At 44.8% G+C, this 243,245-nt stretch overlaps 4 protein-coding genes and 1 long non-coding RNA gene across 18 annotated transcripts; 2 read left to right on the top strand and 3 right to left on the bottom strand.

Annotated features, from left to right (window-relative positions):
• Positions 1-21,031: 21,031 nt before the first annotated feature.
• GMEB2 (glucocorticoid modulatory element binding protein 2) lies at positions 21,032-61,170 on the bottom strand. Of its 3 annotated transcripts, none has more exons than XM_039499360.1 (10): positions 61,153-61,170; positions 50,081-50,274; positions 36,767-36,864; positions 35,310-35,437; positions 32,917-33,020; positions 30,440-30,597; positions 28,114-28,185; positions 27,063-27,200; positions 23,421-23,543; positions 21,032-23,140 (listed from the first exon to the last, which is right to left on the bottom strand). In XM_039499360.1, the coding sequence occupies exons 2-10, from the start codon at positions 50,209-50,211 to the stop codon at positions 22,491-22,493; spliced, it is 1,602 nt and encodes a 533-aa protein (XP_039355294.1). In that variant the 5' UTR covers positions 50,212-50,274; positions 61,153-61,170; the 3' UTR covers positions 21,032-22,490. The 3 variants fall into 3 exon arrangements, with proteins under 3 accessions (XP_039355294.1, XP_039355293.1, XP_039355295.1); XM_039499359.1 differs by lacking the exon at positions 61,153-61,170 and adding an exon at positions 60,676-60,830; XM_039499361.1 differs by lacking the exons at positions 50,081-50,274; positions 61,153-61,170 and having other exon boundaries at positions 35,310-35,432.
• A 4,579-nt stretch (positions 61,171-65,749) lies between these two features.
• STMN3 (stathmin 3) lies at positions 65,750-109,019 on the bottom strand. 5 transcript variants are annotated; one of them, XM_039497238.1, is made up of 6 exons: positions 108,905-109,019; positions 98,735-98,853; positions 76,067-76,162; positions 74,965-75,140; positions 72,942-73,133; positions 65,750-71,910 (listed from the first exon to the last, which is right to left on the bottom strand). In XM_039497238.1, exons 2-6 carry the CDS (start codon positions 98,751-98,753, stop codon positions 71,851-71,853), a joined length of 543 nt encoding a protein of 180 aa, XP_039353172.1. In that variant the 5' UTR covers positions 98,754-98,853; positions 108,905-109,019; the 3' UTR covers positions 65,750-71,850. The 5 variants fall into 5 exon arrangements, with proteins under 5 accessions (XP_039353172.1, XP_039353170.1, XP_039353168.1 ...); XM_039497236.1 differs by lacking the exon at positions 108,905-109,019 and adding an exon at positions 108,582-108,855; XM_039497234.1 differs by lacking the exon at positions 108,905-109,019 and adding an exon at positions 100,334-100,352.
• A 55-nt stretch (positions 109,020-109,074) lies between these two features.
• On the top strand, positions 109,075-219,725 carry RTEL1 (regulator of telomere elongation helicase 1). 7 transcript variants are annotated; one of them, XM_039497228.1, is made up of 36 exons: positions 109,075-109,186; positions 111,320-111,436; positions 114,092-114,290; positions 114,685-114,778; positions 115,767-115,848; positions 118,033-118,093; positions 119,533-119,608; positions 120,250-120,334; positions 122,533-122,598; positions 129,756-129,909; positions 130,378-130,416; positions 132,685-132,763; positions 133,780-133,877; positions 134,733-134,788; positions 141,134-141,208; positions 143,443-143,524; positions 146,085-146,217; positions 147,174-147,287; positions 152,015-152,055; positions 153,232-153,317; positions 157,287-157,364; positions 159,599-159,676; positions 160,658-160,801; positions 167,864-167,979; positions 171,794-171,917; positions 173,004-173,151; positions 177,200-177,354; positions 185,576-185,671; positions 192,695-192,905; positions 198,727-198,864; positions 199,453-199,569; positions 208,679-208,924; positions 210,831-211,034; positions 211,598-211,777; positions 212,369-212,472; positions 218,734-219,725. In XM_039497228.1, exons 2-36 carry the CDS (start codon positions 111,335-111,337, stop codon positions 218,806-218,808), a joined length of 3,936 nt encoding a protein of 1,311 aa, XP_039353162.1. In that variant the 5' UTR covers positions 109,075-109,186; positions 111,320-111,334; the 3' UTR covers positions 218,809-219,725. The 7 variants fall into 7 exon arrangements, 5 of the variants coding, with proteins under 5 accessions (XP_039353162.1, XP_039353160.1, XP_039353164.1 ...); XM_039497226.1 differs by having other exon boundaries at positions 171,794-171,921; positions 172,993-173,151; XM_039497227.1 differs by lacking the exon at positions 109,075-109,186 and adding an exon at positions 109,189-109,325 and having other exon boundaries at positions 171,794-171,921; positions 172,993-173,151.
• On the bottom strand, positions 180,662-185,468 carry LOC120379738. The gene is made up of 3 exons (XR_005587564.1): positions 185,259-185,468; positions 181,811-181,929; positions 180,662-181,134 (listed from the first exon to the last, which is right to left on the bottom strand). It is a non-coding gene; the product is annotated as an uncharacterized LOC120379738 (long non-coding RNA).
• Positions 219,726-228,329: 8,604 nt separating the features above from the next.
• TNFRSF6B (TNF receptor superfamily member 6b) lies at positions 228,330-241,973 on the top strand. Of its 2 annotated transcripts, XM_039497233.1 has the most exons (6): positions 228,468-228,482; positions 230,577-230,694; positions 230,863-231,045; positions 232,100-232,478; positions 234,590-234,787; positions 241,002-241,973. In XM_039497233.1, exons 3-6 carry the CDS (start codon positions 230,971-230,973, stop codon positions 241,283-241,285), a joined length of 936 nt encoding a protein of 311 aa, XP_039353167.1. In that variant the 5' UTR covers positions 228,468-228,482; positions 230,577-230,694; positions 230,863-230,970; the 3' UTR covers positions 241,286-241,973. The 2 variants fall into 2 exon arrangements, with proteins under 2 accessions (XP_039353166.1, XP_039353167.1); XM_039497232.1 differs by lacking the exon at positions 230,577-230,694 and having other exon boundaries at positions 228,330-228,482.
• The last annotated feature ends 1,272 nt before the right edge of the window (positions 241,974-243,245 follow it).

Below are 243,245 nucleotides of genomic sequence, written 5' to 3'. Positions count from 1 at the left end.
CCACCCAGTCTCCTGCATGCGCAGCCCTCCTGTTCCTCCTTCCCTCCTGCATCCAACCCATCACTCCAGGCAGCTTCTTCCCCTCCCGCTCCGCTTTACTGCTGCCCTCCTTGCCTTTCCATCAAAAATAACCCGGCCCGGAGGGGGCAGAAAACACCCAGCTTGCTGCATCCACACAGTCTCTGCATAGGCACTGCCCCCCCACAGAGCTCCGGCTGAGCGTCCTGCCTAGCCAGAGCTCCCCCACGCCCTGAACTGAAGCACCGAGCAGGTATAATGCCTGGGCTGGCTTACAGGGAATGGAATCCAGGACCCCTGCCTCTGCCAGCTTGTTACAAATGGTCCCTGGGATCCAGAACTTGGGCTCCTGGGTGGTAAATTAGATCCACAGATTCCAAGGCCAGAAGGGCTCACTGGGATCAGTCTGACCACCTGCATAATACAGGGCATGGACTCTCCCCGAACTAATTCCTGTTGCCCTAGAGCAGATCTTTTAGCAAAACATCCAATCTTGATTGGACAATGGCCAGTGCTAGAGAATCCATCACAACCTGTGGTGAGTTGGTCTAGTGGTTAATTACCCTCACTGTTCAAATGTTGCACCTTATTTCGAGTCTGAATTTGTCTCGCTTCCACTTCCAGCCATTGTTCTACCTTTGTCTGCTAGAGTGAAGAGCCCACTGTTAAATATTGGTTCCCTATGTAGGTGCTTACGGACTGCGATTAAGCCAGCCTTTAATCTTCAGTCTTTGTTAAACTAGATAGATTGAGCTCCTTCAGTCTATCACTTTAAGGCAAGTTTTCCTTAAAACATGACATACCTTGACTTTAGCAAAGCTTTTGATACGGTCTCTCACAGTGTTCTTGCCAGCAAGCTAAAGAAGTATAGATTGGATGAATGGACTATAAAGTGGATAGAAAGCTAGATTGTCGGGCTCAATGGGTAGTGATCAACGGCTCAATGTCTAGCTGGCAGCTGGTATCAAGCAGTGTGCCCCAGGGATTGGTCCTGGGGCCTTTTTTTTCAACATAGATTCATAGATTCTAGGGCTAAAAGGGACCTCGAGAGGTCATTGAGTCCAGTCCCCTGCCCTCAAGGCTATCTTCATGAATGATCTGGTTGATGGGATGGATTGTACCCTCAGCAAGTTCAGGGATACTCTAAGTGAGGAGGAGAGGTAGATACGCTGGAGGGTAGGGATAGAGTCCAGAGTGACCTAGACAAATTGGAGGATTGGGCCAAAAGAAATCTGATGAGGTTCAACAAGGACAAGTGCAGAGTCCTGCACTTAGGAAGGAAGAATCCCATGCACTGTTACAGGCTGGGGACTGACTGGCTAAGCAGCAGTTCTGCAGAAAAGGACCTAGGGGTTACAGTGGACGAGAAGCTGGAGATGAGTCAGCAGTGTGCCCTTGTAGCCAAGAAGGCCAACGGCATATTGGGCTGCATTAGTAGGAGCATTGCCAGCAAATTGAGGGAAGTGATTATTCCCCTCTATTCGGCACTGGTGAGGCCACACATGGAGTATTGTGTCCAGTTTTGGGCTCCCCACTATAGAAAGGATGTGAACAAATTGGAGACAGTCCAGCGGAGGGCAATGGAAATGATTAGGGGGCTGGGGCACATGACTATGAGGAGATGCCAAGGGAACTGGGGTTATTTAGTTTGCAGACGAGAAGAGTGAGGGGGGATTTGATAGCAGCCTTCAACTACCTGAAGGGGGGTTCCAAAGAGGATGGAGCTCGGCTGTTCTCAATGGCGGCAGATGGCAGAACAAGGAGCAATGGTCTCAAGTTGTAGTGGGGGAGGTCTAGATTGGATAATAGGAAAAACTATTTCACTAGGAGGATGGTGAAGCACTGGAATGGGTTCCCTAGGGAGGTGGTGGAATCTCCTTCCTTAGAGGTTTTTAAGGCCTGGCTTGACAAAGCCCTGGCTGGGATGATTTAGTTGGGGCTTGGTCCTGCTTTGAGCACGGCGTTGGACTAAATGACCTCCTGAGGTCTCTTCCAACCCTAATCTTCTATGATTCTATGGCTTACATTCTTTGTTCCTCGATGTGTGACTTTACATTTGGCTGCATTAAAACACATATTGTTTGCTTGCACCCATCTTACCAATTAATCCAGGTCACTCTGTATTAGAGACCTGACCTCTTCATTATTTACAATTCCCCCAAACTTTGTCTCATCTGCAAACTTTATCAGTGATGATTTTGTGTTTTTTTCCAGGTCATTAATAAAAATGTTAAATAGCATAGGACCAAGAACTGATCCCTTCAGGGCCTCATTGAAAACACACCTGCTTGATGCTGATTCCCCGCATGGTTACATTTGAGACCTATTGGTTAGCTGAGGTGTAATTCATGTAATGTGTGTGACCCCAGCACACTGTTAGTCCCAGATTTCCCCCCAGAAATGTATGTCCTGTTCTGCTCAGTCCTCTCCTGGACAGTATGACTATATTATGTCCATTGTTCCTGTAAGGAAATAATATGCACACAACTTGCTACCCGAAATGGAGTCACCCGGACAGTTCAACCTGAACACGCTGAAAACAATAAAACTAATTTATTAACAACAAAGAGAGATTTTAAGAGAGTAAAGTATTGAGGCATTGAAAGTCAGACATAGTTACAAGAAAAATACTGATAAAACATTTATGAGTGCCTAACTTAACAAACTGTATTAGATTCAAGCAAAGTTTCTCACCACATGCTCCAGCAGCTCAGTGACCAAACTCTCACGTCAGGACCACGCTCTCCCCCCCCACCCAAGTCCAGTGGCTGTTTTTCTTTGACTTGGGTGAGATGCCAGAGACAGACAGGGACAGAGAGCGGGGTCACCCCGTGGTAATCTTTAAAGCTGGTAGGAGTCAGGGTGTGGCTTCCTGGTTGCAGTACACAGAGACACAGCTGGGAGTGATTTACATGCTGGAGACCGTTTGTGAGCAGTCCGGGCTGGAGGATCCAGCATCAAAGGCATTGCAAAGGGCACCCCAGGTACAGGGCAGGGGTGACACAACTATGCCTGGACTGTACCCTAGTATGCCATTGGGTGTCAATTGAGTTTGTATCATTTTAATTTCTTAATCAAAATGTTGTGTGTCACCAAGTCAAATGCCTTTACAGCATCTATTACATCAACGCTATTACCTTACCTTGTAATCTCATAACAAAAATCACGCTAGCTGCCTAGTTCTATTTTCCATAAGCCATGTTGAACGGCATTAGTTATATTACTTATAATTAATTTGTATCAATCAAGTCCCATATCAGCCATTCCATTACTTTGTCCGGGATCGATGTCAGACTAACAGGCCTATGATTGCCTGAGTTGTCCCTTGTACCCTTTTTAAATACTGGCACAACATACCTTTCTTCCAGCCTTGTGAAACTTCCCCAGTGTTCCCAGACTTCTTGAAAATCAACATCCCTGGTCCAAAGAGCTCCTCAGCCAGCTCTTTTAACTTTCTTGGATGTAAGTTATCCAGACCTGCTGATTTTAAAATGTCTAGTAGTTGCTGTTTAACATCCACCTGAGTTCCTGTTGGAATGGAAAGTAGTTAATTTTCATCAATTATGACTAAATCGTCTAGCTTTTTCCCAAGCACAGAACAGAAATATTTATTGATCACTTCTGCTTTTTCTGCATTAGTAGTGAACGTTCTACCATTTCCATCTAATAGTGGACCAACACCATTGTTACAATTCCTTTTGTTCCTTATATACCTTAAAAACTTCTTTTTATTGTCTGTAACTCTGCTGATGATTGAGTTCGCCTTCTGTCTTTTTGCTTCCCTTATAAATTTTTTACAATTCAGAGCTTCTGATTTAAATTAATTGCTTTCACCTTCCCCTTTCTTCCAGTTGTTATATATATCAGCTTCCACTGCCCTTCTAAGTCAGGCTGGGTTTTTTTAACCAGTATGACTTTCTTCTTTCTCAGTTGTAGCTTTTTGAGCATCTACTAAAATGTTCTGGAATGGTTCCCAATTATCAATCACATTTTTCATTTTAAATTCTTTTTCTCAACTGCTTTGGCTCATAATTTTTTTCAGCTTTGTTAAATTGACCCTTTTGAAACACCAAGTATATATATTACTGGGTTGGACTTTATTCTGTTTGCACAGAACACATGTGATCAAGTCATGTTCACGTGTACCTAAGCTACCATTGATTTGTAGTTGTATGATCTGTTCCTATTTATCTGTCAAGAGACATCTAATATATAAAATCTATACTATTGAGAAAATCCAAGGATGTTTTGTTCTGGCAGCATGAGACCAGTAGCATGTGTCACTCAGATTGAAGCCCCCCAAAATAATGCAGCTTTTCCCGCCTACACATTGTAGATAGGCTCATAAGGAGCCAGCCATCCTGTTCTCTAATGTGATTTGGTGGTCTCTAGTGGATGCCAACTAATACCCCATCTTGTGATTTATCTGTTGGGACATTGATCCATAAGTATTCTAGATCATTTGCTTCCAAGTTATGTGACTCAGAAAAGGTAATGCCATTTTGGCGTAGAATGCCACTTCCACTCCCCTTTTGAAGATGAATCTTCCTAGCAGGTTTCAGTAATACCAACTAGATCAAATTTATGCTCATAAACATGCAATTCCAATTCCTCTTGTTTATTACCCAGGCTCCTAGCATCAGGCTGGCCGACGGGGGGGTCAAATGGGGCAATGTCCCAGGGGCCCAGGTGATTTAAAAGGGCCGCTCCGGGCACCGCTCCAGGCACTGCGAGACTGCTCCGGGCACTGTGCTTTGGGGGGCCCCGTGGGCTGGCATGGGCGGTGCCGGAAGTGTCACTTCCGCCCCAGACCATGCACCCCCCCAGGGATGGCCCTGGCCCCTGGAATTTCTGTCTGCCTAGCACTGGTGTATAGCCTTAGGCAACTTAAGAATTTCTTCTCTTCACCTATTTTGGTGTCTTGATTAATTTTGTTTGTAACATCTTGATTTTGTTGTAAAGAATGCTTGTTTGTTCTCTTTTCACCCTCTCCTTTTGTTACTAGCTTAACACCCTCCTGTCTAGTCCTACAGCCTCTCTTCAAGACGACTGGTTCTCCTTCTAAGATAATAAATAGTTATAAATAATTTCAGGGACCCAGTTCAAAGCACCTTTTACTGTGTAACTGCATCCACACTAAGTGGGTTGTAGCAGTTTAATTATGCCAGTGCAGGTAAAGTGGTTCAGTTTTTGCATGTAAACAAGGTCCAGTCAGTTTCCCTTCTGTGGATAAATCAGTTTCGTTTTCCATTTCTTAGTGCCACCAACACTATTGCACAAGATTGCAGAGGAAAGTTCAAATCCAAGCCAACGTCATTTATTTGAATTGAGCACAAGCCTCAGTGTCAACATGCCTGTTCATAGCAGGATCTGTAAAACTTTTAATCACAAAACAAATTTTGGGCCTAGCCAACAGGGGGCCTGATCCTGAGAGGAGCTAAATACCCTCAATTCCCACTTCAGGAGGTGCCTGGCAGGTTTGGGCACAGAGTCTCTTTAGCATTTGATGTTTTCCTCCCTCCCAGTGTCAGGACCTGGGTGTTGTGTACAGAATTTAGTGCAAAGGGGACCTGGTCAGAGCAGCCTTTAGCTGCCACCTCAATACAGATCATAATGATCAGGAAAGTTACTGAAGAAAATGCCAACTCCTGTGACCCCAGTGAGAGCTGCTTCCTGTGCACCTTCAGGTCCTGGCTGCTCACTTTACTGCCAGCACTAAATGTTTAATTGTTTACTCCTCTTAGCCCTGCAGCACCAATACAGCTATGGCAGAGAGAGCTGGATTCAGTCCTGCCCTGCACATCATTAACAAAAAACAGCTGAGAAGTTCCTATTGTGCAACTTCCTTAAGAGAGATGATGCAAGAGGCAGAAAGAGGGTGGCTGGGCTCTCTGGTCACTGGAGAATGAGAAGCAATGACACAGAAAATTCCTGTCTGGACATATAAAGTGAGCAAAGAGGATCTAGTAGCGGAATAAATACACAATCCCACTGTATCATCCTTGCAGTAACTTTCCTGTCTGTAACTGCCTGGAGAAGGGGAATAATCAGAACGAACTAAGTGCAAACTACACACCCCACTATCAGCTGAACTATGGCTGAGGAGTTTGTGTAAATAGCCAGTCACAGACATGTGATTATGTATCATGCAGGGACGTTCAGGCCCAACCGTGTTCCCACTCAAAGACAAAATAGTCCAGAATGAGGGACGTAGTTCTCATGTATAAGGCCCGGCTAACCAGCAGAGCTATGTCATGGGAACCCTTTGCACCAAGGATGGCCCCTGATCTTGTTACAACACTGTTCCATTGTGCACTCTGTGGACAGGATCTTATCAATGGTCCAGAATGGTGCTTAATTCAGGAACAGTGTTAAGACCCCCTGTAGCAGGGTGGACAGCCCCTTGGTTGTTCACAGCCAGAGGCCATGTAAGAACAGCTGCTTGGGTCTGGGAGAAAAGATTATTAAACCCAGCTAGGAAGGGGTCAGGTGAGTCCTATAAAGGGCTGGAAGTGCTCCCTTAAAGGCTGTAGGAAGGAGGTAGTTTCCTACGGCAGGTCCTGGAGGTGGGGAGAGATGCAAGGGGAAAGGCCTCCAGGTTCCTGCAGCCTGCTTGGGTCAGTGGAATAGCTTGCGGTGTTGCTTTGTGTTTGAAGAACAAACTGTGCCCCGAAGGAAGGGCCCAAACAGACTCTGGGTGCAGCATGCATCCTTCCTGGGCTGGGGAGACAGGCCAGCCGCCAGCACCCCCTGCCCCATGGAACCAGTCCAGGAGCCAGCCATGTCAAACTGAGATTCCCCGACAGCGTTCTTCTTGTTGTAGCGAGGGCAGTTCCACCAGCAGCAATGTCATCCCAGTCCTGCACATGCGATAGTTTCCACTCATACTGCCTCCATTGGCGCTCCCCCCGGGGGATTATGGCTGCAAACCGTGCAAGGCCTCAGCAGTGTTCAGAGCTCTCATGATTTTATCATGAATCTTACACTCTTGGGTGTTTTTTCTTAAAACTCCAGCTCTTGGAGTCATGGGATTAGGGAAGAATCTCAGCTTTCTTTAAAAAACAAAAGTTTCTAGGCTTCCTTGGGGGGGGGGAGCTTGGAAAAGTGACCTGTATAGGCCCAAGAAAACACAAGAAAAATGTCCCCCACCCACCACCCCTGCAGCTAGGGTGACCAGACAGCAAATGTAAAAAATCAGGAAAGGGGGTAGGGGGTATAGGAGCCTATATAAGAAAAAGCTCCCAAAATCAGGACTGTCCCTATAAAATCGGGACGTCTGGTCACCCTACCCCCAGCGTTTATTAAGAAATCATATGATTTTTTTAAAGCTAGTCTCATAACTCAGGGGTGGGGAGGCTTGACTCATTATTTCAAATCTTTGGCATTGACAATGTTGTCTTCATGTCTGCTTCAAAAGCTGGCTATAAACACCGCCCAAAACTCAAACAGAGGCACAAAGGGAAAGCAAGAGAATGGCTGAGGTGTCCTGCTGTTTGGCCAGCTGTGTGCTCAACAGGACTGTGGCCATAGGAACCAAGAGGAAACACAGAAGGACCACTCCACCATGGCCACAAAGGTACATGGAAATGCTGTAGTTCCCAGCTTGATGCTCAACAGTTCAGTTCTTGAAAACAGAGAAAAAGCAGGGGAGTGGCTCTGATCCTGATGGGTGATTTCATAAAGAAGGGGGTGAGGAGAGAGATTCTGAAAAAAAAACCCTGAGTCACTGGGAGTCAGAATTTGGTTGTTATGAAACACGAAGCAAAAGAAACACTGCAGGAAGTTACAAGTTTCTGTTTCCATTTCTCACACTGAACAGCTAGAAAACAGGCAGCCTCTGAAGCTGTGTTGATATAGTTTTCCCTGCCACCCCTCCCAGAGGGAGGGACTTTGTTTGCCGAGACCCAGGGATGAGGAACGCAGCATTTCCTCAGCTCTTACGCAGGCTGTTTCTGTGTTTGATACGAGAGCACAATGTTGCATGACAGTCAAGAGAACCCAGCAGCTCCTAAGTGCTGAATACTGAATAGCGAAGGAGAACAGCCTTGCCAGGGCAAGATTCCACCTGCCGAGGCTGGAGGATGATGATGGGAGGGCAAGGGGTCTTTGCAGTCCTCCTCCCCCATCAACACCATCCTGCTGATGGCAGCATATGCTGCAAACTGCTAGGAGACTGAACATACATCTTAGCTGGCAGTCCATGGGCCCCGGGGCCTATTATTTGTAGACTAGTGTAGTAACTGGGGGTTGCTCCTGGTTCGTAATCAAGGCCAGCAAGACTTCAGCAGGAGAAACGAAACCTGGCATGTTTCCCAGCTGTCACAGAAATGTAATCAAGTGTTTGAGTGAGTCAACGTCATGCTGTCAGCCTCATAAGTCTCTTATGCAAATAGAGTGGTGCTCGTTATTTACAGGTCACTCCTGGGCGCTAGCCACGTCTGTGTGGGCCAGAGGAATGCCACCCTACTGCATGCATCGGAAGGGGGAGAGAACAGCAGTGTCCGACAGCTAGCCGGGCATTTGGGGGTGCATAAGTGAACATGGCGGCTGAATGAGCCATTCTCTGGCAGTCAGGGTAAAGGACGCACACCTGGAAAACTTGGGCTCTGGGCCCAGCCCTACTTTGTGGTCTTGGACAAATCATTCCACCTTGGGGGGCATATTGTCACTGCACAGTTAGCCTAGCTTGAGAGAGAGCAGCCACACTGGGAACTTACCTTCAAGTTGCTGTGTCCACGCTAGCACTGTATTAACCGTATGTGGGGCTGGGGTTTTGGGGCGCACTTCCTATGGTTCTTTGTGCTGCAGTTAGCTGAGCCTCTCCGTGAGTTCTTTCCCACTAAATTGTGTGAGATCTTATCTGTCCTTTCCAGACATCTGGACAGGAAGGCACAAGGAGGACTAGTGGCATTAGCCTGTGTCCACACTGCAGAGCCAGGTTAGCTGCTGTCAAGCTGTGTTCACTTAGGCTTTAGCCTGTCCACTCAGCCAGCCCAGCCCACCTGAGTTAAGGTTTGTGTGCATGGACAGGACGTGCTGAGTTATAACTTAAGAAACTTTGCACTGAAGCCAAGCCCCGGCTCTCACTTTGAAAAGGGGGATGCCTGTCCGCTTTGTGAAGTGCTTTGATATCAATGGCTGCAAAGCACTAGGAGCAAGATAGTAGCAGTAGTACAGCTGTAGACTTTTTCACAGAGCCCGTAAACAAATATTTTTACAAATCCATCTACATTTGGTCTCTCCACATGGGGAAAGTGTTGCTCTGGTCCCTAGCTGACAGCAACCTTGCTTTGTCCCAAATTAAAGGGTCACCTACCTGATGTGTTTTATAGACATGGTATTTACGTTTTCATATTAGACAACAAACGTGATTCATATTCCTTGAATACCAAAACCAGCCCTCCTTTTGATTTCTGAGGTCAATGCAAGGTGGGTTTTTTGTTTTTTTTTTACTTGCACTAGAGGAAACATGATTCCCTGAGAGGTGTTGCACAGAAATAGGACCTATCTCAAATATACAATCCCTAACTAAGCAACTGTAGTTGTTTCGTCAGACTCACTTCAAAAGTAAAACAGGGCAGACCCTGCTGCCAGGAGGTGCCCAGCACGGCAGGGCATTTGACTATAGGCAGAAACACCTCTGCCAAGACATGGTCAAACCTATGACGACATGTATGTAATAGGACAGAGGCGAGACTAGGGAATTCTATCAGGTGTGTCACATCCCATTCCCCTTGTATGGATCCAAGGTGACAGTCCATTCCTCACTGACTTTCTACTGTCTTTTCCTAGTAGGTTCACCATTCTCCAGCCTCCTGTCTATAATGTGATTATGCTGCCATGTAAATAGACACAGAACTTCAGTTTTTATTTCCCTACCACTTAGCTGTGGTCTAAAAATGTAAAGTTCTCATTTGTTTTTTAACATAGAATATATACAATCTGTAGTGCTTCTGGTTGCAAAGAAAACTTCTGAGAGTGAGCTGAACGCAACCAACACAGCAGTCTTTGCCTAAGCCTACAGCTATTTCAGAGCAATAGTTCTGAGAAATGTGTGCACTGCTTCCATTTATCTAACTTGAATATTAACTCTGAAGCCTAATGTTGGCAGGCTGAATGTAAGGTTGGTTAACAATTTAACTGTTGATAATTTCACCAGAAACAATGAATAACGACGGACCTCAGGATAGGGTGCATTGGAGCAGCTAGTTACTGAGATGAGAAATGAGGAAGTGAAATCTTTCCTCCAGCTTTAAAGAGCCTCCACTCCTGGCCAAAAGAGGATGAGATGCATTCCTCCTTCCCAGTACCAGACACCTCAACTGTCTCCTAGCTAGCAAACCCCAGTGCTCCTATGACAATTTCAACAATGCAGCCATGACATCATCTGCCATTCACCATTAAATGCACCTAAGCACCCCTAAGGAGTTGAAGCTGTTCTGTTGAGTGGAATGGGAGAACTGTTGAAGATCTAGCCTCTTTCTCTGTTTGAGAATCAAGCATATTGTATTTCAGAGCAGAATATTTTAGGCCCCGGATTTACCAAAGCACTTGAGCACCTGATTAAATTTCATTGAAATCATTGGGACTTAAGTACATAATTACTTGTGCTTTGCTGAGGCAGGTCTTTGGCCTGGCCTATTTTGGCTGGGGTGTGATTTTTTTTACCCCAATAGTTAAAGCAGTACAGCCCCTAACATGGGATAGTTTTATCCATGCCTTTTATTCCCATACAGCCTGTTTTAGCTTAGGTACTTATGTAGCCCCCCTCACTGAGATATCTGAGCACCTCATGCTCCGCAGGAGATTTAGTCTCATATCACCCCTGTACTGTAAGGGAGGGCTATGGTCCCCTTTGTACAGATGGAAATTGAGGGCCAAAGACACTAAGGTACTTGCCCAAGGTCACAGAGTCTATGGCAGAGCCAGTACTTGAACCAAGGTCTCAGCCAGCACCCTAACCTCTAAGCCATCCTTACTCTCAGAGGAGGCTGCTCTACCCGCAGAGCCACGGGAGTAAGCTATACCACTATAAGCTCTCTTATACCAATATAACTGCATCCTCACTAGGGGGTTAACTAGAGAGGTGTAATTAAAGCAACTTTGGCTTGTAGACAAGCCCTTGGAGTAGATACTTAAGCATGTGCCACCATCCTCCCTGTAACTTACTGTACAGTAAACAGCATGGCTAAGTCCTGCGTGTGGAGCGGAGAGTATATACCCTTGGATGACAGAGGAACCTATCAGCAAGACCAAAGCCACCCTGTTCTGCAAATGATGTGATACTGCAGGGGAAATGGAAAGGGATTCAAACACCCAAGATTGTTATGAAAGTGTATGAGACCTACGCAGCCACAAAGTCTGTTCACCTGCCTGCACCATGGTGTGTGTGACAAGGACCCTGTTTTACTCCCATCAGACACTTATTCTGCTCAGCCCAAGCAGAATTTTGCAAGGCTGACTAGAACCAGAGAGTGGAACTGACTAGTTCTGTTGCACTGTTTGTGCTGAATGAAATGCCAAAAGGAGAGGTTCACCAATAAAATATAGATCTACTGTTACAGTCCTTCACATTGCACTAACCTCAGCTATTGCTAATGACAGATATAGATTTTAAGAAAAATTACACTACATTTTTTGTACCTTGACATCACCCCTGTGAATTACCACCATGGGATTCACACGAGATAGGCTCTGCCTGCTCACTGAGCATTCGGAGTTTGTCTCGCAGCTGGTGGACGTTGGCACAGATGCTTTGTCAGCAGAGAATCTGATCCCCTGAGCTGGGGGATGCTGGACCAAAACTCCAAGTCTGAAGAAGCAAAACAAATTACATTATACTGGGGAAAAATAAACCCAACAAAACCTAGTTGCTGCAGGGTGTAACGATACCATCAGGTATCACTCCACTTAGGAGTGCCACAGATAGACAATCAACTGCCGGAGTTAGGTTTTAGAGTCTCTCTGGCAGGGTTATTCTGGTCCTTATGCCACACCCTCTTGTGTCTTACTGACAGCTATGCGGAACACACTCTTTGCCAGACAGATTGAAGCAGGTATCACCTTCAGTCACTACAATTGGAACGTGTCAGGCACTCAGGTGAACTTGGAACTAACAGCAACAGGCTTTTCTTTCATTTAAAAAATCTGTATTTTCATAGGTAGGCAGGTCCTTGCTTGTAGCAACAAACTAATGGTGCAGGTAGTGACTGTCACCATATTTACTGCTACCATTATTATTGAGAGAGGAAGGATGGTCCACTGGTTAGGGCCTGAGACTTGGGAGATCCAGGTTCAGTTCTCAGCTCCACCACAAACTAGCTTGTGTGACCTTGGGCGAGTCACTTAGGGTCACATTTTCAAAGGTATTTAGGCACCTAGCAATGCAGATGGGAGTTTGGCCCCTAGGTGCTTTTGAAACTACTGCTAAGCACCTATCCACATCTTTACACACCTAAATCCCTTTGAAAAACTGGTCCTTAGTCTCTCTCTGCCTTTGTTCCCCATCTATCTAGTAGGGATAACAGCACTGCCCTATCTCACAGGGTACTGTGAGGCTAAAGCCATTGAAGATTGCGAAGTGCTCAGATACTGCAGTTCCGGGGGGCGGGTGGGCGTGCGTGCGTGTGTGATAAATATCTCAGATTGATTACACTGATGTCCACCCAAAAACTTAGTAAATCTACCTCCGTCATTTGGTATGACAGGATAAAATGCTGTCACAGGGTCATTGTCAGTTTCCATGGAAATAAGGGCCACATTTGCAAAGTGCAGAGCTGGGATTTTCAAAAGATCCTAAAGCAGACAGGAACTTAAATCCCGTTCAATTTCCACAGCAGCTGCTTAATTCCTGCAGTCTCCTTTGGAAATCCAGCCTAGCAGTGCCCCACAAAGGGCAGCATGCATATTTACAACACATGCTTGGGTAAATGCATGTGCAAGTTGCCAGGTAGGCATCTAACTTGTCACGTGAGCACTCATTTATCTGCGTGCTCATTTACCCCATCTGCATATGCAATCACCATAGCACAGTGGTTGTATATTTGCATGCATGTATGTATCTCTGGCTCTCTTTACTGGAGAATTTTAACCCTAGATGTCTCAGTATACATGTCACAGAAGAATTATCGAAAGACAATGCTCTATTCTATTCTTATCCAAGTGCCAGGTAAGAAGAAAAGCACCCTCTTTCTAATTAAATTTAGAAAGTAAAGATTTTAAGACTCCCAAAATAGGAACATAATGTGTGTTTGGGTTCCATAATTACAAATGAATGCTGATTTTAAAGATTTAGGTTAAAATCATTGACTTTTTCACTTACTGACAGGACCCGAGTTTTGTGCTCTTAGTTTTTCCACTGCACACTTGATATCATGGACCTTTAAATAGAACAGGGAGTTGTGCTCTCACTATATCAATGGTACCTTCAGCTGTATCAACTCCTAGTAATAACTACTATTTGCAGCATTTGAGCCAACCAGTCAATCGTGATTTTAAAATATTTTATATATTATGTAATATATTAATATTATACACATATGGATATTTTGAAATCTCATATCTATCTATCTGGAGAGACAGGTTTCTTTTCATTTTGGTTTCTGAGCTTTACGATGCTCTTGGGTCCCTTTATTTATTTATGAATTTTTAAAGAAAAAATTTCTGTTCTGCTGACTTCACCACACGAATAACTCTGCGGTGATTGAGGTCAAACCTTGTTATACCATGGCTTGTTCTTGCCTCTGTGTGTGTAAGGGGACTGTTGCCCCCTTACTAACATTCAGTGGGGGTGTTTTGGCTGCTAGCTCCCAGCACAGAAAAACAAGCAAACAAAAAAACCCTAGAACCACATTAGAGAACTGTGTTTCTCCGCTGATAGGCCTCATTTACCCAGGTAGATTATCACCCATAAATTCGCACCACAGGTGCAGCATCACCATGGCAACAGCAAATGCCATAATGTAGACAGGGCTCAGGCAAGTAGAGAACACGCTGGTAAAAGCCCCGTCTACATGACCAGCCTCCACTGCCGGTGCCACCAAGGGACCTGCATCTGTGAATTGGCGGGGAGAGGGGAGTGTCTCGTGTTGGTCAGTGCAGACAAAAAGACTGCCATCAAGAGTAAATCATATGAGGCCATCGCTTGGCCACAGTCCTTTTTTCACAGCTATGCTTACACATGGCTGGTTTTGTAGCACAACCTGGGCCACATTCAGCACCTTCTAGCCGGTCTCTCATGTATTAGGCAAAGGCAGCCCTAGTGGGTACTTAGGTTACTAAGGCTGAATTTACAGTTGTAGAAGATGTTTGGTGGCGTTTGCCAAGGCCACGACAGCAATGGATATTAATCTGACCATTCTAGTTTTACCAAAAAAACAAACAAATCACAGCGCAGACAGCAGATGGCCGACATCTTTTCCAGACTGCTGTGTTGCAGATTTGCTCTGAGCTAGAATACTGCAAACCAAACACATTAGAACTGCACCTCCAGTGCACATATTCCTTACGAACAAACAACGTACTCAACCCTAATCCAAATGAATAAAGAGATACTGTAAACGTCCTTTGACAAAAATATCCTACCAGATTAATGAAATTCAGACACAGAAAGGGCACTAATTTTGCTGAGAAAGCATATCTGGAATAGCAAGATTTCATGCAACATGGCACAATTGAGAGTCACTGTTTAGGCGATCCAGTATTTGAGTATGTGGTGAATTAAAAACTGTTAAAATTGTAAGCTATCACTTGAAATTTCAAGAGTTTTCCTGGTCCTGCTTGCAGGGTAGGGGGCTCTGTAGGGAAGCTTGCAGTCTGGATCTATCAAAGTCAGTCTGCAAAAAGCCAGCCTACCTAGAGCAAAGTGGGTGAGCCATGCCTTGCCGTAGGGAGCAGCCTGCTTTGTGTCTCTCCGTTTTTGGTTCTTGTGTGTTAAGATTTTGGATTTTAAGAAATAAAGTAGTGATACATTGCAACCTTCAAGAAAGAGTATTCCATATTTTTATCTATTTCTTTGTTTGTATGCTGCGAACATAACAGAATGGGAGAGGGGCTATTGGTCAGAGTTGAGGAGCACTGGCAAAGTTATGTAGGGAAGACTGCAGAGCAACTGTGTATAAAGACTTATCTGTGCAAGGCAGACAGACCTACTAAGCAGTATCATTCAACCCAGGGTGCAGTTATACCAAACCCTGCCTGCCTGGAGTACCCTGCAATGCATGAGCCTGAAGTCAGGTGCCTTCTCCCACTCAAGAACAGTCTCTGGGCTAGATTCACCCCTGGATTATGCTGGATTCATAATCCAGATAACAGGGTTGCAAGCAGAAGAAAGTTTGGCTTGAAGGATAATGTACCAGCAACCTTCACTTTTCAGAGGAAGCCTGAAGTAGGGTAGCACCACCTAGAACTGGTCACAGGTGGGAAATACAGCAATCCACAGGAAACCTAGTGAGGCCTTCACTGGCAGCATCTCACCCTTCAGGCTGCCTGCCCTTCCTTGGCGGCAAATCTCCCTGGGTTACTGTGTTAACTGCCGGGGCAGAGAAGCAATTTGCATCCCAGCTGTAGGTAAATCCACCCCATTTAGTACCACTGTACTTAGGATGCATCATTGCCTTTACAAGGCATGTTCTGTTATACTCTTGGAATGGCTATCATCAGCCAGAAATTCTTCCTGTTAGGTCCATTTGATACAAGACACATTAGAACATCCCCATATACCTCTCTGTACTCACCCTTGACACCTCCAGGTCCACTGAGCCTGTCCTACTTGCAGTGGGATCACAGGACACAGCCTAGGACCTATGGGCCTGGCCAATGCTCACTGAAGTCAATAAGGGTATGTCTACACTGCAATTACTACATTGCCGGCTGCTTGGCCTAAGGGGCTATTTAATTGTGGTGTAGACATTCGGGCTCAGGCTGGAGCCTGGGCTCTAGGACCCTGCAAGGTGGGAGGGTCCCAGAGCTAGGGCTGCAGCATGATCTTGAACATCTACACTGCAATTAAACAGCCCCTTAGCCCAGGGCCGGCTCCAGGCACCAGCCCAGCAAGCAGGTGCTTGGGGCGGCCAACAGTGAGGGGTGGCACGTCCGGGTCTTCAGCGGCGGGTCCCTCACTACCTCTCGGAGCAAAGGACCAGCCGCTGAATTGCCGCTGAAGACTGAAGCAGCGGCAGTAGAGCTGCAGATCGCAATCGTGGCTTTTTTTCTTTTTGCTGCCTGGGGCGGCAAAAACCCTGGAGCTGGCCCAGCCTTAGCCTGAGCCCTTCGAGCAGGAGTCAGCTGGCATGGGCCAGCTGCAGATGTCTAACTGCACTGTAAACACACCCTGAGAGTCGTTCCATTCACATCAGTGGGAGCGGGACTGGGCCCTGTGAGAATGGAGGGAGTTTCAGGAGCGTGAGTGGGAGGAACAATGAAAACAGACCATGCTGGCCCCACATAATTGTCAGCACGCCTGCTCTGACTCACTTGCACAGGGCTGGGTGGTTTGAACCAGCCCTTCCCCCTCCTCAGTGTGAGTTATAGAATAGCAACAGGCCTGTGAGTGAAGGGGGAGTGTGAATGCTTAAAGCAGCCTGATTTTGCTCTGTGCTGGTAACAGATACACACCCCAGTCCAGCAGGTGGAAAATAACCCCAACAAGGGGATGCACAGACCTCTTCTGGCCTTTGTGCTAATAAGGTACAGAAAAGAGCAACAAAAATGATTAGGGGTGTAGAACAGCTTCCATATGAGGCAAGATTAAAAAGACTGGAGCTATTCAGCTTGGAAAAGAGACAACTAAGGTGGGATATGAGAGAGGTCAATAAAATCATGACTGGTGTGGAGAAAGCACTTCCTTATTTACTATTTACCCTTTCACAGAAGGCAAGAACCAGGGGCCACCCAATGAAATCAATAGGCAGCGGGTCTACACCAAATAAAAGGAAGTACTTCACACAACCGTGGAACTCGTTGCCAGAGGAGGATGTGAAGGCCAAAAGTATAACTGGGTTCAAAAAAGTATTAGATAAGTTCATGGAGGACAGGTCCATCAAAGGCTATTAGCCAGGGTGGCCAGGGATGCAGCCCCATGCTCTGGGTGTCCCTAAGCCTCTGACTACCACAAACTGGGACTAGATGACAGGGGATGAATCACTTGATAAACTGCCCTGTTCTGTTCATTCCCTCTGAAGCCTCTGTCAGAAGACAGGTTACTGGGTGAGATGGACCATTGGTCTGACCCAGTGTGGCCGTTCTTATGATCATGGAAATACAGTAGATTCCACTTAATAGCAACCTGGACATTAACAACTTCTGATTAATAGCACCATTTTGCTAGGAACCAATTCCATCTCAGTGACTTTAATCTTAATGGGATTTGGATACTGGTAACAACAACATGTTGCTAATGTTTTTGGAAGAAAGGCTCCATGATAGGCAGGTTTGCAGGGCTACAACTAGAGAAGGAAGCACTGGGACCTGCTTTCCCTGGCTGCTGCCTTGCTAACCTGCCTGGAGCCAGCACTCAGCGGGTCCCAGTGCTTCCTTCCTTCAGCGCAGCCTCACAAACCTGCTTTCTGCTCATTAGCAATTACCAGAGAATAGCAACTTTTTTGCTGGAAACTGAGGTCTGTTAATAAGCAGAATCTACTGCAGTGAAGAAAATGGAAGAGCACCGATTCCCTCAGGACACCAGGACTTAGGTGTATTTGTCCCTATACACTGAAGAAAAGTGTGCCATGAAATATTAGAAAGCTGGTGAGTTAAGGCCCTAGCAGCCAAGCCAACCCTTTTACCTACCAGGAACATGTTTAAATACCACTGGATTTTAGCCAGTAGCTCCTAAATCACACTTTGGTGTGTAAATCCAGACAAGATCCTGCCTATGCAGCCTACTGTCACCCAGATATACACAGACAGAATAAATGAATGTTAATGGCAGTCATACATATGCATTCTGGGGGGAAACAGACCTCTCCCAACCGTCTCTCTTTTATTCCTGTCTATCTTTTGGCGGCTGTGCTCTGGCAAGCGTCACAATATGCTTCTCTCTAGCCACACCTACTGGCCGCAAGCGGAAGTGCTTCAATAAATTTTACTCTCCATATTGCTTTATAGCTCCATACATGCTTTACACTGTTTGCGACTGTATTGCCAAAATATATACGAGGAAAACAGCAGCCTCCTGACAATCATTAACAAAAATTCCTCTCACACAACACTTCACAACCGTGGGTATCTCATATCCTTGGGAAAACATTACAAAAACAGTTCTAGGAGATTGGTATATCTCCAATTATTAAATAATCAGCAACAGACAGTGTCTCACACAGCAAAACAAATGAAGAATCCTGATTGGATTTCCTGGAGTTGTCAGTGTCTGGCCACTAAACAGTTTAGAGCTTCCAACAAAGCGAGAGAGGGGGGGATCAAATACGGAAGCAAATTTGGTTTAATTAGTTTTAATGCTCGACAGCCTGTTTATTTCGTTATGCTCTAGATGCATGCTGTTGAACTGCAGAGGTTGCAGACACACAAAGTAATTCCTGGGCAACATCCTGGCTTCATGTTGCAACATTTGCATAGTGATCCAGCATCTGTGTGTGACATCACAATTTAACAGCCTAATACAGTAGCACACAAGAATACACCCTGAGATATTTAAAAGTCAGTGATTTAAGGCCCTAATATCCATCATGCCAAGCAACACTTTTAAGCTGTGGGTGTCCAGTCAGTAAAGGTCACAACCGTCATGTCAGGCTGTCACACTTGGATTGTTTAGTGGCTTGGTGATGCTATTTAACGCAATCTCTCCCTTCCCTTCCTGGTGAAAGTATGTGTGTTTTCTTCCTCTACTTGTACCCAAATGCTTAGGAGCAGGGGGAATCCAACCATGCAACTGCCTTTATTCCCGTCTCCAATGGGGATAGGGGACTAGCTCCCCACACATTGGAAGGCCACCCCTTCCCTCCACATAATGGGCAGTGGAGAGCATTCCTGATGTCACCATGCTGCTTGGTATTGGAGATACAGGCAGTATTGATCAGAACTCCAGGCTCATAAGCGGCAGGTTAAATGCCACACGTGAGAGGCACACAAGGGACATATGTGCTTCCCATGATTATTTCAGCTGACAACACACCTTTTGCTAAAGAGCACAAGATACATGAAAGGTCCCCAACACAGTTAATAGCTGCGCTGTCTCTTTCATGGCGTGGGGGGATGGGGTTGCTAGTATTTCTTTGCATCAGGGGTTCTCAGACTTTTGTACTGGTGACCCCTTTCACACAGCAAGCCTCTGATTGTGACCCCCCTTATGCATTAAAAACACTTCTTTATATATTTAACACCATTATAAATGCTGGAGGCAAAGCAGGGTTTGGGGTGGAGGGTGATAGCTCGCGACCCCCCATGTAATAGCCTCGTGACCCCCTGAGGGGTCCCGACCCCCAGTTTGAGAACTCCTGCTTCACATCTTCTGCCAAGCAGATCTGTGGACTCCAAGCTGTTGCTTCAATAGCTTCAATGGAGCCTGAACTCAGTAAAACAAGAGCTAGTGATTTCTGAACCATATCCCTGTGGCTGATTCCTGAACCACAGTCACCTGCTAGGTACTCCTGTTGCTTGTCCCTACTGTGCCCCCTCCACCCCCCAGACAGAGTAGGGCCCTTTAGGAGGGATAGCTCAGTGGTTTGAGCATTGGCCTGCTAAACCCAGGGTTGTCAGTTCAGGGGCCATTTTGGGATCTGGGGCATAAACCTGTCTGGGGATAAGGCCCTTCCAACCCTGATATTCTAACTAGAGGGAAGGCAGCATAGGGTTCAAATCTTTCATCTCGCCATTTCCTACCCCACCCACCACCAACCCTCTCTAATTTCTTCCCCATTTCCATCAAGCACCTCTTGTCTGTAAGGGCACAACTGCTTTCTCATAGAAGCATCCTAATTCCACCCATTACTGAGACCACCCTCAGCAGCATTTCATAGCCAAGCTGGGGAAGAGACACAACAAAAGTGAAAGGTCTTTTGAGGGTTGTTGCTTCCCATCCAAAATAGTTGGTTAGGTTTGCATGGTTTTGTCATAAATGTTTCCTGCCTCCTGGAGTTAAGAGCATCAGCCACAAAGAAATCCCTTTATGTAATTAATAACAAGTCTTGGGCTAAGCTTATTTTCATTCACAAAATGAAGTGATGTCAAGGCTATAATTAACATTTCTGGAAAGCCCTGTTCTGTTTGCTTGCAGACTCCTGCCTTCTCCACCACTTAAAAGAAGAGGAGAAAGAAGACTCTCCTCCTATCATTCAAATTCGATTTCTTAATTTATTAAAAAGCCCTAACACCTTTAAAAATGCTATGTAAAGACATTAACAATAACATGCCTTCACCCATTCTTAGAGTTTTATTAGCACCAACATATGGAATTCCAGGCTGGTCTAGAAAAAACAGTAGTAAAGAAAGCATCAGGGGATGCTAATCCCAAATCTAAAGCTTTGCCACTACCCCGCTACCCCGATATAACGCCACCCAATTGAACACAAATTCAGATATAACGCGGTAAAGCAGCGCTCCGGGCGGGCGGGGCTCCACACTCCGGCAGATCAAATCAAGTTCGATATAACGCGGTTTCACCTATAACGCAGTAAGATTTTTTGGCTCCCGAGGACAGTGTTATATTAAGGTAGAAGTGTATTAAATCTTTCCAAAGGGTTAAGGCAGCAAACAAAGGACATTTATTTCCTACCAAGCCCCAGTCTAGGTTTCCAATGACATTCCCTTCACTTTGCTAACACACCAGTCTATGCTCATGTGAGGGAAAGCACCCTTGGCTTTCTTCTACCACCACAGCACTAGGGAAATAACTTCCTAAGATATAACCTGATCAGTGTATTGCCAAAATTTTGGAAGGATTGGCAGTATTTCTTTGCATGTGTGTGTGGAGGGCATGCGGAGAAGAGGAAGAGGATTCTGTTCATTCTTGGAGTCAGCTTTGTGCTTTAGCTGTAACAATCAGACACAGACAAGGAGATGCATTAAGCCAGCAGCACTCTTTCAAAAATATTTATTAGCTTATTAAAGTGACCTGTTGTTGCTGCTGCTGCCAGATCAAGTTGATAGAAAACCCACACTGCAGGAATCCAGCCCCTTTAACACTGTCTCTAGCTGAAATGTCACTTTCACACACACACACTACTTTTACAAAAATAAGGACAGTAGCGAACCTCTCAGCGAGCTGAATAATCAAGAGTATTTGATATTTGAATATTCTATTTGCATATTCAAACCTTGCAGCCCACAAAATATCCTTTTGGACACACTGGGAGGGTACAAGAACACGCAGCCACACTAGATAAGGCTCATTGGCTAGATGCTTCTGATAAGAGGTTAGCAGAGACATGGAGATGATTAGATTCCACAGTTAACACCTGCTAAGATGGAAGAAGTTCAGATGTCTCTTAGTGCTATTATTTAATTGGTTTCTCTGCATACTCAACAGTACAACTGTGCCCCTGGACATCATCTTCACAACCAGAAGGGCCACAAGAGTTTCCTTTTTTTAAAAAACCCAAAAGAACAGATTTTTGAGAAAACAGAAGGAGACCCTAAATCCTCAGAAGATACAGATTTTCCACACCTGTCCCTGGATGGAACCAAAACCTTTAATAACTGTCCCCACTCCCGCTCTCAATGATCAGACCTGGGAGACCAGCTTCTCACTCACAATGAGGAGACTGCACATTTGGTAATATTGAGATACTGCATTTAACTACCCAACCCAACATTATGTGCAGAAACCAGCAACAAGGGTCACTTGGATCAGCCCTGTGACTGACACACATCAGAGGACCTTCTCTGGTCCAAGGCTGCTTTACCTCAACTGTCATGCACATTTTTCATGCCCAGTTATGCACTCTGTACCGGCCCACCCACCAGCTTCCCAAACTGCCCTCTGCTGTGAAGGGGAAGCAGCAGACTCCCTAGTATTGTTGGCTTACGTGCAGTATTGAATCATGCCAGAACTCAGGAGTGCCCCTTGGCCACTTACCCCTTAGCTTCGGGTCAAATGCCTCATCATCTACTGTTTCCTTAACCTTTCGCTACTTTCTGCTCATTCCCTGTTCTCTGGCCCTGCCCACATCTGCTTCTCTTGACGCTCTGTTCCAGCTGAGATGTCTAGAGACGATGCAGAGCTAGTGAACTAGACATGAAGATGACATGTGTTCCAGGAAAACATGGGAGGAAAGTTTTATATGTAAACCGGTTAATGGGTCAGTGCGATTCATTTCCCCCCCTCTTTTTTGGTGGTCTCTCTTTTTCCCTTTCTTTGGCTCAAACCTCATTATTACTCCTTTTAGCCAATCTACCTCGGAGTCTCAGTTCCCTGTGCCCTCTTTATACTGTTCCCTCTTCCCTCAGCGCAGGCAGAGAAAAGGCAGTTCAAGCCAGAGTACGTCACAAAAAAATGTCCCTCCAGGCAAGTACCCTTTTCATTTCTGCTCTGGCTCTTCTGCCACTGTTGTCACCTCGATGGTGGTGGTATGTTCGTCCGACGCCGTGGCATCCTCAACGGCGCTCGACGGCACCGTCACAATTGTGCTCCCGCTGGGAGCCATTTGTGTTACGTTCTGTATGGTGGTGCCTAGTCCCGGGAGGGTGAGCAGCTGAAAAGGGCTCACCACTTTCACCACAGTGCTACCATCTTGTATGGCTGCCGTGCTGAGGACTGTCAGGTTGGAAGCGTCAGGATGGATCTCAACGGTGTTGGGGAAACTAGAGCCTGAGGAAGCCAGTACAGTGTATCCTCCCAATAACGGAGAGGCTGGGGAGCTGGCTGAGGGAGCCTGAGATGTACTTTTCCCAAGCACTGAGGCTGGAAGGGCAGACACCACTTTGCCGATAGGGAGGTTGGCAAGCTGAGAGACAGGCACTCCTGGGGCCAAGGCAATTTGTGCTGACTGGGTCAGGACTTGAGAGGTGATAGCAGCTGGCCCAGATGTGGCCCTGGTAAGTCTGGGGCGTTTTAAAGGTGCTGGGATGGAGACTGGAGTCAGAGTCATCAGCACGTTGTTGAGATGCTGCGATTTGTGCTTCAGCTCCTTTGCTCGCTTGCGGTGCTCGTCACATTGCTGCTCCAATGCTAAAAACAAGAGACCGTAATGAATGTTAGTACGGGTACTGTCCAACCTCCACCTAGCGTAAGCTTCCCAGTGGCCATCTTCCTAGTTAACAGCATAGTAACAACTGAAGTACCATAACCAAGGCAATGTAGCTAATTCTTTAGCGTCATTCCAAGCTAACCTGATCTAGCATGCATTGGCTTAGCAAAAAAAAAATAAATGTACTTTCCTACAAAGTAAAACTCCAGGACAGTATCAGCGATGCTAACAGAAGAACACTGAAATTCCAGTTGGGCATACCTGCTAAATCCCGTGTGTATTGTTCTCTTGAGCGATCCATCTGGCACTTGTGGCTAGCTAGAACTTTCTTTACCAGGTCCAGCATGCCGAAATTCTGGACTATGTTGTTGAGTAAGACAGCATCTTAAAACAGAAAAATAAATACTGATTGTTGAGGAGAGAATCATTCCCTACAAAAAGAATTTACCTTTGTTTTGGTAAAACACAGATATGCCAAAGCAGCAGTTCTCAAACTGTGGGTCGGGACCCCAAAGTGAGTCGCAACCCCATTTTCATGGGTCACCAAGGCTGACGTCAGACTTGCTGGGGCCTAGGGCCAGGGCCGAAGCCTGAGCCCAACCACCTGCTGGATGGCGGGGCTCAGGTTACAGGTCCCCGACCTGGGGCTGACACCCTTGGGCTTTGGACCTCCCACCCAGGGCAGTGGGGCTCAGGCAGGCTCAGTCTTCAGTCCCCCTCCTGGGGTTGTGTAGTAATTGTTGTTGTCAGAAGGTTTGTGTTCCAATGACGTTTGAGAACCGCTGCACTAAACTGACATAGCCAAATCTGTTTTAGGGTAATGCAAGAGGTCAGAGTTTAAGAATTCATTAGTATTTATGCGTAAAATACTGAGACAGGAAGGGTGGGGAGAAGCATCAAGGGGTGATTAAGAGACAATGTTTGGGAAGAAAGGACTAGAGATTGATAAGAGAGTTCCTGGGACACATAGTTAGTTGCTATCTGGACAGCAAGCACTGCTGACAGGCGGCCCAAAGCGTGGTCAGAGGAGAGAATTGCTTTCACAGGATACAAGCTAGAAGCCTTTTTCTCCCCCCCTTTACCAATGCTGAAAATGCCTTCTAGCTCAGTTTATGGGAAGCATAAATCTAGATGAGTTTAGCAAACAATTACTTTTATTTTCATTCTGTTTTCTCAGTGCTTGTATTAAACCTTGTGGTTAAGATGACTGTTGTCTGAGTAATTTCACACAGACATCCCCAAAGAAAAGAAAATCCCATAATTGAAGGGCAAAGAGTTTCTCAAAGTGACACTGCCCCTCAGTCTCAGACATCCCAAAATACAAAGCAGTCATATTAAATTATTTTTTCTATATTCAGTGACATGTGTGAGTGGGAAGGACAGTCAGTTTCCTTCAATCTCCGACTACATCACATGGTGTGTCACCTTCTAACGATGCAGCGCAATGAACTGCAGAAACGGACTCAAATTAGCAGGGCACGTGCACAGATGGCAAAGCCAGTGGGAATCTGTTTGCCAACTGCTGGAAACAAATTTTTACCACAGACTGCATTGCAGATTCTAAGGAAACTATCTTGCACCACTGACGCACCGTCCATAGCAGCCAGTTATTTCCAAACCCTACCCTGCATGTGAGCATTAAAGGGATGCCAGCAAAATGAGCATAATTCATTCTGCTATAGTTAAGACTAGCTTTTTGTTTGAAGTTCAACTCTAAGTGCTCGAAAATCTACATGGCTACTTGGATTGCCTTGAAATATGGTTTGCCTCATGGGCCACAGGGTTTTGTTAGCGATCCCAAATTTGGGATAATCTGACCAAGGAGGTTTCAAGATACATCTCCCAAAACAAAAGTTGAGAGATTCTGGCAACTTTTTTGGCTCACAGACAAAGCTCAACAAGCGCTCAGATCATTGCATGAGGTTCCCCCAACAGAGTGCATGGCACCCACCAGCCCTTTGTGGGAAATCAAGTTACACTGCTATTTCAAAAAGCTTTTGCTTCTCATCACAAGCCGCATGTGCTTATTCTTGCTCCTAAGGTATTACACTGAGCATGTGCAGCGTGAGAGGCTAACTATCTGGAAAACTACTTCCAGGTCACAGGAGTTCTGAGGGAATGTAACCTACACTGAATCTGATCTCCATCCCAGGCTTTGTGAGTTCAAATCCAACCTCGGAAAGAAATCTGAAGTGAAAAAAGCAGACATGTTGCCCAATCTGCTTCTATCAAAGGGTTTTTTTTTATTTTGGGGAATTGTAATCTGAATATAGCAGAATATTCAGAAGGTACTGCAAATATTTTCCAAAAATAAAATAAAATACACATGTCAATGCACAGTGGGAGAGGAGGCTGATTAGGGGTGCAAGAGTAGGTGGGAACAGGAGAAGAGGGGTTTGGTGTGGCGCCAGGGATGGGATAAATGGGAATGGGTGGCAGGGGAGGGAAGAGTGATTGAGGGGCTCAGATAAGGGGTGGGAGGAGGTATTGGGGAAGGGAGAAGGAAGTGGGTTGGAGAATGTGAGACGTAGCAGAGAAGATGGGGGTTAGCCCTCAGTTCTCCCATTCAGTATGTGTGCTGGGATCTGCGGGAGCCTTACACCTCTGCAGGGGTCTGAGCCCCTTTCCCTGCCCCTGTGTGTTCTGGGATCTAGGGGACCTTGCTTCTCTTGGGGACTCTGAGTGCCTCTCCATACCCCTCCATGTGAGCTGGGATCTGGGCTGGGAGGACTGAAGGTAACCATGTCAACATCTGAAGTCCATAAGGTGAATAGCTAAAATACATAACATGCCTGGGGAGGGAGCCCGGTTTGAAGGAGGGGCGAACTGGATGAACATGGCTAGGGAAGCCTGGCTGAAGCAGGGTCAGAAATCTCAGCTGGAGGTGTGTAGTGGGAGTGGGCCCAGCTCAGTGTACAGCCAAGGTATACACAGCTCAGTGTATAACCAAGGGAGCATATGGCCCTCTTGTAAGCTGCTGCCCGTGATATGTGTACACAGCAGCATAATGCAGGAGATGGCAAGGAGCAGCTTCTTAAGTGTTAATGGCTTCTACATTGCCAACTAATGGCTTAATGGGATGGTGCACTGGAAGTGTTGGTGGGGAGGAGGGGACTATGTTTTGCAGGGAATGGTGAGGCAGGGGTTAGAGAAAGAGAGACACACCAGTCTTCTCTCACACACTTAAGGTTATTGTAACCCCTATGCAACCTTAACTCTGCCCCCCCTGGAGCTGGCATAAGCCACTGGGCATTATCTGCATGCACTCCAGCTGCAGTCACTGTGTCAGGTGTAGCTGTATTGAATAGTGGAAGAATAAGCTGGAGCAGCTTGGAAGAGCTGTGATTGTGATGTGAGGAGATCTGGGTCTGAGTTCCCCCATGCATATTATCAAAGGAAAGAGGTGCATGTGTCACAATCATTTCAGTGCAGAATCATCTCGGGTGTCAGCAGCAAGATGGGATCTGAGAGCAGTCTACGGATCTAATGATGGAGAGGGGAAAATATAGGTTTAGGTGGCATACTGCATGCACGTGATAAGGGTTCTAAAGGGTCTGAAGTGGCTGTCAAATCTGACAAATGTGGTACTCTGTGGGAAGAAGTCTCTCAATATTTCAGCGCAGGTAGTGCTTGTCCACTACAGTAACAAGGCAGAGTGGGAGTGTGTTATGGGTGCTGTGGGGCAGTGCTCAAGGAGGGCAGAGTTAAGGCTGTGTGGGCCTTTGCCTTAACTGTATTTCCTGGTTTTCAGAAGACTGAGTTTTGCTGAACTCAACGTTCTGGGAGGGCATGAGCTATCATCTGGCAACCTTAACTCTGCGTTCACAAAGGTTTTTTGCCATTTAATAATAATAATCAAGACACAGAGATGTTGCTTATTAGCTCCTGCAATTAGGCTTTTACCACTGAGCTGTAAGGGAGGATCCTGGACCCGCTGCTGTAAGCCCTTCATGGTCTCCACAAGCTCCTGGTGAAACTCTTCGATCACTTCTTCCAGCAGCCCTGCATCCTTCAGACCTCGCCAGAATGCAAACGTGTCATCTAGGGGAGCAGCAAGCACAAGAGAACCTCAGACTACCTGGAAAAGGCTGTGGGGGGGCTGAATGACTGATACATCACCATGCCTTATTGTGAGGTAAAAGGGGTGTGCACATCCAGCAATCCTATCGAAAGGCAGGAGCTCACTCTAGACTTTGTTCTGGTGGGGTTTGAAGCAGAAGACATTCTATCTATAGGCAGGTGGGGATGGGGCAAAACCCCGTACGAACAGGCATCCCAGGGCAATGGGGGAAAAGCCAAGTCAATTGCGTAGCTTTAAAGGAAGAACATACTTTCCCCTATAGTCCCCCCAGTCCTCATATCACACAGGACTGATCCTGCCCAACAGGGCAGAGAAGCTGCAGAAGAACCATGTGAGTCACTCTGAACCCTGAGCCAGGAGGACTGAGGCAGAGCTCCTTCTAGGAGTCTCACTCACTTCTCTTCCACAACCCAGCACAGGCAACTGGATGCTGCACCACAAATCCCTATCCCATTTGGGTGTCACATGTTATCCTCCATGATCCTTCTTAATTCTGCTGAATCAGAGACCCATGGGAGAAATCTCAGGACTCACACCCAGGCTCCTTTGAGGGCAGTGGCCAGAATTTGACCCATGCTTGGGTATTCTGACACTTGGAAGAAATTTCATGCCAAGACGACGTTGTGGCCACACTGCAAACACAAAGGACTTAGTCCTACACTACAATAATCTAAAGCTATGGCAAATAAATACCATGAAGATCAGGCAGCTGAGTATGGGAACACCTACAGGCAGAAACACTTTTCCTACTCACCCTATCTTTTCTTTCTCCTCACCTTCTCCCCCTACATCCCTTTCAAATGTAGGTAGCCCACATGGAGTATGACAGGAGATATTGACAGCATTGTGTCTTGTGGTTTTCCTGAACTGTACCTCCAATGCTAGTGGTCCAATCACTGGCTTCCTCACAAGTTTCTATGGTGATTGTAGCAGGAGATCCATTTACTGCAACCAAGATCGAAAAGGAAAAGAAAACACAAGTCATGGCTTGACAAGTCTTGCCACATAGCGTCAGGTTGTCCCTGCATTATATACCCACTCACTATGTTACATGCAAGAAAACAGGCAAGTCCATGCAGTACTCAATATTGTATGAGCTTATCTCCTCCATCTGAAAGCCAGACAAACAGAGACTATGAAGTGGGATTAAAAGTCACATGAGACCATTGTGTGAGCTTTGCTTACCTTTCCATACAGCCGGGCAATATCCTGGGCACTATTTACACAACTCTTGCAAAATTCTCTTTGCCTTGGGGAGAGTAATTTCTTTATTATAATAATAATAATAATAGAAAAATTAATGAATCAGAGGGCTGGCAAGTAGAATTTGTATCTGGTCTGGTAAGTGTTCAGGGCAACTACCTGGCTTGTTGCCAATCTACAGGACATGGAAGAGACACAAAATTCTTAAGAGACTGCCTCTGACCCAGGGGCGGCTCCAGCGATTTCGCCGCCCCAAGCAGGGTGGAACACCGCGGGGGGCACTCTGCCGGTCGCCGGTCCCGCGGCTCCGGTGGACCTCCCGCAGGCACGCCTGCGGATGCTCCACCGAAGCCGCGGGACCAGCAGACCCTCCGCAGGCACGTCTGCAGGAGGTCTGCCGGAGCCGCCTGCCACCCTCCCAGCGACCAGCAGAGCGCCCCCCGCGGCGTGCCGCCCCAAGCATGCGCTTGGCGTGCTGGGGTCTGGAGCCGGCCCTGCTCTGACCTGTGGTTTGACAGGCCTGAAGACTGAACTGACCTCATCATTCCTACAGATAATACACACTGGGATACTGTTCTACCCTTGCTGCCTCCAGCATATATGACTGTGATCATACTCCCGCCCAGACACACGTGACCTCTGCTCTCCATAGCCCTTTCCAATCTCTATGGTACTGTTACTATGGAGATGAAGGAGTCACATGTCAGTTGAGTTGCCAGGAGGCTGTCAAGCTGCATGCAGGAGCTGTACAGCTCAAAATCTGGGCCAGAGATGCAGTGATCATTCTGGGAGCACTAGAATGCTCTCCTGAAAGACAATAGCAGTTTGTAACACTCGGTAGTTTTCAAATAATTCTTTCCCTGAGGACTTTGTTCCTTCCACTCTGCAAATTTGGTTTTTCCCACTTGTGCCAAATACAGCCTGACACCAACAGTGTGGAACCGTTCTGGTTTGCATGTTAACATCCTGGATTATATTAATAGGATTGCTCACAGCGACAAGGGTTAGAGCCACACTGTGGGGTGGAACTACCACTGAAATAAACAATGGGTTACACATGTACAGCAACCTCAAATACTAGCCCAAAGCTTGGAATTCAATTGTTAAATGCTCTGGGCAGAGCCAGCACAAGACTACAAAAACAATTTTTGCTTTTCTCCTGCAAAAATCTATGGTTATCAGATTTTTCTGTTCTTTTTTTTTTGTGTGTAAATTCTCAGTGGCGAAAGGATTTGCAAATATAAGTATTTAGAAATAGGAGAACATTTCCACAGAACATTCCCTGCTTAAGGCAAATCAAATTTAGAACTTAAACTCTATAGCAATGTCCTTTTAAATTCATTGTTGTAACCTATTTGTGTGAGATCTGATAGAAATTTGTAGCATTCTATGGCTGCATTTAATCTTTCATCAGACAAAAGCAATAAATAATTCAGAAACGGAGCCTTAAATGAAAATATCTAAATTATTCAGAAGGAAGTCAGTTGCCATCTTTGAAAGAAAGTGCAATAAAAGGGTCCCCAAATCCAGCATGCTGCGACACAGAAATCATGCTCATCTCTGCAGCCTACTGCCATGAACTCTGAGGACAGCTAGCAGCTGATCAGATGCTGGCACTGAAGGATGACCACATCACGGGGGGACTACTGCGTTCCTGCAGATTATCTGGAGGCCACTACTTTGGCTATGCAGTTCCTAGTAAGCCAGGATGCAGTATGGGTAACTCTTTAGAATGAATATCATTCTTACAGAGTACCCGAGTGATTTCCTTCCAGGCAGCTACTGCTCTGCCATGCAGCATTACAATGGCTGCTTCTGCATAGTTCCAACATGGGAGACCCAGCAACAGGGGAAGGGGGAGAAGTGAAGGAGGAAAAAGATAACAAGAAAAAACATGATAGAGACAACAGTAACTGCATTCATAAGGAAGCAGTAATAAAGAGCTTTGACTCTTAAGAGCCCCAATAGCGAGGGCTGTGGAAAGCACTCAACATACCATCTGCAGAGGCAGGGGTGAGAGGAATATACTCTGTTGACGTCTGGCTGGTCAGAGACACTCTGGCTCCGGTCAGGTCAATTTTAGTGCTTCGGCAGGTGTTTGAACAGACCTTGGTATGTTGGTAGAAATCCAGCTCTCCAGAGTCCATGATCTTCCTGCAGCACAAGGAATGAGCATGAACACACACTTGTACCAGTATGTCACAGACACAGTGAGACAGATCACTGAAAAACAGCTCCCCTTCTGAAGTTTTTAACTGCATTTCAAACACGTGAACCTCTCAAAACCCTGCATGAATTAACTCCGCACTTCAGTTTCTGCCCTTCTTTTCCCTTAAATTTAAGACGATTCCAATTGGCCTGGTGGAGAGGAAGCAGGACATGAGATTGCCCTGCAGGATAATCAACTGCTGAAGTGCCCTCGGGACTCCTGCTCAAGGGGCCAATAAAGATCAGAGGGACTGGCAGAGGTAATGGGCCAAGAGTTGCTTCTCTTTTCTCCCTATTATACAATTCTGTTGGGAACATTAACCAAATTAGTGGCCCATTAATGAAAGTGTGAGAGAGTAAGTCTACTCTGACAGGAAGAGAGGGGAAAAATTGTTTACCAACAAGACAAGCATTTAATCCCCTTCTATACAGCCTTTACATGTGAGTTTAACAACTATACCACTCACTAGAGCTGAATAGCATGCTAATACATTGTGAATAGGGCAAAACCGTGTCAGCATATCCACACTCACAGATATATGCCAGCGCTTTGAATACAGGAAGCATGGTGGGTAATGTCCCTGAGTCGATAAGCAGGAGGTTAGAAGCACTGATGGAGAAGTTAGTCTGAGATTTATTGGGAATCAGGTTCAAGCACACAGAGTTCTCTGCCTACTGGCTGAATGCCCCGCAGAGGGGTCAGTTAGAAGATATTATGCTCAGCTGAGGAAGGGAGAGAAAGTGGAAATTGAGCCACAATGGGCTTCTTTTGACAAACTACAGGCTTAGTTATCAAACAGGAAGAGGAGCGGGAGAAGGACAAAGGAAGATCTTAATCTGGTCCTATTGGACATCTAATGCCAAACAAGTCCCCCCATCATCACAGAACCTCTATAAAGTATGGCACAATGACAGCCTCAAATTAACAGTGAAATAGCAGAAAGTTGGTTTCCCCTTCATCACCCATTCATCTACCCCATGTCCTGGAGACTCTCCCTCAGTGTAAAGAAGGGCTGGATGTAGCTCCTTTTGGAATCTAAAAAGGAGATATCTCAACTCAGCAAAAGGACATTACCAGAGTGGCACAGATGGTCTCCTCACCCCTAGGTACTTCTAGTACTCTGAGATGTAAACAGCACAGTCTGACAACTTGTGGCCATTAAAGATCTCATGACACTATTTGTAAGAGGAGATTTGTAAAGTCTGACCATAGACTTTAAGGTCAGAAGGGACCATTATAATAATCTAGTCTGACCTCCTGCACAATGCAGGCCACAGAATCTCACCCACCCACTCCTGTATCAAACCTGTGACTGAGCCATTGAAATCCTCAAATCATGGTTTAAAGACTTCAAGGTGCAGTGAACCTTCTAGCAAGTGACCCGTGCCCCACGCTGCAGAGGAAGGCGAAAACCCCCCAGGGCTACTGCCAATCTGCCCTGGTGGAAAATTCCTTCCCGACCCCAAATATGGCCATCAGCTAAACCCTGAGCATGTGGGCAAGACTCACCAGCCAGCCAGAATTCTCTGTAATAACTCAGATCCTACCCCATCTAACATCCCATCACAAGCCATTGGGCATATTTAGTGCTAGTAGTCAAAGACGAATTAATTGCCAAAATTAGGCTATCCCATCATACCATCCCCTCCATAAACGTATCAAGCTTAGTCTTGAAGCCAGATATGTCTTTTGCCCCCACTACTCCCCTTGGAAGGCTGTTCCAGAACTTCACGCCTCTGATGGGTAGAAACCTTTGTCTAATTTCAAGTCTAAACTTCCTGATAGCTAGTTTATATTCATTTGTTCTTGTGTCCACATTGGTACTGATATGAAGATAAGGAATATAACAGATAAGGAAATTAACAATTGCCTTTCCTCTGCATTTCCAACTGGATAGTGTATTCTCTTTACTTCCTGTTCTAAAACTGTGGTGCACTATTGCTGTGTGGCTGTTACACAACTGCCATGTACCACCTAGAGGCAGCTGCATATCACATTGTTGCCCTGGGACTATGACAGGTAGTGACAGTCCCTCATTTCTTAACCACCTCTGCCTACCTACAACAAGGAAAATACTTACATAAAACTGATCATTGGATGGACAGACAGTTATTGGGACAAATTTTCAGTGTATTCAGTGGCACACATATCCACTCAGTCGCTTAACAGCTGTATCAGAGCATATGGAACATCCTCCTGGATTCTCGCAGAAAGAAGAAACCATGGCCATCCAGGCACATATACAAGCAAGCAAAAAGACTAACCTGAGCATGATCCCATTCATCCGGATTGCTCGCTTCCAGTCCTTCAGGGTTGACTTGCCAGCCAAGTGGACAAACTCTTTGGGACTAATTAGGTGATCATCATACTGCAAAGGGGAGAAATGCAACATGGTGTGAGGCAGCAGGAAAAATGTGGCCTTGTTCCACATGAGAGGACAGGCATATGTTATACCAGGGTGCATAAACTGTATTTAGCACTGTGCCCAGTGACAAAGCAGAACGACCCTGATGGCCAAGTTTTAATATTATTGTTAAAACCAAAGCTGGGCTCATACCAAAACTCCTGATCTGAATAACCTCAAAGTTTGACAGGACTCTCTGGGCTAGGCCCATCTCTAGTGAAAATCACCCACCAGGATATTGTGATTACACTGAAATATATCCTAACAGGAGCCAAGAGTCTGAACTTTAGCAGAAATTGGTTTCAAATTCTTCTCCTAGCCCTGTACATACCACAAAGCATCAGACAGGAAGGCCATACAAGCAGGGGCGGCTCTAGGCACCAGCAAAACAAGCTGGTGACTAGGGCGGCAAAATCTAGGGGGTGGCAAAAGGCTGGGGCCCCAGCTCATCCTGCCGCTGCGAGCCGAGGAGCGGCCCGTCCCCTGCAGCCGGGGGGGGGGGGGGGAGGCTGGGCCGGCGGACCTGCCGCCGTCATGCCTGCGGGAGGTCCACCGGCGCCCCGGGACGACTGGACCTGCCACAGGCATGACTGCGGACGGGGCGCTCGTCCCGCGGCTCGGCTGGACCTCCCGCAGGCATGACTGCGGCAGCTCAAGCGGAGCCGCGGGACCCGCAAACCGTCCGCAGCCGCGGGAGGTCCAGCCAAGCCACGCGGGACCAGCGGTCCCTCTGCAGTCATGCCCGCGGGAGGTCCGCTGCTCCCGCGGCTCCGGGGCGCCTCCCGCGCATGACTGCTTGGGGCGGCCAAAAAGGTAGAGCCGCCCCTGCATACAAGATCCATCCTAATGCGGTTTATGCAAAATATAATTTGCATTATAGTGTGCGGCTCCATACCATGTGCAACTAACACACTATTTTATTTAGCTCTCATCTGCTCCCACTAACTATCAAACAAACTAGTGACAGAAAACAGATTGCTCCCACCCACCATTAGTATCCAGTCTTCCTAAAAGCATGTTGCCCAATATTCAACCCCACAAAGCACCTCAACAATGACTTGACTAGGAGAGATGCTAAGACTCAGGTTCTTTGGCTGCTCAATCTTTGGCCTCTGCAGACTTAGTCAACAAGCACAATTAGAGCCAATGACAGCAGCCGCTTTTATGATGGGGACATCTGTCCCACTGGGAACCAGATTGAGACAACCAGCATATTTCATATTGAATAGTCATGTGACATCTTTCCCTCATTACTGACCAGGTAGATTTGAATTGGTGACCTAGGACCCACCCCTTCTGCGCTAGACAGTCCTCCTTTAATAAAACTTCTATGGGGAATTCCAGTAGGGATGTACCACCTCCAGGGCTCTTTTCATTCCCTCCTATGTTAAAAGTAAATCTGGTATTTCCAACTGCTGCATGACATGAACCATTTATCTATAACAGGAACCAGAGTCAAGTGCAAAGAGGAAGCTGATCTCCGGTGGTAGCAGGAACAACTGATCTGCTCCAGTCTCTAGTGTTTGCTTTGGAGAGAGAGACACATGGAAAGATCCATCTCTCCAAGAGGAGGGGGAGTAGGCCATCTCGTCAAAAGCTCTCTGGCAGCACAGCCTGAAAGCAGACAATTCTTAAGGGACAGATTATTGTTTACCATTGATGCCTTACTGTGTTATCATGAAACATATGTTCTGGGAATGAAAAGTGCCCCCCCCCCCAACTCCTTCACTCATGAAGAGTTTTTTTCACCCTCAACCATCTGGGGTGGAAAGAGTGGAAACATGTCAATACCATCTTTACCAAGAAGGTTTGCATCACCGTATTAATTTCTCTTAGACTGAATTGATAAAGGGAGTGTCTAGGTTTTAGACAATTGTGCAAAGGCAGAGCCAGATTGAAGTTGAAGCTCTAGCCAGAGCTGCTCAGTTTTCCTATGAAGCACTAAGTCACAATAACGGACTGCGTGAAGACAATGGTACTTGAAATAGTTTCCTCTCCTTTCCCCTTTAAAGAGGATCTCAGCTTAGTTATAACAGAGCCCTGCTTCCTGACACAGTCAAAACCACATATGGATGGAGTTTAGCACACAGGTAGAGTGATCTACCATAGCAATAGCACTGGAATGCTAGATTTCATTAGCATCTGTGGTCCTTATTCTCCTTTCTGGGCCAGGAAGGTAACCTAAGAGCACACCTCTTATCTCTATACATGCGGTCCTTCCTTAGGGACCTTCAAAGAACTCTGTACCCTCACCTGGACACATTTCACATTAATGCCTGGGCACACGAACTTCCTCCATATCAGGTTGGCTTTACTATCTCCACAGGTGATGGGATAAACAATCTCAGCCTCCAAGCTGTCTTCTTCTTCAGCCATCTTCACTTCTCACAGGGAATGAGAGGCAGGGATCGGGGCAGGTCAAAAGGAAAATGAGTTACAACTATTGATTACCATCAAGAGTTAAAGACATTTTGGGACAGAGTTTTAAAGCTTGGGAGCAAAAAGAGAAGGCAGGCAGGAAAATCAGGCTCTTCAGACAAATTTTTAGCCAGCCTTCAATACCAAGCAGCCAGATGACCACAGGCAAAATGAACACATGCCTATTTTTGGTGGTCCACAAAAGTCAATATGAAAGTTCAGTGGCTGTGACTGAACATTTGACCCTTTATGTGAATGCAAAAACATTTGAGACAGATGATATAGTCACACACATTATTATGGTGCAACTGTCTATTTTCAAGGTGGTGGGTCTTCCACTGTTCCCAAAGGAGGGCTTATAAGCAGGTAATCATGCCTTTTGCAAAATTAAACACTTGCAAACCCACTTCAACTCAGTTGGTGAATATCTCCTAACTGCCTACACTGGAGTGAAGCCACTGAAGTGAGAGCCACAGGAACATTCCAAGATACGAAAGCATCACTGTCCGAGCCCGAGCATCGATACTTTATTACAGGGATCAGAGAGTTTTTGGGAGTCACCATTTTTATTACTGGAGTAAATTCATTAAACTTAATCCAAATAATGAAGAGGCCAGCAAACCCAAGAGAGACTTTCCAAACTAAACTGGTTTATGCCACTGCGGCCCAATTGGCAGAGACATTCTTACAATTTTTGAGTCATAAATTCGTCTTCTGCTTGCTTCTGAAACCTGTAATGCTCTTGTAAACAAACAATTTGATGATCCCATGGCTGAACTATGGGCAAAACATATAGGCAGCAGATTTAATGGGGAATAAATTTAAGCAATCCCACTCTTAGCCAGGAGAGGGCAGCAGTGTGCTATAAAACCATATCTGCCCAATGCACCAAAGAGTCCTGTGGCGCCTTATAGAGACTAACAAATGTATTGGAGCACCAGCTTTCGTGGGTGAATACCCACTTCGTCAGACGCATATCTGCCCACTCTCCCTTTTGGGCCTTCTCACCTTCCTTTTTGTCACATGCAATTAAGAGGCAGGATTATGGCTTTACTGTTCTGTTTCCTTGAGCAAATAATAGCTACAGTGATGCCTACAGGAAATGTGTGAAACCATGATCTGATCCTGAAGGTGTCTGTCTGCCTGCCTCTCACTGACAGTTTAGTGTGCTCCCAGGCAGCTGAGCTAGGCAGACCTGCAGCACCCAAACTCTCAAGCAGCAGGACTGCTGATGCTGCAAACCTGCCATGAGGAAGGTTGCAGTAAAGGCCAAGGCAGTACACTGAACCTACCTAAGACAGCTTCTTTCAGATGTGTGGAAGCTGTGAAGGCAGCAGCGGCTGCAGCAGCTGCATTTTCTGTCTCCAGGGTGTCTTCATTTAGGTCGCCACTGGTAAAAGAGTTGGAGATGAAAAATTAAGGAATTTAGATGAATCATTCTCATTTCTGGTCTCTGGAGCGAGCACTGTTTCAAAGGTCACTTGTAATACACTTTGGTGTGAGCCAAAAGATGTCACCATAATCCCTAGAAATGCAGATCTCTTTCCTTAAGAAAGAATCCATTGGCAAAAGGTAAGTTATCTGTTCCTCACTTAATTAAAAAATTGCAGCCTGATGTTGCCAACTCCAGCCCAGTACAACAACACTTGTGTGATCCCTGTGCTGCAATTTCCTGATGCGCTCATAGGAAGCTGGCTATTTCCCTCCGCCAGCACAATGGAAATCAAAAGCAGACTGTTGCCAGTCACTGGCAGCCTCTTTTAAAAAGATTCCCAAAGGAAGCAAGTGGGCAACAATCCTCAGCTGGCCAGAGGATGGACTAGATGACCTAATAGGTCTTATTTTCCATCTCTAACTTCTATGGTTCTATGCTTCTTAGGAATAGGACCCGAGAGGGCTGGAAGAATAGTAGAGTATTTCATTAAAGCTTTTTCCCCCCCAATATGGGTTAGGCAAAACAAGGAGGAAAGATTAACAGACTTCGCCTGGAAGCAGGATTGTATTACCTTTGTTTCTGAACTTGAGTGAATCTTGGTGATGTTGGAAAAATGTGGCAGCATAATGGTGTGGCATGACAAAAGGATCCAGTGTGATCAGCACCTAGAGCAGCTGCTCATTCTGAATTGATGGATAGACATTTGGCATGTCATTGTACCCCAATGAAATTGCTCAGTGTTAAAAACTACCAGTTCATATTGAATGGAAAAAGAAGAAGGGGCAAAATAAATATAAAGAGGCCCTCTCTACACAGGACTTTTAACCACGATCGGGAAAGCTGTGCTTAAGCATGATTTAAACTTAGTTGTCTGGGTTATAACTAGTTCTGCCAGCTGATGAATGAGAGCAAATTATGTCCAATTATTATGTCTAATGTGTGTTATCCAGGGGGAGAGCGAGGCTAGGACTCTAAACCTGGATTGAATGCAGTTTGATCCTGTCCATGTTGACAGATGAAAGGGCTTGAATTCATACACCCAGTGAGCATAGGGGCCCCAAACCATGAATTTCTGCAAAATTTGTTTTAAATTAAGCTTCTAGACCTTATGGTTTCAAGGATAATTCTGCAAATGTGAACCAAATGCAAACCAAGGCAGTGCTGCTTCCTGAGTCTGGACCCAGACAGCTCCAGTGCCTCTGCTGCTGCTCAGTAACTTTGACCAAACTTCAGAGAGAAATAAATAAAACTCTGGCCAGTTTCACTGCTTGTTTTCAGAAACTAGCTGTGCAACTGTCAAGGGCCATATCAGTGTCACACTGCTGCTGCTAGGGAATGGTTTCTGCAGCAGCAGAGACAGGAACTATACTTACTCACAGGGTAGGAGGATCTAGGAAATGGAGAAATGGAGTAGTGAAACCTGCCCTGCTTGCAACAACCAAAAGGCTCTGAAGGAGCAAAAAAAAAAAAAAAAAGGAATTTCTTCTCTGATCCAACTGTTAGAGGGAGGCATCTCTTTCATTTTATCTACTAGCCAGAGGCTGATACATGAGATGGCACCTTCAAGCAGGAACTGGGGTCAGCACCCTGGTAGAAATCCCACCCAGCCGCTGGAGGAGGAGGCAGGAGATGCTGGGCTTCTAAATGAAGTGTTCCACCAAGATCTCACAAGTGGGGCCACCCTTCCTCTTGCCATGTCCTGGCACACAAATGAGTTACACCATGGTCGGCCTGATTGTTAAACATGGTGAAGACAGGACTGGAAGGAGAATGAAGTGTGTGTGCGCATGCTGGAAAGGGAATACTCATACGTTCTGCTTTAAAAAAAAAAGGCTAAAACAAACCTGACAGTTATGGTTTCAGAACACACAGTCTGCACATGGGCGATGTGCAGAAGTTATCTTACAATACACATTGGTATTTGGGGATAAATCTAAAGACCTATAGAGTAGCTCATGTCATTGCTGTCCCTCCCAACTCCTCCCAGTCACTTAGAGCAGAAATCAAAGCAGGAGCTGCTAGCCTCAGCTCCCTCCATGCCTGGAATACCTGCGCTTGCTGTGATGATGGAAGTCAGAGCCCCTTCTAGGTTTTAGTTGGCTCATGCATCACTGGAGAATTGCAGGGACATGTTCAATTCTCTCTGCTGGATACTTAGGCCTTGTCTAACTATGGAGTTCTGTTGACAAAAAGTAGCTTTTGTTGACAAACCAGTGAATGTGTCCACAATGTAATGTGACTTTTGTCAGCAAAAATGCTGTTTCATCAGCAAAATAAAACCACCCAGATGAGAGACATAAGGGTTTCTGTGCAAAATTTTGGTTGACAAAGTGCCAGTGTAGACATCACGCTGGATTTTATCACTTTACTTGGCCTCCAGGAGGTGTCCCACAGTGCCCAGTTGGACCGCTCTGGTCACCAGTTTGAATTCCACTGCCCTGCAGCCAGGTAAACAACCATGTGCCTCTCCCCCTTAGAAGCCCTGGGAATTACTGAAATTCCATTTTCTGTTGGCTCGCCATGGAGAGGTCTCATCGCATTGTCCCAAGTGACCAGGGTGGGTTATCGCAGCAAATGCTCTCCCACTTGGACTACTGCAGAGCTGCTGGATCTGATCGGTATATGGTGAGAGGAGGCTAGACAGTCCCAGCTGAGCTTGAGATGTACGAATTTTGATACTTACAGGCAGATCTGTCAAGGCTTGTGCGAAAAGGGCTACGATCGACACGCTGCAGTGCAACGTGAAGATAAAGGAGCTGAGGCAGGCGTACCATAAGGCAAGGGAGGCAAATTGTTGCTTTGGTGCTGCACCTAAGACCTGCCCATTCTATAAAGGAGCTGGATGCTATCCTCAGTGGTGACCCCACCTCCACCACCAAGAGCCCCCTGGATACTTTGGAGGGAACGGAGGCAGCGGAAAGAGAACCTAACCCAGAGGATGAAGTCATTGATGAAGAGGTGGAGTTAAATAATGATGATGTGGGGCTCATGGTGGGGTAGGCAGCCAGGAACTGTTCAGCACTCCGGAGTTGTCTAGTCAGTCTTAGCAGTTCCTCTCCGGTGAGCAAGAAGCAGGAGAGGAGACGCCTGGTAAGTGGCTGTGGTTTGTGTCGTGTGGAGGTGGGTTCAGGGCATAGAAATGTGGGAGGCTGGCTGTGTTTCTGTGTGCTGGACATTTCTCCGTGCAGCTAATCATTACGGCGGAATGGGGAGTTGATTCATACTGAGATCTCACAGGAATCCCCCAGAGAGACCTCTAGGAAAGATTCCTGGAGGTACTCGGCAATCCTCTGCCGAAAGTTCCTTGGCAGAGCAGCTTTGTTCCTTCTCCTCATTGTAGGAAACTGTCCCGTGCCATTTGGCAATCACTTATTGGGACCAAAGTGGCACACAGGCAAGCAGCATAGGGACCAGGGTGGAAGCCACAAGCATGTAGTAGATGTACCCTTGCTTCCCCGCTTACCCTCAGCAGTGACATATCTGCTACAATGACCCTCACCTGTGGAAAGTGTGGGAGAATTTTAGAATTTTTTTTCTTGTTGGCTGCCCCGGAACCTTTGCGGAGCACTCTTTTCCTCACATAGAGCGCCCCCCCAGCCAACACTCACCATGCTTTGGGTGTTTGCCAAGATATGTGCTTGCCAAGGGTCAGTGAGAAAGTGATTGTAATGTTACCAGAGGTGTATTTTACTGAAACGTGTCAATGCTGTGCATGAACTTAACAATCATGCTTCTGTGCATTGTTCCTTGTGCTTCAGCAGATGTGGCCTTCAGGAACACCCCACATATACTGGCCGAGCGTCTCTGCCAGATAAGAAAGCACCCAAGATGAAGCAAAGAAGACATATTCCGGGAGGTACTGCACTTCTCCAGTGCAGAGAAAAGGGAATGCAAGGAGTGGAGGGAAGTGGAAAGGAGGATAGAAAAGAAAATCAGGAGTTTGTAAAGGACGCTACTGAGTGGATGATTAAAGTCATGGAAGAGCAAACATAAGATGCTGAAATCCTTAATCCTGCATACTGAGCAGATGCATGCCCGCCTTCCCCTGCAGCACATTAAGAACTCTTTCACATGTCCCCTCTCCCCCCAAACTCTGCCCACACAGTCCTTTCTGGGAGTTCTCAGTTTTCCCTTCACTCCACCCCCTCGCAATGTCCTCATGATAGTTATCAGAGCATAGGAGAGCAGTGCAGAATACATCCCTTATCACAAAGATGCCGGGGTGCACAGCAAACCAGGGCTGTTGAAAAATGCCGCAAAAGAAAGCCGGAAGCCTATGGAATGCTGAGACAGAAAGCAATGAATCATGGGACATTGAGTCAGGTCCCAAGATGCGCCGCGATCCGCTCTGCCTTCCCACAACACCTATCAGCAGCAGGTGTTCAGCTGGACTGTGGGATAGGTACCCACAATGCATTGCTCATACTGTCGATGATAGTGCCCCAACTGTGGATGCGCTCTGTCGACAAAGGGAGCAAGTGTGAACATGACGTACAGATTTTTATTAGTGATTTTTGAGTGTCGACATCACTTTTGTTGACAAAATTCTGTAGTGCAGACCAGGCCTAACTTCTCCTTTGTTTCTTTTTTGCAGTTGAAAATGTTTTACTAAAGATCTGTGAACAAACCAACCAACCCATGAATACAGATGTACATTTTATAGCATCTCTGTGTATCCCATAGCTTAGGCTTCTTGGCCTCCTGCAAGTTACGTACATATAGTATAAGCCACTGCAGCCATAGGCAGACAGCTAATTAAGGACACTATATCAAAGTGTTCCTCTACTTCCTGCCTTGTACTAGTGCTTGCTAATAGAAGGAGAGAGACACAACTGGCTCTGCATGGCTTCCCGATCCTCCCAGTTAGTTCCTAGCTTGCATCAGCTTAATCTGCAGAGTACATGCAAAACAGACTATTTAAAGAGAAGAAATGTTAAAAATATACACAAATGTGAAATATATTTAAGGCTACTTTGGACTGTAAATATTTCTTCTTTACACTCAGGGGATGCCATTGCAATCTTAGATAGCACAGAACACTGATGCTATATGTGTTAATCTTTCACAGAAATTCCCATGCAAGGAAGCAAGGGCATGCAGGCCACTTGATCGATAACATCCGAGACACATGTGAGCTCTGGCTATCAGTCTGCATGGCCATCTCTACTGGATTTTAAAGACATGCATTTGGATTTTCTGGCAAAGAGGCCCAGTCTAATTACCGCAGCACATTCTCTCCACCTCTCTCTAAAGTCCTGTGGGTGGGGAAGGGAGGAAGGGGAAATGATAGTTAAATTTCCTGACACTTCAGCAGTTTCACTCTGTATAAACTGGGTGTGCTAAGCAGGAGTTTATGGAGGATGTAAATCTAAAGTCTGGCCTGCTCTGATAAAGAGGAGGAGGAGGGGGGGGATTGAAGTGACTGACTGACTCAGTGATTCATTGGCTGATTACATAAGACAGCGCTAGGCTACACAGGAAAGTCAAGTTCAGGAGCTACCGGTTTTTCCCTTCTGACTTCTCAGCATATGACTAGGGTAGAACTACAGTGTCAAGAAATTGCTCTCCCTTCCAGCCACAGGACTAGGATCTTGTTCACACATATCGGCGTAGCTATAATGTGGAAATAGGAGATCTTGGGTGGGAGGCATCTCAGAATCATGAGGTAGGTGAAAACGCTCCAAGGCTCTTCCAGAGTTCCTGCTTTGGACAAGTAACAGCATGGGAGAGGAGGACACAAGATATTCTGATACGCGGGTGTCTCAATCTCTCCTGGTGAAGCTGTTCCACTGTGTATAAATAACTAAATAGTCAATGGAGTAGGGAACTACACAAAAATGAGGATGCTAGTTAGGCAGAAATTAAAAAGAGCAATCACAAGGGTATACAATAATGCCACTATATAAATACATGGTTCCTGAATAGTGTGTCCAGTTCTGGTCTCCCCATTTCAGAAAGGATACAATGGAAATGGAAAAGGTTCAGAAAAGGGCAACAAAGATGATCCAGGATAAAGAACGACTTCCATACAAAGAGAAACTAAAAGGATTAAGGATGTGCAGTTTAGAAAAGAGATGACTAAGGGTGGATATGTAGAGATCTAGAAAACTATGAATGGTGTCAAATAGAGAAGCGTTATTTACCCTTTCCCACAATACAAAAACCAGTTGTCACCTGATGAAATTAATAGGGAGTATATTTAATACAGAAAAGAGGAAATACTTTTTCACACAATGCACAACTAGCCCATGGAACTCATTGACATAGGATGTTGTGATGGCCAAATGTGTAACAGGGTTAAAAAAAGAACTGGATAAGCTCATGGAGGATGGGTCCATCAATGGCTATTAGCCAAAACGGTCAGGGAGGCAACCTGGTGCTCAGAGTGACCCTAAGCAGGAGTGGAAGACAGGGATGAATTGCTCCATAATTGCCCTGTTCTGTACTCTCCCTCCGAAGCTCTGCTATGGGCTACTGTTGGAGACAAGATACTGGATAAGAGGGACCATCGTCTGACCCAGTATGGCAGCTTACACCCCTGACGTGAACCTGGTCATGTCATGAACTTGATATGAACTCACTCCCAGGTGAGTGCCCTAATCACCAGGCAATAGAGTCACTCTCAATCTCTCTCTGGCCCTATGACTATTTAATTATTTATACTCAGTGGAATAGTTTCAACGGGAGAGAGCTCCACATCAGAATATTCTAGAGCTCAGTGGTTAGGCCACTTTCCTGCTGAGGGAGACCCAGGTTCAAATCTCTTGTTCACATCAGGTAAAGAGGGGAATGGAACCTGAGTCTCCCACATTTGTAGGAGAGAGGCCTGACCACTTATAAAGGAGGCGTACACACACCCCACCCCACCAAAACAATTTTTTCACCCATCTCAATCCCTGACAACCTACATCAACAATTCACTGGCCCAAATAATTTTGACGATGACCTGCTGCAGAACATGTCTATTCTGTCTGTGTCGGACTGTCACATTCATGTTTAGCATGAAAGATCGTTTTAAGTCAAGTCATGCTCCAAGCCTCACCCACATATAAATTCTACTTCTAAGGTAGTGCTGTGCTTTTCTGAAGTCTTACTAGGCATATGGCAGGCCTGCAAACCTGCAGAGTCATAACTGCAGATGCTGAGCTGACATACAGGGAAGACTGTTCGAGGAATGAGAGTCTAACACCAGAGAAGAAAGGAAGAATTGTAATTCAATAATTCACCAGTTTGCCACAGGACTCCTTCCCAGCAATTTGTTAAATTAATCTAGGGGAACGGCCAAAGTGCATTTCAGTTGGACCTGCCTTCTGGTGGCTGCAAGAGAGACAGATCTATCTCTTACATACAGAACACCAATACACCATGGGCCTGATTCAGATCTCTCTCACACGGGTGTAAATCAGGAACAAAAACTAGTGTACGTGAGAGAAGAGTCAGGTTATATACCTTCTATTACTTTTAGCGATGACTTTTGGCAGGGAAAACTAATTCAGCTGCATCTTAAATCCCAACCTCTAATAACCTTCAACAGTCTTTGAGACAATAACTCATGACACTGTTGAGGCTCCTATAAAATGATATGTTTCCTGCAGAGGTTTAACTGGGAGAAAAAAGGCACTTGAAATGGAATATACCAATTTTCCTTCTCTGCTTTGCAACATCCCTTTCTCTCCCCTGCCTCTGTTCCCCTGTGCAGATGCAGGACAGTTGTGCGCCTCAGCAGACAGAGGTGGGTGGGATGGGAGAGTACTCAAATAAGTTTCTCCAGCTACAACAGTGCGTCCACCAAACAAGTAGTTGCATTAGCTGGTTGCCATGACAAAGCTGTGGGAGGCAGCTGCTGCTCACATTTCATCAGACAGGATCACCCAAGTTTCTCCCCCAGAAGGAGCCATAAACCAGAGGAGGAAAAAGAAGAAATTAAGTGCTCATGAAGTGACTGGCTCATTTCTTCTTTCTCAATTGCTTTTACTTAGCAGCAGAACCTTAGACCATTTCTAATCACACACCAAGTGCACTGCAGACACCTGCAATATTAGCTTCTGTACTAACTCTAAGCCTCCCTATCCCACACAAACAAACAGGGCAAGCTGTGAATTGCCAGATGTTGCCATTTTTTGTTTTCCTCTGCACTTCCCACTTGTTTTATTAAAAAGTTGTTAAACTAATACATTCTTATGCTTTAATTGCAAGTTTGGTTTTTATAGTAAAAATAAACCCACAATAGCATTAGAAAAAAATGCATTATCCAGAACACTATCTTGATAGGGCCATTAATCTGGACGCTGTTTTAAATGTCACATGGGATAAAAGCCAAATTCAAAGTCTGTTTCACAGGGTAGGCTGGGACCCACACAAGGCAGGAGGATCCAAATTCAGGTTCCTCGGTTATTCTCTTATGCCAGCAAGCATTGGAAAGTGAGACTGAAAAGGTAGGAACCAAACTGACTATGGAATCTTGAGAGAAGATGGGAATCCCTGCAGTGGCAGCCCAGAGAATCGAAAATGAGTCTCATCTACTACTGATGCTGCAGACCTGCTCAGAGAGATGCATTCTGTCTGACAGTAATAATCTTCTATGAGTTCTACACAGGCCCAAAAATGTGTCTCCTTCTGAGATCATGTCTACATGCTAAGGTTCCAGGTGGGAAGGAAGGAGAGAGAGAGAGAGGGACAGACATTATGCAGGTTTTGGATGTCTCATAAAAAAATAAAGAATCTCCTAATCACACCCACCTTGACACCCAGAGAAACAAATGGCTCTTATGACTATGACTGAATAAAAATAGATATCTTCCCCCCCATTCTATGGAATTACCCCACTCCTGATTATTAAAGACACAAATGGACAGATGAAAAATAAATAAATAAAATAAACGTACTTTCAAAACTGCATGGGGAGGGGAAGAAAAAATGAACACTCACACCCAAACATTTCCTTGGCCAGAGCACCAAAAGCATATTACACTGCTTCAACTGGATCTACAGGATCACACACACACACACACCCTCCCTTACACAGCAGCTTCCCAGTTTCATGTCTGGCTGCTTCCCTGATGGGCAGCCTATGGAGGTTAATGCAAGCACAAACAGCATGGAACTTTACAAAAAGCAAAGGGGAAAGAACTGGCCCATTCCTTCCCATCACTATCTATTAAGTTGGGAGAAAACAGCTCTGCCAATAGCAAACAAATAAGCATCCAATAGATGTCAGATGAGAGAAGCCAATTTCCTCACAATTGGCACATTAATTGCATTTAACATATCACACCCCCCTTCCCCCAGAATTCCCATCCTCACTTTCTTGGGGATGAAGGAAAATAACACACCATCTCTATTGGGCAGGTTGAATTGGAAGCCAATGGAATGGCTCATTTCTTACTGGCCATGGCCTATTTCATAACAGCCTGTTAACAAAGATCTTTAAGGCTGGTTCCAGCAGAACGATAGGAACGGTATTACCCTTACTGACCCTTCGGGAACATGGACATTGTAACCTGATGCACTTCCCCAGAGCAGTAAGAAGAACGTGATACAGTTGGAGTGGAATGTATTTGTGGAAACAGGATAAGCAAATGGCAGCAGACTTCCCAATCTAGTTCAAACAAGAGATTGTTTTGGTCAAATAAATTTGTTTGGAGCCAGTTGTAAATATGAACATGGATTTCCTGCCTACTGAAAATCCAGAAGCTCTGGAAGCACCAACATGTATACATGCTCTGGGTATAAGCCAGGGATGTGCCAAGGAAAATTCAATCAAGTAATACAAACAGCCCTTCCCTACTTAGGACTTCTGTGTACAAACAGGCCATTTTCATTTTGTGAACACAAAGAGTTAGCCAATCTAGGAAAGTCTAGGAACCAACACAAACCAGGCAGTACAGTATCTAGAGTATCAACTAAAAAGCTGATTTCAAACATGAGAGAAACAATATTTTACAGCCATTCCAAGTTCACTGTTATGTAGGATTTTGAGAAGCACAACTCTGTTCTATATCTCAGTAGTGTTTTCATTGACATCTGTCATCTTTATCGCTAACGGCCTATTAGTAATTTCTGCTGAAAAGTACAGAAAGAAGGGTCCTGCAGAATGCTGCTAAAATCCTGGACCCAAAAATACACATTGCAGACAAAATATTTTGCTATATCACAACAGTTCTGGATCAATTTCCTGACATGGAGCACACAGTTTAGTGAATAAAACACTGATTTAGTCGCCTGTTTTCACTCCCAACTGCTTCATGTCCACCTTAACATGCATATCTCCGAAAAGTGACCATTTAAAAATGGCACTTTTTAATTTAAAAGACATTTTCCTTATGTGTACAAAATCCTATCTGCTTAGTGTCCAAAAACAGTTTGTACTGCTTTTCTACTCTAAGATAGAATGAGCTGTGGATTCTATTCTAGTTTGAGTATTAAACAGAATTACCAGTAAGTTCCAATCATTACAGCTGTAGAGTCCCACTGAAGATAGCAGGCTTACGGAGATGTCACTGAGTGCATAATTTGAAGACAGAGGAGTTGCACAGATGCCACTGAGGTCCTATTGGTCACAATGATGCATGAGATAGAAAGAGCCCAGTTACTCTCTCCAAGATGAGTTTGTAGGGATGAAAATTAGAAGCAGCATCTTTTTACTTATGAACTACACATCTGAAGTGGAGTCTTTGAGAAACAGTACATATGGACTCTCATGGCATCCTTTTTCCAAAGTCATTTTGTAGGAGAGATTTGTATTTTAAGATCCTCAATTATGTTAGTTTAGAAGGCTTCAGCTCACACCAGAGGGGATGGTGGTTCCTACTACTAAAATACACCCAAACCAGCAGGACACTGTGTGATCTGTTTTTGAGGAGTTTAGGAATAAGTTAGCATGGGGACTGTATTGACAATTACCTCAAGGATAAATGAAGTCAATGGGAATTTGGAATGTGCAAGGAATGCAGCATCAGACTCTCAGAAGCTAACCCAGTTATCTCAGTGTGGTCTACCTATACTATAACTGAAGCATTGCTACATAAAGGACTTCAGCATCTACCGGTAATAGACTCTTCACTTCATTAGAAATATAATCTTGCCTCTATGTCCAGCACTACAGTGAACTATGGCCTTAACGTAATAAAAATCTATGCAAATACAAGTTGGCCTGCACACCCTGTTGATGCAAATTTTGAATAAGAGAGTTAAGTATTCCAGTGGTAGGTTTTGTTAGTGCATTATGCTTAGAGGGACAACGCTACTAATCCAAGGTAGGTGGTACAGCGTGTTATTTCAATCAGTTTCCAGTTTTCTTAAAATTAGATTAGCATAGGATCATCTGGAGCTACCTATTTAAATTTTTGTTTCAACCATTTTGTTGACTTGCAATGATTATTTAATTGCATTTAACAGACATTTGCTGACCTGAAAAAAGAAAAAGAAAAAGAAGAGGAAAAACAGAGTAAAAAAGATGTAAGACACATCTGGTTGCCTAAACACGTGTTAAAAAAAAAAAGAAAAAAGAATCCTGCACTAGCAAGGAGACTGGCTCTGTCTAGGTATTTATATGACCTTGAGCCCCTGCTGAACACTATCAAATTTATCCTCAGTATCTGTGAGGGGTAGGAAAGTGCCATTATCCCCATTTCACAGAAGATGAACTAAGGTACAGAAAGACTAAGTAGCTTACCCATGGTCAAACAAGCAGTCTGGACACAGCTAAGAATTTTGCCCAGATCTCCCTTGTCCCATTCAAGTTCCTTAACCATAAAACCTCCCCGCCTCCTCTCTAGGGATAAGCTAGCATATCTATTCCATCTCTAAAATATATGGTTCTCAAACTAATGATACTGCAGTAGAAGAAGAAGAGTAAAAGACTCAGCAAACAGTTAATGTTTCCACAGTACAGCAGATTGAACTAGTGGTCAATTAACTGCTGCTCAAGAGAAGGCCCTCTCTCCTTACCGTATTACTTTGTATATTTTAGCAAGTAAGCATGAGGGTGATTCAAGAAGAAAACTCACTGGAGTCCTCTGCACTGTTCCTAATATGAGAAGAGACACCTTGACACCTATTTGATGTCAGCAAAATGCTGGGAGGTGAGAGTGTGGGATTGCAAAAGGATTTCCTCACATGATTTCATGGAGAGGAGAGTGCTGTACCCTGTATTCTTTCCCCACTCACCCAAGGAAAACAGCAACATTTACTTTAACTTTTTTTGCTTTAATTTAAAGCCATTTGTTCATCTTGAATGTTTGGGAGGAGATACCCCCGCTTTTGCTTCAGGGCCTGTCTGCATTACAGTTTAAGACATTCCAGCAACTAACAGTCTCCATGGCCAGCGTGGACATGAATGCATCACACTCCCCTCAACCAAGAACTGTGTTTTAAAACCCTGCTATAGTCTCCATCCACACTACAAAGATGAAAGAGCTTAACAACAGTGATTAAACTCTACTGTACCTGAACCAAGCTATAACACAGTTTAGTACAGCATGTATGGATAAGACCAACCAAACTCAAAAACTCAAAGCATTAGCTCAAGCAGAAGCCTAGTTTTGTCTTTGCAGCAATTCCTACAATATCAGGCAATTTGGTTGTCCCCTGACCCAGGTACAATGTGGTTTGGGCCTGCAGGGTAGACAAAACCAAAGTGATTTTACCATGGCCCTGAGTCTCATGTCAGGTCAGCCAAAGTCCAGGATTGTAGCAGAATATGGTTAAACCCTATTTGGGAACAGTGTATGCTAAAAAACCAAACCATGTTTTAACAATGTCAATGTTGTAACTAAAGTTCCTTCAACGCAGTAGAAATTACAGTATAGACAAGACACTCAGCTAAAGCCCAGTTTTAACTCAACTTGGCCAGTCCAAAGTTTAACAGCTGTTGGTAAACCCTGTTTTCCTGGCTACATATACCTGGCCACAGATTATCTGGAAGGGGATATGGGGATTATTAATCTAACTCTACTTGGTTAGCATGGTATCCAAGGTGGTGGGGGAAATCTTGGTCCTCTCTTGTCAAGGAACAAGTCAAACCACCACAGCACAGCAGGATCATAAGGGACTGACTCTCACTCCTACTCTTGACCCTGTATTTCACGGGTATTTGATGTCTGCTTGGGTTGAATATTAAAGTCCCAACCTCCATGTCACTTCTATTGCATATAGTGAAACCATTTCTTACCCATGTTGAGACAAGTTTGTGGTCACTAGCACAGTTTTCACTTCTTCCACACCACTGCCATCAACCACATTGTCAGGTGTCGTTACCACGACCACCTCCTCCATGTGAACGCTCACATCTGGGGTTGCCATGGTTAGGCAGGAGAGCACAGAGATCACCAGCCGTGTGGAGAGGTCCCTCCGTGAACTGGTTTCCTGTAAAAAAAAAGAAAGACCAAAAATGTGATACAGCTCTACCCCAATATAACGCTGTCCTCGGGAGCCAAAAAATCTTATTGTGTTATAGGTGAAACTGCATTATGTTGAACTTGCTTTGATCCGCCAGAGCGCGCAGCCCTACACCCCCCCCCCCCGAGCACTGCTTTACCGCGTTATATCCAAATTCGTGTTATACTGGGTCACATTATATCGGGGTAGAGGTGTACGTGAGAAGATTCCCACTATAAAAATGGCTAGGAAGATAAGAACCAACACAGAACAGGACCAAGACCTTCTCAAGGATTTCACAGGTAAATCCTGCATCCCAAATAAAATATTAGTAATTCCCATCCCACTGGTTCCATCTTGAAAACAGTCTAAGTGAAGAATATAAGAACCACAAGATAAGATTTTGGAAAACGTACCAAGTCTATACATAGGAACCCAAATACTTTAGTATTGGGTGTAGGATTTTAATAGGCTTTGTTGCTGTTGTGTGGTTGCTACTTCAGAAGCCATTTGAAACAACAAAATTACATGGTAGCTGGACTTCTCCCAGTACTGCCTACGTTCATAAAGTGAAACAACCGGTAGAGGCCAGGCCTTGCATTCTTTTGGCCCCATAAAATGGCACCCTGGGAAAAAAAACATTCAAACAGTAGAGCCTGCCCATATCACTGGTATTTATAAATGTAATTATTCACCAAAGGATATCTTCAACTGGCTAGCTACTCCCAACACTAACGAACTATTGACCAGCAAGCTATTGTCTGAGCATTGTCTGCCTTGAGACAACTGGACTGCGTTTTGCAATCTGAGGCTCTTCCCTGTTGTTATTCCTTCCTCTCCACATCTATTTTACACTGGGGAGAGAGGTTGATGCATGTCATCTCCCGCTCCCATCTGGACTGTTATTGAGTTGCAGCAGTCAAGGTCTTCAGGGCCCAGCATCCTCTTTACCAGCACCCATGGCACTTCAGACCATAGGAATTGCTCTACCAGCTCAAACCAATGGTAATTCTAGTTTCAGTATCCGGTCTCTGACAGTAGCCAGTACCAGATGCTTCAAAGTAAAGTGCAAGAAACTTCACAGTGATTACTTTGTCGTGGGTGAAGGAAGCATCTTCCTAATTCTATCAATTAGGAGTTGGCTTCAAAGTGCTACCTTTACTAGCAACTTCAAGGCAAAAGATACCCCAGGATCCTCTTTACTGGCACTAAAAGTGTTTCAAAACAACAACCCTAGCTACTCTGTTTGGAAAACACCCTCATTCTATAATGTCTCTCTTTTCTTGTTAATGTCTTGTGTGAATGTCACTAAAATTATGTTAAAAACTTTGTGTGTTTCCTATTTTAATGTGCTTAAAACTTTTACACACTACACTTTTCACCACCTGTTGTGAGCACCTGTTACCCTTTCTCTTCCTCTCTCCCCTTGAAGCTTGCCCACTATCCAGTCACCACAGCTCCTGACTTACTTATGCCAGCCCCAAAAGCCCTAGGTCTCCAGTCCATCTCTGATGCTGCCTAGGATTTCTCCATTGTTAACACTTGCACATCCTCCTGCTTCTCAGGTACACACCCATAAGATTCCTATTATTAAACATTTATACGGCAGTAGCAACTAGAGTCCCACCAAGTTGGGGGCCCATTGTCCTCGGTGATTCCAAAATGTGTCTTATGGTATTCTTGTAAGGAGCAGAAGAGAATGTCTTCAGGTTTCTGGAGGTCATAATGATTTCTGGACACTGATTCATGGAAACCAGTCAGCTCCAGGATGTAAATGCAAATTCCTTCCATTCTCGGAAGTTTTAGCCCAGAACAAAACTTTGCAGAATTGAAAAGCACAAAGTGACAGAGAAAACTGTTTTCAAGTCAATGTTTCTAAGGGATCAGTAACAAATTTAAGAGAAAAAAAATATTTGTAAAGTTCTGATTTTAATGTTGATGGTGTCCCTTTAAAGGCATAACTGTCTCAAATATCTCTTGCTATCAGCTTTCCATAGTTTTTCTTTCCCATTACTACAAGGAGGCTGGCGGCACCTTAAAGACTAACAGATTTATTTGGGCATAAGCTTTCGTGGGTACTTTCGTAATACGTTCCCATTACTGGCTCGCCTCCTAGCTGCTATTGACTGAAGGGGAAAAAAAGACTCCCCGAAGAATCAGAAGACTTCTCTGCCTTACTAAATGTATCACCACAGGGAATCCCTCTGTTAGTTTCTCTGATATAGACAAGATTATGTTGAGCAGTTAAGCTGTCACACTGCACCTACACACAGTTTAACACTTTCATTGTTCTGCACTGCAGTGCTCTTTGTTAGAAAGTCTGTTCACATTATCATAATATCAAGATATACCATGTATAATAGACTGCACTGCAGAAGTGAGTCTCCAGCTATTAATGGTACTATTTATCATTTAAAGTTCCGTTCTATTCTGAAATGTGATTATGCAAAAATGGCATTTTCATACTCAGTGGATCTGTTCCTTCGGTGCACTGAGTCTCATTTTACTTACCAAAGTTATTACAACAGTCATCCCTGCAGAACTTTAGTTTGAGAGAGTAAACTTGGATACTTTTGGCTCATGTACCATGAAAAAAACCCTATTAACTAAGCTCCTGTTGTAGGGCCATGTGTGTAACTCTACAGGCTTAAAATTACACTATTGTTTATATTTGTCCAAACCCGCAATAGTGCTGCATAAGTGTAAGTGAGAGCAGCATTTGCCCTTTAGAAAGTTTATTACTGGTGAAAATGCAAGAGCCAGAAAGCTTGGTCTCTGAAGGCCATGCTGTGTTCTGAGCTTGAAAGGCTGACAATTAGGGGAGAAAAAAAAATTATTTACTTGTGAAGTAAGCAATATTTGATATACTAAATGTGGAACCACATCATGCTTTTTAAAAACCACCACCACAAAGTTACTTTTCATGACACCACACTTAAGGATGCCATCTTAAACACCTCTGGAACTACTTTCTCCAGGTGCAAAACAGACTGGTGTAGATAGTTTGGATTCTGGCATCAGAGATTCAAATGCAAAAGATTACAAGTAACAAAACAGGACAAAAACCCTCCAGGACAAAAACAGGACAGAAGCCCTGCTTATTTAGCGCGCTCTCTCCCTCTCTTACACACCCTCCTCTCCACATCTACATTACGCTATACTACACTACATTGCAAACACACACACAAGCTATTTCTGTTGCTCCTAGGCTTCACACAGGGTGCCAATGACAGCCTTTCCCCTCCTTACCGGTCTGAGCATTGGTGCTCACAGCTGCTGCCCTTGCTGTCTGCCTTCTTGGTCACATACCCAGCCACTTTATAACCCCAAAGTGCCCAAGCCCTGCCCCTAGAGCAAGGCCTGGAATCTCCTCTTGCGTAAGAACCACAGAGCTCTGAATCATCAGCTGCCAACATGGGGCAAGTAGCCAGCCTGGGCATGGCTCTGCAGCATGCGGGGAGCAGGACCGCTGCTGAACAGCTCCAGACCCAGCCTCTGCCCGCTGTCTCCCCAGGCTCTCTGTACTCCTGTTCCATGCCTTCTATAATCTCCTGGCTTCTCTTGTACCCATTTTTTTACCTATTCGTCCTTCTTTCTTTGACAGCATCTGGTATCTTTACCCAGAGCCCTGCTTTCCAAAATTAAGGCACCCTTTTCTACACATGGACCCCCGTGCTCAGGTAAAGCCCCAATGAAGTCAGCAGAGCTCAGCTCAGCCCAGAAACAGGGGTCCATTCACATGGTGCTAGTTGCAGACTGGAACCTCAGTTTTATACTCCACTCATCCTACAGAAAAGCAGAGCAGGGGAGAGGCTAAGACAGTTTAAGGCTCTTTACAAGAACAACCTGACCCTCAAGCTGTTTGCCAAACAAAAAACAAAACAAAACAGAAGTTGCCTTGGGTCTTTCCCCTCCCCCCACTTCTTCTTCCCAGCCAAGTGTATTATTTTAAAAAAAGAAAATTGTGTTACATGTCCCCTCCCTCAAGGCCTAGCTGCAGATCTGCTCTGACCTACATTTAAAAATCCTGGGTGTACTAGCTGATCAATATGAAGATGAGAAAGAACTATTCCCTGCTTCAGCTTCCTTGTCAACACTACCAGTTATGCCCCATAGGGCACTTTGGGAAGAGCACTACAGTCAGCTATAGGCTTGCTTCCCAAAGGCCACGACAATCTGAGCTGAGCCAGAACAGGAATTTAGTCAAGCAGATGGGCAGATAGTTTTTTCTACCAGTTGGTGCCACTTCCAACCACTGAGGTGGGAGGCCAGTTTTTATTTTCAGCTTCAGATCAGACACAGTTACAACTCAGGCTCAAATCTTCAAAGAGCTGTACGTCTGTAAAACGGGGACTGTACTTCTTTTCTCCCACATTTGTCTGTCTTGTCTGCTTCTTCAGGGAAGGAAATGTCTCCTACTATGCATGTACAGCACCTAGCACAATGAAGCCCTGCTCTCGGTTACAGCCTATAGTTCAGAGGTGGGCAAACTATGGCCCACGGGACCCTCCTGCCCAGCCCCTGAACTCCTTCCCCGGGAGGCTAGCCCCTGGCCTCTACCTGCTGTTCCCCATCCCCTGCAGCCTCAGCTCACCCCGCTGCTGGCGCAATGCTCTGGGCGGCGGGGCTGCAAGCTTCTGGGGCAGCGCAGCTGCAGAGCCCGGCCTGACCCAGTGCTCTGTGCTACGCGGTGCGTGGCTGTAGCACCGCCAGCCACCGGTGCTCCAGGCAGCGCGGTAAGGGGGCAGGGGGGTTGGATAGAGGGCAGGGGAGTTCGGGGTGGTGGTCAGGGGGCAGGGGTGTGGATAGGGGTTGGGGCGGTCAGAGGACGGGGAACAGGGGGGTTGAATGGAGGCTGGAGTCGGGGGAGGCAGTCAGGAAGAGGGGGGGTTGGATAGGGTGGAGGGGGCAGTCAGGGGCCAGGGTTCTGGGGGCAGTCAGGGGACAGGGAAAAGGAGTGGTTGGATGAGGCAGAGGTCCCAGGAGGGCAGTCAGGAATGGGGTGGGGGTTGGATGGGGCGGTGGGGGCAGTAGTTCTGTGGGCAGTCAGGGGACAGGGAAAAGGATGGGGCAGGGGTCCAGGGGAGGGCACAGTCAGGAAGGAGGGGGGGTTTGGATGGGGTGGCAGGGAGCAGTCAGGGGTGGAGGTTCCAGGGGCGGCCAGAGGACAGGGAGCTGGGGGGGTGGATGGGGCAGGAGTCCCGGGGGTGGGACATCAGGGGGCAAAAAGCGGAGGGGGCAGATAAGGGGTGGGAGCAGGCCATGGTCCCCCTCCCCTAACTGGCCCTCCATACAATTTCCAAAACCCGATGTGGCGCTCAGGCCAAAAAGTTTGCCTGTCCCTGCTCTAGTTGCTAGCTAACACCACTGACAAATCACACATGAAAGTAAGAGAATTTGCAGCCAAAATTTCTAAACCAGCTTTATCTCTGCCCTATTATTCCCAACCAAACTTTCTCACCTAACAGTCAAGATACACAAAAAACACACCACTGTCCCAAAGGAAACACTTCATACTGGGTTTCAAATTGTAACAGAGCCTATTACTAACTTATGACTAGACAACCTTTTCCTCCATGCTTTCCCAGGGACCACAACTTTCTGTTCTATATAGGTTCTTGTACTATGCTTATCACCATAGTATCTGAGCACCTTCCACTAGTGCATCTCACATGTCCACCTACTAACCATTCAGCAACCTGCACCCATCATCCCACTCTGGATGAAGATCTCATTCCACCCTATTCACCCTCCCAATATTGGCCAGAGACCCTATGCTCTAGCTACTGTACAATCCAAAGATCAACCACTACAATGGTCCACCCAATGCTGAAGATACTGAATTATAAAACAGTTACAAAAGGAGAACTTAGAGTTGTTAGAATCATAGAAATGTAGGGTTGGAAGGGACCTCAAGAAGTCATCTAATCCATCCCGCAACACTCAGGCCGGCTTAAGTATGCCTAGACTATTCCCAACAGTCGTCTGTCTAACTTGTTTTTTAAAACCTCAAAATGACAGGGATTCCATAACTTGTCTAGGTAACCTGCAGGGTCCAGCGACGAACCATCCTTATAGTTGGAAAGTTTTTCCTAATATCTAATCTAAGTTTCTCTTGCTGCAAACTCAGCTGATTACTTCTCGTCCTTCCCTCAATGGACATGGAGAACAACTGATCACCATCCTGTCTAGGACAACCTTTCACATATTTCAAGACTTATGTCCCCCCTCGTTCTTCTCTTTTCTAAATTAAACATGCCCCACTTTTTCAACCTTAAATAAGTGCTCTTCCCTCCCCGCCAAGATTTTGGTGATTAAATTAAGTATTCATGAAAGACGGGCTCTCACAGCAACAGCTTGAGCCAAAAGACTACAAGGAGTTGCTAGAAGTGTGCTCACTTTCGCCTTCCTTGTACCTCCAGTCTTATCAGCAACAGACTGTTGTTCCATCACAGGATATTTTCTGAGTTAAGACTGCCAATCATGCCAACTTATATGGTGCTTTTAAGATGTGAACAGTTAGGAAACAGGATGAGATACAACAAAATTAATTTCCTCTTGAGACCTCAGCAAATTTCTACAAGGATGGTAACAAAAAATCAAACATAATGCAGCTTCTATTTTCTTTTATAACAAATGAAAGGCATATTTTGTGCCAACAACTACAACATGGACCACAATGAAATAATCATGCAATCTTCCTGAAAGTCTGTATTTCATCCACTTAAAATTTATGGTAATGTTTGTAGTGCAATTAATGGCATGCAAAGTTCTGCTTCCACCCCACAGGACTCCTGCCAGAATGCCATACTAACTGCACATCTGAAGTAACAAGGGTTTTATACGATCGGGGGTGAGGGACGGTTGTTTATTGTTTAAAATAGACACTCGCATTTGGTGAGAGGGCAAAGCAGATGGAAGGCTAAGAGAAACAACATTTAAACTTTAGGCAGTACCAGGTTAGAAGCTTATGCCCAAATAAATCTGTTAGTCTTTAAGGTGCCACCGGAATCCTTGTTAATTTCAACACAGAATACAAAGTGTACTTGGTGTAAATCTGGAGCAACCCCACTGATGTCAGTGGAATTATACTGATGTAAAATGGCCATGTAAGTATTCACTTTATATTATTTTTATTATAAATATTTGCACTGTAAAAATGATAAATAGTATTTTTCAATTCGCCACATACAAATACGATTGTGCTTTCACAATAATGAGATTGAACTACTTACAAATGTAGATTTTGTTACATAACTGCACTCAAAAACAAAACAATGTAAAACTTTAGAGCCTACAAGTCTTTTCAGTCCTACTTCTTGTTCAGCCAATCGCTAAGAGAAACAGGTTTGTTTACATTTATGGGAGATAATACTGCCCGTTTCTTATTTACGTCATCTGAAAGTGAGAAGAAACGTTTGCATGGCACTTTTGTAGCCGGCATTGCAAGGTATTTACATGCCAGATCTGCTAAACATTCATATGCCCCTTTATGTTTTGGCCACCATTCCAGAGGACATGCTTCCATGCTGATGACGTGCATTAAAAAAATAATCTGTTAATTAAATTTGTTACTCAACTCCTTGGGGGAGAATTGTATGTCTCCTGCTCTGTGTTTTACCCGCATTCTGCCATATAGTTCATGTTATAGCAGTCTCGGATGATGACACAGCATCTTGTTCGTTTTAAGAACACTTTCACTGCAGATTTGACAAAACACAAAGAAGGTATCAACGTGAGATTTCTAAAGATAGCTACAGCACTCAACCCAAGATTTAAGAACCTGAAGGGCCTTCCAAAATATGATCGGGACAGGGTGTGGAACATGCTTTCAGAACCCTTAAAAGAGCAACACTCCAATGCAGAAACTACAGAACCTGAGCCACCAAAAAAGAAAATCAACCTTCTGCTGGTGGCGTTTGACTCAGATGATGAAAATGAACACGCGTTGGTCTGCATTGCTTTGAATCGTTATCGAGCAGAACCCATCATCAGCATGGATGCATGTCTGCTGGAATGGTGGTTGAAGCATGAAGGGACATATGAATCCTTAGTGCATCTGGTACATAAATATCTCGCAACGCCGGCTACAACAGTGCCATGCGAACACCTGTTCTCACTTTCATGTGAGATTGTAAACAAGAAGAGGGCAGCATTATCTCCTGCAAATGTAAACAAACTTGTTTGTCTGAGTGGTTGGCTGAACAAGAAGTAGGACTGAGTGGACTTGTAGGCTCTAAAGTTTTACAACGTTTTGGTTTTGAGTGCAGTTATCTTTTGTACACAATTCTACATCTGTAAGTTTAAGGCTCATGATAAAGAGATTGCACTACAGTATTTGTATTAAGTGAACTGAAAAATACTATTTATTTTATTTTTACAGTGCAAATACTTACAATAAAAAAATATAAAGTGAGCACTGTATACTTTGTATTGTGTTGTAATTGAAATCAATATATTTGAAAATGTGCAAAACATCCCAAAATATTTATATAAATAGTATTCTATTATTAACAGCGCAATTATTCATGCGATTAATTTTTTTAATTACTTGACAGCCCTCGTTAAATCCACTATCACTGCAGCTGTCTGCCTGACCACATGGATGAAAAGAAGGACAAAGAAGAGACGCTATGTTTTAAGAAACCTGGATACGGGGAAAGATTAAAATTCCTTGGACCTGACTTCAAACAGCCAGAAGGAGAGGTAGAAACCTCCCCTCCCATCCCCAAACACAAATTGCACTCTTTGGAAACAGGCATAAAACTGCTTATTCTGGAACTGCTAATGGGTTCCATCCCCAACCCATTTCTGAAGAGTGTCCAGCCCTGAATTCTGCATCAAATCAGAAGGTACACAGCAACATAAAATGCTTGGAAACAAATTGAAACACAAAATTTTAGATTAATGTAATTATTACAAAATCAACAAATTCACTTTAATATTTAATGATGTATCTGTGCTTTTCATGATACCACAGATATTCCATGTCGTGGCAGTGTTCAACACCAGAGCATCACAGTAACAGAGAACTCAGGGAGCTGCCAGTAACCCTGTTTTGGGGGGGTACTTGAGCTTAAGGCAGGGTGGGGGAGGGCACAAACTGCCCAAGGTGAACACACTGCATACAATGGCAGGGGAGATCTTGGACCGTGAGAGGTATATGGGTATGGAGACTACAATAATGCCAGCAGGTGTGTGAGAGAAAAGGGCTCCCACAGAACGTCTGAGGTATTTCTGACTACAAGGTGGTGCGCATCTTACCTACACACTCTGTACAGTGCCCGAGGGCGTGTTTGCAATTGGAATGACGGCACAATGCATGCAAAGTAACAGGGGCTGGTTGCAATGGAAGGTTATGGGGGGCATTTCGTATAATGCCCGGAGGAGAGAATTTAAATGGGGTAGGGTGCAAATATTATTGCACGTAGGGTGACCAGACAGCAAATGTTAAAATTTGGGACAGGGGATGGGGCGGTAATAGGAGTCTATATAAGAAAAAGACCCAAAAATTGGGACTGCCCCTATAAAATCGGGACATCTGGTCACCCTAATTGCACACACCACCTAGAGAGGGTGGTGTATTACAGTGTAAGAAGACACTTCATGCAACACCCAGCAGGAGTGTATTGTACGGGACGGGGGTGATACGAGCAATGCCCAGAGGCAAAGGGTGTACACGCTGCAGGCACTAGTCGGAGGCGGGTCTGCTGGCAAGGCGTGGGTGCGGCGAGTGCAGGCTCTGCTCGCAGCAGGGTCCGATCCTGCGTGCAGTGCCTGGGGGGGGGGGGGCAGCAGCACAAAGGGACCCCAGGTGGTGCAGACCATCCGCTCCGCGTGCGGGGAGGGGTGGGGTGGGCGCAGCTCGGAGCGGGCTGGGGCCGGCGGGGGGGTCTAGCTGGAGGCAGGGTGGGGCAGACGCGCCCCGCCACGCCGGGGGGTCCGGGCACGCCAAGGCGCGCGCGCGCGCCGCTCGGCTGCAGGCAGCGCCCGGGGAGCCGGACGCGGGCGGGCGGGCACCGCGCGCAGCCCCACGGGCGGCATTTCCACAGGCGGCGCGTGCAACCCCCGCGCGAGCTGCGAGGAACCCCCGCAGGCAGCGCCCGCTTCGTCCCCTCCCGCCCGCTGGGGCCCCGCAGTCCCAGCGCAGGCGGGGAGGGGGAGGGGGAGGGGAGGGAAAGGTTAAGGCGGGGGCGCGCTCACGCTGGAAACGCCGGACGGGGGGGCGGGGGCGCGCTCACGCTGGATGCGCCGGGCGGGGAGCGGGCGGGCGGCCGGGCGCTGCCGCCGTCTCCCTGCCGCTGCCGTAACGTCCTGACGCTCCGCAGGGACCCGCTGGCCGGACGGTGCGTGCGGAGGCCCAGCGGCGGCGCCGGGCCCGGCTCTTACCTCAGGCTCGGGCTCCCGCTGCCCCGCGCAGGCTCCGGCTCCTTGTTAGGCGGCGGGTGGGAGAAGGGGGGAGCCGGGCTCCGGCGCGCGCCGCTCTGCCCCGCGCAGGCGCACGCGGGGGCAAGGCAGCGCTGCTGGGACTTATTTAGCGGGGGCGGCGGAGCCGGCCGGCCTGTGAAATAGGTGCCGGCCTGGCCTAGCGCGCCTGCGCGACAGGGTGGCTAGGGAACTGGCTGCTGGGCTGGGGAGCTGGCGCGCGCCGTAAGGGCGGGCCCCGTCCGCGCGCTTCCTGCTTTGCCCTCTCTGTGCGTAGCGGGGGAGCGCGCGCTCGCGCCTGCCTCGCTGCTCCTGCAGCAGCTGCTGCTGCTGCGACGGGCTCGTGCATTGGGCCACCTGCCTGTGCATGCTCCCAGGGCAATGGGCGTTATGCGTTGTGCTCTGGGCATTGTGCCTGCATTCCGTGCGCGGGGTCCCTACCTCCGTTGGTGGCTGGTGCACGTTCTGGTTGTGTGCTGGCCCTTCCCCCCTTTGCCGTTCGTATTAAGCGTTTATATGGCGCTTATATGGCCCTGGCATTTAAGTGCTAATCTGCCTGCGTTCGGTTTGTGCAAGCGTTCTGTATGTGCACGTGCATTTCCTTTGTGCTTGCCTTCAGCTTGGCCGCTCTCCATGCATTGCACCTGTGCATGCATTCTGTTCAGGATTGGTGCTGGTTGAAATACGGTACTCGTGCAGATGTAATATTAAAATGCCCCAAACCGCCTCGCACTCTGGGCCTTACCACTAAAGCTTGCAATGAGGGAGAACTAGTGGGCATCTAGTTCCTGGTGGTGGTTTTTTTGTTTGTTTGGTTTTTTAAGTATAAAGCATCCCTTCTAAGGCACTTACAGTGCTGCACTGATAGTTAAAATAATACACAAACCTCACTAGTCCAATAAAATTTAAAATATTAAGTTTAATTCAGGTTCTTATACTGCCCTTTTCAGCATAGTATCTGAAGCACTTTCCAGCAGTGCATTAAGCAAAGTGACTAACATTTGTCACATGTGGTTCTTGTCTCTTTTTTTTTTCTCTGATTAATTTTTTTGTTTTGTTTGGTTGTCAGCTCTGCTTCATGTGTATATATTGAAGGCAAGGGTTAAAAAAAAAGTGCATCTTGCACTTGGAACAGAAAGTGATGATGCTTAAGATAGTTCTTGGATATTGTGATGTTTGTTCTACAACCTGTGACCGGCCCCTGAGAAAGTTCTCTCGCCAGCACAGATTAGCTTTGTCCATGTGAACGACAGCTCCCTCATGCCTGGCCTGACTCCTGAGAAGTGGTGCTGTCATCAGTACCTGAGCATCAGGCAATCAGGTATCCTGGCATCCAGTCTCTTGAAGATCAGGTCAGGTGTAGTGTTATCACCTTTGAAATGCACCCCCCAAAAAAAAAAGCTGCCACGAGGCAAGCCCACCACAACCCCCATCACAAGGCAACTCCACAATGTCCCACTTCAATAGCTGCTAATAGTGTCTCAAACCCTCTCTCTCACACATGCAGTGCGCTTGCATGTTTCTTGAAAATGCAGCATTTTGGGCTGTTGTTGCTTAAACTGTGGAAATGGGAACACTGCAGCATCTTTAGCTGGACATAGAAACTTTTAATATTAGCTATTCCAGTGTATTATGAGAATAATGCAAATCTTTAGACCCATGTTCTTAAAAAAAAAAAGGCAGATTAAATTATTTCTATGGCAATTGGCAAATCCATAAAAAAATGGCCAGGCTGGTCAAATACTGGCCAGCTGATCCCATTAATGACATCTGACCAGGGCTCTTAGGGGAGGTAGCATAGAGAGCAGGTTTGATGTGATCACTGTAGCCTGTGTTGTTGAGAGGAGATGCTGCAGCATTCTTTGTGCTGGGGTTTCCTAAGGGCTGATAGCTTCATGCACAGGTGCATTGCACTGTTTTAGTCCATCCAGGAGGTGACTAAGGCATGAATTACTGAGGCCAGGTCAGTGTTCACTAGGATGGGATGGAGTCTCCTACTGAGCCTGAGATACTCCTGGGGGAATTCTGCACCACTGCGCACCCGCAGAATTAATAACCAGTGTGGAATTTTTTTCTGCACAGAAAATGCATGCTGCCTAAGTGCTGCAGTTCTGCCTTTTGCCCACCAGAGGTCACTGTGCGCTGGAACAGACAGCTGCAGCTCACCAGCAGTAACAGCAGCTGGCTGCGTTCATCATGGTGTCCTGCCCGCGGAGCCAGGTTAGGAGGGATGGGGATATTGCGGAGTGGGGGAGACAGTGGGGCACACAGGGCTGCTGAGGTGGGGTGTCACAGACTGCGGTTCAGAAGGGTAAGTGGTGGGGACAGACTGGGGCGGGGGCTCAGGAGCCAGCGGCTGAATGGGAGAGGGGCTGCAAGGCCACAGGGGGAGGACGGTTCAGGGATACACGGGGACGGGAGGTGCAGGGACATGTGGGAATGGGGCCGATGTGCCTGACTGAATGGGGAAGGCTTCATGGGGCTGTGAGGATGACACAAGGAAGAATCTGGCCCTCATTGACCAGCTGTAGGAGAAACCAAGGAGAATAGGGTTACTTAGTTTTCTTTATGGATATCTAGACTAACTGTCTTTTGTGATGTCTAAGTGCCATGCCTATGCTCCTGGGGACGGGATCTAGTTTTAACTTACTGTGATTTTTTTTTTTAATAAGAATTCCTGAGGCAGGATCAGTGGTGTATTGTGGAGCATGTAGAAAAACAGAGGCAGCGTTATCCCTCCAGCAAGGATATAGATTATTTTCAAAAACAGGAGGATTGTGTTGTAAAGGTAGAATTCCACCTTCTGCAGGCTTCATGCGCACATGCAGAGGATGCCCTGGGGCCTCAGGCTCTTCAGGACTTGGTACATAAATGTTGACATAGTCATTGGTTCATGGCTATTTTCATTGTCCTTCCTAAATTGGTCTTATGGAAGACTTAGCCATTAGGAAATGGAGTCCCTTATTTCTTATAACATCACCACCCCATGTCTTCCTCTCATTTTAGTTTCTCATCTACCAAATTATGTTGCTTGAATTCTGCCACAGTTGTGCTGTTTTTGATGGGATCATTAAAAGCTTTTCGCAGTCTAGATGGCTATCCATTTTCATAGATGATTCCATACAAAGGGGTAGGATTGTGACATTGGCCATTTGCCAAATTAGCCAAAATCTCATCCAGTGAAAGCAACAATGGATGTGAGGTGAAATGTCCAGAGCATACAGGGAATTTAGCCAGACATCTTCCATTTAAATGGAGAAACCCCCTGGGCCACTTTGAAAAATCTCAGCTGCAGCTCCTATTTCTTCTCTCTAGATGTCCTCCATGCCCTTCCCTGCATATGGGCTTAAGTGCAGGTAACTCAGTAGGTTTAAAAGACCAGTATTGCCCTTGGTATCCTCCACCCATGACCGTGTATATTCCATTGTCTGTGACTTCTGGTTCAGGAGCTGATTTACTGGGCTTCCTGGATGTTTTATTAGAGCCTGTCCTTGTAAGACATTGACCTTCAAATACTATTGAAGTTAATAGGCACCCAGTGACGTGAGGCCTTCCCTTGTAGCCCAGGATGGAGGTGCCTTTCCAAGGAGATTGGAGCAGGTATAAAGTGCAATGGTTTGGAATGAGGTTGCATTTAAAAAAATATTTTTTTTTAGGTAAAAGCTACTTCTGCTGAGCTGAGTAAGGGCCAGCGCTAAAAGATGTTTGTAGGTTTAACCCTTTTTTGGACAACTGACTGCTGAGTCTTTGATCCCTCTCTCCTCATGGAAGGGCTTTGAACTCTTCACTTCCCCAAGGATAAGGGAAAATAATGGTGTTATCTGCATTGAAGTGTTTCATTAGGTTTTTTTCTGGAGAATGTAGTTGAATTACAGATCTCTGAGATGTCTTTAAGGATGGGCAATAATTACTATTTAGTTCAACAAAACTCTAGATTCCATACTTTATCTTTGAGCCAGTTTTATATTCTGCCAAGTTATTTTCCCAACAAGAACATAAGCCTTGGAAGATTAAAACAAATTGTGTGTATTAAGAGAAATGGAGACACGTGGTTTCATACCAAGTTTATTTCTTTTAGTTTTTCATAATCACTTCTTTTGCACAACAACAACCTCAAGTTGACAATTAAATGCACGTGGTAGACCTAAAGGAACCAGACGGCTCCGTTACAGTGATGGAAAGTCTGTTCATAACACCATTTACAGTATCTTATTGAGCTGTCTATTTGGGAAGAACAAAGATAGCACACACTGGGTCATGAGGAGTGAATCCTGCACAAGGCCACTGACATTCAAATCCAAACTGGCTCCAGAGAGAACAAGAGGGCAGCCCTGGGGAACTGAATGGGCCCGTTGTTTAATTTTTGTCTTTGCAGGGAGGCGGCTGATGATGTAATAGTAAATACTCAGCACTTGCAGAGTGCTTTCCATCTTCAAAGTGCTGTGCAGACATTAACTTGTTAATCCTCTCAACACTCCTGTGAGGTAGGGAAGTAGTATTATCCCCATGTTACAGATGAGGGAACTGAGAGAGAGACAGAGATGGAGGGTACCTCTACACAGGGCCGCCCGGGGGGGGGGGCAAGTGGGGCAATTTACCCCGGGCCCTGCAAGGGCCCCCACGAGAGTTTTTGGGGCCCCTGGAGCGGGGTCCTTCACTCGCTCCGGGGGCCCCGGAAAACTCTCGCGGGGCCCGGGCCCCCGGAGCTTCTTCGCTCCCGGTCTTCGCTGGCCGGGGGGTCCTTCCGCTCCGGGACAGAAGGACCCCCCGGCGCAAAATTACCGCCGAAGCGGGACCCACCGCCGGAGTGCAGCCGGGTCTTTGGCGGTAATTCGGCGGCGGGGGGGTCCTTCTGTTCCAGGACCCGCCGCCAAAGTGCCCCGAAGACCCGCGGTGGGGGCTGCACTTCGGCGGCGGGTCCCGCTTCGGCGGTAATTCGGCGGAGGGGGGTCCCCGCCGTGGGTCTTTGGGGCACTTTGGTGGCGGGTCCCGGAACGGAAGGACCCCCCGCTGCCGACTTACCGCCGAAGCGGGGGCCCCCACCGCCGAAGACCCCGGGCCCCCGGAATCCTCTGGGCGGCCCTGCCTCTACACTGCAAGAAAATCTGCGGCAGCAAGCCTTGGAGCCCGGGCTTAATTGATGTGGGCTTATGGGGCTCGAGTGATGGGGTGAAAAGTAGCACTGCAGACATGCCTGCTTGGGCAGGGGCTCAGGCTCTGAAACCCGGCAAGGGGAGTGGGTGTCAGACTGAGCAGGAATGTCTTTATTTTTAGCCCTGTAGCGCCAGCCCAAGTCAGTTGATCTGAGCTTTGAGACTGCTGCTGCTGCAGTGGTTTTTTTTTGTTTTTTTTGCAGTGTAGACTTACCTCAAATGACTTGCCCAAGGCAGCCAGGATAAGAAGTCAGGCATTCCTGGCTGCAATTCCTGTGTTCAGATAACTCATCCCTCCAGCTTCCAATGAAGTCAGTTATCCCCCCATCCCCCAGTAGGCTCTGGATTATAGAAACCTAAATGTTGGTCTGTGCCCCTTGTCTACATTAGTTAGAAACCTGTACAGAGATGGAGTTTATTGGTCCTAATATGTCATCCCTAGCATGGTTGGCAATAAGTCTCTACAGCACCATAAACAGCCATTCCCTGACTCTTGTTTCAAGTTTGATGTGATATGTGGGCGTATGCATAACACACGCATGTCTGTGCATGCCCACCGTATGTGAATACACATGCGTCACCACCACAAGTGCGCGAAGACAGTAATGCTGCTTAATGGAATGAAATAAATTATGTGAGATGACAAAGTTAAACAGAAACAGGGGTAAAGAGTCACACTGGTCCTTGCAAGAGAAAAAACCTGAAATTTACATTTTACAGGAGCAGTGTCACAGCTCTGATCCCTATTGTAACATGCATGCAATTGTCTGAATTGCCAGTGACACTAAAAGGGTAGCATTTGGGGAACTCCCACACTCTGACTGCAAGGTTTGTTTGACAACACAACAGCAGCATGGAGTGAGAACTTCCAAAATAGACATGAACGAGGAGCACTCCATTGTCAGTTTATGGGCCATACAGCCTTGAGAGAATCCTTTTGAAGCCAAATCTGAACGCTTACTCTAAATAAAGCAAATGGAAGGTCTAATATTTGGAACATGAGCCAGACTGTTCTAGTTCTTAACCCCAGAATTGCTAATCACCAAGACGCTTGTGACACCTGGGAAATAATTTGCCCAAGAGAACAGGGAGGGAGCTAGGAATTTGAAATGTGTATACAGGCTGGTGGTCTTTTGCCACCACAGTTCTTTGTGTTACACCGGGAATATACACTAGGCTAAGTTCTCTGCTGGTGTAAATATTGACTTCATTGAAGTTACACCTAAAGAGACGGGGGCCCAAAGTAGATATGTTCTTACAAGTGGCCACTGACAGCAAGTCTAGTTAGAAATTCCCCCCAATGAGTGTCTATGGGTATGGCTGCACTGCAATAAAACACATGCAGTTGGCCTGTGTCAGCTGACTTTGCCTCCTGGGCTCAGGCTCTGGGGCTATAAAACTAGTGCAGACATTCAGTCTTGAACTGAAATGTGGGTTCTGGGACCCTGCGAGGAGGGAAGGTCCCAGAGCCTGGGCTCCAGCCCAAGGCCGAATGGCTACACTGAGATTTTATAGCCTGAGCCCCATGAGCCCAAGTCAGCTGATACAGGACGGCCTCGGGTATTTTATTGCCAAGTAGATATACCCTAGAAGGCCACGGAAGGTGCTTGAGCCCAGTCATGCCCCAGGAATTTGTAAATTGCATGCCATGGAATACACCTGAAGATGGCAACATGAGGGAATGGCTGAAGAGCCACAAGAAAAATGAAGTGTGGTGGAAATATAAGGGAGTAAGAAATCCCTATTCAGGCACAAACTACTTGTTAGCAATTCTGGGAACTCAACAGGAATGAAATAATTGTGAGCTAATATGGATTTGTGAACTGAAGATCAAAGCAATGTATGATGCTGTCAGGCACAGAGTTCAGGCATGTGTCTTGCACCTGTCATTAACCTCTCCGCTGCAGTCGGGACCATGCAAACGTTTCATCTGCAATGTTAGTGGGATGGCCCTCCAAGCAACAGAAATTCCGTTCCAGAGGCACACAGCCACAGAAATCACACACATTTCCCTGATACAGCCAGTGGCACTAGACAAACTCATTTCCCTGACATATTCAGTTGCATGGGACAGACACAGCTCCATGTTATACCTGATTCATCTGGGCACACCAGACAAGCATTTTTCCCTGACATGACATATCCCATCAGATGTAACAAACCTTTCCCTGACATTACTGATGCAAACTTCTACCTGACACATCCCTGTTTCTCTGCCTGATGCATCAGTTTATCCTGCACTAATGCATTTTCCTGACATGTCCACTGTACCTCACAGCACTGAAAGTGTTAAGGTGAAGAAAATGAGGTTCCCAGCTCTCCCATCTGCACAAGCGCTATATCCTAGGCTCCTCTCTAGCCAGGTTTTGTGTGTATCACCAATTTGAGTGTTTGTCAGGCAAGTTATTGCAAGAATAAGTCTTTACCTGAGATCAAAATTGGCCTGTAACTGCATGGAGGCGATCTTAAACTGGGAGCTTCACCGTGAAAGTCTGAGATGGAAGATACAAGCAGAGGCAAAAATTTAGACCCGGTGATGGTACAGGATAAGAGAAGGAATGCCCCCAACAAAGCACAGTCTGCAGCTACCCACTTTCTTCTGCATCATACATATAACCATCCATTCCCTCAGTCTTGTTCCATGCTTACAGGAAATAGACTCGACTACCTCCCCAGAGGCAAGGTTGAATTAACACTAAATTGGACCCGGCTCCATTACATTTTAGGGCTGTGTTTGAAACATCGCCCCCCTTACTAGATTTTTTTCTCCTGACCCTCCTTCTGCCCCACTCCTGGAATGGATTCTCCCAGTTCCCACCCACCCTGGCTGAAGGACTCTTGGTCTGCCTCCTACTCCCGAGTCCCTGATTTACCTTCCACCTGAAGCAGCCCAGCCACCTCTGCAGGCAGCAAACAGCTATGTACTGTGCAGCTACTTGCCTCTCCGATGTACTGCTCTCTCTGGGCCTGGATCCCATGGCCCCAGGCATCCTGTCCTCACCTGGCCTTGCCTCCAAATTCTTTTGAGCCCAGTGGGTAATCCAAGTGGAAATGGTTGTTTCTCGTTTGTTTTAATCTCGTGCTCATGAGTACAACATTTCTGATAATAATAATCATCGTCATAGTACTAAAAACAGTATTTACACCAAGCTTCAGGTCAGAATTACACACCAAGCAAACACTCAGCACTACAGAGAGTAGGACAGGGTTAATATCTTGCAGACACCTTCTCAGCTCCCACCGGTGTGAGACACGGACATTTGACAGTTTCAACCATTTCCTACACACAAACATTTTATTTATTCATTAACTTTTTAAAATTTATTGTCACTATATGGATGAGATGATTCTGGCGATGATTCTGCAGTGTACACAGATGCTTATCTAAGACAACTGCTACTTATAAACTGATCATTAGCTACTGTTAAGAAATTCAACCCTCAGTTTCCTTTCCTTTTCCCCACCCTGCCCCTAACATGCTTCCTGTCCCTGGACGCTACTGGGGCCAAATAACAGTCCTGGCCTTTCTCGGACCCTGGCAGAGGGGTTTGTGGCTAAGCTAGCCCTTCCCTTTTGGAGCAGAGCTTTTCCCTAATATCCATAAACATGTTGCAGCCATACAGGGATCTTCTCTAGTTAAAAGGAGAATTTATTCAAGGGTAGGTTAGGGAGAGGCTAGTAGCCTTAGTTCCAGCAGCAGCTGCCACTTCTTTACCACCCTATTGGGTTTTTGTGACCAAATGCCACCCATCTGGTCTGGGGCATGGCAGATTCCTTACACTCTGCCAGCTCATTGTAGAGGGAAAACCTGCAGCTTCAGAACTGAGTCAGCAAATATTTCCTTGGGGAGTGTGTGCAAGGGGAACTTTATACCAAATATGAAATCCCTATCTGCTTTGGTGTCTTGACACCACCTTTGTGCTAGATGACATTCCAGCCCTGCTTATCCCAACTCTGGTCTGTGGCACCCCTCAGCGCCTTCCAGGAATCACTCTATGTACAGTAAAAGGAAGCAGTATATACATGGCTTGCACCCACTGTGCCCCAGAGCATACAGTTGTTTGCACGAGTTATTCTCCTTGGTGACATTGCCTCCGCAGAGGTGCACCGGAGGAGTGTGCCTCACCTATAGAATGGCTTTTTGAGGCAATGTGTGCAAAGGGCACCAGGTACTAGTAAGTAGCCTCCTGTTCCCCTTGATGGCCTGTTAGTTCATCCTGGGTTCTGAAACAGAATCCATTATGGCCACTGGGAGAGGGGAAGTTTGTGACACAGTGAGGATGAATTTGAGTCCACGATTCCTTCCTGTATCTGTGCCTATATTCCTGCTTTTGCTGCCTTTCCCTGGAAACACTGCACTGGTCTGGAAGAAAGGTACCAGTACACTGCAAAAGCTGAAAGGTGGAAGGAAGGATTCTTTGCTGCTCTATGTTCCAAAAGGAAAAAGAGCTGCCATGTTCTCCTCCACAAAACCCTCCCACAAGGGAATGCTCTTGGCAAGCTGAACCCTGCACAAACACCCTATAGCAAGTCTTCACTGAGTCGAAGATGATGCCCTCTTGCACTTCAGCCAGACATAAAAACGCCAGTTGATAGATCAAGTCAAATTCAGATCTGGCGTTACGTGTCTGCAACTCTACTGACCTCAGTGATGGAAAGGCAGACCCCTTACAGTTTGGCTCATCATCTGCTTTTACAGCAGCCATCTCTGTAAACAATGACCTTACATTTCTACCGCCACGACTACACCAGAAGCAGGCACACAAACATCTCCTAACCCCTTCTGCCCTCTCCCTGGCCACGTCCTCCCCGCCTTTTCCAAAGCTGCTCTTCTGGAAATACCATTGCAGAGATCAGTGTGTCCTTTGCTATGACGTGAGGCCGAAGAGCCAGAGCTCTCTGGTTCATTCTGTGATCTTTGGTCCAAATGTCTCTCCTGTAATGGTATTGAAGAGTCACGTCCATCTTTGGGAAGAGGGAACAATAATTCTCCCAAATTAGAGTTTCTCTAAAGGCCTGTGGGCTGATTGGCAATCACATACCCTTTCTAGTTTATTTATTTACTTATTGAAGTGAAATGTTATTGGTTGTGAAAAGCATCAGATTGACAGCCCTGGAAACCGAGCCGCCCCGATTATCTGTAGAATCAGGTTCAACACAGGCAGTAACAGTGCAGGCTTCCCTGACACTGCCGAGCCAGTGTGCCCCAGTCCTGCCTCTACAACTGAGAGGGTAGTTCAGCCTACAGGCTTATTCAACCTGGGGCCAACTAAGATATCCACTAATGCCTGTGGTGATGGTATTTTTTGTGATATGGGCACTGGTCCACTAGGCTCTGAGACCCCCAGCTAATTTCACATGGGCTAACCAAAGCACCATCAGCAAGTAATGACTAAGTCACTACCTACCTGGGTTGGCTTCAAACCAGTGACCCAAGGTGAAAGGCTCTGCATGACATAGCCAATTCCTTGAGCCATCTGGTCCCCTTCTCCATCTGCTGGGAAACAATGGATCCATTAACCACTCCCCCACAAGGAAGAAATCCTCACTGTTTTCTGCCCATTGTCTTGACACTGATATCTGGCTCAGAGCAAATGCCAAGAGTAGCTCCGGATAGGGAATCCATATCTCCATGGCACTGCTGGCTGAATTTATTAGTATCTGAATTCTTTACATCTGTTTCAGAAAGGTTTTTTAAAAAGAACAAAATCCCAAAGAGAAGCTGTTTGACTGGTTATTGACTGATTCTATACTTCATATGAACTAGCTGCTAGTATGCTTAGAGGTAACCCATGGCCTGTGATCCCCCACAAGTACTGAACAGTTAAGGATGGAGAGAGAGAGAGAAGCGTGTAGCTGGGGAACGAACACCAGAGGGTTGGGGGAAATGGGGAACCAAATGTTGCATCTAGACAAACAAAATAAAATGTGTTGGGTTGGTTGGTTGGTTATCAGGAACCAGGTGCTAGATGTGTAGAAAAGCCCTTTATCCAGATATCTCCTCCCGCTGTTCCTTGTTCCTGCGAACCTCAGCTGCATGCAGTTCCTGCAAAGACATGGAAAGTGTTACAGCATCTGCAGGCTGCATAGGACAAACCCAAGGCTGTTTCCCATCTCCCCTCAGTTTCATCTACAATTTAAGTTACTGGTTTTGTGCATGCATCTGTGCATCTCCTCTTCCTCCGGGGCCTGGCACCATCAAATAAATGCACTAGAACATTGTCATAGTTGGTGTAATTCCACTGAAGCCACTAGACTTACACCTAGGGTAATTTTAGCCCACTCCTATGCAGGACTCAGAAGACCAGGCATATCACATGAATGTTCTGTGAATGGGTCTTCAGTACCAATGTTCAGAGCCCGCTGCAGCTGTCTTAGAGAAGGAACCTCACACAAATGATGTCCCGTCCCCACAGAGACCAGAAGAGGTTGTAACCTCTGGCCCCAGAGATGAGCAGTTATCACATCACAGTGCAGCAGAGGCAGCCTGAGTTCACTGCTGCCTTTGGGCTCCCAAGCAAGGGCCAGCAGAAGATAAGGTAACATTCTCTGCCATTAGACCGGAGGTGAGGGAGCCTGAGCCTGCTACATTGATCTCAGGTGCACGTCTTCTCCATCTCATGACATCCTGAGCTACTGCTGAAGAACTCTCTTAGTACCTGTTCTGAGGGAGGAGAGGTCAGATGTGGCAAGAAAGAGCCCAAACCTCAGTACTTGCTTTCACACAGCCAAGTACAGAGTCCCACCACCCTCCAAAAACCAAAACAAGACGGTATGAGGCAGCGAGAGAGAAAACTGGGAAGGAGGGCTCCAGAGGGAAGGGGTGGGGAGAGCACATTGGACACCTTGAGGAGGGAGAGTTGCACAAGCTAACCTAGGAAAATGGTGGTGCAGAAGATGCAGATTGTATCCAGAGCTCTGCTCTCGTGGTGATCATCCCAGCTGCGTTTGAGGTCAGCAGACCCGGCTACAGATGCTAGGCAAAGGCTTTGGTACCAGTAGCCACTATAATATAGGCAGGCGTCCTGGCCCTGCCCATTCTCTAGGTGTGCCTGGACATGGGAATCTAGCACTTGCCTTCTCACGCAGTCGCTCCCTCAAGGCAGCTAGGTGAGCTTCGCGGATCTCCTTGCTCAGCTCCATCTTGTAGTTGAGCTTCTCCTCAGCCAGCCGGCTGAAGTTATTGTTCTCCTCCAGGGCCTTGTGCAGCACCTCCCGTTCGTGCTCCCGCTTCTCCGCCAGCTGCTTCAGCACTTGGGCCTCCTGGGTCTGTGGGAAGCCAACAGATCAGGGGCGTGGGGGTGTGTGTGTGTGTGTGAGTGAAAGGAACGCTTCATATCCCTTGTCTCAGAGATGCTTCCTTTATCTGATCTGGAATGTCTTCCTGGATGTGCCACAACCACCTCCTTTGGGTGTCTGTCCAAAACCTAGCAGCTCTGTTATAGGATTTCCACTCAATATTTACTCTAAACTTATCTGCCCCTCTAAAGGTTTTGACCACTGCTTTCTGTCCAACCATCTTGCATTCATGTGGCTACCCCCCTCCATCCATTAGATGATATTTAGATACTGTGACCATGTTCTCCCCACCCCACAAATCCTTTCTAGATCACATGGAACACATTTTCAAACCTCTACATTTGTACCTGCATTTCAGGCAGGTAGATGTTAAACATCCAAAATTCTCTCTTTGCTGTGTGAGCAACACTGTTGGTGAAATTTGCAAGCTATGTAGAGACTCCTCTGGAAATCTGCCCCTATACATTAAACTGTCTCTTCTTCTCTTACCCACAAGTTTTTGTAGTGTCGTGGTTTGCCTCTCTTTATAGTTTCTCTAATTTTCCAATATTTTTCTCCATTAAGACTTTAAATTATGCTCATAAATGAAGTGCAAAAATAGCATTGCCAGCTGTTACATGGTGCAAAAGGCACTGATTCTAAGCTTTATTGGATGTGTGGCTTATATTTATATAGAATCATAGACTTTAGGGTCAGAAGGGAACATTATGATCATCTAGTCTGACCTGCACAACGCAGGCCACAGAATCTCACCCACCCACTCCTGTAACAAACCCCTGACCTATGTCTGAGCCATTGAAGCCCTCAAATCATGGGTTAAAGACTTCAAGGTGCAGAGACTCTTCCAGCAAGTGACCCATGCCCCATGCTGCAGAGGAAGGCGAAACCCCCCCAGGGCTTCTGCCAATCTGCCCTGGAGGAAAATTCCTTCCTTACTCCAAATATGGCGATCAGCTAAACCCTGAGCATGTGAGCAAGACTCACAGCCAGACACCCAGGAAAGAATTCTCTATAGTAACTCAGATCCTGCCCCATCTAACATCCCATCACAGGTCACTAGGCATATTTACTGCTAATAGTCAAACACCAATCAATTGCCAAAATTAGGCTATCCCATCATACCATCCCCTCCATAAACTTATCAAGCTTAGTCTTGAAGCCAGATTTGTCTTTTGCGCCCACTGCTCCCCTTGGAAGGCTGTTCCAGAACTTCACTCCTCCGATGGTTAGAAACCTTCATCTAATTTCAAGTCTAAACTTCCTGATGGCCAGCTTATATCCATTTGTTCTTGTGTCCACATTGGTACTGAACTTAAATAATTCCTCTCCCTCCCTGGTGTTTATTCCTCGGATATATTTATAAAGAGCAATCATATCTCCCCTCAGCCCTATATAGAGAGCTAGTCATAGAGATTTTCATTCATTCAGCAGCATAGCGTCACACATATAATAATATATGAGAATCTAAACCAGAGGACCACAGGATTCCATAGATCCATAGATTTTAAGGCCAGAAGGGACCAATGTGATCATCTATTCTAACCTCCTGCATAACACAGGCTAGAGAATTTCATCCAGTGATTCCTACATCAAACCTAACAACTGGGGGTTGAACAAGAGTGTAAAACACAGCACTATTACCAATCACAAGATATGGCTCCTAAGTAAAATCAATGGTGGTGTTCACCCCCAGCACTGTATCAGTTTTTCTGCCCCCAATTATGAATTGGGGTCACCTGGGGGGCTTGGTTAAAACATGATTGGTCATGTGAGTTAGCATTTCCCTGGAATATCCTGTTACCTTCCTCCTCTCCTCTGCAGCCTCCAGCCTCTTCTGCAGCTCCTCCAGGGACAGGTCCTTCTTCTTAGGGGGAGAAGAGAGGACTGGACTCTCAGGAGACAAGTCCGAAGGGGACTTCAGGATCACTTCAAAGCTCTGGCCAGATGCCCTTTTGTCCAGCTGTTTCACCTCCATGTCTATGAAAGAAGAACAGAAGCACTGGATGGACTATGGGACACTCATGAAAGGGCTAATTTGATAAAGGCACCTTGAAGAAGCTGCTAAGTCAAGCCCTGAAGCTGTGGTCACCCAGTGAGACGTGGTTGTGATGATATGCTTCTAAATGGGGTGTACTGTCACTTGAGTCTCTGCTGGAGAGTTTCAGAGAGGTGAGAATTTGAAGTCAATCATTAATTTCTGGTAAAAGGGACAATGACACTGTACAGCCTAGAAGTAGGAGCATCACTGTCAAGTGTTACGATGCAGAGCAACAGTAGGCAGTAGTAGTCAGAAAGTGAAGGGGATTCAGGGATTCAGCTGAACCTGCAGGGGGAATTTTGGGAGGCAGAATGGAATTACCCATGTTGGAATTTGGCCAGGACACCAGAATTAACTTCCCTGCTCTTATGAAAGAACCATGAGGCCTTTGGTGACCACAGGAGGTCAATACCTTGGTCTTACATTTTATCTGAAAGACCCAGCAGCAGCATCTTTCTCTCTGTCCATTCAGGGGTTTTTCACAGGAACTGCATAAAGAAATGTGTTGTGTAGCTAATGCAATTAATCTTACAGCCACAGAATAAGTACAGCATAGCTGATGGCAGCCACAGAAAGGCCATACTGCTGATAACATCAAGAATCATATCCCAGTATATGTAATGGTGCTGTTTGGTAATAGTCATACACTTTCTTTGTGGGTAAATGTAGGTCACATGTTAATAAACTATTCTAAGGAAGTGGACCAAAATACCATGCTCCAGTAATACAGAAAACTTGGGTCAGGACATGAAAATGGTCTCTCCTCCCAGTCAGGGTCCCAGCCTAATGTATTGAAGTCCTCCAAGGTTTACAGAAGCTGCCTGCAGATTGGATCTACGAGAGATTCTTCGCGTATGTCATTTACCTCCATACTGGTAGATGGTATTGGGGTGCGGCTGAGTGTGGAAACAGGAGCAGATCAGTGAGAGCAAGGACAGCTCCTTCATTTTCTCCTTGTAGGCTGAAAAGAAAGAAACAGCAATGAGTGGAGAAGTCTACTAGCAATCTCATGTCTCTCTCGGGGAAGGAAGCAGAGGGATACACAGAGACCCATTTGGGGCTATTGGACTCTCTGAAGGCCTTTCCAAATAGCCAGATGCTGAGATACTGTACAAGCGTCTCCCACATCCGTGGCGGTACAGTAAGCTACACAGGGAGATGCCTTAAAGGTGTTTTACCATCTCTGCAGGTCTGAATCACCCAGGAGGAAGCTTGCCCCCAATTGCAAGAAAAGCAGGTTGGGAGCTGGTGAATTTCAGCATTTATAAATAACTACACAGTGAAGGCTGTCCAGATACCTCCCCTAAACAGTTCCAGACTCACTGATTAAGAATGACATTTTAAAAGCACCACTGAAACATCGCCGATCAGTGCCTATAAATGGTACTTGACCCTTGGTGGGGCAAACCCTGCAGCCTGTAGAGAGGGTCCCCTCCATTTTATGATCCTGCATTTTTTATGTCAATCAGTAATTTACAATGAAAAGAAGCGATAAGGCCAGGTTTGTGGGGAACCAAGGGAAATTTGGGTCCATGAAGCGCTACTGAGCACTGGACCCATGATGCATGTAAATGGCTTTTAATTATAGCTTGCAGGGTGAATGAAAGTGAACACAAACCTGGCTCTCGCTGTGTCCTGAAGCCACAGCCCAGGAACAGAGCTCTGGACTCAGGGCGACAGAGACTGAGTGATGCTAAGGGTTGCCTGGGTGGTAATTTGATGATGTAAAGGGGGTTGCCATAGGTTAACTGGGTAACATTGAGGACGAAACTCACCACACCAAGGGGTACTACTGTGCCTCTGACCTTCTAGCTGGGATAAGCAGGATTGTCAATGACCCTAAGTTTTGCAAGATAAGAGTTGTCCACTGAACCCCCATCCTGCCACTCTCCATCTTTGTGGCAGGTCCACCTGTCACATGGGTCATGACAGTCCCAGGAAAAGGGACTCGTGCTGGAGGCACTGACCCACAAAAAAAGAATGCTGATTCAGCACACTGTGAAGCCAAGAGCCCGGGAGGGTGGCAGGCACCCAGTGGAGATCCCTGCACCTCTGACTTTCCAGTGCGGCAGCATCTCTACTGCAGCTGTTCCAGTCCTTTATCTCAGCAGTAGATTAGAGAGGATTTAAATGGATCCTGTCATTATCCTAGGAACCCCCACCCCTTTCAGGGAAGGTTGCTACTGGTTTGCAATGATGGTGAAACCTGCCTGTTTCTCCCTCCTCACAACTGTCTGAGAGCGAGGTTGGGATACATGATCCTTTCTGGCTCAGCCGCAGGGCTGCTGCTAGCATGGGCTTCACTCGCCGTTGCTGCGACAGAAGGTTGCAGCTGCAGCAGTCCCCAGTGGCAATGAGCACACTCAGCTGCTGCCCTAATCAGAACAAAACATGCACAGTCTGCAGAGTCTGCTTTCCCAGCACAGCCGACACCCACATTTTCTGATTTTAACCCTTTCCTTCCTGTACAGAGATGAGCTCTTGGAGTGAACCAGATGAATCAGTTCAAGATATAACAAACAGTACTTAATACTTCTACATGCCCTTTCCCCCAATTAGAATTAATTAACCCTCACCGCACCATGGCCAGATGAGGAATTACACCTCTACCTCGAAATAACGCGACCTGATATAACACGAATTCGGATAGAACGCGGTAAAGCAGTGCTCCGGGGGGGCAGGGCTGGGCACTCCAGCAGATCAAAGCAAGTTTGATATAACGCGGTTTCACCTATAACACGGTAAGATTTTTTGGCTCCCAAGGACAGCGTTATATCGAGGTAGAGGTGTATTATCTCCATTTTACAGCTGGGGAAACTGAAATATAGCACTTGCCTAAAGGTTTGACAGCAAGTCAGTGGCACACTTAAGGGTAGAACCTGGGAATCTTGACCCATAGCCCCTCCCCTGCCCACTAGACTCTGCTGCTAATACAATGGTCAAATCATCAGGGGCGTGGTGGGAAGAACATGCAGACTGATGGAGGCCCCACTCAGATGCAGACAAAGAACACACTAGTTGTTGGGAGCCAAAACGTCAGAGCCTTCTGGGGTTGGATTTTATTAACAAAAAGGAGAATTATACAAACCCCAGCCCAAAGCTTCTCCCCAGGAGTGGCTGTTCCTAGGGTCCTGCCATCAGGACCAGCGTGCTCCAGCCTCTGGTCTCCCGGGCAGAGGGCTACTCCCACCTTGCTTGTATGCAGGATACAAAGGAGCCACAATGACCTCAGTGAGTCAGCAGTGATGAATCCGCCGCTCTCTGTAGGGCTAACAGGGGAATGCCACTGCTGAAGTACACTTCAGGCCTCTACAAAGTAGGAAGTTCCCTTCACTCTGCTGAGTCAGCTATGTAACCTTGTAGGGTAGGAAGAGGCTCATTAGAGATTTGCCTGGGAGAGGTTTTAGAGGAGCTCCAGCGCTAAGGCACTCATTTTCCAACCCTGTCACACTGTTTACCAGGTCCCCTCGTGGACACCTCACTTCCCAGCCTCCCACCTTGATCCCTCATCTTCCCCCTGGCAACAAGTGTGTGGAAAGGTGACAGGTACAGGACAGTACTAAGGACATAAGAGGAACATACTCGCACCTCAGTGCCATGTGGTTCTTTTGTACTTGTGGTGTTTACCTCCTTTCCCTGGCTGCAGCTCTGCCTTTGCTACCCCACAGCTCCCACTGCTCAGATTTCTCCCGGTCTCTTTACAAGCCCTTCCAGTTCTAATACCAAACACAAGGCTGATCATGCTTAAATTTACCCCAGAAAAGACCAGCTTGCTGCAGCAATGCAAGGTGCAGAGAGGGGCAGGTGGTGATTGTTTAAATTTAGCTAATCAAAAAAGGCTTTTGGAAATCCTATGAGACCCCTATGCTGGGCTAGAGCCAGCAGCAAGCATCACTGCTTGGCGACTGATGGATGCTTCACCATTACGACAGAGGCAGCTTTGAGAACCACCCAAGAGTGCTTCAAGGGGCACTAGTACGCTCAGAACCACTGAGCTGAGGAGCTGTTCTATTTCCTACAAGCTGTGCAACTGTAACAGCACATGGCTAGCAGGTGACACCAGGAGAAAGACAGTATGTGCCTGAAAGAAAAAATATATATAGCGGGTAAGTTCTTACTTCCATTTGCCCTTTCCTGCAAAGGAAGCTTGTTCTTTCAGGTACACCTTGTCCTTTCGGTCGATCTGGGCCCTCTGTACCTGGGGAGAGCAGAGGATTTGGACCTTTCTCCATGGACATTTTGGATTTTCTGTCCCCCGAAGATGCAGGCATAGTGTCTTGTTGCTCTAATGTGCAGGCTTAGCAGCGCTTCCTGAAACTAGGGCTGGGAAGAAATTTTCCCCTGAGCATTTTAGCAGGGATCTTTTCCTCCTTTTTCTGGCAAATTAAGCAAGGATCTTCCAGGAGGATCAAGTGTGTCAGTCTCTTACGATTGCAGGGAGCCCAGGCACTGTTAAATCTTTGGCCTTTCCCATTTCTTCCTTTCGGAGAAAGTCTACCTCACCCTTTCTGGCAGACTGAGCAAGGATTTTACATGAGGATTAGGAAAGGTGGGTCAGTTTCTTGTGATTTCAAGGGTCTGGCTAGACACTGAGACCCGTGGACTTTTGCTGGCAGATGCGACGGTGTAGTTTGGACATATATGTTTGAATATTTTATTGAAAGTGGGTTTCAAACCATTCCAGGGCATACTGTTTCAGCAGCCATTCAGTGTCACAGCATTGCCATGTTGTACCTTAGTGCTGCCAATGAACCCAGAAGGAGCACCCACTCGGCTATGGTAAAAGAACTTATCATTGTAACAGAAACAAACCAGACCATGAGGCCTTTACTTCGACATCTACCTCAGGAGCTGTGTGTGACAGAGAGGAATTAATAGAGAGCCCTGGTGCATGGCGCCTGATTCCACTGGCTGGTAACTCTCATTTTCTTGTGTTTGGTTAGCTAAGCTTTACTCTATCTCCACAGAGCCAGTTTCCTGGTCTCCCTTCAGACTCTTGCAAGATACAGCTTCTTCCTTTCAGCAGTTCTGACCCCGTGTTAACCAGCTGCACCCATTCCATTTGGAGCTTTCCTTCCCTACTCCCTTCTGCAAATTGGCCCTTTCTGTCAATTACAATGAAAAGGAGCAAGAGGACAAAAGGACATTGGTTAGTTGAGCTGCTGCCAGCAGCCTAATGAGCTGGGAACGCCGTGTGTGAACATCTCCTGGCACTTGAGACTCTGCAGCTCCATCCCGGCGCCAGCTACCAGATGCAATTAACAGAATCCAGACGCACAGGTCGGGGGAGGGGAGCAGGAGGCTCTTAGCTTTGGAGGGCTCAGCAAGTGTGTATGTGTGTGTGGGGGGAGCCACAGGGGAAAAAATCGGAGGAGCTATGACCTGTGGTTTGTCTCTTGCTACTAAACAAAGCACAAATCAAGCTCTTCTGCTGGAATAATATCTTGCAGCAAAGCAGTGTGGAGAAAACAATGGGATTATAAAGGGGAAGTGGTGGAAATCCCTCTGTTCTTAGAGGCATTTTCTCCTTGCTATATGGGTACCAAATCAATATGCTCTAAGGCTGTACCTATACAATGTGCTAGGGGGCGTGATTCCCAGCTCACATATGCATACTTGTACTAGCCTGATGAGGCCTGGTGCCTGTATAAGTCATGGTGTAGCTGTGGTAGCATGGGCAGTGGCAGGTTAGCTTTGCCGAGCAGAAACCTGCCTTGGCTAAGCCATGCCGCTGCTACCCATGCCACCGCGGCTACACTGCTATGTATACTTGCAGTAGGTCTCATCGAGCTGCCCTGAGTATGTGTATGCAGGATGGGAATCACACCCCAGCGTAGACCTAGCCTTGTTATTACTCAAATCTGCCTGTTGGAGGAGGCAAAAGAGCTTAGTGGGATAGGCGTGATTGGACAGTGGAGCTGTCCATTCAGCACCACCCACAGCTATGGCTGGCCACCCTCTGAACGAGACAAGAACGGTAATGCATGCACTAGCACAACTGGTTTCCCTACACCGACAGCTTTGAACTGCCCCTGAAAAGAGGGAAAACTGGATCAGTTCAGCCCAGTACGGCAGAAGCTGGGACTGTCTCTGGAACCAATAGGTGGGTCAGAAATAATCACTTGTGAACTAGAGGGGATGTTCAAAGTCCACTCTGTGGCTTCCAGGTTGTCAGAACGATACTCTACTCCTCTTTACAACCTTCTACCCAAGTCTCTCAAAGCCCTTTACAAACAGTAACTGAGCCTCACTTTGGAGTTGCGCAGGACTATCCCCATTCTCCAGAAGTTTGAAACGGAGACATGGCAACACTAAGTGACTTGCCCAAGGTCACACAAAGGTAGGGCTAGAACAACAGAAGAGTCCTCACTCTCAGTCCTCTTCTCTAACCACTAGGTCACACTCCCATCCCAGAGCCACAAATAGAATGAAGGAGTCCTGCTTTCCAGCCCCCATGTTCTAACCGGCAGAGCGCACACAGCACTTCATCTCTTGATGAGGAGATGAATGTATGGGGATCCAAACAAACCTTTAACTCTTATTGCCTTGTGTTTGGTTATCTGAGCTTTACTCTGTCTCCACAAAGCCAATTTCCTGGTCTCCCTTTAGACTCTTGCAGGATACAGCCTTTCCCTTTCAGCAGCTGGACCAATTCCATTTGGAGTTTCCTTCCCTGCTCTCCCTTCCGCAAATTGGCCAACCCTGGCCTCCCAACTATTGGTCCCAGAGCTGGAACAATTGCTTCCAGAGAGTTCTGAAAGCCCTGAGATGAAAAGACCTCAGGTGGGTAAGGGTACCACATGCCGACTGCTCATTAACAGAGCAGAGAGAAAGGGGAGCTTAAGGCAACATAAGGAAGCCACATCTAAATGAGACTGTCTAATGATTCCAATGATCTTTGGAATCTAGAATGGCCTCAGTGTAAAGTCCTGGACTGCTCGGAGTGGGGCAGCCCATAGCCCCCTCCTTGCCACGTGGCACATTCCTTAGACTCTGTTCTGTCTCTACAAAGTGCAGGAGGCCCAGAGCAGTGACTCACACTAGCCATCCTTCCCCAGCTTTTCGATGGGGTTAGAAACACCCAAAGTTTAAAATTGGGTTCTTGTTTAAATTCCATTTTAAGGAGCCCAGATTCTCAGTCAAGTGAATGAACACGTGGCTGTTTTGCCTGCCTGATACCTGAAATAGCAGCAAGCCTGGACAGTTACAGACACACTGTGGCTTGGATTTTAAAATAAGACTCATGCAATGGCCTGCTGGTTACCAGTGACAGCACGCTAGCATGGCAGAATACTAGCAAGAGGGGAGGAGCAGCACAGGCCTGGCTCCCCAGAAGGGGGAAATTTCACAAAGCCTTGTGTCATTTTCTGACAGATTCCCTCTCCACTGCACTCCAGCAGCTCCCAGACAGACCTAGGAAGCAGCCAATGGAGAGTAGTACAGTTAGGTTAGCAGAGGCACCACGAACAGATGGTCCCTGGTGCCATCCCCGTTGTGCTGTTCTGGAAGTGCAAAGGAGACTGAGAAGCTAGCTGCACCAATAGGGCAGCTGGGGATTCCTCTAATATAAGTTAGGGTTTTATGCCACTTACTGTTCCTCCTCCCACTCATGTTCTGGGGTGGGCTGAGAGGAACAGGAGATGGTGTGTCCAAAGCTGGAGCTGCTTTAAGTTAAACCAGGGCTGATTCAGTCCCCGGTCAGCCTCAGGTCTGGAGAATGAAAGGGTGGCTTCTCCCCATTCCCCACAGGTCCTGCAGCAAGCACAACTCATCTAACCCTGGAGATCTGACCCCAAGATTTCTGAAGAGCATCTGTGTACAGCGTGTGCATGAACATTCACACATGTGCTAATTGTGCAGACATTAGGTATGCATATAGAACAGCACCATCCAGGCAATCTAGGTCATGCCCAATGCAGAGGAGCCCCTGGCAAACCCAGAATTAGAGTGATTTCTGAAACATGGAGAGGAGTGAATGAGGCTGCATCAGGGCTGGCAGGGTCGAGGGGTCTGCTCCAAGCCCTCTTACCCATAGTAACATTCTTTGTCAGCAAACACACATGTACTCTTTTTCAGCATCCAAAATGGGGTTACCATCCACCTTTCCACCAAGAGCAGTTTAAACTGGTGTTACAGGGCTGTCTTTCTATAGAGCAAGGGCATGGAAATATCTCCTGTACAGAGTCCAGACATATTCACACCTACCTCCTTCTTGGTACAAACCAGACACTTACTGGAGCTCAGAACTGGGATGGAAGCTCTATTTGTGCATTTTACTGAACAGTTCTCGGCTCCAGGGGCCAAGCAAACAGCAAAGCAGCTGGTGGTAGCAAAATGGGCAAAAATGTAGGGCCGGGAGCCGGGGGTGGGGCTGCTGGCGGACCTGCCGCTGTCATGGCTCGGCGAGGGTCGACGGCCGGGAGGGGACGTGGACCTGCACTGCCATGACTGGCTGGAGGGAGCGGCCGCGGCGGCGGCTCTCGGCTGGACCTCCCGCAGGGCAGGCAGCGCAGCTCAACCGGACCGCGGGACCACACGCCGCCCCGTCATGCCTGTGCCTGCAGGTCAGCGTCCGGCCCCGGCGCCGACCTGCCGCAGCAGCCTCAACCGAGCGGACGAAAAGAAGACCGCGCCGCAGGACCGGGGAAGGGCGGCGCGGCGCACCGCGCTGCTTGGGGCAGCGTGATTTCTAGAGCCGCCCCTGCTGATTTCATTCACTCCTCTTTCTGTTCCCTTTTCCCTCTTGTAGGCCTGGTCTACACACAGGTTTTGTATGGATTTAACTATTCTGGTTAGGGCTGTGAGAGTCTACCAAAATAGTTAATCAGTTCAGCACCTACTGGGGATGCAGCTTTGGTGCCTATAGTAGGACAGCTTATTCCTATTCCCTTACGGAACCTTTATATTGATATAATTGCATCCATGCTATGGGGAATTGCACTTTTATTCCTCAAAGAATAAAGAATAGCATGTCCATAAAGGCAAGCCAAGGCCTCCCAAAGCAGGAATATTTCTATTTCACATCTGTTCAGAAAGAACCTGTTTACAATTCCCAGGGGGCCAAAAGACCAGCAATTCTAAATGCTAGCATAATGGAGTTACTAAACCTCACATTTTGATATAGCTGCATGCAAATTGGGACGGCAATTGTGCACCTACTTATTTGCATGTACAAATCCCCCTTTTGTGCACATAAATGTGAGGTTTTGTGGGTATAATGGGCACACACTTTTTTGGACACACCTATTGCACCCACATTTGACAGTTTGCTATTCAGGGTAACAAGCTGCACGCAGGATTGTGTTAGAAGCAGATGGAGCTCTCTACTTAGTCACCTATTTGTATTTTCCAGCTTCCACTAGGTTTTGAAGGAATGACAAGGTCAGCTGAGTTAGCATTGATATTATATATGTGTACAAATTAAGGCAAGATAGCTTCCAGCCTTTCACTTTAAATGCTTTTATAGATTTAAGGATCAGAAAGCCAATAACCGACTCAGAGAGGAGAAAGTGCACACACACAAATTGCAGTTCCTTTATTGTGCTGCATTATCTATATCATTAAAGTGGTAAACATTTTGTGAGCAGACAAGCTCTTACTCTTCTCCATGTCCTTCTTCTCTCCTATGTTTCATTCTTATGTCACCTTCTAAACTCTCCTGCTCACATGCAGTGGGACTGAAGGATGTGGCAGGACAGTGGAACAGCTGTTCCTGATATCAAGTTACTGCTCTCTGGCTTCTACTTCTATATGTCTGTTGCACAGACATCCTCTTTCTAACAAACCCCTCTCTTTCATTCTCACATGTCATAGACTCCTAGGAGTCAGAGAGAGACAGACCAGCTGATCACCTAGCCCACTCTCCCCCACCCACCAGATTTGATCCCTACAACTTATTGCTAGTATTTGCCCAATCAGATATTCAAGCTGTCCAGGAAGTGGTTTCTCCCACTCCCTTTGGGAGACTCTTCTGTAGCTTTGCCAAGATCAGCATGCAGACAGTTAAAGAACTTTCCTGGCAAACTGTGTGTTCCTGCTAGACCATGTTCCTTTTGTGTTCTGCAATCCTTTGTGTCTTTCTACAGTTTTAGTGGAATTTACTTGGCAGCATACCCAGATGAGAGGGGGAATAAGCAGCAGGCTGGGGGGAAGCAGCAGAAGAATATGCCATGTGTCTGCACAAGAAGGATGCAACATTATCTCTCTGATAATTGCAAGGCCTGCTTTAGATTTCAAGCCTCCCACCTTTTGTATTTGAACAGGCCCTGGGATTAGCGCCCACACACTTCCAGGTTGGATTTACAGTCTCTGAGCACAGTGCAGGGGTCAGCAAAGGGAAAAACACACAGCAATTAAGCTGCCCAGCACAGGGATGGCCCAGCAGGGTCTATTTAATTAGCAACATGCACAATGATCCATTATGGAATGCATCAGAGAGGCGACTGGCAGGGTTTGTCTAGTGAAGGGGACAGAGATGCCTCCTAGTGACTATCATGGAATGGCTAGTGGGTAGCTTGGGATTCTCTATGCATCTTACATTATAAAGCCATAAAACACTGGGTATTAGAACTGTGTATTACCAGGACATAATTGGTTAAACAACCACAAACAAAGAGTAACTATTAATGGAAAGATGTCAGATTGGAGGGAGGTCTCAAGTGGGGTTCCACAGGGATCTGTTCTGCATCTGGTGTTTAACATCTTTATTGATGACCTGGATATAGGAATACAGAGCGCACTGATCAAACTTGCAGATGACACAAAGCTAGCGGGGATTGCCAACATTTTGGAGGCTAGAGCTAAAATTCAGAGGGATCTTGATAAACTGGAGAACTGGGCTATAGACAGTAAAATGAAATTCAACAAAGACAAATGTAAGGTGTTACACTTATGGAAGAAAAATCAAATGCACAAATACAAAATGGGGGATAACTGGCTTGGCATCAGCACTGCTGAGAAGGATCTGGGAGTTGTGGTGGGTCACAACCTCAACGTGAATCAGCAATGTGATGCTGTTGTAAAATAAGAAATGCAATTTTAGTTTGCATTACAGAGGCATAGCATGCAAGTCATGGGAGGCGACAATACCGCTCTACTTGGCACTGGTTAGGTCTCACCTGGAGTACTGTGTCCAGTTTTGGTCACCAATGTATGGAAAGGATGTAGAGAAACTGGAAAGGATCCAGAGGCTAGCGACAAAGATGACTGAAGGGATGGAATCCAGTCCATATGAGCAAAGGCTGAAGGAACTCGGTATGTTTAGTTTGGAAAAGAGGAGATTATGGGGAGACATGATCATGGTCTTCAAATACTTGAAAGGATGCCATAAAAAGATGGAGAAAAGTTGTCCTGCCCTCTGGCAAGAGAGAACAAGAGGCAATGGGTTCAAACTACAGCACAGCAGATTTAGATTAAATCTCAGGAAAAGCTTTCTAACTGTACGAGCAGTAGGCCAATGGAACAGAGGCCTGGGGAGGCTGTGGAAGCTCCTTCACTGGATGTTTTCAAAAGGAGCCATCTGTCTTGGATGGTTTAGACTCAAATTCTGCATCTTGTGGTCCCTTCTAACCCTGTGATTCTATGGCCAGTCACCCCTTGGCCACCAAACTTGTTTGTTATCCTCCTTTCCCTATCTTCCTTCTCTCAGCCTTGTTTTGTTCTTTTTAAAAGGAATGTAAGCACTTCAGGGAAGGGATCAGGCCTTCTATTATGTTTGGAGAGGGCCTAGCACATTTTGGACAGTACAAAAAATAAGCAAGTTAATAAATAATAATTGCTGGGACTTGATCTCCCACTTCACCTGTACTAGATTTAGCCTGGTGTCAAATTTCTCTCCCTCTCACTCACTCACACATAAACTCAATTCAGATGAATAGCTCAGTCTTCACAAACTGTTACTGCAGCCAAGGGAATGAACAATGCAGCCAGAATTCTGTAGCTCTCAATCCTAAATAAGGAAGGGGAATCCAGCAGTCTGCGACTCACTTCAGTGGTCTCCACTGTGTGATCAAATTTCTGGAGTGAACCCCTTCATACAGGTAGTTCCATTATTCAGTGTCAGGCTTTTTTGGAATATGTATACAGCTGTGGTTTTCAGCCTTTTTTCATTTGCAGACCCCTACAATATTTCAAATTTGGAAATTTTAGACATATTCTGTGGACCCCAGGGGTCCGCGGACCACAGGCTGAAAACCACTGGTATACATGATATCATGATACATCTCCATTAATCAGCTGGGGAAGAATTTACAATTCACCAAACAAAAGGAAGGAAACTGCCCTCTCAGCCACCACTTAGAAGGCAAAGCCAAGGCCTCTTGGAGCAGGAATATTTCTAATTCACAGCTGCTTCAGAAAGAACCTGCTTACAGTATCCAGGAGACTAAAAGGCCAACACTTCCAAATGCTAGTGTAATGAGGTTTATACACATTTTGATATAGCTGTATGCAAATTGGCCTGGCAATTTTGCACCTACTTATTTGTATGTACTAATTCCCCTTTTGTGCACATAAATGTGGGGGGTTGTGGGTATAAAGGGCACATACATATTTTGTGGATACAGCCATTGCACCCACATTTTACAGTTTGCTGGTCAGGGCACTGTACCACAGGCTTGTTATTTAAAATAGGATTGTGTGATTATAAGAGCACATTTTTACACATTTTTAAAATAGCTGGGTAGAAGCAGGTGGAGCTCTCCAATTAGTCACCCATTTGCATTTTCCTGCTTCCATTAGATTTTGAAGGAACAACAAAGTCAGCTGAGTTAGCATTGATATTATGTATGTGTATAAATTAAGGCAGGAAGGCTTCCCACCATTCACTTTAAATCGTTTTTATAGATTTAAGGATCAGAAAACCAATAACCAACACAGAGAACAGAAAATGCACATGCAAATAGCAGCTCTTTTGGGACCTCATGCAAGAGCCTCACTTTGAGTTTTGGTGAGATTGGAAATGTCATGGAGGTGGCACCCAAGGGTCTTACTCTGACTAACATGGAAGACGTTATTACAAACAGTAGTTTGTAGATGCCCTTCCAAGGCAGAAATAGCCAACATTTTACTTTTCCTTTAGACAGACAGCTGCAATACAAGAATATGCAAGAAGTTCATTAAGCCTGGCTATAGATTTCATCACTAAGCAGCAGAATGTTTTTGCTTCACACATATCACTGGGGTGATCCATTGCGAATGGATGAGTTTTGCAAATTAGTAAGTGAACAAACACAATGTAAAAGCCACAGAAAACACATCACAAAATGAAGAGCCTGCTCTCACAAAGTGCAGGGCATCCTTATGTCCCCTTGCCTTCAGAGAACAACGCCTTCACAGCCTTTTGATGCCACAACCTTACCACAAAAAGTGTGCAGTTGGTCTCTGAGCTCCTGTGGATATAGGCAATTCAGTTATGCTCTGATTCTGCTCCATTCATATCTCATTACATGACTGGCACAACCCTTTGATAAACCCCTTGTGCAAACCTGCATGTGCACCGTGCATGTTGCATGAACAAAATGACTCTCTCCCTTTTGTATTTTGAGTGAAGTAAACAAGCAGGGAAGAGGAGTTAACTAGATTCTCATTCAAACAGAGTGCTAAGACGGTCAGAAGAGCCACCACCTTGCTTTCTCTCAACTGACTCACCCCGGAGCTCCCCCTAGTGTACTCTAGTATGATTGCTGTGTATTCACTCCTGCTCTTTGCCATTAAAATTATCTACAACACTCACACATTTTAAAATATTTCTCTAACAAAGTCAATCCCTGGGGATCCTACTCTAGTCAGTCCCTGCCCCACTTTTAAATAGAAAACAAACAGAGACTAAAATAGATTATCTGGGGAGATCCACAACAAATATATAACTGGGATTAATCCAAACAGCTATTGTTCTATCCCAAAGCCTTTGGTATGTAAAGGAAATATTAGAGGTAGCATGTTACAATGTACAAATATGCTGGACTAGGATGCAGAAGACCATGGTTCTATTCCTAACTCTGTCACTAACCTTCCGTGTGAGCTTGGGTGAATCACTTTGCCTCCATGTACTTCTATTTCCCTTCAATTTTACTATTCAATTAAATATATAGGTTCTTCTACTGCTCTCATCACCATAGTATCTGAGAATTATAAGTGCATTAAGCAATATGACTAATGTCTATCATGTGTTTGTTTTCTCATCCTCTCCCTAAGGGCAGAAGTGTGTGCAGGGGAGAGGAGTGTTTTGTTTTGGAATTTATATATACACACATATACATGTTGCTATATGTTTATGTTAGATAAGGCAGGTCAAATAAATGCACCTTGCACTTAGAGCAGATGGGGTGAGGTTTGTGATAGTCCTTACTTCCTGAGGGAGTTCATTCCACAGTCTTGGGCCAGCCACCAAGAAAGCTCTGTCTCCTGAACATATGGGCTTTACCCTTTTGTACAAAGTTCATAGTGCTAGAGGAGTGTGGTTGTCACTCATGGTCTTCATCCTTTAGGCTCTTAGATATTCAGTGTCCTGGGTCCAGGGTGTCTTGAAGATAAGGACCAAGACATAGAACTTGGGAAGCCAGTGTAGGATGTGAAGGACAGATGTGATGTGCTCAAGGTAGCCAGTGTTGCCAAGGAGAAATGCTGCAGCATTCTATACCAGCTGGAGTTTCCCAAGCTCTGACGACTTCATGCCTAGATATACAGCATTGCTGTAGTCCAGCCAAGAGGTGACAAAGGCACAAATACCTGAGATTAGCATATCATCTGCCCGGATGGGACAGACTCTCTTAGCCCACTAGAAATGTCAGAAAGCATTACTTACAGATGCTGCTATGTTAGAGCTTAGTGTCAGCGAGCAATCCAGGAGCACTCCTAAGCTACAGAAAGCGAGGTTATTACATGGGGGGGGGGGTCGCGAGCTGTCAGCCTCCACCCCAAACCCCGCTTGCCTCCAGCATTTATAATGGTGTTAAATATATAAAAAGGTGTTTTTAGTGTATAAGGGGGGTCACACTCAGAGGCTTGCTATGTGAAAGGGATCACCAGTCCAAAAGTCTGAGAACCCCTGATCTAGTGGCTGCATGTAGACACCCTTTGTGTGTCTAATCTATTCAGATTGTAAACTCTTTGGGGCAGGGTCTCTCTCAATATAAATTTGTCCAGCACCCAGCACAGGGCCTAAGCTCAGCTGGGGCTTCTAAGTGCTACGTAATGTAACTAATACTATTTATCCTCTCACCTTCATTTTTCTTACTTCTTCCCCTCTATCTGCAAAGAGAGGATAGTATTTACCTACCACTGCCCCCAGGACTAATGAATGCAGCCAAGTACTTTGGAAATGCTAAATATTTTATCAACTTTTCTTATCTTCTCTCCTTCTTTCCCCTCTCATTTCCAGTCCTCATTTTTCATTTCCTTGGACCAGCCTACTGTGCAGTGGTTCAGGATAGATCTGTTCCTTTCTGGTAAATCTGAAAATGGAATTGTCCCATTTCCATTGACATTCAGTTATTTAGCTGCTAGGAAGGCCCTTCCTTTTTCTCAGAGCTCCGCAGTGCTCTCCACTAAATCCTCAGCTGGTAATTGCAGATTTCTTCAAAGCTCTGGCCAGATGCCCTTTTGTCCAGCTGTTTCACCTTTCATGGGGACTGGATTTTCTTGTAGGTGTTGCACCTGGACAATGGGTGCCCCATCTTTCATATATTAGTCAGTGTAGTTCTCTGGCTATTGGGGTGTCTGGTAAAATTAGACTGTAACCCTTAAGGACAGGGACTGTCTTTTTGTTATCCAGCAAAATGGGACTGGGGTCTCTGGGCACTACGTCAATACAAGTTAAATAAATAATACAGGAATCTGTGTCATCTCCTTGGGGGTTACAACAGTAATAAGTAAATGTTATAGGCCTACGTAATAAATCTAAGTCATGTGATGAAATAGAGATTGAATATTTATGGTATAAATGATAACAAGGTCAAAGCAAGGTTACTACAAGAAATTGACTTGACTTTGCAAAGAAAAGTGGATATTCACTAGCAGGGCTAGTGAAAATGGTGTTTTCCAAAGAGAGTGTTGACAAACAGTGAAAGAACATAAGTGCTTCCAGTTAAAAATGCAGACCAATGCATAAACACAGAATAAACAAGGGTAAACAACCTGCAGAGACCAGGAACCAGCTGCCCAAAGTTGTGTAAACTGACATAGCTCCATTTTAGACAATGGAACTGCACTGGTTTACACCACCTGAGGATCTGACCTCAGATTTATTTGACAGAAAGGTGCAAAGAGTGCAGTGTCATGAATGCAATAAAAGCAACCATTCTGCAGAAATGTGCTGCTTTCAGCACAGACTATAAGGAAATCCAGAATGCAAAACTACATTCATGTATATGAAGACAAGGACAAAGCTTTGATGGAGATGATGATGATGATGCAGAAACAGAGTTCGTTGTTGGGTCTCTCAGGACATTTATAAAGCAAGGTTCTATAACAAATTGACAGTGATCTTGGAAATAAAGTTGATTTTAAAATCAATACTGGGACGTGATGTCATAATATCACAAATTATTAGATCAGAAATGTTAACTTTAACGCACAATGCCAATCTGGGCATTGAGAAGCGTAAGAACAGAGTCTGAGATATCCTTTTCTGTAGAGGTTTGAATACTGTCATATAAGATAATGGTCAGATCTTCAGCTGCCAATCTAGCTCCTTTGCATTGCTTCTGTGGCACTTATGCCAGAAAACAGCCTTAATAGGGAAGCTGGGGATTCCCCATGTATAGGGAAATTCACAAATCACAAGTCAGCACAGCCTCAAGGCTTCCCCAGCCACACCCAGAATTTAAACACTGGGTGGTTTAAAACTACCTTCACTTCCTTCTCCTCCCCTCCTCAGGTGCACCAAGCATATGTCTGGCACACCTGCAGCTCTGGCCCAACACATTGTGAAATCCACAGGAAACAGAATGCAAAAGAACTAGTGAAACTACTTGAGATTCCTGATAAGCTCATAGGCCAAGGCTGACACAGATCTATTTGAATTAAACAGGAAAAATTATCTGTATTAATGGACTACTACTACACCTTGTTCTAAAGTGAGCTGTTGCACAACACAACAAGAAGCAATACAACAACACCTGGTAAATTGCAGTTTGCTCACCTTGAGATTTCAGATGAGGTAATAACACATAATGATCCACAGCTAATGAGTATCTTATTTAGGCCATTCTCTTTCATATATGAATTCAGGTACTCCACACTAAACTCTTATTATGCATAGCCAAGAGGCTAGCAAAAAAAAAAACCACAGTGAAAATAGCAAATAAAAGCCCTAGTGAATGCAAGGGATCCATAGTTAGTATTGTTGGAATACTGCAATACAACTTGCAATGCTTTATTAGGATCATGAGCCCAAGAGGGCCTATAATGCGTAAGTCTTAATCAGTCCTGAGAAGGAACTGTTTGGAGAACAAGAAATGGTCATGTAATAAAAAAAATAATTGAGGTTCCAGGGCAGTAGTCATGACAGATGTCCAATAAGAGGCAGAATGATCCTCTCACCCCTCTGCTGGGGTTTGGGGTTGCTTCTCCTGAAGTTTTCATGTGTGTGTTATTACTTGGCTGCATGAGTAGTGTGTTATTTTTAGCTAGCATGATGTTTTGTTTTATTTGTATTTGACTTTCAAAAAGAAAAAGGGAGATGTAACAGTGTCGGAAGGTACTGAGCCCTGCCATGTGACAAAGGTATTCATTAGCCTTTTGTAACCCTTCTGGAGACTGGCCAAGCCATAAAGATCAGTCTCTTCCCAGAACTCCTTGTTTGAGTATTTAGAAGATCTTCAATTACAGTTTTGTTATGTGGCCAGAGTCTGACAAGCCCCATTTGGATGTTCAAGGAGGAGAGGGCATGAGAAGGCTTCCCTCAACTTCTGATCCCTGCCCAGGCAGCCAGATCAATGCAGTCACTTCTAGTAACTCCTCTCCTTGTCTCATAGTCCTGCCAACTTCTGCACCAGCTAGTAAAGCTGGCTAGGCACAGAGAAGGGATAAAAGTATGCTGCATTGTCTTAAGGGACAGTACACCAGATATGCTCCCCCTGCATGCCTGTGAGATCCAGGAGGGGTTGAGGTTCCCAAGGCAATGCAACTCTGCACCACCCCTAATGCAGGGATGTGTCTATCAGGCACAAGAAAGCCCATGCAGTGGAAGTAATTTATTCAATGCATTAGAAACACGGATTTCATATGGTAATAGCCATATACTTCTGAGACTGCATCTGCCTGTCAGGAACCTATTTAAGATCTCTGGGGAAAGTCTGAAGAGTGCCACCCAGGAGGTGAGCTAAAGACTCATGCATACTAACCATGATTCAGGAAAGAGAGATGAAAATTACCCATCCCCCAGCAGAGACATAATGCAAAACAGAACTGTCATGGGAGTTGGTGAGAGACAGAGGAGGAGGGAGAGACAGAAAGAAAAAGAATATGAGAGACAGAGCTTGTGGGGCCACAAGTAAGAACTTGGGCCCATGTGCCCACATAATGCGGGGCCCCGTGCATTTGGGCTTACGGCATTCCTCTCCATTTCTGCTTCTAGGGGTGTAGCATGGATCAGAATATTATTTACCTCCCCTCCATCAGGTTCTAGTGCCAAAAGCAGGACTCAGACAATGCCTTTCTGTGGGTTCACAGGGACCACGGTAGTGGACTGAAGACATCTCTTGAGAGAGCAAGTACTACGATGCCATTTGGATGAAAGGCAGGAGAGGTATAATAGTGAAGGACAGTCTGGACTCAGAGTAGGAGAGAGCAGTTTGGGCCATCGGGATTACCTCTTTTTGTTCAGAGTGACGGGAGAGAGAGAGCAGCAGAACTCAAGCTCCAGTGCAGCAACACCTAGGCCCTCCCAATAAAAGAATTAGCTTGTGCCTATGTCTCAGTGAGGCCATGGAAGGAGAAGGACCAGAGCGCTGAGGCTCAGGTCTGGTGGACTAAGTGGGTTGGATGCAGCAGCTGAGTCAATGAGAAACCACAAGTCTACTTAGTGAAGGGGAGGTGAAGAGGGAAAGAGGCTATTTGGGGGTAGGGTGCTTGAGAATGGAAAATCAAGGTGTCCAAGAGGGGGCAGGTGACCCAAGGTTTTGATGGATATGGGACCTATTTAGGACTAGATTCTCAGCTATAGCTGAGATGGGGAGCTACCCAGGAGCCTAGAGAGGAAGGATATTCCAGTGGGTAGGTTGTTGGCCTGAGCTATGGGAGACCTTGGTTCATGTCCCTTCTCTAGCACAGACTCCCTGTGTGACCTTCAGCAAGTCTCTTAGTCTCTCTGGACCTTGGTTCCCTATCTGTACAATGGGGATGATAGCACTGACTGACCACAGAGGGTTGTAGTCAGGATAAGAAAATTAAAGACTGTCAGGTGCTCAGATACTAGGGTAATGGAGGCCATATAAATAGTTAAGGTGGATAGGGGACTGCTCTGAAGTACACCAGCTGATAATGGACTTTAAGGAGCTGTTAACCCAGCTGGGAAATGCTACAGTGCACCAGATGAGGCATGTAAGAGCTGGCTGTTTTTTAGCCCCTTTGCACTCCCAGATCCAGCTGAAGATGTGGTCCTAAATTCAATCCTGCATTAGATGAGACTCTTTATGAAAACCTTGCCATGAACCTAAAAGAATGAGGCATGATATCATAAAGGGAGGGAGAAGCTCAAAGGGCAGAAGTCAGCAAGATATGGAGTTTCCAATGAACTTCAGTAGAATTGGGAAACAAACTGTTGAAGGCTTGCTGAGCTTCACCAAATTCCCAGAACACCTTTTCAGACTGACTGGATCTCTTGAGTTTCACCCAAGAGTTAGGCTCAACAGCCCTTTGACCCAGTTTACACCTGGATGGTCCATAGTTGTCTCTTGTGTCTGAGAAGAAAGTGGGGGGTTGGACACTTGTGAACATGCTGGCTGGGATTGTGCACAACTGGTGTTTACAGAGCATTGTGGGTTGTTCTGGATAAAGGTAATAACTAGAGATATACCAATCTCCTAGAACTGGAAGGGACCTTGAAAGATCATTGAGTCCAGCCCCCTGCCTTCACTAGCAGGACCAATTTTTGCCCCAGATCCCTAAGTGGCCTCCTCAAGGATTGAACTCACAACCCTGGGTTTAGCAGGCCAATGCTCAAACCACTGAGCTATCCCTCCTCCCCACTGGATACAGTAAGTGTAGAGCAGGTAAATCCAAAAGCTTTTATTTCCCCTTCAGCCTTCCTTCTTTGCCCATCCTTTCCATCTATCTGTCAATTTCAAACGAACTTACCTACCTCTCCCATGTCCAGGGAGGTGAGTAAGGAGGAGTGGGCATTCCACACTAGAGGCAGTAACCAGAAAATGATTTCTAAACTTCATGGAATGCAGCTTGGTTTATTAATCAGGGGGTTTCTGGGCCTACCCAGAGCAGGAAGGCAAAACTTCTGTGCGTCTTGCTCCCTGTCTCCAAAATGACCAAGCCCAAATGCTACTGCCTACACCCGTGCTACACCATTCCCATATCTACTCCTCAGAAGGAGAGTTCACAGAAACTTCCCCAAGGCCATGATGCCACTGAGTCCCCACTTTTCCTTTCCAGAAGGAGAGTCTATTCACTTCATTAAAACAATACATTCATCAAATCTGTACCAGCACTTAGATACCTCAGAGAAGGTTCCTTAGAAATATCTGAGGGATTTCAGAAGCTCTGCAATATGCCATTAATGGAGACCTGGTTTATAGACTGAGAAATAAATATTTTCAAATTATTTGGAATCCTGGTTGGATACAGTGGCTTACAAAGACTATTCCTTTAATTCTACTCAGTAGGTTTATAAAACTGAAGTCCTGCTAGCTGTAACACGAACCTCAAAGATGAGCCTTGTACACTCAGTTCATTAAAGAAATGTTTAAAGGAACTAAAAAGATACCATGGAGATGCATAGACAGGATGGATAGGGATGAATCTGATTGGGGCCTGTGTGTGCTATTACAACATTAATATTAAAAATAATAGATATATGCCAGTGGTACAGAGTGTCCACTAATAGAGTCCAGAAGAAGAGATCATGGGGACCCACCAGGGCCATATAATGCCAACATCCATCTAGTGAGGAGAAACCTCTGGGATTTTCCAGTGCCATGTGGTTTCCACTTGTGCATACCAAAATGAGAGACACCAGTCATTCAGCCTGGCTCCACCACAGCAGATGCACTCATCTATCAAAAAAGAAGAATCCACAAGGCTTCCACAATACTGCACCATTTCATAATCTCTAGGAGAGGTCACAAATATTCCTTTGCCTGTTCATATGCCCAAACAAGGCTTTCAGTGATGGATGAGTAGACACAGCTGTGTGGCCTGGACTCTTCTTTAGGGGTATACAAAAAGGTGTAGTTTAGTCCCAGTGACTCTCTAAGGATTCACCAGAGCATATGTGAGGGCTCCACCTCTGTCAGCATAGCATGGCCACTACTGCAGCTGAGTCTGCACTGAGCATGTGCTGCTGCTTCTACTGCTTTATCACTGAAGTTGACAATCGTGGCAAGAAGAAAGTGCCTAGAGAGGCGGGTGAGAAATTGAAACAAACTGGTGAAGCAGGGCATGTATGACTGGTTTCCTTTTCATCTGAGAAATTTGTTTATTTTAACAGACCCAAGGATATCTTCCCTAGAGATATAAGCCCTTGGGCATCAGTTGCAAACAATTACAGCTGCTCTCTCTCCAGCACTGATTTGTTTTTGCTTGGCATAAAGAGAGAAATAAAGCAGAAACAATAAAGGAAAAAGACCTTTCTCTTTCATTTACAAAATCGGCCTGTTTTTCCTGCCTTTGCAGCCTTCATTCTATTCCTATTGTAAGTGCAACATTGAATAGAGAGCTGACCCCTGCAAAGTCCACTGGATGAGACTCAGCCCTGCTCCTTGTCATATACCAACAGTTTCCATTTTTTCTCTTCTCCTTCGTCTATAATACTGCTGTCTCTTGATTCCTCTGCTCTGGTACTTATGCATGTCACACCCACCATCTCATTTGTGTCAGGTTCAATACAATCTTAGTTTAGATTGCTGAGCTCCCTGCAATTCAAATTAGACCAGAACCAATTCTGTAATAGAGCAAGATGGATGGGTGCGGCCTTCAGAATAAACACTAGCACACATTCAATGACACAGGCATCGGGGTGCTCTCTCTCTCACACATCCTCTCCCATGCCTGCAGATTTTCTAGGATAAGGGCAAACGTTTTTAACAATGGCTACTTTTGGTTTCCTAATCATATACAAAGCCTGCTTTGGATTAGCTGTATCCCTGCACACATCCCCCAATGCCCCCTCCCAGCCCTCTTTTCCTTCCCCACTCCTGGCTCTAGTGGTCTTTTTAAAAGGAGAAAAGAACAGAAAATGCACTGCAGGGAGCACAGGGGGAAGCTAATGAATGCACCAAGAAAGGCTGCTCTGTCTTCCTTTCAGCAAGTCCCCTGCATGGGAGAGGGTCTGGAACAGAAACAGCTTGTCTTTTCCTCCTCCATTCCAACCCTTTATGATTATTTTGCCTTTCCCATCTTTCATAAAGCCCCCTCCTCGCTAACACAGCATAGAAAGGAATCAGAGCTGTTTCAAGAAAGAGACTTTTTTTTTTTTGAAGACTCTCAACAAGCATCCATTGTTCAGGTGTAAATCAGCGCTTTTATTTTCTTCCTTGCTGGGCTCCAGTTCCATCCACGTGAACCCCGCCCTCATCCCCCACCTGCACAGCTTCCCCAGCAAGGTGCCGCAAGACCCATCTCTAGGAACCAGTTTCACAGAAAGGGTGCAGCATTCTCGCCGCAGCCTGACATGCTGCAGGCTAATCTGAATGTCAGATCCAGATAGTGCCTAACCTGGGAAAACAAGAGGCAGCAATGCTATTATTCCCAATATTACTGCAGGAAGGAGGAAGGGCTTCCCTTGGAGCACTGGATTTCACTCAGCACCATCAGAGGACCGCTCCCCTATAGCACTTTATAATGAAGCAATGCATCCTGATCGATGCAAGGCTCTGGGAATGCACAGAAAGCTAGCTTGATTTTTTTGTAAGCATAATTTTCAATTTTTTGCTTATGTCTCTTTCCTTGACCCACTTGTACAGTGTCTGGTCTTTACCAATGTAAAAATGCAATTCCCAGCCCCTCCCCATCCCTTCTTCCAAAAATGAACAGATGATTTTTTTTAAATTACTGTGTGATGTGACCACAAAATATCACTTGACAGGCAATATTATTTGATATGCACTAAGCATATCTCAAGTGTCACATTTTAAGGTCAGGCATTTTTTAAGTAGGCAGGTTTTACAATGGTGGATACAGGTGAAAAAAAAAATCCCACCCAGCTTTCATACATCAAATGGGGAAAAAAAGACAATGCTGCCAAATCAGCTGTCTGTCCCTCAGAGAACCCTCCCAGCATGAAAGCAAAATCCGCACTGGAAACAAACAATAACGATGTTTTAAAAGATTGACTTAAAAAAAAAATCCATGCTGGTCCTACCTGACACAGTACTGGCCATGGTGGCGAGGTGGGTTGCAGAGTGGATGCTGTAGAGGAGATGCAGCAATAGGGAGGAGTGAAAGAACGCCTTGCTGGCTTTCTGCTGAAGTGCTGCAATGCTGTGGAAGAGAGGAAGAACTGACTCAGCTGTAGGGGGCTGCAGCCATCTGAAGGGAGGAGAGAGAGACTGAAAGAAGTGGGTGGAAAGAAAGAGACGGGGGTCACCAGTTCAGAATATTAATTAGCAAATCTGGCCTTCTTTGCTGGGTGGCTTTGATGTCAGATTCTTCCCAGAGCCAGAGTTTTACTGCTATAAATACAGAAAGAATCATTGAGGGGGGGAGAGGAAGAAGCTACACCCAATCTTGGGCTCTAGCGAAAGAGATTTTTCTCTCTTTCTCCTTCCCTCCCTTGTCTGCCGTAGATGGACTAGCCTGGCACACTCTCTCTTTCTCTCCTTTTTTGTCAATTGAAAGCTAAAGTATGTATGCAGATTAATGTAATTTATTTTTTCTTTTAAAAAGGGAAAAACTCTCTCAAAGCCGGCAACCACTTGAGGGGCTATGGCTGGCATCCAGGAGAACCAGCAAAAAAACCACCAGCTGCTTTACACAGACAGTGAAGGGGAAGAGTGACCTGAGAAAAATGGGAATCTGTAGGTCTGATTCTCCTCTTACTTGTAAACCAGAAGTTCTACTGGAGTCAAGGGGGCTACACTGCTGTTAAACTGATGTGAGGGAGAGGAGAATCAAGCCTTCTGAATCCAACGGAGCTTTTTTTTTCTTCTGGGTGTTTGGGCTTTTACATTTTGTATCACCTCCGCTCTGGTGTTTGTTGCTAGGGGCTGATACACTGTATGTTTTATGATGGTTTCCAAGTCTATTCCACACACCCATTCAGGAACCAGAAAAACTCCCCCTCTTTCACATTAATTGCTGCAGGCACCCCTGTATTATTCATCCAGTTGTGGCAGTATGATCCTCACTGCATTATTCTTACCACCGTTAACCTCATCAGCTTTAGGTCCCTCACACTATTCTGCCAGCTGCACATATCCTTCATCCTCAAACACCCCAAAATTATCCAGCATGCTGCAATACAGACACTCCCAACCCATCCCAGCAGCTGCAGGGAATTATAGCTTGTTCAAGCAGCCACAGACATCCCTGCTTAGCACAGAAGTCACAGACAGTACCCACTTCTCAAAGGAAATTGAAAAGGCAGAGATTTTCCCCTTCAGCTAAATTCTACCTCCAATCCTTGTTTGTCCTAATGCCTTAATTTTGGGGGGAAGGGAGGGTCTTTGTCATTTGGAGAGAAAAAAGTACAAATTAAAATTTTCATTCAAGAAAACAATATTATTAATATATCTCCAACTTTAAAGGAATCTGGACAACAGTGGACTATGGAACAAGTTTCTTTGTGGCCTACCTGGAAACTGCTACCCTCCTTCCAATGACTATTTCATGGCTGTAGCAACTATAGTCATCCCCACACCCACTTCCTGGGCTGAAAGTCCTCAGACTTAATAGGTAGTCCAAAGAAATTCCCCAAAAGGCTTGTAGCTGAGGCCAGCAGCCTAAAGTTAGACAGGCATACCTTACAGACATCTACAGTTAATTTCCCTATTTGCAGATGCAGCTGGAGTAATTTTTGCTCTTTACTTGATAATAATGCTTTCTTTGATTTACCCAACCATTCTGACAGGATCTATTTTCTTCTTGCCACATCCCAGTTTATGAGCCCCTTTACTCTGAAAAGCGTTGGAACACTTTCAACCTGGTCTTAGTTAGCTTTGTAGCACGTGCCTTAATTACATAACATTCTGTGGCACACAGGAGGAGAATGGACAGATTAACTGGTGAATGTGCTATGATGCTCCTTCTGAGAGACTGGGGAGTTGTTTGGGTGGCAACAAAAGCTATTGAGATATAGATGGTAATATGGGCCACTGGATTAGACAATGAACTATGGCTCCTGAAATTTGGGTTCTGTTTCTGGCTTGCTGTATGTATTTTAGTGAAGGTACTGTCTCTCACTATGTATCTGTACAGTGCCCACCACAATGGGGCTCCCATATTGGTCAAAAGCGTCTAGGTATTACTGTTTATATAAACAATATTCAAATAATGACTGTAGGTAGATGTCTAATGTTCCAAGTTATGTTTTCTTCCCTATTTTAAACTTAATTTATTTTCCAAGCTGCCCCTGATTTGGGTCAGGACAAGTTAGAAAGAATCAGGCAGAACAATTTCTGCAGTATTTTATGAAAGGATTCAGGAAATTATGTGTGTATATTCCACTGATGTGACTGGTCCCCCTCTGCCTCCATGGCATGTGATATCTAACCAGGCAGATTATCAGGAATGATGGGTATTCAAGTAGAATCAGCAGAGAGACTGGTTTGTGGCATGCATGTCTTTCACTTTTCCATTATGAAGAATGTGACTTTAAAAAAAAATCATAATTAAAATGTCCTAGACTTTTTCCCCTATGGGAAGCTTTTCTCTGGCATGTCATCCTTTCAGTGGTGCTGAAAAGAGCTCCCAACTATGCACCACATGAAAGGTGCAGATCATAAGCAGGAGGTCTCTGATTCCTCTTTTAGTCTATGAAGCTCAAAAGGTCAATTTCAGAAGAAAAATCCACCTGAAATTGCCCATCCTTCCTCCTGACAGGAGCCTCATCAATACATTCTGCATCTCAATAGGAACCCACAATAATCCCCTCTCGGGCTTATTATAAGATACATATGGTGCTGGTTGCCTAGGATCTGTTAAAACCAGATACAAGGATGGAAATCATTCAGTCTGGGACGGTAGAGAGTACACACTCTAGTCACTAGCATGTGAAATACACACAAAGCAAACCAAAAACAAACAATTTAAAATAATATTGCAAATCCAAATTCACATCACAGGTATCAGAAGACACAAAATTAAAAGTAGGCTATAGTAATTGTCTATCATGGGCATCAGAATGGTAACAGTCTTAATGATCCTGCATTAATGTAGTACTTTTTCTCCAGAGCTATCCCAGCAGGCTTTACAGATTTTACCATCTCTTTGAATTTACAACATAAATACTAATCATTTTGCCCAACACTGAAGGGCAGCCACTTCTGGGGCGGGGAGGTGGAGAGGGGGAAGGGAGGGAATACAATGGCTGTTAAATCAGCAAAATGTAATTGCACACAGTTGAATTTGCCCATGACACTGACGTTAATATTCTTGGCACCCCAAGATGTGCAATCGCACCAAAGTAGAGGAATGGTGGGCATGGACCTGCTTCTCTCAGCACTGGCCTGCAAAGTTAACCAGGCAAGTCTGTGAAGCTGGCTGCAACATCCAAAAGAATAGTGCAGTGTGAGTCACAATCCCTCTCCGAGTTTCATGTGGGGCAGTGTCTTCTTTGCAGCTGGGTGAATAATGGATTTTTTGGTTTTCTGGCAATTCAAAAAAGTTGGGGGTGGGGAGAGGGAATCATTTTGGTTTTGAGCATTTTTAAATGTTTAAAAATGAAATTAAAGGATATTTCAAAAAAGGAAGTTGTTTTGAATTGAAATATTAAAATGTTTTAGAAAATGCTGAAACAAAACATTTCTTTCTTTTTTTTGCCTCTATGTCACTAAAGCTAATATCAGTGCAGTGCCTTTCAGGCTTCTGTCTTCCAAGCTGACTTAGCCAGTGAAGCTTTGTTTGATCTGTCTGTGGGGTATGCAAGGCACTGGCCAGTTTATGCTATGGTATAAAGTAATTGTGCTGCTAAGTAGTATAGCTTCAAGTCAGAGAGGGCTATACTACTATATACAGAGTAACTACAGTTTTGATAAAAACAAGGAGTCCTTGTGGTACCTCAGAGACTAACAAATTTATTTGGGCATAAGCTTTCCTGAAACAGTTTTTATGGCATTTAGGGCATCCCAGAAGCTGTTCTAATTTGTGCTGACGGTCAAACTGGCACCCAGGACTAGGGGCTGAGGTGATATAATGCACCTTCTTCCGGGTGCACCAGGATTTTGGCATACCTGAGAATCTAGTCCTTGATCTGTTCATAACAAATGGATTTTGAATTAATGGGTTATCAATCAATCTTCATTTATTGCCTCAAAGTTAAAATCCTGACAGCCACAGGAGCTTGGCCTACACTGGTGCTCCCATCCTTGGGTTTTAGCTTCCCTCTCACAGTCTTCTTTTGTACAGATCAGACACGTCACCTTCAGTCCATATTTTTTAATGATTGCTTTCCAGGGCGGTCTGTAAATGTTGATTTTAAAAATATCAAATTTGAGCTTTTATGTCTCCAGGAATATCTCAGAATTTGTCTCCTGAAAATTCCTGACCATCGCAGCTATTATCATGAGATGGAAGGGGACAGTCCACCTTGTATGGCATGAAATTCAAAAGTACATGGTACTCAGGCAACAGCCTGAAATTAATAAATAATATATGAGAAAGTTAGAAAAAGAATGTGATTGTCTAGCAGGAAAACCAGCTGAGGCCAGCCTGCAGGTACCTCTGCAGTATTTAGCAACTGAGAGAGAGAGAAAAACCAGCGATAGCAACATCAGCACTAAATCAGGAAAATGTCTCCCTAAAGGCAAAAGAAACAACTGGGACATCCTGACTGATTCAGTTTTGGTGCCTGTCATGTGCACTTCAGACAGGAAAGAAAATGAGGCCACGTTGTATAAAAGATCTGGATCAGGAGGAGGAACTGCATCAAATCAATCAGGTGAAAATGTGAAGTGAAGCCTGGATTCTATCTTGGAGTCTCCTTCCAATTGTCTTGCCTGTACAAATGACAAACCTCAAGGAAGAGACTACAAGCTGCAGGCAAAACCCATCATCTCATTTTGTAGTCCAGTCTGCATAAACACCAATCCAAGATGAAATGCTCCAACCTGGTAAAGGTTACAACGTGTTACATATTCAGCATCTGACTCAGAGAGGGACAAATACATCTAAAATTGGTTAAGGGCCTGTTTAAAGAAGACAGTGGTCCTGACCTAGACCATTACATCTACAGGTTGCAAACAATAAAATGATGCATTACTTAATAGCCTGAGCACATAACTGAAAGCCAGGAATTTCTAAGAGCTAGTCCTGACTCCAGCACTGATTTATTGTTTGGCCTTGGGCAAATCCCCTATCCTCTCAGCCTTAGCTTTCCCTTTTGTGAAAAGGGATCAGTTTCCCCTTTTGCAAAAATGGATAATATTTACTTACGCACCTACTTCATAGGTCTATTTAATTAAAATTTGAGTGTGAAAGACAGTCAAAAAGACAAAAGGACTCTGGCCCCATCTGGATCTCAAGGAATTAAATAATTATGTGGTCAAACAAAAGATGTCTTTTGAAAATGGTTTCCCTGGGAACCATTATGCCTCTTCAAGAGGACGGTGACTAGCATCTTTAATCTGCTCTTCTATCTATAAAGAAAAATAAATTACCTTCACACTATTGGCATTGGCCTTATGGCTGATCTGATCTGTGCTCTCATTTTCATCACATCTCAAGATTCTTACTCTCCAGGAGCAAGAATCTTGAACAGATGGTCTCTGTAGCGAAGAGAAAATGACTTATTTTGTAACTATACTTCGCCAAAGATGTTATCTTGCATGATCCACTCACTCATCAACCTCCGGCAGTTGGAGGTTTTCTTTTTTGAGGTGTTTCTCTTGCACCTGTTTTTTTATTTTTCCCTGGAGTCAAAGTTTTTATTTTATGTTGACCAACTTCAATCAATACATAGTTCTTCTGAGAGCTTTTCATTTGAAAGAACTACCTGGAACATTCAAAAGCTTCATTTATACTTGGCAGGGGTGCCATGCAAAGACTGTTAGGGGTCTGACTTATGCTCTAGCCTTCTACCATTACCCTCGAGAGTTTTTTTTTTTTAAAAAACAACCACCACCTTGAAAACTATTGAAGTTCCTCCACAAAAGAGTTAAATTCCAGGAATGAGAATGTGGGAGCGAGAATCTTGCTTTGATGGTATTTTTAGAGTTAAGTGTATATTTCCTACATACATCTCCTGCCGTGTTTCTATATGCCGGTGGTACAAAGACCAGTTATTTGAATCATGCATATGTGAGATTGCAGAAGATTTATCTCATGCTCAGTTTCCTAATTAGAAGATGTACCATGGCTGCTTAGTTTAACAGCAAGGGCATATATTTCATGCATGTCTCAAAGGATCTATCCCAGGTTTTGTTTCCCATTTAAAGGTGGTACAGTGAGTGATTACCTTTAATCCTATTGGCATATAACAACAAAAAATACTTTGAATGTATATAGGCCTTGTTTTTCTTATGAAAAAAGGTGTGGGGAGGTTTAACCATTTGTTAAAACAACAACTACTTTGTCCATGGTAGGATTTTGCCACTGGTGAGTTAACATATGTTAGTGAACACATTCTAAAAAAAGCAACTTTTTTCCTAATGTGGAGGTAAATAAGTGCCATTCTTGCAGATAAGAAACTGAGTCACAAAAGTTAAATGACTTGCCCAAATTTGTATGGTGAACAGAGTTGGGAATACAACTCTAGTCTTTGGATTTTCTGCTCCCTGGGATAACCACTTAGAAATATTGTCTCCCCTGGGTATGTTGCCCATAAATATAACAATGGCAAGTATACTGGGCTCTATTTCCTATTTACAGGTGTTAGTGGCTTTATTATGTTAGTCCTAAATGTGTTTATTCCTTATGGATAGCCCAGGAAATAGATCCCAAGCTCTGGTATAAGATAAAGCATCCATCTTCAACTTTCATGTGTTGACTTTAAATGCACTAAACTCACCATATAGAAATACAGAACTGTTTTCTGGCACAAAAAAACCAACAACCCAACACACACATGGGCTCTGTGGTTATTAAAACACGTTCAAATTCTAATTACTGTAGCCTTGCAAAATCCCTGTGATATAGGTAAGTGCTATTACTGTTTTTAACAGATGAAGAAACTGAGGCAGACAGAGGAAGAAACTTGCCCAAAATCATACAGTATGAGATGATGCAGATAAAACAGGGGAGCTGGCAAATGGAGCAGAATGCAATGATTCAGGGGATTAGCAAGAATCTGTCCCTCACATATCCCCCTCCCCCTCCCAGCACCAATAGCGTAGCTGGCATAGGTATCATACATTTTAAAATGAGTCTTGTGTGCACAGCTAAGCCAATAAGATGTACAGCTCCATATAACAGTGCAAAATCTATAGACTATTTGTTAGCCTTCATCTGAAATGCACAAATCTGAGTCTCTGACTTGGAGAAATAGTCAACAGAATCTATTCTTTAAATCTCCTGCATTATTATAATCTCCTGGAGATATGCTTTGGCTTTAATAAACATCTATGGTTCTCTTGTGAAGGGCATCATAACGAGAAACAAATCCATCTCCCTTAAAATTGTGATGGTTTGTTTGTTTGTGTTTATTGTTCCCAGACATCCCTTTACAGTTCTTGGAAGACAATGGAGTGGTGGGGGGTGAGGAATAAACCTGCCAATGCTAAGCTACAGAGTTGGTCAAATAAGGTAAATGCTGCAGAGAAATAATTATATAGAAAGATAGAGAGCATCCAGCTTATGCTGAGTCACATCAGCCCCTGAACAAGAGCATAAGCTGACTCATATTTCTGTTTGTGCTAGGACTGCAGTAGCTGCTATTATGTTAATGTAAACTGTAGCAAACAATAAAATACAATTCAACAGAATGTTTATTTTACTCTTCATTGCATAAGAAAGAATAATTACAAAGAGATACAGTGTGATACTGGGTTCTCTCCCCCTACTCACTGTAGAGATTGAATTCTAACCTTCACTCTCCACTACACTTCTTCCTTCCACAATTTTCTGTAGTAGCTCAGAGTTTTATAATATATGCCTATCTCATAGAACTGGAAAGGACTCTCAAAGATCATTCAGGCCAGTCCCCTGCCTTCATTAGCAGGACCAAGTATTGATTTTGCCCCAGATCCCTAAGTGGCCCCCTCAAGGATTGAACTCACAACCCTAAGTTTAGCAGGCCAATGCTCAAACTACTGAGCTATCCCACCTTCCCAAACCTATTTTTGGGGGGCTCAAATGTATTCTTGGGTTCACCCCAAAGGGCTCACCTTTTCAAGAAAGTGAGCAAAATCAGTTGAACAATTTTTGAGTGGAACACTGGGAGGGAATGCAGGAACAGGTGGGAAAAGAATGTTTTGTTTTCTATATGTTCCATAAACTCAAAAGAGGTGAAGCTAGAAATTTTAAGTCTTACATGTTTTGTTGATCTCATTAAGACTTAAAAGTCACAGCAAGTTTAAACAGTTTGGTTGGTATATTTAAAATTAAAAATGGTGTGTATCTACATTATATTTTCTGTATTCACCCTAATGATGCATTCTTTAAGAACTCCCCAGTTAAAGATACTCAGCTCTGCAAGCCAAATATCTCTGCTTCATGGAACATACAAACTCTGTTAAGGATGACTGAATTATGGAAGCCTGGGTTACTGAAGGCTAAATTAAGGACATAAGAACATAAGAAAGGCAAGGTCAGGACCCCAGGTCATCTAGCCCAGTATCTTCTGTCTCGACAGTGGCCCAATGCCAGGTGTGCCCCTGAGTGAAAAAACAGCAGCAATGATCAATGATCTCTCTCTCCATCCCCATCATCATCTCTCCTCTGAACAGACAGAGGGGACACCATTCTTACCCATCCTGGCTAATAGCCATTTATGGACTTAGCCACCAGACAGATAAATTAAGCATGCTCTGTTAAGTATAGTTTTGTTATGACTGCAGGAGTTGGGAAACTGGAGTTTTTAAGTTCTGTATGAGAATAATTTGTACAGACCCAGCCTTAAAGTGAATTGTACATAGGTAGCTCACTAACATAATAGCTAAAGTTCAGGCATTCTATAGGCCAGATGACTTCAATGCAAAGACAAGCTTGCCAGGCAAAGCTGTAATCTCCCCTAGTTGAATACCTCCAGAAAAAGAATTTTACTGACTCTGCCAGCAAAGAGGTCAGAGGTTTGCTTTTATCTAGATTTTCAAATATTGGATGAAACATTATTTAGGGTACTTCTGTATAGACAGTACCATATGTGCGATTGACTAGACATTGATAGCACCTGTAAATTCTGTAGCACCTGTGATTGCCTAGAAATGGATGACATCTGTAAGTTTTTGTGGCACCTCTGCATAAGAGCATGTCCTGTTTCTTGTCTATAGAACAGCTATCTAGTAGTATGGGGAAATTCAAAATCACCATCAGTATTAGCCAGATGATTTACAGGGAGCTATACTGGATGAGCTCATATTATCTTCCTATCTCTAGCTTCTATGAGTACATGAAATATAATAGACAAATCTGGGAATCTAATTAAACCACACATCTCCTTTTATTACATACATGTACAAGTCACTAGAATCTTAGTGGCCCGCCTAGACTAACCTATCTATCTGAAGTGACTCAGGAATTCATTATGAGCATATACATCTGAGAAAAACCGTTGGTCTGAGTAACTGTGATTCCACTTTTCAGAGTGGTAGCCGTGTTAGTCTGTATCAGCAAAAAGGAGGAGGAGGAGTCCTTGTGGCACCTTAGAGACTAACACATTTATTTGAGCATAAGCTTTCATGGGCTAAAACCTGGGGGACTCCTCGTTTTTTGAGATTCCGCTGCAGCAGTTCCTGGGCAAGTGCAGAGACAAGGAAGTAGGGCCAGGGAACTGAAGGTACGGGGAAAACAAAGGAATTTTCCATATTCCCCACTACCACAAGCCACCTGGCAGCTCGCATGAGCATTCAGGCTGCAGACACTACACCGCTCAACGGGATGACATGACAACACGATACCTGGAAGAGGGAGCGCCAGGATCCTGCACGGCCTGACCCTCCTCGCACGCGCACCCCTAAAACTCAGCTACCCGCGGCGGGACAGGAGCAGCCCGCCCGCCCAAAGCAGAACCGCGCGTGGGAGAGACACGCTGGCCAAGGCCAAGTTTCGTGGGGCCTTTGAGGTAAGGCTGAAGAGCCGCGCAACCCCGCTGGGGCTCGTCAGGGAGCTGCCTGAGGGGAGCCGAACCGCCTCTGAAGGGGTCGGGCTCATTCAAACACTTGGCTCCTGCCACTGAGGCGAGCAAAGGACAGCCCCAAAATGGCGTCGCTCTACTAGGCACCTCCCGGGCCAGGCCCTGGCCGCTCGCTTCCTTCCCGCCACGGGGTTTGTCTCCCCGCATTCTCCTAGCAGCGACCCCTCATTACACCAGCTCGGTCTCGCGGCACCCCCCCCCTCCCGTGCGGCCAGCCCTCGCGAGAGCAGGACTGGCGGGACCGAGCAGGCGGAAGTGACGCACAGCATGACGGCGGAGGGCGGACTCGGGAAGTGCGTCACGGCCTCGCCCTGTGGCGGGCGGGCCCGTGAGCATCAGGCGCGGGTCTTGCGAACGCCGGAGTGGGAGGTGAGGGAAGGACGGCGTGAGCCATTTACTAATTGCTCCGGGGTTGGCCTCTTCCTTGGGGCTGCCGCTGCCGGCAGCGCGGGCTCTGCCCCCCCGTGTCATCCTAGCCCGGCCGCTCCGCGCCCGCGGTGTTTCCATGGTAACCGGCGGAGCAGCGCCCTCGGGATCCCATCACAGCCCCCGGCCCTCAGTAGGACCCGGCCGCCGCGGTTCTGCGCCTCTGGCGGGCGGGCGGGTGAAGGCCGGCTCCTCGGGGAAGGCAGCGTGTGCGGCTTCTCAGGCCCTGGCTAGACAAGGGACCCGCACTCCTCCTTGGCCTTGAAGTATTTCTTCCCTGGGCGTGCAGAGCCTCTGCGTGGATCTGCTTATTTCAGCTCCCGTGTGGCCCAGGGCGATTTAACCTGAGCTGATTAGGAGTCAGGTTAAGGTTTCAGCCCATGGGTGGTGGACCCCTGAGAGGCTGCAGACTATGGCTGAGGGGTCTGCAAGAGGCTGTCCTTACCAGTGGTTTTCAATCTGGGGGGTGGCCCCCCGGGGGTCCACAGAGTATGTCTAAAATGTCCATAGGGCACTGCACCTCCTTTTGAAGTTTTTTAGGGGTCTACAAATGAAAAAAGGTTGAAAACCCCTGGCTTAGAGTGACTACACTACAGGGGCACAGCTACGGTGCTAGGGAGGCCACTTAATTTGATTTTATACAAGACAGTTCCCTTTTCAGGTGGTTTGACCCCATCCACCACTGGGACAAAACTGGACAGGGCGGTGTTGGTATCAGTTGGAGGACTGGCGTTTTGAACAGTACATCGTCCCTACCAACCTGGCCTTGTACACATTCTGCATGCAAGGTCAGGTAGGTCCAGCTGGCAGGGCCAAGGTCATGCAGGCAGGCGCACTCATGCCGTTCCTGGAAGTGCTGAAATGTCCAGTATTCCAGGAACATGTGAGTAGTTACCCTGTACTGTGCTGTATATATGCTGCTGCAGCACCATAGCATAGATCCATTGATGTAGGAAGTAAGGATTTTTCCATCAGTCTAGTTAATCCACCTCTCCGAGAGGCACTAAATAGGTCTCTGGAAGAATTCTTCCCTTGATCTAGCTGTGTCTGGAGAGGGACTTAAGTCAACCTAATTATGTTGTACAGCGCATGAAATTTTTCACAACCCTAAGTGAAGTATCTAGGTTGACCTCATTTTTAGGTGTAGGCCAGGCCTAAAGAGGCTACCCCTAGAGTGACATAAGAGGGACTGTGCAGTTTTTTGCATTCATTTAAACCAACAGCTTTAGTCAAATCAGTGCAACTTTTTCATGCAGATAGGGCCTTGTGCAAAGTACTTACAATACATGTGCACACTTAGGAGATTAAAAAGTATGAAACTTGGGACAAAAGTGACAAGATCCCAGGACTTGGGTGGGCAAGGCTGCCGGAAGCCTGTGCAATTTGAACGAGGGACACTTTAAACAAACAACAACAAAAAAAAGTGAGATTTAAAATGTTTGAGATGTAAATAGCAAAATTCTTCTAGAAACAGATCTTTGAAGTGACTAGATAGGAGGGACTCTCCCAAAGCAGGGAGACTTGACAGGACTGAGAGTATTTGAGGTGACCAACTCATTTATGCTCTCTGTGTTTAACATTAATCTACATGCACCTCTCCCTTGCTCTGGATACTCATAACTCTAAATTGACAGTATCAATTTATTTACAGTTTCCAATGATGGACTGCCCATTCTATTCCACTAAAAGCCCCTAACAAACATAAATAGAATAATAAATTTGGCATATTCTGTGGCCGCATTAATGGTGTGATTCTACAAAGATTGAAGTTTGTGAATAACTTTATTCCTGTGAGTAGTTGCATTCCATGCATTGGACTACTTACAAGAGTGTACTTAGATCTTTGCAGAATTGGGCCCTAAATCCTGGTGAACTTTGTAGCTGTTGTAAGTAGTGATTTGCTGGCAATATTGTTGCGTAAAAATGAAATGACAATACTCTCTTCTACCATATAAATGTAAGTTCAATGGATTTTAATGAGAAGTTGCAGTATGTACATATTTAGCATATATGCTTCTTGTTGTGTGCTGTAAATTATACATGATAAAAGCATGCTCTTGATTTCTGTGCTTTCAGTGTGTAAGATAAAGTATGCCCAAGATAACGTTAAATGGCATCACAGTGGACTTTCCTTTTCAACCATACAGATGTCAGGAGGAATACATGACTAAAGTGCTTGAGTGCCTCCAGAAGGTAAGCACTGGGAGAGGTTACAGTAAATTTCCAGCACTGGTCAGGTGGACTCCTTTGGGATCCATTCGTGTTGGGGAATGGGTGGGAAGGGCAATTTAGGATTTGGAGTGTCAGTGTTTCCAAAATAATTCCTTCTACCTACAATGCAATTTTACTGTGTCAAGTGACAGGTTTCACCTGTGATCAGGTTGAATTATAATCATGTTACAGAGCCTGCTCTTTATAGGGCTTTAGCCCAGGGTTCTATATTGTGTTTATAACACAATTTGATTCTGTCCACAAGCAGTACCAGGCCATGATATAACACCGTACCTCAAGAGGGTGAAATTTATAATGTAGATTTTTTTTTTTTGGCAGGGGTGTGGGGGAAAGAGGTTCATAACTGTGAGGATTTCTCAGTCATAGGGGGCCTGGTCCGAGGCCAAGAGCAAGCCCTTTTATTTATTTAAAAAATAAAAATAAAAAATCAGTTTGGTTGTTTTAAGTGAAATGAACATGAAAATAAATCGACTAGCGTATCAGATGTTTTGAAGGTATTGTAACATTTAAAGGCTGTTTGTATAGCATGGCGGGTAAGTGGTTTTTGTAATGTGAAAAAAATAGTTTTGAAGAAAGAGGCTGTGCAGTAACCTTTTCCCTGGTGATTCACTGTGGAATTTTAATTCTTGTCTTTATCAGAAATCACAGTTTGTAGAAGCTAGAATGCAATTTATGTAAAAGGTTATCTTTAGGGCCCTACCAATTTCATGGCCATGAAAAACATGTCATGGACTGTGAAATAAGCCCTCTCCTGTGAAATTTGATCTCCCCAAAATCAGCTGGGCTGGGGAGGGACTGGACCTGTCCTTTCCCTGCACGGCTGTTAGGAGGAGGATCAGACCCACCTCCACAGGCAGCACAGAAGTGAGGGTGATACACCTTCACTTCTGCGCTGCAGCAGCTCCAGAGCAGGACTCTGGACTGCTGGCCTCTATGGCTCTTGATCAGGCTCAGGGTGCCTGAGCTCTGGGGCTTCCGCTCCTTCTCCCCCATGGCTCCTGCCCAGGATGCTGCCCAGCAGTGGGGAGATCGGACCTACCTCCACCTCCAGGAGCCTTCTCTAGCTGCAGTGAACTCTGCAGCTGCTGCTTTCAGAGCTGGGGTCTGAAGGTAGCACAGAAGTGAGTATGGCAATCTTGCAACCCCCCTTCAACAGCTTTAGAACACGCCCCCCCCATCCCCTTTTGGATCAGGACCCCAGTTACAACACCTGTAAACATCTGAAATCATGAAATTGAACAGTTTTAAGACCACCATGGCTGTGAAATTGACCAAAGTGGATTGTCAGTTTGGTAGGGCCCTAGTTATCTGGTTTGCAAACTGGGAAAGGAGAGTCTCACAATTTAAACTACTAATGAAAAAATACCTAGTTTTTCTCCTTTTTTTGTCCATATACTCTCTGCTTTCCACTCCACCAGACTTTATTTTTAATTGTACATATTTTTTAGCATGCAATTAAAAAAAAACAATGCCAGAAATGTTATAGCGTTAAATCTTTTGGCAGAAATGTAGGTATGTTTTTTCTTCCCTCTCTCTGAAACTTGGAAAAAGAAAAGAAAACTAAATAAGCAGTCCTTATGTTCATGCAATCTGTCCTTAATTTAAAAAAAATGATGGTGTACTTATGGTATTATATACTTGGCATTTCCACAATATAGTCTTAGTGAATGTCAAACAAATAAGGAAACACTTTCCAAAATACTGATTATTCTTTCCCTGGAGTGCCTAAAGTAGTTTTTCTGAGATTCATTTTCTTTGTTCCACCCTATTCTGAGCTCTTTTGTGGAAGAGGAGAAGTTTTACTCTCCATGACACTCCAGCATTCAACCTCACCACAGCTGCAATGTTAGTTGCTCAGTAGACCCCCACTGATGTTGGGATGTAAAAGCAGATATCATTTTAAACCTGTTTTATGAATGGCCTTTAATAGTGTTTAGGCATAATTTGCCCTGGCCAATGCATAACCCAGGCATAAAAGTTTTAAAACAAATTGCATTCTGTAATGTCTGGTCTACAGACATAAGATATTTAAAAACAGGTCATGGGCACAGTTCTTTCCCTGGTGTAAACCATCTATACTGCGTGATTCAATTTTGTGATGTGGAGTGTATGTTTAAACTATTAACTTATAATCATTTCCAATTTTAGCCCAAGGCAGCAGCTTATATTTTCCTTTATTTTAACCTAAAATTTGTCACGTATTAAGCAAAGTATGGAGAATTTCTGTGCTAATTAAAGGATAAAATAGTCCACGAATCTGTGTTTTAGGTTGAAGAAGTGGTTTTTTACCCACGAAAGCTTATGCCCAAATAAAGTTGTTAATCTTTAAGGTGCCATCGGACTCCTCGTTGTTTTTGTGGATACAGACTAACACGGCTACCCCTCTGATACTTGACTGGGGTAAAGGGTCTTACAGGTTGTACCTCTATGTGGCAGCTTTTACAGGCTTATAAGAATGTACATATGTGTTTCTAGTGGAAGGTATATCATGCTACTTAAATCTGTACTGTGATGTGATTATTCTTTTCCTGGGAAAAACTGTACTATAAGTTGATCAATGCTAGGCAAATTTCTGAGTTGTCCCCAAATTTTCCTCCCTTCTCCCCCAACATTAAGAGGGTGAATGGCATTTTGGAGAGTCCCACGGGTACAGGGAAGACATTGTGCCTCCTCTGTGCCACTCTGGCTTGGCGGGAGCATTTTAAAGATACCATCTCGGCACGGAAAATTGCACAGCGAATGAATGGAGTGGAACTCTTTCCTGACAGACCCATGTCATCCTGGGGTGATGCTGCCAAAGATGCTGAAATCCCAGGTAAATGTCCCAGCAAGCAGGCTTTGACTGTTATACGTGGTTGGGAACCTTGAAGGAATGACAGGGGATTATTAGTATTTCTTTTATCATTGTCATGTACCTGTGAATGTCACAATGGCATTATTTAGCAGCTAAAGCATTATTTCACACTTACCTTTTACTGATGTAAATCTAAAGATGTCTCACATAACCTTTCTCCTTGCTACAGGGCAGTAAAAATATCCACTTAGCTCATTTCCTGTAGGTGAATAGTTGGATTGTAAATTTCTTTGCTGTCTTCATAAGCCACTCTGTTACCATAGCACCAGCTGGGGAAAGCAGAGTAATGATATCTTTAGTTCTTCCTTCTGTTTAGTGCTAATAACTTTTTTTTCTTTTTTTCTCCCTTTGGCAGCTTATTACACAGATATTCCTAAAATAATTTATGCCTCCAGAACCCATTCTCAGCTTACTCAGGTCATCAGTGAGTTAAAGAGCACAGTCTACAGGTAAATACACATTAAGAAAATGCTTTTCAGTCAGAGTAAAAGAGTAGAAACCCAGTCATTTCAGGTTTTATTTGAATTGTGTTGGATGACTACATATCTGATGATATATCCCTTGGAATGCAATTCTCGTAATGCAGATGGATGGAAATTGAACTTCTCTCATTCACTGTGTAGTTTTTCCCCATGCTGAGGATTGTGCTTCCTATTCTTCTTCCTTTTCTCGCTCCTATCCCAAAGTTTCTTGTATATAATCCCCTTTACTTCAAAAGTTCCTTTGAACAAGTGTGGTTTTCTAGATGGTTTTCCAGTCAAGCCTGTGAACTTTTTTGTGTATGAAAAGAAATGTGCTTCATATTTTTCCTCAGGGAGAGATGGATTTTTCAGTTTATCTTGGTTAATAGAATATTTTGCTTGTATTCCTGCCAACGGTGCTGTTTCATGTAGTTCTGTTTTTTTAAATTTGTCAGTTAGTAACCACTTGCATATCTGTATGGATATATCTTTTCAATTAACAAAGCTATTTTGAATGCTTGCCTTCAGCCACAGCTTCTGCAGTAAATTATCATTAATCCAATCTCTCTGCTATCTCAAAAATAGATTATGGTGCGAGAGGATTCTTTTTTAGGTCCATGGTATTTAGATGTGGCATTATAATGGGATCTAGATTTTGTGGGGGTGCTTTTTGAGAGAGTTGACTAAAAGCTACTATTGGTTACTCCCTGCCCCATCAAAATAATTTCATTTATGGATGTTTAAGATTGAGAATTTATTGCTGCTCAAAAAAAAGGTGATGTTATAGATGAGAAATGTAGCTGTTGAAAAGCCTTGAGATTCCCAAATTTCTGACACTCACTTTCTTCCCAGCCAACTTTCACATTTGAAATACTTGACACAAGCTAGCAACATATGTGTTCAAAAGTCTGTTTTTCTCTCTCTTGTCCCCCCCCTTTTTTTAAATAGCAGCTATTTGTGTGTTTTGTTTAAATAGGCCAAAGGTGTGTGTGTTGGGCTCCAGAGAGCAGCTTTGTATTAACCCCGAAGTTAAGAGGCAGGAGAGTAACCACATGCAGGTAAGAATGCAACAGTGAAGTTGTGCACAGCTCATACGTGTAAGTGACCGTATCTTGGCTTTAAGGCATGTAACTCCTAACGCTGACGTTCATTACAATCTTTGGCGAAACTCAGAGGTATTAGTTGACTGTACAGTTGGAGTGCTATAGAAAGTTTGTATTCTTGTCCTGCTCTGTTAGTGAAGAATTAAGTTCTGGGATTTACCTTTCCAAGAGGGGTTGTGACTGTGACTGGTGAGAGCATGTGAATTAGTTTTCTGCATTCAGCTTCCAGTCCTGCCACTTGCTTGCCAAGTGACCCAGGTCAAGTAGTTTAAAATGACACCATCAATTTAAAAATCATGCTCCTGATTCAAAATGTTTTACCTACTGTTGTCACATGTAATGTTAAGGGCTACCTTAGCTGAAAAAAGACTAATGGGGAAAAATAACTGAGTAGTCTGTCACTTTCCCCCTGTTTGTTTGGGTGTTTTACATATCAATAGGGAAGGGAAGAACACTGAGAGGAAAATCTGATTGTAAAACTGCAAAAATTGACCCAGGGATTTGTAGGCAGGTGTAGGCCCTGCAATGATATTTGATTCATTCCCTGAAATTGACTAAATTTCAAATGGCTGGTGTCCCTTTTCTCTCTGCCTTAGGGTATGGCTACACTTGAGAGTTGCAGCGCTGGGAGTTACAGCGCTGGTCGTACAGCTGTGTAGGGAAAGCGCTGCTGTGTGGCCACACTCACAGCTACCAGCGCTGCAGTGTGGCCGCATTTGCAGCGCTGTTGGGAGTGATGCATTATGGGCAGCTATCCCAGCGTTCAAGTGGCAGCAACGTGCTTTTCAAAAGAGGGGGGTGGGGTGGAGTGTGACAGGGACTGGGGGAGAGAGAGAGAGTGGATTTTTGGAGCCAACACTGTGTATCAGCTCCCTGCCTTGCAAAATCAGAAAATTTTCCCGACCCCTTACTCTTAACTGCAAACAGTCTGCAGACCAGATAAGCAGCTGCTCCAACAGACTCCCTTTCTCCTCCCTGCCCCCACTGTTTCTATCCTCAAGCAAACACTCATCCCCCTGCCTGCCTCATTCACAGCAAGGTAGTGGGTTATCTCATTTGATTGTTCACAGTCAGTTACAGATTGATCACAGCAAACAGGAGCTGTGTTTGTTTTTTAGATAAGCAGCTCCTGGAGCCCCAAGTTCACAACAAAACAAAGAGAGGCAGCATAACAAAACAAGAGAGTAATTTAGTTAAAAGCATTCTGGGATATCTCCTAATACCCTGGAGGCCAATAACAGCGCTGGTGTGTGGCCACACTTTACGAGCAGCGCTGTAGCACCAGCGCTGCAATCGTTATACCCCAAGCAGACCCAGGTGTACAGCCAACGCTGCAGCCAGGGAGTTGCAGCGCTGCATGTGCCCTGCAGGTGTGGACAGTTACTAATTGCAGCGCTGGAAAGCCTCCACCAGTGCTGCAACTCTCAAGTGTAGCCATACCCTTTGTTTCCTTATTTTTAAATTGGGTTCAATACTACTTCCCTTACATGGCCTAATGTATGTAAGGAACTTAAGTCTTTATTTGAAAGGTGCCATAGAAATTCAATATACTGGTGATGCTCAGAGGGTTTTTTCCCCTTTTTCTTTGGCAGGACAACTTGTTGGTATCCCCCTATTTGATTCTCGTTGATGATCTGGTATGCATTGCTTCTAGCTTGATGCTCAAAGGACATGCTGCATTACTGCAGGCCCTCTTGGTATCTGAATAAAGAGGCAGAATTAGAAGGGTCTCAGAGGGAGGTTTGGCTTCTTCTTCGGGCATGTGGATGCCCCTGGGGAGGGGACCTATCGGTGGGAAGTATGGAGGCGTAATGATGAATGTACAACAAAAATCCTAGGAGATGGAGAAATTTAGGAACAAATGGCAGCCTCATTATGGAGAGCCCAGTGAAGCCACATGTTTCATAGGCTGTGGATTATAAACTGATCTTCCATTGTGCTTGGTTGGGGTAGATGCTGCACCGTGATCAAGGTCTGCAGAAAATGTGAGAAGAAAAGGGATAGTTTTTTTAGAGAAACCTTTCCCCATTCCTTATTATGCTGAGCTGGTGTCACTGAATATGTTCATTTACCCTGCCCCTCCCTCCACAGCTTTGGGCCAGCTGTGTCTTTGTGCCTGAAATGTGCTTTGTCTTGCAGATCCACATGTGTCGAATGAAAGTGATGGCTCGTACTTGCCATTTCTATAACAATGTGGAGGGTAAGTTTGGCTGTGGAGGCAATGCCCTGATTTTGGGCAGAGAGGTACCTGGCCGGTGGATGGGGAAGTTGAAAAGGAGTGAGAGAACCCATCGGTACCTGAATGTATGCATGTACATTTACTTTTAATAGGTTTCTAAGCTAATGCTTAGGAAAGGTTCAGGGTTGATATCCCTGAAGGCTGAAATCCTTTTAATTTGTCCACCAAACAGAGCAAGAGCAGCAGCAGTGCAAATTATCCATATAATCCCGGCAATATGCCTCACTCTTGAACTGGTGAGGTCCTTCTAGGAGTGAGAGGGTATTTTGTTCTACATGCCCATTCAGCTCTTGGCCTCTTTGCTGTGGCTGCTAGCAATTGAGCTAAATGAGAAAGTCGGTTTGGGGATTTGGATCAGACCACAAATTAATATCATGTTAGTCACCAAACAGTTGTCAGCACTACTGAACTGCAACTCAGCAGAGAACCAGCATGCTATATGATACACAGTGTGAGGGAGCAGGGAGGAAGTAGCCAAGGAGTCTGCTGGTGTGGGATGACAGACCCCTTGTCTTCAAGTGCAGATGGTTTTAAATATCCTTGCAGAACCCCCGTTCAATAAACTGTATTGTGCTTATTGTATCCTCTGAAGGATGATGGCTGAGTTGACTGTGCTAGAGTTCAAACCTGTGGTTCTGTATATTTTAAGATGAAGCTTAGACCAGTAAACTGTCATCCTGAATTTTTACTAATATGCACACACACAAACAGTTCTTTAGCACAAGACCAAGTTAAGGAAAGGATAGCAGTTCCTCTTGCCTGAGTGAATTATAAGGCATTCGGGTCATTGAATTATGGGTTGCAGGAACTGAGCAAACCAGAAATTAGGTTAGGACTAAACTATTGAAAAAATTATAGCTATGTGTATTAGCTCTCAAACTATCATCTACACATGTTGTGGCTTATTATGAAAAATGCAATTAAGAGTTAAATCAACAGGTGTTCACATTTTCTTGGAGCCTGGCCTGGAATTTGGAAGCGGCAGGGCCAGGTTTCATAGAATAATGGAAATTAAAGATGGAAAAGGACCTGCTAGGTTACATCTAGGCCATCCCAAGAGGTCCAGTGCAGGATTATTTCTTGCAATATGGACATTAGGGTAAAAATCAAACACTATTTATAAAACAGTTCTCCATGGAGTGGATGGAACAAAATACAAAATAATTGACTGAAATCTTCAAATGCTAATGTGTGTTTGTCTGAAGCTTGTGCAGCCGGGGTACTCGATGCTGGTGGAGCTACAGAGAATGACCTCAGGCCTTAGTTTCAATCCAGGGAATCAAGATAAGAGACTTTGATAGAATCCAGTGAATGTGGAGCAAAGTACAGTCTCCACATGTGATTATGTTTATGTAATTATTTACTTTAATTTCTGTAACTGTTCATTCTCTCCTTCACAGAGAAGAGTACAGAGAAGGAACTGACCAACTCCATCTTAGATATTGAAGACTTGGTTAAAAATGGAAACAAGCACAGGTAAAAGTTCCGCACTGGCCTCCTTGTTCTGGGGAATCCATTTGTATGAACTTAAAAGTTCCAGATGAGCAGCAATGACAAGAGTCGAGTAGTGATGTGTGCAAAGAACTCTCAAGAAATCCATCTCTGCACTGAGACCTTAATGCCTCTTCCTAGAGCTGATGGTGTATTTGAGTCCTGATCTGCTGCAGAGACCAGATAGTGATCACAGTCAGGCATACCCGAGGAGGAACTGCTGATTATGCAGGTGATATGGTGGTTTTATGAGGTGGATGAGACCACAAAATCTCTTACCACTAGAGATTTAATTATCTAATCCAACATTGAATCCTGGTCTTCAGGGGAGAAAGATTAGTGCATTAACCACTAAGCCACCTCATTTTTCCCCTGTTAGGTATCTTGATCTGTGTTTTGCTGGACTGCACAGTTAAGTATTGAGTCTGGCATTCCTTTTTACTGAAGTATAAATAAGAAGGGCCCACAGGGATAAAGTGAGGCATCTGTCTTAAGATCTAATGTTCCAGTCATTTAAAAAGCTGTTTAGAAACCTCTGAGAGCCTGAAACATAATAAATGAAAGCTGAGTGCACTTTAGTCTCTCTGTGGATATTGTTTTATAGTTCATACTTTTTTTTTTAACAGAGTTTGTCCTTATTATCTATCTCGGAGCCTGAAGCAGCAAGCAGATATTATTTTTATGCCTTACAACTATTTACTAGACTCAAAGGTAACATTTTTATTTTTAAATTCAAATGTTTTTTATTGATCTTTTTTATCAGATTTTAGTGGATATGCCAAAAAGAATGTGCATAGCAAGCAAACTCCTGAGGTGGTACACTTCAAAACTTGCTAAAACACTACACAGAGTACATGAGGCAAAACTTCATAACCTAATTCAAATCAAGAACCTTAAAGATGGTTTGCTTGCACATCTTGCTCTTTGAATTTCCTTCTCCCCTACAATTAAGGAGTGTGGGTTTTTTGGTTTTAACAGGAGTTCAATATCGTTCAGTCAGTGGAATTTACCCTGCAGGGCACAAAATTCCTTTACGTTGTTTGTGTTGGTCATACAATAAACCATTGGCCACTGACAGAGGACAGGATACTGGGCTTGATGGACCTTTGGTCTGACCCAGTATGGCCATTCTTATGTTCTTATGTTCATAACGAAAACTAAATTATATCCTGACAGTCTTTTTGACGTACCTTGAAATAAGTATCTTTTGAAGAGTTACCTCCATGATAGTAAAAGACACCAATCTGTGCTGTTTACATGCAGTATGAAAAGTGATGTTTCTTTACATTTAAATATTAAAAAAGACACCTGAGCAAGGCTCCAGGTGCCCTAACATCCAATTAATATTATGACATATCTTCAGCAACTTTATACGATCTGGCAGTCATCTCAAAAACAGCTCCTTTCCATCCCTCTTTTGGCCCAGGCTGCATACCCTCAGTCGTCTTCAAAAATCCTGTTGAATAGATGTCTTTTGCAGCATGACCAGAAGGTCACCAAACTTGGGCAATTTCAGGTCAAGGTAGAAAGCAATTTCCAGAGTTCCAGGGCCCTCACAGAGAATGCCCTGCCATTAGTCTCCTCTCTTTATAATGTTGGTAATCCAGCTTGAGGCACCTCTGCTGACTACAGTTGTTACAGTATGACGCGAAAAGAGAGGCAGTCTTTTAGGTAGGCAGTTCCCAGGCCATTCCATCTTAAACTTGACTTAGAGATCAGTGGGCAGCCAATGCAGATCCCAGGGCACTGATGTCTTGTGCTTCCTGCAAGATGCTTTGTTCAATAAGAGAATGTCTGTTGTTTATTTATGTAGTGCCTTCATAGAAATCTAGGGGTGGAAGGGGCCTCAAGTGATCATCAGGTACAGCCCCGTGTGCTGAAGCAGGACTAAGTAAACCTCGACCATCCCTGAGAGGTGTTTGTATAACCTGTTATTGAAAATCTTCAATGATGACAATAATTCCACAACCTCCCTTGGTGTAACCTTTTCCAGTGCATAACTATTCTTATAGTTAAAAAGTTTTTCCTAGTATCTAACCTAAATCTCCGTTGCTGCAGATTAAGCCCATTATTTCTTGTCCTATCTTCAGTGGACACTGAGAACAGTTTATCCCCATCCTCTTTGTAAGAGCCCTTACCGTATTTGGAGAGTGTTATCAGGTTCCCCGTCAGTCATCTTTTCTCAAAACTAAACGTGCCCAGTTTTTTAAGCTTTCCTCACAGGTCAGATTTTCTAAAGCTTTTATCATTTTCCTAGCATTAATCTAGACTCTCTCCAGTTTGTCCGCATCTTTCCTAACGGTAGATGTCCAGAACTGGACACAGTACTGTGGTTGAGGCCTCACCAGTGCTAAATAGAGCAGGCTGATCTGTAGGCTGTCACAGAGTATCAAAGTGAGCTAAAGATGAAGAGGATATTAGGAAATGAATTGACAACTTTATAATTGTACTGCACATAATACTGTGGGTGTGTTCTCTTTTTGCAAAGATGACAAAAAATATATGTAGCAAGTATGACAGAGAGAAATTGGAATGAATTATAATACGTTAATGCATCCCTTAAGGTATTAGTGTTATCTTCTTTCTTATGCATGTGAGCGCCTCTGTTTCACCTTTTGGCCCCCAATCCCACTCCTTCACAAGACAGACTGCTATTATACATAAGATGGACACATGATGTCATCTAACTTTTAGCACAGGTGTGTGGCCTTGTTCTTACCTCTAGAGGACACATTTATTATCTCCATTTCAAGAGAATATGTTGCAGTGTAAGCTGCCAGAACTGTTTTGCTTGCCACATTCCATAGTGAATTATATCCCTTCCAAACTCTCTCATGGTCCAGTTCACCAAGCTGTGTCCAAAGGCCGTGTTGCTATCTCACCCATGTCCCCTTTGTTTTTGCTTTTAGAGCCGGAGAGCACACAACTTAGATCTGAAAGGGACTGTGGTAATACTCGATGAAGCTCACAATGTGGTAAATTGTATCTGATTTTTTTCCCCTACCATTTCTGCTTCCTCACCCAAACACAAAGTCTGACCCTTGTAGGTTACTTGTACCAAGGCGAAAGCTACAGTAAAAGAAAGTATTTCAGCTGCTAATGTGATCAGTTTAGAAAGGTGGTTATTAAGTATACATTTGCAACTCCATCTATGTTGAAGTGTGGGTTTGTTTTCTACATGAATCTTAGCATTAGCTAAACCAATATCTGTAGCAGTACACCTTCTACTCTCCATCTATAATTATGTGATCAGTTAGGAAGCCAGGATTCTGGTATTGCTCCGTCGTCTTCTGTCATGGGCTTCACATTTCTGTAAGTGATTGAATCCCCAATTTCTGATACCAAGGAATTAAATAGATACAATACAATCAGTGCAGCTTCTTACATTGTGTCCGTCACTGAAAGTGTATTGGTTATAGAGCAAAGAGGACACGTTACAGCAGTGATACTCAGATGGAGGCTTGTGAGCCGCAAGTGTCTCTTTAATGTGTCTCCTGTGGCTTTTTGCAGCACACGATATCAAAACTGTGTGATCTGATTATTAACCAGTCTAAGTTATTAACCAATTACACCGCTTTGAATTTCTCTCTGGCAGCAGCAATGCCTTTACTATGTTATTAACCAATTGTAGTTGATAAAATAATACTTGGTCAGTCATTTTGCTGTGAGAATTATATGTACTCAATATGTCCCCTGTCCTACTGTTTATATATAGTATGATAGTAAATGAAACACTGAATTCATACTACTATAGCTCTTTTGGGTAATGTTAGTTGTTGATTTGGTTCCTGAAGCACGGAGGGCTGAATATCACCACATTACAGGTAAAACTTTTACATAATGAAGAAGTAGGATGGATTATTCAAACCAGTGATTAAGCCTAGTGAGCACACAGAACAGTTTATACTCAGCAGTTTATACTCAGTGCTAGATATTGCAAACCTATCTGAAAGACGTACATTTACAGTACAGCAGAGCCCCTGAGTAATACTGTGCTTGGCAGAACTGTTATTTACTGTTCTTTTGCTAGAGTTTCTTGCACAGCCTTATTGCTTCCGAGTCAGGCTTTTCTGAAGCAATCCTGCCAGATCTTTGGATCTGCTGGCAGCTGGCACCAGGGATTTAACCCCCTTCTCTGCTGGAACGTACAGGTCACTAGTTTCCTGTGGCATGTTGTTCAGAAGACTGCAGAATCAGGAAATTGCTAGGTACTTCATTTGGCAAGCAGCCCTGGAGCACCTGGCTTGTTTGTTGTATAATTGGTGATTAGAATTGAAGAAGTGATTATTAGTGAAGAAATTGAACAATTCTTACCATAGTAGTCTGATCCAGTTCTGGTTTTTCAGGTGTTTGTGTTGCAGTTGGAAGAGATGTGGAGTTTTATTTGCTTACTGAATAACTAACCAGATTTGATCATTCTGGTTCTTATTGTCAAAAGTGCACAGAATTTCTGTGATTGCTCACTCAGGTATTGCTGTGCTTAGATATTCAGGTATGTGCCTAACTAGTACATCTGTCTAAACTAGTCAGTTGAACATACAGCTGCAGTAGCTGCACGTGCAAATTAGATGTATGAAAAGCAAACATTTTGGAAAGAAGGATTCTGGGTCTAGAATGGTTCGGTTTCTATGGAATGTGAACTCCATGATGAAAGTATTAAGTCTCTGCTAGCAGTGAGTACTCCCACCTTGTAGAGTTGTAGATGGAAGCTGGAAAAGCAGACTCTGGTGTACTTTCATGTACTTTATTGCAAACAGAGCCCTCTCCCCAGGCACCACACTGTGTTGTATTAGTTCTGCTCTGACATGTTGGGCTATCTCACCTTTAAATGCTGGATAGCAAGTGAGTGTCTCAGCAATGATAGAAAATCAGACTTATTTCACAAGCATATTTGATGAGTTGTTGTTTTTTTAAGAACAAAGAAACAGCTGGTGGCCTCTTTCAATAGGAACTCTGTAAAGGGAAGATTGGATTCCTGCTGGAGCACCCTCCTCCTATCAAGAAGATATCAGCAGGTGTTGCATTACAAGATCATACCTCTAACTGGCTCAAACACTAGTTCAGTGCTTGGATAATGAAGTATAAAGGAACTCTTAAAATGTGTCCCCTGATCTGCCAAATTACACCGCTTTGAATTTCTCTCTGGCAGCAGCAATGTTTATTTACTAGAGTGCCTGTTCTTGCATTGTTGTCTATTTTGCTGCAAAATGGCTGCTAGAAGTGGAGAATGTTTGGCCTGAGGTAGGTGTAGAAATTATTTTTAGTGTTGGAATACTATATTTGCTGCCTTAATCAAAATAGTCCTTTCCATTAAAAAGTGAACCGGGTTCCCACAGTGCTTTTCCTCTTCACAGCATGTTATAAGTCTTAGGGCCTGTCTACAAAACACACTGGTAATTAGTACAAAGGGTCAATGTTGGGATATTGTTAGCCTTTTCCAGAGGGTCTGGCTGGAGAGTCTTGCCCACATGCTTGGGGTTCAGCTGATTGCCATATTTGGGGTCGGGAAGGAATTTTCCTCCAGGGTAGATTGGCAGTGGCCCTGGAGGTTTTTCGCCTTCCTCCGAAGCATGGGGCAGGGGTCGCTTGCTGGTGGATTATCTGCTACTTGAAGTCTTTAAATCAGGATTTGGGGACTTCAACAGCTGAGTCAAGGGAGAGAATTAGTTCAGGAGTGGGTGGATCGGCTTATGTGGCCTGCATCTTGCAGGAGGTCAGACTAGATGATCATAATGGTCCCTTCTGATCTTGAATTCTATGATTCTATACACAGGGAAATTGACTGAAATAGTTATTCTGGAATAAGCTGTTTTGCTCACCCTATAGACACTCTTTGTAGGGGCCTTGGGCAGTGGTGCCCCTCAATCCCTCTTATTCTTTTCCTGTGGAACATAATAGTCAAATCTCCTGTGGGCTGTAATACTTTGTTCTAATTTTGCTTGACGGGCTTAGTGTGCAGGTAGTGTTGGTGACTTGTGCTATACAGGAGATCAGACTAGATGATCTGGTGGTCCCTTCTGGCCTTAAATTTTATGACTCTATTCTAGAATAAAAGTGACTTTTATTCCAAAATATAAACATGCATGTAAGGAGCTATTCCAGTATAGCTATTGTATAATAGCTTATTCTGCATCTCAGTTTCCCCATGTAAGCAAGTCCTTACTATTTCTCACAGCTGGGAGGAAGGTCAATACCATCTTCATTTTATGGATGAGGAATCTGGGGCAGAGAGGGTTGTGACTTGGCCAAGGCGACAGAGAAGTATTGTCAAAACTAAGATTATAATTGGGGAGTATTCAGCCCATTAGACCACATCTCTCATGTAAGATTATTCAGTTCCCTTCTCCATAGTTGATACTTATTTTCTTGATTTGTATGTTGGATTTTGTCCCTCTACCTTCATTCATTACTTGCCATCTTAGATTGTAAAATCTTGAGTGCAAGGGACCGCATCTTCATCTATGTGTTGGTCTAGTGGTATGATTCTCACTTGTGTGAGAGGTCCCAAGTTCAAATCCAGAACAAGTCCTCCAAAGGACAGGAATGGTTTGGTTCCTGTAAAATTTTATGGAAGGAAATATTTTTGATCTAGAAGAACAAGCACATACACCACAGAGTACGAGAGAGGCTGATGAGTTATTGGACATCCAGATTCAGGAAGCATTGCCACCCCAGATTCAAGAAAGGAAGAAATTGGTCACCAAAGGATATTGGGAACTGGAGAGGAGACTTGGCAGTTTGTAACCATCAGAGGCAAGAAGTTCAGGTGCATTCTACATGGCTGAAGGCAGAAGAGGAGGGGCAGGCCACGACCACCAGATAGAATCAGTCCAGGATTAATTCCACATAAGTAGAAGAATCTAATAATAATCATGTTGACGTCTTTAAACCACAAGTTGAGGACTTCAGTAGCTCAGACACAGGTTAGGGGTTTGTTACAGGAGTGGGTGTGTGAGACTCTGTGGCCTGCGTTGTGCAGGAGGTCAGACTAGAAGATCATAATGGTCCCTTCTGACCTTAAAGTCTATGAACATAGAAACTGAGGATATCATCTATGAAGATGCAGCTGGTCAAACGAAACAAAGAGCTGTACAGGACATCCGTGTGGTTGGCTGCTCAGCCCAACCCACAAAACAATCAAATGTACCCACAAAGAGATCTCCGACCACCAAGAAAGAAAGAAGATCCTCCTTGGGAATTCTGAACGAAGAACAACAACAACAACATCCTTTCCAAAGGAGCAGGCAGAAAACAGGATGGTGTGCTGTCTTCTTGGAGCAAAGACACCAGATATGACTTGAAGACTGGATAGGGCTTCTGAACTCAGGAGGCAGAGATCCACTGGTAATGATGCATAAGGCACTAATGATGCTGTTTCCTGGGATACCTCATAGATCATAGATGACTTCAGGGAACTCGGAAGGGTACTGAAGGAGAAGAATGCTCTAGTGATCTTCTCTGAAATCCTTTGTTTGCTATGAGCAAGGGAAGACAGAAGGCAGAAGACTTTAGAAGTAATCCGCTAGCTAGGTAAATGGCAGAAGGATTAGGTTTTGTGAAACATTGGTCCACCTTCTGTAGGGACGAGGGGACTGTCCACTTTGCATGGCCTCTATCTCAGTAGAATGGGAACCACTCTTCTAGGCTACAGGCTGTGTAGACTTGACAGGGAGGGCATTAAACTAGCAAAAACGGGATGGTGAAATGGGAGAAGTAGTAAGCACTCAGTTACAAAAAAACATGATGTTGAGAACAAAATTAATCAAGATACCAAGAGATATGAACTGAAGAAGTTCTTTATTTGTCTATATACCAATGTTAGGAGCCTGTGTAGTAAACAAGAGAAATTGGAATTGCTTATTTGAGCATAAATTCAACTTAGTAGGTACTACTGGAACTGGGTGGGATGGTTTGCATGATTGGAATGCTAAGTCAATGGTTTTAACCTATTTAAAAGGTTTGAGTGGGCAAAAGGGGAGGAGTAGTGGCATGGTATCAGCAGTGGCATTATCTGTTTGTGAGTCACTGACAAGTCAGAAGCAAATTATCTTGAATGCTTATGTATCAGTGTCCTAACAGATATAGCACAAGATGGGTTACTAATTAGGGATGTAAATATTGTTTAAAAAGTTAACCATTTAAATGATTAAAATTGCATTGTTTAACCAGTAAATCGATTAAAGGGAGTGGGGCTGCGGTTGCTCTGGCCAGCCTGGGGCTGGTGGTTAACGGTAAGACTAATGCTTACCAATTGACCATTTAAAATTTTACATCCCTAGTACTAATTGGGGTCTGCTACAGACCACCAGATCACCCTAAGGAATAGGATGACCATCTCCTCGCGTGCCCAACTATAATGCATAGGAAAAAAATTGCATTATCCTGGAGGACTTCAATCCGAATGACATGCTGGGGTTCCTGTGCTGCCAGTACTAAAATGTCCTCAGAATTTGTAAATATTATAGATGACAATTTGCTAACTCAAAACGTGTTGCATCCCAAATAGGGGAATTCAGTGTTAGACCTCATCTTGAGGAATACAGAGGAATTGCATTCAGGAGTTTTAAAGGAGCTGACTGCGGAGCTCTGTGAGATCATTAATGTTGATTTTCAATAACCCTTGGAACACTGGGGAAGTTTCAGAAGACTGGAAGAAAACTAATGTGCTAATAGTTAGAAAGTGTGAAAATGATTACCGGGTAATTACAGGCCTGTTATCAGTCCCAGGCAAAGTAATGGAAAGGCTGGTACAGAACTCAATAAAGAATTAAAGGAGGGTAATATAATTAGTGCCAATCAGCATGGGTCTGTGGAAACTAACTTGGTACCTTTCTTTGATGAGATTACAAATTGGTAATAGAAGTGATCTAATATATTTAGACTTCTGTAAAGCATTTAACTTGGTAACACAGAACATTTTGATTAAGAAATTAATTATACAAAATCAAATAGCACACATTAAATGGATTTAAAACTAGCTGACAGGTCCCAAAATGTAATTGTAAATAGGGAATCATCATCAGGCATGTGGGTTTCTAGTGGGGTCCTGCAGGGATTCATTCTTGCATGTCTGCTATTTTATATTTTTATCAGTGACCTGGAAAAAAACACAAAATCATGACTGATAAAGTTTGCAGAGGAGACAAAGTTTGGGGAAATTGTAAATAATGGAGAGGACAGGTCCCTAATACAGAGTGATTCAGATCATTTAGTAAGCTGGGTGCAAGCAAACAATATTTGTTTTATTATGGCTAAATGCAAAGTAATACATCTAGGAACAAAGAATGTAGGCCACAATTTTATGTTTGGGGAATCTATCCTGGGAAGCAGTGACTCTGAAAAGTGGAAGGATGTTGAAAAATTGGAGTTCAGAGAAGAGCCACAAGAACAATTAAAGGGTTGGAAAATATGCCTTATAGTGAGAGACTCAGGGAGTTTAATCTATTTAGTTATTAAAGAGAAGAATAAGGTGATAATAGAGGGTTCTTCAGTCTAGCAGATGAAGTTATAACAAGATCCAGTGGTTGGAAGTTGAAGCTAGACAAATATAGGCCTTTGTCTACACTACCGCGGTAAATCAACATAGGTTACACTACTTCAGTTACATAAATAATGTAATTGAAGTCAACGTGGCTTAGGTCGACTTACCACGGTGCCTACCCTGCGCTGTGTTGATGGGAGATGCTCTCCCACCGACTTAACTTACTCTTCTCGGGGAGCTGGAGTACTGGAGTCACTGGGAGAGTGCTCTGCCATCAACTTAGCGGATCTTCAGCAGACCCACTGAATCGACACAGCAGCTCCTATCTATAGGTAAGTGTAGACATGGCCTAGGACTGGAAATAAGTAGCAGTTTTTAACAGTGAGGATAATTAACCATTGGAACAATTTACCAGGGGTTGTGGTGGATTTTTTGTCACTGGAAACTTAAATCTAGACTGGTTTCTAAAAGCTATGCTCTATTTCAAATGTGAATTAATTCAGGGAAGTCCTATGGCCTCTGTTGTATATGAGGTCAGACTAGATGATCACAATGGTTCCTTCTGACCTTACAATCTTTGAAGTGCTCAGCACACCCAGGGTAATACCAGAATCCAAATAACAGTAAATTCTGTATTTCTTGGAATTTCAGGAGAAATTGTGTGAAGAGTCGTCTTCTTTTGACTTGACTCCCTACGACTTGGCTTCAGCCATGGATGCTATAAATGTGGTACTGGAAGAACAAGCCAAAGTAGTTCAACAAAATGAAATCCATGCTGAATTCAATATGGAGTTTGCCAGCTCAGGTGTGTTGATAGCTGGGGACTAATGGTTTGCAAGGGATGTGAGGGGTGGCATTGTCAACAAATTTGGAAAATAACTGTTTCCCTTAGTCAGTCCCTGTAAGGTCAAATCTGGGTGGTGGATAGATGGAACTTTCTACTTGGCTAACATTGTTGCTGTTCTTCTAACCTATGGTAACCAAGCACATCAAGTTGTAGCCAAATCTTTTAACATGAGATAAGGAATCAAGGAGGCGAAAAGTAAATAGAATACAAAATATGTAGTTGTATGACCGCTTGAGTCTAGCCTTCAAAAACTGTAATATCCAGAAAGGCAGTTGGCAATAATAGTCTCTCTTGGAGAAATGAAAAATGCAAGTTGAAAAATTGTGAGAAAGTTGGGATTAAGTTAAGAAGCAGTTGCCTCAAATGCTGAACACTTCATCTAATCCCTGTGCAATTAGGAGTGAATTGTTTTTCCTTCTCAAACAGGGCTGAGCATGGAGCTTGAAGATATAGCAAAGATAAAGAGTAAGTACCATTTCATCTGTGTTAAATTATCTCAACAAAATTGCTTTTGATACAATAGGAAAAAAAAGGTGCTCTGGGAAATGATGGTAAATCAACCTCATGCAGTCTTTCCATGACACCCTTTGACATCTGTCAGACACATAGTTGAAAGCTTCATAGGAGAGGGTCTTCTATTTATTTTAGAGAGAAATTTTGTCAGGTGTTCTGGTCCTTTGAGCATTCAGCCTTTTTCAGCATAGCTGAGAGGTTTGTATAGCTGAGAGAAGAATGCCTGCTACAGCTAGTCATTTTCACCATTGCAGGGACTTTCCAAATTTTGTAATCCATCTCTCTTTTGGTGGAGCATTGGTTGTACCACTCTGCTGCAACGACAGTTCTGCCAGCCAACAGCTGAATTTGTACTAAAGAGTTTGACCTTAAATAACATTTTTCATCCCACCAAAAAAGAATACATGTTGGAATAGAAAAGAACTTTGCTGGCAATAACAGAGCAGCTTTTTGAAAATTGATCCAATAGCATCTTGATTCTGGGAACACTTCCACAGCGTTTGAGGAAAAATTGTTAATTTGTAACCCCTGCAACAATGATCTGTCTTCTAATTGCTCATGTTGCTGGGCAGTGCGGGGTGAGTTTAAGATCTGTAATCCTAGGTTATGGAGTTAGGAAGTAAGTACAATGGAAATCCTGATAATGTTTTTCAGCTCAGCAGGCCAGAAAACTTCAGGGTCCCATACATTACCAAAGTGGACCAAGGTTATGTTAAATGGGGGATTTTTAATATTCTTGTTGCCAATAAATATTTTGAAATGCTTAGTTCCACAGTTCCGTCCTACAACTTCAAATTAATCACAGAAATTACTCAGCATGGCCTAGACAATATTTCAGCTGTTTGGATGAGCTGTTCATATTGCTGTTTTTGCCGGTTTGTGGGGCTCTCACTTAATCAGAATACTTCCTTCTAATAAGCCAGCAGGAGATCAGCAATGGTAGTTCAGAGAGTCATAGAATAAAGTGGCATGTAAAATCTCAGCAAAGAATCCTGTGGCACCTTATAGACTAACAGACGTTTTGCAGCATGAGCTTTCGTGGGTGCAAGAGTGGAAATTTCCAGGGGTAGGTAAATATAAGCAAGCAAGAAGCAAGCTAGAGATAACGAGGTTAGATCAGTCAGGGAGGATGAGGCCCTGTTCTAGCAGTTGAGGTGTGAAAACCAAGGGAGGAGAAACTGGTTCTGTAGTTGGCAAGCCATTCACAGTCTTTATTTAATCCTAAACTGATGGTGTCAAATTTGCAAATGAACTGAAGCTCAGCAGTTTCTCTTAGAAGTCTGGTCCTAAAGTTTTTTTGCTAGAGGATGGCCACCTTAAGATCTGCTATTGTGTGGCCAGGGAGGTTGAAGTGTTCTCCTACAGGTTTTTGTATATTGCCATTCCTAATATCTGATTTGTGTAAAATCTCAGTTTACTGTGTAATTGGATGTCCTCAGAATAAAGTTCACTGTTATGAACAGGCAGTATGGGTCAATGGATAGAGCACTGGAGTGAGACTCCGGAGAGACATCAGTTCTATTCCTGGCTCTGCCACTGGCCTGCAGGGTGACCTTCAGCAAGTTACCGCCACGTGCCTTAGTTTCCCCATCTGTAAAATGTGGATATTGACCTCCTTTGTAAAGTGCTTTGAGATTCACTGATAAAAAGTGCTATAGAAGAGCTAGGTATTATTATGCCTTGTTTCTCTTATCTTGTTTCTCCCATGGTTGCATAACCCTCATCTCCTAGGCTCAGCTATACAAAACGGTGACCTGCCACTGAATTAAAGAGGTCCTTAGTGAAATAAATTTGCAAAGGTGTCAGAGTGAAAGATTGTGTATTTATTAAAATCTCACATAGTAGCAAATTCTATTAGATGTGAGGATCCCTTGTAAATGCAAGGAAATAGGCAAACGTACATATATTCTACTCTCCTACATAGATTTTACATCACAGGAATGTTGTGAGGCTTAATTAATTAAATGCTTACAAAGGGCTTTTGGATGATAAGTGGTATATAACTATAAGGTCATAACAATAAATGTTAAGAAGTTTTAAAAATTAAACATTTGGAAGAACTTAAAATGTATATTTCAGCAGTTTTTAAAGTATCAGATTGGTTACACAAACAAGATAATAGCTAGGTATAGGGGGGGGAACTAGGTGACTATCTTTGTAACAAAGGCCCTAACCCTAACACTATAAATTCAACAATTTTCTCCTTTGATTGCCTTAAAGGAATTCTTCTTCAACTGGAAAATGCTATTGATGCTGTGCAGCTGCCAGCTAATGGAAATGGAGTCACTAAAGAAGGGAGGTAGGTGCCAATTGGTGCTCTGAGATTGTATTATCCTCCTCATTAGTGTGACCGTACGTTAGGAGAAGAGACTTCTGGCCTAATGAGACTGTCTCCAATGTGAGTTTCTCCTCCAAAGTTCCATATGAAAGTAACACCATGCTCTGAAATAGGGAGCCTCTGGGACAGCAAGTAGCAATAAGTGTTTAAAAGGTATACTAGCTGTTAACAGTAGTAATATTACCCTAGCTCTGGGAACCAGCTTTTATTACGTAACTTTATTCAGTGGGTCCCCATAAAATGTTCCCCATTGTACTTGCTTACTTTCATGGTATTTCAGTAATTTGTTATGTTTTTAAAGTCTGAAGAGCATTTCAGCCTCAGATTATACTAATTATGAAATCTGTCAAATGTGACCGCAAATCAGTTAACCCCATGCCTTTAGGAATAGCGAGTAGTTTGTTTATTATATGATGCTTTGAATACAGTATTATCCTACTGTGATTGGGATTTTGCCATTTAGCCTCTCACTATTTAGTAATGGCAAGGTCCAACCATATTGTAAGCTGGAAACTGCAGCTCCTATTAAAAATAGTAACTTAAAGTTTGGAAGGTGTGGCATGGAGCGTGTGAGTGAATAATAGGGTATATTGAACAGGATGATGGTCTTTATTTGTTTCCGTCAAATGCTGGCTTGTGAAATACTGATTCATATTAAGGTACCAGAGTAGCTACGTTCTGGTTGAGGTACTTCAGGCTGTACAGAACTGTTTGTAAACCAAAGGAAATTGTGTGTTGTAATAAGGTGTGCATGAAAAGTAATTGCAGATGATGTGGTGGTGAAGGTCATTGGGCTTTCAAACAAAAATATCCCAGCATTATCTCAGTTAATCTTGTAACAAAGTAGTTACTACTTTTATTTACCCTTATTGCTTATGGAGAAGGGAATACAGTGAACTACAAGGGCAAGGTATTGCTGTTATTAAATGTAGGGTTATTTGCAAAGTTTGTCCAATTGTATTTTTCTTGAATTGCAGCTACATCTTTGATCTGTTTGCAGAGGCCCAGATCACATTCCAAACCAAAACCTCCCTCCTGGAATCGCTGGAACAGATTGAACAATTTCTATCAGGCCGTAAGTGTAAACCTGTCACCATGGCTACTATGTATAGTTCTGTAAGTTATAGATGACAACAAATGGAAGCTTCATTATTTTGGGGGCATAAATGAGAAAGGGAGAATGAGCACTATTCACATAATGTTCTTCCTGTATTCCCTTTACATGGGTGCAACATTAATTGTGCCATAGGCTTGTGAAAAGGCAGTTAAAAGTGTCCATCCACTCACCTCTGTCATAGTTTCAGCAAGTGGAAAATTGACAATTTGAAAATTGTTTATTCTCAAATGCCTGTTTACATGCATAGTCTGCAGGATCTCTGAGGGCTTCACTGATATCAGGAAAGCGATTTTGCAGAACTATATATGCTACCTTCTTAACTGGGCAGTAATACTCAGTGGGAGGTGGTCAGGTGCCTGTAAGGGGCAGGAAGTCTTACTACTCCTAGAAGGGAAATGGCATAATGTTCCCTTTTGAAATATCTTATAAACAGCTAATATCCAGCCTCTCCAGACTCTCAGTTTAGAGAACCTCCACTGAGATTTTGTCATTGATTATTAATGTATGTGAGGGGTATGAAAGCTAATTTACATTACAGCTTCTCAGTGCTGGGCGGAGATGGGACAAAATACTATGAAATCGTCATGCTCTTGTTGTACACCAAACTGTGCTGGCAATGTGCTGGTTTAGTTTATTTTTTTGTTATCCAGTGATGTTTTTGAGCCACTTTATTCATAATCGTGGTAGTGAGTAAGATGTGGATGTGTGCAGTGCACATTTGTGTGTGTGTATGTGTGCGCGCGCGCTCAGGTATGGGTGTAAATACATATGTGCATTTGTCTACATGAAAAGTTAATATATTATCCTCTCTAGGTACTGGGATATTTACCAACACAGCTGGATTACATAAACTTTCAGACATTATTCAGGTAAATAATTCTGTGCTGCTGCTTCATTATAATTCTAAAAGATGGAAAAGATAGTGGAGGATGTGGAAAGACACCAAAGGCGTCTTTTTTTCTCTTTGAAGTGTGTTTGTTTAACTCTTAAGCATTGATGGGAGTTGACATACTATTGAGGGAAGAATTTCTACCTGACTATAGACTCAAACAGAGCTGCCTCCATGTGGCTTGTAGTTTGGTAGTGTGTTTCAGTAGAAATTTCATGCCTTTCACTGTAAGCATTAAGATGTGAGTATAGCTGTTCTGGTTAGTTTTCTCTATTGAGAAATTGCTCCTACCTATGTAATTCAGTGGGGCATATGGAATACGAGTGAGAATCTACTTAAAACATCTAAATCAACACTATTCTAAATTTTCTTTGAGTACAGAGAATAATCTCTAAAGGAAACTTCTTTGAGTTTCATTTCTTAACTTCCAGGACCAGACTTTCTTGGCATCTTATGGACTGAAAGTTCATTTACAGGAAATACAGACCTGATTTGTGGCATTCAGAAGCCAGCTATAAAAGAGTTAGGCAGCTGTGTACTTCTGATATTTGACATAGTAGGAAATAAGGTAAAGTGAAAATCTGTTGATATTTCTCTGCACTGTGATGAGATGGGAAGAGGCAATCTTAAAGATTCATATATAGCTCAGTGGTTTGGGCATTGGCCTGCTAAACTCAGGTTGTGAGTTCAATCCTTGAGGGGACTATTTAGGAATCTGGGGCAAAAATCTGTCTGGGGATTGGTCCTGCTTTGAGCAGGGAGTTGGACTAGATAATCTCCTGAGGTCCCTTCCAACTCTGACATTCTATGATTCTATAGATATAAACGTCCCTTTTAGAGGTGTCCGATTAAAGTATGATTCAGTTGTTTCTAACCTCCACCAGGAGGAGCTGGATCGTTGAGTTGTGCAAATAGCATGTTCAACCAGCAGTATTTGATTAGAAGAGATATTCCCATGAAAGAGTAAATTGCAGTTGGGGGGGAAATGTAGATAATCTTAATCTCTGTTCTTTTGATTTATTTATTGATTGTAAGGAACTTTTAAAATAGGACACCTATACAATGTTTTACAGCTGCATCTCAATAATACGTCAGAAGAACACGGTTGAGTACACTGCATGAGCAATCTCCCTCCTGTTGCAGGGCTAGAAAATATAAATATGCCTTTGAGGAAGAAAGTGGTTGCAAAGAGCTTAGAGGATACTGTGGACTAGTGAACTGAAGTTCATATCCTAGTTGACGTCTGAATTTGGCCAACGCTCTTGTTCTGAGCTATATCAACGAAGTACACAATGAAGTTTGGAGAGCCAAGAGGTCAAACTGAATAGTAGTATCACAACTGTAATGCTTTCATTTTGGAACAGTTGCTGACATTTCAGATGGGGTCACTTTGTTTCCAGACTTTAACAATTTCAGGGCAGTTTCCTCGATTGAGTCACTGTATGTCAGATTTAATTGGAACTTTCCCTGGAAGCTGATAGTGAAATTTGACTGCACACTCTCCCAACTTTTCCTTTTCCTTTTCCTTTTTGGATCAGAACAGATTTTCCTCTGGCCTTTCATAGAGAGGTGGTGATAATCATTATAAAGATTTGTATACGTGTCTTGCTGCTTTGTTCTTGCTCATTGCTCTATTGTTTAATGTATAGAAATCATTGATAAATTCAGTGTAAAGATTTGGACATCCAGGTAGAGATGCAAGAAATAAATTCAGACTGATGAATGACACTTAAACTAAACGAAAAAGAAATGAAACCAGTGACCCTGTATAGTCGTTTGCCTACTCCCACCTTCCACTCCAATGACCCCGAGGACTGCTGTAGTTGGTTGTGACCCTCTGACTCCCTCTATTCACTGTAGCTCTAAGGATTTTCTTTCTCTAGTGGCTAGTAGTCCCCCGCAGCAGTTAACTCTCACTCTTTTTACTCAGAAAGCATGTGCCACACAGACTCTTTGCTGAGAGAAAATGCTGCTTGTAAATGTAAACTAAATTGTAGGAATCGCAAAAGTGCCAGAACTACTAGTAAAGACAGGAGGAGGGGGATAGGAGAAAGCTAGCTGTCGGGGGGGGGGGGGGTAGCATGGGGGAACAACAGAAACTTTCAACAAATTCTGTGAAATTCACTTTATCTGAAAACTGAACTGGATAACTGTATGCACTGCTCTGCATTTGGTAACAGCATAAACCACTCTTCTTATGTGCTTTTTAATTACCAAAGCACCTTAATATGTTAACAGCCTTCTAATTCAAATGGCCTCCCCTGTATTTTCTGTCTGTATACAGTACCAGCAGTAAATTTTTTTATTTTTTTTTAATCTGGGGAGGGCAATATATGTCAGTCTGCAGTCTCCCTTCTTGCCAAAGACTTTATATGACTGTTACTTACTTTCCTCTTTACTGGGAATAATGTTACATTTTGTAGGCTCCACCATTCCCTGTAATTACACCAGATACTTTGCTCTTAAACTTCTTGCTTAGTGGAATATGGTTGCATTCTTTTGAAGCCCTGATTTTGTACTAAAATGTTGCTAACAAATTTATTTGGGCATAAGCTTCCATGTGCTAAAACCCACTTCATCCGATGCATGGAGTGGAAAATACAATAGGAAGGTATAAATACACAGAATATGAAAGGTGGGAGTTGCCTTACCAAGTGGGGGTCAGTGCTAACGAGACAATTCAATTGAGGTGGAAGTGGGCTATTCTCAACAGTTGACAAGAAGGGGGGTGGAAATCACTTTTGTAGTACTGATGAGGCCAATGTAATCAAGTATCAGAGGGGTAGCCGTGTTAGTCTGGTTCTGTAGAAGCAGCAAAGAATCCTGTGGCACCTTATAGACTAACAGACGTTTTGCAGCATGAGCTTTCGTGGGTGAATGCCCACTTCTTCGGATGCAAGCAGTGGAGAAACCGCTGCAAGCAATGTTTCTCCACTGCTTGCATCCGAAGAAGTGGGTATTCACCCACGAAAGCTCATGCTGCAAAACGTCTGTTAGTCTATAAGGTGCCACAGGATTCTTTGCTGAATGTAATCAAGGTGGCCCATTTCAAACAGTTGACAAGAAGGTGTGAGTATCAGCAGGGGGAAATTAGTTTTTGTAGTGACCCATCCACTCCCAGTCTTTATTCAGGCTTAATTTGATGGTGTCCAGTTTTCAAATTAATTTCAGTTCTGCAGTTTCTCAGTGGAGTCTGTTTTTTGAAATTTTTTTGTTGAAGAATTGCCACTTTTAAGTCTGTTGTTGAGTGTCCAGGGAGATTGAAGTGTTTTCCTACTGGTTTTTAAATGTTATAATTTAACATTTAACATTTAAATGTTATAATGTCAGATTTATGTCTATTTATTCTTTTGCTTAGAGACGGTCTTGTTTGGCCAATGTACATGGCAGAGTGGCGTTGCTGGCACATGATGGCATATATCACATTGGTAGATATGCAGGTGAATGAGCCCCTGATGGTGTGGCGTTCACCTGTACATCTACCAATGTGATATATGACCCCCCCACACTTGGTAAGGCAACTCCCATCTTTTCATATGCTGTGTATTTATACCTCCCTACTGTATTTTCCACTCCATGCATCTGATGAAGTGGGTTTTAGCCCACGAAAGCTTATGCTCAGATAAATTTGTTAGTCTCTAAGGTGCCACAAGGACTCCTCATTGTTTTTGCTGATACAGACGAACACGGCTACCACTCTTAAACCTGAAATGTTGCTGTTTCCAAGTGATGTACTTGAAATGCATTTTGTCACCTGTACTTGGATCATTTGGCAGCATTCAAGTAGTTAATGTGTCTTCACTTCACTGGTGATTCTTGGAAACATGATAAGCGGTAATAGTGAATTTCCCAATAACTGTTTATTAGTTTTCCCATCAAGAATTGCATTCTTTGGCAGCTGAATAAACTCTTCCCCTTCTTCGAGAGTTGGAATTTGGCAGGAAGGGATTATCTTGTTTTCTATTCTGTAGTTTTCTAAGAAAAAATAACTAGCTTAGTACAGCAGAATAGGCAGCTCATTCATCATAGTATCTTTCCTCCCTCTTCCACCAATTGATTCACCTCTCTTACCTTAAAAGGAATTAGCCTTTCCTCCTCCCAGTAGCCATTGTTTACTGGTCCTGCTACGGTCAGCTGTGCTGCCAGAAAGCAAATATCCAAAAGCACATTACCGAAAACACCCCTCCGGAGGTCACTTGAAAGAGCAGAATTAATGTATTAACCCTTCCTCTTGCATGGCAAAGATTGGGCCAGTGGTTCTCAACCTGCTGGCCACTTGCGGCCCAGTCAGCACACAGCTGCAGTCCTTGTGACATCCCGAGGGCCATACAGGCAGTATATATATATTGTGTAGATGCAGCCCACCTAACACAGAGAGAGCTGCAGATGCGGCCCACAATGGGTTGAGAAGCACTGGAACAGACATAGAGCTGTATTCCTAACAGTCTGCCAGCTCCAGGCCATCAACACCTTAAACAACTTCTATCTGTACAATCAGATTTGGGATCAAAGTACTTTCACACTGAGCTTCAGGTCAAGTTCTGTTCTGAATCTTAGAACCCTGCTCAGTTGGATGTGTGGTATGGACGTGTCTTGGTTTTGGTCAGCAGCGCTGAGCTCAGTGCTGCCTCAGCAGATGAATCAGGCTGCCTTTCAGACAACAATAGTGGGTCTCATGCCTAACAGTCAATCTAGTTGGGAACACGCAGTTCAGAAGCTCAGCACAAAGAGGAGGTTTCGTGGGGAGTCTATGGGATTTATCATGTTAAGTTTTACCCTTGTCAAAAGTGCACCAGTACCTTTGGGTTGAAATGAGTCTGTTAGGCAAGTGCCGCATCATCCAGAATTTACTCAATTTTGAGTGCCTTAGAACCTTTCTTTGCTGCTACTCATCCACTCCGTAGGAGTTGCTACAAACTGTCAGTGTAACCAGCTGCTCCTATCATATCTGGTGAGATGGGCACTCCTACATTTTGGAAGTTATAAAAGTGAGGTATTTGAATTCCGGTCCCTCAGATCACTGGGCCAATAGAAGATTGGTTTGTAAAGCTGAGCTGTTCCTTCATTCAGGTGTGTAAAATGTGCCCAGCCGTGTAAAGGGTGTTGTATTTCTATATCGATTCAATAGATATCATATGTATGTTCTGATATAACAGTAGCACTTTATGTCCATCTGTCTCAGTGATTTATAAAGGAAGGCAAGCATCAGTAACCCCATGTGGGGAAGATAAGGCACATTGGTTGAATTGCTTGCCCCGTGTCCCACAGCAATTGAGTGGTAGAATCAGCAATAGAAGCTGGGTTTTCTGACTCAGTTCACAGCTATTCTCTGGGCCTTACTGCTTCCTTGTTATACAACCCTGTTTTCAGGGGTATAACTTTTCAATTTATCATGTGTTTGTTTTTGTTCGTTGAAAAAAAAAATTTGTTTTAAAGACATTTGCTAATACCCCTTTTGGCCACACTAAGGTTAATTTTCATTGGTTATAAATTCCAAGAATGCTGCTTTTATTTTTTTTCTTCACTATAATGGGAAACGCCTTCCTTTAACTATGAACTGTATTCTCATGAGCACTGTTAATGCCTTTTAAATGTCTCAAGAAACTTGGCTGTAGCAGCTGTAGCCTGCATCATTGCCAGCTTGTGTATTTGTAGAATGTTTCTACTCATCATAAAATTAATCAAAATCCTGTTTAATTGTGTAGAATATAGAACCATAGAAATGTAGGACTGGAAAGGACCTCCATAGGTTATCTAGTCCAGTCCCCTGCACTGATGCAGGACTAAATATTTTCTAGACTTTACACATGCACTGTTACTTGTGTTGCTTGCGTTCTCACAGATGGCTCACTAGTTCTGTAACTATCCATTTGTGCTTGCAAATATTTGTTTTGTGTACTCAGGTGCTGTAATTCTGTTCGTAAAAATAGATACAACAGTGAAAGTATATTTGACAATCAGGACAAATTTGTTTAAATACTAGCAAACCCTTTTAGGTTCTAATTATACATTTTAATACTTATTTCTCCCCTCTACTCAATAGTGTCACAGGTACTTTCAACTCACAATGAAGAAGTCCATATGGGAACCTAAAAAGATTTCCTAGTATTTAAACATATTTGTCCTGATTGTTGAAGATACTTTCACCATTGTGTCTATTTTTGTGAACAGAATTACAGCACCTGAGTAAAATATATCTTTCAGTATTTGTTTTTCATAAAGTTATTGCAGCAGCAATCATTTTGCATAATTGTTTGTGACACGTTACTGATTTTGCTGGAGGCATCTGTTAAAATTTTCTGTGATTTATCCATCTGTTTCTTAGATTGTTTTTAGCATTGATCCTCCAGAAGGCACATCCAGCTCCATGCCAGTTCAATCAATATCCAAGTATTATAAGGTATGGGATGCTTGATGTGTTTTGGCACTTTCTCTTCCTTTCTGGTGTTCCGTGGACGGGCTTTTGTAGTCAAGAGCAGACAGTGCAGAAATCAGTGGGAGAGGGCTGTGTAACGTCAAAGTATGTTGTTGAATTCCAGGAGATGAGGATGTATAAATCCTACAGGTGGGAGTCCAGCGGTTTTCAAGTATTCAAGTACTGCTTGAGATCAAAATCCATTGCTCAAGTTCCAGGAAGAAGGGAACATCGATTTTTAGCTCTTAAATTTCTTCTAAGAACCTAGGAAGCATGAAGATGCTGCCGTTGTGATTTATGGGAAAACTTTGATGCCACATGTTTTTGTTTAAAAATTATGCCATGTCTGCACTATGGGAGCTACAGCGGCAAAGCTGCAGCACCATAGCTATGCTGCTGTAGCATCATACTGTAGATGCTTCCTGCATTGATGGAAGGGTTTTTTTTAAATTGCAGTAGGAACTCCACCTCCCCGGGCCTCAGTAGCTAGGTCAGCAGAAGCATTCTTCCATCAACCTAGCTGCATCTAAAGTAGGGGTTAGGTCAGCACAGCTGCGATGCCTAGGGATCTGAATTTTTTACATCCCTGAGTGCCATAGCTATGTTGAACTAACTTTTAAGTATAGTCTAGGCCTTAATGTATTCCTAAACTAATCTCTTGGGTGGCTCAAGTTTTGAAGCCCCAGTTAGTCCTCTGAACACCCTTTTTATTCACAAGACCTAGAGGGGATTTCATCCTCTTCAATCCAGCATAGGGAGTCCATGCATCAAAGTGCATTTGCTTTAAAAACATGACACTCCTCTTCCTTCATGTTTATCTACCAAGAGACACACTCATGTCACCAGTAAAACTGTGTCAGCTTCCCCCAACCCCAAAATAATTGGACAGTGTGAGAAATGGTGCATGGAAAGGTTTGAAATGAACTGTCCTACATAGCATTTGTGAAGTGCTAAACTTGATTCCCGTGAGAGAGAACTGAATTAACTATGGCACTATTTAATTTTTCTTTTCCCACACTAAATACAGTAAAACCCCGTCCATCAAAAGAGAAGAAGAGAATGTAATTTATTCCAATAAATGGAGAATGGGATACACTGACCTTTCAATTCAATACTAAATGTTAGGACACCTCTTAATTTTGGATAAATGGGTATTTTTGGATGATGGGTTTGTATAAACCAGGTTCCTACTGCATTTGGTAAATTGAATTGTGTGTTCAATCTTGGCAGATGCTCTGAAGGTTTTGGAAAGGGTCTGATCCTTTGAAGCATAGATCTCCTTTCTTTAGACTTTGAGGATTACAGACATCAATACTTTCCCTCCCTGTTGTCTGGCATTACTTTTTAATTGTAGCACGCAACTCCCAGGCCCCTTTCCCACCTGCATTCTCTGTCCTACAGACCCCTTTGTGGTGTATGACATTAAAATGGTAGGGCTGGGGAAGAAATTCTAGCCCAGTAAACCTGTCCTCTTTTGGCTGATCTTAGCCCTACCTTCTTGCATTTTTAACAGACCCCCCCTCAATCCTTTCCTTCTCCAGAAAGAATATCTGTCATTCATATTCTTAGCATCAATCACTTTCCCTGACAGTTTACTGCATGGGTTTACCCCACATTTGAAATTATTCTACTGGTGTTCCTCCTTAACTCCAAACTGCTAATTTTTAGGTTGCCCGGTAGTTTTTGAACTCGTTACCTATGTGAACATTTTTCTTTTGGCTTTTTCCTTTGCTTTCATCATTTTGAAATCATCTGAGATAGGATCACTTTTCACCTCAAATGAAGAAAAGCCAGTCTTTCCTCTCAGAAATTTTATTCTCAAGACTTAATATTTTTGTTGCCCTATATACAGCATCTCCTTCTAATAATCTTCTTCTTGTAACTCTGTACACTGCATTCCAATGGGAGGTGACAAGTGCCATACTAAATAATTGTATTATTTGGCTTTGCTTTATGCAGCCCAGGAAATCCTGCTCTAACAAATTGGTTCAAAATGGCAATTTGAGCGGTAGTGTGTTCCTTGTTGGATTTTTTGGGGGGTGACTGGGAAGGGGGAGAAGAAATGAGGAAAGGCAAATGCCAAACACTGTAAGCATTATAAGAACTGCTGGTGAACCTCAATTATCCAGGGCTGGACCGAGGCTTATGGGGGTGCAGATATATCTGATTTCTGCAACAGTCTTTGGGAAGATGTTGTCATGTACCTATTTTTTCCACAGGTGCACATTCATATGGATACCAGTAATCAGAAAAAAAAGCAGAGGACAGACCTATGGAGTTCATCAGTAACAAAAAAAGAAGGTGCAGGAGTGGGCTGTGATGGGAGGTTAATACAAAAGCCTGGTTAGAAACAGCAGGTCAGGTAGAGTTAAATCCACTAAACCTGCTCCAAGTTGGATTTAATGAGGAAATAATCTCCCTAAAAATAATCTGTTAATCAGAGCAAACAAAACAGACCTTTTGACAATCTCTGGGTAGAGCATTACGGTTCAGAAGTTATGTTAGGGTCCCTGTATTTAAATTTCCTATGGAAGATGGTGCTAGAAGGAAATAATTTGGTTGTCTGGAGGCCTCTCTAAGGATACATCTGTGGTGAGATTGGAAAATGTAATTTCCAGCTCGAGGAAACATACCCGCACTAGCTTGATTAGGGCTAGTGAGCTAAAATTAGAAGTGTAGCCTCGGCAGCATGAGCTGTGGGAGGGGTAGCCGCACAAGTACGTACCTAGGATCACAGATGGAAATGTACTCTGGGTAGCTAGCCTGTCCGCCCCCCATTGGCTGCGCAGCAGCTACACTGCTATTTTTAGTGTACTGGCTTGAGTAGCGCTAACACACATTTCCTTGAGATGGAAATTACACCTCCATTTCCAGTGTAGACATGCCGTAAGAGTTTATTTTGTTTTGTTTGTGGTATCTGGTTTAATAATCTGGAAGCTGTTTGTTTTTTCCATGTAAAAATATTCATCTTGAGGCCAAAACAACTTATTTTTAGGAATATCAGTAGTCATAGCACTTCAGCTGTTGTTTTTGGACCTCCACTTCTAAGTATTTCAATGAAATAAGTGTTGACTTTAGTGATGTCAGTTTTAAATGTAAGCGTAGTTCTCTGATAACTTGCACGTTTTGTTTTCTTCGGATATTGTGTAATCTTAGTTTTCTATTACAGGAATTCTCCTGGACAAATTTCATTATCGGGGGTGGGGAATGGGGAAGCGGAGCAAACAGCACAGTTTGTTTTGGTTTTTTATGTTGTTTGGGTGTTTTGTATACATCAGCCTTGCAAAATTGTCATTAAAATCTTCCACAGTTTACAAGGGACAAAATATTTTCTTTACCTCTTCTCCAAAACAAAAAAAATTTCTTCATGACAAGCTAGTTAGTAGACTTACAACATATACAAATCCTACAGATGACAAAAATAGCCAAAAGCAAATATTTCCTCACATAGGTGCTGTAATGCTTCTGTTAGGATAGTCTGTAGGAATGCTGTCAGATGCCTGAAAAGTGCTGCTTTCCAGTGGATTTTATGGGGATCTGTCTTGGCTCAGCTCACTAAGAAGAGTTCAGCACCTTGGGCTAAATTCTCGCTTTGGGCTACTCATATGCTCAAAAAGTCACAACCAGTGGAGGAACCACATGCTGTAGCTGTTGTGGTCCAATCCTGTCTCCTCCAGAATCCATGGAATTGACACTCTGAAAGCCCCCTGCATGTTCAGAGAGGGAGGATGTTTCAGGGGTGGGTTTATGAGTTGGAGGGGGGTGTTTCCTCTCTCTCAGCCTCCCACACTCACCCTCAACATCCTCCTCACCTGGGATTACCTGTGCTCCTTGCTTGAGTGTGTCTACTCACCTTGTGTGGGCACTCTCTCAGACCTATCCACATACAGGTCCAATTAGAGACTGCCTCCACCACGCTAATTTGCACCAGTTTTGGTGTGTAGTGAAGAGGTTTGCTCATAGTCTCTGAATATAAATCTCCAAGGTTTCAGTATCTCCTGGGTGTGTTTGCCCAAAGGGCTGTGTGCGGGATGGAGTGTGGAGAATAAAACATTGGTTTAAAATAATTTTCCCGCCTCTAATGATGCGTACTTAGTGACTCACTTGAGAAGCACAGCTTGATCAGGGTTGGAAGAAGCTTTCAGTTAGTTCCCCTACAGAAGTAACAATTGCTGTCTTTGGACCAGGAGAGCCTCGTGTAAGGGATGTGTAATGGGTGATGTATTTGGGCTCCTCCACAGGCTCAGGCCTTCCTTCAGTCACTCCTTATATTCAAAAGTGGTGTTCATTATTCAAAAGTAATGTTACATGCTTTTCGACCATGTTGCCAGGATGGATAAAAACACCGCTGCACACTGTGCTCTCACTCTCCATCAACATATGATGAAGGGGTGCACATCTTGACCCTACCTGATGCCGCCTGTGGGGATGCCCCAGAGATTCGTGGATTCATAGGATTGAACCAGTTCTGGGAACTTCTCTATACATGGTGCCCGGTGCGACACCATCAACCTTGGTTACTCTGGCTGGCACAATCGTCCTTAGTAGACTGTGTGTTTGAAGATGAGAACAGTCTCTTGTTGAAATTAAAAACTACTGAAATTTGGGTCGGTGTTGACCTTTCAACCTTGCTTTGAATTGTCAGACTTAAGTTCAGAGACAAGCTGAAGCCACAAACCCCAGGTCCAGACACCCCTAAACAGGTATGAAAGCTTAGCACTAGGTTCTTGCTTTGTGGTTTGTGCCCATCTCCAGTTATAGAACCTCAAACTCTGGTTTACACCACGAGCAACTCAGACATATGGTCTCCACTGTATAAACAGACCTCAGTTCTTAGTGTTTTATTTTCTATTTGATACAGGAAAGGTCTTGAGCTACTGGTGTTTCAGCCCCGGGTACAGCATGCATGAGCTGGTCCGTCAGGGAGTCCGGACAATCATTCTGACTAGTGGGACCCTCTCCCCACTCTCCTCCTTCACCATGGAAATGCAGATGTAAGTTCATTTTTTTTCTGTGCAAATAAAGTCATTAGATGGCATTATTTACTGTTTGTAAGCCAATCTCATGGGCCTTATCTCATGATTTTTGAATGCTTGGGGTTGGAAATGAAATAACGGCTTAGAACTGGCATGAAGAGGATACAAAGTAATCCACATTGGTAAAACATAATCCCAACTATACTTATAAAATGATGGGTCTAAATGAACTGTTACCACTCAAGAAAGAGATCTTGGAGTCATTGTGGATAGTTCTCTAAAAACATCCACTCAATGTGCAGCAGCAGTCAAAGGGAACAGAATGTTGGGAATCATTAAGAAAGGGATAGATAGTAAGACCGAAGATATATTGCCTCTATATAAATCCCTGGTGCGTGCAGATGTGGTCACCCCATCTCAAAAAAGATGTATTGGAATTGGAAAAGGTTCAGAAAAGGGCCACAAAAATTAGTAGGGGTATGGAACCGATTCTGTATGAGGAGAGAGTAATAAGACTGGGACTTTTTGGCTTGGAAAAGAGATGACTAAGGGGGAATATGATAGACGTCTATAAAATCATGACTGGTGTGAAGTAAATAAGGAAGTGTTATTTACTTCTCATAATACAAGAACTGGAGGTCACCAAGTGAAATTAAAAGGCAGCAGGTTTAAAACAAAAAAAAGGAAGTATTTTTTTCACACAACACATAGCCAACCTGTGGAACTCTTTGCCAGAGGATGTTGTGAAGGCCAAGACTGTAACAGGGTTCAAAAAAGAACTAGATAAATTCCTGGAGGATAGGTCTATCAATGGGTATTAGCCAGATCACTTGATTACTTATTTTGTTCATTCCCTCTGGGGCACCTGGCATTGGGCACTGTTGGAAGACTGGGCTAGATGGACCTTTGGTCTGACCCAGTATGGCCGTTCTTATGTTCTTACATTAGAGATCATCTCTCTCCTGTTTCCTCAGTCCTTTCCCCGTTTGCTTGGAAAATCCACATGTTATTGATAAACACCAGATCTGGGTGGGGATAATTCCCAAGGGACCAGATGGAGGTCTGCTCAGCTCTACCTATGAAAAAAGGTAATCAGCTCTTTGTTTAAATACTGCTGTGAAGTCTTGGGTATCAGTGTCTGAGTTCTGTTTAAAGGAGAGTGCTTGTGGGGAAAAAGTGATCTGCAGAGTTCACTTCTTAGATAAACAGGCTTCTAATTAGTAACAGGAAGCAGCAGAAGGTGAGGTTATAGAGAAATGTTATGCTGCTTCTACATTTCGGTTTGTGCTTAGCCAATCTGGAAAAAAGCAGAGAATTTCTATGCTGAGGAAAAAAAGAAACGTAAGTGTTGCCTAGAAAACTGAAGACCTGAAATTAAGGTTCCCCCTTTTGTTCTGTTTCTATTCTGTAATGTCATTTTTTTCTTAAAAACCTGTTTGTAGAACTTTAAGAAGTAGTTTCATGCTTTGAGTGCTTTATGTATTTATCAATTCTTTACAAGAAAGTTATTACCTAACAGAGTGGCACAGTTTTGGCACCATCATATTCACCTCTGTGAATGGGTCTTTAAAGTTTCTGGGGTGAGGGGAAGTTTTTCTGCATATCATACATATTTTCCTATTTTAATTACCTTTCCAAAATATTCAAAGCAATTATATCCTGATACTTTTTCATCCATTTTAAGTTCAACTTTATATCTACATTCCCCTGGTTAAGACTGCTTTTGTTTGGGTTTAGCCGGGGCAGCACCTTGAGTATTCACCAAATGCATGGCAGTCGTCGCCGCGTTCTTGTGGAGGCACCAGGTACAGGTGTTCCTGTACTTAGACGACTGGCTGATCAAAGGCCGCTTCAGGACCAAGTGGAATCTCAGGTCACATTTATCAGAGCCACCTTCGAGAGCCTGGGTCTACTCCTAAATGAAGTAAAATCGACTCTCCTGTCCAGAGGATAGAGTTCATAGGGGCAGTACTGGACTTGACCCAAGTCAGAGCATACCTGCCACAGGTGAGGTTTCAGGCCCTCAATGACTTAATACGAGGCATCATGCAGTTCCCCACCACTACAGTGAGAAACTGCCTGAAACTTCTCAGGCACATGGCAGCTTTTACCTACCTGGTGCAGCACACCAGACTCAGGCTTCGATCTCTCTAGTCGTGGCTCACGTCAGTGTATCGCCCAACCCGGGACAGCTTGGACAGAATCGTGACCCTGCTTCGTCCGGTCCTCGACTCCCTCCAGTGGTGGATTGACGCTCAGCAGGTGTACTCAGGGGTTCCCTTTGCTGCCCCACAGCTATCTCTGTCGTTGGTGATGGACGTATCAGACTTGGGCTGGGGAGCTCATCTGGGAGACCGCAGAACTCAAGGCCTCTGGTCGCAAGCAGATCTGTGTCTCCACATCAGTGTCAGAGGACTGAGAGCGGTGCACCTAGCATGTGAGACATTCTGTCCTTACCTAACCGGGCAATGTGTATCAGTCATGACGGACAATACAACAGCAATGTTCTGTATCAACAAACGGGGGGTGGTGGGAGGTGCATGTGCCTCTCCCCTGTGCCAAGAAGCCCTCATGCTGTGGGACTTCTGTACAGAACATTCAATTCACCTGCCTCATACCTCCCCGGGGTTCAGAATGAGCTGGCGGACCACCTCAGCAGTTCCTTCCACAGCCATGAGTGGTCCCTGCGCCCGGACGTCACAATTTCAATCTTCCAGAGGTGGGGGTTTCTGCTGATAGACCTTTTTGCCATGTGATGCAACAGGAAGCGCCAGCAGGTCTGCTCCTTCCAGAATCACAGCCCAGGCTCCAACGTGGATGCTTTCCTCCTCCATTGGGGAGGTTCTCTCCTGTCCACCTTACCACCGATACCGCTCATTCACAAGGTGCTGCTCAAGATCCACAGAGATCAAGTTTGCGTCATACTGGCCCCATCAGCACTGCTACATATCCCTCCTAGACATGTCTGTGGGAGCCCCGATTACCTTGCTGCTTTTCCCAGACCTTCTCACACAAGTTCATGGACGTCTCCAACACCCAAACCTCCAGTCGCTCCATCTTATGGCGTGGAAGCTCCATAGTTAAATTTGTTAGAGCTTTCCTGTTCAGACCAGGTTAGACAGGTCCTCCTTGGAAGTAGGAAGCCCTCTACGAGAGCCACGTACCTTTCCAAGTGGAAGAGATTTTAAGTCTGGTCGGTGCAGTGCCAGTCACCCTCGATGCTGGCTTCAGTGCCACACATTCTGGACGACCTCCTCCATCTGAAGCAGGAGGGTCTCGTTGTCTTCTATATGGGTGCACTTAGCCGCCATCTTGGCCTTCCACCCAGGCGAGCAGGGCTGCTCACTATTTGCTAACCTCATGGTCAGCTGATTCCTAAAGGGGTTCGATAGATTATACCCTCGCGTCCGTCAACCAGTTCCTGCCTGGGACCTCAACTTGGTTCTTTCTATGCTCATGGGGCCCCATTTTGAGCCTTTAGCAACCTGTTCCCTGCTCTATCTCTCTTACAAGGTCACGTTCCTGGTAGCAATAACCTCGACCAGGAGGGTGTCCATGCTCAGGGCCTGGACATCAGAGGCTCCCTACACCATGTCCTATAAGGACAAGGTTCAGCTCTGGCCTCACCCTGCTTTCTTCCTGAAGATTGTCTCTGTTTCACATCAACCAGGACATCTTCCATCCCATTTTCTACCCTAAACCTCATTCCAGTGGCAGGGAGCAGAGACTCCACTCTCTGGATGTCCGCAGGGCGCTGGCCTTTTACATTGAGAAAACGAAACCATTCAGAAAGTCAGTCCAGTTGTTTGTAGCAGTGGCAGACAGGATGAAAGGTCAGCCGGTTTCATCCCAATGCATCTTGTCATGGATCGACCTGTTCCCACACCTCCGATCACGGCGCACTCTACCAGGGCACTGGCTTCATCTACGGTGTTCCTGGCTCAGGTTCCCACCAAGGAAATCTGCAGAGCTGCAATGTGATCCTCCATACACCCTGTGAAAGTAGAAAAAGAACTGACAGGAGTTTAAAGGAAATTTCAATGCAAACAGTCCCCTCTGTAAGCAATTGTCAGGCTAAGCTGTAACCCTAATAACGCAAAATTTGTAGAAGCGAGAATTGTGAGAGATGAGTGGGGGGAAAAAACTGTGTAAAAAGTTGTTGCAACCTTAAGTCAAATAAGTATGAAATGTAGACTATAGTTAAATTGGTTTAAAAAAAAAAATCAGAATGACCTATGTATAAACAAAATGCAGCTGTTGCACATTATTGTTTGTAACAAATGGTATAAATGCTTGCTGTAATTGTTTGTCTAAAAAAAACCCAACCTGTTTAGCTCTCTCCCTCCATGGAATTGCTAAAAATAATAAAGTATCTAACTTTGCTGCACCCAGCCAAAAAGTAAAAATGCTGTTTTTCTCTGACAACCCTTTTGCCGCGCATTATGCGATTACCCAGCAGGCCGGAGATGATGTGGCCTTCGGAAGAGCAGTACTCCAATCAGTGGACAGCTCCGACCCCATCTCCTGAACTTGGCTTGGGAGTCATCTGATTGGAATGGACATGTATGAGCACTCACTTCTCGTAACTGTTGTTCTTTGAGATGTGTTGTTCATGTCCATTCCAATACCCACCCTCCTACCCCTCTGTTGGTGTAGCCAGTAAGAAGGAGCTGAAGGGGTGGTGCGTCGGCAGGGCTCTAGATTGAGCACCACGAAGGCGCGACTCCAGGGGGTGCCCAGGCCAGCCCCCCGGATGCCGCTAAGGGAAAAATCTTCCAGCTATCGTGCACGTGCACACACCTGATTGGAATGGACATGAACAACAAACACATCTTGAAGAACAACAGTTACGAGAAGTGAGTAACCCTTCTTTACTCCCCCTCATCCCCCACAGGCTTAATAAGAAAACAGCATGCAAAACTGTCTGGAACTAAAGAGAAGGAAACAAGGAGATTAAAATAAAGACCAAATGTGGGGAATTTCCATAGAAACCAGCACAGATAGTGTGCTACTGTACAAGCAGTGCTGAGCCAAAGAAAAGTGCTTAGGGACAGTGACTAATTTGGCTGTCACTAGTAATACAGCAACCAAACCCATCTCCTTTTTTTCCCATGGCATCACCACACCTAGTTCATCATCAGTTGTTTTAATCATCACAATGTTGGCAGCTTCCATAGACCACTCTCTGACAGGATTCTGTTCCTTAATTTATTACTGTTAATAATGAGCCTTATTGTGTGTGGTAATCTGTACTTCCACTGATTGAAGGCTGATATGTTAGGACCTTGATTTTCTTCACTGCTAACATCTCAAAATTGTTAATTTTGCTGTTGATAGAGATTGCCTGCTTGTTGCCATCTTGACTATTCCTCCTTGTTTGGGACATTGGATGCTACTGACATGCAATGTACAAAAGCTAGTTGTAGGAGGATCTTCCTCTGTTTCTATGTAGGTGATTGGCTCTTGTGGAGCAATAAGTAATGTATTGCACTAGTAGTGATCCACACTGGCAGATCATAGTGTTATGGAAGCATCTGGAGGTAGAGCCTCTTCCGTCTTTCTTTCCTAGAGGACTGTGGGGTCATCCTGCAAAGCAAGGTGGGAGGAAATAAGTGAAGAAAACTTCGACATCATGATTGCTAGCGGTAATGCTTGAAATGCCTATGACTTTGAGGTTTGTCCATGAGGAGGGGAGTGAAGGCACAGGAGAAAGGAGAAAGGATGCTGGTTTAGCAGTGCAACATTATTCCAAACAAGAGTGAGTTAATAAAAGGAAATGTGATGGTGATGCTGATTGGTAATGTTGTCTTTGTAGGTTTTCTGTGGAATGTCTGTCTTCTCTGGGGAAAACAATAGGTAAGTGAAGTTATAATCAGATTCAGGCAACAAGCTTCTGCTCTGGGTTATTGATAAATGAGCAGGGAATGGGGGAAATGACTTCTAAACAAATATAAGCAAGTTTCAGAAGGGTAGCCTTGTTAGTCTGTATCAGTAAAAACAACGAGGACTCCTTGTGGCACCTTAGAGACTAACAAATTTATTTGGGCATAAGCTTTTGTGGGATATAACCCACTTCATCAGATGCATGGAGTGGAAAATATCGTAAGCAGGTATAAATATACAGCACATGAAAAGATGGGAGTTGCCTTACCAAGTGGCCAATTCGATTAGGGTGGATGTAGCCCATTCCCAACAGTTGACAAAAGGGGTGAATATTAACAGAGGGAAAATTACTTTTTGTAGTGCTTACAAGGCCAATTCAATCAAAATGGATGTGGCCCCTTCCCAGCAGTTGACAAAAAGGCTTGTGGACATCATAGGACCCAACCACATCAGCCACACCTCAAGGGCTCGTTCACCTGCACATCTGCCAATGTGATATCATGTGCCAGCAATGCCCCTCTGCCATGCACATTGGCCACACCGGACAGTCTCTATGCAAAAGAATAAATGGACACAAATCAGACATCAAGAATTGTAACATTCAAAAACCAGTAGGAGAGCACTTCAGTCTCCTTGGACACTCAACAACCGACTTAAAAGTAGTCATTCTTCGACAAAAAAACTTCAAAAATAGACTTCAGTGAGAAACTGCAGAACTGGAATTAATTTGCAAACTTGACACCATCAAAGTAGGCCTGAATAAAGACTGGAAATGGCCGAGTCACTACAAAAAATAATTTTCCCTCTGATACTCACACCTTCTCGTAGGAAACAATTCAACCCTGGCATGGAGATGGACAAGACAACTTATTAGGTATTTTCCATCTCTTGCTTCTAGCATACGAATGTGGTATGTGGCTATGTTGTGTCAGTATTGTTCAATGGAATGCTAACCAGGCTAGAATAGTGGTGATGATATAGTCCTCTTCCAACACTCGCTTGTCTTTCCCACCCTTTCCATCAAGAAGATGAAGAGGAATTGTAAGGAGACCAGTACATGCCCTGAGAAAAGTAGGCTAATCCCCTACCAACGCCTCAGAATGGAAGTGTTCTGAATGGTGATGTTATGCACCATCTTTCTTGTTGCAGGTAATCTTGTGCGAATTATACCACATGGGCTGCTGGTGTTCTTCCCTTCGTATCCGGTCATGGATAAAAGCCTGGAATATTGGAGAGTATGTTGGTCCTTTCTTTGTGTATGAATTGTAGTTACACACTTTGGACCAAACTTTCACACACAGGTGCTTATATTGGAGTTCCCAGTACTGCAGTCTAGCACTGACTTGCCCAAATACTTATTTTATGCATCTCTCTGTTCATTTACATTTATTGTCTATATTGGTACATAAGGTGGTGAACATCACTCTCTAGGCAAATAAGCCCTAGCTTAAAAAAAGCTTAAAGTCATAACACAACAAATGCTGAACAATGAGGGAACTGGGGAACAAGCAGAGCAAGAGATAAAAGAAGCTTGGTTAATTAGGCACATTTCTACAAATTAATATATATTTGAGGTGGGACTGTTAGCACCACCTGCTCTTAAAGTTACCCAACACATCCTGTTATAAGACCCTGTTTTCAGTTTCAGTAATTTTGCCAAACTTTAACCATTTCAGCTGAAATTTTTCATGACCGATATCTGCCTCAGGCGGAATATTTTGTTTTGCCCATGTTAAAAAATTCTGCTGAGCTTTTATTTTTTTTATTTTTTTATTTTTTTGGAAATGTTCTCTTGCCCCCAGGCTTTGGAAGAGGGACTTGAAATTTGGGGTGGCCTTTGCGTCAGGGATTTACTTTTGGTGTCTCTGAAAAGCCACACAAATTTGACCAAGTTATTAGCCTTTGCAAAATCTCTGTTTGTGCGTGCTCAGTAGAGACATAGATTTTAGCAGCTAAATTCCCAAAGATTCTGTGCATGCTAGCCATGCTCTAGCCCAGTGGTTTTCAAACTTTTTTTCTGGTGACCCAGTTGAAGAAAATTGTTAATGCCCACGACCCAACGCAGCTGGGGATGAGGGGTTTGGGGTGTGGGAGGGGTTATGGGCTGGGGCAGAAGGTTGGGGTGTGTGTGGGGGTCAAGGCTCTGGCTCGGGGTGCAGGCTCTAGGGTGGGGCCGTGGATGAAGTGTGTGGGGCTCAGGAAGCGGCTCCGGGTTTTGGCGGTGGCTCAGGGCTGGGGCAGGGGGTTGGGGTGTCGGAGGGGGTCAAGGCTCTGGCTGGGGGTGCAGGCTCTGGGGTGGGGCCATGGATGAAGTGTGTGTGTGGGGCTCAGGAAACGGCTCCGGGTTTCGGCTGGGGCAGGGGGTTGGGGTGTCGGAGGGGGTCAGGGCTCTGGCTGGGGGTGCAGGCTCTTGGCTGGGGATGTGGGGTTTGGGGTGCAGGAAAGGGCTCTGGGTTTGGGGCGCAGGGTTGGGGCGCAGGCTTACCTTAGGTGGCCCCCGGTCAGCGATGCAGAGGGGTGCTAAGGCAGGCTTCCTGCCTGTCCTGGCACCGTGGACCGTGCTGCGTCCTGGAAGCGGCCAGCAGCAGATCTGGCTCCTAGGTGTAGGCGCACAAGCGGCTCCGTGCAGCTCTCACCCACAGGCACTGACACCCCCACCAACCCCCCCAGCTCCCACTGGCTGGCTTCCAGCCAATGGGAGTGCAGAGCCAGTGCTCGGAGTGAGGGCAGCATGTGGAGCCCCATGGCCTCCCCGCCTAGGAGATGGACCTGCTGCTGGCCGCTTCCCGGGCGCAGCGCGGTGTCAGAACAGGTAGGAACTAGGCTGCCTTAGTCTTAACCTACTATTCATAAGACTTACCTGCAAAAGTGGAACATTTGAGCCCATGACTACCTGTCTTCTTTTCCACTTCTCCCTCGAAATTTCCTTTCTGATAGCTTTCACCTTATAATAAAATAATATATGGAGATATACCTATCTTATAGAACTGGAAGGGACCCCAAAAGGTCATTGAGTCCAGCCCCCTGCCTTTACTAACAGGACCAAGTACTGATTTTGCCCCAGATCCCTAAGTGGCCCCCTCAAGGATTGAACTCACAACCTTGGGTTTAACAGGCCAGTGCTCAAACCACTGAGCTACTCCTCCCCACTTGGCCAGAAGAATGGGGGAACTCGGGGTGCTCATGGCAGACCCACCATATGCTGCCTTCTACTGTGACAGAATGATGCTGTGCCCCCATCCTCGATTCTTACCTAAAGTCTTGTTAGAATTTCATATCAACCAAGAGATTTGTTTATTGGTATTTTTTCGGAAGTCTCAGACCTCAGGAGAGGAAGTTAGTCTCCTCACACTAGATGTCAGGAGGGCCCTCACCTTCTACCTTGACAGGACCAAAACCTTTAGGGCCTCTGCCAGACTCTTGACTTCTGTGTCAAAAGAAGGAAGGAGCAGACTGTTTGAAGTGGGTTTCAGGTTGTATCTTGACCTGCTATGAAGCTGCTGGGATATATTCCCTTCATAGAGTGACAACCCGCTCCAGCAGGTCTTGGAACACTTCAGTAGTCTTTCTGAAGGATGTCCCTATAACATAATTCTGCAGGGCTGCAACCTGGTCCTCAGTTCACACATTCACCAGACATTATGCTATGATATCTGCATCCATGGCTGATGCTACCTTTGGTGACGCAGTCCCCTAAACTGCCTTGGATTTGCCTCCATGTTAAGATACTGCTTGTGAGTCGAAGAAGGAGGAGAGGTTATTTACTTGTAAAATAACTTGAAGTCTTTGAGTTGTTTTCTCCTTATGGGTACTCCACCTACTAACTTCCTTCTCCTCTACTATGAAGTCTTCCAGGCTTCGTAGTTGAGAAGGAACTGGACTGGCAGCAGACCCATATCTCCTTATAAGCCCTTGCCTGAGAGCAGATGCTGCTGCTTTACACAGTCCTCATGCTTGTCTTGTGTCAAGTACACTCTTTATTTGCTTTATTGATTAAGGTGAAGTTTCTAAAGCATTCATATATCTCAATTACCTCATTACCATTGACTTCAGTGGAAACAGAGTTAAACCAATATTGGGACATTTTGGAAAATCTCACCATTTGCTTCAATAAGCACTATACAGGCTGGTGTTCTTCCCTTCGTATCTGGTCATTTTGGAACATCATCCTCTTGATAAATGAGCCAAAAGCTAAACAGCTTTTCTTCAGAAGGGACCACTTGAGGCATGCTGAAGCTTAGAAGGGGAGAGGCACAACTTCTGTAGTTTCCCTTATAGGGTGACCAGATGTCCCAGTTTTATAGGGACAGTCCCAATATTTGGGGCTTTTTCTTATATAGGCTCCTATTACCCTCCCACCCCCATCCTGATTTTTCACACTTGCTGTCTGGTCACCCTATTCCCTTAGCTTTCTGCAGTACTTTTCCTAGACTAAATCACTAACTGGCTTTCCTCTTGTTCATCGTTGGTTTCCGTAATACGGAGATGACTCCTGGATGACTTGAAGCTGAGTTTTGGTTGGATTCCAATCAATTTGGTGGTTTTCTCAGACAGATGTACCAAAGGGTGGTAATACTTCCTAACTGGCTTGTTTTAAAAAAAGTTAATAGTAAATAGTTAAAAAATCCTTGATAGTAAACTCCCAGTTGGATTATTATTTTATTTTTCATTATAATACATTTATTGTAGTTTGTATTTTTCCTTGGTTGCTGTTGTTCACATCCCCTGTCTTTTTTTCTGGCCGAAGTCAGGGATGTTTTTCTAATGTGAGTTGTGTCCCCCAGCAGAAGCCATGGTAGGACATTTCCCTAGGTAACTGTTGCTCCCCTTCTAAGGTACCAGCGTTGGGCAGTGGTGGGGAGCAGGGAACCAGATTTTCAGTACATATTGCAGGAGAAGTATACAGGAGGCAGATGTTGGGTGCCAAGGATCTGCAAGTGGAAGGAAGGAGGTGACCTCACTGCTGGCATGGCTTCTGAAAAGGTGTACAAAGCATGGAGAAAGTGTCTTGGCCATTCTGTCTAAACTGCCCGTGTTGGAACTGCTGCCTGGACTCAGCTCATTTCCCTACCATTGGTAGCTACATGCCCCTGCCTCCAACTGGCTGGCAAGAGAGAAATAGGTGGTGGGGAGCATGTAGTTACCACCGCCTGTGGCTTCCTTTCCCATATGTACTTCTGACTTATTTGCTCTCTGTTTAATAGGAGCATGACTTTGCTAAAAGAATAGAAGAGGTGAAACCGATGTTTGTGGAACCAAGGAATAAAGGAACCTTCACAGAGGTTGGTCATTTGTGTTGTCTGTCTCATTTCATAAGTTCTTCTTTTTATGCTTAAATACTTCTCTGAAGATGTGTTTGCAGCAGTGACTACAGAACTGCATGCTGTTGGGTTAAAACAAAGAGAGCTATAAAGGCTCTTGAAATACAGCTCTTCCCTTCTCCTTTCTGCCTTCCTTCATGCTCCATTCTTCTGACGAGGTGCACTGAATACTAATATAGTCATGGTTTGAAATCTGCCTGCGCTTTGGATATTAGTACCATATGTTTAGACATAGGGTGACCAGATGTCCCATTTTTAAAGGGAGCGTCCCGGTTTTTGGGACTTTTTCTTACATAGGTGCCTATTACCCCCACCCCCTTTCCCGTTTCTTCACAGTTGCTATCTGCTTAGACACCATGGTGAAGGATAGGGTAGAAAAGCTTAGCTCAGTCTGTCAGTGTAGCAGTCAGCATTGGAAATCCAGCTCTTGGATATTCTGCAGGTCATTTCCCTCCAACTTGTTGCAGTTTGTTTTTGATTATGAAAATTTTCTGTGTAACCGTGAAGTGTATTTTGTATTCAGAATGCTGGGCAACACTAGCTTTTGCCCAGGGGCTCAATTATTGTAATCAGGGGCACCATCAGGGTCTGCCTTTGTAGAAGCAACTCAACTGGAACATCTCACCTAAGGCATATTTCTTTTCTTCTACGCCAGTATTGAACCCAGTAATTTCCAGTGGGATGGGAAGCCATTTGGTTTGGGTGTAAAGGGGCTCTTAAGTGTAGCCTTCCACTGGAATCTTTAAAAAAAAAAAAAAAAAAAAAATCTGATGCATTTCCAAGGCGCGTGTGTGCACACATATACAAAGCAGAGATGGTTTAGAAGCAGCCAGACAGAGAAGGCAATGAACCCTAGTAGAGGGAAGAGAAACTCCTACCACTTTTCAGTATAAATACTACTCTGTGTGTGTGTCTGTCCTTGGCACAGCTTTGTTTAGATAGCGTTTCTTGGGACTGCATTGCTGGGTGGGAGATACTGGTATTCAGTAGTTGTAAGAGAAGAGGAGGCTTCCTTGCAGTTCTGGCAGTTCTTGCATCATAAATGGTTTATAGAAAACAAAACAGCTGTTACACCCATGGACTGGCCATTTGTCAAGAGGGGAAAGAGAGGACAACTTCCTGGTTACGTGCACATCCTTGCTGATGGTGTACAATATTCTTTACTGTTTAAATTGTTTCTTGAAAAGAAACAATTACAAAATTAGATGGAAGTGACCTGATTTAGAAGCAAGATTAGATTACAGAGGTTTTGAGAAGTATTCCTCTGCTAAAAAGATAACAAAAGTTTCATACCAACAGCTTAACATGTAGACGAAAAAACATGTTGGTAATCCAGGAAGCTGCTAGGCAGCGTTTGTACCTCTTCTGAGGCAATTAGCCTGTAACATGTTAAAAGAGGTTCCTGACTAAATTATTGTTACACTTTTCCATCACTGTCATAAATCCACCTCCTTGAAAGGTGGTAGCTAGGTCAAAAGAAAAATTCTTGCATCAGTCTAGCTTTGTTTACAGTGGGGGTTAGGTTGACCTCACTATGTCACACGGTGTGAAATTTTTCACAGCTCTGAGTGATGTGGCTAAATCAACCTAAGTTTTAGTTGTTTAGGCCTCGGTGGCAACAGACTTATTTTTCTGTATCTAGTGAAATTGTTAAAATACGATTCTTCATACTTACAGATATTGACGCAGTTCTGGCATGTGCTGCTTGCATCATAAATGCTTTATAGAAAACAAAATTAAAGTTTTAAATGAGTAGCCTTCTATTTTCCTAATTTGTTGAAATTCCCCACACTTTTCCCACCTTTTTCTCTTCCACTGAATTCCAGCCTCTTCTCCTTGACAATGATTAGAGTAAATGATAACATCAAATTGCTTTTTGTTTTCCTCTTTTGCCAATGTGGAGTCGTAAGAGTACTGCATGATAAGTTCTTTGTTTTCCCTTCAGAGATAGGTGACATCACAATGTTATGTCTGTCAGAAGATCTGTGGGATTGTTTGTAAATAAGGGGGTTTTGGAAATAAATATTTCTAACATCCATAGTTATACTCCAGTAAGGAAACTGACACTAAGCCTAGTTAACTACATCTTGAGTCTTAGTATATGAGTCAAACTTCTTATGATGTACTAGTTTGTTTGTGTGTGTTTAAAGGAGATGGTTTCCCCCTTCCTCATACCTAACCTGTTTGTCTTGTAGATCATGGATGCATATTATGATAAGATTGTCTGTCCCAAGTCTAGTGGAGCTACTTTCTTGGCAGTATGTCGGGGAAAGGTAATGTAGAACAGTTTGTCATTCTTAAGAGCAAGCTGCTTTTTGCATTGAGTTTGGAAGACTGTAGCTCTTCCAGATACTATTTTTAACAAAGAGAAATGTGTGTGTTTGTGTATCTATCAATAATCACATGCATAAAAAAGCCCTAGTGAAATAAAGGAGCAAATGCAGAATACATAGTTTTTCCACCTCTATTTTAAGTGCACAGGTCTGTCATTCATGGCTTTGCTAGTGATACGTGCATAATCTCAAAAGGGACCGGCTTCATACTTTCCTACGTTTTCTGGTGGTTGCTCACAGAAGAGCTGTATTACTGTATGAGAGAGACTGTATTAGACAAGACTTGACAAGTGTTTGTGTCAGCCTAACATTATAAAGAAACAACTGTCTGAAATGTTGTGCAATTTCAAAAGATGAGCTAAAGTTAGTTCAAACCCAGTACCTGCGCTGGAGCCCTTCTGCCAGTTTTGGTGGTTTTATAGTCATACTTCCCTATTTTTAGAAATGGATTTGATCCTCTTGAAATGGTTGTATTTGTTTTGAATGTTGAGGGAGGTGCCCCAGAAGAGGAGCACACTTTGTAAATAGATGTTGTTATTAATGGTCATCCTCTGGTGTATGGAAAGTTCAGGCATGAAATGTATAATCAGTAATGGGTGTGCTGGCAACACAGCCTGGAAATCAGGAAGATTTTGAAATGCTTACTATCGCAGAAACCATAGAAATAAGAAAGAAGCAGAGAAACCTCTCCTTACACCCTTTGGCCGATGTGTTACTCGGTCAAGGCCTGGTAGTAGGAAAACACTGGGATTAAAACCCTGGCAATGAAAGTAAGGAATCCAGTTCAAACTGTTTGTTTCCACTACTCTCAAACTACAATTGTTGGATGTGTAATTTAAGGCAGAGAGGCCACAACCCCTGAACTGCTCTGAAATGTCACTTAATTCCCTGTTAGTGATTGAAAGCACTGTTCATCTTCAGGCCAGCGAAGGCTTGGACTTTGCAGACATGAACGGACGAGGTGTTGTCATCACTGGGCTTCCATTTCCCCCTCGCATGGAGCCAAGAGTCGTTTTAAAGATGCAATTCCTGGATGAAATGAAAAGACAAGTTTCAGGGGCACAGGTAAGATTGGGGAACTTTTCGCAGATGATTTTTTGCCAGTCGATTGTCTCATAGTCTCTCTCCAGCATATGGATTTTCTTGCCATCTCTGTGGGGCCACAATAAGCAAAACTGCTCTATTGGACCATACAAATTTGACACCCCTCTCCTACACCCCACCTCCGGCTGGGTTGTGCTGAAATTTTAAATTCTTCAAGTGATTGCACATGTCTGTTTCACTTCAAATGTGTGTGCACCTGGTGCCCAGGAGGGGTTGGTCAGGGGTGAGGGGTCCCAGGAGGGGTGGAGTCAGAGGGCAAGGATCGGGGGGGTGGGTGTTGGATGGGTCGGAGATTCTGAGAGGGGCAGCCACGGGGCGGGAAGTGGGAGGGGGTGGATAGGGGTTGGGGCAGGCCCGCCATACAGTTTCGGAACCCCAATGTGGTCCTTGGGCCAAAAAGTTTGCCCACTCGTGGTTTAAACCTTGCGGGACGTGCGGGAAGCCCATGCCAACAGGTGACTCCCGTGACGCATGTCTGGGGGAAGAGCCCCAAACAGACAGGTGCAAAAAGACTCCTTGGATTTTGGAGTCGGACCTTGTTGGCCCTGCCTCTTCTTCTCGTTAACCATGGTCAGTACTAGGGAGGAGGGCTGCACATGTGAGAACAAGTTCTCATATCCCTTGGATGGGACAAAGTATTTGCACTCCACACCCCTGGCCGTATGCAGGATCGATGCCAGGGTCTGCCACAGCATTCTGATATTGCTCTGTATAGTTTTTATCAGGGGCAGAGCTACCCTGGAGAGACCCTCTGGCATCAGGATATTGACCATGTGGTCCCTTTGGCTCGAAAGCTTCTTCTGCCTGCAATCCCATGTTGCGGGCAATTCTGCGCAAGAGGTCCTGGTGTGCACGGTGGTCTATTGGGGGAGGTCCCAAGGCCGAAGTCCCTGCAATTGCCTCGTCTGGGGACGAGGATGAGGAGGCTAGAGGCAGTACCAGGTCCTTCTGACCATCCAGCTCTCTAGCATCCTCCTGGTCAGTGCCTGTGGGCTTTGCGCTGACCGTAGTCATGGCAGCGGTAGTCTGGCCGGCTGTCGCCATGGCTGCTTCAACGATGTCCAGGACAGGCTGTGGTCCCTGTCCTGGTGTTGATTCCGATCCCTGAGGTGCCGGGCAATTTTTATGTGGCTGGGGTGCTCGGGTTTCAGAGACTAATGAGTGAGAGCCACTGGAAAATGAGCCCTGGGCCTGGTGATAAGCCAAGGGAGTCCAGAATGGCCATTGAGGCTGCGGCTGCTAATCTGGAGGCCATGCTTCCCGATTCGACCTTTACCTTCTGCGGCGTAAGTAAAAAGGAGTCCCAGTCCAAGTCAGATGACTGATCTAGATTGTGACGACCACAGCAGCACTGAGCAGTACTGAGCAGGGGAATGGTGCTGCTCCACTGGTGCCAGGGACCGGTGCCAGGGAACCATGCACGGAGTCCCAAGCTGGGGAACAGTGCCTCAGTGATGGTGAACCCGAGCAGTGCCGAGGTGAACGGTGCCACGTTGGAGAAGGTGATTGCCGCATCGTGGCTGCCTTGCCTCTAGATGGTGCCGGACGCGGCGCAACCAGAGGCTTGTCCCTGATAGCGAGAGGTTGAGGGGCCGTCATTGCTATTAGGTCCCTGGTGGCCTCAAAAGTGTCCGGGGTGGAGGGGGACTCCAACTCCTCCACCTGGCACTGTCTGTCCGGGGAGTTGCTGGGAGCCGGATTCAACGGTCCCCTCTGGGGAACCAAAGTCAGCAGCACCGACTCTTGGTACTTGGGTGCTGAGTTCTCCTTCATGGGATGCACTGCTGTTGCACCTGGCACTGCCTTCAGCACTGGGGAACGACTCCTGTCCATCTTTTTGTGCAGCACCGGTGAGTGCGAGCAATGCCTGGTTGACTGTGCCACTTCTGGTGCCGGGAACCGCCAGTGCCAAGGATCTCTGGAGTCAGAGTCTTTCCTTGGTGCCATGTCACGCACCAAGGCTGGGACGCTCCATGCCAACATGCTCGGTGTCGGATCCTGGTGCTCTGTGTCAGGCTGCGGACGGAGAGCGGACTCCACCAGAAGCTGTTTCAGCTGGAAATCCTGCTCTTTCTTCATCCTAAGGTGGAACGACCTGCAGAAAAGATTAGACCTTTTTGATAGGAAGGTCAGCTCAACGGGGGCCTGTGGCTGAGGATAGCTAACCAACAAGCTATCCTCAACAGATACAACTTCAACTCGTGGGCCTCCATGTTGAAGTTTAAAGAGCTAATTTAATCAGACTCCAGGACTGAATTCATGGCCATTATTGACGAAGGGAAGGTGGTGGCATGAACCTCTCTTCAAGCCTCCCTTGATGCAGTGGACTCTGCCGCCCACATCCTCTCTTCATGGTTAGCCATGAGAAGGGGTTCAGGGCTGCAGGCGTCTGGGCTGCCCCCCAAAGTGCAGCAAACCTTCAGGACCTGCCATTTGAGGGCACAGGACTAGTCTCTGAGCAGATGGACTCCAAGCTGCACAGCCTGAAGGACTCCCGGGCACACCCCTGCAACCCAGCGTAAAAACTTTAAACCACAGCCTCAACAGCAGCATTCCTACCCTCCTCAAAGATAGGACTTCTATAGAAGGAGGGGTAGGAATGGCAGGCACAGACTGTCGCAACCTCCATCAGGTTAGGGCCAGGGCCCAGCCAAATATTCATCGGGCTCAAAGCAGACCTTTTGAAGGGATGCCCGAGAACTGGATACCCACCACTACACCAGATCCTTCCCCGTGCTTCCTGAATCGGCTATCCCACTTCTTCCATGCCTGGTCCCAAATAACATCGGACCGCTGGGTCCTTTGCACGGTGGAGGTGAGATATTCTCTCCAATTGTCTTTCTCCCCTCCCTCTCAACCTCCTTCCCCGTCCCTCTTCAGGGACCCCTCACACGAGTAACTCCTTATCCAGGAGGTGCAGTCGCTCCTCGCTGTGGGGGCAGTGGAGGAGGTTCCTTTGGAGTTAAGGGGTAGGGGATTCTACTCCTGTTATTTACTCATCCCCAAAGCAAAGGGGGGGTCTCAAACCCATCTTAGACCTGCAAGGACTCAACCAGTTCTTGGTCAAGCTGAAGTTCCGCATGGGCTCCCTGAGCACGATCATCCCTTCATTGGTTCCGGGAGACTGGTTCGCCGCCCTCAACATGAAGGACGCATATTTTCACATATCTATTCAGCCTGTGCACAGACCATTTCTGCAGTTTTTGGTCTATCACAAATATTATCAGTTCCCGGTTCTCCCATTCCGCCTATCAACAGCCCTCCGAGTCTTCACCATATCGGTGATTGCAGCCTTTCTTCGCAGGAGGCAGGTTGGGGTATATCCCTACCTTGATGACTGGCTGTTACACAGGCGCAACAAGGAGCAGGTGGAGTCTCAAGTCTGACTAGTCAGTGCTACTTTCGAGAGGCTGGGACTCCTCAACGTGAACAAGTCGACCTTGTCACTGACCCAAAGAATAGAATTCATCGGGGTGATGCTGGACTCTGTACAATAAAGGGCGATCCTGTTAGAGGCCCGATTACAAGTGATGACAGGCATTATGCAAAGCCTCAGGCGATACCCCACCATGACAGCAAGGGGATGCGTGAGTCTCCTTGGCCACCTGGCAGCCTGCACTTATGCGGTCAGACATGCCAGACTGAGGCTCAGACCACTCCAAGCGTGGCTCACTTTGACCTGTCGCCCAGTGCGAGACAGCCTGAGCTCAGTAGTGTCAGTGCCAGAGCACATCCTCAGGTCCCTCAGGCAGTCTGCAAAGGAGTTCCCTTCAACAGTCCACAGCCCTCTTGGTCCCTAGTAAAGGACGTGTCAGGTCTGGGTTGGGGCGCTCACCTGGGAGATCTCCGAACACAGGGCCTATGGTTGCAGGATGAGTTCTCACTCCATATCGATATCAAGGAACTCAGAGCAGTGCGGCTAGCCTGCCACACCTTTCCTGTCCCAGCTACAAGGATAGTCATCACTGCCATATTTTATATCAACAAACAGGTTGGAGCTCATTCCTTCCCACTATGCCGGGAAGCCCTCCAGCTATGGGAGTTCTGCATAGCCCACTGCATTCACCTGGAGGCGTCCTATCTCCTGGGAGTGCAGAACGAATTAGCGGATCCGCAGGTCATTCTGCAACCGCAAGTGATCAATCCATCCAGATGTCATGCATTCCGTCTTCCAAAGGTGGGGGTTTCCCCAGCTTGATCTGTTTGCCACCCGGAGCAACAGAAAGTGCCCAACGTTCTGCTCCTTCCAGAAGCACAGCCCGGGTTCAATCTCAGATGCGTTCCTGCTACCCTGGGGAGAACGCCTCATGTATGCCTTTCCACTGGTTCCATTTGTGCACGAGGTGCTGCTCAGGATCCTCAGCGACAAGGCGAAGGTAATCCTGCTGGCCCCAGCGTGGCCCTGCCAACATTGGTACACCATGCTTCTGCAGCTGTAAGTGGACGCCTTGATCGTGTTACCACTTTACCCCCATCTGATCACACAGGACCACAGTCGCCTTCACCACCCAGACCTCCAGTCCCTCCAGCTCACAGCTTGCAAGCTTCATGGTTCAACCCAATGGCGCTCTGGTGCTTGGAACCTGTAAGGAAGGTTCTGCTCGGCAGCAGAAAACCTTCCACCAGGGCCACTTACCTAGCTAAGTGGAAAAGGTTCACTTGCTGGTGTGTCCAGCATTGCACACCTCCACTCCAGGCACCTATACCACTCGTCTTGGAGTATCTCTTACACCTGAAACATCAGGGCCTGGCAGGATCATCCATCAGGGTGCACCTTGCTGCTATCTCTACGTTCCACCCATGAGACTTTGGGCGTTCCATGTTCGCCAACCCCATGGTAGGGTGTTTCCTCAAAGGCCTGGAAAGATATATCCACAGGCTCGACAACCTGTCTCTGCATGGGATCTTCATCTATTCCTCTCAAGACTAATGGGGCCCCCTTTCGAACCACTGGTGACTTGCTCCCTTTTGTATTTGTCGTGGAAGGTGGCATTCCTGGTCGCCATTACATCAGCTAGGAGGGTGTCCAAGTTAAAAGCACTAACCTCCAACTCACCCTACACTGTCTTCCACAAGGAGAAGGGTCAATCCAAGCCTCACTGAATCTTCCTTCCCAAGTTGGTGTCCCAATTTCATACTAGCCAAGACACTTTTCTACCAGTCTTTTATCCCAAACTTCATACCGGTGCATGGGAGTAGAGGCTTCACTCACTGAATGTCTGGTGTGCACTAGTATTCTACATCGAGCACACTAAGCCTTTCAGGAAATCCAACCGTTTGTGGCAGTGGCAGACCAGATGAAAGGGCTCCTGATCTCTTTCCAACATATTTCTTCCTGGATCACGGACTGCATCCGCACATGCTACGAACTGGCTATGGTCCCAGCCCTGGTTATTACAGCACACTCCACAAGGTTGCAAGCCTCGTCAGCTGCTTTCCGGCCCAGATCCCCATTCAAAGAGATATGCAGAGCTGCAACCTGGTCATTGGTGCATACATTTACCACTCACTATGCTATCACCCAGCATGCCAGAGATGATGCAGCATTTGGCAGAGCGGTGCTCCAGTCAGCGATTCTTTAACACTGACCCCACCTCTGGGGGAGAGCTTGGGAGTCACCTGATTAGAATTGATGTGAACGAGCACTCAAAGAAGAAAAAACAGTTACGTTCTTGTAACTCTTCTTCGAGATGTGGTATTCATATCCATTCCTATACACACCCTCCTTCCCCTCTGTCAGAGTAGCCGGCAAGAAGGAACTGAAGGGAGGTCGGGTCGGCAGGGTTATATATTGAGCACCATGAAGGCACTACTCCAGAAGGCTCCACGACTGACCCGACGGGAGCGACTAAAGGAAAAACTTTCAGATGACCGTGCACACAGCGCGCACACATCTAATGGGAATGGACATGAACAACCACATCTTGAAGAGCAACAGTTACAAGAAGGTGAGTAACCATTTTTTATAATCAAACACTGGTCATAAATTTCTTGAACGCAGTTGCATTCAAAATAGCTTGAGTGTATGGTAACCATTTATCTTTCAAAGGGATTATTTGGCCCAGAAGGAAATTGGTCAGTAAGTATAAACCATGGGCGTGGTGGACTATGTTTGGCAGCTTTTCAGGTTTAAATACAAATACTATGTAATTCTTCTTTATCATCTTGCAGGGTAGCTGTTAGCTATTTAATGGCATGGTAAGTGCTTTGTACAAGCCCTAATTCAGTGGCTAAACACCAGTGCAGGTTATATATTAATAACTAGGTGAGGGCTCCATAGCAATAAGTAGTGCCTCAGTATAGTCGGAAGGCAGTGCATTAGCAGAGTCTTGCACGTGACTCGCACCTTTTAGAGATACATTTATAGCATGTATTGGAGACTGAGACAAGTAGCCCTTGCACTGAGAATACATTTTACCTACAGTAACTCATCACTTAAAACCTCGTCCCGGTTAACGTTGTTTTGTTGTTACATCGCTGATCTATTAGGGAACATACTCCTTTAAAGTTGTGCAATGTTTGCTTATAACGTTGCTTTGCGGGTGGGGGCTTGGAACTAGGGTGGGCTTGCAGCCCCCCTATTAGTTTCCCTCTGGAACTAAACTAAACAGGTGTTTCGCTGCGCTCAGGAGGAGCGGAGAGGCGCTGATCCGCAGGGCCCGCCAGCGAGTGGGAGTAACTGGGAAGTGTGTGGAGGGGAGCTGATAGCGGGGCTACCGGCCCACCCTGGTTCCAAGCCCCCACCCGCTAGCTGTGATGGGCTGCTCTTCCAGAGAATCCCACAAGTAGTGGACAAAGTACTGTACTAGCAGGCAGCAAAAAAAATTTCCCTGGAACCTAACCTCCCCTATTTACATTAATTCTTATGGGGAAATTGGATTCGCTTAACATTGTTTTGCTTAAAGTTGCATTTTTCAAGAAGATAACTACAACGTTAAGCGAGGATTTACTGTATTTGAATAGCTTGATTCCCCTCTCTCTCTCTCTCTCTCCCCCTCCCCCCTGCCCCCCGGCCTTTTTTAGTATTTATCCGGGCGTGAGTGGTACCGGCAGCAGGCTTCCCGGGCTGTGAACCAGGCCATCGGCAGGGTTATCAGACATCGCCAGGACTATGGTGCCATTTTCCTTTGTGACCACAGGTGAATTCTTGTGTTGAATAGGATGGGCTATAAATGATGTACCTGTGTCCAACACACACACACAACTGTATGTACTGTGTGTATAAGTGCATTAGGGTATGTCTGCACTACGGGATTATTCCGATTTTACATAAACCGTTTTTGTAAAACATTGTATAAGGTCGAGTGCACGCGGCCACACTAAGCACATTAATTCGGCGGTGTGTGTCCATGTACCGAGGCTAGCGTCGATTTCCGGAGCGTTGCACTGTGGGTAGCTATCCCGTAGCTATCCCATAGTTCCCTCAGTCTCCCCCGCCCATTGGAATTCTGGGTTGAGATCCCAATGCAAAAACAATGTTGCAGGTGATTCTGGGTAAATGTCGTCACTCAATCCTTCCTCCGTGAAAGCAACGGCAGACAATCATTTCGCGCCCTTTTTCCCTGGATTGCCCTGGCAGATGCCATAGCATGGCAACCATGGATCCCATTTTGCCTTTTGTCACTGTCACCGTATGTGTACTGGATGCTGCTGACAGACGCGGTACTGCAGTGCTACACCACAGCATTCAATTGCCTTTGCAAGGTAGCAGAGACGGTTACCATCCCTATTGCACCGTCTGCCATGCCATTGTAAATTGGCTATGAGATGACGGTTATCAGTCGTTCTGTACCGTCTGCTGCTGTCATGGGTGCGCCTGGCTGGCCTCGCTGAGGTCGGCTGGGGTCGCATGGACAAAAATGGGAATGACTCCCCAGGTCATTCCCTTCTTTATGTTTTGTCTAAAAAGAGTAAGTCCTGCCTAGAATATGGGGCAAGTGTACTAGAGAACCAGAGAGCACAGCCACTCCGTGTCAGAGCCCCAGAGATCCCGCAGAAATGAGGAGCTGCATGCCATTCTAGGGGGTGCCCCTGCAACAACCCCACCCATTGCTTCCCTCCTCCCCCAACCCTCCTGGGCTACCGTGGCAGTGTCCCCCCATTTGTGTGATGAAGTAATAAAGAATGCAGGAATAAGAAACCCTGACTTTTTAGTGAGATAAAATGAGGGGGAGGAAGCCTCCAGCTGCTATGATAGTCCAGGCAGGACATTAAAGGGGGGGGGGGGGAGAGGAGCCCAGCCTCCCGCTGCTATGATAGTCCAGGCAGTACAGAATCTTTTCTTTAGACATGAAAGGGCGGGGGGGGGCTGATGGAGCTCAGCCTCCAGTTGCTATGATGAAGACGGTTACCAGCCGTTCTGTACCATCTGCCGGGAATGACCAGGAGTCATTCCCATTTTTACCCAGGCGCCCCCGGCCGACCTCACCGAGGCCAGCCAGGAGCACTCACGGGCTGATGATGACGATGGATAGCAGTCATATTGTACCATCTGCCACCGGGAAGGGGATGCTGGTGTTCAGCGCTGCAGCACCCCGTCTACCAGCAGCATGCAGTAGACAGGGTGACATTGAAAAAAGGCGAGAAATGTTTTTTTTCCCTTTTCTTTCGGTGGGGGAGGGGAAAGGGTGTAAATTGACGACATATACCCTGAAACACCCGGGAAAATGTTTTTGACCCTTCAGGCATTTGGAGCCCAGCCAAGAATGCAAATGCTTTTCGGAGACTGTGGGGACTGTGGGATAGCTGGAGTCCTCAGTACCCCCTCCCTCCCTCCATGAGTGTCCATTTGATTCTTTGGCTTTCCGTTACGCTTCTCACACAGCACTATGCTGAGTCCCTGCTGTGGCCTCTGTCTATCATAGCCTGGAGATTTTTTCAAATGCTTTGTCATTTCGTCTTCTGTAACGGAGCTCTGATACAACAGATTTGTCTCCCCATACTGCGATCAGATCCAGTATCTCCTGTATGGTCCATGCTGGAGCTCTTTTTGGATTTGGGACTGCATCACCACCCGTGCTGATCAGAGCTCCGCGCTGGGCAAACAGGAAATGAAATTCAAAAGTTCGCGGGGCTTTTCCTGTCAACCTGGCCAGTGCATCTGAGTTCAGATTGCTTTCCAGAGCGGTCACAATGGTGCACTGTGGGATACCGCCCAGAGGCCAGTACCGTCGATTTGCGGCCACACAACCCTAATCCCACATGGCAATACCGATTTCAGCGCTACTCCTCTCGTCGGGGAGGAGTACAGAAATCGGTTTAAAGAGCCTTTTATATTGATATAAAGGGCCTCGTGTGGACGGGTGCAGGGTTAAATCGGTTTAACGCTGCTAAATTCGGTTTAAACGCGTAGTGTAGACCAGGCCTTAGTATGATAGTTGAAGGCTACAGTTCATTAGTGATCATCAGCAATGAGCTAGGTATCATTCTCCCTAATAAGTGAAAATAACATAAATGTTCATCCTTTGTTCTCCTTTCCCAAAATCATCTCTCTCCCCATTCCCTCCGTAAGGCTGGTAGTAGTATTAGCAGATGCAGAATAAGCTGTCAGTGATTATTTGATATATGTGGTGGTGGGGGGGAGGAGTAATATATCTTTTTTTAACCCTTTTCATGCCAGGAGTTAGAACTTCCTGAAATGCTAATACAAGTTATGTGAATACAGAGGTTCCAATCCTGCTCCCCACTAAGTTTGAGAAGGCAGTGAACCGTAATTGCGGTTTTGAAGGGAAGTGCAGGAAGAAGTTACATATTGCCAGAAAATCTAAAAATAGTCTCACTTGTATTTCTAACCAGAATCCTGTTTCTGGGAAATGAGAGGTTTCATGGCAATGACAGGAATTCAATCACCTTGAGTAGGAGTTTTGTTTGGCCATTTTGCGTGTTGGTAGCTATGTTGTGAACCTTCTGCGCATGCATATCCACCTTGTTTTCCTGAGAATGAGACTGAATCACCACTTTTTACTTTGCATGGTGCCCATTCAGTTTCTGAAGAAGAAAGCTGGTTATTTCCATTTTCCCATAATGTTTTGTTTCTCAGGCCTTTCATCTGGTCTCTGCACTATGTGCAGCTTTTTCCTTTGTTTATTTCTGACTTAGCCCTCAGAAACCTCTGGATACAATAAAGTTTAATCTAAAAATAAATTATCTCAAGATTGATATTAATGATTATGGAATAGGTGATCCAGAGAACTAATGGTCTAAAACAGGGGTTCTCAAACTGGGGCTTGAGACCCCTCAGTGGGTTGTGATGTTATTACATGGGAGGTCGCAAGCTGTCGGCCTCCACCCCCAAACCCCACTTCATCTTCAGCATTTATAATAGTATTAAACAGAAAACAGGTGATTTTAATTTATAAGGAGGGTCGCACTCAAAGGCTTGCTGTGTAAACGGGGTCACCAATACAAAAGCTTGAGAACCACTGGTTTAGAATGAGACTTTCATTTCTGGACATCTGGGTACGAATCCTGGTCTGTGTTCACAAGTGGAAATAAATTTGGTGGTTTCAGCCCAATCCCTAATGAGCATTTTTCTACCTTATGCAGCTGCCAGTCAGTTTTGGATAGTATAATATAACTGGTGTCTAGCAGGAGTGTTGCCGTTCAGTACAGAGGTGTAGTGATAGACACAGATACCCTGGCTCCAGCTGACTCTTGCTCTCCTGGGAACAAAGATCAATCCCAGGTTTTTTTGTGTTCTTACCCAGCTGCTTGTTCTTACTGTTCCTGCTTAGCTCCTTGGTTCCTTACTTGGTGTTCCCAGGAGTAGGTGCATAGTCTTACTATGAAATTTAATTTGTCATGTTGAGGACAGTGTCTGCATATGCTCTTAAGACTTCACTCTCGTCCCTGTTCCAGCTCCTCAGGTGAGATGTTGAAAGCTGCCTTCTGCTGAGAGATTAATTTAGTGGAGTTGTTTGAGGGATTTTTCTCCTATTTTCCAATTCTTCACAGGTTCATGAACAATGATGTAAGATCCCAGCTGCCCTCCTGGGTCCGCCCTTATGTCAAGATTTACAACAACTTCGGGCATGCAGTCAGAGAGGTCTCCCAGTTCTTCCGTATTGCTCAAAAAATCGTAGGTATTGTCAGACAAAGGAGGAGTTTTTGTCCAAGGCTGTCAGGGACTAGGCGCACTCAGCTGTAGGAGGGTTGGGCAGAGGGTCTCATCATCCTTAAGTGATCTCCTTTACTTAAGACTCTGAGCTGCACTGGGGGATTCTGAGGGTCATCCCTCCCAGGGAATGTGTCACCAAGCTACAGGGCCTTTTGGGCTAGATTTCAAAGGAAAAGACTCTTCTTTTGTCTTTCTCTCATCCAGCCTGCTCCTAAACACAAGTTGTTTTGGTCTGGAATATAAAATGAGGGCGTGAAACTGATGTTATATACTTCCTAAAACTCCCCTTGTCACCCACATGGAGAGGACACATGTTTGGAAAAAGTGATTAGACTCTCAAATTATTTAGCTCCAAGCTGGCTGCTATGTAAAATGAGAAGCAGCAGTGGTTAATAGCACAGGCCAGAAATCATCCTATCATTTGCCCATTTGGTACTAGGACATCTTTAATACTTTGGCTTCTGCCTTGGCATTAGGGAGCTCTTTGACTCACTAGTACAATACAGTTTGCATGCTATAATGAGGCACAGCTGGTAGGCAACAGGATTTTGAAGTTGAGGGCTAGGTGTAAGATGGTGCCGTCAAAAGAATACACAATAAAGGTGGCAGGGTACTTTGTGTAAGTTTGTGTGTGTGAGAGAAGTGTGAGCCTGAAACTGAGCTTAGAATTCTCATGCACTTAGTGGGGTTCAAAAGAGAACTATCTCATTGTAAAGGGGGGACAAGGGATAGTGCATCTGTATCAGAAGGGGCTGCATTGCAGAGAGAACACCATCAAGATTGTGTGATGCTTCCCACTCTGACATCCCTTTACAGTTGCATGATCCCTCTGTGCTGAACGTCCCCATCTCCAATTAATCTGCCCACGCTAATTTCTAATTATTCAGTTTCATCTCAGGTGCATACATGTTCAGACCTCTCAAACTAAATTTTGATCGTGGATTTTATCTTCAGCTTTGCTCTTGGGTTCTTTCATTGAAAAACGTTCAGCCTTGGAAGTGGAACAGTAGCGTTTGCCTAGTGTAACATTTTCCAGTCTTTGTGCAGATGCCCCCACCCTCAACACGGAGCTCCTGCCCTAGCACCATATGTGAAGAGGACCCGGCATCATCCACGTCATCTGGGCAGCCCCCCTCCCGGACAAAAGCCAAGAATTTAGATGACCATGTTCCTAGTTTGAAGAGGAAGCGAATGGGTAAGTCTGGGTGTTTGCATTTCTAAATTGTTTACAATTGTGGCTTCCTTGTATTATAGGAAAACACACACACTGAAGATTTTGTTTTAATCCAAAGATTCTGGGCCAAGCCAGAGGTGGAGCAGGGAGACTAGGAAATGCAGAGGGGCAAGAATCCAGGAGGGGTTAAACAGAGGAGGCTAAGAATCAAAAGGGTTATAGATTAACAGTAGGGGCCTGGGGAACCACATGGGGGAATGGAAAGACTGGAAGGAAGAGACTGATGGGTATGGAGTGGGTTGGGTACCAAGGCACGTGAGATGACAGCAGACTGGGGATGCATGGAAAGGGGGCAGCAGATGGGGTAGAGAGAGGAGACAGGAAATAGTCTTTTATTTGCATTTAAAAACTCCAAACAGCTCAAATTTTCTAGCTGTATAACTCAGTGAAAGCTGTGAATAAACACATGCCATCCCCCGCTCCATTGGTATAGGTGACTGAGGATGTTTCTTTTAAGGGTTCTAAAATGGAATTGACAAAAAAGAAAATCTGTCTGGCCGCTGAGATGTCCGGGTGGAGGGAATGTCAGATAGTTACCCCACAGGAAATATTTTGGTGATTTTGAACAGCCATGAACATCTGAGGCTTCAACAGGTTGAATTTAATAATAATAATAAATAATATAGATAATCCAATAGAGCTGGAAGGGGACTGAAGGTCATCATCGAGTCCCCCCCCCCCCTCCTACACACACAGTTTTTTTTGCCCCAGATCCCTAAGTGGCCCCCTCAAGGATTGAACTCACAACCCTGGGCTTAGCAGGCCAATGCTCAAACCACTGAGCTAATGCTCAAACCACTGATTTATTTGGTATGACTTGAATTCTGACCAAGGCTGACTATTCTGGAAGGCAACATAGTCTGCTGATTAGAATAGGCGACGAGAAGTCAGAAGGCTTGGGTTCTGATCCTGACTCTGCCACTCATTTGCCATCTGACACCCTACCTCCATTTTTCCATTTACAAAATAGGGGTGATGATTCTCATTCACCTTTGTAGAGTATTTGAAATCCTCCTAATAAAGATGCTTAATGCTGTTGGCTACATACCCCGTCTCCCATTCTGTTCAATAATAGTCTCCTGTACATTGTTACAGCTTAGAAAACAAAACGAAGGCATTGACATCAAGTGAACCAATGGCCTAAAAAATTGAGCTTAACTGATGTCAAAGGTAAAAAAAATTTCATGCCAAAGAAACTAGAACAGACTGTTCTGTTGTGGACTTCTCACTGTTCCTGAATTTGACAGTGTTTCATTGCACAATATGTGTTCTTAGAAATTATTCTTGCTTTCCTGATACTTTCTGTTTAGAAAGACAAGATGGGGGAGGTAATATCTTTTATTGGACCAACTTCTGTTGGAGAGAGAGAGAGCCTTTTGAGATTACACAGAGCTTTTCTTCAGAGCTGTGTAATCTCAAAAGCTTGTCTCTCTCACCAGCAGAAGTTGGTCCAGTAAAAGATATTACCTCACCAACCTTGTTTTTTCTAATATACTGGGACCAGCATGGCTACAACAACTCTCCATACAACTTTGTCTGATTGTTTCTCAGATTGTTTTGCCAGAAGTAAAAATATTTTGCTACTCTACGTAGTAACTGACACGCAAAGGTAGGTAGGCTCACAAGCTAAAGAGAATAAGTGATTTTTGGTGTGTGGGGAGAATGCCTTTTTAGAAGCATCAAATTGATGTTGCCAGAACCTGGAACTGTAGGGTTAAAGTATCTACAAACAGACACAACTAGGCCCTAAAGGATGAGAATATGTTTCATGGACAGGCAGCTTGAATAAATGGCACTAAGATGTCAGTTTGGTACATGTAATGACAAGCACTTTGTAAGCTCAATGAGATGATTGTCTAGTATAGTAGTATACATGGCTAATAGTAGATAATAATCTCACTTTAACAAGTAAAAAAAAAAAAAAAAGTCGTCTGTAACACCACAGAAAGTATGTGTTGATATTAGCCTTGTGCCATGTCAAAAGTGAATTTCTCAGACTTCACTGCAGGAATTGGGCTCTGAGGGTGATTCAGAGACCCACAGTGTTTAAACACAAATAACTTTGGTAGTAAGAGTGGCAGTAAGATTTCTGAAGATCACTCGGTGTAAGCTGTTTTGAGTTTAAATCTGATTTTAGTCACGCTTTCCCCAGTCCATCTTTTAAATACAGAAATCAGAATTACACATATAAAGTCGCCAAGTTGGAAAAGATCAACTAAACTGAGTTTTGTTGACTCAGTTGTTCAGTGCAGTTCCACTGCAAGAGAGACAAAGGATGAGAGAAACCAACACACACTACTGGGTTGCCACATGGGGCTTAGCAGGGATGTTTGGTAGGAAATCCTGTAGAATCCATCAGAGTTACTGGAAACATTGGCATGTCGCCAGGCATGTAAGAGGAGGAGGAGGAAGTATGTAAATCTTGGAGTATGTTTCAGTGTTGATCCCACTGTAGGGACCAGATACGTTTTGACCAGCAGTGTCTGTCAGAGCTGCACAGGGGTCCCACTGAGCTGCCTCATATTCCACAGAAGGGCATAAAGGGCAGGGTGACTGCCGCACTGCTTCACTTCCCTCTTACCGCCCATGGCAGTGAGATGGAAACCAGTGAGTGTCTGACCCACTAGTTCTTAAGTCAGGCAAAATTACTTCTGGTTCTTCTGAAAATCTTCAAAATCACTTCTCATCTTCAGTTTCAACCACTGTGGACTGATTATTATGTTAGAACCAAACATCTCTTCTCAGACACCCCTTACAGACGCCCTGTCCAACCCTCCCCTACCCCTACCTCAGCCCCACTGTACAGTGTTTCTGTAGCGGTGGATTCAAAATCTGCAGGCTTCTAACCCTGTCCATCCTGCAATGGACTAATTCCCCTTAAGGACAGGCACAGTAAATGTCATTTTCTTCTTGGGAGAATCTCATGTTCTGAGCAGGTGCTGGTATGCTTAGCCTGGACACCTCACAAATCATGAGATGTCAGGTTGAAACTCCACTTTCTGGGCCCAGACTTCAGATTCAGAGGCAACAAGCTCCAGAATCTTCCTACTGAACAAACCAGCATCATTTAGCACCCCATTAAGCAGACAGGTGACAAAGACTACCATGGAGAATATGCCATCGAGAAAAGGCCCATCACCGACATTGGCACCAGCACCAAAATTGACCTCTGCTTTGATGACAAAGCTGGCACCTATATCTCAGACACTGATGTTGAGCATTGGAAGTGGCCACTTTGAGCACTGGAGCAGAAGTTTAAAGCCCTCCCACACAGTGTCCTCCCACACAGACAGGCACAAGCCCTCCAAGCCCTTCACAGTATTGAGGGATGGAGAGAAAGATCAGATTCTCCTCGCAACGGTGGCCATACCATTGGTGTCAATCCTGTCCTTGTGGGATGAGGCTCAGGCTGAACTAGACCCATTGTCAGTGGTGCTATCCATTGGCACAGACTCCAGTACTGAAAGCGGCTTATACGTCAGCATCAGCCCTAACGGAGTTATGTTCCTCGCCAACACCGGGGCCATACATTCTCCCTGTCCTCAAGCAAGCAACTGAACATCAAGGCACATTTCACCTGAGCACAGGCAGCAGCATCTGCCTGCTTGAGGAATGTGCTAGTCTGAGTTCTGCAAGGCAACTATGTAGAGCAACTCACTAACTCTTCTGGTTCTTTGAAATCCCATGGCATTCCCTTTGGATCCCATGACCTACCCTTCATCCCTCCTTTTCAGGTTCCCCGGCAACATAGGCTTTGAATTGCAAGGGAACTCAGGGAGGATTGCAGCTGCCCCATGTTTTATGCCCTCATATGAGAGCACGAGGAGGCATAGTTCCCATATACAGCTCCAATGGACATCACTAGTCAGAGAGAGAGAGAGAGAGTCTTGTGCATGTAAGGCATGTGCTCACCTATTGCAGGATCCACCCGGACTGCCTACATCTTGGAAAACCACAGTTACTGCAGGGTAAGTAACAGGTCTGTTTACCTTCTGTCTTAATGTTGTAGGGCTACTGGGGGATGGGGCAACCAGCCTGTGTGTGGAGTATGATCAAGAGCTGATCGCATCAAGGAGGCAGCCCCTTGGGCTCCTGGATGCATTGGAGCACAATGAGAAGAGCAGTGAAGGGACAGAAGACGACCGCTTGCCAGGAGAGGAAAAGGTAATGGTGATCATGTACAGAAGAGCTCTATGTAGGTTTGAGTGAACTACTGGTCCTAAAATTAAATGTTTGGTTGACAACTTATGGGCGCTGGATCCAACGCCCTTCCAGAAAATACCTTGTAATTCACCACCATTAACAAGAAAGGTCTAGGGATGAGCTTGAGTAATAGCTTCTCTTTGGAGAAGGGCACCCTGCCACCTTCTAGTATGTGACCTACACATTCACATTGGTGCTAATAATGAAGTTATCACTGCTATAGGTGAGACACAGACTGCCAGAAGTTAACATTATACTTTTAGGGCTGAGGAGTCCTCAAAAAGAGGTTGCTATATATGCAGAACCTCATGGTGGACATTCACTGTAGCTGTTTGAATGTGAATATGTATTACAGGAAAACCGGAACTCCTTTTGAATTTTTGTCTGCATGTAGAGCAGCATTCAAATGGGAAATGGACTCCTTGGCTCTCGAAGCCCACACTGCACAGATAGAGGTGCCTTATCACTGAGCCACTGGAGCCCTGCAATGCCATTGCACAGTAGGGTTAGTAAGCTTCTTCTATGCTACTGCTTTTCCTTAGGCCTCTTCTAAAGAGAGAATAGTCTCTAACTGGGAGGTCTAAGGGAAATAATACATTTCTGATCAGGTTGGTTTCCTCCTGCTGTTCCAGAAATGATTTTTTTGCAATTAGTGATGGAGTTACGTTGGAGTAGCCTGGTTTCCTGTCTCAATATGGCCCCTGACTCCATTACATGAAGGAATAATTTTACTGTTCCTGCTAATCAGTTTTCTTTAACACTGAGATGTCTCTTATGGAAATATTGCTTTCAGGGTTATTTCTTGTGCACAGAGCTGTTCAATATGGGGTGACATTTGCCAGTCGGGGGGATAAGCACCCCTTCACCTAAACCAGATTGATTCATTACAGGCTGTATCCTTATTTCTCATTCTGTAACACAGCATTATTTAAATCAGATGAATTAAAAAGCCATATGGTAGTTGTGTTTATCCTGCCCAAACTTGCACAGCTTTGAGCATCACTAGGCAATGAGAACTGCAGTTATGAAAGAGAAGACATCAATGGCCAGTTCTTAAACCCAACATATCTTGAGGGTATTTTTATCTTCTAAATTTAAATCTGAAAAACAACTCTGACAAAGATCTTGGTGAATGACACACTAAGTATTCAGCAATCATATGCAAGCAGGCTGGATTGTATTAGTACCCTGCTGAATATGCAAATATTTTCTTATGTGAGTGCTTACTCATGTCGAGTCCATTGTAGATGTGCACACGTGCACGGTCATCAGAGATTTCTGCCTTAGTGGTATCTATAGGGCCGGTTGTGTCACCCCCTTGAGTGCTGCGCTCATGCACTGGTATATCAGGCGCTGCTGGTCCTACGCCCTCTCAATTCCTTCTTACCACCCGTGGTGGTCAGTCGGAGCACCTTTCCTTGCTCGTCAAGGACTTTTGGTTTTCTTACCGTGGACTTTGTGCCTTTAGGCTTTCTACATAGTTATTTTTAGTGTTAAGTACCTGTTTATTTGCAGTAGTTAGTATTTAGTAGTTAGGTCCCAGTGGAACTGGTGGGGCATGCCCCGGTCTCTGGGCTTTAAGCCCTGTGAATCCTGCAACAGGCCTATGCCTGTTAGCAACCCCCACGGTAGCTGTCTCAAGTGCCTGGGGGAAATGCACGTTAAAGAGAGGTGCTGGATTTGTAAAAACTTTCAGTCTCGCACGCAAAAAGAGACACACATCAGGCTCAGAGCCTTACTTACAGAGTCCGCCCAGCGTCAGAGCCGTCCCGCCATGAGTCTCCCAGCACCTCAGCATTGGTGCGAAGTGCGCCACTGGCACTGGGGCCCACTTGTCACCATGCTGCATCGCTGGTTCCAAAGAAGAGGGCTAAGAAGCATGGCTCTCTGGTGCTGACAAAAGCGGGCCAGTAAGCAGTAAGCAAAGAGCCTGCCCCAAGCCGCCTCCCCACCCTGGACCCCCACAGTTGGCCCTCTCCAGTCAGGGCCATCAGCCCGCTGAAAGGTCCTCCTCCGACTCCTGCGAGTGGGACTGGACCAACTCCCCTGCCAGCACCGATGCCTTCAAGAACCCAGGCATCGAAGGAGCACAGGTCTCAGCTAAAACTCCCCAAGAGGGAAAGCCAGCCAACAAGGCTCCCCAGAGAGTGGTGGAGTGCCACCGATCCCTCGAGATGATGGTGCACTCTTCACCTCCATACCACTGGTCGCCAGTGCCATTGCTGAGATCGCGGGGACTTATTGTTGGTCACCGGCTCCCTGGTCACGGTCGCTGTCATCTCGATGCAGCTCACCGAGAAGGAGGTGCTGGTCCACCTATTATCAGCGCCGATTGCCGTCCCAAAGGTCTTGCATCCGAAGAAGTGGGTATTCACCCACGAAAGCTCATGCTGCAAAACGTCTGTTAGTCTATAAGGTGCCACAGGATTCTTTGTTGCTTTTACAGATCCAGACTAACACGGCTACCCCTCTGATACTTGTCCCAAAGGTTGTCGTCCTGATGCCAATCCCAGTCACTGATACGGTGGGAACATTTTCCTTCGCGCCTCCGATCTCCTCAGCACCGGACCCGCTCACCACACTGTTGGTATCATTTCCCTTGGGCAGGGCACTGGTCTCTGGTGTCAGTGGTCTCTAGGCAGATCCAGGCCTCAACAGCCCCTCCGTGGTCTCCGGAAGGGGGCTTCTCCGGAACTGAGGGCCTCCTCAGCCTGTCACCTAGATCTCAACGGCGAGATTGGGCGTCTGAGCCGGCAGTTGGGCAATGGCAGCCTGCGCAGTGGCCTGCTCAGTGCCAAGGTTGGAATGCCTGTGGGGTCCCAGTCATTGCAATGCCCTCTTCGGTCCATTCGTTGGCTGCTGTCATGGAACAGCGGCCACTAGGCCCGGTACTGGAGGCACACGCGGTGGCCAAGTCTCGAGAGTTGTCAGCCACCATGCCTTATTCCAGCAGGTGGTCAACAACCTGGGCCTACAAATGGAGGAGATGGCTGAACAGGAGGAGACTCTATTCGATGTCCTGTCAGCCTTGATCCCTACCCGTATTGCACTACCTGTGCGTGAAGGGGTCCTCAAAGTTGCCATTTGGCAGACACCTTCCTCCAGCCCTCCCACCTCAAAACAAGTTGAGAGAAAGTACTTTGTCCTAGCCAAAAGTTTTTAGTATCTTTATACCCGCCCTCCCCACGGCTCACAGGTGGCCAATGAGAAGGAGAAGCAGGGGCACTCCAGTTCTACCCCAAAAAATAAGGAGGCCAAGCGGCTGGACTTGTTTGGAAAAAAAAAATTTATTCCACTGCAAGTCTACAGTTTCAGGTGGCAAACCACCAGGCCCTCCTGGGCTATTATAACTTCAATTTATGGGGGACTCTCGATAAATTTAAGGAGATTGGGCCCAGGAATTCATCACCCTGGTGCAGGAGGGCACCTCAGTGGCTCTCTGTGCCCTGCAGATTGCGTGGGATGTGGCGGACTTGGCGGCCGGGGTGGTGGCATCCGTGGTGGTGATGAAGCACAGCTCCTGGCTTCAAACCGCTGGGCTCTCTCAGGAGATGCAGACCTCCATTCAGGACCTTCCTTTTGATGGGAATGGTCTGTTTTCTGATCAAATGGATGCGAGGCTGCATGGGATGAAGGACACCAAAGCCACCCTCCGTTCACTGGGCATCCACATGCCGCAGTCTGCATGTCAGCCGTTCTGGCTGTCCCCACCACCAAGGTCGTGGCAATCTCATTCCGGACCTGTCAGGAGAAGGGACAGGGACACTACATTTGGTCGTTGCTGCCCTTCTGCCTCCCACTCACCTGCGCAGCCTAGCCAAGTTAAACATTCAGCAGGGCAGAAGCGCCCATTTTGATGGTGCAATCGAGAGCCACGCCCGAGCCAATTCCTTGGATCTGCTGCTGCTTTTCCTCAACCACCTTGTACCCTACCTCTCAGCCTGGTTTCGGGTTACTTCAGACTGTTGGGTCCTTCACATAATAGCTTTGGGCTATACCCTGCAATTCCTCCTTCCCCTTTCTTGTCCCTCTTCAGGGACCCTTCTGACGAGCAACTCCTCGTTCAGGAGGTCGCCAACCTTCTGCATCTGGGGGCCGTGGACGAGGCTCCTTGGAACGTGAAAGGAAAGGGGTTCTACTCCTGGTACTTCCTAATCCCGAAAGCGAAAGGGGGCCTCAGACCCATCCTCGACCTGCGCCGCCTCAACAAGTCTCTCAAGAAGTTGAAGTTTCACATGGTCTCCCTGGCCTCCATCGTCCCTTCCCTGGATCCGGGAGACTGGTACACTGCTCTCAACTTGAAAGATGCTTATTTCCATATTTCTATATTCCTGGGGCACAGTTCATGGCACTACCCTCTGGCCCCTCTTCGGCCCTGAGGGTGTTCACAAAGTGCATGGCGCTGGTGGCCGCTTACCTCAGGCGTCGGGGGGCACCTGTTTCCATATCTTGATGACTGGCTCATTCAAAGGCAGGTCTCCAGACCAGGTACAGAGAAGCCTTGATCTAGTGTACTCCACCTGCCGTGACCTGGGCCTGTTGATAAACACAGAAAAGTCCATGTTAACACCAATCCAATGCATAGAGTTCATTGGAGCCGTTCTTGACTCCACGCTGGCCAAGGGCTTCCTTCCGGAAGCGTGGTTTCAGGCCAGGGAGGACCTTATCGGCCATTTAAGAAACCATCCTCTCACTACATCCCACACTTACCTAAGTCTGATGGGACACATGGCCACATGCACATACGTGGTCGGCCATGCTCAACTTCATCTACGGCCTCTGCAGGTGTGACTAGTCTCAGTCTATACTCCCAACAGACACTCCCTGGACCGAGTGGTTTCGGTAATGAGCCATGCCCTTTTATCCCTGAATTGGTGGCTGGACCCCAAGTCGGTGCTGCAGGGGGTCCCCTTTGCATTGCCATCCCTGTCGCTGACTCTAGTCTCTGACACCTCAAATCTGGCCTGGGGAGCCCACCTGGGCGAACTCAGCACCCAGGGCTGTTGGCTATTGGACGATCTAGCCCTTCATATCAACATCAGGGAATTCAGAGCGGTTCACCTGGCCCACCAGGTGTTCTTGCCCCACCTAAAGGGCAAGGTTGTGCAGGTCCTCACGGACAATACCGCCACAATGTATTACATCAACAGGCAGATGAGGCCAGATCCTCAGCCCTTTGTCAGGAAGTGCTCAGCCTTTGGAACTTCTATGTGCGGCATGCCATTCATTCACCACCCATCTACCCGGCTCCAAGAACATCCTAGCAGATCACCTCAGCAGGACCTTCTTGTCCCTCCATCTGTAGGTGGTCCATGTAATTTTCCAAAGGTAGAGAACTCCCCAGGTGGACCTGTTTGCGCCCAGGCAGAACAGAAAATGCCACCAGTTCTGCTCTATCCAGGGTTTGGACAGAGGTTCCCTTTAGGACACCTTCCTCATTCCTTGAGCAAGGGTTTTCATGTATGCCTTTCCACCGGTACCACCGATCAACAGGGTCCTAGTGAAAGTCAAGCTGGACAGGGTGAGAGTTATCCTCGTGGCCCCGTCAGCGCTGGTTGGCATGCTGTTGGATCTTTTGGTAGCTGCCCCTCTTCCACTGCTTCTTTGACCAGAGCAGCTGTCGCAGAACCATGGCAACTTGCTGCATCCGAACCTGGCGGTGCTGCTTGGCTGTTGTGTAGCTGAGCGTGGATGAAAAAGCTTGTTTGGCCCATGTTCAGCAAGTTTTTCTCAACATCAGGAAACCCTTGACCAGGGCAACCTACCTGGCAAAATGGAAAAGGTTTGAGTAATGAGCCTTGGAACGGTGCCTTTGGGCCAAGCAGGCTTTGCTGCAGGATGTCCTGGACTACTTGCTGCATCTTAAGCTTCAAAGGTTGTTCCTCTCTTCTGTCAAGGTCCACCTGGCGGCCATCTTGGTGTTACATCCCCCGGTTCAGGTCAGGTCCCTCTTTGCCCACCCCATGACGGTGCAGTTCTTGAAAGGGCTGGAGTGCCTCTACCCCCACGTCCGGGAGCTGGTCCCACTGTGGGACCTGAATCTTGTGCTGTCGCGGCTCATGGTTCCCCCCTTCGAACCCTTGGCTCCTGCTCCCTCCTACACTTCTCCTGGAAGGTTTCTTTTTTGGTCGCTGTAACGTCAGCCTATAGGCTATCGGAGATCAGGATGCTCACTTCAGAACCTCCTTATATGATCGTATTCAAGGACTACTACTTCTTCAGCTGCACCTGCACCCGGCATTTTTGCCTGAGGTCATGACCCAGTTTCATACTGGCCAGGATATATATCTGCCGGTCCTTTGTCCTAAGCTTCATGCATCAGGTGAGGAGTGGGGGCTACACACCCTGGACGTAAGAAGGGTGCTGGCTTTCTGCATAGATAGAACAAAGCTATTCAGTAAGTTGATACAGCTGTTCGTGGTGGATAGGATGAAAGGTCACCCAGTGTCCACTCAGAGAAGCTCATCCTGGATCATGGCCTGCATCCATCACTGCTATTAGCTGACTAAGGTACCCACTCCGGCAGTCATGACGGTTCACTCGACTAGGGCTCAGGCGGCACTCAAGGAAGCAAAAATCTCCGATGACCGTGCATGTGGGCGTACGCACCCCTACAATAGAATGGACATGAGCAACACATCTTGAAGAACAACAGTTACAAAAGGTGAGTAACCGTTTTTCAGTCACCATCCTGAAAATGCACTGTCTGCCACGTTCTCAATAAGTTAACCTTTTCTTGGGCAAGCAGTGAGAAAATAAGTCGTTCGATATATCTGCTTTCTCAAAAGGAATGTGGAGACCTGAAAATTTGGGATCTCCCACTGCTTCATCAGTGTTGCTCAGATGGGCGTTTTCATTATCTTCGGCCCTGCTTATACTACTAAGGGAGTGTCTGTTGCAATTAAAATATTGTACCCCTCTCCACACTTCCCCAGCACATCCATTCTCCTCTGGGACCTTGTGTAGTCACAGTTTTAAGGAAAACTTAACTGGTGCAGCTCACCCTCTGCTAGCAATGGTGAGAGCTCTAGGGTAGAGCTGCCATCAGTGTTTTTACCATTGTGTCACCTAATGCTGTTCTGACTGACTTTGAAAGGTAAAGCTTCTGCATGACTGCATTAGGTTTTTACTTTTAACATGCTAGGTGGTGTCCTTGTCTGATATATCTGTTGAAAGGAGGGAACTCAGGGATGGGGGAGGGAATCAGAATCCTGTTTTTTAACATTTAAATCAATCTTCGATTTAAAAAAAAAGATGTAAAAAAAAGCCTTATTTGAATTTTCAACCATCTGCCTCAAGGTTCATTTATAATAAACTATTGTCTTCTGAATAAATAAAATAAATTCAAAATGTTGAAAAGGATCAGTATATTAAGAATTACATATGCTTAGTTTTCATCACAGCAGATTCATGACCCTGTACTCTGTGGTCTGCTTTATGAAACGCTGGAAATACAACTGGCTAAAGACTCTTCATAGCCTGGATTAAGGCATGACTTGCTGGTATTCCTTAAAACCCAGTTCTCTTAAAGCCAGATTTGCCCTCATAACCTTTGTGGTCACAGAATAGTCCTTGGGAGGGAAAGAAAGCTAAGGAAGGAACACAGTTTCTCTTGATGATGTGAACTTTTGCAGTGCTTTGTCAGCCAGTTGTCCAGTTCTCTCTCTGCATTGTAAAAGATGTCTATACAGGGAATATTTTGAATTAGTTTTGCATACGACGGTCATTTCAAAATAAAAAATAAGATTGCCTGACGGAGAGCAATCTCCACAGGTTAGGTTTATCTCTAATTTCTATAGTTCTTTGATATGAGGATCTCTGGAGGAAGTAGTAAGGAACAAAAGAGTGGCCTCTGCCTCACTCACCTACTGTAATGCCAACATCATTTTCTAGTTAAGACCATTCCACACATTCAAATGAATGTGTTCTTCCTCTCTGAACTGCCCCATATCTTATTTCTTTGTTCCTCTGCTTCATTCACTGTCTTCTGAATCATCCAGTAGGCGAGTTCCTTTCCAGAAACCCAAATTCATGTGCTTCATTGACACAGTTTGTCATTATTTGCTTTGTCTCCTTGGAGTGATGTCACTGTGGGGGTTTAACTACCTTTATTACAGAAAATGACAAGAAGGGGAGGGAGGGAAACAAAATAAACTAAAGCCTTTTAATGCTGTCTTTACAGGCAAAACGTTTGTCAACACTCTCCCTTCAGTATGAGAAGAGGTTAACAGATGAGCAGAAAGGAGGAAGAAAGAAAATAAAAATAGTCAACAATCTGGTATGTGTTTGTATTGAACAGTTTATCTGAGATAAAAAGGCTGCACCGGATATCTTACATATTTTATAGGAGGTGCATGTAGCAACACTGTAGTTAAAGTTACTCAGCAGTTTCCAGTATAAGACCCTGTTTCCAATTTCTTACATCTTGGCCAAACTTAAACCAGAAAATTTCCATGATGAGTATGTGACTCAGATTGAACTTTAGGGAGAATTTTCAGCTACAGTGGTCCACCCATTTCCAAAAAATAAATTAGGGGAAAATAAATTTGTTTTGCCCATGTTAAAAAAACAAAATCCTACAACCATTGAAGAAAAAAAATTCTAGCACCTTCAGGCTTTGGAGCAGGGACTTGAAATTTGGCAGGGATGTCACCCTAGTGTTAGAGATGTGCCTTTTCCATCCCTATGAAAATATGTCCAAATTTGGACAAGTTATAAGCATCTGAAAAATCAGAGTTTCTACAAGTTCAGTAGAGGTTTGTTTGTCAGCTAAATTTTCTGAAGATTCTGTCTGCATTGAGCATGTTCATAGATTCTAAGGCCATTGTGATCATCTAATCTGACTTCCTGTGTAGCACTGGCTGTAGAATTTCTCCAGATAATTCCTAGAGCAGATGCTTTCGAAAAATATCCAATCTTGATTTAAAAATAGTGAGTGATGGAGAATCCACCATGACCCCTGGTAAATTGTTCCCATAGCTAATTATTCTCACAGATAAAAATGTATGCCTTATTTCCTGTCTGAATTTGTCTAACTTCAGCTTCCAACCACTGGGTCGTGTTATACCTCTTTCTGCTAAATTTGAAGAGCCCATTATTAAATATTTGTTCCTAGGGCTATCAATTAATCGCAGTTAACTCATGATTATTTAAAAAACTAATCGCGATTAATCGCACTGTTAAACAATAGAATACCATCTGAAATTTATTATATATTTTTGATTGTTTTTCTACATTTTCAAATATCTTGATTTCAATTACAACACAGAATACAAAGTGTACAGTGCTCACTTTATATTTATTTTTATTACAAATATTTGCACTATAAAAATGATAAACAAAAGAAATAGTATTTTCCAATTCACCTCATTCAGGTACTGTAGAGCCAATCCCTTTATCGTGAAAGTGTAACTTACAAATGTAGAAAAAAAAATTTTGTTACATAACTGCATTCAAAAACAAAACAATGTAAAACTTTAGAGCCTACAAGTTCACCCAGTCCTACTTCTTGTTCAGCCAATTGCTAAGACAAACAAGTTTGTTTACATATACGAGAGATACTGCTGCCTGCTTCTTATTTACAGTGTCACCTGAAAGTGAGAACAGGCGTTCACATGGCACTTTTGTAGCCGGCATTGCAAGGTATTTACGTGCCAGATCTGCTAAGTATTCATATGCCCCTTCATGTTTTGGCCACCCTTCCAGAGGACATGCTTCTATGCTGATGATGCTCGTTAACAAAAATAATGCATTAATTACATTTGTGATTGAACTCTTTTGGAGGAGCATTGCATGTCTCCTGTTCTGTTTTACTTGCATTCTGCCATATAGTTCATGTTATAGCAGTCTCAGCTGATGACCCAGCGCATGTTCATTTTAAGAACACTTTCACAGCAGATTTGACAAAACGCAAAGAAGGTACCAATGTGAGATTTCAAAAAATAGCTACAGCACTTGACCCAAGGTTTAAGAATCTGAAGGGCTGTCCAAAATCTGAGAGGGATGAGATGTGGTGCATGCTTTCAGAAGTCTTAAAAGTGCAACACTCAGATGCGGAAACTACAGAACCCGAACCACCAAAAAAGAAAATCAACCTTCTGCTGGTGCATCTGAGTCAGATGATGAAAATGAACATGCTTCGGTCTGCTCTGCTTTAGATTGTTATCGAGCAGAACCCGTCATCAGCATGGATGCATGTCCGCTGGAATGGTGGTTGAATCATGAAAGGGACATATGAATCTTTAGCGCATCTGGCACGTAAATATCTTGCGATGCTGGCTGCAACAGTGCTATGTGAACGCCTCTTCTCACTTTCAGGTGACATAAACAAAAAGTGGACAGCATTATCTCCTGCAAATTGTAACCAAACTTGTTTGTCTGAGCAATTGGCTGAAGTATGACTGAGTGAACTTGTAGGCTCTAAAGTTTTACATTGTTTTATTTTTAAATGCAGTTATTTTTTGTACATAATTCTACATTTGTAAGTTCAACTTGCATGATAAAGCGGTTGCACTACAGTATTTTTATTAGGTGAATTGAAAAATACTATTTCTTTTGTTTTTTACAGTGCAAACATTTGTAATAAAAAATAAATATAAATTGAGCTCTGTACACTTCATATTCTGTTGTAATTGAAATCAGTATATTTGAAAATGTAGAAAACTTCAAAAAATATATAAATGGTATTCTATTATTGTTGAACAGCACAATTAATCGTGCGAATAATCGTGATTAATTTTTTTAATTGCTTAACAGCCCTATTTGTTACCCATGTAGGTACTTATAGACTTATAAATCTATAGACTTATAATCAAGTTACCCCATAACCTTTTCTTTGTTAAGATAAATAAAGTCTATAACGATAGGCATGTTTTCTAATCCTTTAATCATTCTCATGGCTCTTCTTATGATGTTGATAAATTGGAGAGGGTTTAAAGAACAGCCATACTGGGTCAGATCAATGGTCCATCTAGCGCAGTATCCTGTCTTCCGACAGTGGCCAATGCCAGGTGCTTCAGAGGGAATGAACAGAACACATAGTCATCAAGTGATCCATCCCCTCTCGCCCATTCCCAATTTCTGGCAAACAGAGGCTAGGGACATCATTCCTGAATTGTGAGCACCAGAACTGGACACAGGATTCCAGCAGCAGTCACACCAGTGCCAAATAGAGAGGTGAAATAACCTCTCTACTTCTACATCTGTTTGTGTATCCAAGGATCACATTAGCCTTCTTGGCCACTGCATCATGCTGGAAGCTCATGTTCAGCTAATAAGCCACCACGACCCCCCCAAATCTTTTTTTTAGTCACTGTTTCCCATGATAGTGTCCCCCATCCTGTAAATATGATGTACATTCTTGGTTCCCAGATGTCCACGTCTATATTTAGCCATATTAAAATGGTTCCAGCTCCTCACAGATTCTGTGTACTGACCAGATGGTGCATCTACCATCCCCACAGAGCAACTCTAGCACAGGGCAACAGAGACTGAGCAGGACTTTCCCTGCAGCTGCTTCTAGCAGGGACTCTTTTGCTGCAAGGCATCGGAACTAAGATGTCTTTCTTTTGTTTTCAGTGTTGCTTTCCCTACTGGCACCCCAGCAGAAACAGCCTGACTTGGATGCAGAGTAGTGAAGAACAAAGGGACAAGTGGGAAGAGATGCAGAGCTAGGGGACAAGGGCAGGAGCCTGGGTGGAAGGGAATTAGGAGCGGGAGCCCCAGGAGAGTTGAGGAGAAAGGCAGGAGCCAGGGTGAGGAATGATAAGAGCAGATGGGGAAGTGGGGGGAGAGGGGAACAGGATGGAAAGAACAGGAGCTGAGTGTGTGGGGAAGTATAGGAGCAAGGTTGTCAACATCCAGGACCTGCAGGAGCGGAAATAGCATCGAGGTACAGAGGCAGTTGCTGGGGAAGGGGGAAGAGGAGGACAGGGAAAGGCTGAGGGGACCGGGCATAAGGGTTTCTTATCTCTAGAGCACAATCCCCTACCAGACCTGGAACTGAGCCCATTATTCCTGAGATTCATCATTCCTTTGCTGTCTGGCAACTAGCTGTGAAACTCACTGCCAAAGTGTGTCTCCTTCCCCCTCCAGAGGCATGTCCACATGGAAGATATTAGCCTTCTACTGCTACTAGTTATTTCAATTAGCTCGAGTGGTAGAGGACTGTGCTATGGTCTAAAGATCCTAACCCTGCTGTTGACTCGTGTGTGCGTCAATATGGTTCCATATGGTGGAATTTTTGGTTTTGTTTTTTAAATTTTTAAGTTAAAAAACAACCAGGAAATTAAATTAAGGTTTCAAAGTCAAGCAATCAGTTGGTAGGGAATGCCTGCATTGAGGTTGCTTGTGAAATCTGAATTAGACCCTCTTGCGTAGATGCTTTATATTATACATTCTTTAATTACATGACCACATACTATTTTTTCCACAGGATTCCTACCTCATTTGTGCACAGGGATTGACAATGCTCTGGGAATGAATCATGGTTGTGTAGAGAAGGTGACTGTTGTCTGTAGGACCTCTACCTCATTTGTGCAGACATTTGAAAGGTGTGTGGTGAATGAGGCAGCCATCACGTAATTAAAGACTGCATTATAATACATATTCACAGCAGGGGCTGAATTAAGGTTGATGGTACTGCAGTGCCATTGATATACTGCTGACACCTAGTTTTGTCTCCTCCTTATCCAGTGTAGACAATACTGGGCTCAGTTGAGGATAGGCTGATACCTCAGCCTATCCTCAACTGAGAAGAAAGGGTGAAGTATTTTGAGGCTCTTCCTGGAGCTGCGTATGCCCATTTAGTAGAGAACATCTTCTCTCCCATTACAAGATGGCATGCAACCTCACAGTTCTTTTGTGCTGCTCATGGAGACTCAGATAGCAGCCATGACCAGTTGTGACTGGCAGAGAGATTACATGGTAACTTCACAGATGTAGGCTTAGCCACAATGAGCCGTGCTTTTGTCACCTCAGGGCTAAGCTCTTGCAGTGCACTCTGAAGATGACTCAGACTATGGTAGGTTCATCATGCAGCTGTCTGCCTGCAAGGTAGGAACTGATATGAGCACTACCCGCAGACTGCATATGCTTCTGGAGCCGTTTCAAGATACTGATGTTTATCTGCAAAGCCTGAAATGGATTAGGAACTAGCTGTTGAAATGACCACCTGTCGCTCCACATCCCACCATGGCAGTTGTGCTCAGGGATGCTGAGCCTGACAAAATCCAGGCTCAAACAGGAGTGGGAGCAGGGCCCTCAGCGGTGGAATTCACTGGCACCTAGATCATGCTGAATCAGTCTTGTAGCCCTCAAGGTGTGATTCAAGACTCATCTCTTTTGGCAGGCCTTCTCCTAAGAACAGAGTTGTGCAATGGACCTGCCTGCCTGCCCTAGAAAGCAATCCACCCAGAGTTCAGTTCCTCTAAAGCAGGCAGCAGTAATCCGTGAGGAAGGGGATAATAGTTTGTTCCTCTTCCTTGAGGGAGGGAACAGGTGAACATCTAAGTTTATGTTACAGGGATGAGTGTCTTAGGAGCATATATAATAAGAGTCTGGGAAATTGTTGCACACACAGGTATTGGAATTCCCCAAGGAGTCACCATTTGTTGTCCTAAAGGATATACCCATGGGGAAAGGCTTATGAGGAAGGGGTGTATTAAAATATACCACAGGCATTCTGTTCTGATTTATGAGCACACTATGATTCAGACCCAATTAACACAGCTGCTATCATAGAGTAACTAGGGGAGTAACAACAGAAATATAAGTTATATCCTTAGGAAAATCCCTACTGTGTTGCACTGTACAAGCCTATCTCCTGAAATTCCTGCTTCCATTCTGGAGTTACAGTGGCCAAGCATTAAACCAGGGGTGGGCAAACATTTTGGCCTGAGGGCCACACCTGGGAATAGAAATTGTATGGTGGGCCATGACTGCTCACAAAATTGGGGTTGGAGGGGGGTGAGGGCTCCGGGGTGGGGCCAGAAATGAGGAGTTCAGGGTGCGGGAGGGGGCTCCAGCTAGCAGTGTGGGCTCTGGGGTGGGTGCGGGGATGAGTTTGGGGTTTAGAAGGGGGTTTAGGCTGGGACCAAGGAGTTCGGAGGGTGGGAGGGGGATCAGGGCTGGGGCACAGGGTTGGAGTGTGGGAAGGGGTGCAGGCTCTGGCTGGGGGTGCGACCTCTGAGGTGGGGCTGGGGATGAGGTGCGGGAAGGTACTCCAGGCTGGGATCGAGGGGTTTGGAGATGGGGGAGGAGGATCAGGGCTGAGGCAGGGGGTTGGGGAGCAGGGGCAGGCTCCAGGCAGCGCTTACCTCAAGTGGCTCCCGGAAGCAGCAGCATGTCCCTTCTCTGGCTCCTACGGGGAGGCACGGCCAGGTGGCTCTGGGGACCACCCCATCCGCAGGCACTGCCCCTGCAGTTCCCATTGGACACGGTTCCTGGCCAATGGGAGCTGTGGGGGTGGTACTTGGAGTGGGGGCAGTGTGCAGAGTGGAGTGCCCTGGCTTCCCCTACATGTAGGAGCCGGAGGGGGGCCATGCCGCTGCTTCCGGGAGCCCTGCTCCCGGGCTGGAGCGCTGGAGGAGGGCACCGGATTTTGCTTGCAGGCTATAGTTTGCCCATCCCTGCATTAAACCCTACCAGCAATAATATTCCATCTGGTGGAGAAGCACTGGGACAGGCAGCGAAGGATCATCTCCGTATTCAGTGAGGGGCCTTTGGGAGAACTTCTTCATCGTCCAAAATAACTGTTTTTAGCTGGCTGGTTCTGGGCATCTTTCAAATTCCCTCCTTTTCGTGATTGAGGAAATAAATTTTACAATGCTCGATTCATCTCATTGCCTTGCTTGCCACTGTGCGTGTGTGTTTGTCAGCATCCTAAAGTAACCATGAGCTAAACTCCATCTGTTTCACGGAACCCATGCTGTACATACACAGAGGATGGCTAAATTCTTCCAGGGAGCTGTGAATTTCCAGCAGCCGGACACAATTGGGTTTGTGTTCCCTCCTGCAGCACTGAAACTTGTTTATCAGGAGATGGTGCATTGGTAATGCACATTTCTGAGCAACTGCCATTGTTTATAATGGAGTTAACAGGATGTTAGTCACTAATAAGCACTGCATTATGTTCTGTGCTTTGTAGTTAACTCATGTCATCTTTATTGATTGATGGTGGCTGTTCTGCAACTAGCTGAGGTGCTATATGTTGAAACAAAGTTCCTGGGCTTACTTATTCCCATATCAGTTAATCTCTCCAATGCATCCCATTTACCGAAAAACCTTGGTGGCCTTTTTGCAGCAAGCTGACAAAGTAGCAGACCCTGCTGAGCCAAAGAAGACCAGGGCCACATTGTTCATTGCAACAGTGAAGCAAGCCCTGAGCCAGCTACACTATGATCTCTTCTCAAAGGCTCTGCAGCAATACAAGAGGACCGATGACTTCCAAGCCATGTTATCGCAAATGAGCTCTCTTTTCATGGAGGACCAGAAAAAGCATATCCTGCTGCGAGGTATGGTGGTCTCCCTGAATGTATCCTATGGGACACAGCTTTTTTTCTTGGGATCTTGTCCCAAAGCAAGCACTTCTATGTCAAGTAGAATGCAGAAAAAAATCTTAATAATCCTTAGCATTTATATAGAGCTTTACATTTTCAAAGCACTGTGCAAACATTAATCAAGCTAGCCATTACAAGTTAGCTTCTATATTAAAACAGGCCTTATGGTTACATGAAATAAAATAAACAGTTTACATTGTTAGGGAATTTATGCTTTTCATGCACAGCTAATACATGAATAGACTTTAATATTGATAGGAAATATTATCTTAATCCAAATCTAGGGTGGAATTAAGACACTGATTGTGAGAAATTGATTATGTGCATTGGGGTGGTTTGATGTTAGAACTGAAAGTGACATTACTTTAGAGCTGTGGAGATTCTGTCTTTTTGGGTAAAGATGGTGATTGGGATGTGTAAAGCATTTCACTGTGAGGTTAGCATGGATAGTAATTTTGGTTTAACAGATGATTTTCTTTATTTTTGATGATTGTGTTGATAGGAAGTGGACCTGAGCTACCTTCATTCTATGCTGAAGTTTTTTGTTTTGGAATTTCCATGTTTTTTTACTGATCTTATTTATCAGCTTTTAAAATAGGAATGGGAGGGGACTGACAGGTTGCGTAGTGGGTAAATGATATGGGCAGCTACTGTGAAAAGGGAGCTAGAAAGGAAGGCTGGTGAGCTGACCAGCATGGCTCACTGCTGAATACCTATCAATCCTGTACTGGCATTTGGTTTTAATATTCAGTGCCCCATGTTGATATATCAAACGTTATAATAGCATCATAACACACCTGCAGCATAGCACAAGGCTGAAGGCCCATGAGTCCTGGTAGCCCAGGAGAAATTATGTTGTATTGTTCTAGAACGTGTCCTGGATTGTTATTAATGTCTCAAAATGAGAGTTGGTATCAATAGATTTTTAAGCATTATGAAACTCTGATTTCTTAGCTGTTGCTGTGGATAAGAGAAGTTACTAGTTTAGGTCAATTGAAAGCAGTTGTTAGTGGTTTAGAAGGAATGTGTGTCTGAGATGATGATGAGAGGCAGAATCTGCTCTGGGAAGACGCAAGAGAGGTCTTCTGGGAATCTTTTTAAAATTCCAGTGCTTTACATTTCTGAGTTGACAATGTTCATATCTTCCTCATATGCTCTAGGGAGTTATTTGTTTTTGTGGTTCTTTTCCTTTGGACAAAATATTTTTTTTAAATCCAAAACACTTATCAGCTGATTCTGACTTTTGCTGTTACTTATACTCGCTTTTCTCCAAATGGCAATAACTTTTTCTAGCACAATAGGAATAGTTAGGGAAGTGGATTGGACTGAAGAACTTGTGGATCTAAAGGCGGAGGAGGCCTGGAATTACTTCAAGTCAAAGTTGCAGAAACTATCAGAAGCCTGCATCCCAAGAAAGGGGAAAAAATTCATAGGCAGGAGTTGTAGACCAAGCTGGATGAGCAAGCATCTCAGAGAGGCGATTATGAAAAAGCAGAAAGCCTACAAGGAATGGAAGATGGGAGAGATCAGCAAGGAAAGCTACCTTATTGAGGTCAGAACATGTAGGGATAAAGTGAGAAAGGCCAAAAGCCATGTAGAGTTGGACCTTGCAAAGGGAATTAAAACCAATACTAAAAGGTTCTATAGCCATATAAATAAGAAGAAAACAAAGAAAGAAGTGGGACCGCTAAACACTGAGGATGGAGTGGAGGTTAAGGATAATCTAGGCATGGCCCAATATCTAAACAAATACTTTGCCTCAGTCTTTAATGAAGCTAATGAGGAGCTTAGGGATAATGATAGGATGACAAATGGGAATGAGGATATGGAGGTAGATATTACCACATCCAAGGTAGAAGCCAAACTCGAACAGCTTAATGGGACAAAATCAGAGGGCCCAGATAATCTTCATCCAAGAATGTTAAAGGAACTGGCACATGAAATTGCAAGCCCATTTAATGAATCCGTAAACTCGGGTTGTACCATACGACTGGAAAATTGCTAACATAGTTCCTATTTTTAAGAAAGGGAAAAAACGTGATCTGAGTAACTATAGGCCTGTTAGTTTGACATCTGTAGTATGCAAGGTCTTGGAAAAATTTTTGAAGGAGAAAGTAGTTAAGGACACTGAGGTCAGTGGTAATTGGGACAAAATACAACATGGTTTTACAAAAGGTAGATTGTGCCAAACCAACCTGATCTCCTTCTTTGAGAAGGTAACAGATTTTTTAGACAAAGAAAACGCAGTGGATCTAATTTACCTAGCTTTCAGTAAGGCATTTGATACGGTTCCACATGGGAAATTATTAGTTAAATTGGAAAAGATGGGGATCAATATGAAAATTGAAAGGTGGATAAGGAACTGGCTAAAGGTGAGACTACAATGGGTCGTACTGAAAGATGAACTGTCAGGCTGGAAGGAGGTTACTAGTGAAGTTCCTCAGGGATCGGTTTTGGGACCTAATCTTATTTAATCTTTTTATTACTGACCTTGGCACAAAAAGTGGGAATGTGCTAATAAAGTTTGCGGATGACACAAAGCTGGGAAGTATTGCTAACACAGAGAAGGACTGGGATATCATACAGGAAGATCTGGATGACCTTGTAAACTGTAGTAATAGTAATAGGATGAAATTTAATAGTGAAAAGTGCGAGGTCATGCATTTAGGGATTAATAACAAGAATTTTGGTTATAAATTGGGGACGCATCAGTTGGAAGTAAAAGAGGAGGAGAAGAACTTTGGAGTATTGGTTGATCACAGGATGACTATGAGCTGCCAACGTGATATGGCCGTTAAAAAAGCTAATGCGGTTTTAGGATACATCAGGCAAGGTATTTCCAGTAAAGACAAGGAGTTGTTAGTACCGTTATACAAGGCACTGGTGAGACCTCATCTGGAATATTGTGTGCAGTTCTGGTCTCCCATGTTTAAGAAGGATGAATTCAAACTGGAACAGGTACAGAGAAGGGCTACTAGGTTGATCCGAGGAATGGAAAACCTGTCTCATGAAAGGAGACTCAAAGAGCTTGGCTTGTTTAGCCTAACCAAAAGAAGGCTGAGGGGGGATATGATTGCTCTTTATAAATATATCAGAGGGATAAATATCAGGGAGGGAGAGGAATTATTTAAGCTTAGTACCAATGTGGACAAAAGAACAAATGGATATAAACTGGACATTAGGAGGTTTAGACTTGAAATTAGATGAAGGTTCCTAACCATTAGAGGAGTGAAGTTCTGGAACAGCCTTCCAAGGGGAGAAGTGGGGGCAAAAGACATATCTGGCTTCAAGACTAAGCTTGATAAGTTTATGGAGGGGATTGTATGATGGGATAGCCTAATTTTGGCAATTAATTTGGCAATTGATCTTTGATTATTAGCAGGTAAATATGCCCAATGGTCTGTGATGGGATGTTAGATGGGGTGGGATCTGAGTTACTACAGAGAATTCTTTCCTTGTTGTCTGGCTGGTGAATCTTGCCCACATGCTCAGGGTTTAAGTGATCGCCATATTTGGGGCTGGGAAGGCATTTTCCTCCAGGGCAGATTGGCAGAGGCCCTGGGGGTTTATCGCCTTCCTCTGCAGCATGGGGCACGGGTCACTTGCTGGAGGATTCTCTGCACCTTAAGGTCTTTAAACCACGATTTGAGGACTTCAGTAACTCAGACATAGGTTAGGGGTTTGTTACAGGAGTGGGTGGGTGAGATTCTGTGGCCTGCATTGTGCAGGAGGTCAGACTAGATGATCATAATGGTCCCTTCTGACCTTAGAGTCTATGAGTTAGTGTTACAGTAAATCTCAGGTTTTTCATCTTTTGATTTCCTAACTAATAGTTCATTCATGTCCCCCACACTTTACTGTTTTTAAATTAGAAATAGGGGAACAAATGACTGAGTTAAGGGAGTCTCCAACCTGTGCTCTTTTACTTTTCTAACATCATTATTAGTCGGGGAGGCAATGGAGGGCACAGGACTATGAGTTGGAAACCTAGGTTTTATTCCCCGGTCTGCTGATAACTTATGTGATCATGGGCATGTGACTTAACCCCTCTCTCTGCCTTAGGGCTTGTACACTCTATAAACTTAAGTCAATTTAAGTCAACGTACAGCCACAGCCGTAATTAAAACGATGGTTCATGTCCATACTTGCTCCTTCTGTCAGCAGTGCACGTCCTCACCAGGAGAGCTTACACCAGGTGTCGGCAACCTCTGGCACGCAGCTCGCCAGGGTAAGCACCCTGGCGGGCCAGGCCAGTTTGTTTACCTGCCGTGTCGGCAGGTTCGGTGGACTGCGGCGCCCACTGGCCACGGTTTGCCGTCCCAGGCCAACAGGGGTGGTGGGAAGCTGCGGCCAGCACATCTCTTGGCCTGGGACGGCTGATCGCGGCCAGTGGGAGCCGCGATCGGCCGAAAGTGCTGACGCAGCAGGTAAACAAACTGGCCCGGCCGGCCAGGGTGCTTAACCTGGTGAGCTGCGTCCCAGAGGTTGCCAACCCCTGGCTTACACCGACTGAAGTGGGGCATTGTGGCACACTGACAGCTGGAACCCAGCATCTTTGGGGCTGACATCCTCAGCTGTAGGCACAGAGATCACAACTGCGACCCCTACCCCTACAGCCCAAGCAGTCAGCCTGGTGTGGGATTACAGCTGTTAGCCCCCCTGTGCTGGCAGCCCCAGCTGTGAGCCCTTGTCACAGCAGGGAGCCTACCAGCAGTGAAATTGACATTCTTGTGAGTTTCACGGCTGCGATTATTTCACATTTCTGCTCTGGGTCCTGCTGTTGGCCTGCAGGCACTCCTTTCCCCCAGTCCCTCACCAGGAGGCAGCAGCTGGGCGCTGGGCTGTCAGCAGGCAGAGCTCCTGCTTTGAGCCCCACTGCTGTCTCTTGGTGAGGGGTTGGGAGTCAGAGAGGACAGCCCAAGCCCCCCGTCCCTGCTGCCTCCTCCTGTTGAGGGACTGAGTCGGGGAGAAGAGCCCAGGTCTGGGTGGCGGTTGGGCTTGGGCTCTCCCTCCCCAATCTGTCACCAGGAGGCAGTAACAGCTCTAAGCCTGTGCCCCACTGACAGCTCGGGCTGTCAGCGCTGGGGGTGGGATGGGGATGGGTCCAGCTGTCAGCCCCCTTGGCTAACACAGACACTGTCACCCTAAGCACATAGACATAAGCACTACGCCTCTCGTGGAGGTGGAGTTACTATGTCTATGTAGCGGCCCGCTTACTTTGATAGAAGCAGCAATGTGATGTAGCTGCCTTACGTTGATCTAACTCTGTAGTGTAGACCAAGCCATTATTTCTTCACCTTTTTATAAGTGCTTTGAATTCAAGGAGTGAGAAGTACTATATAAGCACTTAGTAGAAATAGCTGCAGTAACAGATTTTTTTCAGTGTGTCCATATCATGTTATAAATATGTGCAACTGTGACATACGGTAAAATTCTCAAAAGCACCAAAGTCCCATTTTCAAAAGTAAGTTAGGCACTTAAAAGCCTGGATTTTATTGAGAGTAAATGGACTTGGTCTCTTAAGTGCCTCAGTCACTTTTGAGAATGGAACTTAGGTGCTTTATATGGCTCCAAAACTTGTCTCTCTCACCAACAGAAGTTGGTCCAACAAAAAATGTTACCTCCCCACCTTATTTCTGAGACTTCTAAATCAGATTGAAAATTTTACCTGCTGTCTGAACTGCAAGTTCTTCCAGCAGCAGGTGTCTGGAATTTTCTGTGTGTTGGGATGTATAAATTTCATGTGTGAACTTCTTTCCTCTTTCTTTAATGGAAGAATTTTACCAGTTTGTTCGACCTCAGCATAAAAAGCAGTTTGACGAAGCATGCTGTAGTCTGACTGGAGTGGGCTGTGGCTACAAACCTGAACACAGCCTCCTGCGAGAGGAAAGAGAGGTGTTGGCCAAGAAGGCAGGTGAGGCACACATAGCTGAGTGCTTTAATAGATATTTTCCATCAGCTCAAAAGTATTGGTAGCAAATCTGCATCAGCTGATTTCCATGACTGTGTAAGCTGTATCCCTCCATGAGATATAGAAGGTGGAAGTTAGAGAGAGTGTGTGTGTTTTAATAACTTTTTTTAAAACTGAAAATTAATTAACCTGGAGGCTGAAACACGGATCCTGTCAATCTGGAGGGGGTTATAGAGGGACAGGGGTTTGTTCTTCTGAGTATAAGACACTGCAATATAAGGCAATGCCTGCTGTGTGTGATGTTTTTCGTTACAGTTAGATAAAATACACAGGGTTTGGCTATGCCTGAAATCCAGGAAAGCTTTGTGACTGCAGAAGGATGGGATTGTGGAGGAGCAGGGGGGAGGCGGGTTTGATATTCATTCTCCTGGTCCTCTTTTCACCAAAAAAAATGCACCAGGTGCAGTGCTTGAGGAGAGAGATACTAGGAAATTCCAGGTTTCTGATGGCTCTGTGAACAGCTTTCCACATACCTTCTGAAGGCTGAGGAGCTTAGACATTCACTGTTAGCTGACTAGTTTAATTTAATAGGGGGAAAGCAGTGTCTGCCGAAAACAACATTCTCAGAGGGTTCATCCAGCCTGCTAAACTCCCAGCTGCATCTGAACAAGGGAGGATCCCACCTGACCTCTGGGCTGAATAGAACAGGTACGCTTTCTATAAAGAAATAGCAGTGCAAATTCCCAGTTTGATTGTTGTCTGTCAATATCCATCTGTTGTTCCTTGTCTTATTTTTAGATTGTGAGCTGTTTGGGGGAGAGGCCATCTTTTTGTTATGTTTATACAGCACAAAAGGTCCTTGTCCATGACTGGGCTCTTAAGTACTTTGGCAGTACAAACAACTAATAAATTGTGTCGAGTGGAAATGGATTTTGAGGCCTCTAAACTATGCTAGCATTGTATAAAATGAAACACCAAGCACGTGATTTAAATCAAGTGTATGTGAAGGTATAACCACCTAAAGTCAGAAGTTTGAGTTAAGGGTGTGTCTTTGCATCTGATTTACTCCAGGGTGGGAAATGTGATCTGAGCACAGGAACTGTTAACCTTCCAGCCACTCAGCAGCCCCTGTCTGTTTTTTCCAGGCTTTCAAGAAGAGAGCAATTTAGGAGGGGTGGGTTAAATGAAACTGGTTAGGAAGGTGCCACTTACAGCCTGGCCAGTGGGTGGCTGAAAGCTTGGCTGGAACAACACGAATGACATGTTGTGATTGGTGCTGTCTCTGTGAGGCTAATGGACTGATCGATCAAGATGATCAAAGTTAGAAAGGAGAGGCTGAGGGGTATTCATATTTTGATGATGGTATTTTACTTGTAATGTATGTGTGTCCCTGGGGTTTGGGGTGCAATCCAGACCAGTGAGAGGTTGTCGCCCCTTACCCTGTAACCCTGAGGGCCTCACGGTGCCTTGGTACAGTAGCTCCCAGCCTCAGACGCTCACAGTCAGCAACAAGCATGCAGCTCTGTGTGTCTGTGTGCTATGCTATAGTTCAGCAACTCTGACCATAGCAGCCTGTCCACAGCCCCACTCACACTTCTACCAATCTTAGTTACAAGCAGCAAGATACTCCAACACACTCCCAGTCCCTGATTTTCCCAAAATTGTGTGCTCTGCAATGTCCAGGCCTCTGCTGGACAGTTTAGAGAAATAATAAGGTTAGTTTGTTCCTTAAAGAGACAAAAGAAGATCACAACTTATTAACTTAACTGGGGTAAACACACCCTTTCCTTCAAACACAGCACTGAGTTAGTTTATAGTAAAAATAAAACAAATTTATGGAGATAGTAAGTGGTGCCAACTAAAAGGAATAAAAGTAGAGATGGTTACAAGCAAGTAAAAGTGAAAACACACCTCTAAAAGTCTAAAACTTAATCTTGCGAGGTACAGACTTTGTTCAAGATGGTTTCTCTCAACGATCTTCCTCCTTCCCAGCCATAGCTGACTTTCCCTCAGGCAGGACTTTCCACAGAAGTACACGGTGCTGGCTTCCCTTGTCTTCCTAGGTGAAAGATCATTGCCTAAGCAGATTTCTCACTTATATTCAGTTTTCAGAGACTTCAAAACCCCTTTCCTCCCCTTGGTTGAAAGACCCATCTTTCTGAGTTTGCAAGAACTTTGTTCCCTTGTGTCTGTCTAGTGATGGGTGCCAAAGATGGCTGCTGCTTTGAGGAGTGTCCCTGTGGGTGCCCCACTTTAGGTGAATCTACATCTCTGCGCTTGTAATCGGAGATTTTTAGCAGCAGTGCCTGGTTGGGTCGCACATGCACTGTCCCCATCTTGCGCCACCTCAGGCAGTTACATAGTGCTGTGCAACCAACCCCGCTCAGTTCCTTCTCTACTGCCCTTGATTTGACGGTGCACTGCAGCACTTCTGTACTTTAGCTTTCGCTAGTTTTAACTTTACAATATTAGTTGGTTAGTAGTTAGTCAATAGTTACTTACACTTCCCTGTTTATTTTCTTTAAAAAAAACAACCACCTTTTTTTCTTATCGTAGGAATTTAAGTTTCAGTTGTTAGGACACCCCTTAGTGTAACATGGTTACCCTCCATCGTGGGAGAAACCCTACTTTGAGGGGCATGCCCGGCTTCCTGGGTTTTAAACATTGCCTCACTAGTGACTCAATCCTGGTCTCTGATGGGCACTCACAGTGTGTCTGCTGCCTCGGTGAGACACACCTCAAAAGTGCACCCACTGCCACAACTTGAAACTCTGTGCCAGGAAGGCTAGAGACTTGCAGCTAAAACTTCTCATGATGGAAAAGTCTTTATGCTACACATCCGATCTGGGATCACTGACCCTTCCAGGGCAATGGTTTCCTATGGTGGCATCTGACAGAGGTTCTCCTCCACGCTCTCTGGGGAAGAGGAGCATTCTGCCAAGAAGGCAGCAAAAAAGCAGGTTTTGACCTCCCCTCCGCAGGAATCTGCCAAAAAGCGGTGTTCCCTGATTTGATAGATCCCTTCGGTACCAACCGCACGGAGACCTTCCACCTCTGAGATAATGGGACCATCTGGTACCATGGGTATCTCACAAGCAAAAGACCCTAAGTAGGCTGGCTCAGAAAAAGGCAGTAAAGGGGAGACCTACAATCCCTGCCTCGGTACCGTCGGAGCTGCTCAAACATGCAACACCAAGCATCTTGACAAGGCTACAGACTATGACACCACCTTCTGCCTCTGCAGTGCATAGCGCACAAAAGGCATCAGTACCACCAGCACCACTTTCTTCGGTACCAATGCTCTTAGTACTGCAACTGTTTCTCTGCCACAAAGATCTTCTGGTGTCCTCACAACCAGAATCTCCACGCCTTGGTATCAACCTCACTCCAGAACGCTTGGTACTGAGCCATCTTACTACACCACCCAGATCAGTTCCTCCTTTATCTAGTGATGAGGATGAAGGTGAAATCTGCTCCTCCCATCACTCCTCGCCTATCCACGCAGCTATTAGACCAGACCCACCAGAACACCATAAATATCACCCAGGACTGTACCAGTCTTTAAGGAACAAGACTGGTGCAGGCACCCATGGATGCCACTACCCATGCCATTTCTACCAGAGGGGCCTTAAGAACATAAGAATGGCCATACTGGGTCAGACCGAAGGTCTATCTAGCCCAGTATCCTGTCTTCCAACAGTGGCCAATGCTGGGTGCCCCAGAGGGAATGAACAGAATTGGAAATCATTGTGATTCATCCCCTGTTGCCCATTCCCAGATTCTGGCAAACAGAGGTTAGGGACACCATCCCTGACCAGCCTGGCTAATAGCCATTGATGGACCTATCCTCCAAGAATTTATCTAGTTCTTTTTTGAACCCTGTTACAGTCTTGGCCTTCACAACATCCCTGGGCAAGGAGTTCCACAGGTTGACTGTGCGTTGTGTGAAGAAATACTTCCTTTTGTTTGTTTTAAACCTGCTGCCTATTGATTTAATTTGGTGACCACTAGTTCTTGTGTTATGAGAAGGAGTAAATAACATTTCCTTATTTACTTTCTCCACACCAATCATGATTTTATAGACCTCAATCATGTCGTCTCTTTTCTAAGCCGAAAAATCCCAGTCTTATTAATCTCTCCTCATACCATACCCCTAATCATTTTTGTTGCCCTTTTCTGAACCTATTCTAATTCCAGTATATTTTTTGAGAGATTTATATAGAGGCAATATTCTATTTTCTGTCTTATTATCTATCCCTTTCTTAATGATTCCCAACATTCTGTTCCCTTTTTTGACAGCCGCTGCACAGTGAGCGGATGTTTTCAGAGAAATATCCACAGTGACTCCAAGATCTTTCTTGAGTGGTCACAGCTAAATTAGACCCCATCATTTTATATGTATAGTTGGGATTATGTTTTCCAATGTGCATTACTTTGCATTTATCAACCTTGAATTTCATCTGCCATTTTGTTGCCCGGTCACCCAGTTTTGAGAGATCCTTTTGTAGCTCTTCACAGTCTGCCTGGGACTTAACTATCTTGAGTAGTTTTGTATCATATGCAAATTTTGCCACCTCACTGTTTACCCCTTTTTCCAGATAATTTATGACTATGTTGAATAGGACTGGGCCCAGTACAGACTCCTGGGGGACACCACTATTTACCTCTCTCCATTCTGAAAACTGACCATTTATTCCTACCCTTTGTTTCCTATCTTTTTACCAGTTACCAATCCATGAGAGAACCTTCCCTCTTATCCCATGACAGCTCACTTTGCTTAATAGCCTTTGCTGAGGGACCTTGTCAAAAGCTTTCTGAAAAATCTAAGTACGTTATATCCACTAGATACCCCCTGTCCACATGGTTGTTGACCCCCTCAAGGAATTCTACTTTGTTGTTTAGCCATGGTGGCTCTTTTTTGGTTCTCTTACTATGTTTTTTAATTTGGGGTATATGTTTAAGTTGAGCATCTATTATGGTGTCTTTAAAAAGTTTCCACACAGCTTGCAGAGATTTCACTTTTGGTGGTAGAGGATGTGAATGAAAGGGGCAGACAACATCACTCCAGAACCACCCCGTATGATGGACTGGAGAGGTTAGACTTTTTTGGACATAAGGCCCACTCATCAGCAACCCTACAATTTGGGTTTGCCAATTACGAAGCATTGATGGCCAAATATATTTACACAAATTATTCAAAAATATCTGAATTTATTTATTTTCTAACCAACGACGAAAAAAAGCAATTAAAAGTAACCATCTCGGAGGGCCACCTTCTTGCTCGAACAGCCTTACAGGCCTCACTGGACTTGGCAGACATGGTGGCACGTTCCACCTCCACATCCATGATAATGCAACGAGCTTCCTGGCTCCACCTCACTGGGTTCCCCAAAATGGTACAATTTGTCATTGAGGATCTTCCATTCGAGGTCCCGAAGCTGTTTGCATCCAAGACAGATGAGTTGTTTCGTATGTTAAAGGACTCCTAGGCAACCCTCATATCCTTGGGCATTTATATACCTTCCCAAAATTAAAAACAAGAGAAGTATTACTCGGTGTATAGAACAAGATCTGTGCCCTACTCTCAACTTCAGAGGCAGTATGGCCCACAGAGGCAGACACCCAATAGAACAAGACCACTCCCTTCTGAGCCTGTGTCCCAACAACAGGGGTTGAGGGTTTGGTTGAGGACCCAAGATACCTCCCACATTTTCAAATGCTGAAACCATCCACAACTACCCATCCATTTGGAGACTGTCTGACCCCATTCCACCCAGCTTGGCAGACCATCATGCCAAACAAATGGGTACTAGAAATCATTGAGACTGGTTATTCCATCCAGTTTACCTCCATCCCCCCTAATCACCCTCCCTCCCCATCCTCGTCAGGGACCCTTCTCATGAACATCTATTACAGTGATATCAAACTCAAATCATCACAAGGGCAACATGAGGACTAGTACATTGGCCCGAGGGCTGCATCGCCGACACCTTTTCATATAAAGGTACAAAAGCCCCTGCTGCCTCCAGCCCCGTCCCCACTCTACCCCTTCCATGATGCCGCACCCCTATTCCAACCCCTTCCCCAAATCCCTGTCCTACCTCTTCTCCGGCTCCTCCCTCTTCCTCCTGGGAAGCGCCTGGAGGTAGGTAGAGGAGCGGGGATGCGGTGCGTTGGGGGGTAGGGGGGCTGCGGCTGCAGGAAATAACTCCAGGGGGGCGGAGGGAGGCGCAGGGAGCTTGTGGGCTGCATGTTTGAGACCCCTCCTCAACTACAACAGGAGGTAAGCCATCTCATACACCTGGGCACAATAGAACCAGTAGGGAAGGGTTTCTACTCCCATTATTTTCTAACCCAGAAAAAAACTAGAGGATAGAGACCCATTCTTGATTTAAGATTCAACAAGTTTATGAAGACCCTGCAATTCAGGATGGTCACGCTAGCAACAATAATTCCAGCACTAGAGTGAGGGGACTGGTTCTTGGCCCTTGACCTTCAGGACATACATTTCCTAATAACGATACATCCCTCGCACAGGAGGTTTCTCAAGTTTGTTCTGGGAAAAGTACTTCCTTTTGGATTATCCACTGCTCCATGGGTATTTTCAAAAGTTCTTGTGGTAGTGACTGCCCACCTCTGCCAAGAAGGGGTCCATAATATTCCCCTATTTGGATGATTGCTTACTCAAAGCATCGACTTGAGAAGAGGCACTAAAGACAGTAGCTCTAGGTCTTCAAATAAACGAACAAAATTCAACACTCACACCGGCAAGGCTCCACCTGAAGGCAGGGCTACTCCATGGCTGCGAGACAATGAAATGACCTGTTCGGAAGAGGTAAGGGACATTCTCTTAAACAGCAGACCACTTACTATTCGACATACTTACCTACACAAATGGAAGAGATTCAATACATAGTGCCGAAATAGACAAATTATGGCAACTTTCTCCGCTTTACCAACGGTATGGACTATATACTGGAACTCTCCGTGAACTCGATCAGAGTACACCTCATGGCAGTCACGGCATTTCACCATAAAGAGGACAGGTTCTCCATCTTCTCTCACCCGACCACTAAACACTTTCTCAAGGGTCTTCAAACCTTTACCCTGAAATACGAGCCCCCACTCCATTATGGGACCTCAATCTGGTGCTGCCACTAAAACCTCTGATTACAAGCGCAGGCACGCAGATTCACGTAAAGTAGAGCATCTACAGTAACAGCCATCTTGAAGAACCTCAGTTACTGCACAGATTAACCTTCTCTTCTCAATTACCTTGTTTCAAATGGCAGAATAACCTCATGCTGTTCTTCCCTTCTTGTGGGCTTCCCATCCCCCTGTATATAAATAGGACTTCCATTATTTGGATTCTACCATGGTTAATTTATATAGAAGACAGGTAGATACTTTCTTTACTGTCGGGAAGGCAACCTGTTTCTCCCTGTATCAGAGGGGTAGCCGTGTTAGTCTGGATCTGTAAAAAGCAACAAAGAGTCCTGTGGCACCTTATAGACTAACAGATGTTTGGAGCATAAGTTTTCGTGAGTGAATACCCACTTCGTCAGACGCATGTAATGTTTCTCCCTTTTTTGTTACAGGCTTTAAAGCATAATATCATTTAAATATCCATATTTCCTCCTATAGTGTTAATACAGGCGTTTCATGACATTAATCACCAGTGTGTCAGTAGCTTTTAGAAAAGACCTCACTCTATAAACTTTTATAATATAATAATATTGTATACAATCAGTTGATTAAATTACTTATCAGTTCAGTTCCCCACCCCCATCTTTATAAACCAGTAAGCCTTTAAAATAGATTATTCTCAAGACTATACCTCAAAATAAAGTTTATTCAAGCTGTGAGGAAGGCAAATTGGAGTCTGGTGGTGAAAGAAGCTCCATGCTCTTTCCCCCTCGCTGGTGTATGCAGGAAAAGAACAATTTGTGTTTTAGTAGTCTCCTCCCCTTGTTAGTTGGATGGCCCTGTTTATTGCTTATACATATGTTGACGTAAATCCACCTTTCTTTGTCTGAAGCAGACTGTGCTTATGCATTGCTTGCCAAACACGTTTTAAGAATATAATTCTAGCACATATTCATGACTTTTTGTACACACCCTGTGCATACATCAGACAAGAATTGTAATGATCAGTGAGTTATTAGTTTTCCAATGATATCTAGCATGCCACCTTTTAGATACAGATTATAACAATAGTGTGCTAGGTATGATGAGTATGTCAGGCCTGACAAGATCTGCTGACACAGTGCTAACCACAAATGGGCCTCGGTATCACAGCATGTGCCTAGAGCAAAAAGTTAGGCTTATATTTTTCAGAAATGCAGGTCAGTAAATGTATTCATGTAGCTGCATCGTGTTTTTTGAACCCATCCCTCTGGCCTTATTTTCTCCAACATTTACTTCTGAAAGTCAGTGTCTCAGTGTAGATCTGTGCTATTCCTTAGATCATCTGGGAATTTCTTGGAGAAATGAATAAGGTAACTGTTCCTATCACTACTTGTAAGCTTAGTTCATACAAACTAAACTCTTTTTTAACTGCCCTCTAGACATGGTCCTTAGCAGTAATCAGTGACTATACCTGTTAAATATTAACATTTTACAGCATTTTAAAAAGTAAAGAATAGTCCAAGACTTTGTAATCATCTTCTTGCAAAGAGCTGCTGACATTTCTTGGAAAGCTTTAAAAGAATTTCATTTATGAAACAACTCTAGTTTTCTTGTTTCCTTCTCTCCTGTATTTTTAGGGATATTTGTATGAGAACTGGATCTTTGTTTTTATGATATGGTTATCTCCTGCTGATTAATTCGCACTTGATTTCATAGTTCTCTGTGACACTGTAGGAATGTTTGATGGCTCAGAGGCTTTGTGTGGGGGAATCAAGCAGTTGGAACAGAAGAGCCATTAACAAACAAACAACTCCAGTTTTCATACACGTGTCCCCAGTATTAAGAAAAAGAGTTTCTACATTTCTGTTATCTAGGTTACCCCCTAAATAGGATGTTTCCTTATGAGGGAGGGTGTCAGATGGTTCCATCATATGCCATGATGTAAAAAGATACCGATTACAAAATTCCCACCATGATCTGTAGCCATAATCACTTCTTTCTACCCCCTCCCCCTTCAGGGAACTGAGTTGAGTCCCTTCCTTTTCAAAGAGAATTACAATTTTTGTTCTGCCGTTTTAAAAAAAAAATAGTTTTTTTAAAAGTTGTTAACATGTGGCCACTTAAGAACTTGAAACTGTTGATTGGCATTGTGATGAAATACAAACCACAGCTTTATCTCTGTAAGACGGCACAATGGCCTGTCAATCAAAAGCGCTCCTTTGGACTGCAACAAAATATATTTAATTATGTGGTTAAAAGAATGTTGTTAGCTGCTTTGACCTTGATCAGGTTTGTACTCTCTATTGCATATGGTGCTGTGTTTTTAAAATTTTGAAATAATTATTCCCCTTTGATGTTTTCCTATTTGGCAAACGTTATTTTTTTCCCCACTTTATTTCCTGGGTGAGGATAAATCCTATCCTTGTTAAATTAATTAGGCTTTTTTTCTTCCTTCCTTGGCATGCCAGCACTGTTTGTTAGCACAGCTATTTGGAAGATTGCTACTTGCTGCCTAAGGGAAAACACAAGGCATTATTTTAGTACTGACCTCACACGTTGTGGCTGATTTTTCCATTGATTTAACAGATTCCTAGAATATGCAGGCAGGGTACAAGGATCCAAACTATGTCTCCCTTGAAAATTCTGGATTGTCCTTCCCAAAGCATTGATGATGTATGTTCTCTCTCAGGAGAAAATCACACCCATATCCCTAAGAAGGACCCTGAAGAGGCATCAAGCTCTCGCAGAGAGGACCACCATGAGCTAGTCAGGGCTACATATCTCAATGATCTGAAAAAAGCTTTGGACAAAAACAGTTACAGCCGCTTCTGTGAAGCACTATCGGCATATAAGAAGACAGATGACTATGATGCCATGGTGTTGGTGGTAGCTGCCCTCACCACCGAGAAGCCAGAGTACTTTCACCTCTTGCAACGCAAGTATTTTTATTTAACTTTTTTTGTTTTAGAAAGAGATATAGGTGCTGTGATCCTGTCCCTCATACACCCCAGATGTACACAGTAAACTCTCACTGATTGGCATAAATTGGTTGCAAACCCTGTCCTTCTGATGAACTTATTAGCACTGACAGAACGCATTGCATCTCTTCTCTCTGTGTTCAGCACTCTGGGAAAATGGGACTTGCTGCATAAAAGTGTTAGCCAAATCCCGGTAATTTTGAAGTTATAAAATTGGGCACTGCTTCCACTTGTTCTGATTACACTCGGTTCCTGACGAAACCTAAAACTGAGATAATACTTCAGCTAGACTCACTTCCTCCAGATGTGCTTCTTTCACTTGTATTATTTCATTGCATTATTTTCCTTATTTCTGCAAGGATGCTCTTTAGAACAGGTGATTCTGTTTATTGCATAGACTCTCAAACTACTGTTCTCATGGCTATTGGCTGCCATATCTGGTGTTATGCCCTAAAAGACTTTCAGCTTTTAGGGATAGACAGTCTCACTTCTGATTCACTGTTTTTTCCCCTCAGGTATTTACGTGGACACAGTTAAGGAATTTTATTATGATTAACTCTCTTTATTTACCATTATTTATAATAAACCTTTAGAATTTAGAAACTAACATTTATTTCCTTACAGAATTTTTTCTCTTCCTGCCCATATGTGCTGGTTTGTTATTGTAGAGTTTCTCAATATATCCTAGGCTACTGGCACTGAAAAGTTGAGGTTAGGTTTTGATTTAGCTTAAATAATACACACAGATTTTCAGACAGATAAAGAAAAAGGAAAACATACACATGTTGGGCCTAACCAGCTTGAAGAAGGATCTCTAATTCCATTACTGTAATGTTTCATTACTACCCTCTTACTGACTTGTGGACATCTCAGTGCCTTTGATGGGCAGTTCTTCTCTTCAGGGAGGAGTGGATGCTAGATGCTAGTGGATGCAAGGCAACTGAAGGATGAGAGCAGCTAGCAGGAGTAGAAAATTCTGAAATGGGGCTCTGTTGGGTTCCACAGAATCCCATCCAAAATCCCGCAACAGAGTGTTGGGAAATAGGTTGCCCTACTCTGTTAACTGTAGACATGGGTTTGTCACAGCTGAAGAGTAAGATGGAAATGAACCACATGATTTGATGAGTCAGAATTTCCTGTTGAATGTCACATTATTGAATATGCAGTGTTGTTGTAGCTGTGTCAGTCCCAGGATGCTAGAGAGACAAGGTGGGTGACGGTAGTATATTTTTATTGGACCAACTTCTGTTGGTGAGAGAGTTTGAAAGCTTGTCTCCCTCGCCAACAAAAGTTGGTCCAATAAAAGATATTACCTCAACCACTTTTTGTCTCTGACACATCATAGTCAATAATAATGTTTTTACTGAGCAAGCCAGTTTCAGATTGAAGTACCACAAAGGAATTGTCTAAGCCTGGCAATAACCCATAGTGGGGACTTTTTAAAATTTCTGTACTCATGGTCTGATTCTTTCCCAATAAACAAACCGTACCAAAAGGATTCCTTCTTGAGACAACCTTTTTGGGCACCAAATTTGTTTGACTTTGCCGTAACACCCTGCAGTGTCCATTGGCACACCAGAATGAATGTCTCTTTCAGGGGTGGAAGCAGAATGTTCAGACAAACTGATACTGCTGTCAGTGCCAATACTCATCCATCCATCCTCTAGTGAGAAAAAGAATTAATCATCGACCCCTCAAGAAATGATCAGACATTCCCCAAACCTTCAGATGTGCTGGGCAGAGGGTGGGAATCGATGGCTATTCTGGCTCAGTCTCCATAGAGCTTTTCCAAAAAGGAATGAACAATCTATGCTAAACCAATTCATTTCATGTATGTGTGACTTTTTAAAACATTTTGGGCAGGGTTCTACATGTTTGTGCGTCCTCATCACAAAGAACAATTCAGACGGATGTGTAAAGACTTGACGGGAATGAGCTGCAGTGAGGAGGAGAAGAAGAAATTGCAACCAGAAGTGCAGGAGGCCAAGAGCCCTCTGAATTTGGAGAATTCATGTTCCAAAGCAGAAACCAGTGAAACTCAGGATAAAGCTGTCAGCCACACACCAGGTTTGGAGCGAACACTTTTCTGGCATTTAGACAGTATTATTTATTATTGTGGTAGCACGTAGGAGGACTCCAGACATGGATCTGGACCCCATTATGCTAGATGCTGTACAAACACAAAACACAATAACAGATCCTGCTCCAAAGAGTTTGCAATCTAAGTATCAGATGAGAGAACAGGTGGGTGCAGAAAGACAAGTGGATGAACACAAGGAAATAATGAGACAGTCACCTGCAAAATCATTCTTCTACTCTCATGGGAAAATTAAGGCAAGATCCTTCCATGTGAGCAAAGTCCACTGTCTTTAGGTAGAGTCTGCCACATTAGAGTCGTTCCATTGGAAGGCTCTCCATTTTTTTCAGTGATAATTTTGTGTATGTTAATACAGTATCAGAAACTTGTGGTATGGAACAATGTAATTTAGGGGGAAAAACGTTAATCAAATGTTTCTGGCAGACTTCTAAATGAAAACCTCCTGGAAATGCCAGCTGGTCAAATTTCACAAAGAGCTGAGGTATGTCTAGTATTATGCATTATATACTGTTTGATATGTATTCATGTGCAGCTGCTTTCAAGAGTGACATGCCAAGAAAAACCCAGAGCAAGATTTTCTCCTTCTGCAGTAATCAGAACAGCAAACCTGGATCTCAAAAGACAGATACATTGGCAGGATCCTGCAGCATAAGAGCGCCTACCAACCCACGCAGTTTGCCAGTCTTGCCTCTCAATATGGAGCCAGAGTGTGGTAGGTGTAGATATGTTAGGCGGAGATTTGCCCTCTAACTCTAGAAAAGAGTGGTCAAAAATGTGTAGGAAATCCAAATTATGTTCACCCTTTTTAGAACAACCGTATGGAGCCATCTTTTATTACTACAGTTATTCATGTGTATTTAAGCACTCAGTGATGAGTGTGGTATAAAAGCCTATATAGAACAAAATTGAATTTGGGTTTTTTTGTTCAACTATGTGCATTCTGTCTAAGTATTTATGTGGCCTAGGATGAGTGCCTCCTGAGAACTATTGCAGTTATCCTCAAACCTACCCCGTGAGGTCAGTAGTATTACCCAGCTTAATAGATGGGAAATTGAGGCACAGAAAAATTGAGTGAGGTCACACAAAAGAAACTCTGTAATAGGGCCAGGAATTAAACCTCTAAAATACAGGGGCCTCATAAAACAGATTGCAAACACCTTCAACCATTGCTTTCTATAAAATGCACTGGAAACATGAATGTATAAGAACTTCCGAAACAAAGAGTTACTGAAATTTAGTGTCTTCTTTTTCTCTCTCTCTCCTTCCCCACCCCGGTAACTTCTCTCTCAACTGCTATTTTTAGGAAGATTCCAGTGCTCTAAATGCAAATCTGAGGATGATGTGCCTTTTAAATGCCAGTTATGTACCTTCACTTGCTGCAAAACATGCTGGGAACAGCTCTTAAAGGTTGGCTTTGCTTATTAGTTTCAGTTATTTTCTGAAACTTTTAGTAAATTTTGTGTTGGTTTAATGAACCAGATGGACAGCCCTGGAGTCGGAAGTCCTCTGCTTACCAACAACATACACAGTTCAGGCTTCCTTCATGGCTTTACCATTCTGACTCCATCATCTCCATTCTGCAGTGATTGAAGGCAGACCATATCTTTTGTCCTGGTTGAGAAATAAAGCCTCACCCCATCTGAGCCTTCCCCAATTTTCTCTGCCTCCAGAAAAGTGCAAGTGGCAATCTAAGGAACTTAATTTGTGGCCGAGCTTTTTCATACATCTTAACTCTTATTTTAAACATTTTCTTTGCCTGGTTTCATTTCATTCCTGAAGTGTCTTCTATAAGGCACAATCAAGAGGCAACCTTCCTGCCATCACTGCATCATCCTGCTACTTTAGGGTTATCCTGGCTTGCAGAGATGCATGCCTTCCCTCTGGATAAGAAGATGAAAGCATTACTGCAAAGCATCTCTTTGGTAGCATCTGTGACGGGTTGGATCACAGATGGGAGTTGGGCTTCTGAATGCTAAAGACAAGCACACTTTTGTGAGCTGTTTTCAGGTAAGCCTGCAGCTTTGGGGCAAGTAATTCAGACCTTGGGTCTTTGCTGGAGCAGACGGGAGTGTCTGGCTCAGCAAGACAGGGTGCTGGAGTCCTGAGCTGGCAGGAACAACAGGAGCAGAGGTAGTCTTGGCACATCAGTTGGCAGCTCCCAAAGGGGTTTCTGTGATCCAGCCCATCACAGCATCCTCCACAACAGATACTTTCTTAGACTTCCTGTGCTGTGCAGTGCTCTCAGTGACTCAAGTACAGTAGTCCAACAGGATCTGTGGCTCTTCACATGAAAAGCAGATGAGAGGATGAAAAGGCTTGACAGCTTCCATGTACTTGGGGGTGAGGACGAGGGTGTTAATCAGAGGCCTGTAAATAAGTTGGTCACAAAGGCAGCAGAGAAGAAAGAGAAATCCCTCTCCTCTCACCCACGAAGCAGTACAGAAGGGACTATGAGCAGGCATTCAGAAATGGGCAGTCCTTCTGTACCTACCAGTCTTCTGAGCTTCATAGGGACTGTTTGTCAGGAAGAAGACCCTGGAATATATTGACAAAGTGTGGAAAATCCAGATTAAATTAATAATAAAGACATCTTCAGACAAATGAGTTCTAGAATCCATTCAGAACAGCTGTTCAATAGAATTTTCCCCAAAAAAGGCATGCTATTCCCAACATTAAAGAATCCAGAAAATTACAAGAAAGCAAATAGGCCATTTTGTTACTGCTGCAGGTTAGGAGCTATAGAACCAGTTCCATCAAACAAGCAACCTTATAGAGTGTATTTGAGTGTTTCTTTTTGGTTCAAAATAGGACAGGGCCATGCAAACCATCTTGGATCTCAAAGCACTCAGTGTATTCACTCAAAAGTTAAACTTCAGTATGGAGGCTTTTAAGTCTATCATAAAAGGTCTGCATCCCCAGAACTTCCTGTCATTGATAAGCAGAAACAGGAGTGAAGTTTGTCATTACAAGTGTCTAAATTTCTGCCACTCCAAGAGACACTTTGAGTAGAAGTCCCTTCCTTTTGATTTGTTGGCCTTGCCATGAATCTTTACTGAGTTCCTAGTGGCAGCTGTCCAAGAAACAGGAATACCTGTCTGCCTGTTCCCGGACAGCTTGCTCATCAGCCCCTCTCGAGGGAGAAAGCCCTTGAGGCCAGCATCCTGCTGGTATGTTCTTTCTTAATCTCTGCTGCAGAAGGCCCAGGCTGATTACAAAACAGCATCGTATCACTAGATTCCTAAGAGCTGAAAAAATCCACAGGTTTGTTTCCTGTTTGCTACAGACCTTTTATGAATCCTTCCTTTGAACCGCTGAGTAAGGACTCCCTGTGATTTTTCACTTGCAAACTCTTTTCTAATTGCTGTTATGTCAGGCTGGGGTTTTTTGTTGGTTTTTTTTTTTTTGATGGGGTGGGGAGCCACAGTACTGTACCATACTGTATTTTTTGTCAGGATGAGGTGGTGGTTCTTGGGACTGAACGACACCTTAATTCCAAAGATTAGTTTAGTTTTTTCTTAGCTCACAAGCAAATGAACCTTCTGTCCTTCTGCCATAATTCTCAGCAGCCTGTAGAGATGAAATGGCACACGCTTGTATGGCGTGTAGTTACAGCCAACCTGTCATGGATGTAGTGGTGTCTGCACTTCTGTTCCCAGAGGGCATATACTCACTGGGTGGTAGGGGGGTGTTCTTAATTTTGGTTACTCAGCTGCATTAGCTAACTCCGGTTAAAATAGCAGGGAAGACATGGCAACTCGTTTTTTACTCACATTAGCAGATTGAGTGTGACCCTTCCCTGGGACCATAGACTCCTCTATAGGCTTTAACTCAGGGGTCGGCAACCTACAGCACACGTGCCAAAGGTAGCACGCAAGCCGATTTTTGATGGCACGCGCTGCTCTGAGGTTCCGGCTGCTGCCCCATTGCCAGCCAGGGTCCCGGCTGCCAGCCCCCCTCAGCCCGCTACCGGCCTGGGGTTCTGCTCACCGAGGCCGGCAGGAGGCTGAGCGGGGCTGGTGGCTGGGACCCCAACTGTCAAGGGGCCAGCAGCTGGAACCCCAGACCGGCAGCAGGCTGAGTGCTACTGGCACCCCAGAGCGGCAGCGGGCTGAGCTGGGTTGATGGCTGGAACCCCAGACAACGATCCCAGGGAAGGGTCACACTAAACTGATAAGATCTGCATTTTAATTTTATTTTAAATGAAGCTGGTTAAATATTTTAAAACCTTATTTACTTCAAACACAACAATAGTTTATTTATATAATATAGATAGAGCGAGAGAGAGAGACCTTCTACAAAAGTTAAGGCACGGGAAATCTTAAATTACAGTGAATTTGGCACACCACTTCTGAAAGGTTGCCGACCCCTGCATTAACTCATGCTGCTAATTCAAGTTAAAAGTGGAGTTGCTCTGTCTTCATAGCTATTTTAACCCAAGTCAGTTCATTTGGATTAGCTAACCCAAATTAGGAGCAAACCTCTTTTTCACTGAAGGACCTACCCCTTCTGGTTTCTTTGAATGCACGCAACACAGGTCTGGGGTCTCTTGACCTGTCTCATGGAGGAAATGTGATTCTTCCACTCCGACTAGGATCTGGCTACACTACCCTGGGTATACCAGCCACTTATCCTGCAGGACCAACTGGTTTTCGAGCACCTGCGTTTCCTCCCTTCAGGAACCTGTGACCAGTGATACAGGGTATGTATACACTGCAGCTGGGAGTGTGCCTCCCAGTCTGGGTAGACAGATTTGCACTAGCTTGCTAAAAGTAGCAGTGTGGATGTTGCAGCCTGGGCAGCAGTTTGGGCTACTCCCTAATTGCAGATCCAGGGTGTTAGATGGGCTTGGACTTGGATGGCTAGCCAAAGCCACCTCCCATGCCACAACATCCACACTGCTATTTTTAGCGGGCGAGCTTGAGTGAAGTTAGCACAAGTCTGTATGCCATGCTGGGAGGCACGCTCTTAGCTGCAGTGTTTTCAGGCCTGTTGCCAGAGTTGAAAGCACTGGAACAAACGTATGTTGGCTTCCTTGTGACATGGGTCTGGTATAGTTTGGTTGATGAGAAGTTGAGTATCTTGCAGTTTTGGAAGCTCTCTTTCTTAGAAAGACCTGGTGGGGGCAGGTTCTCTGACCCAAGAGACAGGATAAAAGGTCTGTTCTGCATCCAGTCACCTAGGAAAGAGAGGGAAACCAAGTGTTAATGTGGCACACACAAGGTCTGAGAGAGGAAAGAAATTTTCCCATCTCTCTCTAAAGCCTGGAGGAGGAGAAGCCACCTCTCATTTTTGTTCAATTCTCGATCCAACTTCATTCCCAGTGGTGGTTTGTTTTGTGACAGATGTCTCACCAGCAGGAAATGAACAGCCACTGACCGCTTATTTCCTCTGGGCCCCCAAACCACCATCACATGGTAGTAATATTTGATCATTACTGACCTAGGCGGGATTCGAACTGATGACTTGTAGACTAAACTTCGTTTCTTTACTACAAGTTACTCATGAATTCATTCATTCCAAATAATCATTTCAAGCTTACTGCTTTTAATGAGGAAGTGACTAACAATCCATCATACAGCACACAATGTCGTCTTTTTACCCTAATCTTTAGTCCTTTCTCAGTCATTATTATGGTAAGACCACTTAAAGGTGTGGGAAGAATGATGGGTCAATCATTGGAATTTTCAGCACAGGAGGATGTTCATGCCCTATGGGCATGCACTAGGAAGAGCAGCTTGGGAAAGACCCATTTGGTAAGCTGAGCATCATGCACATGATGTATACTGTAGGGCTTTGTCCTTAAATGTTTTGTGAAATTGGTAGTCTTAAATGCACCAGTATACAATGAACAGGTAGACACTGTGCAGTTTTTTCCACATACCTCTTCCAGTGTGCCTCAGTCCTGATTTGCAGCATTTTGTGCATGTTATTCCTGAGCAGAAACTATACATTGTTCTACCTTACGCACTGAGTCTGTATAAATGAGCAGATTATCATAATACTTTGCACGTATATAGTGCCTTCCATTTGAGGATATCAAAGCATGCTTACAAATGGATGTCTCCTGGGGATTAGATTGAGACAACCAAGCTTCTATCCATTTGTAGCCTTTGAACCCCTATTTCCAGAATCGAAAGGCTAATGCATTAAGCCAGTCTGCTGCAGTCTAGCTTCTATTACGAGGACTAACTTCTATACTGGGAGACCTTGAACGGCTACTGCTCATGGTGCATCTGTCCTTTGAGTATGTAGCAATCTCCAAGGCTGTCAATATGGCCTCCACAAGGACTAAATTTACTTTAGACAATCTCACTTTTAAAATATTTAAAGCATTTCGTTTTTCTTGGCCAATAGCCTTCATCCCAGAGTTCCTAGGAGGAATTGGAAAATTTGGTTCTAGGTGCTTCATCTTTGAACAGAGAGTAAGTCAACAAGAAGGTCTTGGAGGTCACCATTCCCTCAATGTGGAAAAAGAACTAGCCCTGTTATCTAGGGACATAAGGAATCTCACGGAATCATGTTCATAAAGACTAGAACTGTTTCACGTTAGGAGCAGTGAAACCAACAGGCTGTAACCTTCACAGCAGAGAGGTTTTCATCTCACAGGCTTTGTCTTCACAGACCCAAAAAGAGTTTGTTTACAATGAGGTAACTAACATGCATTAGCTATCCCTCTGTTATAAATCCACTTATTTCACGTAGCCACAATCAGCTAACAGTTGCATCTTGTCCTGCCACCACAACTTGGCCATGGCCATAAACACCACGAGTTGCTTCCCGTCTCAAATCGGTCATTTCCCCTGTTCTGTGCTTGAATTGTACAAGAGGAAGTGGGAGCTCAAGAAGTTCAGCTACTATCTGATTTAGTTTTTTGAACAACCAAATATTTGCAAATACTTTTGCAACAGCTGTTGCATATTCTGCATTTTTTCCCTTTATTTTAGCCTTTTAGTAATTGCACAATTGGAATTGGTTTAACAGAAACCATTCCTGTGGGATGAGTTGCTACAAGAATTGGGCAGAATTTTTTTGATGGCTAAGTTGCTGAGAAGTGCATTCGTAAGGGCACCAAAATTACTTGAAAATTTGGGTCAAATTTAGTGGATAGTTTTACCTGGGAAAAAAAGGAGGTACAACTGAAAAAGTCAGAACGTTTTCTTTTCATCATTTTTAAGTTAAACAGTTTAACATCTCATTTTGAAAGATGTTTAGAAATTAGAAATTTATCTAATTAAAAAGGTGAAAAACACTCAAACAACCTGAAACAGCAAACTGAAAAAAAAAATTGTTTCAGGTCAATTTGTTTCGGTGAGATGAAAAAAAAATCAGTTTTCAGTTTGAGCCGAACTAAGTGTTTTGTCAGGGTTTTTTGTTTGTTTTTTTGGTTCAGCCCCTGAACAGAAAAATTGATTATTCACTCAGCTTGAATTGCTACTTCATTAGGAGATTTTTCCTTTTCTTTCTTGTGTCACAACCAGTTAAATGGTTACATATCAAGTATGTTTGTAATAATTATAATTGTTAGGGACTGGCAAATGGTGGGCGTGACTGATGTTTGTATTGAGACTGCTATTCTGTAGACTTCCTCCTTTGCAGATCTACTGTATGCAGACATTTGACAGGAAATGTAATGCCTGTAATCTGTGTTTTGTTCATCTGTCTCCCCAGATTGCTAAAAAGTGCCCAGAATGCCAAACTGATACCAAGAGGAAGCATTTAGCCCAAGTTTTTTTCCTGCGATAACCTCCCTGACAAGAGGCAAGTGCATCACGTCAGCACTGGTTAAAGAGCCAGCAGAAAAGGAGATTGGAAAAAGAGGCAGGGTGCACGTTCATTTATGGACCCTTTTTCTCAGCTTCTCGCAGCATCATTCCTCTCCTTGGCAAAGTTCATCAATCTCCAAAGACACCTCTTCCCACTTCTCTTTCAGCAAGAGGGGAAAGAAGCAAAGGTTGTCCTTGGAATTGTATTGAAATGGGGATCTTCATTTCTTCTCTGTTTAACTCAGCAGATTCTTGTGATGTTCTGGTCCTTTTAGGTTGTACTTTGACAGCCTGGAGGATGTTTTCAGTAATTGCCTCCTCTCAAATATTTACTCAATCCTGGAAAATTTCCGAGCAGCAGTAGTGCCATTGAATCCCCTTTTCCAGCAATACCACTTTCCTTTGGTGACTGACAGAAGCTGTTGCTGCTAGGTGATTTCAGAGGTGTAAGGTGGTGAAAGCCTTTTTCTAAATCCAATCGTTTTTACTGCGCTTCACCGGTAGTACAGACCCAGCACATCTTGTGCTTATACCCACTCATTTATGCCTGCCCTGCCAATCAGAAGCCTGTTTCCTATATTGCTATAAGTGTTGAATGTTGCACTGAGCGTGCTTCCAAAGAGGACGTAGCTTCTTCTGAGGCACTTGCACACTCCTGTTGTGTCTGTATGGTTTCATACTTGTGTTTTCAGAAGTGTAGCAGGGAGAGTGAAAAGACTATTCATGTTCTTTCAAAGTGAACATACAAACTGATTTTAAACTCCATCAAGTTGGAAAAGAGAAACACTTCGATATTTTCACTTTCTGATGGGGGGTATTAATGTTTTGCTAACTTAAGGAATTGTATCAATTTTAAATCTTCAGTGGAAATTCTAAAATAAACTAAGTAAAAATGAACCAGTTTGCACATCCTGAGTGTATTGTACATGGCTTTTTGTTTATCACTGTGTCTAGAAGAGGTGGGCGTTGAATCCAAGTGGAAGTAAATAGAAGTCATTTTGCTATATGATTTTAAATACTCTGATATTTTTGCAACAATCCTTTGATAATTTTTTGTCACTCTTGTGTTTTCAGTTGTCAAATTGTATAACATGATATAATGGCTGGAAGTTGAAACTAGGAAATTTGGACCGGAAATAAGGCATACATTTTTATTGGAGAGTAATTAACCATTGGCCAATGTACCGAGTGTTGTGATGGATTCTCCATCACTGACGATTTTTAAATCAAGACCAGATGTTTTTCTAAAAGATCATCAGCTCTAGGAAATATTTTGGGGAAAGTTCCTGTGGCCTGTGCTATGCAAAAGGTCAAGATGATCATAATGGCCCTTTCTGGTCTTAGAGTCTATGAATCAGTGACAAATACATATGACTTTCAGATGCTTAGAATTTGGGTGAGGGGGTGTCATGGAATTACCCTTTTGGTAAATTTGATTTGCTTTTGCTTAGCCTAAAGGTGGATTTTGGGTGGAAAGTTTGGTAAAATTCCCTTTGTCCATCTTCAATATATTCTAAAATGAAAGGTGAGTGATAGTCTGAGAAATTTGAGAGGGTCTTTTTTTCTCATTTTGATAACTGAAAACTTGCCATTTTTGAAATTTCACACTTGCCGTGGACTTTGTCCACTATTAGGAAAGTGTCTTTGACAAATTAGAAGAAACTTCAGTTAGAAACAGCTTAGTTGTGCGTGTGTGGTATGTGACTTTTAGTGTGTCAAAATGTGGAATTGTGGGTATGCATGTGTGCTCCAATTTGAATTCACATCTATTGCTTTAACTGCTTCTGTGTTTTTTTCCTAATAAGTTCAGACTGGAAGAAGGTGGGGGTGTATTTTGTTTTTCAGTGATGATGATACAAAAGCTTTTCCTTACTACCTGACTGAATAATTAGAAGGGGAAGTTGAAATATGAGGATTTAGATGGATCTGAGGACAATCTTGTGCTGGAATATATTCTCCCAGACTTCAGTATATCCTAATATGTGGACATATTTTACTGTACATTTAAATTTACCAGCATCTTACTGTTAGCATATTAGCTTATTTTTCCTGTCTCTGGCTTTTCTGAGTACCTAGATGTCACTTTTTCCCCTTTGTTTTTTGGATAGTGGTCTCAGATGATTTTGAGGATTTCAGCCAGATACACACACATTTTATTTTTGTCCGGTTTTTTTTTTTAAAACCTTTTTGTCAGTTCTGCTGATGTGCTGCTGATACTAAGCTAGGTATGGGAGACATCAGCAGGGACAAATAACACAAAGAGATGTATTGGTGTTCACACCTCAACTGCTAGAAGAGGGCCTCATCCTCCCTGATTGAACTAACCTCGTTATCTCTAGCATGATTCTTGCTTGCATATTTATACCTGCCTCTGGAAATTTCCACTACATGCATCCGACGTAGTGGGGATTCACCCACGAAAGCTCATGCTCCAATATGTCTGTTAGTCTGTAAGGTGCCACAGGACTCTTTGCTGCTTTTACAAAGGGATGTAGTAGTTATAAACATGGATGGGAAATAGTTAAATGAGGTTTCACCCTGGAAGCTTATACTTACGCAGGGAAACCAAGAGGAAAGATATTTAGCAAATAGTAATGTTGGAAAGGCCCTAGGGCTGAAACAGGGCCAGCAACAAACTCCTGCCTCTTTAAAGCCCCCAAGGTCTTGTAACAGATTGACACCACAAAGCTATCATCTGGTCAGGGAGGGAGAGAGGCTATAATACAATGGTGTGATAAACAGGAATAGGTGTGGAGGAAACCAGGCATCCCAGATAAGGTGTCTCCACACATTAAATATCATGAAATATTTTTAGTGGTGGTATTTTCTTTGTATTAGAGCCACATGACATCATCCTCAACCTAAATACTTTTTCTAATTAGGAGTCCTCTTTATGCCTTTTTAACAATAAATATATCAGTCATCATGACTTCATGGAAGTCAAAAATATTCAGTGAAAAGCAGCTTAGATTAATACTTTTCACCCTGTAGCATCTTTGTAAGTTACCTGAGATCATCACATGAATCAAGTGCCACAACCACTCCTGAGTGTTCAGTTCCAGCCATTGGTTTTTGGTGCTAATTTCACACCTTAATACCGTTAGGCCCGTGCAACCTGTGGCATGTGAAGTTTAAGAACAGAGCAGAATCATAATGGATTCTATTATAATGAAACTCTCTTTGAGGCAGTGGAATATTTCAGTGCGCTGCAATGTGCAGTCTGTGATTCTGCTTGTGTGGAAAAACCTCATTAAGTTCCTGTGTCATTTAAAAGAACTGCACCTTGCTCCTTTCACCACTAGAGGGAAGTTGCAGTACAGGATAGACCATGGGTTTTCACTGAAGAGTATAATTTTGGACTACTTTTGGTAGTGGAGATATCCCTTGAAATGATAACTTCACCTCTGTCTGTTTAAGGGAGCTTTAATAGCTGCAGACTCATGCAGCTGGATTTTACTTCATGTCTTATTTTTGATTATTGGGTTTCACAGTCTGGTGGGTGGAAATTATTATAATTATTCAGGTAACAGAAATAGAAAATTGTTTAGTAAAGTTTGTGGGAAGATAACCAGGTGAGAGACCATGCTGTTTTCCTCATCCATCCCAAAAACATAAACCCCCAAACTAGAATATCTTCATTTCACATTCTTCTGCGTGGATGTCTTGGGGGGGCAGGGAAGATGGGTGGTTGGATCTTAAGAAGACATTTGGAGACCCTGGATTTATTAATCTTCTGGGCTAACTGTAAATCTCGATATATATCACAAGCGTTTGGGGAAGGGATAGTTTGAGGAATGTAGAGTGGTCATTTATGAGATGGATGATGATTATTGTGGGCAGAGTTATGATTATTCATTATTCATACTACCATAACCTGTGGGAACCCTGCCAGAGTGTTTCAGTCCCGTGATCTTACCAATAGATGGGTCTCTAGCTGGGTTCTGAATTAACACAGTTTATAGCACAAAAATAATGGATTGAAGTAATTGATTTACTGTACTCTTACCTTCCTAAAGGTCAGAGGTGAGGTGGGTGGGGGAAGCTGCTGCTGTTCCATGGATACAGAATTTCGCTCTCTAGTAGTGTCTGTCAGTGTGCCAACTCTAATGAGCACTACAATCATAAAACAAAAATTAACTACCGGTATAATACTTCGGGTTTGGCTGCAGGGCCAGAAGCCACTCACTGGTATCGAAGTGCCAATTTTAAATGGAACATCTGGATATCCATGATTCACCTGGCAGATGAGCCAATGATTTTCATTTAGCAAATCCAGTGGTTTCATTCATCAGAATGATTGTGCTGTTTAAACTGCTGCTTGATATACATACTGCAATAAAAGGTGTTAATGCAGATCTGTTTTTCATCTGAAATAGGGGAAAATCTTCCAGATAAACACTTGCACTTGTTTAACCATTCAAAAGTATTTGTGTATGACTGTTTACCATTTCAGCTTGTTCAGAGATTTGCAAATGTTTACACATGATCCAATCCCTTGCAACTTCTTGGAAATATCCTCAGTGAATGTGTAGCTAACGATAATAACAGGCTGTGAAAATCCATTATATGTTGATACAAATTTGGCCTTTTGGTTACCAGAGAATGAAGTGTGTCAAAGCTCCACAGAAACTAACAGGCAGCCAGATATTCACAGCACCCTTCTCAAATCCCTGCTTTCCAGGGAAATGGCTGCTACTTTCAAACTTTGACATTTGTAGCTTGTCTGCCTACTATATATACATATATAATTTAGTTTTAATAAAATGATTTAGATAAGGGCATATTGAGGAAGCAAACGCCTACCAGTCCCCTGCTGACAGTGACTGAATTGAATGAGGTTGCAAATCATCCAGGTTAATATCCAGAACAGATCATGCTTTCAAAAAATAAGGGCAATAAAGCTAAAACCCCATTTGGAATATGGACCTGTAAAGGTCAGCCCGTTACTTCTCTATCATACGGTAGGAATTGCCAGACCAGACTAGACTTCATTTCCAGCTAGTACAGTATCGGCTCTCTGACAGTGGCCAGAATCAGATGTATTAGAGGGAATGTACAAAAAACCCTGCAATAGTCACAGGAAATAACCAGCTCAAGGATAGCTACACGTTATCCCCATCGTTAGAGGTTGGTTTATGCCCCGAAGGCTTCTATCCCTTCCAAACACTGGGTTATAGTTTTAATCCTGTCTGACTTCCATGCAAATGTCCGATCCTTTTTCAAATTCTGGTAACATTATAAGATTGATCTTGACAGGTCCAGTAGCTGTAAAAACAAGGATTCAAATGTGAATTCACCCTTCAGAATGGGAGCAGAGCCAACACAGACCTAGAGTTTGGAGGTATGATAGTTTTGTGTTTCCAACTAAAGATTAGTCCCACCTGCTCAATCAGAGGAAATGCTCAGTGCAGGTCCTGCTTAATTCTAGTCCATGCAGGATACTCATGCAATGGCTGCTTCTTTGGGAGGAAATTCCCACTTGTCTCCCCCATGTCTGACTCTCTGCTTTGCATTTTGTTTTCTTTTGATAAGAGGTTTTGCATTTGCTTTTCAAAACGCATGGTACATGACTCTCCTTTTAAGGTTGTTGAATGCTAGTAATTGGGGGACCTGTTTGGATGGGAAACACGGCCTCTTCCTCTGGGGGGCACGACTGGGTCACTCGCAGTAACTGCATTCATTAAGCTATTGCCTGGTGCGCAGGATGTTTACACACCACACTTTTTTTTTTAAGGTGGTCAAAAGGGAGGCTATACAGTAACATATGCAGTGAATACACTATATATATATATGGTGTGTGTTTATGGAAATAAAATATATAGTGAGAGAGAGCATGCATGCTTAGGCATAGAACTGTATCTATAGAATGTTACATTAATGTTGCACCTGTGTTAAATTATCAATATAATGGATGTTGAGTGATTTGCACATTAGGTGTTTGACCCTGCAGTCTTTATTTGAGCAATGTTCTTGGAGAACCCATCACAAACCCCACCTCCTTCCGCTCCAAGTGCAAAGTGCATTTCTTTGACCTGCCTTCTGTAACCTGAATACACAGCAACATGAATATTTATTAAAGAAAGACAAGACCCTACCAAAACAAGGCGCTCCACTGCACATGCTTCTCACACTGGGAAGAGGATGAGAAAACAAACATGCGACAGAAGTTAGTCATGTTGCCTAATACACACTAAGGGACGATGCTGAGATACTGTGGTGATTAGAACCTATGTAGGAGAGTTTTAATAAGAAATAGAGCTTTGAGCCTGTAAAGTGGAGTCTTATTTTGAAAAATGTCTAACAATGGCAACATGATGTTTTCTATGTATTGTCTCAGTGATGTCTAGATAAATCTGTCCAGTTTGCAAATACAAAAGCAATTTGGGGGGGGGGGGTCTAACTGTGCCAGCCCTGGCAGCTTAAGTTACATTCTTTTTGGTTTGTGCATCACCAGTAGTCATCTGCAATAGGAGTTTAGTTAACAATCCTGTTTATGTACAAACCTGAATAGAATTCAGCTCCCTCTCCCATACTGCATCGGCTCTGCAGCGCTAACAACAATAAAAAGTAGTAAAAACGAAATAAAAGGCCAGCTGCTGATTGGCAGAGTAAGCAGGTGCTGTTCTGCATAATCACTTTTCACTGTTAAACACCTTAAAGTTGAATTTGTGGCACAATCCTGAATGGTTTACAATACAAATTAAATGAAGAGGTTTTATAGTTGTGTTTTACGCAGGAGATGCTCAGAAATGCTTTGTCAATACCTAGTGAGCACAACTGAACATTTATTTACAAAACATCCTTGGAATGCCAGGAAAATAAGTGGAAGAACAATTCAGGCTTATGTGATCATAAGGTGTTTTGCTATATGTGTGTGTGTCTGTGGGCAGCAATTGCAAAATCAAAAGGGGAAAAATACTCCACGGAAGATTCCCCAAGGTCAAGGCAGAGTGTGACAGTGTGTGGCTTTGTACCTAGCACGTTTTCTTTTCTCCTGTTTGTTGGAAGGAAATGAAAAAAAGTACCATGAGTTTCCTGTTCTCTAACTAGCACAGTGCTATCAATTTCTGCCCTGCTTCTCTCACTCTCTAACACAAGATATACTTGTTTGGAGGATAGGGGTCAGAGTGTAAGGAGATTAGAGGCAAGATACCAGCGTGGTAGGGCAGCAGTTCTGCCCCTATACTGAAGTGCTGATAATAGTGCCTACAGGCAGTCAGGAGTAACTCAGCTCATGCTCCTTCCACCTGTGCTAGCGAAGGGAAGCCAGAAGTACTTGTAAGCAAAGTGGGGCACAAGAAAGAGCAGTGGGCTCTGGCGCACGTTCATTGCCATGGAGTGCACAGAGGCTGTCTGCAGACGTACCACCGGGTTTGGCTGGATTGTGAGGGGTGGTTAGGGTAGCATGGGTCAGAAATGAGAAGCCGCTGCTCTCTGAGGATTTCTGATGAGAATTAGACATGGCGCATTGATTCTCACAGGACCCGAGTCAGGGTGTTCTGCTTTGCGGCTCTCCCCCCGCTCCCCCCAAACACTTAGAGAGGGATCTTGTGCAGCCAGAGGGGATTAGCCGATGAACCCTTATGTGGGAAGATTTCCTAGGCTGCAGGGCAGAGAAGAGATCTAGCCAGTGGGATGGCTGTGGATCAGTGTGGTTATCTGCTTTCCCCATGGATCCTTAGGATCTGTAGCTTCTGGCTAAGGAACATCACTATAGTATTTACACGTTGAGTTTCTTTATATTGGACACCCCGGGAAGGTTCAGTTACTATAGAAAAGCCAAGGCAAGTAAGCGCTTTACCATTACTTGTTTGAAGATGATCAGTCTAGTGGTCAATCATGGCCCTTATATGAGGGCAATGCATAGCTGTGGCCAGGGTCTGAGAACGCTTGGTCCCTGCTCCTGTGAGTTTTGGCCAGAGGAGCAGTTTGCTAGATCTATGGAGGGGGACAGTGTCGTAGCAACTTACAAAGTGAAACTCTATGGAGTGCCTGGGGTAGTTTTTTCTCTGCGAGATTCCTCACCTTCCCCTAGTAATGATGATAGCAATGGTCTTTGTGGCCTGTGATGCTGTGCTGGGATCTTATGACATTGGGGAATGGGGCATATTTAGCTACTGATGATGCATGCAACAAATATATGTGACAAAAAGATTCCCTGACTGGGAAGTTATTGAACATTTACAGCTAGGGAAGAGAATGTATAGAGGGGGAATTTCCCTGCCTTCCCCCGGGTAAATCAGTTACTGATGTGTCCGGGTAAAATGTGTAATACCCAAACGAGAGTGCAGACGGTGCATGTGCAAAATTTCAGATCTCATTTGCTTCCTGGACAAATATTCAAGGCATATACACGTGTGTGCATGCACAGTTTTTATTCAAATACAGTACATACAAAACTGCCTGGACATGGCAATTAATTATTGTTAGAAAATTCTAACCCATGCCCCAGTGTGAATGGGAGAGTGGAGCCAAGCTTTCAAGTAACAGGGTTTTTATGTTGTGTTTTGGCAAAAGAAGAAAGTATTCCCATGAAAAGGAAGCAGATAAGTTAGGCAGCTTTCTGAATGTCTTTTAGAACTGTGTGCGTTCAGTGTTGTAGAGTGTGGATCTAGTCCTGCTCGGGTGGGAGTTTTGCCATTGAATTCAATGGGAACAGGACCAGACCCCCTCAGGGAAAGAGAGAAGTCCTGATTTTCCAAAGTGTCTAATATATATGGAGATACCTGTCTCATAGAGTGGGGACCTTGAAAGGTCATTGAGTCCAGTACCCTGCCTTCGCTAGCAGGACTAAGTATTGTCCTTGAGAGGTTGGTGGTTTTGGGGTTTTTGACACCAGATCCCTAAATGGCCCCCTCAAGGATTGAACTCACAACCCTGGGTTTAGCGGCCACTGCTCTGAGCTATCCTTGCCCCCATGATTCTGGGTGCTTCAACGGGGTGGGGTGGGGGAAACAACCTGGGACACCTTAAACAGGCCCGATTTTCAGAAAGCGCTGAGCTCCCAGGTACTTTCACCTGCAGTTAAATACAGCCGCAAGCCCAGCCAGGCTGAAAAGGGGAGGTGACCCCCCTTCTGGAGCTGTCTAGTGTGATTAGAGTCCCCTTCCCGGTGGGAGTCCCCAGGAGGAGCCAATGGGGTGCTGCTGATTAATGAAATGGGGGACTGCCTTATACACTGCTGGTCACCCTGTACTACGGCCCTCACTGGGGGACCCGTCCCCTCTTGTGCCTTTCCCCAGCCAGGGAGGTGCGGCGGCTTCCCAGGTAAGGGACACGTGTCCCCTCTGCTTTGCGTCCTGGCGCGGCGAGCGGGCAGCGGCTGGAGATCGGGACGCGGGGAGAGAGCGCGCACCCCGGGGCGCTGCGCTGCGCCTGGCGCAGGGAGGAGACCCTGGCACCCGGGCCGGCCCTGCGCGGAGGGGAGCCAGGCAGCCGGCAGGGGCTGGATCCTGTGCCGCAGCAGCCCCGCTCCCTGCGGACTGCCCCTAGCTGGCAGCTGATGATTCATCGCGGCGCCGTCGCTCTTACGCAATAACAGGCCTGGCTCTGGGGGCAGGGCTTGGGCTTGGCGGCGTTATAAAGGGGCTGGGTATGTGACCAGGGAGGCAGAGACAGCAGGGGCAGCAGCTGTGAGCGCCAGCGCTCAGCCCGGTAAGGAGGGGAAAGGCAACCGCTGGCTGGCTCTGGGGGCGTGTATTGGGGGGGGGGTGTATATAGGGGTGTGTGGATGTGGATACCTTTGTGTGAGAATTTGCTTTATTCAGCCGGGCTTCAGTTTTTCAGGGTTTATTAATTTCACTTTGGGGATGGGGGTGTTTTTAGCTATTTTTTGAGTTTTTATGTAGGTGTCCAGAAATCTGAGGTTTTTCAGGGGCTTTCTCTCTGTATACGCTGCCGCAGTGAGCACGTGTGTGTGTTACTCATTGCAGGAGCACACACTGTAAACCGTAAGCTCCTTGTCACATTCCCAGGCGCGCTTTGGTGTGTCTCTGGTTCAAATAGTGTTATATTAAAGCACACTAGGGACACTTCAGTGCACACCAGCAGGGTCGACGGACTAATTATGCACAACACATTTGTGTGCTTTAGAAATCATACCCCCTGTAATGCGCACTAGTGCTCTGTGTAGACAAGCCCTTAGCTACTAGTAACAATTTCCAGTGTTTTTCTGGTGTTTATTGGGTAAACACAGTTTTATTTATTTTTGTAATGGGGTGTTATCACAGTATTTATCAGTGAAAAGCTAAAACTAGAAGCCCTAGAAATACAGGACAGGATAGAAAGTAAGGTTTGCATCAGTCTTTTTTATTTCATAATTTTGTACTCTTGTGTGATTAGGACTGATTTTTATGAGTGTGCGTCATATATGTCTGTGTATCATATATGATCATGTGTATATGCAAACTGTGTGTGTGTGTGTCTAGAGAGAGAGGTATAGATATAGCAGATTGATTTTTCAGAGGGAGTTGGAAGCCATCAGCACCTTTGCAGACCAGGTTGATGAAATGTGTGTGATGTTCTCCTTGACTTTCAATGAGACTAAGGCTCCTACGTCATGTTGTTAAATGGGATAACATTTTCAAGTGTCCTTTTTTCCCCCCAGTAAATTGTAAGAGCTTTAATATGTAATTACAAACTTTATAAAGCAGATGGTTTTAAGCTGATAGACCAGACTACTTGCCTGGCAGCTTGTTCTAGTTTTTCTGGTAGAAATTTGTATGAATCAGTCTCAGAATTACTGCACTGTGCTTCTTAAATATTCAGTTAGACCCTTGATAAAAATCCATATCACTTTTTCATAGACTTTTTTACTGAAGGCTCAGAGTTAACATTTAAACTGCTGTAGCTCAGCTATTTCTTTTTAAAATACTGAATGAAATCAGGTCATAGGGTAACAATTATCACGTTAGTCATCACCAGGGGGTTAACCCAGGATCTCTGGAGCTAAGGCCAGACTTTCAACAGCTTGAGCTAAAGGTCTAAGTCCCTTGGTTGGTAGCTGTAGCAGACACCCTCTGTGGATCAGGCACAGAAGGGGATGCGTAACGTACACTGAGCAGTGGGCAATAATAGCATAGGGGACAATTGTTTACCAAATGTCATACAATTATACCAGTGCAAAAAGATCATCTCATTCTTTGCTCCCTCCATCTCTCATCTTTATGCCAGTCTTGACTTTGCCAGCTCCTAGATACACATAACTTCCTCGTGTTAAATGTTTCGGAGGCCACCTTCTGAGTAAAGAATTCTGTGACTTTTGTGTCTGACTCCCTACTGCTCTCTCTAATCCAGATCTTCTAAGAAAACTCTGAATCATCCTTGTCTGACAGTTTCCTTCTCACATCTCTTTTTGTCTGTGAATCCACCTGCTGCACATCTCCAGGCTCAAGAGAATTAAACTTTACCTAGATCTCTGCTCTGCCAAAACCCTTATCCATGTATCATTTCCTCAATGTGGCTACTGCAATACCCTCTTCTATGTTCTCTTTAAATCCATAGGGGCCCATAACGACCAGACGACTCTAACTCCAGGAAGTGGAGACAGTTCAAAATTGCCCACTCTGCCGGTCCCTGGGGTATGCTCTAGGAACCTCATTCTGAGTGGATTGCGGTGACTTTCTTTCCCCACTCCCTGTCTCCAAGTCACTGAGTCCCTTCCCTTCCTTAGGACCCCATCTGTACTACACAATGACCCAGTGTTGCATAACCGATACTGCAATCACGCATAATATTCTTGCGTTCCAGAGCACCCTGTGAACATTGGACTTGTGCCCCCAACTCTGGGGCTGATTGAATGTTGCTGTTGAGATCCCAGTAAAGAGGATCTCTGCTTATAGCCAGGAGGGAGAGATCTCAGCCTTTGGTGAGCGGCTGTAACTCTTGTTCTTGTTGGGCTTCTTCAGCAAGCCTTTTGGACACACCGGGACCAAGCAGGGCATCACTTCTGTGTAGTGATATTGACAGCATCCTGGGTAAGAGCTGCCCACTAATAATTCATGCTATTTACTGTGTCTCTCTCTCAATGCAACAGAGCTGGAACTTTAGCAGAAATTAGCATCGCTGTATCCCAGGAGAAGAGAAGCAGCCCAGACATCATTCTAGGGCCCAATCCAAGCATCTGAAGACGTCTCCAAATATCATGAGTTCTAATACTAATACCATCCACAGTGCTATGCTGTCCAACCACACACTGCATGTGAGACATTCATCCAAGGTAACTGCCTGTTTGCTCTTGATGTTGGTCTAATGTGTTTTTCACAGGAAGGGGGGAACCAAAGAAGGCTCTGTGGCTCTCCAGACCTTTAGTGAAGCCCCCCTTGTTTCTCAAAGGGGTTTAAATTTGTATGAAAATGTTAGTGTCTTTGTATTTGATGGAAAACTCCTGCTCCACACACCCCGGGGCCTTCAGTCCTTAGTCAGAACCTGATGTTCTAAAAGGCTCTAAATTGTAATTTTCTCCCATCTCAAAGTCCAAATCGTTTCTTTTCTTTTAAAGCTGGCCGGGTGTTGGTAAATTTCAGGAAGTTAGTTCAATCCCTCTGCTCCTCTTTGAGGGCTCTGTATCTGAGTGTCTTTGTTTTCTGCTTTTCGTGGGGCTCTTGTCTGGTAAAATTCCCTACATCACTGCAAGCCGGGGAAACCCTGTAATCCCAAAGCAGCTCTATTCACTCGAACTTTGCACTTCTGTACTGGGGCCGCTAAGGGCTACATCCTCGCCCCATTGAAGTCAATGGCAAAACTCCCCTTTGGACCAGCGTGGGGCACTACAGAGGGTTATGGAACATAGACAGTACTTGTTCAGGGATCTCGGTGAATTTGGCTGCTCAAATAGGTCCTTGTCTGCAGTGTGCTGTGCAAGACACAACATGGAAAGGCCCTGCCCTGAAGGGCTGAGAGCTAGCAGGGACAAGAGGGCTTATGCTGGGAAGCCCAGAGGGCGGAGGAATGAAGCGGATTTTTAAAATTGGTTTCAATCACTTCTTGTGGGCATGGTGAGAAGCAGCTCTTAAGGAGGCACTTAGGGTGGGCAGAAGTGGGGGTTTAGAGAGTCAGGATGGGGGGCACATTCCATGCCTATGGGGCAGCATGGAAAGGTGAGTGGGAGGAGGAGATAGATGGGGCAGATAACAGTGTGATCCAGAATAGTTTCTCATGGCCCCAGTGGTAATCATGGGAGGCCATTCTGGTACCCAGCTGCTGTAATTGGGACGCCCCTCTGCAAGAGGGCAAGTGAAAGTCTGATAGTTCTTTGTGTCTTTTTACACTAGTGGATGGTTGGTGCTATTGTGCTTTTCCTGGCTGTGCCTATCTCCAGCACCACTCCCACCTACCCATGGAGAGACCCCGTGACTAACAACAAAGTGGTGTGCCATCAGTGCCCGCCGGGAACCTTTGTGGCACAGCACTGCACCAGAGACAAACCCACAGTGTGCGCACCGTGTCCAGATCTGCACTACACGCAGTACTGGAACTACCTGGAGAAATGCCGATACTGCAACGTCATCTGCGGAGAGCTGCAGGTCGAGCTGCATCAGTGCAACTCCACCCACAACAGAGTGTGCCAGTGTCGGCACGGCTACTACTTTGAGTCCGAGTTCTGCATCGAGCATGCCAAGTGTCCTCCCGGGTTTGGAGTAGTAAAGCTGGGTATGTATTGCAGCTGGGGTACTGAGGCAAGGGATGTAGAGCTGTGTCTAAGGGCCTCCTTATATTCTCATGCTACTACCGTCCTGTCAGAATCCAGGAGACACCTGTTAAATAGCAGTAGTGGATAATCTGACATTATGCGTGTGTATTTTCTCACCATATATATGTGCACTGCTGCCCTCTGTTGGATGGGATGTCAGATCCACTCAAGTGAGTAAGAGAATGTCGTCATCTAGTGGCTACATCCTCTGAACGAGCAACATCTTACTACTGTTGTCCAAGTACACCGCTACCTCGATAGAAGTATAAATATTTCAATGGTTCCTGCTAATTTGGCCATAATCTCTCGTGGGCACCCAGGGCTGAAGGCAATAAGGCATGTGGGCAAGGAAGGTTCATTGTGAGGACCAGAAGAGGTTTGCTTGGTGTCTCAATACTGGGACAGCACTGGCAAATGAACTTAGCCATGGGGCTGCTTTCTGGAATCCTTATTTGGTGATTTTGAAAGCGTATATTAAAGATGGGAAAGGGGCAAATGAAAATAAGACTGATCTCTCTCCCCTGCCCCCCAAAAGCAGGTATGTAACAAAGAGCATTTAAGGGTGACTCAGAAGCATAGCTCTCTAGCTCAGGATGATGCATGGATTACTGAAGGATATTAGGGAGTTTTTATTTTTTCCGTATCACAACTCTGTCTAGTTTTTATATTACCCCCTTCCCTATGGTATTTGAGGGCTATCCAGAATTACAACATGCACACCAAGATGTATTTCTCTCTCTCTCTCTCTGTCTTTTTCCTTCCCCGCTCCAGTCATCAAGGATTAGCCTCTATTTATTTTGGTTCTAAGCTGCAGATTTATAGTAGGCAGGCTCGGTCTAGCAGTGTGTTTTGCCTCCTACTGTGAAGAAATTGTTTTTTGGCCACGTTTTCCTGGCAGTCTTCCAGATGTATAGGCCAGTCACCGGGAAAGCCCTGTCTTCTGCGCACATGAGTCTCATGTGGGCGGTTGATGGCTTGTTCCCATGGAATCTGTCTATTGTGAGATGCCATGATTAGGCAGTGTGAGCTAGGTGCCCGGTCATTTAGGCCAGTTCCATGTAGGTTGAATTTGACCACGTGCTCAGATGACAGTGATGAGGGCCATATAAGTAGGATGGGGAGCCAGTTGAAGGGAGTGAAACCGTGGGGTGATGGGCTCCTTCATTCTGCACCAGCTGTGCCTTTTTTTTAAGGTTAGTGGCTTCGTGCCAAGCATGCTACCTTCCTACCCAGGGAATGACGGTAACAAAGCCCAGAAGTCATGAATGCAAACCACAGTGAGATGCAGGCAGGCTTCTCGATATAACTGGAAGGGGCATTTATTTTCCATGTTTGCGACTACTTGGGTATCCAGAAATAGGGAGGAGTCTGGGCACACACCAAGGCGGTGAGCTGATGTTACAGATGTGGCAAGTTCTTCAAAGGGCTTTGTAGCAGGATGCGGGCTGGATGCTTTGGAGCAGTGACTCCTGAGATCAGAGATTCGCCCGTTAGTTTCACGTGCAGGGCTCGTCGGCTTCCGTAAAGGCTGAGCGCTCTGTCCCATGTGTGGCTTCTCCTGGCACGCTGGCTGTTCTCTTATGATTTGATTTTCTGCCTTGTTTGTTTATGCTCATCATCACGCGAGTTGGTGTTCCCAACCCAGCTGGCTGGGGTCCCAGCATTGGGCTGGCTTGCAGCCAGATCCTAAGTTTGGTAACTGCTCATCCTCCTTGAAGGATGGGGACTGGACTCAGGGCAGGGCCCCTTCTCTGATCCTATGAATGATGTGTACACAGAGCCTAATCTCTGTCTGATATCCCCTTATGCCCAGAGGAAACTCAGAGCACTACCAGATGCAGACTTAGGGCCAGATTCACCATTGCTTTTCACCTTAAGCACTCGTTTACACCAGTGCACAGTGGGTGCCAGACATCGGGTAGTGGCTTGCGCTCACTTTACACTGGTGCAAATGACTACATAGGCACAAGACAACCATGAATCAGGCCATCTTCTTTTACCGTGCTCCCATGGACGTGTACTGCAGGTATTTATTTCACTGCTCAGACTCTTTCTGTGCCCCGTTTTGCAGGTACTCCCCATCAGAACACGAAATGTGAGAAGTGCCCCCAGGGGTTCTTCTCGTCCTCCAGCTCCAGCACAGAGCCATGCAAGGCGCACCAGAGCTGCTCGCAGCAGGGGAAGGAGACGAATGTCGTAGGAAACCAGTTCCATGACACCCTGTGCACCACCTGCAGGATGTTCAAGGGAAACGGCACCCACGAGTCAGGTGAGGAGCCAGGTCCGCTTGGGGACGGAATAGCATTAGCAGACGTCAAGTGGGGGATTATTCAGGTCTGCCTGGGCGGGGGGGAGGGGAACCCATGTGCTAGAATCATGTTGCTACCTGGGCTGGAGTGAAATTTTCCGGTGAAGCTTGTTCTACCCCAGTGTATAGGATCGGTTCCAGTGGAATTTAAAAGTACAAAACTGGTTTTAATTGAACTACAAAAAGGACAAACGAATCCCCCCCGAATTCACTGAAAGCTTGGCTAAGATCCTCTTAGACAGGGTCCCCCGGCACCCTCGCCAGCCATTGTCTCCTTCAATTAATGGCACTTTCCTTGGCTCATCCCTGCCCCTGTTTTCCTCTCATCCTGATCTCTCAGTCTAACTGTCAGGAAGATCTCCTAGTTGGCACCTTTCCTTTTTGCTGATCTCCTGCCCCCAGATGTTGCCGGCACAAGGCATGTCAGAGTCAGCCTGTTACGTACAGTCTGAAGTAGTATTGAGAACATGTTGTTCTGAAGTATCTAGCACTGTCCTTCTGGCAGCCCAAGACACACAGCACTGAATCATGCAGGGAACTGGAAATAGCTCAGGAGTCTGCAGCAGGTGCAGAAGTGGTGTGCCGCAGACAGGGCAGCTCGTGCTGCCTCTCCCGACTGCGGCCACCAGGCTCTAGTTTTAGCTTGTTTAAATTTTGGTTTCACTTCTAGTTAGTGACCCCTTCCCATTTAACCTTCATTCTCAAGCTGACCCACTGAGGCAGATTGCCATATACCTGAGCCAGGCAGCCACTGCACTGGACCAAATGCTCTGGGCGGGAACGAAGACGATGGATTTGCTCCCACGCCGTAGTGAATCTGTCCCTTTGGCGTCCATGAGGCTGTATAGGTGTAACAGAGAGCGAGCAGAATCTGGCCTCTGTGTCTTCAACAAACAATCGCTTCCCTTTGCCCAACATGCGGCAGAACAGATGCGTCCCCCAGCAAATGTGGCAGAAGGAATCTCTTGTTTTCCATCCCCCCAGAGTCCCTCTCCCTGGTCAATATTCTTCTCTCCTCATCAAGAATTTGATGCAATGGAATTTCAGTAAATTCCAGTCAGAGCAGAGATTGGCAATTCCGTAATAGGAATCTTGACTCTTGCCCCATTCCTTGAGTCAGCTTTTCCCCAAAGGGGCAATTTTTAGCAGCTGAGATGTTCATTGGAAAAGAAGCAAGTGACAATCTGTCATCAGCACGTGCCCAGCAACTCGCTTTGAACCCTGCCCTGGGGTTGTTTATAGACACACACTCATCTCTTAAGCAACAGTGCACTTGCAAAACGGGAAATTTATGAATGGAGGGATATTTTTAACTCCCAATTTGCAAGAATGTTCTTACGCAGCAAGGTAGCCTGTGTGTACTATGCCTGCGTACGTCTGTATGTACATAGCTACAGATACACACAGGCACGTCAGTAATTAGGCTTAAATTTTCTGTTAGTGTAAACAGACGTGACTCCAGGACCGGATTAGCTTTCCTCTGGGCCCGGGGCCCCTGTATACAAGTCTTTTTCCTGGGAGGGAGTTTGGCGCAGAAGCGGACTGGGGTGCAGGGAGGGTAGGTCTGGGAGGGAGTTCAGTGCAGGAGGGGGCTGGAGCAGGGGATAGGGGTTCGGGAGGGGGATTCTGATCTGAGGCAGGGGATTGGGGTTCAGGAGGGGGTGAGGGGTCTGGGAGGGAGTTTGGGTGCAGGAGGGGGATTCTGACCAGGGGATTGGGGCGCAGGAGGGGATACAGGGTCGGGGAGGGAGTTTGGGTGCAGGAGGGGGATTCTGACCAGGGGATTGGGGCACAGGAGAGGATACAGGGTCGGGGAGGGAGTTTGGGTACAGGAGGGGGATTCTGACCAGGGGATTGGGGCGCAGGAGGGGATACAGGGTCGGGGAGGGAGTTTGGGTGCAGGAGGGGGTTCTGACCTGGGGCAGGGGGTTGGGGTGCAGGAGAGGGTGTGAGGTGCAGGCTCCGGCCGGGAGGTGCTTATCACCGGCAGCTCCCGGACAGTGGCGCAGCAGGGCTCAGGCTGCCTGCCTCCCTGCCATGGCCCCACGTCACTCCTGGAAGTGGCCGGCTGCTGGCACGTCTCTGCGAGCCCCGGCGGGAGGGAGACAGCGTGTCTCCATGCACTGCCCATGCCCACAAGTGCCACCCCCATAGCTCCCAATGGCGGGAGCTGCGGGACTGGTGCTGGGGGCAGGGGCAGCGCGTGGAGCCTCCTTCCCCTTCCCCCCCCATCAGGGGCCGCAAAGACATGCCAGCAGCCGGCCACTTCTGGGAGCAGCGTGGGGCCAGGACAGGCAGCCTGAGAGCCCCAGAGATTGCTCCTGTGATTTATTTTTGCGGGGCTCCCCTTGAGCCGGAGTCCCGGCCTGCAGCCCCAAAAGCCCCTGCCTTAATCCATGTCTGGGCTACGTTTTGGGAGCATTTCGATCCTGATCTCTTGGGTCCATCTCTGTTGTGAGCTTCTGGCCTGCAGTACGACATATAGGGCCAAATTCACTCTGTGCATTTACACAGGGGATGAACGTGGCCCTTTAGGGTAAGCCCAGGGTTACTGGGACTCGCGTCAGCTGACCCGTGTTAGGAAGCCTGGGCTGGAGTATCTACATTGTATTTTAACCCTAGGTTAAGACTTTTCTAACACGTGTTTGATCCTAGGGCTCTGACATCCACACTGCAGTGCATAGACCCAAATCAAAGTAACCATATCCCAGAGTCGCTAGTGCCTCCCACAAGTGTGGCACCTCTAGCCCTAGGAGGTGGGTCTAACATTGACCAATGGGGTACCTTCCCTCTGTCTCTCCCCCCATTTTCTATCTGAGTCCTTTACCTGAGCACTTAATTTTAATGAGGCGAGTGCCATTTCTTCAACCCATGAGAGCTGAGTGTTGGACTGATTTTTAGTTTGCTGGCTGAACTGAAAAATCCTAAAAAAAAAAAAAAAAAAAACCCCAAAATTTGGTTTGCTTTGAACTAGGGCTGTCGACTAATGGCTGTTAACTCATGTAATTAACTCAAAAAAATGAATTGTGATTGAAAAAATAATCCCGATTAATCGCACCGTTAAACAATAGCCTACCAATTGAAATTGATTAAATATTTTTGATGTTTTTCTACATTTTCTATATATTATATTCTGTGTTGTAATTGAAATCAAAGTGTATATATTATTATTGATTACAAATATTTGCACTGTAAAAATGAAAAACAAAAGAAATAGTATTTTTCTGTTCACCTCATACAAGTACTGTAGTGCAATCTCTTTGTTGTGAAAGTGCAATTTACAAATGTAGATTTTTTTTTTTGTTACATAACTGCACTCAAAAACCAAACAATGTAAAACTTCAGAGCCTACAAGTCCACTCAGTCCTACTTGTTTGTCTGAGTGATTGGGTGAAATAGAAGTAGGACTGAGTGGACTTGCAGGCTCAAAAATGTTACATTGTTTTATTTTATACATAATTCTACATTTGTAAGTTCAACTTTTATGATAAAGAGATTGCACTACAGTACTTGTATGAGGTGAATTGAAAAATACTATTTAATTAATCATTTTTACAGTACAAATACTTGTAATCAAAAATAAATATAAAGTGAGCACTGTACACTTTGTATTCTGTGCTGTAATTGAAATCAATATATTTGAACATGTAGAAATAATCCAAAAATATTTACATAAATGATATTTTATTATTGTTTAACAGTGAGATTAATCGCGATTAATTTTTTTAATTGCTTGACAGGCCTATCTTGAACCAAAATTGAAATTTGTTTATTTTTCCTCCTGCTGAAACAAAAAGTAAATGTGGAAATGGCAGAGGTGCTTAATGACAACTTTGTTTTGGTTTTCACCAAGAAAGTTGGTGGTGATTGGACATCTAACGTAGCGAATACCAGTGAAAATGAGGTAGGATCAGAAGTTAAAATAAGGAAAGAACAAGTTAAAAATGACTTAGACACGTTAGATGTCTTCAAGTCACCAGGGCATGGTGAAACGCATCCTAGAATACTTAAGGAGCTGACTGGGGAGATATCTGAGCCATTAGTGATTATCTTCTAAAAGTCATGGAAGACTGGAGAGATTCCAGAGGACTGGAAAAGGCAAATATAGGGCCAATATATAAAGAGGGAAATAAGGACAACCCGGGGAATTACAGACCCATCATCTTAACTTCTGTACCTGGAAAGATAATAGAGCAAATAATTAAGCAATCGGTTTGTAGAAGATAAGGTGCTAAGTGACTGTCAGCAGCATGGATGTGTCAAGAACAAATCTTATCAAACCAACCTGATGGCTTTTTTTGACAGGGTAACAAGTCTTGTGGATAGGGGTAAGCGGTAGATGGTATATATTGACTTTAGTAAAGCTTTTGATACTCATAAACTAGAGAAATGCAACCTAGATGGAGCTACTATAAGGTGGGTGCAAAACTGGTTGGAAAACTGTTCCCAGAGAGTGGTTATCAGTGGTTCACAGTCAGGCTGGGAGGACATAACGAGTGGGGTCCTGCAGGGATCAGTTCTGGGTCCGGGTCTGTTCAATGTCTTCATCCATGATTTAGACAATGACATAGAGAGTACCCTGATAAAGTTTGCGGACGATACCAAGCTGGGAGGGGTTGCAAGTGCTTTGGAGAATAGGATTAAAATTCAAAATGATCTGGACAAACTGGAGAAATGGTCTGAAGTAAATAGGATGAATTTCAATAAGGACAAATGCAAAGTGCTCCACTTAAGAGAGAACAATCAGTTGCGCACACACACAAAAGGGAACTGACTGCCTAGGAAGGAGCACTGGGGAAAGGGATCTGGGGGTCAGAGTGGATCAAAGGCTAAATATGAGTCAACAGTGTAACACTGTTGCAAAAAAAGCGAACATCATTCTGGGCTGTATAACAGGAGTGTTGAAAGCAAGACACGAGAAGTAATTCTTCCGCTCTACTCCGCGCTGATTGGGCCTCAGCTGGAGTACTGTGAGCAGTTCTGGGTGCCACATTTCAGGAAACACGTGGACAAATTGGAGAAAGTCAAGAGAAGAGCAATAAAAATGATTAAAGATCTAGAAAACATGACCTATGAGGGAAGAGTGAAATAATTGGGTTTGTTTAGTCTGGAAAAGAGAAGACTGAGGGTGGACATGATAATGGTTTTCAAGTACATAAAAAGGTTATTACAGGGAAGAGAGAGAAGAATTGTTCTTCTTAACCTCTGAGGACAGGACAAGAAGCAATGGGCTTAAATTGCAGCAAGGGAAGTTTAGGTTGGAGATTAGGAAAAACTTCCTAACTGCCAGGGTGGCTAAACACTGGAATAAATTGCCTAGGGAGGCTGTAGAATCTCCATCACTGGGGATTTTTGAGAGCAGGTTGGACAAACACCTGTCAGGGATGGTCTAGATAATACTTAGTCCTGCCATGAGTGCAGGGGACTGGACTAGACGACCTCTCGAGGTCCCTTCCAGTCCTATGTTTCTAAACATGTTCTCTCAGCTCTATGCATAACCCATCAATCCAGCAACTCACACGGGCAATCAATATTCTCTCCTCAGCTAGTTTGATTTACAGTAAACAAACAAATCTGCATAATTTCAGGTGCTTTCATGCAGGCTGGAGCCGATAATCACATGCTAGGTCAGTGCACTAGTGTGCCCCTGCTTTGCACATGCACTGCAGTATTTGTGTGTGTGCACGTTCACAAGCAAATCCCATTATGTGCACACTCGTGGCCACACAGATCTCTCTCTAGCCGTGTGTGCGCACACAGGGATTCTGACGTGTACATCCGGTAATACAGGCACAAATGTGGGCCCAAGATGTGTACATAACCAAGGTCTGAAAATCAGGCTCTGTACGCGGCAGGCCTTGTGCAAGAATCAGTAGGACAAATACATCCATGGAAGCCATGGGATGAGACCAGCACGTATAAGACTGGACAAATGTCAGGGTCAAATTTTAACTGTCAAATTTGAGCAGTATTTCTTTAAGAGCTTGGGCTGTGCTGCTGGGTCTGACAGCTGGTTGACTGCCCACTTGGGGGGCTCAGCTGCTGACCTCATGTCGTGATCCTCTCCAGTTGCACTAGGGTTTTTCTCCTAGTTCTGATCCACAAAGAGCAATGGGGTTTGCTCTTTCATCTCTGTGCTCTAAACCTCATGCTGGTCTTCTCCTCCCCACTCTAGGGAACGAGGACTGCGAACAAGCAGTGATCGATTTTGTGGTTTACCAGAACATCCCGGTGAGAAAGCTGAAGCGCCTCCAGCAAATCCTCGAGCGGCACCAAAAGGGGGTCCTCCACAAGGACACCAGGCCTGCCCTTCAGGAAAAGTTCCACACGTATCTCACCCAGCTGAAGAAGGATCACTTGGAGCTCATCAAAGTGCTGCTGAATGCACTCCGAGCAGCGAAGCTGTATACGGTGGAAGAGATGGTGCGGAAACGTTTCTCCTTGGAGTCAGAAAATTAACAGAACTGTTTAGGGTTTTTGTTGGTTTTAGTTTTTGTCTAGCTTGATTAATTTATTAACTTTCCACAAACTAACTCAATGTGCACCTTGGAGAAGATGAATGGTGGGGTTGTGAATGGTGAGTCTCTCACTCATTCCTGATCCTCTCCATTCTGACAGCTGGCCACTGTCCCAGGGTGTGTGCACTGTCTGTCTAACCTGGCCGCAGGTGAAGTCTGTAATGCAGTCTGTGCCTCGGCTAGTGGAACTTCACTGCAAGTGGAGCTGGATGAGAATTCTGGGAGAAACTTGCACTTTGACTATTAACCTCCTCTCTGGGGAGGAGGAGTAGATGATGTTCTTACTTTATCAGAAACGAAATGCATAAGATTCCAGGGAGAGCACGTCCTATCTCTGACTGCACAAGGGTCCTTGTTGCCCTTCCTTGGGCCACTGCGCAGAGTTTAATTTTAAAGTGCACCATATTTTTAAAACAATATTCAAATGTGTCCTGGGGGCGGCTGCCTTTCACCTTCCAACGTTAAATTACTTTCAAAGAGGGGTTTATCACTGAGAGATGTCAGCAATAAGATGCTCCTGGGGTCACTGGTTACAGCCTCTTTTAAATGTATTTCTACAGTGCCATGTTTTGTACAGTTTGTCATGTTTGTTTGATACAGAGAAATGCAAAGATGACATTTGCCTCAGACTCCACGTTATCTTCATGTGGTTCTGTCTTGGAATGCCCGATTTATGCAAACACACACGTACCATGACTGCAAAAACTAATCCTTGTCTGCACCGAGAGGTTGTGTCAATTTCAGCCACCGATGCAAACCCCTGGCATAGGAAGTGTACACCTCTATCAGACTCCATTCAACCAGTGCAAACACTTTCAAGCAGCAAAGAGTCTTGTGGCACCTTATAGACTAACAGACGTTTTGGAGCATGAGCTTTCGTGGGTGAATACCCACTTCGTCGGATGCATTCACCCACGAAAGCTCATGCTCCAAAACGTCTGTTAGTCTATAAGGTGCCACAAGACTCTTAGTCTGGATCTGTAAAAGCAGCAAACACGGCTACCCCTCTGATACTTTCAAGCAGGCACCAGTGCAAACAGCAGCTTCTCCTGTCTGCACTAGGGTTTGCACTGGTGGCTGGAAGCGAGGCAAACCCTCTGGGTAGACGTGGCCCTAGACTCCAGCTGTCTGAGTCCTGTTGCACTGCTCGGCCCTGGCCTGATCTCTGTGTTAAAAATGCAGCCTCGTGACGGGTGCCATTTGGTGATCTCATGGCCGTGTTCTCCTTAGGGCCATGGATCGCTGCCATCTTCACATATCCCTCAGCAAGCACTCACATTGCTACAGAGCCAACGTACAGTTACATAATCTAAATAATGCCGTTACTCTAAGTCGAGGGCTGAGAGGCAGAGTCTCTCACCGCACACGTCAGCTCAGCTGGGAGGAGAGTTTTGTTTTGTTTTTTTAAACCCTTAGGGAAGTCCGTGGGGATGACTGCCCTATGTACACTTCAGCTGATCTGCCATGATGTCACAAACCCACTGCTTCCCCCTGGGACGCATTTAGCTTTTTATAGCCGTTTATCTGAATGCTTGCCAGGAACCGACTATGGTTTGGACGGGGAAGGGAGAGAATGGTTTTCCTGCATCAGTCATTGTTTGAAGGACTCGGAAAATGTCTCCACCCGGAGCAGCCTCACTGCTCAAGACCAGCTTTAAATGGCTCTGGTCACAATGGGCTGTTTGAGCCTTAATTCATCTGCTTCTGAACATTTCCTCCTAGAGTTTTAGGAGGAACGACTTACAGTACAAGGAAGTCTGTCGAAAGGTCAGCTCTCTCAGTACGAACTGCTTGAAGAGTGGAGATCCCCATGGGACTATTACAATTGGAAATCCAAATAGTTGCTTGTCATCTCAGATCCTGGTACTAACACATTGTCTGGGCTGTGAAAGTCCCAGCAT

This window comes from Mauremys reevesii, linkage group 13 (assembly GCF_016161935.1).
Source record: "Mauremys reevesii isolate NIE-2019 linkage group 13, ASM1616193v1, whole genome shotgun sequence".
Lineage (NCBI taxonomy): Eukaryota > Metazoa > Chordata > Testudines > Geoemydidae > Mauremys > Mauremys reevesii.
This window is presented reverse-complemented; position numbering and strand designations above follow the sequence as displayed.

Bases quoted from the DNA above. Each gene is read 5' to 3' on its own strand.
- STMN3 (XM_039497234.1), bottom strand. The intron at 76,163-98,734 runs GTAGGACCAGCA...CTTTCTTTTCAG, and splicing joins CATGGCCAGTACTGTGTCAG to CCTACAAGGAGAAAATGAAG. The intron at 73,134-74,964 runs GTAACAGGATAT...GGCTTCCCACAG, and splicing joins CTGCAGAGGAGAGGAGGAAG to ACCCAGGAGGCCCAAGTGCT.
- RTEL1 (XM_039497226.1), top strand. From the start codon at position 111,335: ATGCCCAAGATAACGTTAAATGGCATCACAGTGGACTTTCCTTTTCAA. The intron at 114,779-115,766 runs GTAAATACACAT...TTGTTTAAATAG, and splicing joins TTAAAGAGCACAGTCTACAG to GCCAAAGGTGTGTGTGTTGG. The intron at 146,218-147,173 runs GTAAGTTCATTT...CTGTTTCCTCAG, and splicing joins TTCACCATGGAAATGCAGAT to TCCTTTCCCCGTTTGCTTGG.
- GMEB2 (XM_039499360.1), bottom strand. From the start codon at position 50,211: ATGGCAACCCCAGATGTGAGCGTTCACATGGAGGAGGTGGTCGTGGTA. The intron at 23,544-27,062 runs GTAAAAGCCTAA...TTCTGTTTTAAG, and splicing joins TCCTCCCTTACAGCTCAGTG to ATGCTGTCTTACTCAACAAC. The intron at 23,141-23,420 runs GTATGCCCAACT...TCTTGTTTTTAG, and splicing joins ATACACACGGGATTTAGCAG to CATTGGAGCAGCAATGTGAC.
- TNFRSF6B (XM_039497232.1), top strand. From the start codon at position 230,971: ATGAGTTCTAATACTAATACCATCCACAGTGCTATGCTGTCCAACCAC. The intron at 232,479-234,589 runs GTATGTATTGCA...CCCGTTTTGCAG, and splicing joins GTTTGGAGTAGTAAAGCTGG to GTACTCCCCATCAGAACACG. The intron at 234,788-241,001 runs GTGAGGAGCCAG...TCCCCACTCTAG, and splicing joins AAACGGCACCCACGAGTCAG to GGAACGAGGACTGCGAACAA.